The sequence below is a fragment of the Hippocampus zosterae genome, chromosome 16 (assembly GCF_025434085.1).
Source record: "Hippocampus zosterae strain Florida chromosome 16, ASM2543408v3, whole genome shotgun sequence".
NCBI classification, from domain to species: Eukaryota; Metazoa; Chordata; class Actinopteri; order Syngnathiformes; family Syngnathidae; genus Hippocampus; species Hippocampus zosterae.
Window position 1 is genome coordinate 4,998,730 of NC_067466.1, and position 212,139 is coordinate 5,210,868.

General features: G+C 42.3%; 5 protein-coding genes and 1 long non-coding RNA gene across 15 annotated transcripts; 5 read left to right on the top strand and 1 right to left on the bottom strand.

Annotated features, from left to right (window-relative positions):
- The first annotated feature begins 5,302 nt into the window (after positions 1-5,302).
- On the top strand, positions 5,303-47,722 carry LOC127587819 (junctional adhesion molecule 3B-like). Of its 2 annotated transcripts, XM_052046289.1 has the most exons (10): positions 5,303-5,321; positions 5,564-5,672; positions 37,856-37,924; positions 38,002-38,115; positions 38,200-38,352; positions 40,063-40,265; positions 41,608-41,707; positions 42,373-42,502; positions 42,590-42,644; positions 43,499-47,722. In XM_052046289.1, the coding sequence occupies exons 2-10, from the start codon at positions 5,624-5,626 to the stop codon at positions 43,532-43,534; spliced, it is 909 nt and encodes a 302-aa protein (XP_051902249.1). In that variant the 5' UTR covers positions 5,303-5,321; positions 5,564-5,623; the 3' UTR covers positions 43,535-47,722. The 2 variants fall into 2 exon arrangements, with proteins under 2 accessions (XP_051902249.1, XP_051902248.1); XM_052046288.1 differs by lacking the exon at positions 5,303-5,321 and having other exon boundaries at positions 5,512-5,672.
- Positions 47,723-55,533: 7,811 nt separating this feature from the next.
- On the top strand, positions 55,534-67,083 carry vps26bl (vacuolar protein sorting 26 homolog B, like). Its single transcript, XM_052046278.1, has 6 exons — positions 55,534-55,914; positions 59,319-59,475; positions 60,787-60,951; positions 61,026-61,201; positions 61,282-61,424; positions 65,242-67,083. Exons 1-6 carry the CDS (start codon positions 55,545-55,547, stop codon positions 65,368-65,370), a joined length of 1,140 nt encoding a protein of 379 aa, XP_051902238.1. The 5' UTR covers positions 55,534-55,544; the 3' UTR covers positions 65,371-67,083.
- A 9,295-nt stretch (positions 67,084-76,378) lies between these two features.
- Positions 76,379-191,653, top strand: arhgap32b (Rho GTPase activating protein 32b). 7 transcript variants are annotated; one of them, XM_052046206.1, is made up of 26 exons: positions 76,379-76,576; positions 76,673-76,820; positions 113,029-113,193; positions 119,772-119,877; positions 126,054-126,148; positions 126,365-126,449; positions 148,424-148,510; positions 152,905-153,042; positions 156,136-156,228; positions 160,266-160,388; positions 160,940-161,017; positions 164,928-165,009; positions 166,154-166,204; positions 166,476-166,550; positions 176,696-176,845; positions 179,164-179,266; positions 181,719-181,863; positions 182,414-182,496; positions 182,943-183,050; positions 183,941-184,086; positions 184,171-184,372; positions 184,661-184,806; positions 184,907-184,981; positions 185,196-185,993; positions 186,749-187,434; positions 188,146-191,653. In XM_052046206.1, exons 3-26 carry the CDS (start codon positions 113,105-113,107, stop codon positions 190,300-190,302), a joined length of 5,901 nt encoding a protein of 1,966 aa, XP_051902166.1. In that variant the 5' UTR covers positions 76,379-76,576; positions 76,673-76,820; positions 113,029-113,104; the 3' UTR covers positions 190,303-191,653. The 7 variants fall into 7 exon arrangements, with proteins under 7 accessions (XP_051902166.1, XP_051902165.1, XP_051902167.1 ...); XM_052046205.1 differs by having other exon boundaries at positions 76,379-76,820; XM_052046207.1 differs by having other exon boundaries at positions 76,379-76,820; positions 113,079-113,193.
- Positions 153,051-156,117, top strand: LOC127587845 (uncharacterized). Its single transcript, XR_007958881.1, has 3 exons — positions 153,051-153,392; positions 153,768-154,134; positions 155,413-156,117. It is a non-coding gene; the product is annotated as an uncharacterized LOC127587845 (long non-coding RNA).
- Positions 191,654-194,013: 2,360 nt separating the features above from the next.
- Positions 194,014-198,535, top strand: h3f3c (H3 histone, family 3C). Of its 3 annotated transcripts, none has more exons than XM_052046314.1 (4): positions 194,014-194,181; positions 195,318-195,462; positions 195,697-195,850; positions 197,361-198,535. In XM_052046314.1, exons 2-4 carry the CDS (start codon positions 195,335-195,337, stop codon positions 197,487-197,489), a joined length of 411 nt encoding a protein of 136 aa, XP_051902274.1. In that variant the 5' UTR covers positions 194,014-194,181; positions 195,318-195,334; the 3' UTR covers positions 197,490-198,535. The 3 variants fall into 3 exon arrangements, with proteins under 3 accessions (XP_051902274.1, XP_051902275.1, XP_051902276.1); XM_052046315.1 differs by having other exon boundaries at positions 194,023-194,167; XM_052046316.1 differs by lacking the exon at positions 194,014-194,181 and adding an exon at positions 195,090-195,113.
- A 3,226-nt stretch (positions 198,536-201,761) lies between these two features.
- On the bottom strand, positions 201,762-206,575 carry crx (cone-rod homeobox). Its single transcript, XM_052046291.1, has 3 exons — positions 206,161-206,575; positions 204,688-204,839; positions 201,762-204,081 (listed from the first exon to the last, which is right to left on the bottom strand). The coding sequence occupies exons 1-3, from the start codon at positions 206,255-206,257 to the stop codon at positions 203,443-203,445; spliced, it is 888 nt and encodes a 295-aa protein (XP_051902251.1). The 5' UTR covers positions 206,258-206,575; the 3' UTR covers positions 201,762-203,442.
- Between the last annotated feature and the right edge of the window lie 5,564 nt (positions 206,576-212,139).

The following is a 212,139-nucleotide window of genomic DNA, read 5'->3' on the forward strand; positions in this document are numbered from 1 at the left end:
GACGCTCGGGTCCGGGTGGTCGCCAGGACTCGTGCTCAGCCGGCCGACGACCCGTACGTCGGGGTGGAACACGGGTAGTTCCTCGCTCTTCCATACGTTCCCTCTCACGCTCTCGCATGCGGTTGTCCACAATGAGGGCCAAATCGATGAGCTCCTCCAAGTTGTTGCTATCGTCGCGGGTTGCCAGTTCGTCCTTTAACGCAGCACTTAACCCGCGGCGAAACAAACCACACAGGGCGCGGTCCCTGTAACCGCTACGGGCGGCCAAAATGCGAAATGAGATGGAATATTCGGCAACGGATTGTCGTCCTTGCCGAATAGCTAATAGCCGACCTTCGGCCTCCCTTCCCATAACCGGATGTTGAAATACGCGACGGAACGCGGCGACAAACTCTGGGTAGGAAGACCGAAGCCCGGGTTGAGCATTGCTGATCTCTACTGCCCAAGACGCCGCCTGACCAGTCAACAGGCTCATAATAAACGCCACCTTCGTGCTATCTCTTTCGTACGTAGCTGGTTGTTGGTTGAATATTAGAGAGCACTGGTGTAAAAATTGCTTGCAGAGAGCCTGCTCTCCCCCGTAGCGAGGGGGATGGGGGAGATTGGGCTCTCGCCCCATGATCAGGGAAGAGGGTGTCCCGGATGAAGCCGTCGGGACCCTTGGGGGTGGCGTTTCTCGGGGGGTCGCGTGTTCCCCTTGGGAACACAATATTTCCAGCCGCTGGGCTAGGACGGCGACTGCCTCCCGGAGCTCCGTGAGCTCCTGTTGTTGCTGGCCCACTAATTGCCCCTGGCTGGTCAAGGCGGTCATGATCTTGTTAATGTCTACAGGATCCATTTTGGTGGGAGTATTCTGTTACGAACTCGAGTAAACCGAGTTAGGGAGGGGGATCCAAAAAACGTAGACAAAAACAGACAATGTAAAGACAATTTAATGTCCAAATCGAATCGGAAATAAGCGAGAACATAAAGCGCTGGTCCACAATGAGGACCAGGAGGTAAATCAAAAACGACTAACAAAAGGAGCTTGCACAAAAGAGCAAGAAAAGGAAAGTAAAGCCACAAACTACGAACGAAAAACTATGTAACACTTTGTACACGCGAGAAAAGCCAGATCATCAAAACAAAATGGTACTTACACACAAACTTGGTACCGAGACTACACGTGAAAACACGACGAGGTCAAAAGCCACTAGTCAATGAGCAACGAGGTAAGCAATGCCATAAACAATACTCCCACAACAGGTGTCGAACGTAGGAGTCCTTAAATAGTGTCTCTATTGATTAATGATTGCCAGCAGGTGTGCTAGAGAGACCGCTCCAGCCACCTGCTGGCCAGACCGAAAAACCGAAATGTGACATAATATAATATAATATAATATAATATAATATAATATAATATAATATAATATAATATAATATAATATAATATAATATAATATAATATAATATAATATAATATAATATAATATAATATAAAACTGCATGAACACCAAAAGGTCAAGGGTTTCCGATCATTTTTGCTGCCATGGATCTTGTGAAAATAGCACGCTATTTGTATGAATTGTTGGTAACCAGCAGGTTACAGTTTTGGTGTCATTAATCATTCGGAGCCATGGACAGAGTTTGGGGACAAACTGAATGGTAATCGGATCCCAGGAACATAGAGACAAACAAAATCCGTACAAAAAAATATTTATTTAATAACAAAAGTGCCCTGAGAAAGTATAAATAGAAATTGCTGCAAGGTAATAGTACATCTCAGAACACAAACGAAATGACTCGAGTCCAATTTCACAAAACAAAAACAAGAGCATGATCAAAACACAATCTAAATGCTTACAAGCAAGAGGCTAGGGAGCAAAAACGGACAATGACGAGATTGAGAGGTCTAGAAAACGACACTGGAGCAATTCAATAATTCGACGGAGACCTGGCATTTAGGAAATGCTTAAATACTCGGCTAATTTGATGAACAAATTTGGAGTAGATGTGCACACTGGAAGGAAAGCCCTCCTCTGCTACCTGCTCGAGACAAACAAGAATTGGATCATGACAGCCAGGGTGTCCTGGCACAATAGTGTGCAGCAGGAAATTTTGCAGTTTTACATAATTTGTCCAAATAGAGTATATCCTTGATAATCTGCCTATGCCAGCAATGTATAGTATCAGGCAGAACAATTAAATGCTTCTCCATTTGACGGCAGAAAGTACACCAAAACTGTTGCCATTCATACAACATCTTATCAAGACATGGCCTGCTACGAGTATATCAGCTTTGTGATTTATAAATCAGGCCCAGATTTGACATTGAGTGAGTTAATTCGTATGAAAATATTGACAGGATCAGCATTTTTTCGACAGCATTTGCATTTTTTGTTAGTTGGTCTGCTGTGAGCTGTTTCTAACGTAGAAGAGGTGCCTTGGCTCACTTAGGGTTTGGAAACACTTTAAGTTTTGATCGTTCTACTGGAAAATGTGTAAATTCAGTAAACTGTCTAAACAAAGATATCGCCTCAGATTACAATGGCTGATTAAATACGTATCATATTTTCAGAAAATGCCCAGACCATTCTTGTAATATTAAGTACATATACTGTACATGTAATCACTGTATACAAAAGGAAGTACTGTATGTCCCAAAGGGCTGATAAAATGAAAAGAGACTTTTTGAAGATGATTCCAGTTTAAATTTAAAATTGCAAAATCAAGTGATACGTATGATTTCAGTTTGATCATGATTTTCCTGAAATTGTGGAACACTGCTTATTATTATATTAAGTTCTTGCTCAGAAACTGTGCATTCATGGCAAGCATTGCTTTCATGTCAAAAAATATACTGCCGGTCCAGCCGCAAGCAATGCCTGCAGCATGTGCATTCAAGTCTCTGACCTTTAGCTGACTTCCATTTTCGCATGACAATTACCTGAGGCTTTGCCTGCTCTATGCCATTATATGATGCATGTTTTCACATCCAACAAATGAATGGCACGTGATTAAGATAAGAAAAAAAATTCCATATTTGATCATGCACTTTATAAACAGAATTTGTACTAGTTGTAGTTTGGTCCTAGTGAAGGATTATCTCGGGCATGACATCAATAACAGACAAAGCTGGAATTTCAGATCCATTGGGATGCCATCACCGATTGCCATCTGGCAGGTTGATCCATGGATGGATAACTCGTGTGTAAAGACTTTCCATATATCAAATATTCAAGCTGTAATAACAAATGCCTACTTTGCTCACTGTACACAAATCAGATAATTAAAAACTAAATGTATTTGTTGTTTTAGTCTTTCATTGTCAGTACAAATGGAGTGTTGACATTTTTAATTCCAAAAAATGTTTTAAGCCATGACAAAAAGCTCAACTGAGAAAATTGCATACATTCATCATGACACGTTTCAACTTACATACATTTACGTGCTCACTCAAAAAGCCATGGTGCAATTTTTTAACTGTACGTGAGCAACAGCAAACAGATGAAATAGATTAAAGCTTACCAAAGAGTAAGCACATTCTTAGTGCCTCTGCCTTGAAATCCTTGATAATAATTTTACACACACACACACACACACACACGGACAAGCATTTTCAATTGTACAACTATACCCCAAGGCCCATGGGCACAGAGTACATGAAAGCCCTTTGGTGTAATTCTATTTCCTTTCGACATGAAGGAAAAACTCTTTGTGCGCTAACACGTAAGAGTAACAAAGGCAGATTCTGTCTCAAAAGACAAAACACTGTAGCTTCATAAACTTAACAGGTTTTACATAGTGTCCAAGCAGAGTGCTCCGCTAGGATATTAAACAATTGAGGCACATTAAAATTAGGCCTGTACTACGCTGAAGCAGAGATAAAGGCCAGAAATTATGCTTTTTGATAACTGTGAACGAATTTAAAAAACAGCACAGACTGTGCTGGGGGTTGACATCAGAGCAATTCGATGGGAGATAGAGTGCTATGATCTGCCATGATGCCATAAGACAATTACCGTACTGTATTGCATCATTGATTGTGTTTATTTTTTTTAAATACATATATGAAAATCCATATATTATCTTGGTTCCTATTTACAGCTGTACTTCTCCAAAGTAAGACCTACCGATAAATCATGTCCAAGATTAAATACTAGGAAAGTGAATGTTACTATAATGCTCTCTCTGAAATGACCTACCACTGAACATTCAGCAAGCCTCCTCGCTGCCCATCTTTAAAGCCCTCCTCAAAACCCACTTGTATTCTTTGGCGTTCGACTCAGCATGATTTTACTGCTTGGTGCTTTCTACCGCCTTTATTACCATTTCGTCTTACTGTTTATTGTGTATGTTAAATCGCTCCATGTACAGCACTTTGTATGCAGCGATGGCTGTTTGAAAGTGCTCTATAAATACTGTTGACTTGACTTGACTTGACAATGATTCAGAGGGTTTGATTACTGCTGTTCACATCCATCCATCCATTTTCCAAAGTGCTTATCCTCATAAGGGTTGCCGGCTTGCTGCAGCCCATCCCAGCTGTCTTCGTGAGGTAGACACGGCACACACCGAATTGTTTGCAGAGTTGGCAAATCAAGGTAAACAAACAAACAAAACAAAAAATCGTCTGAAAAAATATCAATAAATATGAAAATACAAATTAATTCAGTTCTATTTATAAATATACTAGCTGGTTCGCCGCCCTCCGGGCGGCTCATCAGCTAGTTCCTGCGGAAGGCTGGTAAGGTGGGCCTTCGGCCCACAAAAGTGTTGTTGCTTGGTTCAACTTTTTGTTCATCTTCATTGCTTATCGCGAAAATAAAGAGATGTTTAGCTCTACTAAATAACTAACAATTTCATTGCAATGCTTGTGGGTAGACAACATTTTTTCGCTAAGATGCCCGCGCGATCGTAGTGAGCCACTGCCTGAGCGGCGCAGTGGCGGCGCGCAGCGGCGCGGTGAAGTAGGTACGTTTTGAAAAGGGACAGACGGAAGGACAGACCGCGTGCGGGACGACGCGCAATATATATATAAAAGATGTCATTATGTAATGGTATTGTATTTGTGTGACTTGGCTTTAGTGTTTTACTTGCATTTACATTCCCCTTTATTTTCGTCTCTTTGGATAGATAGCAGACACTCTTCTGCGTCAGGGGTTGCGCGTGTAGGAAATCCCAGTCAGGATAAATTCCAGTTGCCCCCCGCCCCCCGGGTTCTGCTCACTCCCCGGTCCAACTGTACGACAGTATAAGGCCACAGTAGTTAAAAATAATAAAATAAAGCCTCCCACGTCGTATCAACGATAAATTATTGGCAACTTGACGGATGCTTTCCGGTAACTATGGAAACCTACAATAATACATATCACCCCCTCCCCATGCTCAGGCCCATCTCTCTCTCTCTCTCTCTCTCTCTCTCTCTCTCTCTCTCTCTCTCTCTCTCTCTCTCTCTCTCTCTCTCTCTCTCTCTCTCTCTCTCTCTCTCTCTCTCTCTCTCTCTCTCTCTCTCTCTCTCTCTCTCTCTCTCTCTCTCTCTCTCTCTCTCTCTCTCTCTCTCTCTGTCAATCCGATGCCAAAGCTGTTTAGGCTACTTTGCGCATGTACTGCCGGGCAAAACGAGCATAGCATCGACTCCAAGATGGCGAAAGCACGTCTGGTTTACCTCCTGACTCTCCTCTCAACTCACTGTAAGTACAAAAATCAATCCAGGAGGCTCTTATCTGTTCCCTTTTCTCACCAAGAAGCACGTCACTTAAGTACAGTTTACTCCTGCCCCTGTTGTCTCGAAATCTGTTTAGCGGTGGTTATAAAAGCGATCTCATGCCTTCGAAGGTTCGTTAAACACTAAACTCATACTAGACCGACGAGAACGAGTATCTCCGAAAAGAGACTTGTGTTTTTACAAATATATGACACATATAGTCGCCATTTTTGGTCTAATTTACAAGTAGAATACCAAGTAAACAGGTCGAGTGGTTTTATATGACCAGTTCAACCAAGCCATCGATTTACTCCCAGTTTGCCGTTTCGTTGTATTCACCGTGTGTGTGTCACCGCGTTCGCATCGTACGAACATAAACGCTGTCATCACTTCTAGCGTGTGCACCCATCACGTTTTGTTTACTTTTGGGGAAAAGTTTTCGTCTTTTTAGTTCAAAGGACGCTTCGGCTCTTGTGAATTAAGTATGATTTGCGGACGCGCCGTTAACTATTTAGCGTGGCTGTGGGGCCGTTGCGATGTTCGAAGTAGTGATGCGAGATAACGGTTTTTTCCTGCCGGCTGAATAAAGCAGGCTGTCCGCGGGAGGAGTCAGGCCAGTGTCCTCTGCCCCCTCCTTTCTCCGCTCTCCTATGTGAACTCTTGCAAAGCGCGACACGACCTAATGGCCGAGCAGAACTGGTTCTGTTATCGATGTTTTATCAGCATGCAACTGGAAGTGATGAACACAAACTTGTGGAATAGAGGGCGGCGGTTAAAACAGCTGTCCATACATTAGGTATCATCGACCGCTTTAGAAGACAAAATATTAGAGGGCACATAATTTCTCGGTAGCCTCGTGTTTTTTAACGACTCATCGTGAAATGAGCCACTTGTTGCTGTCGTGCGTGTGCAGCCATTCTGGGAATCAGAGTTGTTTGTGTGACCTTTTTTGCTTGGAGTCTGATTTAGTTGTGGCCAAGGAATAAAATCAGCAACAAGTGAGCGTGTTTTTGTCATAATATAATTATCAAATGAAGTCGTTTGTACACAGCGTTTATGCACACTTAGTAAAACAATGCCAAAAATTGGTTTATGCCTATTTTAAACACCACTCTTCACCTTTCTAGTGAATACATAGCAGTACAAACTTTACCATGGTTTGGCATGAATTGTATTTCTCTGCCTCAGCCTTGGACACAGGTTTAGAGAGGCATGAGACGGACCAAAATAGCAATCAGAGTACAGCCATGAGAACCTCTCGAGATCGTTCACGTGTACAAATGATTTAATTCTAATTACGGTGCAGCTTTTTTAAATCTGTTTTACTACTCTAAACACTATTTTGTTGTGAAACACAAGTGATATACCTTTACCAGGAACCTGTATCTTTCAGTGAGGAGAGTGAGTTTACATGATTCTGCGGTTCAAAGAGATGATAGACAGAAAAGCGTTGAAAGAGGGTAGCTTGCTTCTTGCTGTGTCAACATTCAGCTATGTAACATACAGTACTTGCCAAAAAAGTGACCCACCATTTACGGTGTATAACTTAGGTATATGGGGGTTTTAGTTCATACTTTTGATAGTATTTCTCCCAGATAAATCTTTTGACAGGTCATGGCTGGAGCACAATTGACATTTTCAGAGGGAGCAGTGAGCCGGTGAAGGCTTAAAGAATGTCTTTTGTCTTCCTTGGAAGGGGGCTTAACCATGTGGTCAACTGGCTCTGAGCCAGCATTGCCTGTGTCTTGAGAAGCAGGATTAATCTACTTTTATGTCTGGAGTTGCACTGCTTCAAATTTTGCTTTCATGTGGATGTCTTTTCCTTCAAGTTACACAATGTTACGTTACATTGCATAGTTGTCAGATGTGTCTTTTAGCTGTAGAATGCTATTGTATTCAATGGGCTCCGATCTCCTGAATGGCCACGTACCTCAGCTATTCCAAGTGAAGGCTAAAGTCAACGTGGCTGAACATAGCTGCAAATATCATGCTAGTCATCTGTCGGCAGAGCAGAAGACACAAGCCATTGTTATTTTAAGTGTACATGCTTACAGCAGACTTTCCAATCTGACCTCATGGAATGCCTTGCCGTTTTATATTGTTGGCCACATCTGAGCAGTTTCACTTCTAGGATTCCATAGAAAAGCATCTGCTCTAACCGTCTTTGCCAAGAGTGGAGAAAAGGGTATTTGAGACCCTGGAAGAAGTTCAAAGTGGATTAGAATTGATGAAATACAAACTTTGAGTATGCACCTGATATGCATCAAATACGTTTTCACCGTGATGCACCATATTTGGCTCGAGAAGCTGTGAAGAGCAAGGCAGAGCATAATTAGACTAACATTTTACTCAAGAATTTGATTAGATTCCAGGACAATTGCCTCATCCGTGGCTCTACTTTATCTTTGTTTTCACTCGTGGGTGACAACAAAATCCAATTGGAGCCATTTCTTTAGCTGACTGATAAGATAAGCAAAGGAGCTGTCCATTAGATGTTTGTTTGTATGTACTCCACCGATAAGCCAATTCATCACTCATCAGAGTTTCCCTCTCAGAGAACCCTCTCAAAGCGACACATAACTGGGGTTCTCCACAGATGCCACCAGCCAACCACACTCTTAAAACATTTGTCCAAACTAAAGCCAAGGGTTGACGCTTCTCTCATTGTTTGGCATGTGCGGTGCAGCCGTTTGGCGAGACAAGAGTCAATAGCCTGTAAGATAACTGATGATAGTCGCTCCCTTAGGAGCCGTATGTTGTCTGATGTTTCCTGACCCACCCATAGCTCGTTGAGCAAATGTTTGGAGGACACTCTGAATGGCACGTAATGTCCGCTATGGGCAAGTCACAGACAGTCTGACATTTCACTGTAAGAGAGTAAAGGGGCAAGCAAATATCAGGCAGCAGACAGACAGAAAGAAGTCCCCGGATACTCTGCATTTTGTTTGTTACAAGTCAGGAGTTATTCATATCAGAAATCCCTGAGTGAGAGTCAGCTCTGGCATATTGATATTTTGCTCTCGGCTCAGGAATCACGGCGAGAAAGGAACTATTTTTGGGGACTGACCATTTCAGAGTACCGTTCACTCCATTTTTTTTTTTCAAAGTTGCCGATTGATGATTTGTGACCTAATGAATCCCTTACAGGCCATTATAAATATTGTTCTATTGTGGCCGGCGACACAGCATAAAGTCAATGTGGCACATGGCTGCTTACTCTGGAATCGCCTGAAACAGCTGAGCAGAAGTGGGTGGAGGTGTTTGAAGCAGTGGCGCGGGCAGGCCTCACCAGAAATATCTACAGTGTCCCTCCCAAACCTGAGTGTCTATGCAAGCAAATGTAGCATTCCAAATCGAAAACACATGGAGCCTGAAAACCCTCCTCCACGATGTGTAACAATCTTAGCCACCTGTTTGCCTGAAAGATCAAAGATGTTCCTGTTGATGAGCTTGCTTATCGAGCAGAAATGAGCAGTAGCCGTGAAGAAAGCTCAGCCATGTTGCCAGATGAAGACATTTATAAAACGTGCTCGGTGTGATCATGCACATCCCGAGGCAGAAATTGTTGTTAACGTGACACAGACAAGCGTGCTGCTTTTATTACAACATTTAATTCATGGTGACATAGAGCAGATGTTAATATTGAAAAGCAACATTTGTAATAGAAGGTGTTTGAAAAAGTGGGTCATTTCGGTTTTTATTGAGTTTAGATCTTCTCTCATGATCTATTGGCAGACATTGGCCTGCCCCCCCCCCCCCCTTAATGTCTACTCGTTGTCCCCATAATGTTTCTGCTTTTTTGAATGTTACTTGTTTGTTTGTTTGTTTGTTTGGGGGTGTTTTTGGCTTGTCAAAGTTGACAGAGCCGGCCGGTCACAGCGTTTGTAAATGTAGGTGCAACTTGCAATGAAATCACTCATCATTGTGTTGACAAGCTGTGAGATTTTATTTCTACAAATCGGTCAATTGTGTCTGTTACTTCTCCACTTGCAGTCTGCTTTTACCCATGTCAGTTGTTTTTGTGGTTTGGGGATGTTGCTGCGGATTGTTAATGTAATCTGACATATTTAGATTAGTCATTCATACTCACATTCACCTTGGCCTCAATGCGGCCATGTTCCCAAAATGGCACAAGCCGGTACCTGTTTCAAATTTCAAGATGACCAACATGTCAAAAACATAAACAATAATAAATGACATACCGGTCGTTTAACGCCATTAAAAAACAGCAGGATAGCATTGAATAGGACTTTTTCCTCATGATGCACTGAATTGATAAATATCAAAAGAATCTCCTGGCCAATAACCAGGCTGACGCTAGCTATTTTGTCTCTACACAACATAATTGTTCGGTATTTAGACTGCTAAAGATCATCACGACAATATGCAAGACCAGCACACAAACGACTTCCTGTTTGATAATATTTATCGGGGATCACATGCTCCCTTGAGTGGGGGCGGGGAAAGCGCAGTCAATCCTGCTTGTGTGTTTACTGGATACCAACAGTACATCAATAGGTCAAATGAGGCCACCATTGATCAAACATTGTGAAGCTGTCGGTTAATTAACTAATTAGCTATTTAAGCAATGACAAGGCTGACGCAATGAACGACACGGAGCTTAGCCAGTGTTAGTCAAGTCAAGTCAACTGTATTTATAGAGCACTTTCAAACAGCCATCGCTACATACAAAGTGCTGTACATGGAGCAATTTAACATGCACAATAAACAGTAAGAAAAATCGGTAATAAAAACGGTAGAAAGCACCAAATAGTAAAACCAAGAACAAATCTAAGTCATGCTGAGTCGAATGCCAAAGAATACAAGGGAGTTTTGAGGAGGGTTTTGAAGATGGGCAGCGAGGAGGCTTGCCGAATGTTCAATGGGAGGTAATTCCAGAGAGAGGGACCAGCAACAGAAAAGGTTCGATCCCCTCTGAGCCTCAATTTAGTTCTTAATACCTAGAAAAGCCTTTCTCACTCACATTCATAACCAGATAAAGGCTCTGGAGTCATCTTTTGTTTACCAGGCTGTAAAGAAAGGGGCAATGACTGTCTAAAAATAACTGCAAAATAAACCTCTGACAAGCTCAGGTGTTCATCACAAGTTGATTCCGAACCATTGGGTCCACCTGGAAATGAGTCCTTTGATATCATTTCTGGAAAATGACTTGCCTCAAACAACGGCCATCCATTCATTTTCAATGGCACTTATTCCTATTGGGGTCATTGCTGTGCTGGAGCCTATCCCAGCCCACTTCAGGCGAAAGCCAGAGCACATCGACAAACACAGACAATCAACCATTCACACTCACATTTTCCTGGAAACATAATTAACCCTTTCATGCACCCTGTCACCTGATAACACGATAATCTATCCACTGGAGATACCGCTGTCCCTGAAAGGGTTAAAAAATGAAAATGACAAAAACAGCATTCAGAAGAAAAGCAACACATTCTTGGCCCTGTAAACACATTCAAAATGGTACTGACAAAACTCGAGTTTAGAAACCCAAAATGTACACGAACCGCCAGATTTCATTTGTCTTTGCCTTTGGATCAGAACAGTCACAAATCCAGTGCATACTGTGAGAACTGTAAATGTAATTTCCGGCGAATCATTTCAAATACATCGCTTCTATGCAACATCATCAGGCTATGTATTTCCGAATAGTATTTGCAAGAAAGATCCCGAGGGACAGAAATTATATGTTCAAAGCATCATCGCTGACTTCATTGCACAAATGAATGACTCAGTACATCCACACTTGGCAATGATGGTGTAGTTCAGTGCTTGGGGTTAGATATGATGCAGAAATCTTGGTGCCCATTTAAATGAGTAATTAGTGGTGTGTGTGTGTGTGTGCGTGTGTGTGTGTGTGTGTGTGTGTGTGTGTCGTAGTAGTATAACAAGGCGAACACTTTGTACTGCTTGCAGCACTAACTCAAGTTCATTTTGCGAGCAGAAAAGGTCAAGTGTTGAAACGACATTCCACAGATGAGCAAAGTAACAATCTACACACCAATTTTCGAATTTGGTTCATGTTGGAGGACGAAATGTTTGACAGTGTTTCCAATGTGATAGAAACCAGATGCTGACGTCTGTTTTTGGTAAAAGATGTACCGTTGAGCAGATGATCCCATATCAGGTGTCACCAACATTTTTGAGGGTGAGAGCAACTTCATGTGTACCGATTGTGTGAAGGGCTACCAAATTGATACACGTCTGAAATAACATATTTGTCCAAAATACCTTCAATAATATGAGGATGTGTTATTTTTAATACTTGATGATTTAAATTGTCAGACTTTGATCGTGTTTCGAAATGTCTCACAGTACTGCAAATGTTTGCATTTTTAAATCATAATTTCTACTAGCAAATCACAATGTCCAGGCACTGGCGGGCTACTCAAGTGGTCTTCACGGGCTACCTGGTGCCCGCGGGCACCATGTTGGTGACCACTGTCCCATATGATGGAAGCCATGAGCAACAAACAATAGGTTGCTTATATAGCCGTGATTTTCTGACTGTGAGGCACTGGACAATGACTAGGGAGGTGTGTGACCTGTTTTTTTTTTTTTAATGTACTGTAGCAGGACGAACACGTTTTGATGTTGGACAGCCCTGACCCATTTTGGTGTGTGAGTCACAAAAACAAATCACTCACACCAGGCAATCTGTGCCATGCTTGGGCACACTTGAAACCTAAAGTCCGGTTCATTATGGGAGTTGTGTCCAGCCTTCAGGGGAATGTGCCCACGGCCATGATTTTTGTCAGTTATAAACGGTACTGGGTTGTTGGGTTTGTTTTAGTCCATGCACGACAGAGAAATACATCAAATTGCAAAGAGCTTGCAAATATGTTTAATTTTAAAACTATAGCATTAAGGTTGTTGACGTCTGTTCACATTTACAAGTTCTATTGATTGTTCATTCGAAGCGCATAATGAGTTATTGAAACTGTTCCACCAACAAACTCTTTGATCTTGTCAATACACATAAAAGTGTTTTTCGGGGCGGAATGCTCAGCATGGAAATTTTCGAGTTGGTGCATTCAAGTATGATTCAAGTATAATTTAAACTATGTGAAACTAAAATATGTCTAACCTATGGCTGAATGTCAACATTATGACCAATTGCATAATATGATGTCCAATACAAGAGCTGGAGTCGGATATTAATTTCAGTTGCTCTGTTTTGGTGTAGAACTTCAGCATACAGTAATCCCTCGTTTATCACGGGGGTTACATTACAAAAAGAACCAGTGATAAGTGAAATCCGTGAAGTAGTAACCTTTTTGTTTTTAGAGTTACTTACTGTATACTGTATATAATGAAATCAAAGACCAAAACTTGTTTTCAGGCCGAATTACAAAAAAACCCCCAAACGTTTTCAACAAATAACTAATAATAAATAACTATAAATATTCATTCATTCATTCATCTTCCGAGGCGCTTGATCCTCACTAGGGTCGCGGGGGGTGCTGGAGCCCATCCCAGCTGTCTCCGGGCAGTAGGCGGGGGACACCCTGAATCGGTTGCCAGCCAATCGCAGGGCACACAGAAACGAACAACCATTCGCACTCACACTCACACCTAGGGACAATTTAGAGTGTTCAATCAGCCTGCCACGCATGTGTTTGGAATGTGGGAGGAAACCGGAGCACCCGGAGAAAACCCACGCCGGCCCGGGGAGAACATGCAAACTCCACACAGGGAGGCCGGAGCTGGAATCGAACCCGGTACCTCTGCACTGTGAAGCCCACGTGCTAACCACTGGACTACCGGGCCGCCCTAACTATAAATAATTATAGTATAATATAACTAATAAATAAGACCTTTTGTAATAGAAGTGCAGCAGAGCCAAAAAAATGCCACATCTTGATTTTGGAATCTGTGAAAGCCTTGTTTAGCTTGTTTGAGAATTTGGCAGACGGCTTTGTACCTTTCTTCGACATGCTCCCAGCCCATCTGACAATTTGCTGACTGAATAATAAACATGTACTGGAAAAAACGTGATACATTTCAATGAAAACATTTTGATTAATTGCTGGAATGACCAAAGGATTAATTGATTTGAACCTGATAACCTTGTAAGATGTCCACTGTAGTAACCGCTGTGCCTGAAAGGGTTAAAAATGTTCGATAGTGAGATGAATGAGGTTAGTCTTATTTGTTGCACAATTAATAGTTTTTGTCTTCTTGTGGGAAATGATGGGTGAAGAAAAGTACAAAAAGTGAGCAACTAATTAATCAGCTTTGAAAACACAAATAATGTAATTTGTTTATTTCCGTCATCCGTCAGCGGCCTGGGTCCCTGTCCATCATCGTCAGGACATCATTTTTTCAAACCTAACTGTTAATTGTCAGTCGATCGGTCATGTTATTTTAACTCTGCTATTGTCATCGCTTCCAGAGGTAAATTTCAGAGGTCTGACAGTCCATCAGTTAGTCCATCAGACAGTCTGTCAATACGTAAACTCGAGTGACCAACTGACAGGTCCGTCAGTACTTGACCCTGGTTGTAATGATAACACTGACGGACAAAAAAACTCACTTCCTTAGTTCGTCGTGGTTTTTTTATTTTTATTTTTTGTAGGTTCCCATCAGACATCAATCGTCAGAAAAACTGGTGTCCATCTGTGTGTGTGTATGTGTGTGTGTGTGTGTGTGTGTGTGTGTGTGTGTGTGTGTGTGTATATATATATATATATATATATATGTGTATGTATATGTATATATATATATATATATATATATATATATATATATATATATATATATATATATATATATATATATATGTATATATATGTTGGATGGATGGACAGTCTGCATTTGGATGGATGCATGGATTGAGTAGCCGACGATGAGAAGAAAGGAGCGTCAGCGCAGAGCGCCGATGCATATATATATATTCAGACCATAACTGAAGTGGCTGATCTCAAGAAGTCCAATCAGTGGCTAGAGAGGGCTGGCCTGAAGGACAGCACAGAGGCACTCATCCTGGCTGCTCAGGAGCAGGCCTTGAGCACCAGAGCCATTGAGGCCCAGATATACCACACCAGACAAGACCCAAGGTGTAGGTTGTGCAAAGAGGCACCTGAGACGATCCAACACATAACTGCAGGGTGTAAGATGCTGGCAGGGAAAGCTTACATGGAACGCCATAACCAGGTGGCTGGCATAGTCCGAAACATCTGTGCGGTGTATGCACTGGAAACCCCAAGGTTAAAATGGGAAACACCTCTGAAGGTGGTGGAGAATGACAGAGGGAAGATTCTGTGGGACTTCCAGATCCAGACTGACAAGATGGTAATGGCGAACCAACCAGATATCGTGATCATAGATAAAAGGCAATGGAAAGCCGTTGTCGTGGATGTAGCGGTCCCAAGTGATGGAAACATCAGAAAGAAGGAATATGAGAAACTCGAGAAATACTAAGGGCCCAGAGAGGAGCTGGAGAGAGCCTGGAAGGTAAAGTTGACAGTCGTGCCTGTGGTTGGAGCACTCGGGGCAGTGACCCCCAAACTAGATGACTGGTTGCAACAGATCCCGGGAACAACATTGGACATCTCAGCCGAGAAATGTGCAGTCCTGGGAACAGCAAGGATACTGCGCAGAACCCTCAAGCTTCCTGGCCTCTGGTAGAGGACCCGAGCTGAATGAGGGACGGACACCACCCGAGGGGTGAGATGAGGATTTTGTATTTTATTTTATTTTTTTATATATATGATGTAGGTATATATAGGATGTTTTGTTTTTTTTTTTTTTTTTACATGGAGTGACAGTGCCAGATCTTGCACACAACCAGGAGTTTGACACCAGCGCGCAAAATAGATATGCCTGTGAGAATATGTAACGTAAAATTTGAACAGGGGTTGGACTGGATTTTGAAGCGGATTTCCATGATATGAATTCCTTAATAGTGAAGCAAACCGCTCCGACTGATGCAGAATTGTATCTTTCTCTTGTACCATTGGCTTTTTTGGTCAAATGATTCAAAGAAAATTAGACCGTTTAGCCCTTCAGGCTGTTGTTATCATCACCTATCTTTTCAACCAGTCCAAAACAAAACTCTTCATTCAGAGACTTGTTGAATAGAAGGGGAATAAATACTTGAAGACAGATGAAATTGTTGATAGCTAGCAGCATTAATGGACTTTGTTGATTCTGTCAGAAAACATCACCTGTATCCCTGAACGGTCTGTGCCTTTTAGGCTATGCTGGGGCTCTTGCATGAGTCGAAGCTCAGATGCAGCTCACACGCACAAACACCATGTGTGTGTGTGTGTGTGAGCGGCATACTTTGGGGTAAGTAAGTGCCTCAAATAGTTTTCAGGATGCCAGACATAGGCGATGCGTTTGTAGCATGGTGGCTGGCCTCTGTCTGAGCTCCAATAGAATGGGGGGCTTTGCATGTGGGTCTGCTTGCTTTCTGTGTCATAGAAACCAAAAGTGAAAAGGGAAGCTATTTGGGTGGGTTTCACCAGCCGTATGTTTATCAGTTTATCACGTGTCATCACAGTAATTAATAATTCTGTGTTGGCTAGTTTTCGGCCCTATATAGAACTTCACTGGAAAAACACGAGGAAGGAACTGACTATTAAACAGTGAACATTCTACAGACATCTGTGTGAAGGGATTTCCTTATTTTATTCCAATTGTTTTTAATGTTAGCCGCTAAGGTTACAATTGTTGCTATTACTAAACAATTCTAAACTTAAGCTTCATGACCCATAATCTTGAGTAATTGTCCTAACGACTGCGTTATCACGTTTGCCATTTCCGCTCTCAGATTTTGAGACATTAACTCGACATCAATTCCACGGTCATTAGCAAAGCGTAAACATATGACCTGGAAAAAAAACTGGTCTACAGCAGGGAGATGCTTCCTCCGAGAGCCATAATTATCACAGCACATTATTATCATGGACCTCCCATGATTTAAAATATTCATTACTTGGGACACAACTTCAAACATAATTAGCTAGTGACCCTACTTCCGACACAAGCGATTTAAAAGTGTTTTTGTTCCTATCCGAAGTTTCAACCACTCTTTATCTAAAGTGTTGTTTTGAACAAATTCTCGATAAAACCTTTAATGTTGGGCTCCTCCCACAGCGGCACAACTGCTGGCCATCATGTCATTAGTAGGTTTTCTGTTAAAAGGACGCCCGTCCTGCTCACTCAGTGTCGGTTCGTTGTTTCTGTCACTGTTTTTTGTTGTTGCTGTCACTGCTTCTCCTTGTTAGTGTTTGTGCCTTACTGCCAAGGATTTTTGTTTGTATTGCTTTCACCTTGTTTTTGCATCTGCCGTGGGCTTTTGTTTGTACTTAGGATTTTTGTTGTTTTCAGGTCTTTAGTTTTCTCAGTGTTTTGTTCATACAGTTTGCCAAGTTAGCAACCCGCCCTTCTCTCCCCAAGGCGTAGTCACACAGAACTGAGCACCTTTACGTTTTATTTCTGATTCTCAACACAGAGTTCATTAGCGTCCACCACACTTGTGGGCAACTTCCTTTGGGTGGGCGTGATTGCCGTAATGTTGGGCTGTAAGCGAGGAGCAGTTGTGATCATCTAGGATCTAAATTGAAGTTCCGACTCACAAATGAGTCAGTGTTGCTTCGAAGAAGATTGAGATCATCTTTTCGCATTGTAGCATTAGTCATGGCTTATTTGGGCTGGCCGTGTCGTGAGCACACGTTCAAAGAATTCAACACAGTCAGAATATTCCTTGCGGTCCCATCCCGCTGATGGAATATTCCACTGCTTGTTACTCTGTACTGATATTTGTTACAGTGTAATTTAAGTTGCAAAATGTATATTGTGACGCCATATCATTATAAAAAAAAAGAAATTAGGGGACACAGTCAATGTTTAGTAACATTCGTACAAATTAGGTACCCCTCTCAAATCTGTGCCCCCTTCAAATAAGCACACGGTGCTTTAACGCATTCGAAAGAATAAACTGCCCACTCCGTTTGTGAGGAAACATGCAACATGCCGTAGTTATTTTCCTTTGTGTAAACAATGTGGCATCTGTCACTTTCATATGCGTCGGCTTCAAGTTTGTCCTCATTCATTAACTTCAAATTCAACATGGCAGCACATACGTGTCACAATCTGAAATTATGTTTGGCACCAGTAAAGATCGCAGTCGACTAAGGTTGCCAGCTGTCCTCCATTCTAACAGCACATGTCCTGCATTGTTTACCGCATCATTTTGTTTGTACGTTCTACCCTTGTTTCCAGTAGAAGTGTACACTTGGGAGTATGGTTCACAATACGGCCTGAAAAGCGATTGGGTGGCGTGTTGTGGCCTTTCGGCTGTCCGATGTTTTAGTTTGGGATTTCGGAGGGAAAAACCATCAACCATCATTCTACCCCGAGCAGGTGATGGAAGCACGGCTCGAGGAGGGTTTGGTTCTGGGGGTTGGTGCGCAGCAGCAGAAGCCTCAGATGGTTTCCCTCCCCAGCTGTTGTTGAAGTTGCATTCCCCCTTTCACAACTCAGCAAGCCTTCACAAACTATTTACTATTTAAATCTTTGTATGCACATTTGTTGTCTAATGGAGCTGTGTTTTGAAAAGACTAACAGCCCCTATTTAGTCACAGACTTTGGGCTTTCAACATTGGCATCAGTTGGCATCCTTTTTTTCTGACGAAAGCACCTTGTGTCATTTAAATTCATCATTTGACCAAGGTGGCGCTTTAAATGATCCTCCAAGCATTTCTGTCTGTCAAAGCTCACTTCACCTGTGGCCAAGCATCCCACGGGCTGAATAATTTTTGCCGACCCCACAATCGTCTCTCCTCTCTGTGTTCTCAGACTGCTTAGGAAGGAACAATGAAACATTCCAACATTTTCCACATTATAATGCAAATGAAGTGGCTGGCGGTTTACCGATAAACTGTGATAGGTTTTCCAACATTAAGCATCAAGATTGTAAAATAATGGTCATTCTAAATGTTTGTAATTATTACCCTCTAAATTATATAATAATAAGGCCAGTTGCCATAGCTTTTGAATGATGCCTTTAAAGAATTCTCTACTGACCCTTTCAACTCTTTGACCAACCATGCTGATCAACAACAATAAAAATCCCCAAAAGTCACCAAATGTAAACTGAACCTCACATACTGTATACTCACATACTGTTCAGTATTTTGATCGGTACAACTAGCCATTAAGTACCGTATTTTCTGCACTATAAGGCACAGCTAAAAGCATTCGATTTTCTCAAAAGCCGACAGTGCGCCTTATAATCCGACGCGCCGTGTATATGGTGTTGCAGTCACATATTTATATATGTATTCTTATGGACTTCGTTTCGTGCTTCATGCTACATCCTGATGACGCTACATATGGATCAATATTCAGATTTCTTGCACGTAGTATTTTAAATGATCTGTAAAGTGCTTTGTTACAGCTGCAGCAGTTGTGAAGGCTCGATAAAAATTAAGCTGGCTTGCATTATATTCCTTTAGCGTCCCTCCATCTACTGGATGCATAACACAACCACTATTAAACACACAGTTGAAAGTTAGTTAGTTAAAAAAATAGTCCTTTCATTGATACTCCGGAGCACCTTCTAGTGTGGAAGATATGGTAATCAAATAAGATTCCCATCTTTGTCTGCATTAAACATTTGATTTTGAATGAATCATTTATCTACCAGGCCATCATCTGCATGAAAAGCTCATATGGCAATCTGATTTAGGTGTATGTTTGTGTGTGTGTATGTGTGTGGGGGGGAGAATATCAATATTGTGATGTATTGTTATTTGGATACACCAGCATTGCGTGTCCTACTGGTGGAGCTCTAAAGCCACCTCATGATTTGATTCAATTTCAATTCAGAAAGATAGGATTCAATTATTCATTAGTGCATCATTATCATCATTAATGCATCAAAAATGCCGCCAGTTAGACTGCGGCCTATGTTTTTGAGCTCTAAAAAATATAAACGTGATGGTTGGACCGAAGAAGTGAAAAAATAATTTCAATTAAAAAGCTTGGATGTATTTGCGTGTTAACCATTACAGAAACATTATTTTAGTTATTGCCAATGCTGTTGATTTCGGACTGCTATAACATAATCTTATATTGGATGGTGGTCTCGTATCTCTTTTAGGCACTTTGTATTCATTGTGACTTTACTTTCACTTGTTCAAAGCGTAGAGAACAAAAACAGAAGTGTGTGTGTGTGTATGTGTGTGTGTGTGCATTTAGAATGGAATTTTCAAAAACAGTAGCAATCAATGTTATATTTTGGAAACGGACATATATGAGTACACATAGAATGGCTTGTGCCATATCTGTTTGCACACAGTACGTTTAAATGAGATGACATGCGAAAAGTGCCGATGCAGGCAAATGAAATTGAAGAACGACTGAATCTTATGGACCCAGAATGCACAACTCATAAAAAGATAATTAAAATTCAACAGAGTTGTGTGAACAGTTTTTGTGTAGCCAATGGCTGCTTGACAAAAAAAAGCACCCTTGCAGTTCAGCCCTCATCGGGCATCCTTAACCCACGCAGGAAGTGAGGCGGACGAAGCATTTCGGACCTGCTAAGTCAACATGTCTCTGTTGTGTGCCTTTGCATGGGTATTGTTCACTTGTCAGTTGAGCATTAGCTCATTGTGGCTGTCTGCACTCACAGTCCATGCTGATGTCGGCAAAGTGCTTCTGCTCCCTCCAACGTCTATGTGAGTTTGTCGTGCAAATGGGCCATTTTTAGGTCAAAAACTACTTTGCTCAACAACACACATTGCAATCCCGATTAGCCTGATATCTGCGTTGTTTTGGCAGATCTCTGATACCGGACTGAAATTCCTTGGTGAATTCACAGTGACATGCTGATTGTAAGCTTTCAGAAAGGCTTAACGTTTTGAAGAAAGTGTGTGTTAGTAAGTACATGAGATTTTTGAAGGAAGAAGCACATGAATGTTTATCCAGGGATTTAACTCCATTCTATGACCTACGGTTCATGCCATACAAATATCAGTGAAATGTTGGAGTGATGCAACGTTACTCATAATCCAATGCTGCGGTCATACAAATTTATTTTCATCACGCTGGAAAGAGGCCTGCGTGGAAATTGCATTCCTAATTAGGATTAAGAAAGGGGTCGGGCGGGCCGGACTAGAATGTGAAGCATTTGTAATGAGCGCGAGTGATGCCATCTGTGCAGTGCGGTGAGAAGCTAATTCTGGCACCGAGTGTGGTGTGATTGAGCAGAAATTTTTCGTGATAGCAGCCCCTGAATCAAGCGTGGCATTTGTATTGACAGAGTTAGACAAGCGCAAAAAAAAAAAAACGGTTGCTGTGACTTGAATGAGCCACACCCCTCCCCCCCCACCCATGGCTATAAGATCTTTAAACTGATGCCACGGAGCTCTCCAATTCATGCGGACATCCAACATGTGTGGCATGTCAGATTGTTCGCATAACTGAATTGCTGCGCCAAGGGAGGCCCGCTCACATGGTTGGTTGGGCATGTGCCCGAAACTGTTTTGACGAGGCTTTCATTGTCTTCTGTCAAGTGTCAGACCTGGACTCAAAATGAGCAGACAATTATTTCATCATTAGATTATTCACAAACCCTGTGAAAGGCTTAAAAAAATGTGCTTCCTATGGATCCCAATTAGCAGGCTGCGAGGGCTCACTCTGGTGCTGATAGTCTATATATAGAGCTGACCTGCTCTCATAAGAGTTCTTTAGTTTTCCTTATCAGTAATAAATCAGGGTTCCCACGGGTCCTTAAAGTTCATAAAAATCAATTTTAAAAAAGTTGTAAAATTATGTTCTTAATTGTCCTTACTTTTCAGGGAAAGCTTCTAAAATCAATAAAAATCCTGAAAAATGTTTTATTCAAAAATAAATTGAAGTTTTATGTTTTCTAAATTTAAATTTTAGTGTACTTATTTGAGAATGAATTCAAGTTTTTTTCATTTTCCTACCGGTAATACGGGTAAGGAAATGAAAATTTGACATGTATGTCAAATAAAGGGTTAGCTGATTGCCCCTAAAAATAAAGATATGCCCTTCCTGTGGCAGCAATGATTTGAACACGAGCTCAGTGATATGTGGCTTTCTGTTCAGCCCACATATTGCTGAGCGGGCATTAAATCCACCGTGAATACCCTGCTGAATGGAGAAAAAAATCCTTTAAAAATGGCAAAATTAGCCCTCAAAAGTCCTTCCAAGGTCCATAAATAAAAAGCAAGTGGAAGAGCGGGCACCCTGAAACTGGCCTTGCATAGACTGGACTGACAGAGAAGAAATTATGAAATCAATTATGGCTTTATTTCAACTTTCGCGTAAAAAAAAAAACTGACAGTGTACTCATACATGAGTAGAATAAGTTAAATATAACACACGTCTTTTTCTCACATGCCTTTTAAACCGTCATAGTTCAAACAGTCCCGATATCCAGCAACCATTGGTCTGCTTCATTATTAATTCACTCTTGTAGTCCAAAACTGTGTCACAAAACAAAGGTCCACATTGGCACTCTCGGCTGCTGGCACCATGTGAAGCGCCAGTGTGACAACTCCACTATTCTTACACAGTGTCCAGGATTTGATAAGCTATTTAGGACGATGCTTCACATGACTTGACGGATGAGTCATATTTTGACATTCAAGATCATTCTGTGAAAAGTGATTATTCCAAAATACTTGACTTCATAAAACTCATTTTGCAAAAGTATTTCGCTTCAGACAGTGGAGGCTTTGTCTCTAAAGAGTGCAAAAACTAGATCTGATGTTTTTGATGTGTAAAGCATATTTTTAAACCTTTCATGCATCGTGTGACCTGATAACATGATAAACTGTCCACTGTAGTGACTGCTGTCCCTGAAAGGCTGAAAGGAAACGTCAAACAAAGATGTCAAAATTGATGTTAAAGAATCCCTGTTATATTTTAAATGTGTGTATCTTCTTGACATGACACTGTTTGTCAATCTAGTGTTCACCCTATTTCTACACTTTTTAAAACACCAAATCTACTTGTCATTACGTGTTTGAAATCGCAAGAATGTAACATTGATCAACTCTTCCGGATTACTTTTTTATTTTTATTTATGTATTTTATTTATCTATTTATTTTACCAAGACATTCGATACATGGGTCAGATAAACTTATCGAGCCAGTTAATAGCGGACGTGCTGATCGCATCGCCCTTTCCACATCAATCATCGGCATTCGCAACGTGTGGTCGTAGCATCGCTGTGTTAAGGATTATTGACTGCATGCAATCATAGTGACAATTTCAGGAACATAGACAACAACGATAGTTGATATGATATCAACGCGCACAGTTTGTCAAAGACTAGTACTGTGATAGGAAAACTTCTCTGATGGACCAAATTAAGTACAGAAAAGCCATTAAATGTCTGTCTGGGAGCCTTGCTGACGGCGAGTCAACCTTCTGGACTGCAAGTCAGTTTAAATAAATCTATTCACGGAGTACAAATACCACGGCCTATGTCAGTCTTTGTGTACAACTTGTTCTTTGTGCATGCTTAGTTACTCCACATTGGTTGTTGAATGGAGAAAATAATAATAATAAATAGCAGAGATTCAGCCATGCGTTTGTTATGCACAGCGATGGCGTGACCTTTGCAGACGTCTCCGTGAAACGCGGGGATCGAAAAGCCTCGCCTAATTTCCCCAAAATATTTCTACCTCCTCCTGCATTGTTCCTCTATTGACATGAGATGATAAAAAGATGAGCGCCAACACGCTGAATCATATTTACTTCCAAAAACACTGCTGCGTGATGTCTTTTCTGAGACTGTCTCACGCAGAGTTACAATGATGACAAGGAGATAGAATGAGAAAACTACTACGACTATCACTACTCACTGGTGCTAACTCAGTGACTTTGTTTATGTGTTTTTGATTTTCACACCCCCGCCCCAAAGCGAGCATTTTTCAAAACGACTGGCAACAAATTGAGCTGTGGTATTATTGAAGACTGAGACTCAATTACACGTTGTCAGTCAGTGCAATGGATCCCCATAACCATCCCCACACAACGCACATTCGAGTATGTGCCGGTTAGCTAATCTCTGCTAACTCTAACTCTCTTTACCTTTGTGGTTTTGACGTACCGTATTTTCCATACTAAAAGGCGCACTGAATTATGAGGCGCACCTTCAATGAATGGCCTATTTTGTAATTTTTTTAATATATTGGACGCATTATAAGACACAATCTACATTGCATCCACTAGATAGAGCTGCACTCAAGGAAATGCCAACAGAACACTACACTACAGCCTGATTTATATAGCGACAATTAGATGTCAGTAAAACTTATTTAATGAAGCAGCGACACAGTTCACTTAACCAACAGCAAGTTATAACATTGACTCGTTAACGTTGAACTCTCTTGCCGCTGCTCTGTTTCCGTGTTCAACTGTGAAACCGATTGCCTTAAGTTTGAACTCTGCATTGTAAGCATGTCTCGAGCAAGGAGCCATTTTGGATTTGACATATTACCGTAATCACCATACACAAGGATTTTAAGGCCGCCCTGTGAGCTTTTAAGAAAATGGAAGGCTTTTAGGTGCGCCTTTTAGTGCTGAAAATATGGTACTTGTACTTCTGTATAGTGTCTGATAATGTCAGATATCCAGTCTGATAATGGCAGATATCCAATCAGCCTAGCTTCCAAGTTATGGTTGAATAAATTCAATTTGTGGGTGGTTATGATGGAAATGCCCATACAATTTGCACAATCCCAAAATGCTCGCTCGCAGACACATTGTCAGAATCAGTCTTTTAAATCGACATTTACTCGGTATTTAACCCTTTTGGGGACAGCAGTTACTACAGTGGACAGCTTATGTTATCAGGTTACAGGGGGCATCAAAGGGTTAATTTCAAATTGGATGGGTGGCATGCATTCCAGAGAGCCAACTATTGGCATACAAATGATTAAGGGGGCACACCGTTCATTTTCTGAAGAGAAAGGCACCTTGTGAAAGGTGGAGTAGTAGTAGAAGTTGTCTCCCCTTAATCCATGCCTGTGAATTTGTAATTGTTGGAAGTCAAAGCGGGAGCAGGTCACACGCAGACATGAACACTGACGCAAAGTGCCAGGTTCCTAGGCATTCAGTGACAACAGTGCCTCTCCCCAACTCCCCTCATTTGCTTTGGCGGAGTATTTGACCCTGCCGCGATCAGAGGGCTCACCAGCAGTCAGGCCTAGCCTAAATCGGCTCCCAAATTAGGGCCTCCAGTAACATATGTAAATGTAGCATAAATGAATACACAAAGAGGCCTGGTGGCAGACAACTGCACCTTGTGAGTCGACACCTGGATGACATGAAAAAATTTGAATACCTGCTGGATCCCTCTGTTATACAACTGAACTTGCCTAGTTCAGTTGTGAGTCACTTGTGAGTCAGTTAACATGAGTATTTATTTAGACCAGTGGTTCTTAACCTTGTTAGAGGTACCGAACCCAACCAGTTCATATGCACATTCACCGAACCCTTCATTATTGAAAAATAAAAATGTTTTTTTTTAACAAATTCAATACATAACCACATTTATTAAAAACAGAGGAAAATATAAATATAATGTATTTCTTCTTTCATCAGGAAAAAAAGTAGATTTCTAACGTTCACCTTTCGTTAAACATTTGAACATTGATAAATATCTTGAAAATACTAATGTCCTTGAAAAACTCGAACAAAAAGAGCTTTTTGTGAAGGGATGCATTTCAAGCAGAACTTTCACTTTGATGCATTTTTTGGGGGGATTTGTGATACCTCAAATATCTAAACTATGCTTTCCTACTAAACAACAACATAAACAACACAAAAACGTCACTTTGATGGCAAAATAACAGTTAAACACTGCACTGATGCATGACCTTCTAGGTACGTTTTCATGAACATTGAACTTTGTGTGTGTTTGTGTGACCGCATGTGTGTGTGTGCGTGTTCAACTATAACAATGGGACTTTGTCATCTTTTTTTGATTGGAAAAAGCTCTGTTGTAGAGATCGCTGCCGGTATTAATCCATGTTCTCAACACACACTGCTTCCGCCAATCACCTCGCGATGTAGGATCGCCGTACCACACTCCACAACCACTCACACTGTGTGTGACCAAGATCTGATCAAAGCCACTCCTGCTATCTTTGCAAACATATTTTTACGTTTTGGCAATAAATGAGTTCATAAGTAACAGAATCTAAATAAATTGGATATTATTAGCGGGGTAACAATGAGCTAAAGTATTGAATTAGTAATGGATTTAAATGTTAATCTGTTGATTACTAGAATAGTGATGAGTGTAAATGGGATATACCATATTTTCACGACCGTTCGGCGCACCGTGTTGTTGGGCGCAGTCTCAGTAAGGGGTGTTATTTCTGTATTCGACACATACACAAAATGCACTGTATTATTGGGCCCAGCCAGGCATGGTAAAACATACGCCATCTTAAACATACGGCATGCCTGCATGCATGCTAAAAACACGTTTTTAAAAAGGCAATGGAAGCAAAACTGAGTTCGGTTGTACTTTATTTCACCATTTTACAATGTACTCATGCGACTGGTACCTGCTAGGGGCGTGCCTTTAGCGTCCTCTTACACGCCCACCCTTCACTCATTGGCGACTGGTACCTGCGAGGGGCATGCCTTTAGCGTCCTCTTACACGCCCACCCTTCACTCATTGGCGGACTTCCGCATGCCTGTCGTCACCCACTCCGCCTTTTCTCTACATAAACAGCGTGTCGGCCAGAGCATACACTAGACCAGCGGTCCCCAAACTTTTTCCTGTGATGGCCATATAACTTTTACCTTCTCTGATGGGAGACCTGTGTCAGTTTGTAACATCAACGATCGTAGGGGAGCTTAAAAAAATTATTGTTTCCCAGAAAGCCACACATAAATAATAACACTATTAATGAAATAAATAATAACTAAATAACCCTCTCTGAGTTCTTCACAGAAAAAACAGGAAATAAATAATAACTAAACAACTCTCTTTATAGCCCCTTGAAATCCACAAAAAAGAGTTCTGCCATCTACGAGAACACCACCTATCTTGTCTTGTTTATGTCTGCTACCGTCTTGTTCACATGTTCTACTAATTGATCTGAGACACAACTAAAACACTGAAACATTCTATGGTGTGTAAATAACTTTGTGACCTTGATTTCGACCCTATTTGCGTCATGGGTCATTTTGCCCCGAAGACCACCTTTGTACTTTTTTGTATACCTTCCATGGAAATGTGAATAAAAACAACATTTCAAAAGTCATACAATTTCAAGTTAAAAAATTATTATTTAGGGTTTTTTGGGGGGTGTTTTTAACACAGTGACTGGTCATTTTGACCCAAGGACAACAGGAATGTTAGAGGGTCGGGTCAAATGGCCGTAGTTTGGGGACCCCTGCACTAGACGTTGCGCATTATAAGGCGTCCTGTCCATTTTGGAGAAAATTTAAGACTTTTAATGGCGCCTTATAGTCGTGAAAATACGGTAAATTAGTGTGAAAATTTAAAAAAAATAACATTGATTTTGTAGGAATAATTGTAAATGCATTGGAGTGTAGACAACATGATTTGGATTGTGTGCTCTGTTAGCAAATTAAGTTGACATTGAATTGTTATTATTATTATTTATTTATAGTGTGGTGCGTGAATGACTAAAATGTATTGTAAATGATCATAATGAATTGGAAGAGACCAGTGGAAGACGAGCTCCTGAGCTGAGTCGGGAGCTAATGCGGTTCTGAAGAAACTAAATAAAAACTGTGCCGGTCTATGAAAATACCAAAAGAAGGTACACCACCCATATGCAATTTAACACGTCACCTTCGGCTGGACTTGGCTGGCATCAAAAATAGAACCCTTTCTTTTTAGTCTTTTTGCAGTGTGGTCCTAGTACTTCAAAGTACAGTTTATACAGTATGCCATAAGACATTCTATTCGAGCCGATCATTCTCAGGGTTGGTTCTATCGTCTGTGCTCACACGTTCTATCATCTAAGAAGGTGTGAGCTTGTTGAAGACATACTTACGATGGGAAGGGGAGCACAGCTGCGACAAACCAACCTCGGGGCAATCTTTACTGGGGTCATCCACTTTGCAAATTCAGCCCTGAAACCTTCTCCTCGCCGTTGTCGTTTCACAAGGTTACTACTTATTTAAATGGCAGAAGAGAGTTGTCTCACTCACTTTCTCCCACAGATGCTCAAACAGGTAGGATCCTGTCATATCACAAGAGGGTCGAAATCAATGGCCGTTCGTCCGTGTGTGGGTTTTACATTCTGGCAAAAATCTAAAAAACAAAAAAATAAAACAGCCATGTTGCAATATTTTCAACATTGATACACAGTATATTCCTTCTTGACAAATTATTGACAATGAAAATAATGAATAGTTATACATAGTTGCAAGATTTTTATTTTTTTTTTCACTGTACCCAAAAGTTGAGCATAAACTAATTTGATTTGGATGTGTTTTTTCTGTGTTTATTAGGGTCAAGTTCACCTTATTGCACAGACACTTTATGCAGCATATATGCAGTTGCATATATGCGTGTATGTTATATTTTATATTGCATTCTGTACTGTGTACAGTTCATTTTAAAATTTTTAATTTTGTATATTCAAATACTTTTTCTACTTTCTTCCCTTCAAAATTTTGCTGCTGTCATTTTCCAATTTTTCCATTGTGAGACAAATAGAGGTTTTCTTATCTTAAGAATAAAACATTACCACTTGCACTTAACTGTTGAGGTGCTGACAGCAATGTCTTTTTTTCTTTGTTATGCTGCCTCCAAACAGTTTTGTTCCACCCTCATTCCTGCTTTGGTCATACATTTGCTCGAGGCCTGCATTCACCTTTTGTGCTCTATAAACTGAGCGGTCATGAATGTAGTGCCAAAAAGTAGCTTGGTTTTTAGAAGAAATGCGTTGCATGTACTTTCATCAGAATTCCTTAAATGGATGAATTGATTGAATTAGTGCTGAAAAAAGTCCTTGAGTAATCCGGGTACCTTGGTACAAACATTTGCAAACATTTGGCGTTTTTTTCTGCCTCTGGTACTCTCTTATTTACGTGTCCACTGTCACAAAGAATTCGTCAAGCTAACCGCAGCAACAATTGCTCAAGCTAAGATTTTGAATTCCTCGAGTGCCTGGAATTCAAAATCTCCTTGATTGTGTGGACAGGGTCCCGATCCACAATTCTAGAAGGAAGTGGAGGGGTAGGCGGCGGCGCAAGTGGATTGGACTCAAATGGCTTGACCAAGGAAATGTGAAAAACAGGATGAATCTTCAGGGTAGGCGGCAGGTGGATCTTGATATACACAGGGTTGACGATGGCCTCCATCTCGAATGGCCCAATGAATCTGGGTCCCAGTTTACGTGAGTTCCCAGCCAAATTTAAGTCCCTAGTAGAGAGCCATACCTTCTGTCCAAGTCTGTAAGTGTGAGCAGGACAGCGACGGCGATCAGCAGTCTGCTTATTCCAAGTGGCGGAATGCGACAGGGCTACTCTTGGTTTCCTCCAGGCATGATGATCCTGAATTGACGGAATGTCAAATTGGCCTTCCTGTGATGGAAACAGAGGTGTTTGATAGCCATTAGCTGCCATGAATGGTGAGCGACCAGTAGCCAAGACCAGTGTACTGTGGGCATATTCCACCCAAGATGATCGGCCCATGATTCAGGTCGGTGGAGGCAGACACAGTGAAGGGCAGTTCCCAGGTCGTTTTTAGCTTTTATTTGTTTGTTTTGTTTATTGTTCATTGATAAATTGACAGAAACTCAGGATAAGTAAAATTGTAAAAAAACGAAAAGAAATCAGTCATACAGCACAATTACCGGTATATGTTCAAAGGAATAGGAAGTAGTAAAAAACGTATCTAGTCCTACCCCTTGTTATGTATTAATATATAAATAGATCATTTTTATATAAATCAGAAAAGGAAAAAGTTTGCATATAAACAAATGATTTTACTATTGTATGTGCAATATTAATTTAATTACACAACTTTTGGTCTGTATAGGGAATATATGCATACACACTCTAGCACATTTATATGTCGATTTTCTCTTGTATTCATAATGGACATTGCTTGACATTACTACATTTAATACATTTGTCAACTTAATTCTGATTTATTACTATATTCAATAAATGTATCACATTTATCAACTAAATTCTGATTCATGCAGTTTTTTTGTGCTGTTCTCTTGAATTTGTTTTGGAACTCAGTAAGCAAGTCAATCATTTTCAGGTCAATTTGTAAATTATTCCACAGATTTACACCTGTGACAGATACATCCTTTGCTTGATGTTTGTTCTTGGTTTGTTTTTTTTTTTGTTGAGGTTGGTGCCCCTTAAATCATAGCAACTTCTTCGAATTTCGAAAAGCTTCTGTATGTTTTGGCAGAGCAGGTTATTGTATGCTTTGTACATTAATAGGGCTATTTACAAATTCATAGTGTTCATAGTGTTTCTCTTTCTTCTTTCTTCTTTCTACATACATTCTTGCTGCTGGAGGCTGTAAATTTCCCCAGTGTGGGACGAATAAAGGATATCTTATCTTATCTTTAATTTGATAAATAGTGGATTTGTGGGTTCCGTATATTTTGATGGCATAATAATTCTGCTTTTTTGTAGTTTTAAAAAGGGAGTGTGCCCTGTGATTGGCTGGCAACCAATTCAGGGTGTCCCTCGCCTACTGCCCGAAGACAGCTGGGATAGGCTCCAGTGAGGACCAAGCGGCTCGGAAGATGAATGAATGAATGAATAAAAAGGGAGTGTGTTTGTTTCAAACCCTGACCCCTAAAAATCCCCAATATTATCTCCACTTAGCTTAGACCCCAAGGGCCACAGTACCTAATGCACAAATATTAGGAAAGACGTCAAAACCTGACAGTCTTGTCCCAGGACTTGATTTTAAGCCGTTATATTTAAACATTTGGGTGGCTGTTTTGTTTGTTTTCTCACAGTAGAATTAGGATCTTTTAAGCTGTCTTGAAGGTCAGCTGTCAGGGAATAATTTCAGCTACTGAGTTCATGTGTTGGAGAAAGAGTACTGCGATAAAGGTGTGTCAAGATGAGGAGTAGTTTCCTATACTCGTGCTTCTTGGTGGCCAAATCAAAACATGCAGACCGTGCTTCCCTTCTCAGGTGCAGGTCCTCTGTCTGTAGCAGCATGGACTTCTGCTTCTCGGCCTGTAGGGCGAGAGCTAGGGCCTTCAATGAGACCTTGAAGAAGGAGGAGGTGTTGCGCATTTTATTTTTTATCCTGGATGCTGACGCAAATGCCTTCTTGGAAGCCTTGGTAGGCATCATTGTTAGTAGAGAAAAATAATGTCGTTTTACTCTGAGAAATGCAGTCACAACTTCGCCATACTTCTGCTTAGCGTCTTGACTCGTGAATACCTGTCAAGAAATATTGTGAAATGGATTCATAAATGTGCTATTGGCCTGTGGTTTGCATCCCTGTTTGCCTGTTTAAAACTGTGTTTAAATTGGGAGCGCAGCACTGCATAAATCAGGTATGCAGGACACGTGGTTGTGCGCACAGTACATGCATCTGTCTCGAGACGTGTTGCTGAACGCACATGTTCCCTTTACCTCCGCTACGGATCTCGTCAGGGCTTCCACCTCGATGGCTCCAGGTCGTCTTCCCGCCAGCCACGCAGAGACAACGGCAGAGGCGGCGGTCAATCCGCGGACTACGGCGTGTTGGCCGGCCTGGCTGGGTCGGCTGGTGCACCTTGCGGCGGCGCTGTTGCCGGCGTCAACTATTTGTAGCCGCTATATTCAGTTTAAATTCATCTCTCCTTTTAGTATTTATAATTTTATCTGTGGTTTTATTGTTCTTGTTTTGATTGTAAAGTGTCCTTGAGTGTTTTGAAAGGAGCTTATAAATGAAATGTATTATTATTATTATTACCTCTCATGTAAAAAAGGTGGTAAAACCTCTGCTGGCCTCTGATAAGTTCAAACAAGGGCAGACATTTTTAGACGCGCGCAGTATGTCATGTTGTCGTTTTTATAAACTGTTGCAAAATATATCACTTGGAGGACACAGCCATGGACATACAAGTGCTTATTCTGACGGGGTGATCCGGGAACAGCAGCAGTGTTCAGTAGGAATGAAAACTGATTTTTGACTAGTGGAGAAAATTAATCTTCTGTGTCCATTTATTGAACTGACTGGACTCAGATGGATGAATAATATCGTGGATTAAAACAAAATCCCAAACTGCTCCATATTTGGTCATAACAAGAGCTCATTTCATCGTAGCGTTTGGGGCGCGTGTCGAAAACAACAACTGGTTGACATCAGTGGAAGCGCGTGCGTATACTTTGATGTCAGTGCTTTGAAAGGGCGTGGGAATAGACTTTGCATGCATGAGGCGGAGATGCTTCACAGGGAATATCACTGGGTTGCTTAATTGAACCTTTCTATTTATGATACCCACCTCACCTCTCTGGATTCAACACCTAATTCCACAGCGAACAAGTGCATCTTTCCCAAGGGGAACAACAGGACAAGGAGGGATTTATTACACAGCGCAAGAATGAAGAAAACCCCTGCTCATTGTATTACTCAGGGATATAAACCTGAAGGAGGGGGAGTTTAGAACAGAATTAGAAGATTACAGAGAAAACCCTGTGCCCATGATGGCATCAGCAAGAAGGATTAAAAAATAACTTTGAATATACATTTGTTGGCTGCCAGAGCTCTCGCCGCAGAGAAAAGAAAGTGATCCCAAATATAGGTCCCTGAAGACCCCATTGTTACCAAGACGATAATGTATGTCGATTACCTGCAAAACAAATACCTATTCACACAATGTTTAACTCTAGTCAGGGCAAAAAGTAATATTAAAAACCCCAGGAGATGAAAATATGGTGTTTGTATTCCATTTGCAGTGTATCATTCTAATGCAGTTTTGGGGAGATGTGTCTGTGGAATTTTTGTCCATTGACCCAGAAGAGTATTTTTGAGTTGAAACATTGATGTTGGATTAGAGCCAGCGTCAGTTCTATCCCACCATCTCATTTTTTTTTATCATTTCATATCAACAGGGGAGCGATGTGGGAGGAGGTAGAAATATTTTGAGAAATTTCTTCAAGACATATTCTACAGATGACGTCACATCATCCATCTATCAATTTTCTAATCAGGTTATCCTCACGAGGGTCGCGAGTGTGCTTCCTTCAGCGGGCAGGGTTGCCAGCCAATCTCAGAGCACACATAGTCGAACAACCATTCCCGCTCACAATCACACCTAGGGACAATTTATAGTGTCCCATTAGCCTGCCATGCATGTTTTTGGAATGTGGGAGGAAACTGGAGTACCCAGAGAAAACCCACGCAGGCACAAGGAGAACATGCAAACTCCACACAGGATGGCGAGACCGCCGTAATCAAACCCTGCACTGTAAGACGGAAGGGCTAACCAGTCGACCACCATGCCACCACTTCACATAATTGCTGCACATAATAGATGAATGAACCGTCTGCAAGACTGAATTGCTACGTCTATTGCGGTCGGAACTGTCTTATGTGTTTTAAACACAGTAGCCAGCTTTTCTATTCTATTTCGTTCTACCCCACCATTTAATTGGATATTGATCAAATACTTTTAACGTCTTTATGAATTTGTGTATGCTGAGATTGCCGACAAGAAAAGGAGACTAAAAAGAGTGCAAGTGGTCCTAAGAGCAGAACCAGCAAATGCTTATTTTCACACTTGTCATTTTAATGGCATCATTGTCGCTGGATAGCCTCTGTCTGCTTGTCACTGCCACCAACTGGATTGGGCGTGTCATGTGTAGTGTAGTTACTTCTGTTGCTTTTCCTCAGAGTCATGGGTTGATTTGAAGTTTGGCAGGAATTTGTTATCTTTAGTCACCCGAAACAAGATAACTTTGTTGCGAATGCATGTCCAGATCTAAAAGGCCTTTCCCAAACTTCAATGCTTCTTCAATGTTTCGATTGATCTAATGACTTTGGTAAGGCAGCAGTTCAGTAGAATGGAGGCAGAGGACTGTGTGGGGGCCCTAATGACCTATCTTTGGCACTGTTAGTATGGAAAAAGAGGGTGTTCCATTTCCTTCCAAGGAGACAAGACAAGATGAGTCTGATGTGATCAGCAAAGCACGTGTCATCCGCTCATGGTAAGATGGAAAACAAAACGGTCATAACTTTTTGAGGCTTCATCAAGTTTCTTGGGAGTCATCGAAACAAAGCCGAGTCAGCAATTCACCTCGGTTTCAGAAGACTATCAATATTGGCTTGAACAGGCTTAGTTTAGAAATTGGAACAGACTCCTCAACTGTGCACTGATGATTGAATTGAATATCACTTTAAATTGGAACGGCATCTTAAATGTAATCTCTGTCATGGAAAGGAGATGCACTTAGAGTGACATGTTCTTTAAATTAGCTCAGCCAACTCTAGTTCGAGTTTCGTGGCTGAAAGTTCAGTCCAGATTGGATACAGTAGTCTGAAACTTCTGCTTCAAAGTCTTAGAAACGATACAGACATCTGAATCTGCAGCATGAACATCTCAGACCTTAAGGTTAAGAGTTTATCGACTAGAGTAAATCAGGACTAAATGTAATGAGGACTGCAAATAATTAAAGCAGTAGCCCAGGGTCTGCTAATTTTACCTGAAAATAACCTCTTTGAAATCATTGGGAATGGTCCATGGCTTGTAATGAAGAGAGTAGTGTCTCCCTTTTCTAAAGTGAATTTTTTTTAATTTCCCATGGCACACTTGATGTTCTCTCACAGCATGTTCTCATTACAACATGCATGATTTTCTACCATGGCGGAAGACTGTAACCTAGTGGCTGCCATTTTAGTTGTTTCTGTATTCTAACAAGGGAGCCCGCAAAAGGCACATTGGAATCTTGGTCAAGTTTTGTATTTGTGTAGCAGTTTGTAGCTGTACTTGAAATCTCAGTATGGGTAAAAAAATTACCTTATTAAAAGGCATAGTGTCAGTTGCGGTTCTGTATTTAACATGTACGCAAGACGCATTGTGTTATTGGACGGAGGCATGGTAAATAAAAATATGGTAGCATGCATGCTAGCGTATGCTTTTAAAAAGGGAGCGGGAGCCAACCCTGAGTTCAGTTGTACTTTCTTGAAGTATTTAATAATGTACTCAGGTTATTTTTTCTTATCAATCCTCATCCTCAAATTCATCAAAGTTGTAATCTTCTGTATCCGAAATGAACAGCTTGGCAAGTTCACAATCAAACACGCCAGGTTCCGTCGCGTCATTGTCAGAGTCGGCCTCGTTGCTGTGCAGCTCCTCAAAAATGATGATAGCTTTTGCCAATCCGTTCACAAATTGTGTATTGTATAGAAAATGTTAGAGTTTTAAGTGTGCCTTTTAGTCATGAAAATATGGTATGTTTAGTTATTTTGATGGATGTCCCGATCACAATGCACCCAAGTCCAAATCCAAGTCACTTGATTTTGAATATATACCATTCTATATATGTACATATGTATATGACTGTTAATCAGCAGTAGTTCAAATCAAGTGAGGTCCTAATATATAAATTCTAGACTCAAGAAATCAGGAACTATGTAATAGCATATTTTAGTCTGTTGACTATACATCATAGTCTTGACCCTTGAAGCATCATGTTGATCAGCCTGACATAGTTGCTTAAAGTCAAGTCAAGTCAACAGTATTTATAGAGCACTTTCAAACAGCCATCGCTGCATACAAAGTGCTGTACATGGAGCAATTTAACAAGTCACAACCCAATACATATATTTGTGATTGTTTTCTCAATTTAAAAGTGCAGTGACCTTATCCTTTTATGCTGGACTTTCATGTGTTTTCCTGGACAGCTGTTTACATGGCAGAGCTCTCAAGCTTTTTATCTCCGCGTCAAGCTCACTCAGGCACCTAATCTGTATTAATACCCGCCGAATTAGTGATGAGGACAGGAGATAGACTGCCCACACTCTTTCGGTCCAAAGAGGAAACTGAAATTCTACATTTAATAGAAATTTATTGTTTTGAAATCATCACATGGAATAACTTCATCTTTGGTTTCTATTTCAGCAGCATATTCTGATATTTTGGACTCTTACGCATGCCTGGCCTAGTTAGATGTGGTATAAAGTTACACAGTACATGTACATTTGATACTCAATCTCAGAATAATGTGCAGTCAGTCATGCGTCACATGCACACACAGGCTTTTGTCAGATGGCTAAAAAGGCATATTTTTGCAAAAATAGAAATTAAGGCCTATTTTCAAACTAAAACATCAGATCCCGGTAGATTTCACATGAAGAACGACAAACTGGTCTTGAATTTTTAACTGTAGCGCTTGGCAAGGGAAGGTAGCGTTCATCCACAAAACAACTCAATGTGCTTCACACAAGGAAATGACGCAGACAATTTTTTTGTCAACAGTTAATGACATTCAGAAGCAATGCAGATAAAAGTAGCTTACAAAATGCACTTAAAAATAACATATTGACAAAGTTTAAACACATTTGTAGAAAACTTTCAAACGATGTTAAAGTAAACCAAAGAAACACAAGTTGGTTTCTAAAATAATGAATAGAAAAAAAATAATGTAAAGATGCCCTTGATAGCATAAGAAAATGGATGTGGGTGTGGGTGTGCATTTTTATTCTTTTTTGGGGAGGCGGCATTTGCCTTCATTTGTTTCAGGGAACTGTTCTGGGCCATCAGGAGTGTTCATGTTTACATTATCTTTCCAAAGCATTCGTTTTATGTAGAAAACAGTAAATAAACTACCCTAAAACTATAATACAGTCAAGCCCTGCCGTTTGAAAACCAGATGACACTTGATTCAGACTTTTCTTATTAGCTTTTTGAAGGTTAGGTTACTCTAAAATATTTTCAAATAGAAGTGGGACCTACTTTTAGTACAACCTTCTGTACTAAACAAGCTGTCGTCTTGTCAAGATTTCCAAAGAGACAGTGGGCTCATCAGCTTAGATTGTCTGCTTTCACAGGCAACCCCCAGACACTTGGCCATATCTATGTCCAAAGGTCGAGGTCAAGTTGTCCTAACCCAGGGGTGTCAAACTCATTTTTGACATGGGACACATTTTAGTTACCATCTTCTTTGCAGGGCTGTTATGTTTGAAGCCATATAAAGAAGTCAGGAATAAATGTTCATTCACCTATTGTTACTGTAATGAGGGGTTTGGTAACAAGAAAATGCTTACAGTATCACTCTTATTTATTACAAAGGAGAATTTGACATTTTGGTAGCGATTTTAGCAAGCATCATGAAATTTGCCATCCTTGATTTGCTTTCGCCGGCCACATAAAATGATTTGGAGGGCCAGATCTGGCTGCCGGGCCTTGACTTTGACACCAGTGTCCTAAGCTAATCTTTTTCAATTGAGACCACATACATGGCAGCGTCATTGCTGCTTGTGCTACGTACGTTACGTACCTTAACACAGTTGTTGTGAAGTTGATGTTGGAATCGGAGAGTTCAGACTGTCATCCTTGAAAGCGTGATCACGAGCTTTGAGTGTCCTTGATTGCAATTATTGTGGAAGCCAATTGGCATGAATTTGCATGCAGACGAATGCCTGTCAGAAAGATTCAGTTGGCGCTCCCTACCAAGGACGGATTTTTTTCTTTTCTTTTTTTTTTTAACCATCAGGCCCGTACAGGCAATAGCATCAGGCCCACAGAGACAGAGGGAGAAAGAGAAAAGGGCTCGGCAGCCAGTTGAACTACTGGCATGGTGAGCTTGCCCTGAAAGAGCACATGCCTCCGTGCACAATTATCCACTGTATGGAAACAACTCCCCCCTCCCTCAACACACACAGACAATAGTTTGACAAACACATCTATAAATGGAAGATGGAAAAAAACAAAAGTAGGCCAAAGAGCAGCAGAATGTAAGATCATGTCACTGATGTGGGATTGACATTTATCTCCTCCAACTGAGTTGATGGCATTTGTGACGAGCATATGCTCAAGTATCCCCAAGGATAGTCTTAAAATGAACGCAGCACATCGGCGCATGTCAGCTGGTATTGTGCAAATTAGCGTGAGATCACGACTATCACGAAGATTAATGCAGCGGAAGATCTTGTTTAGCATTGCCTCGTCTCTTTGGTTTGCAGGCTACTTCAGCGTGTTGGCAGTTGTACTGAGGACAGACAACAACTCACCGTGGACAGATGAGTTTGACAGTAAGCGCCGTGACAAAAACTGGATTGTTGTATTCACTGCTCGTCGGGACAATTACGTCTTTTCGTCTCCTCCGTAGGAATTGAATTATCATGTTTGATCGACTCGATTTCCACAAACAATCCGAGAATTGAGTGGAAAAAGATTAAAGCGGAGGGGCCAAGCTATGTGTACTTCAACCAGAAAGTTTCAGGTAAATGAATCAAAACGAGAATACCGTGTCTAACTATTTCATCGCTGACAAATAACATTGGTCTTTATGTTGTACTTTGTGCAGGTGACTTGGAGAACCGAGCGGCGATCAGAGAACCGGCCACATTAGTGATCACCAACGCAACTCGTTTGGATACGGCAAAATATCGCTGTGAGGTCACGGCTGCTGATGACCTGAAGTCCTTTGATGAGATTGTGATTGACCTTGTTGTTCGAGGTACGGTAACTCTAAATCAGTAGATCACAACCTTTTTTGACTTGCGTACCACCAAACTTTTTTTTGTCATATCGTGACTGCCTCACCCATACGATGATGAGTCTTCGAAAGCAGAGTGTAGCACCACTGAATGATGACATTGGTCAACAAATTTGACTTCACTTTTCATCAGATATGCAAGTCGGCTTTCACAGATTATTTTTTTTTGCGCTAATTATACTACATTTAGTTCTATTTAGTAATTAACGGTTTGCTCCAGCAACAGTTGAAATGTCATAGCTTTAAATTAGCACACAAGGTAAAATCATATTGTGCAAACTTTTACATATGATATATTTTCAAACTGTCTTTCGTCTTGTACTTTAGTACTGCAACTGTTTGTATTGTCTCTTTTATGATGTCTTACCTATTTGTTTTTTATTTCTGTCCTTGTGGTCGTAAAGTTTTAAGTGTCTCACTGTGCTATTTTCGAAACCTGCCTTGGGACTGAAAACTAGCATTTATGCTAAGTCCGGTGCATTTACATACACTGTTTATTCTTTTGTTGATTAATGTGGACTGTCCCAATGAAATTATTAAATGAATAAAGACGTTTTTTTTTAATGAATCGATAAAATATCTCAAATGCGATGTGAAAAAAAATATATATAAAGGCAATTTTACATCGGTGTCAAAAATACATTTCATAACACGTGACAACGATTCTCATTCAAATTTGCCATCGATGACTGTACAAAAATTGTTATTTTGCAATCTTAACTTGAACATTGTTTGTTTTTTTACTTCAAATCAGACATAAAACAAATCAATATGATGCCTTGAAAAGAAATAATATAAAAAAAAAGGGGATCCAAATAGAGAAAAAAACCTGCCTTTCTTATAGCTAACGGTTTAAAAAAAAAAGGCCACAAAAATGTGCGGCTCCTTTGAATAAATCCCCGTTAAATGGGCCTTTCAACTGTCAATATCAGTTACAAAACCTCATCGCAAGAATAACCAGACCCACAGTTGTGCTTTTGTTTCACCAGTCATCTCAGCTTTAATGAGACACAATAAATTTTAGGAGACACTTGAGCTAGCGCGTAGCTTTTCGGATTTTGCCCCATGCATGTACTCATCTACTCCTGCTTGTGAAACACTGCTCCAAAATGACATGTGCTTTTGCTTTTTTTCTGTTGTAAGTCTTGAAGAATGTAACCTCCGAGTCATATAAACATGACAGTACGTCAAGATTATTCCGAATTTAGGCTAATAATAACGTGATCATTTTGCCCTTAAAAGAGAGACCTTGCCCGGTGAGTTCACACTTTGGATGCGGTAAGATGACACCGTGTTGTAGGTCGCACCAAGCCATTGGCATACATGTGAGGATGTGTTGTGACCAGACTAGACCTACCCCAGCTGCAAAGGCATGTTCTGGGCTATAAGGGGAAACCTCTGAAACTGCATCTGCGCTGAATCGCAGTGCTAAAGAAAGAAAGCGCCACATGTTTTGTTAGCATTTTTTGGCATTGCTCAAAAATCATGCTCCCATCCGAACCATGAACGATCAGCATGCACCCGGAGGTGGGATCACTTTAAAGCATCATAGTTGTGGATAAGGCCCAGCAGCATCACACTGCATGTACTTTTCGAAAGCGCAAACCGCTCTTCTTATTGGATCCTGCAGTATTGTCACACTCTTCTTGTTTTGTTTTATTTGCACTATAGTAAAGCCCGTTGTTCCAAAATGCAACATCCCCAAATCGGTGCCCTTTGGGAAGTCAGCCGAACTGAGTTGTTTGGAGGAAGAGGGTTTCCCCAAGTCTCAGTACCAGTGGTTCAAGAACAAAGAAGAAATTCCTGATGACCCAAAGAGCAGCATGAAGTTCTTCAACTCGTCATACACTCTCAACTCAGAAACAGGAATTCTGGTTAGTATGTGTGTGCATGTGTTTGGACAAGGACACGCATGGGCGAGGAAGGTGGGGCAGGGACGGTGGCCGGTCGCCCAGGGGTGGGCCGGATATTTTGGGTAGACAGTTGATGGTGAAGGAGTGCTTGAGCCACAAGGGGAATCTGCTGTCCTCGCTTGCACATTCCTCAATGGACTCGCTTTGGAGGACGCTGCTCAGTCCTCAGTTCCACCACTCAAGTCCACGCTGGCCTCTCGGATGTGAAATCTCGCACCATTACGGCCGACTCCTCCTTTGTGTGAAACTCCAAAAGCCAATGTTGTTCACTTCGAACAGCACTTGAAAGTGCAAGCTGTAAATCAATGAGGTTTGGATGATAGTTCTTCTGCACCTGTGCTCGCACCATTGAACTGTTATTTATTTATTTATATTAATAGCTCTACCCGTGGGAAAACAATGCACACCAACAAATGGATAACGTGGAAGTAGCTAACCGTATGATGGATTGAATGACATCATTGGGAATAAATTACTTCCTGTTTTTAGATCATTTCATCACAAAACATTTATACGTCATATATTTATAAAATATTAAGTCATAATGCATCCAATATTTTGAAAGATTTCATTAAATCCACACTTTTATCACTTATGACTTAGTAAACATCGATCCCCACATTTTTTTTTTTTTTTTAAAGGTCAGTGTAACATTGCACCCCAAGGTTGGTATGTTGGCTTAAAGGTTGACTGCTCTGTAAATGGAGTGCACTTACATGGGCTGCGCAGACGGTAGTGAATGTAAAACTTTGCCAACCGAGATATCAGAATCGGGGATTTACAGTGCAACGTTTAGATTCCGGCTTCGACCTTCCTGTGTGGAGTTTGCATGATCTCCCCGTGCCTGCATGGGTTTTCTCTGGGTGCTCCGGTTTCCTCCCGCATTCCAAAAACATGCGTGGGACGTTAATGGAACACTCTAAATTGTCCTTGGGTGTGATTGTGAGGGCAAATGGTTGTTCGTCCTTTCGTGCCCTGCGATTGGCTGGCAACCTATCAGGGTGTGGCCCGCCTACTGCCCCAGGACAGCTGAGATAGGCTCCAACAGCCCCCGCGACCCTTGTGATGATAAAGCGGATTGGAAAATGGATGAATGGTTATATATCATAATCTTGTACACTGTTGGGACTCAAACACAAATGCACAGTTAAGTTCAATTTGTTATCCGTAAAGCTGTTATCTTTGGCTTAAATTCTGGTTATTGACATCTGAATGGTAAAGATTGTCATCATCCAGTTTGTTCGGTGAAATGGCGATACTTGAGACAACACTGACTGTCTCTTTTGTACTTTTCCCAATGTAGAAGTTCACCTCCGTCAGAAAAGAAGATGCTGGCGAGTACTACTGCCGAGCTAAAAACGATGCAGGATATGCTGAGTGTGCGCCGCAGAAGATGGAAGTCTGTAAGTGCTGCATCAGCACATAGTTTAAATCAGGATTCCGAGTTCATCGGGGTCCATAGACTATATGGAATTACTTTATCTTTACATGACACGCATGAAGAAATGTGTTGGTATGCCTTTTTCTTTTAATAAAAGAAAAAACCACAGTGGTCACTGAAACAACTTAATTCTGACAAAAGTAAAAATAGAGACAAACATAACAAAAATTAGTCTAGGAAAATCAGACAATGCTTTTAAACTGTGGTACATCATAATTCTTTTAACCCTTTCATGAACAAATAACAATAACCTATATCAGGATTTTTTTCTCAAGTGCTTTTATTCATCTTTAGGCATGAAAAAAAAAAAACGAAAAACAATAGCGGATGGCAACACACAATGGTCCATTATAGTGGTTGACGCACATCTGTGACATTAAGATAAGAGAAAACCACATTTGAAAAGCTGTCCACTCTAGTAACCGCTGTCCCTAAAGGGTTAAAAAACAAATTCATGAAACTGGGGCTGGGCGAGTACCGATACCAGTTATGGTATGGGGATAGATTCAAGTTACTTTTGTGACTACTGTAGTTTTTTTCTTTCATTTAACAGCCGAGAGTGCATCTGAAAAACATTGCACTGTCCTTCTTGAACCAATCGCCATTGTTGCATTATTGTTTCCGCAGATGATATTGATGTTGTGGGGATTGTAATGGGAGTGGTGGTGGTGGTTGTGGTACTTATATGTATATCAGCCGGGATCTGCTGCGCATATAAGCGAGGTTACTTCGCAAGTCAAAAGCAGGCAGGGAACAAGTAAGACATCGGCCCATCCTCCCACACAGATTGTCAAAGACTACTTGTTTGACACGTATTTACCTCCATGTGATCTCTGTGTTGTAGCTACAAAGTTCCAGCAAAAGGAGATGGGGTGGACTATGTCAGGACGGAGGATGAGGTATGTATACTCCACTCAAAATGATCGGCATTTTAGGGCGAAACCTATCCTCAATTCCCGGCATTTTTTTGTTTTACCTATTCTGTTTAAATGCTCATGCAAAAACCATATCCGATAAATTTGAGAAAGTATTGTTTGGGGATCATCTGGTGGACCCTTGGTGCCAAATACTGTATGTTAAACTGATGGGAAGAGCTAATTGTAGCCAGGTCATACATTTGTGGAAATTGAGTATGCTTTGTCTCCGCGAGGCCCAATTGTCAACTCATGTCCTTTGAAGGTTTTGGCAAAAAGAAAAGAAAGAAAAAATACAAGCAAATTAGTGCTGCTATAAAGGGCCCCCAGAACCTTTATTGACCACCTTGGAGTACTGACTGACACCTTAGATAAGAACCCTCTAACGTAGGCTTTATGCGTGTGCAAGGTCTCACGAGGATTTGCCTAGATTTAGACCCTCAAACACAGCATCATTTGTGTTGATAAACAATGCATCGCCTTGGCAACAGTGTGTGATGAAATCACACGCTTTCAATACATTTTGTCTGAAACTGCTTCAGATGAAACACCCAAAGGTTGAAGACGATAAGAATTCATTGAAACAGGACATCTCCCCAAACAATGGGACAAATTCCAAACTAAAATCAAAATGGTGAACTTCCTGTTAACTTCAGTGTATCAGTCCAAATACTTTTTTGTAGGTCTTGGGCAGTTACGTTCATTCATCAATTATCCGAAGCGCTAAGGTGGTTCAAATGTTATTTAACCCTTTCAGGGGCAGCGGTCACTACGGTGGTGACCGCTGGTGGTTACAGGGTGCATGAAAGGGTTAAAATGCTGTCTTTTATGCTTTGTAGGGAGACTTTCGACATAAGTCGTCATTTGTGATCTGAGCGTGAAGCAAGAATGACAGTGGGGAAAGTGCCAAGTGAAACGAGTAACACGTGCGGCTGCCGTCCTCGCAGTCTCAATCACGGAGCCGCCAACGGTTCATGCTCTGAGCTCTCCAACTTTTTCACGTTTGCCAAAGGTGACAAGATTTCAAAAGGACAACAGAAAAAAAAACTTACCATCTTGAGTTCACAGGGAACTGTTTTCTTCAATTGCTGTACTAAACCGTGGACTTGAACGTTATTTTCCAAACTCAAATCCACTTGGATGAAATATTTGACGACACGTAGTCCCACCAAAATCAGTCAAACATGACACATTTCTACATGATGCTTCACGCTGTGTCATTTGTAATAACATTTGTTTTCTACTGTTGAAATTTGTCAGACTATTTTTGATGGGATATATTTTAAATGCCTATAGATAAAGGTTTACTTTTTTAAATATTTGTAAAATACTAACTGTGCTGTTTTTTTTATTGTAATTATTTGGTTGTGGGTTTAAAATATCTGCCATTGGCCGGTAACCAGTTCAGGGTGTACCACGCCTGCTGCCCGAAAACAGCTGGGATAGGCTCCAGCACGCCCCGCAACCATCATTGGGGATAAAGCGGATTAGAAAATGAATGGCTGGGTTTAAATGTGTTACTTTCACCACTTTTGCATTCAACCTGTCAGCATTTATACCTTTGCCACCGGAAAGAAAGAACGACGATCAAAGCAGCTTTCCGTCAGCATATCAACATGTGGTTCATGATCAGCGGTCTTGCGTCTCGAACTCTCACCGCTGGGATCACCCGGGTGCTGTTTGTCAAAAAGCAACCAAAAAAAACTCTGTTTTGTTTGTAGTCTTAGAAAGAGGTTTTGAAGAGTGCCAGTCAAATGCTGTGAAACACTGTTACACAATCAGCGCTGCGTTTTCTTTTCTTTTTTTTTAAGTGTCCTTCTCAGCTTGCTGTTCCATTTTTGTATATATTGAATTTACTGTCCTGTTAGCTGTAATACATAACGTACGTTCGGTATTACATTATCAGAAGAAAAAGGTGGACAGGGTGTGTGAGTTAGCCTTTTAGAGCCCTCTCCCCTTAAAAAAAAAAGTGCTGTAATACTTTGTTTTGACAATAGAAATGCAATCAACAATCTGCGAGAGTCTGCGACCTTTACCTGCTTCTTTAATTGACGGTTAAAGCCTGTCATCAACAAAGCCTTACATAACACAAGGTACTGCAACCGCATCATCCGAGAATTGTATCAAGTACAATGAAACCTTCCAAAGTACAGTAAATATCATTAATAATAATAAATACAATATAATGTTGAGTGAATTTGTACAAAGACCCACCATAATTAAACCTTACTCATGCTACGCTCAATGTTCAAAATCACATTTTAAACGAATAGCTGTTATGTAGGTATAAAGAGAAATGAATTACTGCAAAACAAATCCACACACCCTTTGGATCATCATAGAGAGAACAGGAAGGTATTTGCCGAGGGATACTGTGACCTTGTGGCGTTTTATTGGCACTGCTGGAATTAATAAAGTACCGTAATGTTTGTGACTGCCTGCAGGCAGCGTAGCAGCGTAGCTTAAGCTTTTGTCTCATCGGTATGTACACTTTCAAATTGAGGATAGGCTAAGACGAGATATCACCAGGCTCGCTTTGACATACAGGTCAAACTCTTGTGCCAGTCCACTTGAGACCTCCTCCCTGGCCAGAATCAGCAGTGTTCAATTATCAGACTTCTGTGCTCATCAGAAACTGCCGATAACATACACCATGTTCAAACAAAAGTATCCAGGTGTGCATTAATGTGTAGGTACTTAGCGGCAGGGTGGGACAGAGGCTGCATTTTGATGGCATGAGCTGTCAACTTTTTGACTGGAGCTGTGGCCTTAAGGTAGCCGTTGCCTGTTGTGTCCACAATCTCTGAACCCATTGGCGGACACTGGAGGAGACAATGAGTCTTTTCAAGCCTTTTTGGCCTGTGGAACTTGGAGGCAACTGCTTTGGTGGTCTCTCAGGCAAGAACTCAAGCGTAGGAGAACCCTTATATGGTCTCTGTAAACCCTTATGACAGGTGTCAGAGTTTGGTCTGCATTGTCAGCTGCCCTTTTGTCACCAATCCTGTTTATAACCTTTTCTAGGCACAGCCGAGACATGGAGGAGTCCCAGTTTCGTGAGCTGAGAAATATGTCTCTGTTTTTTTGCAGAGGATGTGATTCTTTTGGCTTCCTCAAACCACCTTCTTTATCTCTCACTGGAGTATTTCGCAGCCGTCTGTGAATCGGTTGGGATGAGAATCATCACCTCCAAATAAAAGACCGGGTCTTGCAAGAAAATGGTTAGAGTGCCCCTCCAGGTCGGGGATGAAAAAAAAATGAAACAAGTGGACAAAATGAGTTTCCTCCTCACGGTGTCCGGGTTCCCCCTTAGAGAAGCAATTGTCGTCCGGAATGGGCTCAGAGTAAAGCTGCCACCCTTCCTTATCAAGAGCTGCCAGATGAAGTGGTCTGGGCAAGTGGGTAGGATGCACACCTTTTTGGTGAGGTGGTCTGAAGATGTCTCACTGGGAGAATCCCGGGGACGACCCAGGACATGCTGGCCTGAGAAGTCCTCGGGATACCCTGGAAGAGTTGGATGAAGTGGCTAGGGAGAAGAAAACTAGGATTCTTCGTGGGCATTTATTTAACTTTTAAGCTTCGATTGTTTACTTTAGTTCCATCACTATCAAATATGTGTGTTATTCGCATGAAACCTGATCCATTCATTTTTATTACTTTATTTTCCCCATGCTTTTTCAATTTACAAATTAAATCTCATTTAACACGTCATCGATTGATTTGCAAATGATGTGGGGAGCACCGAGGAATATCATTTTAGATGTTCTATTCATTACTCGTAGGGCTCTGGAAGGTTAACAATTCTACTTATTGTATGTCCCAGTAGGCACTTTGTGTTGTTTGATATCTGTTAAGGTAATGGAAAAAGAAGATCCGATTAAAAAGACGACATGAAACTCTTTCCGTTGACAGTATATGACTGATAAAGTTCAACATAAACCCATCACATTCACAGCATGTTGACAGTAAAATGTTCCACCGCGTCTCCACACCGAGCTTTGTCACTCCTTTTTATTTTTTTAACCGCTGAGCAATTCACTTTCATGAAGTCATTTTTCTTGTTTTACTTTAAAACACAACAATCCCATAATCCTTCATGATCATGGTTGCCTGTGAATGTGTAGGAAATGTTCTTCAAATATCGATTATGGTACGGAAGATCTGCCAAAGCATTTGCACATTGGAATTTGTTCATACCGCTTTGTTAAAATATTAAGCTTTGCCAACCACAATGAGTTTACCGCAAACTCTTTTGAGAACCGCTAATGGATTCACACTGAAGTAAAGGAGTCGCAAGGCTTCTCCCTTCATTTCTACAAATTTCATTCCTCCCAAGTGCCTTCTACCATTAAAATAGATCTGTTTCTCTCACCTGCTTGTTATTCTGCCCGAGGTTTCATATTGTTCACGCAGTTATCCACAAGCCTGGCGTTTGAGAGGAATGATGTCACCACAGATTTCTGCTTGTCCAGTGTTCCATATCTGCAAATTTGTATATATTTTTTTCCGTAGATTACAATAGACAGAAATATATTACTGTAGTGCCTAAATCTAGTGAAAAATATTTTTGGTAAGGACACACAGTATTAGGAAAAAGGATAGGATTTCAGCTGTGGTTTGTGAAAACAACTCTTTTATTGCCATAATTTTGCAAATAGAGCTCTTTAACCCTTTGAGGGACGGCGGTTACTACAGTGGATGGCTTTTCATGTTATCAGGTTACAGGTTATCATTATTGGTGCATGAAATGGTTTATTCTGCATTTAACAAACCATAAGACATGTCAGCGTGAAACGGCAAATCACGTACGACAGTTACATGTTGTTTTACACACAAGCCAACCATGGTAAAGGTTCTGTCATCACGGTGTTACTGTTGTTTTTCTATATTCAAGGGCAATCTAAACTGAGCTGTCATGCAGCACTTTGTTTTTTCACTCAATACCATGACATAAATGCTGTCATCTAAACTCTCACAACTTTGAGGGCTTGATAGGGCTGCAGGGGGAATTTGTCCATTCTAGTACCACTCTATTTGTGATGAATAAAACTCACTTATAATGCTAATAGCGATTCCTGTGTTTTTTTTTTTCTGTGCATGCTGCATATTAAACTTTATTTTGTGCGTACACATGGACAAGTATTGGGAGTAACGTGTGACAAAAGTAGCGCTTGTGTTAGGTTTGGATGTGACCCCAATAGCACGACAACAGGCAGGTATAGTTGAAGCCAACACCTGGCATAGTTTATTGAAGAGTCTTAGCAAAGTCACTCAGGAAGAAGCGCGAAGAAGCCACACGGAAAATGTCCACAGGAAACGAACCCTAACTCAGGGAGAAAACTGGGACTTACTTCAATGCTCAGTGCCCAGAGATTGTCCACACAAGGAACAAGAAATAGCAGGTGCTGCCAACAGAGTCCACTGGTGTGGTGAAGGCACAAACTTGCACTGAGGAATGGTCTGAGAGTCAATTTATACCAGTCCAAACGAGCAGATAGGCAGGTGGATGATGAGTTGACAAGTCTCAGGTATGAGGTGCAGAGCACCCTGGCTGAGGAGGCTGCCAGGCTGGCCCCACCCTAACGGCTTGACAGTGAGATTAGGGCTGCCTTGGAAAAACATGACGATCATGCGCTGTGGATGATGAAGATATTAATGCAATATTTAACATGCACTTAAAGAAAAATGAAAAACATTTTTAGAAGCTATTGAATGAATGAAATTCATCATTTTTCCTGTGTCAAAATAATCAAGCTCAATGTATTCTTAGCTAATCACTTGTAATGCCCCAAGATACTGTTCAACTCTTGGATGTGGTGTGTGTGTGTTATATATATATATATATTTGAGCTGTCAAACGATTAAAATATTTAATTAAAAATGCAACTGTCATAAGTAACTCAAATCAACTAAAAAATTAATCGTGATTACTCACACATTTTTTATCGTTTCCGAATTTCCTTTTACATTTTTTGTCCTATTTACCCCCCATTTTAATGCTCTCATCAAGATGCAATCATGAATCAGTTTTCTATGTGCCAAATGCAAATATTTACTGAAATAACAATTTCGATTTTCAATTTTACATAAACATTTTTCACTTGGTGCAGTTATTCACACATAATCTCTCACACAATATTACTGTCCATCAATAACGGTGAAAAAAATATTTTGTCACACAACAGCTGCATTAACAGCTTTTTTTTATGAAATCAAAACAGAGCAATATAACATTGTAAAGTGCACATCTAAGGTACACTAGTACTCAGCCTATAGTGGATTTAAACCATGGTTGCATACTTCATTTTTCTCAAGTTTGCTTTGAACACAGCAGTCTGTTTCTGTATGTTTGTTGAAGAATAACGAGACACTGGACACCAGTGTTCATTATGTGCCGCTGTATTGGAAACTGCCGGCCGTACAAACAAGCACACGCACTTCCCCCGTGCTGCAGGGGCAAACCATTCTGAAAGGGGGGCGGGGGGGTTCACTCCCCCTAACACAGTCAGGCTATGTTGATTGTATTGGTCCTTCTTGCGCGGAAGTCTCTCTGCGGTTTTGTGTAGACCTCATTTCGAATGACTACACTTGGTTCGATGACAACACTGGAGACATTTCACTTTCGCTAGGTCGCTACCACTGTAGCGCACTGTCACTGTCAGACGAACACAGAGAAGCTCCACCCGCACTATTTATATGGACACGGAACACTGTAACCTTCCACACAAAATAGTTCCAAACAAGTAACAATCGCGTCAGTGGCATACATCGTATACCTGTATGATACAGAGAGAGAGAGAGAAGAACAGATAACTTTGGTCTTGTCAGTGGAGCAATATGGCAACTTTTGAAAAGTAAACTTTCCATTCATAGACTCTTTAAGTATCCATTTTCGGTGTCTCGCGCTGCCGTGGCTGGCAAAACAGACATGGGCGTGGACTTCTGCAGCGCGCTTGTTGTTTTGTTTCTGGTGTATTTACAGAGCAACGTATCATCCGCTTGTGACGTGTGCCGCGTTAATCTCGCGAGAAAAATTTTAATCCCGTTAAAATTCATTTAAATTAATGCCAATAAAAACGCACTAAACTGACAGCTCTAATATATATATATATATATATATAAACGCGCGCGCGCACACACACACACATGGCGGCCCGGTAGTCCAGTGGTTAGCACGTCGACTTCACAGTGCAGAGGTACCGATTCCAGATTCGATTACAGCTCCTACCTCCCTGTGTGGAGTTTGCATGTTCTCCCCGGGCCTGCTTGGGTTTTCTCCGGGTGCTCCGGTTTCCTCCCACATTCCAAAAACATGCATGACAGACAGATTGAACTCTCTAAATCAGGGGTGTCCAAACTTTTTGCCAAGGGGGCCAGATTTTATGTGGTAAAATGTCGGGGGGCCGACCTTGGCTGACATTCTTTACATTGAACAACAATATTGTTCAACAAATTTTAGTAAGCCAGTCTGTTTCACATTTCCATTTTTATTTTAATTTCAACAATCTTAAGAATTTCTTTTGGTTCATTTGAAACAGGTATATCACATGCAACTGCTTATTCACTTGACTTTTTCTTAAACAGAAGTCTCCTGAGTGCAAATTGATTGATTTGAAACATAAAATGTATCACCATGACTTTTCAATAGTCACAAAACCTTTGACTCGAACAACAGGGAAATGAACAAGCAATACACATATCCACAACTGCAAGGATCATTTGAAATATGACATATCAGTCAATATAAACACGGAGTGATGTCTTGATAACTCGTGAGTGATGCCCTCTAGTGTCTAAATGCTATTACTCATTTAGTGAATGCTATTACTCATTTAGCCACTAGAGGGAAGCAGTACTCTATGAAACATCACTCACCAGTCTAAGAGACCTCAGTCAATGCAACACGTGTTCCATTGCGCCCAAACTGAGGGCCAGACGGCACTGATTTTATGACAGGGGCCGAGGGCCGGATGAAATTCGACCGCGGGCCGGATTTGGCCCCCGGGCCGGACTTTGGACATGACTGCTCTAAATTGTCCATATGTGTGAATGTGAGAGCGGATGGTTGTTCATCTCTGTGTGCCCTGCGATTGGCTGGCAACGATTCAGGGTGTTCCCCGCCTACTGCCCGGAGACAGCTGGGATAGGCTCCAGCATCCCCCGCGACCCTAGTGAGGATCAAGCGGTTCGAAAGATGAATGAATGAATGAATGAATGAATGAATATATACATACACACACACACACATATATATATATATATATATATATATATATATTTACAGTATATATAGATATATATTGCGCGTCGTCCCGCACGCGGTCTGTCCTTCCGTCTGTCCCTTTTCAAAACGTACCTACTTCACCGCGCCGCCACTGCGCCGCTCAGGCAGTGGCTCACTACGATCGCGTGGGCATCTTAGCGAAAAAATGTTGTCTACCCACAAGTATTGCAATGAAATTGTTAGTTATTTAGTAGAGCTAAACATCTCTTTATTTTCGCGATAAGCAATGAAGATGAACAAAAAGTTGAATTAAGCAACTACACTTTTGTGGGCCGAAGGCCCACCTTACCAGCCTTCCGCAGGAACTAGCTGATGAGCCGCCCCGAAGACAGCTGGGATAGGCTCCAGCACCCCCCCACCCCCTTGTGAGCATAAAGCAGTTCAGAAAATGGATGGATGCATGCACGTCATCTCTCTAACACTTTCAATTGTTAGACCAATTGTCAATTATACTTCAATACATAAAAAAACAGCTTCTGATTGATAACAGAAACACATATTGGCAACATAAATGTGTCTTTCCCATGTGTGTAAATTAATTTAAGATGGTTGATATTTTTATGGTGTACGAGACTGTACACTGTACAGTCTGTGATTATTTATTGATTTATTGGGCCAAAAATCTGTTGCAATGTTTGTACCTGTATTTGTAAACGGGAAGTCAACCCAAAATTCTCTTGGCAAAATAATGTTTTATACAGCCCCACTAGTCTAAAAACTGCATTCGGATTAGTATTGCGTTTGTGGAATAGGAGCTAAACCGCAAAATCCACCCATTTTTATCCATCCGGGAGTTGCGTGGGGGATTTTGCCACTTGCTGTCAACTGAAAATGACATCACAGTTGCTCAGGGCTCAGGTAACAACCAATCATGGCTCAGCTGCGGAAAACAGGTGAGCGGTGTTGAGACTTGCGAGGCACTTCGAACATATTGTAAAGAAAATTTGTAGGTTTATTTTCCCTTTCAAAAATACATCTCTTTTTACATGTTGAGCCTCATTACTGACAAAAGGTTGAAGAAGGAAGTTGTCATGTAAAATGAAAGTCATAATAAACAATGAGGTGGTATCATTTGTCTTGGTCATGTTTTGATTTTACTTGTGTACAGGGCTGATATGCAGTGTGATTTAAGATCTGAATAGACATCCCACTTTGATGCAGTGATTGGGACGGACGGAAGCGTGAATGGGAAGGGGGAAAACCGATGAGAGAAAAATTACACTTGACACAAGGATGAAACCTATTTCTAAAATATTCCAGCATGACATGATGAACTGACACATTGACAAGATGTGTCTACTGCTTGCATCTCTTCATTATTAACATCCTTGGCCATATCCGAACAGCTTGAAGGCTCTTTCTTCCTACTTGGGAAGGACTTGTGGAGCTTTACTTATTTGACAATGGGACATACTGCTTGGCAGTTATCTAATAAAAAATATTTTACATTTGATGAAACAACACACACTAACTGCAAAGTGTGACATAATACTTTTTTTTTTGCGGGGGTGGGAGGGGCGGGTGGCGTTGATGTTGATCCATCCATCCATTATCCGGAAGTTAAACATCTTGTCTATATGTATGCGTGCGCAGTACCTGGCGACTTTCTTCTGCCTCGACATTTTTTTCTTGCATCTCCATTCCCATTATAGACAATGATTGAACTGAAGGAGTCCTCCATGTTATGATGCATTGACTGTTCAAGTTGGACCTCTACAGGCGTTACTCGGCAATTACACATCAGTCTTCAAACAAATGAATCCATTGAACATCTCTCGAGAGACAGCTGTCAACATCCATCCATCCATAATCTGATCCGCTTATCCTCAGGAGGGTCACAGCGGTGCTGAAGCTTATCCCAGCTGTCTTCGGGCAGTAGGCTACACCCAGACTGGTTGCCAGCCAATCGCAGGGCACACGTAGACCAAGAAACATGCTCACAATCACACCTTGGGACAAATTAGAGCATTCAATCAATCTACCATACATGTTTTTGGAATATGGGAGGAAACCAGAGTACCTGGAGAAAACCCTCGCAAGCACAGGGAGAATGTGCAAACTCCACACAGGAAGGCCGAGGCTGGAATTCGAACCCACTCTCCCTGCACTGTGAGACAGACATTGCTAACCAGCTAATCAATGTGTCACCCAGCGGTCACCACCTTCAATAAAATCATGCAAAAGTGCATTACTGTGGCCTTCTTTTGTACACATCAACAATTACTGCTGTTACATGTATTCAACAGAAACAAACATTTCCTGGACGTTACATATTTTCATGTGTAACAGGTGCACATTGAAAGTTGCAGATGTAGTGGGATCCAGTCAGAGAAAATAAAATCAATTTTAATTTACATGTACACCGGGAGTTGGGTACTTCTAATATACTCCTACTCATCATCATCATTATCATAAATAATAATAGTAGTAGCAATAGTCGTAGTAGTACCTACCACTGTGATGTTATCCAATTTGGCACCCATGTCAATATTTTATATGGCACTGCCCCACCTCCATCGACAATTTACATGCACTTCCATTGGAAGTCAAATCAAATCATTTTTACAATGCCTTTAATTTATAAATAACATGTAACACAATTTAAAACATAAAATTGAACATTTTCTCCTTTTATGTATTGTATCAAACAAATCACGTTGAGTGACTTACTGTGGCGACCTCTAACTGGATACACCTGTCATGATTCGGTTTAGGGACCAACAGGTGGCACTGTAGGGCTCCCCCGGCAGCTGCACACCTGTTGGTCATTTGGTAATTAGTTGTACAGTATAATAGGACTCCTGCTAGTGATGGGAATTCCGGCTCCTTTTAGATGGCCGGCTCTTTTGGCTCGGCTCCCTAAAAAGAGCCGACCTTTCGGCTCCCAAATGGCTCCTCAGTTTTTTTGTTGCTTAAATTAATTTAATACCAAAAATAACGTAATATTATGTGTAAAATGAAGTACTAATGCAAAAAATAGACATTATATCAAATATTTATTATTTATATGGCTTTATTCATATTCTTCTGAACATACTCAACATGGAGTGCTACAAAAATAAAAACAAAGTACAAAGACCCATCTCAAAACAAGGTCGTCAAAAAGTTCCAATCTCTGAATGTGTATATTTATAAGCTTTTAACTAATTACAGCAAATTATAAATTAAAATTTGTAAAACAAAAAGTTTTTTCACTAACTAGCTCTCTCGTCTCCTCGTCTGTCTTGTTCGTGTGCTGCTCAGTGTGCTGCTGTGTGTGTCTCTTCTCTAACCCCTCCCCCTTCTCTAAACTGCAGCGCGCGCGTGTGTGTGTGTCTGCGTGCGTGCGTGCGTGCGTGTGTGTGTGTGCTTGTGTGCGTGTGCATGTGCGTGTACGTGTGTGTGTAAAACCCTCCCCTTCCGGCTCCCAATGAGGGGCTGGCTCCCAATGAAGTGGGAGCCGAATTCCTTCGTTCACTTCAAAGAGCCGGATCTAGGAGCCGGCTCGTTCGCGAACGACACATCACTAACTCCTGCCCGAACACTCAGTGTCGGGTCATTGTTGCTATTGCTACTGTCATGCTTTGTTGGTTGCTGTTGCTTCTTTCATGTTTGTTTCAGTCATGTTTAGTTCATCATTATGTTTTAGCGTCAGTCCTGCTTTGGTCATGTTTTTGTTATGTAGAGTTTTTAGTTTCTGCCATGGTTTTTGTTTGTTACTTTGTTTAGGATTTAGTTTTCTTGTTTTAAACACAACTCTTCAAATACACCCTGCTCCTCTCTCCTGACTGCTTTTTGGGGCCCACCACCACCTCGCTACGTGACAACACCGAAACGAGCATCAACTTGATCTCTCTTTCTCCCATTTCCCCTCCTATGTTTTCCCTTTCCTGTGCTCTGGATAGTTTTGTTAGTTTTGACATGTTTACAAAGTTTGCTAGTGCCACGTCAATAAATGTACTCTCATCCCACAGAGAGCCAACAGTACACCAATCAGGGAGTCTTCGGTTTTATCATACAGGTATTTAGTAGCCAAATCTTAATTGGGCAGAACTGGTGACCGGATAATCGCAGAACAACAATATGCATTCACAGTCACACCTAGGGACATTTTAGAGTGTGCCATTAACCTGCCATACATGTTTTGTGGCATGTGACAGGAAACCTTAGTACCCGCAGAAAACCCACGCATGCACGGGAGAGATGAAACTCCGCCTCGGTTGCCAGAATCGAACCCTGCACCTCTGCACTGCCAGGCTGGCATCTTAAGCAGTCATTCTCCGTGCCACCATTAATAATAATAATAATAATAATAATAATAATAATAATAATAATAATAACAACAAATCTTATCAGTACAATGAATGAGTGTAAAGGCTAATCTGTCACTCGAATACTTGTTATACAAGCACTATCGGCTACCTGCAAGACAAAATTGCGGGCAAAAATAAAGTACGTTCTGTTGCGCAAAACAGTGCAAACACCTTTTAAAAAACGTATCATTATACGACCTTTTTCTGCAATAGATTATTATAGAAATGCGTACTGTTATATTATCGTGTACTGTTTAACAAGGAAAACAGAAAATATAAGGAGGAAAAACTCGTACAATAATAAGACTCCGCATGAGTACTGGCGCATGCGCGATTGCTCAGTTCAAACTGGGAAGCGACTTGCACCCGCAAACCGACGACTATCTTTCTCTCGTTAAGTCAAGTGGTTGCATTTTGTTTCGGGTTGCATTCACGGGGGGAAAAAACTGCCCAACAACGATGAACTTTTTTGGTTTTGGTCAAAGTGCGGACATCGATATTGTTCTCAATGATGCCGAAACAAGGAAGAAAGCTGAGCATAAAAGCGAGGACGGCAGAAAGGACAAATATTTCCTCTTCTACGACGGGGAAACGGTGTCGGGGAAGGTCAACGTCACACTCAAGTATCCTGGCAAGAGGCTGGAACACAACGGAATCAAGATCGAATTTATTGGGCAAATAGGTAAGCGACTGGCGGGGGGCCTGCACCGTGTGCACGCCACTCTTAGCTCCGCCGAGAAGTAGCGAAGTCTGACAGTTGACAGAGGACAGTCTCTGGCAAAAGTATTGCATCAATTTACAGTACAATTTATTAAACGCTGGATTACAATACCGGCACGTCCCCTTGCACCAATATCTTCTGGAGGCATTTGTAATTGCTTTCAAAAGCGTGTATAAGAAGTGTCAGGTCTCGTGACAGATCGTACTAGCTCACAGGTCAGCTGACACAACAGTCATTGGCTATCCGTCACCGCGAAATAAGACTAGTTAACGTTGCAAACTTAAACTTACTGTGACTGTTCTTATTCATAGCATCACTGTTTTTTTTACTTTTGATGGTATGATTCCACTGAACAACATATTTAAATAGATATAGATGGATATAGATATATGTGTGTACACCCGAAATTGGGAGTAACGATCTACATTTATTCCGTTACATTCACTCAAGTTCGTGTTTAGTACTTTTAATGCAATGCACCATACTTGTAACTTTGGCTTGAGTATTTTTGTTAATATGCAATACATTGACTTTTGAGACACTCGCCTAATTTTTTTGATCTGACTGGTATTTATTGTTGCTTGCATGATCAATTTTAGTGACTCGATTTCACTAATCCCGCCTACAGAATTATCGGTCGCCCTGAAGAAACAACTTGAATCTTCCCAAAGTATATATAAATAAGCATTTTTTGAAAATTAACCATCAGACATTGCTTTTGAACGTGGTTCAATTGAATGATTGAAGATGATACAAATACATGTAGACTCCTGAAACTGACAGACCTGGGCAAAATTGAGAGGAAGCCAAGGAAATAATATAAATTGAACATAGGGACAACTCACTTGGGTCCTCCCAGTAATGCCACAGGTGTCTTCAAACTTGTAATCAGTTAGTGGACATATTGAAAGGGTTACAAGTAGTCACTGCTGTTTCGTGACATGGTGTGTACCACCATAAACATGGACCAAATGAAGCAAAGAAGAGAGTTGTCTCAGGAGAGTAGAAGGACAATTATGGACGAGCATATGAGAGGTACAGGCAAAAACAGCATCTCAGCTTGACATTCCTCTGACTATTACTGAATAATATATCACAATATAAATACAAAGGCAATTCCAATGAAGTCTGGATGTTGTGGTAAGTATAAAAACAGAATATAGTGATTTGCCATTGATATTCCGACAGAAACACGGTTTAGCTTAATTGTGTTTTTTATTTATTTATTTGGGGGGGGGTACACTTCTACCCCTTAGGTCAGTGGTCACCAAACTACGGCACGCGGGCCGTATCCGGCCCGCCTCCACATTTGGTCCGGCCCCCCTGAACAATACCACAGTCTTTTGATTTATTTTTCATCTATGTATATTTGTATTTTATCATAAAATTTGGTTTTTGCAATAAAATATTCCTTAGTTATGAACTATTTTCATGATTAACTATTAGCTAGTAACAATTTCATAAACACATATAACGTGATATTTGTTCCATCCTTCTGCGGTCTGTGCCGTTATCTGGCAACCCGAGAAAAAAAAATCCTAAAATCGTCCCTCTCAAAGAGAACGTAATCATGGCGAAAAGGTGAGGTAAGAGAAAAAAAATATTCAGAATATAGGGAATTTAACCCAAAATGGATAAACTATTTTTTTTTCAATGCAAAGCTTTGGTTTTGTACAGGATCCCTATGATTATGACATTTTACCTTTGACGTTATCAATATGTGACTTCCAGCATCATTTTGCGCCAATACCTACTCTAAGGAATTAATTTTCATACACTCTTTATATTTCAATTGAAGTTACCATAATTTTAACTTGGTACTTGTTCTAGTGCCAAAAACAATGAACTTCGTTTTGGTTAACTTTATTCATTCATTCATCTTCCACTCTATCCCCACCAGGGTCACTGGGGAGCTGGAGCCTATTCCAGCTGTCTTCGGGCAGGTAGGCGGGGGACACCCCGAATTGGTTGCCAGCCAATCCAAGGCACACAGAGACGAACAACCATCCACGCCCTCACTCACACCGAGGGACAATATAGAGTGCTCAATCAGCCTGCAATGCATGTTTTTGGAACGTGGGAGGAAACCGGAGTACCCGGAGAAAACCCATGCAGGCCCGGGGAGAACATGCAAACTCCACGCAGGGAGGCCGGAGCTGGAATTTCTGCACTGTGAAGTCGACTTGCTGAACACTGGACTACCGGGCCGGGCCACCTGTTTAACTTTAATGATCATTTATTCATAACAATTTTTTTAATGTGTTCATTTTTCACTGTAGTCAGAAACTATTTCGGATTTTCTCCAGAGCCGTTGAGAGATGTTCATCTGCAAATAAGACATTTTTAAGTAGTTTTGAGACACAACAGATATAATTTAAATGCAAAAAGAAATATTTTTGTGTCTAGTGCATTTTTACCAAGCCAATGCTCAAGAAATATGAATGTTAATATTTTTATTTGATAGCTAATACATAGGCAGCACGTTGGGCAAACGGTTAGCACGTCCTCACAGTGTAGGGTTCGATCCAGGCATTCCTGTGTGGAGTTTGCATGTTCTCCCCATGCCTGCATGGGTTTTATCCAGGTACTCCGCTTCCCACATTCCAAAAACATGCATGGCAGGTGAATGGAACTCTCTAAATTGTCTCTCAGTGTGATTGTGAGCACAAACGGTTGTTCGTTCGTCTTTGTGTGTCCTGCAATTGGCTGGCAACCAGTTCATGGTGTATGCCGCCTACTGCCCGAAGTCGGCTGTGATAAGATTGCACGCCCGCAAGCCTCATAAATAAAGTGGTTCAGATAATGGATGCATGGATAAATATATAATACATATTTTCGGGGTTTATGCCTAGAACAGATTACCGGTAATTAATTGTGTTGTCCTAACAAAAGCCCAATCAAGTGTTTTTGTTGTTGTTGTTGTTTTTTGGAGAGTCCACGGTCTGCATATACCTCTTTAAAGTTACAATTACATATATAGTCATGGGTAAGAAACAACTGCTGCCAATATTTGATCCGCAGAACTAAACTTTAATTCAGAACATGTTGATATTTAGTAAGTTACTGTTTCACAAAATGATATCTCCTTCATTTTCAAGGAATTTACGATTACTATTCGATGCTTTTGTCAAACTGTTGAAGCTGTTAATGAAAAATATTTTCTCGGTACTGCAGTCATATTTCAGGCCAAAAAACAAAGGCCTAAAATATGTAAACCACGAGTGTCGAACTTGTCTTCTCACATCAGATCAGATCTTGGCAGACTGCAGCTGTCAGAAGTGAATGACAAGTTTGCCCAAATTCTTTTAGAATGTATGAAGATACTCTACTGCAGCCGTCTCATTGTATTAATTCATCTCTTTCAGAGCTCTACTATGACCGGGGAAACCACCATGAATTTGTTTCTCTGGTGAAAGACTTGGCGCGGCCAGGGGAGCTCACGCAGTCACAGACGTTTGACTTTGAGTTCACTCACGTGGAAAAGCCCTATGAGGCTTACACTGGCCAGAATGTCAAATTACGGTGAGCTCCACTTGATTGCGTGGCAATTTTTTTGAATCCTGAGCCATCAACAAACGCAGTCCCACCGACAGATGTCTTTGTCTCCTTTTTTTTGTAGTTAAAGGGGAAGTCAAGTCAAAACAGTTCTTGATGATTATATATATGTTCTATTAGTATTGCATTTGTAAAATATTAATTCGGCAGCAAAATCCATCCGTTTTACCCATCTAAGGGGACGGCCATTTTGCCAGTTGCTGTCAACTTAAAATGACATCACAGTCGCTCAGGTAATGACCAAAAATGGCTCACCCGTTTTCTGGGTTTGGGCACATGACGTTTGTAAATTGAGCCATTAGGCTAGGGGTCCCCAGGACCGGACTTGTACTCGGCGATCCTAACGCGCCGGTGCATCAGGTGCGGTGGTCACATGATATGGAGTGAGCTGGATGGACGAATCGCTTAACAGAGTAAGGGGACAAAAAAAATGTATAGGTCGAGACTATATTCTGGATGAGGGGTTAGGACAGGGGTGTCAAACTCATTTTTGTCATGGGCCACATTGTAGTTGCCATTTCCCTCTGAGGGACATTTTGACTGTGAAACCATATAAAGAAGTCCAGAATAATCATTTCTTCAACTATTTAAGTGACTGTAATGAGGGGTTTGGTCACAAGAAAATGCTGACAACAGCTCTCATCTATTACATATGATATATTTTAAAATTATGGTACAGCTTTTAGGAAGCATCAGTAGGAAAAGCCAATCAAGTTGACATGCTTGATTGGCTTTTGCGGGCCACATAAAATTATGTGGAGGCCCAGATTTGGCCCCCGGACCGTAGGTTTGATACAATAGTTTAGGAAGAGTGAACATTCGGACACGCCCTGTGATGTCACTTTCAGTCGACAACGAGTAACAAAATGGCAACCCCCCCCCCCCCCCCCCCCCCGGAGATGGATAAAAATGGGTCAATTTTGCTGTTATGGTTCATAGTCTTGACAAGATGCTTCCCTATCCTCATCTTAATTCGTTTTTTATTCAAATATTGCAAGTTTATTGTTACAAAAACATGTCATAGTATTGTGATATGACTTTGTTGCATGCAATCACAACTTCTTTAAAAAAAAAAATTGTATTATTTAGTGTGGACTGCCCTCGTGCAAAGGACAGAGTTTGATACAGACGGCCGACCGTGAGCGTGCCCTAAATTATTATTCTTATACAATTTATTACTTGTTTATTGAATGGCAGAAAATACTAAGTAAAATGTTTTTTCCACACAGCTACCTTGATTTCAAGACATTTTTTTCTTTTCTTTTTTTGTGCTTGCAGCTATTTTCTGAGAGCCACCGTCAGCCGCAGACTGAGTGACATCGTCAAAGAAGTGGACATTGTGGTTCACACCCTAAGCACATACCCTGATATCAACTCCTCCATCAAGATGGAAGTAGGCATCGAGGACTGTCTCCACATAGAGTTCGAGTACAATAAATCCAAGTATGCTTACGTTTCATTGAGAATGCACGTGGGCTGAAAGTATTCGTCGTCATCGGTGATCATGTCCTTTGCAGGTATCACCTGAAAGATGTTATTGTCGGCAAGATTTACTTTTTGCTTGTGCGAATTAAAATTAAGCATATGGAGATTGACATCATCAAGCGGGAAACGACTGGCACCGGCCCAAACGTCTACCACGAGAACGATACCATAGCCAAGTATGAAATCATGGATGGTGCACCAGTCCGGGGTAATTTGAAAGGATTGTACCGCAGTGGTAAATGATTCTGCTCTGTTATTCTAACAAAGTCTGCCTCTGAAACTCTGCAGGAGAGTCCATCCCCATAAGGCTGTTTCTAGCGGGCTATGAGATAACGCCCACCATGAGGGACATAAACAAGAAGTTTTCAGTTCGCTACTACCTCAACCTGGTCCTCATCGATGAGGAGGAGAGACGGTATTTCAAACAACAGGTACGTACGACATTGGCGTTTGTCTAATAGTGAAATCCCAACATAATTCATTGGTGGCATTTTGTTTGTGTTATTGTTCTATGGGGCTTTTTTGTCCATTTGACATGATATCAATTGAACAGGACCGGTCATTTTTAGTAATGCCAATAAGTTGCTCTTTGCCCCTCTGTTTAATGCAAAGGAATAGAAATACATAATCATATTTATATTTAGAGTTATTTTCAAGATCCTATTATTTGTTTTCAAATCTCTAAATGACCTCGCGCCACCTTACCTCTCTGAGCTCATCCGCCCCTACACACTTGCCCGGCACCTCAGGTCTGCTGACCAGACATTATTGGAGGTACCGAGAACTAGGCTGAAGCTCAGAGGGGATCAAGCCTTTTCTGTTGCTGGTCCCTCTCTCTGGAATGACCTCCCACTGAACATTCGGCAAGCTTCCTCCCTGCCAATCTTTAAAACACGCCTCAAAACTCACTTGCATTCTTTGGCATTTGACTCGGCATGACTCAGATTTGTTCTTGGTTTTTCTGTTCGATGCTTTCTACCGTCTCTGTTACCGATTTGTTGCTTTACTGTTGTATATGTTAGTTGCTCAATGTACAGCACTTTGTATGCAGCGATGGCTGTTTGAAAGTACTCTATAAATACAGTTGAGTTGAGGATTTAACCCATTCAGGGACAGTGGTTACTTGACACTTGATACAGTAGACAGGTTATCATTTCATCAGGTGGCACGTGCATGAAAGGGTTAATGAAATATCCTTTTCTGAAAAAAAAAATCCATCCATCCATCCATCATCTACCGCTTATCCAGGGCCGGGTCGCGGGGGCAACAGCTTTAGCAGGGAAGCCCAGACTTCCCTCTCCCTAGCTACTTCTTCCAGCTCTCCCCGGGGGATCCCGAGTCGTTCCCAGGCCAGGTGGGTGACATAGTCTCTCCAGCGTGTCCTGGGTCTTCCTCTGGGTCTCCTCCCGGTGGGACATGACCGGAACACCTCACTGGGGCGCTCAGGAGGCATCCGAATCAGATGCCCAAGCCACCTCATCTGGCTCCTCTCGATGTGGAGGAGAAGCGGCTCGACTCTGAGCCCCTCCCGGATGACTGAGCTTCTCACCTTATCTCTAAGGGAGAGCCCGGACACCCTGCGGAGAAAACTCATTTCAGTCGCTTGTATCCGGGATCTCGTTCTTTCGGTCACGACCCATAGCTCGTGACCATAGGTGAGGGTTGGGACGTAGATCGACCGGTAAATTGAGAGCTTCGCCTTTTGGCTCAGCTCCTTCTTCACCACGACAGACCGATACAACGTCCGCATCACAGCAGACGCTGCACCGATCCGCCTGTCGATCTCCCGCTCCCTCCTACCCCCACTCGTGAACAAGACCCCAAGATACTTGAACTCCTCCACTTGGGGTAAGATCTCCTCCCCGACCCGGAGGGGGCACTCCACCCTTTTCCGACTGAGGACCATGGTTTCAGATTTGGAGGTGCTGATTTTCATCCCCACCGCTTCACACTCGGCTGCGAAACGCTCCAGTGAGAGTTGGAGAGCCCCGTTTGAAGGAGCCAACAGCACCACATCATCTGCAAAAAGCAGGGATGAAATACTGAGGCCCCCAAAACGGACCCCCTCAACGCTTCGGCTGCGCCTAGAAATTCTGTCCATAAAGGTTATGAACAGAATCGGCGACAAAGGGCAGCCTTGGCGGAGTCCTACCTCCACTGGAAACGATTCCGACTTACTGCCGGCAATGCGAACCAAATTCTGACATCGGTGGTATAGTGACCGAACAGCCCGTATCAGGGGGTTCGGTACTCCATACCCACGAAGCACCCCCCACAGAACTCCCCGAGGGACACGGTCAAACGCCTTCTCCAAGTCCACAAAACACATGTAGACTGGTTGGGCGAATTCCCACATACCCTCAAGGACCCTGCTAAGGGTGTAGAGCTGGTCCACTGTTCCACGGCCGGGACGAAAACCACACTGCTCCTCCTCAATCTGAGGCTCGACTTCCTGACGGACCCTCCTCTCCAGCACCCCTGAATAGACCTTACCAGGGAGGCTGAGGAGTGTGATCCCTCTGTAGTTGGAACACACCCTCCGGTCCCCCTTTTTAAAAAGAGGGACTACCACCCCGGTCTGCCAATCCAGAGGCACTCTCCCTGTTGTCCACGCGATGTTGCAGAGGCGTGTCAACCAGGACAGACCCACAACATCCAGAGCCTTGAGGAACTCCGGGCGGATCTCATCCACCCCTGGGGCCTTGCCACCGAGGAGCTTTTTAACCACATCGGTGACTTCAACCACAGAGATAGGAGAGCCCACCTCAGAGTCCCCGGGCTCTGCTTCCTCCAAGGAAGGCGTGTTGGTGGAGTTGAGGAGGTCTTCGAAGTACTCTGCCCACCGGTTCACAACGTCCCGAGTCGAAGTCAGCAGCGCCTTTTATTGTTAAACAACTTATGAAGATATGGGAACTTTTCAAACCATTGTCTTCATGTCAAGCAATTCTCGGAAGCTTATTTGACTCACTAATTCAAGTTTAGGAGTTGAAGCTCCCTGTTCCTTACCTTGGGCTCACCACCTAGGCTTACAGTATTAGCTTACTTTTAATATAATGATATTATTGTACACCTTTGTAATGGACACATTTTTCAGGTTGTTGTTATATCACAGTTACAAATTAGTTTTCTCTTTATCGTGTGACAAAGTATTAGTATGACATCAGGTCCAACAGACCATCAGAATCTGAATCATGTTTATTGGCCAAGTAGATATCACACACAAGGAATTTGTCTCCAGTAGTACAGGCTATCCGAGTATCAACGATAACAAGCAACTACGACAGACAAGAATATGACAACTAAATATGGAAAGACATTCCGTAATGTAAGGGTACTGTTGTGCGATAGTACCACCCAATGACAGCTGTTGTAGAATACAAAACAATAACAGTTGTGAAGTTGGTGCAGATAATTATTGCACCATTTTAAAGTGACCATGAGCAGTATTTGTAGAGCAAGTTTAAGTGTGCAACTGTACAGAAGTCCATGAGTGATTTAAAGTGTCTGGTGCTGTGGAATAGAGATCAGTGACATTGGTTCAAGTAAGTACAGGGCTCGAGCTACAATGACCATGATGAGTCACTTGCGTCAGGGTCATATCGTATTTTCCGGATTATAAATCAGAGTTTTTATATTCTGGAGCGATTTATGTGTGAAATTACTAACACATGAGTACAGTACATCATTTTACATGTTATTTTCACATTCAACCCAAGAGGTCGCTGTAGGCATGTGTTGATAAACCGACGATTATTCTGACGTAAACAACGTAGAAGAGGAAGCGCTAAATTTTCTACCTCCGGAGTTGGCAGAGTTGTTTGAAAGTTGGATTTAGTGTTTTGGAGTGACACTGGTGGTTTGGTGAACTTGTTGGCATGTTCCTTCTGCTATAGATATCTGAATACCTCTTAATATGTTACGTGAACATACCAAGCACGTTTTCAGTTGATTGTTTAAGCGTTAAGTAACGTGAGCATATCGTACACTTAGTTATTCAGCCTGTTCTTCTCTATTTTTATTTTTATTTTTAATTGCCAAGATGACATGTCTATTCTTTGTGATTGATTTTATCAAGTACATTTCCCCAGAAAATGTGACTTGTACTCCAGTGTGAGTTATATTTTTTCTTCTTTATTATGCATTTTATGGCTGGTGCGATTTCGACTCCGGAGTGATTTATAAACCGGAAAATACAGTATCTGTTTGGTTGTTCCACTCAGTTGTTCTAAAACCTTTCTGATGTTGCAGGAAATCACCCTGTGGAGGAAAAGTGACGTTGCGAGGAAGAGCATGTCTCATCAAGCCATCCTTGCCTCCCAACGCTTCGAAGGCTCCTCCCACCCAGAGAAAAGTCAGGCTGGTGAAAAGGACAGCTAAGAAGTCCATACCACTCCTGCAGCGAGTTGTGAATATGAAAATTGTTTTCGTGCGTCAGGAGAGAATGCGCTGAACTTAGTAGCTTTGCAAGTGTATGTCAAGGGAACAGGGCACGGTCAGCTTGTACTTGCAAATTTCTAGATTAGTTTCTTTGGAACAGCTGGAGGTCCCAGATTGGTACAGTTAACCCAATGGATCTTATTTCGCTGTGATGCTTAATTTTACAGACAAAACAAATACAGTGTTCCCTCGCTATTTTGGCTGGTGCGGCTTCACTCCATCGTGGGTTTTCATTTTTGACGATAACTTTGTGTATTCTTCTTTTTAAGGGAGGGGAAATTTGTTTTACTAAAACCAAGAACATGAACATTAGAGCTGGTCAGCCCCAAAAACCGAGTTCCTGTGTGGGTGGGTGGGGTGTTTAAAAATGGCCGAATAGAAAATCAGTCAACATCTACTTTTGGGGGCTATTTTGGGGCTCGTGTAATATATCACCCTTAAAAAGTGAGTGAACACTGTATACGCTAAATTAAGTCTTGAATTGGCATTAGTTTTACAAATATCAGCCTCTTCTGCATGTCTCGAACATGGCCTTGAATTCTAGCCACTTTGTGCTGCAGCTGTGGTCAACTCTAAATCTCACATTTTTCAATGTTTAATTGCTGGTTTGGGAAACTTATATTCGCTTTTAGTTCAAGAGGAAGTGAATTGAAGATGCTTAAATATTTTCATACATTCCACCAGAAATGACGTATTTATTTTTTTAATAGCATCAGATATGAATGAATGCCTTACCTAGTGTAGACGCCACTTTTTGGTCTCTTTTGAAGGGGAGGGTGGGAAACATTTACAGTGAAGGAATCAATATTTTATTTTTTGACAGATCAAGCTTATTATATATTCACACACACAAACATATATACCTGTACACACTACTCATAAAAGCAAGGGATATTTGGGTTTCATGTGAAATTTATGGACAATGTAAAATGTTCACGCTGCAGTGTTGGCATACATAAGTTAACAACAAGGATGGGTACACCACAACAAAAAATTTAAACCTGCCAACTCAAACATGTGACCTTTAGCATCAATCACAGCTTGACAACGACTTCTCATGCTGTTCACAAGTCGACTTATTGTTTGATGAGGCATGTCATCCCACTCTTGAAGGGCAGCCCTCAGGTCATTGAGGTTCTTGGGAGCAGAGTTTTGAGCCTCTACATGGCGACTCAGCTGATCCCATACGTTTTCAATAGTATTCAGCTGCAGTGTAGGCTATTCCATTTGCGGTACACTAATTTCCAGCAGTTGCTCCCTGATGATGTGACCTTGATGAGCTGGAGGATTGTTGACCATCAAGATGAAATTAGGCCCATGTTGTTCATGTCGGGGCACAATCACTGGAGGAAAAATGCTATTCACATAGTATGGAATTGTCACAAAGCTTTGTGACCTGCCCACATCGTAACACCGCCACCACCAAAAGCTCGTCTCTCGGTATCTCCGTTGCAACCTGCCTATGACACTCGAAGGTCAGTGGCCACTTCCGTCTGAGAACGTCCCATTTGAACGACCATTTAAACACCAGCTCTAATTGAACCAGTACATGCATGTTTGCACTGTGCTTGAGGGGAAAGAAATTTCATCTGTGCTGTATGTTGCACTTCGAGCATATTTGACAATAAAGCTGACTTGACATGTATTGGTGGACTCCAGGGTCAAACGGCTGTTTTGAATTTTATCGTGTTGGAGAGCAGCAACTCGTGCAAAATGTACTGAAACACTTAACCGTTGGACCTGTGCATTCAAAAGCTGAGCGAAGGTCACATCAAGTTCAGCTGTAAAGGTTTTAATGCATTTTAGGCTCCTGTAATTTCACCTGACAGCTAAATATCCCTCCCCTTTTGTGATGAATCCTGAAAAGAAATGATCTACTCTCCAAAAATTAAGAAAGCAACTTTATTTCTGGGGATAGGGACAGTGTGGGACAACGAATGTACCGTCAAGAAAAACAATTGAGGGCTCTCTTAACATCAGAACTAAAAAGCATTTTGATCTCCCGCTACAACACCTCCCAGGAGAAGCGTGTTCCTTTGAAAATCTATTTGCTGAATTCTTATTTGTAGCTCCTCGTGGTTTCTTGTCTTTGATCTGATTACTTTTCAAGTTCCTATCTCTTATTTGCACTGTGATCGCTTCAATTTTTTATTTATTTTTTTATTTTTTTGTTGTTCTCTGGACTGTAGTAGGAACAAACCTCTTTGAATCGTAACCATCACCTCCAGATGATTATAGGCAGTGTTCAATTAGGGTTCTCTACTCAAGTGACCCAGATGCTTTTTGTTGGCGGCTGCTTTTTGATATTTAGCCTGCTTTGTGCCTCAAGATTGATCCCCCCCCCCCAAAAACAAAAAAAACAAAAAACAAACATCGTTTTGGATGCAGTACCATGACATAACCTGTTACTGTGACTTTCGAAGTCATCATTTGACAAGAAAGTTGTATTCAATTCAATTCAGTCATTTACTTCGGAACACATTATGTCAAGTCTAAACAAAAATGTTTTCTTCTTTCCCATTCTGGGAAAGGAAAAACCCAATGTTTTGAACTGTGAGATTCTTTCACGATGGATGGCATTGAAGTTCCATATATTTTTATATTTCATATTAATCATGAAAGGCACGTTGTGGTGTCACGCCAACGGATTGTGCCAACTGCTCTCGATTGGATAGTCTGCATCAGGGGTCACAAATCCTTTTTCAATCCTTTCATGCACCAATAATGATAACCTGTAACTTGACAACCTAATATGTCCACTGTAGTAACCGCCGTCCCTGAAATGATTAAAACAAGTGTGATTTAAAAAGAAGACAGTGGAGCTTTTTAAATTGGGGGGGGGGGGGGGGGGAGAAAGGCAACGCAAAATAACTGGTGAGCTTTTGGTTTTTGTGGAGGTTTTTTTTTTTTTTTTCTTTTTTAGCACCATATCCTCATGTGGCTGGCCAGCGGCCACTGTGTTGGTGTCTACTTTGTACATTGTATCCCCTTTAAATTGTGTGTGCTTAAATTTGCTGGTGGATTCTCAGTCTTCACTGAAAAAAAATATATATTGAAAACACATTCAAGAACATCTGGATCACAGTGGAAGTCTGTATATTTGTTGTTATTTACTGGAAAATTAATTTTTTTTCTCCCCCCGATACAGACAGAAGCCACTTCAATGCAATTTTTCAAAGAATATTCAATTGAATTTGTCAATGTAAACTCTAAAGGAACAATGTTAATGATGTCCTGTTATTAAATTGAGATAGAATAAATATAAACTACAAATAAACAATGTACATGATGACCTGTTGTTCACTTTTATGACCTTTCACTTTCCCTTTGTCAGTTTCCTTTGAATTAAAGGGAGCAATGCAAAACTTCTCTGTTGATTAAATGGCACCTTACATTGTCCAAGTTATGTCCCTAAGATGACCCACCTGTGATATTTTCCTCATAATATACTCAAATGATGAACAGAATTTTTAAAGTGTTTACTCCTGGGTTTCTGATCAAGCTGCATTTGCTCAAATTGTTTAATATTTCTGAGTTGCACATCTGGCTCAGAGTCCAAGGGTTTTGGGTACAAATCTTGCTTCTGGCCCTCCCATGTGTTTTGTTTTCTCCAAGTTCTCTGACACGCTGACTTCCTCCCACATGACAACATATGCACATTGGGGTGAATTGAAGTCTCCATATTGCCCATACTGAATGTGAGTGTGAATGGCCGAGACCAGTTCAGATGCCAATTCAGCTGTGATTGGCTCCAGGTCACCTGTACCCCACGAATCCGTAAAAGGATGAATGGGTTGATGCTTGTTTAATATTCAAAATGTGAAATTAAACTTGGAAAAATTAGGTACAGAACTCTTAAGTTCTGTGGTGCAGTTTCCTTTCTGCGCCATTAGAGAGCAGGTTTGTGTAAGCTAAACAAATTTATCCAGGAAATTATTTTGTTCAGCTGTTTGGAGCGATACCGCCAATTGATGACATAAAATAAATGTGATTTGGGGTTAAAATGTTCCACTTATAAAATTTGAAGTGGTAATTTCCCATTGGCATAAAATTGATGAAAAGAACAATACTAATTACACAATAATATCAGAATAATCTTTATTGGCCAAGTATGAAGAACACACAAGGAATTTGTCTCCGGTATAACACGCTGCATTAGTATCATAACAAGGACATGACAAATAAGTATGGGAAAATAAGTATGGAAGGACATTCCATAATGTAAGTGAACCGTAGTGCGGTGGTGCCACCCAGTGACAACTGTGAGGCAATGTGCAAAGTATCAAGCAGAGCTAAAGTGATCATTGGTAGAATAAAATACTATAACAGTTGTACAGTTGGTGCAGAAAATCATTGAACCATTTTAAAGGCACCAGTAGCAGTATTTGTAGTACAACAAGTGTGCAATCGTGCAGATGTCCTTGAGCGCTTTAAAAAGTGGCTGGTGCTGTGGAATACAGATCAGTGACAGTGGTTCAAATGAGTACAGAGCTGGAGCCACTTTCCAGATAGATTTCATTATAGTACTGTTTAGGGAGTTAATGGCTAGATGGAAGAAGCTGTTTAAGTGTCTGCTGGATTTGGTGCACATGGATGGTAGCACCTGCCTGAGGGGAGTAGCTGGAAAAGGTGGTAGGCAGGATGCGGGGGGTCCAGTAGGATTTTCCGTGCCCTTGTCTTAGTTCTTGCAGTGTGCAAGGCCTCAAGAGTGGGTAGGGCGGTGCCAATGATTTTTTCCGCTGTCCTAAATGTCCGTTGAAGTCGGATTTTGTCCTTTTTTGTGGTGGCCCCAAACTAAACCGTGATGGATTGATTCGATGACTGCCGTGTAGAACTGTCGGAGCACCTCTTGTGGCAGGCCATGCGTCCTCAGCAGCCTCAGGAAGTACATCCTCTGTTGGGCCCTTTTCAGGATGGAGTTGGTGTTGACCTCCCACTTCATGTCCTGGGAGACTCTGATTCCCAGGAACTTGAAGGTCTCGACGGTTGACACAGGGCAGTTGGATAGTGTGAGGGGCAGCTGTGGTGAAGGATGTTTCCTGAAGTCCACGATCATCTCTACCGTCTTGAGCGTGTTCAGCTCTAGGTTGTGTCGGCCGCACCAGAGCTCCAGCTGCTACATTTGTTGTCGGTGCGCAGACTCGTCACCGTCTTTGATGAGACAGATGACCGTGGTGTCGTCTGCGAACCTTGAGTTTGACAGCTGGGTTGGTTGAGGTGCAATCGTTCGTGTCCAGTGGGAGCAGTGGAGAGAGGACGCATCCCTGTGGGGCTCCATATGTTAACTAAAGTGAGAGAGAGATACAGGTATGTCATGTGAGGTCATACTGCATGTGGTTCAACCTTCGCACACATCCCAGTACTGTACAATAATCTCTTAAAACTGTCTCTTAACCTCTTATTTTATACTTTCATTTTTAATTGGCTGAATGTCCGAGTTTCATAACCATATTGAACATTTTGCACGTGTCCTTGAAATGTCGGTCTACTTTGTCTCTATGGGGCAAGTAACTGGCCCTTTGAGAAACCCTCTTTATGTGTTCCGTCACATTACGAAGCAGCATTTTGTCCTTGCTAATAGAATCATTGAAGGACAATGATGTGCTTGTTAAACGCTGACATTCGCCAGAAATATGTTGTCGTTGTAAACTATACCAGTGCTCATATTTGGCTTATTGAATGCTGCATGCAGTTAATGCTTTCAGGGACAGTGGTTGCTACAGTGGATAGTTTATCATGTTATCAGATTACAGGGTGCATAGAAGGGTTAATAAGATTTTTTTTTTAACGGATGTGAGCCAATACAATATACTGTATAACAATAATTCCAAGTTGCTCAAAGTAGATGGCTTTCTAGATGCTCCTAAGAATGTGACAAAATATAGTTTTTGATGCAGCACTAGTGATGCATAGTAGTCAATGTAAAATGTACACTGGGAAATTTGTCTATTTCTTCTTCCATCGTTATTTATTTATTTTAAAAAAAACACATTCATGTTCCTATTTCCTCTGATGTGGTTTGGCCTGGTACAACTATACATAGAAATTACTTTGTAATGGCAGAGAATTCTCCCGCATCAAACAGAACCATCGCAATTTTCTTTTTGTTTTAACTTTTGTAGCTCAGTGAGACAACCAAACTATCGGGCGTAGGTGACATTATGATTCACTCGAGCATTATTACGGTACCTTATAAAGGGAATATTTGTGATATATATTGTTATCCATGTGTCACATACACACAGTAAACAGCTGCATCGATGAGGTCATAATAATAAGGTCAATATAAGACTAATGGCAAAAACGGTCTCCCCAAGACAATTTCCACACCTTCAAATTTGTCTGCTGCCTTGGTCATTTCTCCTATCTCCAAACCATCTAGCACAGAGGTGTCCAAAGTACGGCCCGGCGTCAATTTGTGGCCCACAGTTCATTTTTCAGCTGAGAGCAACATGACAAAAATAAAATGTCGACTTTTTCTCTATTTTTGAAGATACAAATAAACTACTTGTGATAAAAAGAATGGCACAATTTATTTTGAGAACACGAAAGATCACTCAATTATAGAAGCAAAAATAGTTTCTTCCATTTTGTGCTCCATGGCAGATTTATGAAGAGGTCACATTAATGATCCTCAAGTAACAGTTTGAAAACAGTTCATTTATTTATTTTTTTGGGGGGTCTAAATATGGAAATTGAATTTGGCTGCTGTTAATTGCAAAACTGGATCGAATCTGTGAGATTGATGGCTGTTGAAGAAATCTAAGTCAATTTGCCTCAACACCTTGAACAAAAAGATTATGAAATTAACTGGACAAGCCAAACAATATGCAATTGCCTTCTTGACTGACTTTAGCATGTTTTAAAAAGTTGAAGAATTTTAAAGTGGCCCTTTCATACTTCCCATTTATTTATTTATTTATTTATTTATTTATTTATTTATTTATTTATTTATTTATTTATTTATTTATTTATTTATTTATTTATTTTGTGTTGCGGCCCTCACACAAAAACGTTTGGACACCCCTGATCTAGCAGATCCAAAGTACTTTGAACTTAAAGTGCTGCACCACTGCTTTTCGTAACCTCACACACACATGCACACACCCCCACACACTCAATTACTGAGTTGTTTTCCGGAGCCGTGCGGTAGGTAACTGGATTTTGAGCAGATTGGGTTAATTGTTCAAATAATTCGATTGCCGATGTTGGTTTGATTATTTTGATCCAGCAAATTGAGTTGAAGATTAGATTTTGGGTGAGCTGGAGATATGAAGCTGGTTGTATACTGAAGTCGAAGTCAAATTGCATGGCTCAGTAGGTAACTCTTTCACCCAATTTGGATTACTTTTGACCAAGCAGTTTTCAGAGTGTACCATTTCACTGCTTACTCAGCGTTGAACCGCTGACATTCATCTCTCATCTTACCAGTGCGTGCTTCTTCCTCTCCACGTTCTCTTCTGACTTCCTCCTACACTCACCATGGATCACAATGTCATCTGGAAACATAATGGCGCACGGAGACACGTGGGAGGTTTCGGTTGTCATCCGATCAGGCTTCATCAGTCATTTAGGTGGAATCAGCCTCATTAATATTCCATTCAGTCGTAACGATGGTATGTCGCTGATGGTATATTCTGTGTGTTATCTGTTCAAGGCTAAATTATTGAATCGGTTTGAAAGCAATGAAAACACAGCATTATACTGTATGTGTGAGATTGTCCACTAAATAAACCCTCTCGGGGACAGCAGTTACCATAGTGGACAGCTTATCATGTTATCAGGTTACAGGGTGCATGAAAAAGGGTTCATGTTCTCAGTGAAGGCTGGCAGATCTTCACTTCTGATTCTAAACTCGGTCTCATCCACACACCTGTACCAATGACTACTTGGAGGTGTTCCCTTGAAGGAATTCAAAGACCTACTTTTTATGTCCCCCATGTAAAGGCTGGCCACGATGCAGAATAAATTTGAAGCCATACCGCAGACATTTGTGTGTGTGTGTGTTCCCATGAATTGAAATATGCAAAAAGGGCTAATCTGTTGTGGGTTGAGTGTGGATCTGTTGTGCATTTTTTTTTTGTGGGGTTGTCCTCTCCATCTATTTTCAACATTTATCCTTTTTAGGGTTGAACATGTGCCAGAGTCTATCCTAGCTGACTTTGGGGTGAGAGGCAGGGTACACTCCCGACTGGTGACCAGTCAGTCCGAGGTTAAGATACAGTCAAACAATCATTCAAAATATTGGGCAATTTGGACTTTTCCATTAGCATGTTTTTGAAGGAAGTTACGCAAGCATGTGAAGAACAAGAAAACTGCATCAAGGAAAGACCCCAAACCACTGTACCTCTTGAATATCAGCCAGCCAAGCGAATAATTATGACATGATGTTACCCCCAGAAAAGCCGAAGAAATGCTTATTTGAATATTGTCATCATGAAGTAAAGCGCAAAGCGCCTGCAGTGTCACAGAACCTAGTTTGGCTGCAGACTCATCTTCTCTCTGCATGATTATTGTCTTTGTGTAAGCTGCTAAACCTTTTTTTTAAATAGAGATTACGCTGCGGGAACAAGCTACAATATTATCTGGCGACTGCAGTCGTTGCAGCTGAATTAAATACACTCACACTGCATACAACAATAAGAAATCATTTTATTCCGTGATGGTTGGGTCAGTCTTTTGTGAGACAAAAGGAGAAAAAAGAAGCGAAGGAGATAGTGAAATAAGCACTTTAGTCATGTAGGTTCAGGATTATTTAAATATTCATACATTTCATAACAAAACCAATTTATTGCATTTGAAATTGTCATGGTACTAAAAATGCATAGATATTTTTTTAGACCGTCAAATAAAAACAGAGTTGCACTGTGCTGCCGAGGACAAAATTTATGGAAGGCTCTTCATTTTTATCTTTATTCTGAGGCAGTCTGTCACCAAGGCCTGTAAAGATGCCGAGAGAAGTAAAACAGGCCTATCCTCATGTGCCTTTAACAAGAATCAGCAGATGGAATTCGATAGGATTGGGGAAACTAATCTTTTCTTTCCTTGATTCCTCCTATAACAATAAAATATAGAAAAATGTGTCTCCTTTCCTGTGCAATGCTAAAACAACCACTCATTCTCACGTTCACACCACTGGATGATCCCTAAGAGGATTGTTTTTTTTTTTTTAAGTAGAAAACCGCCTATGCAAGGAAAATGTGTAAACGTCCAGAGTCCTGTCTCGTTTCATGCTTTGTAGCTCACCGTCAATTTTTCCTCGACTCCGATTCAGGGGTGTGTAAATTGTATAACAATTCCTGAGCCTTGGAATAGTTTTATGAGATGGCACGTCAAAGACATTTTATGAAATCACCCAGAAACTATTATAAATTGTGAAAAAAAGTGCAATATGTCTCCTTTAATGTATTTGGAATTGTTGCTTTTTTTTGTTTTGTTGTTTTCTGTGTTTTCACTATTCAGAAATATTGATTTCTTGCTTTAGGTTACCGTTAACCCTTTCCTGCACCCTGTAACCTTAAAACATAAGCTTTCCAATGGAGTAACAGTCATCCCTGAAAGGGTTAAAAAGGTTAATGAAAAAATATTAGACATGTTAAAAAATTGGGGCTGGGGGGGGGTAATTATGGTTTTCTCTTTTAATGAAATTTTGCCAACACAGTTTTTATGCCTTTATACTTGATTAAGAAAATGTTTGAATCCAATTGCCTTATTTCAGCAGACATATCCCATTATATTTATAATATATTTAAATGGGCGGCCCGGTGCTCGACTGCTTCGCGCATCAGCTTCACAGTACAGAGGTACCGGTACTTTGATTCCAGCTCTGGCATTCCTGTGTGGTGTTTGCATGGTCTCCCCCTGGCAACCCTCATGAGGTTAAGTGGCTCGGATAGTGAATGGATGGATGGATGAATTGATACTTTTACCCATTGGTGTTGTATAGTATATCCCAAGTGTCCACAGACTGCCGGTGGATGGGTTGTAATGTGTTTTTGTCTTTTATTATTCGTTTTGTGAAGCATTTTGTATTGGTTTTAAAGTATGAAATTTAGATAATGCCATTTTTTAGCCATTACTTTGATTTTGTGGACTCTCTCATTGTCTTCTTCTACCTCATGCTCTGATTTGCATTTGCTAGCAAAGAGCCAATTAGATTGATCTTTTCTCACCAACAGCCAACACTATTTTGCTTATTATGATCGATGGCACACATCCAAATCATGTCGAAAGCACAAATGTTCTAAGTGTTGCTTTTTACTAAGTTCCTACCATGAATATGTTGGGTAAAATACTGTATGTAAAAAGAGGTATATGTGTGATTTTTATTTCACAAAACCCTGACTGTTGATGGCATAATAAACAATGACTTTTCAGCCATGTGGTGTCTTGCCGTGGTGGGAAATGGTGATTTTGAGAGATAATTACTGTAGGAATCAAACGTTGTTGACTAAAGACACTTTCTTTTTGCATTCAAATCCATTAAATATCTTCGTTAAGTATACATTTAATATAAATGAATCATGTCAGATTATCAAGCGAGCTAAAAATGCTGCATCGATGTGAAACTGACAGGAAACTCAAAGGTGTCAAAATGTTCCCCTTGTTGTGGGATGGCCAGAGATATAAATCATGAGAGTTTACTTTATTTTGTACATCTCAACAAAACTGAATTAGATTTATATTTCCTTTATTTAAAGGGGAATCGATTTATGAATCTATTGGGGGGTCATTCATTTCCGTTAAAAAACACGAATTCAATAGAATTATCGACGTCGCAGTCGTATGAGAGACAATTCGCAAAGAAAAACAAAAAAGAATACAGGATTGATTTGTGGTCCATTCAGCAAGAGAGTGCAATTTGTCCTTCTCTTTGTGGCGATAATGTTGAAAGTAATATTTCCAATTTTCACGAAGGCAACATTGCCAGAGCGCCGCTGTTCTGCACCAGCTTGTAATCACTTTCCTACTTCTGCTCGTGCTGGCTTGCACATGGGGGGAGCAACCGGACACTTTAAAAAAAAAACTCTAAACAACCAACTGTGAATCAAAAGAAAAGCTGTGAAACCAAATGCTGCACATCAACATATGTGATTTCAAAGAAATTATTATCCTCCATGCACGGAAATTTGACTGGAAACTGCCGGTGAGCCCCGGGGGAGTCTTTTTGTTATGTGTTATGTTGGCGCTGTTTCCTTCACTTCGGTTGGTCCTTCACCCCCCCCCCCCCCCCCCCCCCAAGGACGTTATAACATCTCTTAAACGGACTAAAGCTGGGATGTGGACAGAATCGGTTCGAAGGGAAGGACCAGACGCAGACGGGGATAGCTAAACTCGTCTCGCCATCCGTCGGGTGATCGTCAAACGCCACAGGATCGACCTGAACTGAGGTAATTCTGGTTTTTTGTGTTGCACTCACGTTCAAGCCTGTCATGTGGTCTCTGTCTGTCCCCCCTACTTCCTATATTGCTCCATATTAGTTTCAGCCAGTGTTCTGGGACGATACACGGAGTCTAGTCCGCTCATGTGAAATGGCATGCATGTGAGAAAGAGCCTCGATCTCACCCCACTCGTGGTGTGTGCACTGATTTGGCTAATCCACGAGGACCCGCTTCTCCGCTGCTTAATGCTCATTTAGTCCGCATGGTACCGTCATTAATGCTATCTGACGTTGTCTGGTGCGTCAGGCTCGTATGGGGAGTGCTCTGTACGTTATCTCTAATTATTTTCAATTTATGTTGACCGTAAAGATGGATTATTTTACTCTACTGTAGCTGCGATTTTTTCCAATTTCGATTTAACATCCATTATTGTTGTCAAACAAATACAAGCTTTACATTTATCCATACCAGTAATCCCTCGTTTATCGCGGGGGTTACGTTTCGAAAAGAACCCGTGATTAGTGAAATCAGTGAAGTAGTCAAACAGTCATCTTTGTTTTTACACTTATTACAATACAATACAATACAATACTGTATTGAATGAAACTAAAGATTTATACTTTTGTCAGGCCCAAGAATTAATAAAATATATATAAATGTTTTCTTACAAACAACTGATAGTTTTTAGAAATGCTGCACAGAAAGTTTCATCGACATTGTCGGTTTTGTTATGGACAAAATTTTGCAAGCTGTACAGCGATGAGACACGGAGACTGTTGACATTAGTCTGTTGTCCCTTAGCCAATCAGGATGCAGAACACAACGCACTGGAAAAAGCTAAGTGAAACAGCGATGCCGTGAAAGTCAAACCGTGTTATAAAGAGGGATTACTGTAAAATAATAAAGAATATCAGTTTTATTATATGTACTGTCGAATTTTGTTACAATGTACCTCAAGGGACACGAATCTGTACATTATAACGGTAGTTCATTGTAACCATGTCCAGCAAAATGGCCGCCAACTACAATGTAATGCAGTATGAATATTGATAGATGTAAAAACATGCACATGTAATACAGTATAAATGTCAATTACGCGTATACAGTATGACGAAGAAATGATTTACTAAGACACGAAACAAACAACCGTAGCATTCCAATTTAATCTCTGAAAATCTTCAGTCAGCAAATAAAAAGTGCCAGTTCAGGATGTGCTGTGCCGTGCCCCAATTAGCATTCTCACTTTGTCGTATACGGTCGATAAAGTCACGGTAAGTGACACCAAAGACATGACTTCCAATAAAGATGAATCAAAAAGCAGTTTGTCAAGAAACTGTCTTGAAATGAACCAAGATCTTTGACAATCAGCAATCCCAAAAAAAGACCCCAAATATATTTTGTCCCCAACCTTAAATTTGGGAAAAAAATATACTGTGTATCATTAATGAGACTTTTAAATGGCTTGGGTTCCTGCGCGACTGTGGGAAAGCGCCTCTATCTCCACGCATGTTATTTGATCCAGAGTTCCTCCGCCTTCTGATGCTTCAGGCCACGTATTAGATTAAGGGCTTAATCAAATATACACGGAGGCCTCTAATTCCTATTTAACTCATCACACTAATCAGAATTGTTTCTGGGTACATGGTCACATAAAACTTTCTCTCTGGATGCAGTAACGGTGGGGATCACATGATAGTTTTCAAAGTAGTTCGGAATTCAATGCCTTGTGAGTAAAGTATTCTCGGGAAGACAAAATATTTTGCCAATTATTTTCTTTGGACAAGCTTTCACACCAGTAAGACAAAATAATTAATTATTTGATCCAACCTCCTAAACAAATTGCAAGCTACTTCTGCCATGATTACAGCAATAGTTGACGATGTACACCACATGGTGTTTTTTGTTGCTGGGGAGATGGGTCAGTACATATTCGGTGCAACAGGCAGTATTTGGGTTTTATTAATGTAAATAAATATGTGCACTAAAAGCCATGTTGCAAGCCTGAGGATTTCACGGTAACGATAATTTCCGGGAGTGTGTCGTTTCCTTGGGATAATTTTTACGGTACCGGAAAATCGTTTGCCATAAAAATTACCACACACTGGTTGATCGTATGCGATCGAATCTCTCGTGTGATCAACACGATTTCACCGTGCCTGTATGTGTGTTTGTGGTGTGGTTCGAATGTTTTTCTCCAATTATACTTTCGTTTTGTTACGTGGTTGTGGTGGTGGGGAGAGGGAGAGGGGAGACGTGCACATTCAGGTTGCTATGTTCGTCCGCACGCTAAGAAAGCGCGCGGATGATGGATTGAGTTGATGGTGACATTGAAAGGTGTATTACTTAAGACATTTAAGAAATGGGAATGCCAGTCGGATTGTTCATACGAATCAACCGAAGAAGGGAATATTACTAAGCTCTCGTGTGATGTACGCACAAAACAAAAGAGATTTCACATGAGGCACGAGACGGCAAGAAAAAAAGGCACATGGGTGTAACGTTTGGGTTTCGGGATCAAGTTGGGACAAGACAGCTCCTACCCCGGTGTCTGATGCGTCCACCTCTACCACAAACTGGAGAGAAGTTTTAGGGTGCTTAAAAATGGGGGAATTTGTGACCAGAAGCTTCAGTCTCATAAATGCTCCATCAGCTTCCGGGGTCCAACAGAAATGGAGCTTTGTGCAGCTGTGGCTGGTTAAGGGAACTGCAACCTTACTGTAGTCGTGGACAAAGCGGCGGTAGAAGTTCTCAAAGCAAAACGTTGGAGTTCCTTGCGATTAGTTGGGGTAGGCCAGTCAGCAACTGCCTGTATCTTAGTAGGGTCTGGTTCAAGTCGGCCCCTGGCAATAATGCAGCCCAATAAGTGCACAGATGACACATGGAACTCACACTTCTCTGATTTTACGAACAGTGTGTTCTCCAGGAGCCTTTGAAGGACCATCTGTACGTGTAGCTGATGCTCTTCAAGAGAACGGGAGAAGATCAAGATGTCATCCAAGTAAATGAAGATGAAATGGTTGAGCGTGTCTCGAAATAAGTCACAAGGTGTTGGAAAACTGCGGGGGCATTTCTGAGTCCAAAGGGCATGACAAGGTATTCGAAATGACCAAGGGGGTGTTGAAAGCGGTTTTCCATTCATCACCTTCCCTGATGCGGATGAGGTGATGGATATTGCGGAGGTCCAGCTTGGTGAAGATCTGGGCATGGCAGAGTGGTTCAAATGATGGGTCAATGAGAAGCAATGGGTACTTATTTTTAATAGTAATTTTATTGAGGCCCCCAAAATCAACGCAAGGACGAAGGATGTGATCCTTCTTCTCCACAAAGAAAAATCCTGCCCCAATGGGGGAGGAGGAGGGATGGATAAAACCAGCTGCCAGAGAGTCAGAAAAGTATTTTTTTCATAGCCTCCCACTCAGGGCGAGAGAGGTTGAAGAGTCTGCCGGTGGGGAGGGGAGCCCCCGGAAACGGGTCAATGACACAGTCATATGGGCGGTCGAGGGGCAGGGTGCGTGCTTGCTCCCTGCTGAACACGGTAGCAAAGTTGTGGTACTCTGAGGGCACTGTAGAAAGGTCTGGGGGGTTTGATGATGTTAAGGACCTTGGGTGACACCCACTCATGAGATCGCAGAACCTAGACACAACGAGTAACAGAACTCCAACCCAAGATCTTGTTCAGTGACCAGTCAATTTGCGGATTATGGCGCCTAAGCCAGGGGAGACCAAGAATGGCAGGAGATGAGGGTGAAGGGATGACGAATAGTTGAATTGTTTCATTGTGACTACCTGAGACAACCAATGAAAGGGGGGGGGGGGTACGGTGAGTAACTCTGAAAATAGATCTGCCATCCACAGCCTGAATGACTTTTGTTCCCTCTCTGAGCTCAAGGGGTACCTTAGCCAGAGTAGCAAAGTCCTGGTCAATAAAATTGTCATCTGCACCTGAATCAATGAGCACTTGAACGGGGACAGTGAGTGAATTGAAAGTCAATTTGGCAGGGAGAGAGAGACTGGTAGGAGAGCGAAAAGAACAGGAAGTTTGGCTCACCAGAGTACTCTCCATCACTGACGAGCCTGATCTTTTGGCTTGGCCGGACAAGTAGTTGCAAAATGCCCTGCCTGCCCACAGTACAGGCACAAGTTGGCATTCATCCGTCTCTGTCGTTCGCCGAGTGTGAGACGAGTCTTGCCAAGCTGCATAGGTTTCTCCAGGGGTACAGTGGGTGTCACAAACCGGGGAGGAAAATTAGGCCGTACCGTGGGGTCGTTGGGACACATTGGGAAAGTAGCTTGTTTATGTGCCCTTGGTGCTCTCTCCCTCCATCGGTCCCGAAGGCAGTTGTCAAGCTTGATGGCTAATGAAATTAAGTCCTCTAGAGAAGACTGCTCATCTCAAGTAGCCAACTCATCCTTAATTTCCTTGGATAACGTCTGGGCGAACAGGTCCATCAATGCAGGCTCCCACCACCCACATTCTGTGGCAAAGACCCTGACATCAATTGAGTAGGCTGCACCGGATTCTGAGCCCTACCTTAACGAAAATAATGGATTTCTGGCCTCTCGACCCTGAATAGGGTGGTCGAACACCATGCGAAATTGGCCCGAACAGGCACTAAATGAATTCAAAATGGGGGATCCCTGGTCCCAAAGACCCATAACCCAATGACCCGCCTTGTCTCGTAAAGAGTTAACACAAAACGCTATTTTTGCGACATCCGATGAATAACTTGTGGGCTGTAAATCAAAAGCCAAGTTAAAATGAAGCAAAAAGCGACCACAATTGCCTGGTTCTTCAGAGTAAAACTCAGGAGTCGGAAGGAAAGTTTCATGTTGAGGGTGATGGAGAACAGGGAAGGTTAGAACAGGAGGGTTCCGTGCGGTAGCGATTGAGTCAGAACTGGGCAGCACCAGTTAAGTGAGTTGGGTCTTAACCTGTTGGACTTCGAGGGTTAGGGTCTGGAGGCCATCCATTAGTCCTTGAAGAAGTTGGTCATGCTTGCCGACCAATACTCCTTGTGCTCCGAGGGCTTCCTGGTAAGAGGTGGAGTCCGCTGGATCCATTCTTGTTGGCCAGATGATTCTGTTGTGGTTCAGGAAAGGTAAAATTAGCAGTGGATCCAAGAGCGAATGGGGACCAGGATAATCATAGGATCACGTGGTCCGTGGGTGAAAATCTGACGCAGGCTGGGCAGGGAGGCACTGGGAAGAGACAAGCAAGAGTAAGTAGTTATACACAAAACATTCAAAAAGGGCACGCGTGTGCACAAGAAAAGGCCTAGATAACACTCGTAATTCACAAATCACCTGCAGGTGGTGATTACCGATCAGCTGCAGGTGCGGGAGCACCCAGCCCGATAATAGAGGAAGCAAACAAGTCCCTGGAATTGGACCATCAAAATAAATGAGGAAGTCATAATACAAAAACGTAAAGAGGATCTTGTGACCGCACATCACATTACACAGTGCATCGTCTTGGGGTTGCAAAGAGGACGTCAAGCCATGTCAATACTGTAAGTCTATATATAGTAATAAGGTCATTCTTTATAAAGATTCATCAGATGATTTTAATCATTCAATTCCTATTAGATGCTTTTGTATTAATAAAGGGGGTGGGTAGTCGTTGATATTATGCTTATTGACATAAATAGTACACACGCCCACTAAGGGTGTGGAAAATAATCGATATTAATCGATATTAATCGATACATCGATGCGCACGTGCGCGATCCGAGTGCATCGGCTCATTCACTGGGTACGACGCGATTGACGGGTGAAATCGCGATTCATCACGATGCATTGATGGGTATCGGTGAAATCGCGATTCATCACGATGCATTGATGGGTATCGGTGAAATCGCGATTCATCACGATGCATTGATGGGTATCGGTAAAATCCGATTCAATCGCCGTTTTATTCATGTTAAACGTCACATATCTGCCCTTTCCTAGGCGCAATGAATGCACCATCATTGCTTTGCGTTTTGTGTTGAATACGGACGGTAGCCGTGCGTCACATACAGTCCAGTACACAACGAGCGAAACATTATGGAAGTTAGCGCACGCAGCAGCAAGGAAACTACTATATTTAATGCAGCCGCAACATTCAAATCTTATGTAAATCATAAAACAGATTCATGTGAAGAAAATTTTGGGGTTGATTTCCCCTTAAAGGACACGATACATCTACTGAACAAAAAGTTATCTGGATCCACATGATTTTATTCCTTGCAACCACCTGACAAAGTTGAGTGAATTCACAAAAGCTTTTTTTTCCAAAGTGGTCTTGGTATATAAATTATGCAGTCCTATATATGTATGCTTACATCCAAATATGTGTGTATGACGCTTGTTTACATCGCTGCTCCAATGCTGATTGGCTGAAACGGAGACGGTACACTTTGCAGTGAAACTGTAGTTTGCATATTATTACATTTACCCTTATAAACCCATCATGCCATGTTTGATGTAACGCAGGTTGTAAGTTAGTTACCCGAGAGATGCAATAAGGGTAGGTTGCTCTTTAATGTTTTGGACTTAATGGGCATTCCTTGATTGTGTATCAAAATTATTTTTGTATTCTTTCTTTTACACACAAAAATGTCCAATCTCTCATTATTTTCTTGTTTGTCTCTGTCTTGGATGCAGTGCACCAATTCGGCACTGACCTGGGACCCCAAACTTTAGATACTGGTGCATTTGTGTGGGGCTCGGCATGCAATGTGGCTCCATTTCTCATACTCTTTAATTATGCATAGTACGAACCGGGCTGTCGCTGCAGCTTTTCCAAACCTAGTGTGGAAAAAAAAAATCGTCTCCCTCCGGGTCGGGCCCCCCGTCTGCCGAGTAGCTTCAGAGGGTGCCGTGACATTCCCAAAGAGTTACCAGTCTCCCGTAAACAATCCAGGCATTGATATGCGCTGATTAGGAAATTCTCAAGGTACATGTATTCCCACAAAGGCACGTGGTGAACCATGAGATCAGGATTCCACAAAATGGTTTTCATTCATTACTTTTTCTGGCAGTTGTGTCAAAGGAGAACACTTTTCAGGAAGCCATGTTGCTGGAAATATAGCAAGATATAATCAGTAAAAGTTTGTGTCAAACCCAGGAGCATTCCTGTTTTAATCTTTAAAAAAAAATTCCCTCTCAAACATTGTCATATTGCTATTCCACATGAACTGAACTGTTATCAAATTCATTTATTTAGCCATACGTTCTAGAGATGATCTGTGCCTATTAGGAATCAGTACCTTTCACATTTGAGCTAGTTCAGCTCAGATTATCTGAACTTGGAAATTGATAGCGGTACTCAACGGTACCAATTTTTGGTTGCTTTTGTTCTGTTGTTTGCTTGAATAATTGTAAAAAAACATCAAGACGCTAAATTTGACTGATAACAAAACATAATTTAAAACAAATGAGCAAGAGGATGGAGTAAAAACAGGGCTAGTAGAAATCGCACAGTTGGAACTGAAAAAAATTACAGGGCTTCCGCTCTATAATTCTTATTCAATGCTGAAAAATGTATTGAGAAGTGACCGGATTTTCTGTGTTCGAGACATACTCTTGACACATGTCAAATCTTGGGAATGTTATATGAATATTAAACCCACAAACTAGCAAAATTAGGGGTGGGGGGGCAGGGGACAGACGTACTTGGAAAGTTTCTTTGCAACGGGGAAAGGCCCAGTGGTGAGACAACACAAGAGCCGATGACCAAAGAAGAAAAATAAGATAGCACTTCCAGAAAAGAGCAGGAATCCTACTTAAAATATGGATTTGCCACACCAGGTGATTCCGACGCACGAAGCCCACTCTGTACAATATGCAGCGAGCGGCTCTTGATTTAGCTTTATGGGGAGTTATTCATGGTCTTTATATTTGTTCTGTGGTGCCTTGTTATGTTGGCACATTTCAGGAGGACTTTACTAATAAGAGTTACACTGAAACGTGGCTTCACATTTAGTATTATCTACAAAATACCCAATTTTTGGTTGTTTGTATCATTCATGCACTTCATATTTCTATACGTCTGTTATATGTTTAAGCATTAGCATGCATGCCCACTAGTGTATGTTTTTAAAAAGGCAGCGGGAGAAAAACTGAGTCCATCAATCCATCAAAGTCCACATCTTCTGTATCCGAAATGAACAGCTGGGCAAGTTCTCCATCAAACACGCCAGGTTCCATCGCGTCATTGTCAGAGTCAGTCTTGTTCCTTCTCAGACCTGATGCCAGGTTTTGCGAAAACTCAAACAACAATGCAAGCAGACAGTTTAGCCCAAGCAACCACAATCCATTCACAAATTGTGGCGTAACTCATCCAGCGCTGTTGTAATTCAAAATGCTAAGTCTGCTTGTCCATCATCACTTGCCGTAGCCCAAGCGGGTTATTTAGAAATGTGGGGATTGGTTGAGAGAGCAGTCAGTAATGAAAGCCAAGCGAGCCCGGCAGAGCGGCAGAATAAAGGATTAAAATCTCCAAGAAAGCGTCTTTATTCAATGTAATTCACAACATGACACTTTTTACTGCAGTTGAAGTGGAAGATGGCCAACTTTTCATTGTAATCCACCGGATGTTGCTGCACCGTGGTCGTCCTGACTCTGATGGATAGATAGCCTGGTTTCATAAAACAAAATCATCAAGCACCATGGATTAGTTTATCTTGAATTCTCTCGCCGATGCTCAATTCCCGTGGTCTTCCGCGTAACTGATAGCTTGCAGCTTCAACTGTGCTGCATATAAGCCTTTTTCTTCATAGTTGCCATTTTCAGGATGTTGTTTTGCACAATGGATGTACTATATACTATGTACACTTACTGGGGGCATGCCTTTAGCGACCTCCTTCACACCCAGACTTCCCATTTTAACGTCTGCATGCTATCCTCAGTTACGTCTGCCTTGCCTCCATATAAGCAATGTATCGGCACAACACCATCAGTCAAGCGGATCCCTCATCGCAGTCACACAACAGCAATCACAGCTTTTGGAACTCAGTGCATACGTAAGGTGACCCGCAGAGATAGGCGCCCAGTCCGTTTTGGAGAAAACTGAAGACTTTTCTGTGGTCCTGAAAATACAGTACTTTAAACTCTGCAATGTTATAATGTACTTTGTAGCAGAACAGGGGATGCATATACCGCTGTGGTGGAGTCTGTGACAGAGTATGGGCCAAATATAAAATGTTAAAATTAAAAAGTCAAAAAAAAAAAATCAAAAATTAAAATTAAAAAATTAAAGAGTCCTTTAATTTGATTCATGTATTGAATTTTAACATTGTGAATTACATTAGGTGATTCTGTGACCGCTGTTTTTGAGTGGAATGTCTATCCAAATTAGTGTGATTTCTCATGGGCACGGAAGCCACAAAACACAGATTGTTTATACCATGGCTTGATAGGAACGATTTAGAAAACAATTGCATCAGGGAACTTTACGAAACATGATAACATGCACAAACAACAGTTACATTCAGCGCTGCGGTGCTGCACTAGTCACTTTTTGTCAGTACTTTTGTCTGACTCTGATAGCTCACACCATCCTCCTTTGTATTCATGTAATGAAGGTGAATTGAATTAACAAGGTGACTTTTCTGACATCCAGTCTCAAGAGGCTGAATAATTTATTCGAAAGAGTGAACATCAGATAACACAAAGGAGATAAAAACTCAACCGAGCTCGTTTAATTTTAGTTAGATCCAGAGGGGGGCTGGAAATGTTGACTTCGCTTTGGCATGACAATGCAATATCAAAATGCGCGACTGACAAAATTGAGGTCAGTGGGGAAAATCAAGTGGCTTTGGAGATTATAGTTAAGAGAAACCTTTGAGGTTGACCAAAATCCGTTCTTTGATCTCCAATTTGGTAATGTTTCAATACAGATTGTCCCAAAACGGACATGGAGGATCCATTCAAACTGGTGCCATTATGAAACCTGTGCAATTGTTTTACATTATTAAGGTTCTTACAGGTTTAAAAGAAGTAGAGATGGGGGGGGGGGGGATGTGCCCAACTCGGTTGTGTTGACCTCCTTCCCCACCAAAAAAGCAGGCTGAAAATCAATATTTGAATCCGATATCCATTTGTAGAAAATGAACAATTATTTCTTGCAGCCAATCAGAAGTTGTCAACAAGCCGTTTTGTTTAATGTGTTCATTTCATGTTCCTTTTTGGGAAAACTGAGTTCAAGTTCACAGGCAACAGCCCAGCCCCACATTTGCTGAATCAAAAAAATCACATAAATAGAATCTGCCAGACAAAGCGAATGTATGCACTAAGAGCTCAAGAAACAAACGCATCATGTCACGATCCAAAGAAATTCAAGAAGAAATTTGAACAAATTGAAATCTATCAGTCTGGGAAATGTTATAAAGCCATTACCAAGACTCTGGGGCTTCAGCAAACATTCCCAGGAGCAGTCAACCAGCAAAAATTACTCCAAGAGTGTGACAACAACTCATCCAGGATGTCACAAAAGAACCTACAACAACATCAGAAGAACTCCAAACCAAATCTTGCTGGTCTCAGTTCAAGTCATTGTTCACTAATCTAGCATAAGAAAAACACTGACCAAAAATGGCATCCGTGGTAGAGTTTCCAGGCAAAAACCACTGTTGTCCAAAAACAACACTAAGGCTCGTCTCACATTTTCCAAGACATCTTGACGATCCTGAAGATTTTTGGAAAAACATTCTGTGAATAAATGAGTCAAAAAATTTAACTTTTTGGAAGATGTGTGGCCGGCAAGAACATCATGCCAACAGTGAAGCATGGTGGTGGCAGTGTGATGGTCTGTGGCTGCTTTGCTTCCTCAGGACCAGGACAACTTTCTGTGATTGATGGGACAATGAATTCTACTGCCTACCATTAAATCCTGAACACTAAACATTAAATCCCTCCGACGATTAGTTTGTACCCTCAAACTCAAGCGCTCTTGGATAGTGCAGCAGAGCAACGATCCGAAAGACATCAGCAAGTCCACGTCTGAATGGCTAAAAAAACAAACAAAATTAAGGTTTTGGAGTGGACAAGTCAAAGTCTGTATTTGAATCCAATTGAGATGCTGTGGTGTGACATTAAACGGGCAGTTCATGTGAGAAGACCCTCCAATATGGCAGATTTGAAGCAATTCTGTTTAGAAGGATCGGCCAAAATTCCAAATTCTATTGTTAAAAAAATTAACTTGAGCGGTATCAATTCCAAGGTATTGAGAATCTGAACCAAACGAGTACAAATATGAAAGGTACCCATCCTTAGACAGGCGTAACACAGAAAAGGCATCCTCATGCCAGGCAGCGCCGCTCCTCCTTAAACACAAATCACACACTGTGCATAGGCCCCCCATCCTCTGTGGGGAGGCCTCATTTTGCATTACGACCTGACCAATATAAGGGAACACTTTGACATGTACATGTACAAGACATCCATCTTTCCATTATCCGAAATGCTTGTACATCAGGGGGAACAGGTGTGCTGGAGATGTCGTATGGAAATCATTTCTGGAGATGGAAATAATTTCAAATAAATAAATGAATAATATAAAATAATTTGGGGACATGAATGACAGCCGTTCAACCTGTGCCTCCTTAGTTAGTGAAGGTTGAATGCTCCGTTATGCTGCTGACATGTCATCAAGCTTGCATGGGGCCCCAATTTTGTCAAGGGCTGTTCTGAGTGTGCTCCTGACTAAATGTTCAGAAGGCGAAGTATTTCTTGCCTGCTGTTCTGAGGAATCACACCGGGACAATGTAAAATGCAAATTGTAATGAAGAGCAATGTTGGCTCATGTCAGAAAACTATGATCAATCGTTATGAAAATTCACATGCATGACTCTAAGTCCATCCATCCATCTATTTTCCGATCCACTTTATCCTCACAAAGGTCGCGGGGGGTGTTAGAGCGAATCCCAGCTATCTTCGGGGGACACCCTGAACCCATTTTCCAGCAAATCTCCGGGCACACAGTGAAGAACAACCATCCACACTCACACCTAGGGATAATGTAGAGTGTTCAGTTAGACTGCCATTCATGTGTTTGGAATGTGGGAGGAAACCAGAGTACCCGGAGAAAAACCACACAGGCCTAGGGAGAACATGCAACCTACAGATACACGAACAGGACGTCAGACGGCTCTTCAAGCAGCAGAAGATCAAGAAATCTGCGGGGCCCGACAAAGTGTCCCCCTCCTGCATGAAAGTGCGCTGACAAGCTGACTCCGGTCTTCACACAAATCTTCAACAGATCCGTGGAGCTGTGCGAGGTCCCATCCTGCTTCAGTCCACTATCATCCCAGTTCCCAAGAAACCAGCAACATCTGAACTGAACGACGATAGGCCTGTCGCTCTGACGTCTGTGGTCATGAAGTCCTTTGAACGCCTTATGCTGAACAACCTAAAGAACGTCACCAGACCACTGCTGGACCCTCTCCAGTTTGCCTACCGGGCAAACAGGTCTATGGAGGACTCAGTCAACATAGGCCTGCACTATATCCTCGAGCACCTCAACAGCACAGGGGCCTACGCAAGGATCCTGTTTGTGGATTTTAGCTCTGCCTTCAACACCATCATCCCGGAACTCCTCACCCCCAAACTTCTCCAGCTTGGTGTGTACCCTACGATCTGCCAGTGGATCTTCAGCTTCTTGACGGGACAGACACAACAGGTGAGGCCGGGAAGAACAACATCAACACGCACCACTAGCACTGGAGCCCCACAGGGATGCGTCCTCTCTCCACTGCTCTTCTCCCTCTACACGAACGATTGCACCTCAACACACCCAGCCGTCAACTCATAAAGTTTGCAGACGACACCACAGTCATCGGTCTCATCAAAGACTGCGACGAGTCTGCATACCAACAAGAAGTGGAGCAGCTGGAGCTCTGGTGCAGCCGACACAACCTAGAGCTGAACACGTTCAAGATGGTAGAGATGATCATAGACTTCAGGAAACATCCTTCACCACAGCTGAACCCTCACACTATCCAACTGCCCTGTGTCAACCGTCAAGACCTTCAAGTTCCTGGGAATCACAGTCTCTCAGGACATGAAGTGGGAGGTTAACACCAACTCCATCCTGAAAAAGGCCCAGCAGAGGGTGTACTTCCTGAGGCTGTTGAGGACGCATGGCCTGCCACCGGATGTGCTAAGACACTCTACACAGCAGTCATTGAATCAATCCTGTTTTGTTCCATCACGGTTTGGGGCTGCCACAAAAAAGGACAAAATCCGACGGCAACTGACAGTTAGGATGGCGGAAAAAATCATTGGAACCAAACTACCCACTCTTGAGGACTTGCTCACTGCAAGAACCAAGACAAGGGCACGGAAGATCCTACTGGACCCCCCGCACCCTGCCCACCACATTTTCCAGCTACTCCCCTCAGACAGGCACTATCGATCCATGCGCACCAAATCCAGCAGACACTTAAACAGCTTCTTCCATCTAGCCATTTACTCCCTAAATAGTACTATAATCCAAATCTATCTGGAAAGTGGCTCTTTGCAATTCTGCACAACCCTGTGGAATAGCATTACTATTATAATCATTGTAGCTCCGGCTCTGTACTCATTTGAACCACTGTCACTGATCTATATTCCACAGCATCAGACACTCTAAAGTGCTCAAGGACATCTGCATAATTGCACACTGAAATTCAATGATTTTCTGCACCAACTGTACAACTGTTATAGCATTATATTCTACCACTGATCACTTTAGCTCTCTTTGATACTTTGCACATTGTCTCACAGTTGTCATTGGGTGGTACCACCACACAACGGTACACTTACATTACGGAATGTCCTTCCATACTTATTTGTCTTGTCCGTGTTCATGATAATACTCGTGCAGTGTGTACTACCGGAGACAAATTCCTCGTGTGTTTTACATACTTGGCCAATAAAGATGATTCTGATTCTAATTCTGAAATATCTAAATGATCATACGAGTATTTGGGATTTTCTGGACAAATGAATAAATATGACCTTGTCTTCCTCTCCATAGGCACTCACTACAGTTTTAATCTTGCTTAATGAGAAAATCACATGTATAATTTTCTGACAGTCCTCTTCGGACCTCCTCGGTCAGGACCCCAAGGTTGCGTTTTGAAAATTTTAATCTTACTCTTCCTACCTTGCCATTGATCTACCAAGGTGTTCTTGGCGCAAAGCCAGCATTTATCCTTTGCCATGTGTGCTTTATTGCAACCAGGGGGAAATCAAGGGCAAACTGCACACGGCTGTCCAACTTTGTTTGCCCTGGCATGTCATTAGGGGATTCATCAACGTATTTCATTTGCATCATTTACATCAGGGGTGCCCACACTTTTTCGGCCTGAGATCTACTTATGACATGACCGAGTCAAACTGATCTACCGCCTGTTAAAAATGAAAAACACATTATTTATATATTTTGAATAATTTTTATTTGTACATTATAGATATGCATGAATGCATCAACCTGTACAGCACAATACAACAAATAAATGTTTTTTATTTTTTTACTATGACGACTTGCACTGAATTAAATCAGACAGGGATGCATAGTCCGGCCAGGAGCTGCTGATAGCCAGCCTCAAGCAGATTTCCAGATGCTCATCAGTCATGGTGGAACGGTACCTGGATTTAATTATCTTCATGTGGGAAAAGGCTGACTCACATAAATAAGTGGAGTCAAATAATGTGGTCAAAAAGGTAGCACATTTCCTGATGTTGGGGTACTTGTCCTCTGGGAGTAAGTTCCAGAAATGTCCATGAGCTCTGGCCTTCAGCTGAATGTCAGTCTGAAGTGTCAGAATCTCATCCTCCACTTCAGAAGAATTCAGGTGAAACAGTGTTGTAACTTTTGAGGCCAGTGAAACAACATCAGCATCTTCATGGAAAGGATAGCACATGAATGTAGCTACTGGCTCGAGTAAAGCAAAGTCTTGAAAGCGTCTGTCAAACTCTGACAGACAATTGTCAATTTGCTTTATGTAGCGTGCACCGTCAAGCTGTGAACATGACTGCTCTTGTGTTTCCAGCTCTGCCGCAAGGTTCTGGAAGTTTGTCAAATCATGGTGGTGGAGCTTTGAGGAGAGAAGTTTCATTTTCCGTTTGAAAGCATTAACTGAGCTGATCATACTGATCACAGTTCTGTCCTTTCCTTGCAGCTCCAGATTAAGGTCATTCAACATGTTGGTCAGATCGGTTAAGAATGCCAAATCCAGCAGCCACTGATGGTCATTTAGTTGGCTATATCTTATCTTATCTTATAATCTGTACGGTTACCTTCATATAAAAAAATCTTAATTTCCGGCAAAAGCTCTCGAAATCTTTGCAGGAATTTCCCCCGACTTAGCCATTTCACGTCGGTGTGCAGCAACAACTCAGAGTGGTCGCACTCAGCCTTCTCCAGAAGTGTACGGAACAGCCGTCTTTGAAGAGACCTGGCCCGAATTGAGCAGGCGATCTTTGTTGCCACATCCATTATCTCTTTCATGTTGAGCATTTTTGCACATAGTGCTTGTTGGTGTATAATACAGTGGTAATTGAGAAAGTCTGGAAAATCATCATCTTCCCTGCACTTGGCAATAAATCCATTCGAGGTGCCAAGGATGGCGGGTGCGCCATCCGTGGTTATGGACACCCATTTGCAGATTGGGAGCTGGGTTCTCTCAATAAAGCTTTTGAAAGACTGAAATATGTCCTCTCCTCGTGTGTGTTCTTTCATGGGCAGTATTATTAACAGGTCCTCATTCGCAGTCATGTCAGCAAACACCATCCGAATAAAAATGCACAATTGTGCTGTGTCACTCACGTCTGTAGATTCGTCCAACTGCAGTGAGAAACAACCACAAGCTGCGATGTCCTTCCAAAGTTGCAGGTTCAAATCCTCAGCCATGGCTTCACTGCGCCGTGTTACTGTATTTCTTGATAGCTGGAGAGCTTTGATTGTAACTAGTATTTCTGATTTGTTTTTAAAGTCTCTGAACAACGAGTCGGCTGCTTCAAGAAATGCTTCTTTTACCATCTCCCCATCTTGGAAGGATTTATTGTTTTTAATGATTAAGTGATTCACCTGGAAGGATGCTTCAGTGGCTGCCCTTGCCTTTGAAGTTTGCTGTGTGAAAGATGACTGTTGTCCGGACAGCTGGGATTTTAGTTCCTTCACCATTCTCCTTCTCTCTTCGCTTTTTGCTGGGAACTCGGCGTCATAGTTTTTATGAACAGTCCGAAAATGGCGCTCCAAATTTCCCTTTTTCGGGAAAGTCATTGCAGAGTGACAGATGAGGCAAATGCACCTTGATAACGACATTGTAAAAAATAAGTCCTCCTCCCACTCCTTATGGTAGTGGTAGGTCTTCGGATTTTTACTTGGTCCAGCTTTTCCACTCATATTTATCACCTGTCTTATTCTCAAATTTACGAGAGTCGTGCAGTAATTAGCGGTGTTGAATGCTCATGCGCAGTGACGCGTGTGGCAGAGAAAGTTCGAATGTAATTGTCAGGACGGATAAAGAAAATATAATAATAATTGTCAGGACTGATTTTCTGTGATTTGTAATTGACTTCTTAAATAAAGATTATTTAAAAAAAAAAACTGTCAGGGCGGATGGTCGACCTGATCTACCCACAATGCCTTTCAGATCTACCGGTAGATCAGGATCGACGTAATGGGCACCCCTGATTTACATGTTTCAGTTGCATTCTAACCTGAAAAAAAATAGTAATACAAAACCTGATGAAGTGACAGTCATATGGCAAGGAGTCAACATATGTATCTGATGTTTGTTGTTGCTCGTAGGTGTGAATGATGTGACAGTTGATATCCTTGCGACGTCTGTGCCGTATGGCAGATGGTTGCACAGGAATCTGCTTCATAAAATGTTTAAACATTGTACATCTTACATTACTAGGCCCAAAAGAGGGGATTTATGCTACTGTTTGTGGAATATAGTTCTGGTCAATGCACTTAAGTGGACACAGAGCGGCACTGACAGGACATTATTCTGGGCTCATTAATCAGAGGAAGGGGAGGCAAGGTAATGTAGACATGACAAGCGTAGAAGGACCCAATAATTGAACCGTGAGTTTGTGCCATCCCGTCTTTCTATCACCCTCGAATCAAACGTCTGTCTAGTACACTTGAACGACCTTACAATTTTGATGTGTTAGTAGAAAGAATTTGCATAATAGTTTGTGTCAGGCGGAATTCTTGTATCTCCAAAATCATCACTTTCCAGGAGACTCCAAAAGCTGCATGTTTGTTCAACCATTAATATTGTATCGTGGAAAAGAGCTAAAACTTAGGATCGGTCTCAAATTGGCAGAAACAACACTCACTCACATAATTATTCACCAATAGTATCGTTGGTGGGGGAAAAAACGAAATCCAACAATTTGCGACATAGGAGGTTTTGGCCTGTGGCCAGCAATATTTTTGTTGATACCTGAATTATCTGGTCATTTTGTCAGGAATGTTAGTTTGTTTGTTTTTTGCAGTTTTCATTACTACTCAGTACTGAGTAGTATTTTGTTGTCCTATACGTGCTCGTTTTTACATAGAACTTTTCATTTATGGCCCGCAAGAAGCCACGTTTCATCACATATTCTAGTTTCATTTCTGACAAAGTTTTATCATCACAACAGAACCAAGCTTGTGGCTCGTTGTCGTGTCGTTGTCGACGATGTATGTATGGTGTGTGAAGTACGTTTTAAATGAGAAGAGGATTAGGGCAAAAGTGGAGCAGCCAAAAGAAAATCCTCATAGCTTTACTGTTGCACAGTCTGTCTGTATCATCAGCTTTTACGTTCCGTGTGGGCATATTAAAAATGATCACAACATTGTTGATTTGGCACAACATCGTGGTTGCATCACAACCCTTTATTTCTCTTTGTTTGAACTTTTTGGACAGAGGACATTTGTGCTATGTCGCCAGGGCTTTTGACGTGGGGCAATTTTGAAAGCGACCCTGGTGCTTCGTTGGTGTGATGAATACAAGAAATATTTACGTCGTCCCTCCGTGTTTCAACTCGTCTTTGGCAATATGGATTTGTGTTATAAATTATAACCATGATCATGATACCAGTATTACAGTAGTACAGTAAGTGTCACGGTACCAATATTGTGATTTTGATCATACATGCTTACAGTACTTCAATACACGTACTGAAAGGTTACCATGGCAACCCCCCCCCCCAAAAAAAACAAAATCATTGAAATAAGTGTAAAAATAGCTGACAACATACATTTAAATTCATTGGATTTGTAATTCAGAGGTTCTTCATTTAATTGATAATGGGTCAATGCCACTGTGCAGCCAGGCATGTGTACTTTTTTTTTTTACAATCAGTATTTATTCAATGCAGCGTCAAATGCAGCCAGTCAATTTGAATTTCTGATATAATTCAGGATGTGCGCAAGAGATGTCGATGTGTTCCTGCTCGATTAACTGCATAACATGCTTTGCAAAAAGGCTTCGCCGCGTCTGTTAGCTTGCCATGGCTTTTGGCCATGCATATGCTGGCGAAGCTGCTCTGACGCTCTGACACTCACCTCTCTCGAATGTGCCTCTGGGGACGCTCCTTCGACTCACTGGGGCTGCCAGTTTTGAAAAAGTGGTTTTCTATAATCGTCTAGAAGAAACCAGGTCAAATACAAATTTTTCTTCATTTTTTTGCTGAGAAATTATTTATCTTATGTCTGAATCAGTTTTGGATTATGTTGAATGCAAAATAAGCACGATAAATATTCACAAATGTAAGTAGCCAAAGTGTTATTTTTTTATATATTGGGAAATTCATCCAGGAAAAAAAACTAACATGTGCATTGAAAGAGAGCTGGCAAGATTTATGAAAAAAAGAGAACAGACTAAAAAAAGTTGGTAGCACCAGTGCTACCCGTGCAAAAGTTGGTGTCAAGCCCTGCCATCTTGCCAGTGTATCAACACCTTTGTCGTAACAGCGAGCCTCTTTACTGAAGCTGAGCCATGATTGGTCGTTACCTGAGCCCTGAGAAACTGTGATGTCATTGTCAGTCGACAAGAAGTGGCAAAATAGCCGTCCCCTGAAATTTGACTGCCTAACTCATATTCCTCAAACTCAATATTAATCGGAATGCTCTGCTTAGACCAGGGGTGCCCAAACTTTTTGGATCGAAGATCTACTTTTTCATCAACTAACCTCACGGGATCTACCCTTACCGGCGCGCGCACGCACACACACACACACACACACACACACAAATTTAAGATTTACCTGCTTTATTTTATATTTTAAATATTTTTTTTAGTGAAAATGAGACTGATTAGTGTGCAGTGTATATTAACACAAAAAATATCTTACTAACATGTACAAAGACACACAAATGGTTGTTTGTTTTTTTTCTTCTCGACACTCCTCGGATCTACTTGGGACCTGTCTTAGATCTACCGGTAGATCAGGATCTACCTAATGGGCACCCCTGGCTTAGACTAATGGAGGTGCATGGAACCGATTACTGTAAAAACAATTTAAGGCAGCACATGATTCAAAATTAATTTTCCTTCATTCCAGTAGGGAGTGTGTATGAACATTGAAAATATCAAATAAATATCAACAGCATCTGATTCTTTGAAAAGTTATTGAAGCCGATTAAGTAATGACATATCTTCTATTCTGCCATTTTTGATCGGTTCACGTCATCACTGTGACGTGTTGCGTGCTTCACCATGCCACGGTGCATTTTGGACTGGTCTGTTATGCGATACAAATGCCGCTATCTAAATTATGAGATGGCATTCCTAACCATCTCGGGTTTCATATTCATAATAATCCCTCTACTCTACTCCCGTGAGCTTCTTATCCTCTACCGCCCCAAACCAATGATTAAAGATATGGTTGACTCCCATGCCGTGGGAACTTCATGGGATTCCAGGGACCCGCCGGATTCCCCAAAAAATGTCACCCTTGACTGCACAATGTGCAACAATTCAGTCGGTTTCAGCCATATTCCCGGCGACCTTAAAGGAACATGTTATAAAAGACCTTGAGTTATATAAAGTTGTGTTCTGCAGCAGATGCGGCCCTACAAAATACTCACTGTGTTAATCTGCCTCCTTTTGTTCCACAACTGGCTCCTCTCCACCTCTGACAAGGAGAGAATGTGAGTCCTCAGTCTTTTTCCAAGCCCTCTGCCTGATTTGAAAGCAGACTGTTCTAATACATTGACATGCAAATTAGCCTGTGATGTCACCCAAGCACTTCTGAGTCAGCTCTTGGCATAATCGGTGACAACTGCATTCAGTTCATCTTGCAGTTCACCATACTCAGTATAATTGATAGGCAAGTTTGAGCATTTAATCAATATGGTCAATATTTATCGATGGAGCTCATTTGTCGGGGGGCGGGGGTTGTTTTGTTTTGTTTTAAATGGGACTTTCGGAGTTGAATCCCCCGTTACTGCGCACGTGAAGTTTCCCATGGCATCATGGTTACAAAAAGAGTCGAGCTTGTACACAAAAGCACAGTTAGCAGGGCCTGAGATTCACAGCAGCGCAAGGGCTGAGGGCCAGTATTGCACTTTGTCCACCCTGTACCTGACAGACGCTAGCCTGACTGGACCAAATTCCATTGAACTGTTGAAAAATAAATAACATGTCTTAGAAAAAAATGAAAAATATAAAAATGGAACAGATTCAGTCTCCGTTCACCCCCAAAAAATGCACTTCAACAAATAGTAACATATTTGTTTGTTTGTTTATTGAACATAAAACATATACAGTAATAATTTGACAGAAAATAAGTCTATAATAAGAAATAATAAATAATAAATAAAGTCTATAATAAATAATAAGAAATCGGTCTTCATTCAACACAGTTATTATGTTCAAGGGAGTAGGAAGAAGTAAAAAACGTATCTAGTCATTCATTCATTCATCCTCTGTACCGCTGGATCCTCACTAGGGTCGCGGGGGGTGCTGGAGCCAATCCCAGCTGTCTCCGGGCAGTAGGCGGGGGACACCCTGAATCGGTTGCCAGCCAATCGCAGGGCACACAGAGACGAACAACCAACCACGCTCACACTCACACCTAGGGACAATTTAGAGTGTTCAATCAGCCTGCCATGCATATTTTTGGAATGTGGGAGGAAACCGGAGCACCCGGAGAAAACCCACCCAAGCCCGGGGAGAACATGCAAACTCCACACAGGGAGGCCGGAGCTGGAATCGAACCCGCTACCTCTGCACTGTGAAGCCGACGTGCTAACCACTGGACTACCGGGCCGCCCTACGTATCTAGTCCTACCCCGTTATGTGTTTATACCTAATAAATCATTTTATATCGATCAGAAAAGAAAGAAAGTAAGAAGAAACAAGTCTCCATTAAGGCTCATACTTTACCCTTAACCGTGATATTTTTACAACTTTTGGTTTGTATCGGGATTATATACATCCACACCCTGGCACTCTTGTGTCAATTTTCTCTTGTATTCATAATGGATATTTCAATACCTTTCTCTATTTATCAGATCAGTTCTGATTTATCATTATATTTAATGTTTAGAATTTATTATTTAAACTCTGAATGATGTAGGTCGTTTGTACAATTTTTTTGAATTTGTTTCTGAACTCAGCAAGCAATTTACTAATTTTCAGGTCCCTTTCGAAATTGTTCCACAGATTAACACCTTTGATAGATACACTTCTTTGCTTGATGTTTGTTTTTGTTTTGAGTTTTTTGAATAAGTTGGTACCTCTTAAATCATAGCTGCTTTCTCGAATTTCGAAAAAAACTCAGAATATTTCGGCAGACCAGGTTATTGTGTGCTTTGTACATTAATTGGGCGATTTTAAAGTCAACCAGGTCATAAAATTTCATCGTATTTAATTTGATAAATCGTGGATTTGTGGGTTCCGTATATTTTGATCTATTAATAATTCGAATTGCTTTTTTTGTAGTTTTAGAATAGGGAGTGTGTTTGTTTTGCAGGCATTTCCCCATATTTCCACACAGTAGGTCATATATGGTAATAATAATGAAGAGTATAATGTGTACAAAGATCTCTTATTTAGCACTTCCTTGGTTTTGTAGAGGATCCCTATGGTTTTGGCTATTTTACTTTTTACGTTATTGATATGTGGCTTCCAACATAGTTTTGACTCTATTACTAATCCGAGAAACTTGGTTTCAAACGCTCTTTCTATCTCAATTGAGTTTACCATAATTTTAGATTGGTGTTTGATTGGTCTTGTGTCAAAAACAATTAACTTAGAATTTTTCAAGTTAAGTGACAATTTATTTCTGTCGAACCAGTTTTTGAATTTGTTTAATTCGTTTTCTACGGTTTTCAGGAGCTGTTTCAGATTTATTCCAGAACAGTAGAAAGTTGTATCATCAGCGATTAACTTGTTTAACTTGTTTTGAGACCTTGCAGATATCATTTATATATAATATGAATAGTTTTGGACAAAGCACTGACCCCTGAGGAACTCCATGAGTGATTTTCAGTTGATTTGTTTTTTTATTATTGAGCTGCACATACTGATATCTGTTTTCTAAATAACTGTTTACCCATTTATAAGATGCACCTGTAATTCCATATCTTTCTAGTTTTTTCAATAATATACTGTGATCTATTGTGTCAAAAGCTTTTTTTAGATATAAGAAAACCCCAACAGGAAAATTTTTGTTGTCTATATTAATGGCTATTGCTTCTACAAACTCCAAAACTGCCATTGAGGTGGTCCGTTTTTCCCTGAAGCCATATTGATTCTCACTTAACAGCGCATGCTTTTGTATAAAGCTATCAAGTCTGCGAGAAAATTGTTTTTCTAATATTTTTGAGAATTGTGGTAGGAGTGATATTGGTCTATAATTTGTAAACAGATGTCTTTCTCCACTTTTATAGATTGGAATAACTTGAGCAAGTTTCATTTTTGATGGAAAGATACCAGCTTTTGTTGACAGGTTGCATATGTGCGTGAAAGGTCGCACTACATATTCTATAATCTGCTTTATTATAATAATAGGCGGCCCGGTAGTCCAGTGGTTAGCACGTGGGCTTCACAGTGCAGAGGTACCGGGTTCGATTCCAGCTCCGGCCTCCCTGTGTGGAGTTTGCATGTTCTCCCCGGGCCTGCGTGGGTTTTCTGCGGGTACTCCGGTTTCCTCCCACATTCCAAAAATATGCATGGCAGGCTGATTGAACACTCTAAATTGTCCCTAGGTGTGAGTGTGAGTGCGAATGGTTGTTCGTCTCTGTGTGCCCTGCGATTGGCTGGCAACCGATTCAGGGTGTCCCCCGCCTACTGCCCGGAGACAGCTGGGATAGGCTCCAGCATCCCCCGCGACCCTAGTGAGGATCAAGCGGTTCGAAAGATGAATGAATGAATATTATAATAATAATAATAATACATTTTATTTGAAAGCGCTTTTCATCCCACTCAAAGACACTTTACAAGAGCATAAAAACACAGGATAAAAATGTGCATTTAAAACAAGCATACATAATTTACAAAAGCACATTTAGATGAACAAAAGAAAAATGGGTAAAAGAGATTAAAAGGTATTAAAAGCATAGCGGAACAGGGGAGTTTTTAGGGATGATTTGAAGGATTGGAGGTCAGTACAGTTGCGGATGTGTTGTGGTAGAGCGTTCCAGAGGGTGGGGGCGGCGACAGAGAATGCTCGGTCCCCCCAGGTTTTGAGCTTTGTCACGGGGATGGTGAGGATGTTTGTGTTTGAGGAGCGGAGATTGCGGGAAGGAGTGTACTGGTAAAGAAGGTCGGAAAGATAGCAGGGAGCCTGATTGTGAAGGGCTTTATATGTGAGCAGGAGCAGTTTAAATTGAATACGCTGGGGAACAGGGAGCCAGTGGAGGTTTTTAAGGATGGGGGTGATGTGATCACGAGTGCGGGTGTGGGTGAGTAGGCGGGCGATGGCAATCTGGATGTACTGTAGTTTATTGAGGAGTTTGGAGGTTGTACCATAGAGAATGCTATTGCAGTAGTCAAGGCGGGAGGTGATGAGGGCGTGGATAAGGGTTTGAGCATCATTGAAAGAAAGTGATGGGCGGAGACGAGCAATGTTTTTGAGGTGGAAGAAAGCAGTTTTGGTGGTTTGGTTGATGTGTTGATCGAAAGAGAGGTTATTATCAAAAAGGACACCGCGGTTGCGACAGTGAGAGGAGGGGGACAGGGTGACGTTATCTATAGTGAGGGTAAAGTTGGTGGTTGTTTGGGTGAGGGACCGAGGACCGATTATAAGCAGTTGAGATTTAGTACAGTTAAGAGTGAGAAAGTTTGTTTGCAACCAGGATTTGACATCTGAAAGACAGTTAGACAGGGAGGAGTGGGTTGTTGGGGTAAATGATCATTAGCGTAGCAGTGGAACTGGTGACCATGATGACGTATGATTTGGCCGAGGGGTAAAAGATAGAGAATGAAGAGAAGAGGACCAAGCACAGAACCCTGGCGGACACCTTGGGACAGTGGGGCAGTGTAGGAAGAGCAGTTGTTTATGTGTATGAATTGTTTCCTGTCTGTGAGATATGAGTGTAGCCAGGTAAGGACTTTGTCGGTGATGTTTAGGGATTGTAGGCGAGAGAGTAGGATGGAATGGTTGATGGTGTCAAAGGCAGCTGTAAGGTCAAGAAGGATGAGGATAGAAAGTAGGCCTGAGTCAGAGGCGAGGAGGAGGTCATTGGTGATTTTAAGGAGGGCTGTTTCAGTGCTGTGCTGTGTGCGGAATCCAGATTGAAATTGTTCAAAAAGTTGGTTGTTGTTTAGGTAGGTTTTAATTTGAGATGTGACGGCACGTTCTATGACTTTGGACAGAAAGGGGAGGTTGGAGATGGGTCGAAAGTTGCTCATGATGTCAGGGTTGAGTCCGGGTTTTTTGATGATGGGGGTTACGGCAGCCAGTTTGAGTGAGGAAGCGACATAGGCATAGTTGAGGGAGGAGTTGACAATGTTCATGACGAGGTGGTGGTGATGGATGCTGGTAGGAAGGGAGGGGGGACAGGTGAGGTGGTCAGTGAACTGTTGAGGATGTCGATTTTGGATAGAAAGTGAGATAGGAATGAGTTGCATTTGAGTTGCAACAGTGAAAGAGGTTGAAATATTGTAGCTGGGTTTGAGGAGTTTGTTGACGGTGGAGAAGAGAGCCTTTTGGTTGTTGGAGTCGGTGTGGATAAGGTTGGAGTAGTAGGTGGAACGGCTGGAGTTGAGTGCGGTCTTGTATAACTGAAGGTGATCGGTGTAGGCGAGGAGATGAACAGTTAAACCAGATTTTTTTTATCCATCCATCCATCCATCATCTACCGCTTATCCGGGGCCGGGTCGCGGGGGCAACAGCTTTAGCAGGGAAGCCCAGACTTCCCTCTCCCTAGCTACTTCTTCCAGCTCTCCCCGGGGGATCCCGAGTCGTTCCCAGGCCAGCTGGGTGACATAGTCTCTCCAGCGTGTCCTGGGTCTTCCTCTGGGTCTCCTCCCGGTGGGACATGACCGGAACACCTCACCGGGGAGGCGCTCAGGAGGCATCCGAATCAGATGCCCAAGCCACCTCATCTGGCTCCTCTCGATGTGGAGGAGAAGCGGCTCGACTCTGAGCCCCTCCCGGATGACTGAGCTTCTCACCTTATCTCTAAGGGAGAGCCCGGACACCCTGCGGAGAAAACTCATTTCAGCAGCTTGTATCCGGGATCTCGTTCTTTCGGTCACGACCCATAGCTCGTGACCATAGGTGAGGGTTGGGACGTAGATCGACCGGTAAATTGAGAGCTTCGCCTTTTGGCTCAGCTCCTTCTTCACCACGACAGACCGATACAACGTCCGCATCACAGCAGACGCTGCACCGATCCGCCTGTCGATCTCTCGCTCCCTCCTGCCCTCACTCGTGAACAAGACCCCAAGATACTTGAACTCCTCCACTTGGGGTAAGATCTCCTCCCCGACCCGGAGGGGGCACGCCACCCTTTTCCGACTGAGGACCATGGTTTCAGATTTGGAGGTGCTGATTTTCATCCCCACCGCTTCACACTCGGCTGCGAAACGCTCCAGTGAGAGTTGGAGAGCCCCGTTTGAAGGAGCCAACAGCACCACATCATCTGCAAAAAGCAGGGATGTAATACTGAGGCCCCCAAAACGGACCCCCTCAACGCTTCGGCTGCGCCTAGAAATTCTGTCCATAAAGGTTATGAACAGAATCGGCGACAAAGGGCAGCCTTGGCGGAGTCCTACCTCCACTGGAAACGATTCCGACTTACTGCCGGCAATGCGAACCAAACTCTGACATCGGTGGTATAGTGACCGAACAGCCCGTATCAGGGGGTTCGGTACTCCATACCCACGAAGCACCCCCCACAGAACTCCCCGAGGGACACGGTCAAACGCCTTCTCCAAGTCCACAAAACACATGTAGACTGGTTGGGCGAATTCCCACATACCCTCAAGGACCCTGCTAAGGGTGTAGAGCTGGTCCACTGTTCCACGGCCGGGACGAAAACCACACTGCTCCTCCTCAATCTGAGGCTCGACTTCCTGACGGACCCTCCTCTCCAGCACCCCTGAATAGACCTTACCAGGGAGGCTGAGGAGTGTGATCCCTCTGTAGTTGGAACACACCCTCCGGTCCCCCTTTTTAAAAAGAGGGACTACCACCCCGGTCTGCCAATCCAGAGGCACTCTCCCTGTTGTCCACGCGATGTTGCAGAGGCGTGTCAACCAGGACAGCCCCACAACATCCAGAGCCTTGAGGAACTCCGGGCGGATCTCATCCACCCCTGGGGCCTTGCCACCGAGGAGCTTTTTAACCACATCGGTGACTTCAACCACAGAGATAGGAGAGCCCACCTCAGAGTCCCCGGGCTCTGCTTCCTCCAAGGAAGGCGTGTTGGTGGAGTTGAGGAGGTCTTCGAAGTACTCTGCCCACCGGTTCACAACGTCCCGAGTCGAAGTCAGCAGCGCCCCATCCCCACTGTACACAGTGTTAGTGGTGCACTGCTTCCCCCTCCTGAGACGTCGGATGGTGGACCAGAATTTCCTCGAAGCCGTCCGGAAGTCGGCTTCCATGGCCTCACCGAACTCTTCCCACGCTCGGGTTTTTGCCTCGGCGACCACCGAAGCCGCGGCCCGCTTGGCCAATCGATACCCGTCAGCTGCCTCTGGGGTCCCACAGGCCATAAAGGCTCGATAGGACTCCTTCTTCAGCTTGACGGCATCCCTTACTGCTGGTGTCCACCAGCGAGTACGGGGATTGCCGCCACGACAGGCACCAACCACCTTACGGCCACAACTCAGATTGGCCGCCTCAACAATAGAGGCACGGAACACGGTCCACTCGGGCTCAATGTCCCCCGCCTCCCCCGGAACATGGGAAAAGCTCTGTCGGAGGTGGGAGTTGAAACTCCTTCTGACAGGGGATTCCGCCAGACGCTCCCAACAAACCCTCACTATACGTTTGGGTCTGCCAGGACGGACCGGCATCTTCCCCCACCATCGGAGCCTACTCACCACCAGGTGGTGATCAGTTGACAGCTCCGCCCCTCTCTTCACCCGAGTGTCCAGAACATGCGGCCGCAAATCCGATGATACCACAACAAAGTCGATCATCGAACTGCGACCTAGGGTGTCCTGGTGCCAAGTGCACATATGGACACCCTTATGTTTGAACAAGGTGTTCGTTATGGACAATCCGTGACGAGCACAGAAGTCCAATAACAAAACACCACTCGGGTTCAGATCGGGGGGGCCGTTCCTCCCAATCACGCCCCTCCAGGTCTCACTGTCATTGCCCACGTGAGCATTGAAGTCCCCCAGCAGAACAAGGGAGTCCCCAGCAGGAGTACTCTCCAGCACACCCTCCAAGGACTCCAAAAAGGGTGGGTATGCTGAGCTGCTGTTTGGTGCATATGCACAAACAACAGTCAGGACCCGTCCCCCCACCCGCAGGCGGAGGGAGGCAACCCTCTCGTCTACCGGTGTGAACCCCAATGTACAGGCACTGAGCCGGGGGGCAATGAGTATGCCCACACCTGCTCTGCGCCTCTCACCGTGAGCAACTCCAGAGTGGAAGAGAGTCCAACCCCTCTCGAGAGAACTGGTACCAGAACCCAGGCTGTGTGTGGAGGCAAGTCCGACTATATCCAGTCGGAAATTCTCTGCCTCCCACACCAGCTCGGGCTCCTTCCCTGCCAGAGAGGTGACATTCCATGTCCCAAGAGCTAGCTTCTGCAGCCGAGGATCGGACCGCCAGGGTCCCCGCCTTTGGCTGCCGCCCAGCTCACATTGCACCCGACCCCTTTGGCCCCTCTCATGGGTGGTGAGCCCATGGGAAGGGGGACCCACGTTGCCTCTTCGGGCTGTGCCCGGCCGGGCCCCATGGGTGTAGGCCCGGCCACCAGGCGCTTGCCAACGAGCCCCACCTCCAGGCCTGGCTCCAGAGGGGGGCCCCGGTGACCCGCGTCCGGGCAAGGGAAACCTAGATCCATTTATTTTTATCATCATTGGGGTCTTTTGAGCCGTGCTTTGTCTGGCCCCTCACCTAGAACCCGTTTGCCATGGGTGACCCTGCCAGGGGCATAAAGCCCCAGACAACTTAGCTTCTAGGATCATTGGGACACACAAACCCCTCCACCACGGTAAGGTGACGACTCACGGAGGGGAGATTTTTTTTTTTTATTTTTATTTTTTTTATTATTTATTTTTTTTAAATAATGATATATTATTGTCATATCAATATTAAAGCAATCAGTTGACTTTTTATGTTTAAAAGTTTTTACAATATTTGATACTTCTTGTTTTACAGCAGTAAGGAACATCGTGGAGGAGTTTTTTTTATATGCATCTATCTATTTCGAACAAGTTTGTTGGATCAGAATTTGTTTTGCTAGGTTACTGCCGATGTTGACAAAATACTCATTAAATTCAGTTGCTATTTCTGCAGTTTTTTCCAGAATAGTATTTTTGCCTTTGATAAAATACTATGGATAATCAATTTTTAGGACTATTTCTGATTACTTGATTAAGTATTTTCCATATTTCTTGTGTGTTGCTTTTATTCTGCTCTTTCTACAACTCGGTGGTTGCCTCGGCCATCCATTATGGCATTGTCTGCTGGTCAGGCAGCATCTCAGCCCGGGACAGAAGGAGACTGGAGCAACTGGTCAGGAAGGCCAGTTCTGTCCTGGGCTGCTCCCTTAACAGTCTGGAGGAGGTGGGCAACAGAAGGATGCTAACTAAGCTAAAAGCTATGATGGACAGTCCTTCCCCACCCCCTCCAGCCCGCCCTGACAGCACTTGGTAGCTCCTTCAGCCAGAGACTGTTACACCCGCGCTGCAAGAAGGAGAGATACCGACGCTCGTTCCTACCGACTGCTATCAGGCTGCTGAATAAAAATAACAATAATTAATAATATTCATTCATCTTCCGTACCGCTTGATCCTCACTAGGGTCGCGGGGGGTGCTGGAGCCTATCCCAGCTGCCTCCGGGTAGTAGGTGGGGGACACCCTGAATCGGTTGCCAGCCAATCGCAGGGCACACATAGACGAACAACCATCCACGCTCACACTCACACCTAGGGACAATTTAGAGCGAGTAATAATACTTAAATGATGTGAAGGACAATTGTAAATAGCACTGCGATTGATCCATTTTGTATTTAAATTGCACTTAATTGATCGGTGTTTGTTGTTTTTTTTCTTCTTTCTACCTACATTGTTGCTGCTGGAGGCTGTAAATTTCCCCAGTGAGGGACAAATAAAGGATATCTTAATAATAGTGCATGATAATGATCTCTTTTACTGGTTCTTATAATATTTATTAGTTTATTTTTATAGGTTTTATATATTTTTTCTGCTTCTTCAGTTCTCAATTTTAAAAACACTGAGAACCACATGCACTTAAAGAGTAAAATTAAATATTGTTCATCTCCTTCTGAAAGTCCACTTCCACCTGCTTGTACAAGGCTGGAATGGATAATGAAATATGTGAGGCGTTGTGACAGGCTGAAGGCATTTGGTAAATGTACTTTGAGGTTTGTTGTGTTGCGACTTTCTTCATACCAATGTGACATACCAGGTTGGTGTTGTTTGGTGATCTGGCTTGAATCCAAAATGTTTCCGTGTTGATATTAACCTTTGCAACTAGTTACATTTATGCCGCTCAAATACCTGTAATTATGTAATGACAGGTGTCATAAAACAGCTTCGATAACCCAAATTCTTTCTTTCTCGGTGACTCAGTGCTGTTCGCACCGTCTGTGGGTGTGTGTGTTTGTGTATGCGTGAGTCCCGCCTCCCACAGCGGCGAGCAGTTTGAGTGACACGAGAGGGAATGAAGCGGCGCAACTAAATGTTGATGACCTGTGCAAACAAACATGCATTTAAATGAGAATTGATTGGGTCTGGAGGAAACTGTCGTGTACTTTTTATTTCTTGAACGATGAGTCGATATTATTACCATAGTCTAACGAAATGAAGAGATGCCCAAAACGTGATTAGCAATTAGTTGATGTCGAGCTTCAAATGCAGTAGAAAATCCGATTTGTCGACTCATCGGTTTCACCTATAGGGTGAATCAATTTTGAAACCCTTGGCTAATTATGCATGACAAACCAATCAGCTTCTGTGCCATATTCATATTTTTTGTGTGAAACTGAGCGTAATTTCCGCCCTATAAGGCGCACCTAAAAACATTTAGTTTTCTCAAAAGCTGAACGGACGCCTTATAATTCGATGTGCCTTATATATGGATCAATATTCTGATTGCGTGGACGTAGCTTTTTTAAATGTTCAGTAAAGTGCTTTGCTACTGCTGCAGCGGTTGTGAAAGCTCTATATAAATAAAGCTGTATTGTATTCCCTTTATTGTATCTCCATCTAGTGGATGCATAATGTAACACAGACACTATTGGAAGTTTTATTTATGTATCTGAAAACAGCTTTAAAATAAGCTATCATTGTATTGCTTATACACTAAGCGCCTTATAGTGCGGAAAATACAGTAAAACTATTAATACATTACATCTGATAATATTTACATAAAATACAAAGTATCTGCTGATCAGGTGGGTGGAAAATGTTGTGAATGGCTGTCAGTGACCGATCCCGTCTGTGCATTCTAGAGATTTTTGATTTACGATCTTGGTGTCCGTTCAATGTCTGGTCAAACCCCACAATCCATAAAAGTTGTTGTGGTTGCCAGGTGTGTCTGTGTCAGGGAAGCTGATAGTTCTGTGAAAATAAATCCTTTCTTGTGTGCTACAGTGAAACTCCTCTACAATGAAATCATGTGTGCAGCAAGAAATTTTTCACAACGGGGTTTTTCACTGTAGCAAATTTTATTTCAGATGTAAGCACACACACACACACACACACACACACACGCACACACAAATGTGATGTGTACTCTATTTTTATTCCAATAGTGCATAAGTATGAGCACACACTTATTTGACACTACATATTGTCAGTGTACAAAGAAAAAAAGGGAAAGAAATTGCGAAATTTACGATCAGCATTCACTTTCACTTACATCAATTTCTTGGATAATGTCTTTTATTTTGCTTGCTCCGTCTTTCATTTTGATCACTTTTATCCTCTCTTCCAGCATCAGAGCTCCTCTTGTCTTAGCTGCTTGGCATCCGTTTTGTAGCCATTTTAGCAATGCAGTGTCCATCCTTGTCTGAATCTAACAATAACAAATACTTCTTGGCATGCAATGAACTTTTAAGCCAGCCACGGGACGCTTCGTAGTCCTCGATGGCCATAGTTAGCTCTCGAATGCTAAAAACTTTACGCTAACTGGAGCGCTAATGAGAGAGAAGCGCTCCGGTTAGCATAAGGGTTTTAGCCTTCGAGAGTTGTCTATGGCCATTGTGGACTACGAAGCGTCCCGTGGGTGTTTTTAGCCTGACAACAAGTAAAGCATTCGAGGAAATATTAGTTTATTTGAATGTCTGTTGAGCCATAAGCAATTTACTCTGAGCAGCTAATCGGATGTTACGGATCTAGCTTCAGTTTCTACGCACATAGACAGGGAGGTCCCTCTTGGCCAATCGGAAGCCAGGATGATGCTCGGTAAGCCAATGGCAGAGCAGCTATGAGTATGTTGAGTCCAGGAAGCTCGCAGCAGTGACCGGACTGAACATCGTTCACTATGTAAACCAGTGCGATGTCGATGATGACTGGATAACATGAGATTTTTTTTTGTTTGTTTTGCTTATTTTTGAAAACAACTGCAGAAACAGGCAAGACGGAAGAATTCTTGCACAAATGAGCAACTGTATGAAAAGTTATTGAAATGAAAGGAAAAAAATAGTGTTATCAGTGCACCCTCAATGTTGTGTAAAAGAAATGACACAATAAACATGTTCATGCCAAAAACATTGCAGTCAGTTTTTTGTTTTGAGCGTTCGTCTAAAATTCAATGTTCAATTTTTTTTGTCGCTTCGATGTAAACACCGACAACATTTCTTAATGTGCACCGAGAGGACCTCAACTGGCAGCTGCTGTGTGCACGCATGAAAAGGATTCTTGGCAAATGAGGTGCACCACATTTTCCGGACTCTAAGTTACAGTTTTTTTTTTGTTTGTTTTTCATAGATTGGCCTGGGTGTGATACTTATGTGTGAAATGATTCGTACATAATTTCACTTTATTTTCACATTAAACTGGAAGGGGGCACCCTAGGCCTGTGTTGATAAGTTGACAATGAGTTTGACATAAGTGACGTAGAATAGGAAGCGCCACATCTTCTACCTCAGGAGTTGGCAGACTTGTTTCAAACAGACACAAAGGATGAAGATTTCATTGGATTTCGTGTTTGGAGAGACACTGATGGTTTGGTAAACCTATTGCATGCTCTTTATGCAATAGTTATCTGAATGAGTCTTAATATGTTACGTTATACCAGGCATGTTCTCTGTTCGTTGTTTATGCGATAGCATATCGTACAATTATTCAGCCTGTTGATCTCTATTTTTATTTTAATATGGCTTGTCTGGTCTTGGGGTTGGATTTTATCACATAGATTTTCCCCCAAAATGTGACTTACACTCCAGTGCGACTTACATATGTTTTTTTTTCTTCTTTATTATGCATTTTATGGCTGGTGCGAATTATACTAAGGAGCGACTTATAGTCCGGAAAATACTGTGGCTGATACCTTGAAATACTGACGGCTCAGGGCAATACCACATACACTCGGCCATACTTAATATTACTAAATGTACATATTAAGTATATGTGAGGTTTACATATACATAGTACCGTATTTTCACGACTATAAGGCGCCATTAAAAGTCTTAAATTTTCTCCAAAATGGACAGGACGCCTTATGGTGCGGAGCATCCTTTGTATGCGCCGAGTTCCAAAATCTGACTGACAGCCGACACGCTGTTTATATAGAGAAAAGGCGGAAGTGACTGTGGCCAGGCATGCGGAAAGAAGTCGGCCAATCAGGGAAGGGTGGGCGTGTATATATACATATATGGAGAGGTAGGGGGGGAGGGAGGGAGGGAGGGAGGGAGGGAGGGGGGAGGGGAGGGGGAGAGAGAGGGAGAGGGAGGGAGAGGGAGGGAGGGAGGGAGAGAGAGAGAGAGAGAGAGATGAGAGAGGAGAGAGAGAGAGAGAGAGAGAGAGAGAGAGAGAGAGATGAGAGAGAGAGAGAGAGAGAGAGAGAGAGAGAGAGAGAGAGAGAGAGAGAGAGAGAGAGAGAGAGAGGAGAGAGAGAGAGAGAGAGAGAGAGAGAGAGAGAGAGAGAGAGAGAGAGAGAGAGAGAGAGAGAGAGAGAGAGAGAGAGAGAGAGAGAGAGAGAGAGAGAGAGAGAGAGAGATCGAGAGAGAGAGAGAGAGAGAGAGAGAAGGCAAGCAAGCTGGGGAGCAGTCCGCCAATGGTGAAGGGTGGGAGTGTAAGTGGACGCTAAAGGGACGCCGCAAGCAGGTACCAACACCTGTTTAGAGTGTGGCAATGTGCATTGTTGCAAAACAACTCCGGTTTTGGTTTCTAAGAACCCCTGAAAATAAATTCGACAAAGAGACACACCTACGAAGCTCAAACTTAAAGCCACCGGTTATGCTTTTGACATTCGTGCCCATCTCACAGCAACGATGAAAAACCAAGTCAAGCAAATGAACTCTGAGCTTGCCGTTATTCCCGGAGGCTTGACTAAAGAACTCCAACCGCTGGACATTGGCATCAACCGGGCGTTCAAAGTAAAGTTGCGAACGGCATGGGAACAATGGATGATCGATGGCAAACACAACTTTACAAAGAGTGAGAGGCAGCGCTGGGCGAGTTACGCCACAATATGCAACAACGAGAGGGAACGCGGCGTTTTTGATGGATTACGGTACATGCACAATTGTTCAATTCTTTCTACACACACACGCGCTGCCACCATGTTTTGCTCTGTTCTTTACTTTCAAATGTGGGAAAGCTTCACACGAGAGAAATGTTGACTTTGCTGTTGCTGCTCCTTCTTTCCGCTCGGCAATGCGTAGCAACTCACACTAGCATGTGATGCGTTCAATGACAACTGGGATGTGCAGTCCTCTGCTTCTGATACAGAGGATGAGGACTTTGATGGATTTCTGGGTGATGATTGATCGAAAAACGTGAGAACATTGTACGATGGCTAAATAAAATACACCCGAACTCAGTTCTGCTTTTGTTGCCTTTTTAAAAACGTGTTTTTATCTTATCTGTATGTCTTGGCATGCTACCGTATGCTTCAAGCTAACGTGATAGCGTGCGCGCATGCATGCCGTATGTTTAAGCTGGCGTATGTTTTACCACTGTAAAACTGCGCCCATTGGTACAGTGCGGTCTGTCTGTGTAAAATACAGAAATGTCACCCATTAATGAGACTGCGCCCAACCGTACGGTGCGTCGAATAGTCGTGAAAATACGGTATATCTATTTATCTAGCTATTGAACGTGATGCATTTGCGGTCTTGAGCCCGGGAAAGAGAAAAGCACAGTAACTCTAGGGGTGTTCACACAGCAACTTTTACTCCGGTGTAGCACCGGGGCTGCCCCCCATAGAGTGTTCACACATACAAAGTTATAGCGGTGTAGCCCCTGAAAACAGCTTAAACCGGAGCAAATTTAACCCTGTTCAGGAGGTGGTTTAAAATTTTACTCCGGAGTAAATGCTAGTTTGAGGAGCAGCACCGATATTAAATGGGACGTGTGAACGCTACAAGGGTAGACTCGCTACGCATAAGAAGAATTGATTACATGCGGGTGTGGCATAACTTTCATCCTGGGTATTTTGCACTTCTTTCCTTTCTCTCTCATCCTTATACAGTGTCTGATGGACCACAGCGTTGATTTGTCTGGAGAAGTATAAACCGTGGTTTTTCGATATGTCCCAAACAAGGCGGGGAAAAGGAAGCACACTTTACGCATGTGCATGTTTTATTTCACGGCCGCAGAAACTGCAGTGTGAACGCAAGTGGGGCTGCACCGGGGTTAACACACTTCTCTTTAGTCAGCAGCTTTATACATGTGAACGCTCCACATAATTTACAGTGGTGTAAGATATATCTCAACAAAATACATCGGTGCAGCACCAATGCAAATGTGTGCCGTGTCAACACCCCTTCTGTCTCAGAGAACCAGCTGCTTGATTGTGTTCCTGTGTGGATCCTCTCCTCCTACGCTTCTTGCTCCTTGCCCCTTGAACCCCTCCCCTCCCTGGCGTCACTTTCCTGTGTATGCAATGCATCGTCAGCGATGGCCAAATAAAAGCCGGCATAGATTTTTCTCTGTGTCACATTTATACTTGCACGGCAATTCATTATTGTCTTTTATAGGTTTAGAGATCATTCAGCCGGTAAGCAGCAGGCTGGTATAAATTGGATTTGAACATGGAAATTGTTGGTCGAAGATAGACACGTCAGGCACCAACATGATTCCAAGCAGTGCGGCCAATGGGTCCATTTAACTGTTGATTTACGCCGGGTTTTGTTGGCTAGAATCTGCATGTGATGAAACCAGTGGTAAGCCCTTCTCTAAAAAGCTCGGTTAGCAGGAATTATTTGATGCACAGGCTCTTATTTACCCACTTTTATCCCCATGCCAAATGACACTTTGCCTTTTTGCGTGTGTGTGCACCTCAGCATCCTTCCTCTTGCATCTACAGTATATGTATGATTTATTTAATGTCATCTTTCTATTCCCTCCTTCTCTCCCCAAATTCCCCTCCCTCTTTCTTTCTCTCTATTCCTCCCCTCCTCCCCATTTTTTCTGGCAGGCTGCACATCTCTCTCTCTCTCTCTCTCTCTCTCTCGACTTCTCTGGCAGGCTCCACATTGCGGTGAGTCAGTATCATGGAGGCAGGCACCGGGGCTGCCGCAGCGGTGGGGAGTGCAGCACTTGGTCTGCTGGGAGCCACGTCCAGCCTTGACATCTTGGACAGGTAACAAGCCAAATGTACATGCGCAAGAGGGAAACTCCAAACATTTTGCACTCAAGTGCCGCGATGGAGATGACGGTGCGAGTTAGGAGAGGGACCACACCTTAGGTTGCGCTTAGGTTCCTGATGCTAGTTTGGTTGGAGTCCGAAGTGTTTGTAGTGGTGACTACGCGCATGTGATTTATGGGCTGATTGAGAAGCAGATGCTCGGGACGTGTCAGTTTGCTGTTGGTGTGACTGTGAACACGCATGTGCGATCGTGTTGGATGACAAGAGAGGGTGTTATTTGGCTTTGTGTACGCTACAAGGAGAAATGAGACCAGTATATGCACGCAGGGGCGGGGGGGAATGAGAGGTGGAAGCATTGCTCAACGTGCCTGAGCACTGGAGCTGAGTTAGTAGAGTTAGTAGATTGAAATCACCCTCACACCTCCTATGGAGTCCCCACCCACATCCCTTCAACCTGTAGCAACTCGGTGACGTGCATCAATGACTGTCACCACAACAAAGAAGATTCCTCGAATTGAAAGAGGCCCCCCCCCCCCGAAACTACCAGCTCCACCACCAATGTCTCCATCGACAGGTAGTTACGTCATCGCTACGCTAACACCTAGATATCCGTGTGTTGTCATCACACACACACACACACACACACACACACACACACACAAAATAGTAGCTACTCAAAAACATTTTGGGCCAAATGCTGTTGGCAAAGGCCTGGTGCATCCAAATACACAAATTGCGTTTATTTGTTACTCTGCATGATTCTCCTTGCGTTGGAGGCTTTCTCAATCCCGACCGCTTGCACGTGGGCTATCACTCATTTAATTGTTACACTCCGCCAGTGAGTTCTAACTAACCTCCTCCACTTTTTGTGGGAATTTCCTTTTGAAATGGAGAGTGCGGAGGAAATGGAAGCGACTGCCTTCCATTTAACTCAACTTCTTTCGGTCTGTGTTTCAACCACTTAGCGTTAATATTGTCAGTCTTAGCATGTCTATAAACAATACCTACACGTCTTTCGTCCAAGGTCCGATAAATGCGAGGATGAATATCAGTCATCAGTAATTTTACTTTTTCCTTTGTGTAGTTCAGCCCCCACCTGCTCACAGCAAACTGTTGTAACAGTCCTGAACTAGTTCTGAATCCTGCCCCAGGGTTACCATGGCAGCAGTAGCTTAGCATACATTAGACAGTGGTTCAGCATTACAACAAAAAGCCAGTGATTGAGAAGCAGAGAAAATAAAGGCTGAAAGGGATGAAGTGGAGACTGGGTAATTGTGAGCTTCCTCTGTCTGCTCAGTCTAAGGTTGCTTTCTCATTTAAAAATTTGCAGTCCCCTCCTGTTTAAGTTGGTTGTTTTACCTCAATGAACGTACTTTCAGTGGCTTGAGCCCAGTTTTGATACAGACGAGACGTTTCCCTGTCCCCTCAAAAATTAATAATCTGTGTTAAGATTAGAAGGTTCAGGATGTAATGTTTCAATAACATATCAGCATTCAAACATAAAATTCAGTTAAATTGATTGGATGCTTAAAAAATATATACAATGTATTCTCCATCTCAACCCTGTACAGTCGTTTCTGACTTTCACTTTATAGATTGAATTGCATTTTATTGGTCAGTGCATTTCCATAAAATCTCACATTGAGTTGTTAAGTTATATACTGCTTGATTATTTTTTTTCCCCTCACTTTTTGCTGGCCTACTGTGGCCACTGCTGCAGCAGCAGATAGGCTCCATTGAAAATGAATGAGAGGGCCGCTCTGCGTGAGCCTGGCCAAAGGCAGTTTTGCTGCATTGACAAACAAAAAACAAAAAAGCTCTACATAATCCTCAAATCCTTTTTTTTCCAACTTAAAAGTAGTTGATATCACAGAGGAGCTTCTATTTGCATCCGATGCCAGGTAATGTAATTTAAATAACATATGCAGCAAACAGAAACCCCTCATTTACAAACAGGCCAAAATATTTTGACTGCATGAACTCAGGTGAGCAGACCTCATTCTGACATTTTCTTTTTTCTCGATATAACTAATTAGAATTTTTAGCCGAACAAAAGCATAAATTACCATTCGCATCACAGCACTGTATTGCCTGCTTTATCATTTGTAAAGTAGACACAAGAATATCTGTTAATAATATTTGCTCTGCTGTGCCGTTCATGACACAAACATTATATAAAAGTTTTACCATTTTGGGGAACCAATTCAAAAGGAATGCAAATGTACAATTCACAGAGAGAGAATAATATTTTTGTTTTGAATTACTTTCAATGGCAATTTATACATTTTTATGTTTTTGAGAGTTAGCAAGTTGCTCTCAATTTATGTCTTCTGATTAACTCTTATCATGAATCGAAGCATCTCTTGAGGGGGAATTAGTCAGTAGTCTCCCTCCACTCTCTCTTGCCTGTGCGGAGCGCAGTTTGATGGCTTTTGATGACGTGTAGGTCGAATATATACAATGTGAACGGATGTATGTTCATGTTCTGCAAATATATCACATTCTTATTCAATTTATTTCTACATATGTAAGAGGTCCGGGTCAGAATTGTGCTGTTCACAGAGCATGAAAAGATCAGATATAGGTAGAGTATGTGCACAAAAGGACAAAAAAAAAATTGTCATTCAGCTGCAGTGTGAATATAGCCAAAGAATCAGTGGAAATGTAGTCTACTAGCCTTATGCTGCGCTCAGATAAAACGCAAGCTGTGTTTTCGGTGCCGCACTTCCAATGTTACAATATGGGACAATATCATTACGCTCAGTGAGACTGAGAGTTAAACGGAAAGTTAAATTCCTTCCTATTTTCTCACAAATGTATGTTTGTCTTCTCATATGAATCCGCATCCAATCACTAGCAGACGCACGTGTTTTTGTCATATCGGAACTTGAGCTACTTCTCGTTTTCAAGAATCATGGTAATTGCACATTAAAATCAACACTCAATACTGTTGGCGTACTATAAGTTGTTTCTCTTTGAGTGTCACAGTCAATTCATGACATTGATATATTTGTAACTCAATTATAAAACAACACATTAGGATGTTCTGGACTTTTGCTATTTTCCGTGGAGTAGACCACTTTATTTTCTAATTAAAGACCCTAGGTCGACACTGTAGTGCTGTGAACCTCTGTTGTGGTGTCTTGATGTTTGGAGCAGGTGCTACTGGGCATCGTAGTTCACTGTTAGAGGCCTTCTCACTCGGGAATCTGTGGAATGTCTTTGGTGTCCCCACACATTAGAACAGAGAAGGGTGATAGTGGGCAGGTGTCTTTAGTGTCTTTAGTTAAATGCAGTAAATTAACCAGTTATTGTACAATGAAATCTCTGAAAAGACAACTATGTAGAAGGGTTTGAAGGGACAAAATATTAAATAAGGGGGGGAGAAATAACAGTCGCATAATACTAATACAGTGCACTCCGCTTAATAGAACACCATTGGGCCGAAGCGCTTCTGTTCTATTAAGCGGGGTTTCTATTAACCGGAGACACTTTATTAGGTACACCTTCAGACACGTCGACGACCAAGTTATGCACGGAGAAAAACCCCTGCTGACGAGTTAGAAGAGATATTTCGACTGTGGACGTCCATATCTTTAATCAAACAACAAAACAACAACTTTAATCAACTTCAGTCAAACATCTCAAATCACGAGAAAAATTTCGTTACTTTTGTCTGGAAACAGGAGTCCGTAATTTTGCGGTTGACTTCCCTCTCAATGCGCTGGATAAGAGGGAAGTCCTGGAAACCGCGGGCGTACCTTCTGAGAATCCGGCAATGCATCGTATCGTCTGAGTATGTCCTTCTTATCCGCAGGTGATAGCCCTCGTCTCTTGAATGAAGTTGAAGCCATTGTGACGTGCGTGTGTCTATGTGTGGAGTGACGCGTGCTACCTGTAACTGTATACGGCTAGAACTACCGCGTTTTCTTGCGATAGTGGTACAGTATCGCGATAGCTACACTTAGTCTCTCTCTCGTCTCTTGAATGAAGTTGAAGCCATTGTGACGTGCGTGTGTCTATGTGTGGAGTGACGCGTGCTACCTGTTACTGTATACGGCTAGAACTACCGCGTTTTCTCGCGATAGTGGAACAGTATCGCGATAGCTACACTTCGAAAACCACTAGTTTACAATATTCATTGCTTACGGCCTGTTCTATTAAGCGGAGATCTGTTCTACTAAGCGGAGTATCTTTATAGGAAATTGCATTAGGCAAATCCGTTCCAGAGCCTTTTGCTCTATTAAGCGGATTACTCTATTAACCGGTGTTCTATTAAGCGGAGTGCACTGTAATACTTTTGCACTGTAGACCATCTCCCCAGGACTTCACAGTTCTGGTGAGATGGTGGCCGAAGACAGAACTTTCCCCAGGTAAACAAACTTAGATTACCGTAATTTGACGATCAGAGTGATTGAGAAAAACAGGTGAAGTGGCTTGAGTTGAGCCTTCTTCTCAACTCAACTCAACTCAACTCAACTCAACTGTATTTATAGATCACTTTCAAACAGCCAGAGCTGCATACAAAGTGCTGTACATGGAGCAACTAACATATACAACAGTAAAACAACAAATCGGTAACAAGGACGGGCGAAAGCACCGAACAGCAAAACTAACAACAAATCTGAGTCTTGCTGAGTCAAATGCTAAAGAATGCAAGTGAGTTTTGAGGTGGGTTTTAAAGATGGGCAGCGAGGAGGCCGAATGTTCAGTGGGAGGTCATTCCAGAGAGAGGGACCAGCAACAGAAAAGGCTTGATCCCCTCTGAGCCTCAATTTAGTTCTTGGTACCTCTAATAACGTCTGGTCCGCAAACCTGAGGCGCCAGGCAGGTGTGTAGGGGCGGATGAGCTCAGAGAGGTAAGGTGGCGCGAGGTCATTTAGAGATTTGAAAACGAATAATAGGATCTCGAAAATAACTCTTAAGATGTATAAGGAGCCAGTGAAGGGATGCCAGAGTAGGAGTTATGTGCTCCCTCTTACGAGTACCAGTCAAGACGCGAGCAGCGGCATTCTGGACCAGCTGAAGGCGCTTAATGGAGGACTGGCTGACTTCAAAGTACAGGGTATTACAGTAATCGAGCCGGGATGTGACAAAGGCATGGATTACTGTCTCAAAGTGTTCATGAGAGATGAGAGGTTTTACTTTGGCCAGCTGTCTAAGGTGAAAGAAGCTGGATTTAACAACGTCACTAATTTGCCAGTCAAGTTGGAAATCACTGTCCAGTTTAAGACCCAAGTTTGAGACTGTTGAATTCAGGGGAGAGGGGGCCCAAGTCTCAACCACCAGAGTTTGATTGTGTCAGTTGAAAAGCCCTTACGTGATGCATAGTGCTTCTCGGGAGACGGCCAGCCTTAATTTACAAATCCAATTCCAATGAAGCTGGGAGATTGTCTTAAACAGAAATAAAAACAAAATACAATGATTTGCAAATCATCCATCCATCCATCCATTTTCTGATCCGCTTATCCTCACAAGGGTGAGCTGGAGCCTATCCCAGCTGTCTTCGGGCAGTCGGTGGGGTACACCCTGAATTGGTTGCAGGTCAATCGCAGGGCACGCATAGATAAACAATCGTGCCCACACTGGCACCTAGGGAAAATTTTGAGTGTTCCATTAGTCTGCCACACATGTTTTTGGTATGTGGGAGGAACCCGGAGTACCCGGAGAAAACTTACACAGGGACAGGGAAAACGTGCAAACAGGAAGTCCAGAGCTGGAATCGAACCCTGCACCTTTGCACAGTGAGGCGGAAGTGCTAACCAAGTCGATCACCGCGCCGCCCTTTGCAAATCATGTTAAACCTTAAATCTTAAATTGAATCCATTACAAAACCAAGATTTTAAATGTTAAAACTGCCCAACTTTATTCTCTTTCGCAAATAATCATTAACTTAGAATTTTATGGCTGCAACACATTCCAATGCAAGAGACAAAGTTGATCTTGAATTCTCTGGCAGTTGCTCAATTCCTGTGGTCCTCCGCATAACTGTTAGCTTGCAGTTTAAACTGTGCTTTGTAAGCGTGTCTCTTCGTAGGTGCCATTTTCGGGATGTTGATTTGCAGAATGGACATCCCGGAACTATTTACACCTACTGGGGGCATGCCTTTATCGTCCTCGTTCACGCCCACCCTTCCCACTTTTCGGTCCGCCTTCTGTCCTCAGTTATGTCCGCCTTTCCCCTATATAAGCAACACATTGGCATAACATCAGTCAGTCAAGAGGACAACGCATCTAAGCCACATAACAGCATTCACAGATTTTGGAACTCTGTGCATACACAAGGCGACCCAGATTATTCGGCGCCCCAACAATTTTGGAGAAAATTTCAGACTTTTTGTGAATCTTATGGTCTTGAAACTATATTTTTCAACCCCTTAACTGGGTGACTCGGACACAATGAAAAAGTTATTTAAAAAATAACTCTGTAACTCCTATTTAAGAAAACAAAAGAGTGCTGTGTATATTTTTGTTTTATTAGGTGAAACATAATATAATAACTGTGTTGAATAATAACTGTGTTGAATGAAAAGGAGTGAAAAGGTTTATTGTGTTGTGTTTTATGCATGCAGGAGCCTTCGCCTTGGACGGCCTCTGGAGGACGACGACATTGTGCCTGAACTGACTCACATTCATCCCAGAGAGAGACCTGACTGGGAAGAGACCATTAGTGCCATGGTTAGACACACAAAGAGATAGTTTACTTACACGCACACTCCATCACGACCGTGTTTAGAACTGTGGGTCCTATCCTGAGTCACATTTTCTTGGAAAAATAAGTATGAGTAGCTGTCCTTCTCTTCTATATTGACAATGTGTGCTCTGCTCGTGAAACACTGTCATCCATGGAAGGTTAATGAAGATGGCTGATAGCTAAGTTGGACGGTGTCAAAATTTGAATTTTGACACAATGGTGTCAAAATTCTAATTTTGACACCATTGTGTCAAAATTCAAATTTTGACACCATTTTGCTGTCCCCTCATTATATCAGGGAATATGGTAATACAATTTCTTTTTTCTTTACTATTTTAACAGGCAAGACCACGTGGGTCTGATAAACCATTTCAATTAAAAAAAGAATGTCCACATGCAAATAAGATCATTATTACATCAAGAGCCATGTATATTTATAAAGGTCTAGAAACAAAACGGTCTGCTAAAGAGCCCTTTAAGGAGAAAAAAAATCAAAACAAATAATTAAAAAACATCAACAGTGACATGTAAGTCCCATATTGTTAATGCAAGTTGATTATCTACTTTCACATCTCAAGTTTGTGGTGTCATTTATTCTTCTTTTATATTTAACCAATTTCCCCCGTCTCAATGTAAACAGCACTTCCTGGACCCTCAAGCATGTATTTCATCTCTCCATATCAAATATTTCTCCTCCTACTTCCAGCTATTGCTTCTCTGTTGCTGGTTCAGTTTTAAAGCATGCCCTCGCTATGGCTTTCTTACTGGCTGCCAGCAGCACTTTTATCAAGTACATATCTCTGCCTTGTAAATTTGCCTGATCGATATTCCCTCAGTACATCACGGAGTCGGTCTTTGGTACTTCCAAACTCCATCCCAGTAGCCTTTCAACTTTTGACATTTTCAAAATATGTGTGCGTGGCCTCCTGCGCTTTCCTGTCCACATAACCGATAGCACACATTCTGCTCTAGTTTATATATCTCGGTCATCTTTGGGGTTATGAAAAATCTTCTGCTATGTTTCAAACCAAAGTCTAAAAAACGTTGATTGTTGTACTCTACACTTATCACTCATATATGTGTCACTCAGTACCTGTATCACGTTTCTTCCGTTTGTTTTATCCATTTTTGTTTCTTCTGCATAATAATCCCTTACTTGAAAATATTTAAAGAGGTCTCTCATTTCTAAATCACAAACTTCAACATGCTATCTCGCGCTAAGCTAACCTGAGTATTTTCGTCTCCTCTCTGGCGTGCAAATGGCCAAACTTCCGTCGTATGTTGCCGTGAGAGGCCAGCAAAGAAATAACATTGACAAAGGTGTTGATAAACTGTCGAGCTGGACTTCATTGAGTGCTGAAGAGTTTAATCTAATGCTCAAAGCCAGCAATTCTAGGTTCGCTTACTCTTAAATAGCTGAGGCATGCATTCTTTTCTTTTTGTTCTTAACTTATTTTATTCTTTAGCAATTTTGACACAGATTGGTTTGTTCAAACATCAGACATGCCGCTATGACACAAGGCCACATGTCATATTAGGCGTCCTTTCAACATTGCAGTCACTCAAAGTGAAGGCTCTCTCATTAGGCTATGCGCTAATAGCTGCCTGCCTGAAATACATGTATTTTGCTTCCTTTTCCGAAATGATTGTCAGCCCCCGTAGTATTTCAAAATGTCTTGCGCAGTTTAGCAACTTATAATGCTGTTGATGTTCGTACTATAACAACCGAAAACAAAGATGCCAAATTGCAGCAGCTGCAATTCCTTTGGAGGGGGCGATGGGCAATATGCTCGTCGCAAGCCCTGTTGAGTTGAAAACACAGTTACACATTTATATGGGCCAAATATCATTTAATATCATATTACAAAGGTCCTTATGCACTGCAGTTTGTTTTTTTAGGGGGCACGATGTTGAAAGTGACACTGTCGCTATTTTTAGACGCCATGGGATACCATATTACTGTAATACCACCCAACCCTCTCCTAATGCATTGCTGCTCTTTGCTCAAGTATTTATTTACTTCCCATATGTAATATTTTTTTCGCCTTAGGTTTATTTTCATGACAATTCAGCAGAATTCGTCATTTCTTTCAAAGTAGCAAGCTTAATATTTTTCGGTTCTTAGAGGTAAGACCATTATTTGTGTACGACAGAAACCTTGTAAGATATTTTAAAAAAAGCCTCTCTCTTTTTGGTCATATACAAGGAACCTTGAACAGTATTCTTTTTTTTCCCCTCTAGTCTCGGGTTTGGGTTTGACTTCTTGCAACAGTATAGTGAAAATGAGGCCGTCTCCATGGTAACGTGCAGACGAAGTCCCACCGTTGTTGGAGTGGATATGTGGTTGCCTTCCTTGACTGGGCAAGAGGGAGAGAATCAACAAGCACACAGTGCTAATGAATATTGAATTGAAAGGCCTTTTCTGTCAACTTGTCTTAATTCAACATTTGATAGTGCACTTAGACTTGACGAGAGTAGCATACATTATTCATATCTCTGGTGGTTACAAGGAAGCGCTCAGCAACTGTTAACTGTCACACTTGTTCCCTGTTGCATATACACCGGGTTGTTAATTATTATGTACTGTATGTGCTCTTTTTTCAGTTTCTCAAATAGTCACTGCAATTTACAGAGAATATAGTTTTATTAATCAACTGTATATACTTTGTATTAGGTTCAATAATACAAAATATATGATAATGTTATTTTCAACAAAGTTATCGTGAACTGGTTCTTGAGCGCAACATTACTCGCTCATGCAAATTTTGTGTGTTCTTTCAAAGTCCCCATTTGATCAAATCCCCATTTTCCCCCAACCCAGTTGGTAGTCATAGAACTGGAAAAGGGAAGGTACCGACATATTTACACCTCCGTCAGTATTACAGCACGGTATGATGTGTTTTGCATACATTTATTTTACTTTAGAAGGCCCACTTTTTGTATTATTCCGCATGGAATTATGAAGTTGGACACTCGACATTTTGCAGAGGTCATTCCGACACTTTCAGAAACCGTAATGGGGCCGAGCGTCTTTTCGTCCATCATAACCCAGAGACTGTTGCCCTCATTCGACCCCTGCCAGTTCGCCTCCAGGGAAAACAGGTCAACCGATGATGATGTCGCCCAAGCGTTACACACAATGTTGACACATTTGGAACAGAAGAACAGTTACGCCAGGCTGGGCGTTTTATAGCCCAAATAAAATAGTATTTAAATTGAGCAACTGCTGTCTCCCATACGCCGCCTGTCCCTGCTTTGTTCCCACATGGCAAAAGGTGAGCAGCGCAGTTCTTGACACGTTTTTTTCAACGTAAACGAAGCAATAAATGCGAGCGTGAGCTCTCTCTTGCTCACACGTTCAGCGTTAAGCATCATAACCAGGTATGTCACGGCGGAAATTGTAAGGCAAATGAAACCCAGGGCATAGAGAGTTGTAGGCGGTGTGTGTGGGTACATTTCTATATGCGGTTCTCCGAGTGGGGAATTAATTCTCACATGTTGCTGTGGAGGTTCGAAATGTTAAGCAAGACAGCAGCCACCACGATTGCTTCCGAGGGCCAAACTGGCATCAAAAATTAACATGACTATTATTGACAGGACAGGGGACAGGGGACAGGGGACAGGGGACAGGGGACAGGGGACAGGGGACAGGGGCCCCGGGCATTGACGAGACCGCTGCCTTTGAGGACTGCACTAAATCAGCTATATGTGCCCAGTGCCACACTGCAAATTAGTATAATTAATATTTCAAATGGGCCGTATGAGAAACTAAAACTGGATGTTTCATCAACGTTCTAGCTCAATTGTGTTGAATAGGAATTTAATGTTTAAATTTGTTAATAGGATGTCACTCTCTCTATATTCTATATTGTCCATATATCTATTTTTTGTACATATATTTATTAAAGTATGCTGACATTATGAGCACAACCTAATATTAGGCATTCTAAGGACTCCAAAATATTCCCAGGGCAAATTCCTTCTCCACCATGTAGAACATAATATGGTTGCTAACATGGGGACCATAGACATCTGGCCTTTTTTTTTTTTTTTAATAGTTGCTAAAATAGTTGTAAAAGTCACGAAATACTGTAACAATATCTTTAAGTTGGCAACACCGAAGACAAGTTGCTGCTCTTGCTGGCTTACACTGACACACGTTCACATCTACATAAAAGCAACACGTACTCAATGTTTTAATTGTAATTCATAAATTCTGCGAGGGCTAGTCAGAGACTGAAGACGGGCCGGCTGTAGCCTGCAGGCCCTACGATGCCTATAGGTGCCTTAAGCCTTTAAATTCATCCATGAGATTGATATGTCGGGGAAAATATGCAAAAACAAACCAGCTCTTGGTGCTCATTTCAGAAATGCACCCAAATTGTGATGGGCAAACTCGATTAATGAAGGTGTGTCTAAAGTCTGGTTGCACAAATTAAAAAAAATTGGATCTCTGTTGGAAAGTCCTGAAGTACCGCATATTGCGCACTATAAGGCGCACCTAAAAGCATTCAATTTTCTCAACAAGCCAACAGTGTGCCTTATAATCCGACGTGCCTTATATATGGATCAATATTCCGATTACTTGGACGCAGTATTTTAAATGTTCTGTAAAGCGCTTTGTTACAGCTTCAGCGGTTGTGAAAGCTCCATTTAAATGAAGCTGTATAGCAGTGGTCCTCAACTAGAAATACTGTCGGTCCACTTTTTTTTTTTAATAAGACCAAGGTCCGGTCCCATGCACGGTGGTCATGGGGAGCAGGGCTATATGCCCATTTAGTATGGCCAAGCCAAGCTTATACAAATCAACACTCCTCACAACCAACCAATAAAGGGGTGCATGAAAATAAGAATTTTGAGAAAAAGAAGAAGTTTGCCAGTACACAGCAAATAATGAGAGGTATTGTGTTGAGGCACAGGAACTCTTTTATTTTGTTAAGTTGTGCCTGCTTAATAATAGAAATAGCCCTTTTAGGGAAATAAGTCATTTTTTACTTTAACTTTGTTAAACAGTAGTTGTCTTTTTTCCCTCAGTTTAACCAAAACAAAATACTCATTTTACCTAAATAAATACTAAACATGAAAACAAAAATATCATTTTCATTTGTACAATTCCCCTTTTCACATCCCCTCTGAAATCACTGAAAAATATATCAGAAGAGGAGTTAAGAACCATTTTAAATACTGACACAAGGGAGCACAGGAATGTGCAGTGCTGTTCTTCCACTGAAGGTGAATGCAATGTCTGAGGCATGCAAATATTATTTGAGGACGCCATTGTGATGTTCATTTACCATGTTGCGGTGTTCTGCTGTTAAACAGCTGCAAAGATCCCCGGGTAGACGGGAGCAAAACTGCACACAATTGAAACCTCCCGCGATTCGTCTTGTCTAATTGTCTGTGTGCGGCTCTCCTGGGCTGAAGCTGTGAGCACACTGTGGCGTCGCGCATGCGTCTGTTTCCTGACACAATCATGCATTTTGAATGCGTGACGCCTATTTATGGGCACACCTTCAGTTCAGAGGAGCCAATCAGCGCATCGTTATCGCCGACATGCCCTGCTCAGCCAGGGTCTCCAGTTAGTCAAACTTCATACACACACAGTCGAGCTGCTGCGGTCCTCTGCAATACATCTGTTAATGCATGCAAAGAATACAACGGATAATTTTAACAAGTGATCGCGGTAGTGTGCAGATTATAGTCCAAAAATATAAAATGTATAACGTAAAAATCACTATAATTTATTATTTTATACAATTTGCCGGGGGTCCGGACAGAGGAGGTCCGGACAGAGGAGGTCGGCGGTCCGGTCGTGGATCACGGTCAGCCAGTTGAGGAAGACTGCTGTATAGTATTGTATTGAGTGTAGCTCCATCTAGTGGATGCATAATGATATCGCAGCCACTATTGTGGGTTCTATTCTATGCACCTTATAAAGCGGTGCACACTACATATGAAAACAGTTTTAATATAGGCCATTCATTGAAGGTGCGCCTTGTAGTCCAAAGCGCCTTTTAGTGCGGAAAATACGGTATTGTTTTGCCGCAAGAATTTTGACATCCGGAAGACTTGTGCCATAATAATACGTTACCATCAACAATTAATGAAACTCATAGCATCTGAGCACAATTGAGTTTGTTGTGTATGTGCGATATTTCAGGCAAGAAGTGCTGAGATCCCCGAATTGCGGAGCGAGACCCTCATGCGCTCATGCAGCAGCAGCACAGCAAGCATGAAGGTCAAGAATGTTAAGAAGTTAGTAGACACTCCGACACAGACACAACACCCTACCGTCGGGCTCTCTTGTATGTGTATGCGTCTCTTCTCACATGCTGTTTAACGCCTCTTCCCCTCTATTTCTAGTTTATTTCTATCTGCAACCTCTTATTACTTTCGCTGTATGCACAAAACTGTATGTTTTCCTCTCAAAGTGTTACAAGTGACTGGCAACACTCTGCATGTGTTTTTCAGGCTTTGTTTTACCAAGGGCCACTTCCCCAAACTGGCAGAATGTGCTCATTTCCATTATGAAAACGTGGACTTTGGCACAATCCAGGTAATCCAGGTTTTCTATCATTTTGCTTATTACGTACCATTTTTATAATGTGACATAGTATCATGTACAGTGTTTTCCCTTTTTTATTGAAAATCTTCATGGGCAAACTGTACAGTGCATTTCCATAAAGTATTGCGCACACATAATATCTTTCCACACTTTTCACATGATCACAGTGTGACAGGCCCAAGCATCATACTGCAAAATCTTGAGCCATTCCATGATGACAAATTCAAGCGTATGGCTCAATATGTGACTCTCCACTTTTTGTCAACAATCCAGTGTTCAGAATGAATCAGCATGATACTCTGTATTTATTTTCTTTGCCAAATGATTTGGGATTGTGTGAGACATTGCACATGGAGAATTGTTGATCTGTATCAGTGTGTCAAGAGTATGTATTGCGATTTGGGAATATGCACACCACTCAGCAATTATGTACTCAGAATCCACATGTGTGTGTATCATCATATTTGTAAATGGGGCATATCAGAGGAGGTGGATATGTCCATAATGAGAAAAGATGCTCATCCTTTCCAGTCTCCTCACCTCTTCTGGTTTGAAACCAGTAGGGGTCAGCAGTCAGACAATTTGATCTTAAATTCTGGTTGATGTGAAGAAACTTGAGTTCGGTTCACCCGCAGCACAACTGTTGCTGTAAGTGGGTTACTTGTTTCATCACGTGCTCTTATAACATATTAATCGCGAGTAGTGATCAGCTTGGTTTGTCTGTAGGTGCCAGTAAATTTGTCTTTTCCATCGTGCTTCTCGTAATGTTTTCGAGTCATGCTGTTGTTTTGTCTGCCGCATTGTGGTTCCAGGATTCACCAGTCCTCCGGTTACTTGGGTTCAGTGAGCGGCACCTCAAGCGCAAACCATTAATATTGTTTAGTTTCATTTTTGTCTTATTTGATCTTCTTTTACCTTTACTATTTTATTTCATAGCGCTTTGGTCTGTGGCGTCTTCTGGTCATTTGATTTTATGGATTTTGAATGTTTTATTTTAAGAACCTTTTTTTTTTCTGTCATGATTTGACTCACACCAGTTAACAAATTGCCGTCAGTGTTCCAGGTACTTTTTGAGTATCTTATGCAATAGATATAATCTTCATACGACCTCACAGAGGAGGTGCCATGTAGTTGAATTTGAAATGGTTGAGAGCAGGTTGTGCATGGCAATTGTTTCACTTTTCCTACTTGTAGCATCGTTTACATTTCAACGATTGAGGTGTGTTAAATCTGCAGAGCTACTTAGGAGGGAGAATTGGTCTCATGCTGTGGAAACAATTTACATAGTGAATGAATGCATTCAACGTTAGTTGTTTTTTTGTGTGTGTGACATATTTATCCCTCAGAATTATGCAATAATGTCTTTACAGGCTGACACAGTTTGAGGCTGTCCAAAACAGTCGATTTTGACTTTCAAAAGAAACAAAGCCTGTTACGTCTGCAAACTGCATTCATGCGTTCGATTTTGTAAGCCGAGAATAATGTCTGTCGGCAGTGTTTGCTGCAAATTTCAAGATTATTGTTCTTGGTGATTTTGGAAAGTTGGAAGTTGCAATTGACCTCCCATTGTGAGTGACTCACTTTGTTACACTTTATATACTGTATTTGTAACTCGGCATGTTTTGAAGACTGAAATAGGTTATTGTAAAACAGCGGTGTCAAACTCATTTCACGTTGTGGGCCACATACGGCCTCGGTAGATGTTAAGTAGGCCGGACTATTAAAATTATACCATACTCTGCTTTAAATAAGCAAAATATCATGTATTTCCTTTGTTTTGGTATAAAGAAGCACAGGAGCATTAGTAAAACGTAATGAACATATCTTTTACAAAATATTTCATGAAATGCAATACATGTACTTTTATCATTCACATACATTGCTACTGATCCCACTGATTGTAGAAAGACACAAAACTTTCACTGGTATTGAAAAATATAGTAATGCACTTTAAGATTAAATGACATTTTTAAAGAAAGGAATTTTTAAACCATGTACACGCGCATATGAAGTCTAAATTTAATCCCTGCCTACACTTTACAAACAAAAGAGAAAAGAGTCTGCCCCCTACCGTATAATACATGAATTGCATCATATTAACCTCCTCCGGCCTTTTACAATGTAAAAAGTTATGCTCTGTAGGTGACTAATTTAATTACATTGTATTTAAAATATTACCCAGTGAAAGATTTTCAAATGTCTGGTTTGCATGGGTGATTTCAATGGTTACAAAAACAACGAAAGGCCTTTACTCTCTGCTGTACATTCTGTTCTTCAACTTAATGTTGACATATTTGTGTTGCACTGGCTAGCCAAGACAAAACCACCAGACCGTTTTCGCACATTGGGCGTTGATTTCCATTCTATAGTCGTCATGTTTCTCCTCTTTGCCATCAGTGATACGTTCCTTTGGAGCATCACAAAAGAACCGGAACACCACAGCCAAAACTTGTGGAGTTATTTCTTCTGATGTTCATGAAGCTAATGAAAATGAATTCGGAACTCTGTCTGTATCCCCCCAATCATTTTGTTGTTAAGATGAACTGTAAGTATGTACTCTGAAGATTGAGGCAAGTGAAATGAACGGTCTCTAAACTGGATGATACATGCCAAATGTGTACCGTATTTTCTGCACTATAAGGCGCACCTAAAAACATTCAATTTTCTCAAAAGCCGACAGCGCGCCCAATAATCTGATGCTCCTTAGATATGGATTTACAGTCCCTTCATATTCCCCATTGAGTTGTTTCCCTGTTAGTGTTCCTATGCCATCTAGTGGTGATTATTAGCAGGAACCAATTGTAACCTAACAGAGATCTGCCCGACACTAATTGACATGCGCATTCGCCAACACACACGCAAACAGATATCAACTCTGTGAGCTCTGTGCAGCCATTATGAAACCAAGATAAGACCAAAAGCATAGTAAACTACTGAAGGAGAAGGAGAAGGAGACAAGCAAGACTTCTAAGGATATGTAGCCCCATTTGGATGTGAGCCCATGAGATTTGTGTGCCTTTTTGTTGAATCAATTGTCTTCATAACTTTTGTCTTTCATTTATTGTTTTGCCATTTGCATTTATATGTTTCATGTCCGTGTTTGTGACCAGTTCGGCATGGCTTTACTGTATATAAATAAAGCTGTATTGTATTGTATTCCCTTTAGTGTAGCTCCATCTAGAGGATGCATAGTGCAACTGCAGCAATTATTCTAGCTTCTATTGTATGTGCCTGATAATGCAGTGCGTCCCTATGTATGTGAACAATTTTGAAATGGGCCATTAATTGAAGGTTATAATCCGAAGCGCCTTATCATGCAGAAAAAAAACGGTCCTTGTGGAATCGGGTTACTGCTTCAGAACACATGCATATTATGTTTACACATACTGAAAAAACAATTTGAATAACAGATGTGAAGGAGTGCCTTGCTCATCTCAAGAATGGTTTGCACCATTGTAAGAGCCATAGTATTTTTGTGTAGCTTTTTTTTGCGCACAGTCATGCAGCTAATTAAGACTGACATCTTGGTCAGCCTACCTTGTAGACCGCCTCACCATGTGGTGATGCATTAGTTGCAGCTCCCTTTAGGCTCAGACGTGACAGGCTTCCCCCTGATTGTCTGTGCACTTCATTTTGTCTGTGCTCCTTCCATTCATCCATCTTTCTATCGATCTTCCCCTCCATCATTTGCCTGTGTCCGCCCTCTATTGGCCGTGTACCATGACACAATATGCTCCAATTGTTCGCTCACCCCCTTCTCACAAAAGACTATGGGTGACGCAAAGAAATGAATTCCCTTACCCAGTGAGATCCAATCCACCAACGGCGCTGTGATGCACCGAGACGAGCACACACCCAAGCCTTGCAAATTACAAACACGAGTATAGTCCAAAGGTCAAACAGAATCTGATTGTTTTTAAATCTTTATTGTTGAGTCTGTTGGTCTAGACAAAGCAATGTAGGCCTATACGGCACAAGTAAGATGATGTTAAACTCCTGTCACATGTTCTCACATAAGAGATCCGTGGATATCTTGCCGAGGATGATGTAACTGTTTAGACCCAGCAGTGCCCCGGTTTGAGGAAACAAAAGAGCAGTTGGCGTGCTCTCATTCTCGACCTCCTTCATCCTCTGTTCATGTGCCTCACACATTCTGTCGATTTCACCCATCCCCTTCATCGTGTATGCTTTTGATTTTTCCCGCACAACTGGAAGATAATATTGTGGAAGGGGCAAGTGAAAATTGGCAATTTTAAGACATTGATGAGTCTTGACTTCTCATCATTTGTGCCTTGTCACTTGTCAGGATCGAAAACAAAGAGCTTTTTTCAGGCTTAGCATTTAGGTAAACAGCTAGGTATTATTAGTAGTAGTTTCAGCTATTAAAAAAATAATAGTTTACTTGAGACATGGTTACAATTAGTAGTACTCTTCTTGATCACTTTATCTTTAGTTGCACTGTATATACATTGTCCATCGGCGCAGCAAAATGAATAGAGAATTAACTTGTCATTTGAGCTAAAACTTCCCCTGCCAATCGCATCTCTGACGCGAACAACCATTCGCATATTCAGACAAATTCAAGTTATTAATTACCCAAAATGAAATTTGGACTGCACAGGCATACATGGATTTATTTGGGCAGTTTAACTATGTCAGTGGACAGCTTATTATGTTCTCAGGTCACTGGGTGCATGAAAAGGGTTGAGACGCCAAAATATTTTCCAACAAAAATCTTTTTTTTGTTGTTGTTTTTATTAAGTAAAAGTATAAATTCTGTGTGTGTTTACGATTCAAACATCTGTCTGCCTGACGGCTATATGCATCCGTTGCAGATGGCCTTCAGTGTGAAGGCATTTTCTGGAACACATGCACACAATCTGACCATGGAATTTGCATGTGTGATATAATGAACAGAAGTAATTTCAATTTTCCTTTATGCCTTCACACTTGATAAACTTCCCTGTCCTTTTCTGACATTTTAAGTGCTGAGGTGGCTGCTTGAGTAAATGCTTCCTGAAATCATGTTTAGAACACTACCACGCTCATAAAAGAAGTTGAGCATAGTGGGGTTTTTTTGGGGGTGGGGGGGGGGTGAAGTGAGATTGTTTATCTCATTGACCTGTTTCATAATTCTTCTCTACAATATCGTGGATTGGATTTCCCAAGTGTTTTCAGCCAAGGCAGCCATTTTACGTTAGACAAATTTCACACCACCGAACCAACAAAAAGTATGAATACCGTAAATATAAGGTTTGCCCCAAATATAATAACCCCCATCACACACACACACACACACACTCGCGCACACACACACGCACCCCCACCCCAAATAACCCGTTAAAAAAAAACATCTCTACACGTACAGTATGTATAATACATTCCCTGATTTGTACGTATCATTCATTATCAGAGTGAATACGAGTGAGGAGTGAAAACATACCAATTAAGTGTAAATGTTTTAAAATGTATACTGTACATAATTTTCCTCCTGTTCCCATACAACATATTACTTGTATAGCACTTTCACAACAGTTACAGCTGTAAAAAAGCGTTGTATAAAACATTTCACCAATGATGAAGGTCTTTCAAAGAATTTAAAATAATGTTTACCAAAATGTTGTTCGTAATTTTGTTGGTAACTGCTTTTAAATGTTGTGCTTTTAATTATGTGTAGCACATTGACTTATGTAGTGACTGTGTATATGCTGCCCAAAACCTGAAAGAAAAAAAACGGTCCAATTATGCTATCCAGTTGCTGTAAAAAAATAATTACAATTAGTAACATACATAAAAAGGGAAGGCACGATTGTTAGGTTAGGTGACTGTACAATATGCCTTTAGCTAACACCATGCCCTTATTTGTGAGCATCATAATTGCCGGGAATAGCTTCTGCCAATGCTATTGGGCTAATTTGGCTAACTGATCCACATTCATACAGACTATGATAAGCGCATATGAGCACAGATCATGTACTTACTTTTCATCATTAGTTCATTTCCAAGAAGAACATCGAAACGGTCTGTCCGCCCAGGGCGCGGGAGGGAATGTTGAGCTGTGTTTTCGGGCCATTAATAAAAACACTCAGTCCAAGTACCCATTCCAGCATTCTGAATGTTAATCGGGAGGTGTGCGCATGGCTTGCTGTCAGCAATTCCTCCAACCCTTGCTGATTCCATGCAAGCAGACGTGATGAGAGTCATTAAGGACATAAACTGTACACCAGTCCATCCATCCATCCATCCATCCATCCATCCATCCATCCATCCATCCATCCATCCATCACCTACCGCTTATCCGGGGCCGGGTCGCGGGGGCAACAGCTTTAGCAGGGAAGCCCAGACTTCCCTCTCCCTAGCTACTTCTTCCAGCTCTCCCCGGGGGATCTCGAGTCGTTCCCAGGCAAGCTGGGTGACATAGTCTCTCCAGCGTGTCCTGGGTCTTCCTCGGGGTCTCCTCCCGGTGGGACATGACCGGAACACGTCACCGGGGAGGCGCTCAGGAGGCATCCGAATCAGATGCCCAAGCCACCTCATCTGGCTCCTCTCGATGTGGAGGAGAAGCGGCTCAACTCTGAGCCCCTCCCGGATGACTGAGCTTCTCACCTTATCTCTAAGGGAGAGCCCGGACACCCTGCGGAGAAAACTCATTTCAGCCGCTTGTATCCGGGATCTCGTTCTTTCGGTCACGACCCATAGCTCGTGACCATAGGTGAGGGTTGGGACGTAGATCGACCGGTAAATTGAGAGCTTCGCCTTTTGGCTCAGCTCCTTCTTCACCAGGACAGACCGATACAACGTCCGCATCACAGCAGACGCTGCACCGATCCGCCTGTCGATCTCCCGCTCCCTCCTACCCCCACTCGTGAACAAGACCCCAAGATACTTGAACTCCTCCACTTGGGGTAAGATCTCCTCCCCGACCCGGAGGGGGCACTCCACCCTTTTCCGACTGAGGACCATGGTTTCAGATTTGGAGGTGCTGATTTTCATCCCAACCGCTTCACACTCGGCTGCGAAACGCTCCAGTGAGAGTTGGAGAGCCCCGTTTGAAGGAGCCAACAGCACCACATCATCTGCAAAAAGCAGGGATGAAATACTGAGGCCCCCAAAACGGACTCCCTCAACGCTTCGGCTGCGCCTAGAAATTCTGTCCATAAAGGTTATGAACAGAATCGGTGACAAAGGGCAGCCTTGGCGGAGTCCTACCCCCACTGGAAACGATTCCGACTTACTGCCGGCAATGCGAACCAAACTCTGACATCGGTGGTATAGTGACCGAACAGCCCGTATCAGGGGGTTCGGTACCCCATACCTGCGAAGCACCCCCCACAGAACTCCCCGAGGGACACGGTCAAACGCCTTCTCCAAGTCCACAAAACACATGTAGACTGGTTGGGCGAATTCCCACATACCCTCGAGGACCCTGCTAAGGGTGTAGAGCTGGTCCACTGTTCCACGGCCGGGACAAAAACCACACTGCTCCTCCTCAATCTGAGGCTCGACTTCCTGACGGACCCTCCTCTCCAGCACCCCTGAATAGACCTTACCAGGGAGGCTGAGGAGTGTGATCCCTCTGTAGTTGGAACACACCCTCCGGTCCCCCTTTTTAAAAAGAGGGACTACCACCCCGGTCTGCCAATCCAGAGGCACTCTCCCTGTTGTCCACGCGATGTTGCAGAGGCGTGTCAACCAGGACATCCCCACAACATCCAGAGCCTTGAGGAACTCCGGGCGGATCTCATCCACCCCTGGGGCCTTGCCACCGAGGAGCTTTTTAACCACATCGGTGACTTCAACCACAGAGATAGGAGAGCCCACCTCAGAGTCCCAAGGCTCTGCTTCCTCCAAGGAAGGCGTGTTGGTGGAGTTGAGGAGGTCTTCGAAGTACTCTGCCCACCGGTTCACAACGTCCCGAGTCGAATTCAGCAGCGCCCCATCCCCACTGTACACAGTGTTAGTGGTGCACTGCTTCCCCCTCCTGAGACGTCGGATGGTGGACCAGAATTTCCTCGAAGCCGTCCGGAAGTCGGCTTCCATGGCCTCACCGAACTCTTCCCACGCTCTGGTTTTTGCCTCGGCGACCACCGAAGCCGCGGCCCGCTTGGCCAATCGATACCCGTCAGCTGCCTCTGGGGTCCCACAGGCCATAAAGGCTCGATAGGACTCCTTCTTTAGCTTGACGGCATCCCTTACTGCTGGTGTCCACCAGCGAGTACGGGGGTTGCCGCCACGACAGGCACCAACCACCTTACGGCCACAACTCAGATTGGCCGCCTCAACAATAGAGGCACGGAACATGGTCCACTCGGGCTCAATGTCCCCCGCCTCCCCCGGAACATGGGAAAAGCTCTGTCGGAGGTGGGAGTTGAAACTCCTTCTGACAGGGGATTCCGCCAGACGCTCCCAACAAACCCTCACAATACGTTTGGGTCTGCCAGGACGGACCGGCATCTTCCCCCACCATCGTAGCCTAATCACCACCAGGTGGTGATCAGTTGACAGCTCCGCCCCTCTCTTCACCCGAGTGTCCAGAACATGCGGCCGCAAATCCCATGATACAACTACAAAGTCGATCATCGAACTGCGGCCTAGGGTGTCCTGGTGCCAAGTGCACATATGGACACCCTTATGCTTGAACAAGGTGTTCGTTATGGACAATCCGTGACGAGCACAGAAGTCCAATAACAAAACACCACTCGGGTTCTGATCGGGGGGGCCGTTCCTCCCAATCACGCCCCTCCAGGTCTCACTGTCATTGCCCACGTGAGCATTGAAGTCCCCCAGCAGAACAAGGGAGTCCCCAGCAGGAGTACTCTCCAGCACACCCTCCAGGGACTACAAAAAGGGTGGGTATGCTGAGCTGCTGTTTGGTGCATATGCACAAACAACAGTCAGGACCCGTCCACCCACCCGAAGGTGGAGGGAGGCAACCCTCTCGTCTACCGGTGTGAACCCCAATGTACAGGCACTGAGCCGGGGGGCAATGAGTATGCCCACACCTGCTCTGCGCCTCTCACCGTGAGCAACTCCAGAGTGGAAGAGAGTCCAACCCCTCTCGAGAGAACTGGTACCAGAACCCAGGCTGTGCGTGGAGGCAAGTCCGACTATATCCAGTCGGAAATTCTCTGCCTCACACACCAGCTCGGGCTCCTTCCCTGCCAGAGAGGTGACATTCCATGTCCCAAGAGCTAGCTTCTGCAGCCGAGGATCGGACCGCCAGGGTCCCCGCCTTTGGCTGCCGCCCAGCTCACATTGCACCCGACCCCTTTGGCCCCTCTCATGGGTGGTGAGCCCATGGGAAGGGGGACCCACGTTGCCTCTTCGGGCTGTGCCCGGCCGGGCCCCATGGGTGTAGGCCCGGCCACCAGGCGCTTGCCAACGAGCCCCACCTCCAGGCCTGGCTCCAGAGGGAGGCCCCGGTGACCCGCGTCCGGGCAAGGGAAACCGAGATCCATTTATCGTAATCATCATTGGGGTCTTTTGAGCCGTGCTTTGTCTGGCCCCTCACCGAGAACCTGTTTGCCATGGGTGACCCTGCCAGGGGCATAAAGCCCCAGACAACTTAGCTTCTAGGATCATCGGGACACACAAACCCCTCCACCACGGTAAGGTGACGACTCACGGAGGGGTGTACACCAGTCATATTGTGTAATTTGGGTACACAATGTTATGCTACGTACACCAATATACTGTATATTGTACTTAAAAATAATTCTAATTACCATATTTTCCGCACAAGAAGGCGCACTTAAAAGCATTCAATTTTCCCAAAATCCGATAGTACACCCTATATTGTAATCCGATGCACCTTATATATGGTGTATCAATCTCTTGATATTCCCTATTGAGTTGTTTCCCTGTTAGTGTTCCTATGCTATCTAGTGGTGATTATTAGCAGGAACCAATTGTAACCTAAAAGGGTTCTGCCTAACACTAATTGACATGTGCATTCGCCAACACACACTCAAACAGACAAGCAAGTACTTTACGAAGATAAAACCAAAAGCTTAGTTAACTACTGACTAAATGAATGAAGGAGACAAGCAAGACTTCTAAGGATATTTAGCCCTATTTAGCCCACAAAGTTTGTGTGCCTTTTTGTTGAATCAGTTGTCAGCATGACTTTTGTCTTTCATTTATTATTTTTTTAATTTGTTTTTATTTATATATTTCATGTCTGTGCTTGTGACCAGTTCTTATGTCTTTGTTACAGCTGCAGCGGTTGTGAAGGTTCTGTATATATAAAGCTGTATTGTATTGTATTCACTTTAGCATAGCTCCATCTAGTGGATGCATATCGACATCACAGCAACTATTTTAGCTTCTATTCTATGCGCCTTGTAATGTAGTGCGCCCGATATATGACAACAGCCTTAAAATAGGCTATTCAGTGAAGGTGCGCCTTAAAATCTAAAGTGCCTTATAGAACGAAAAATACAGTATATTTTCAAATAAACAAATACAGTAAATACCGTGGGTTGATCACTCGTTTATTATTGGTCATTTCATAAGTCACTTGCATTCTGAAAAGTGTGACCACCCCTGCTTTTTGCAAAGTCAACAGCAAAGTGGCGTTTTTTTTTTCGGGACCCTTATTACTCCTGGATTTTGGATCTTTTTTTTCTTTGGCACATAACTGCATATTATTCGCAGTAAATTATCACAGCAAATTATGATACACCAAGTTGATGTAACCATGACTTATTGAATGAATAGCAACAGGTGGATACACATGTGTATTGTACCTTCTGACACCAAATTTAATTGTTCTCCCTATTGCTACACATTGCTGGGAGAGGCCGATGAAAAAATATATTTTTATCATTTATAAATAATTTTCTGACAAATGAAGTCAAATTTGAATAGTTTTCCCACGACATCCCCAATCATCTCTCATGGGACACTCATGTGCAATGCCAGCCTATTTGGGAAGTAGTGATCGAAGATATTCCAGCTCCGGCCTCCCTGTGTGGAGTTTGCATGTTCTCCCCGGGCCTGCGTGGGTTTTCTCCGGGTGCTCCGGTTTCCTCCCACATTCCAAAAATATGCATGGCAGGCTGATTGAACACTCTAAATTGTCCCTAGGTGTGAGTGTGAGCGTGGATGGTTGTTCTTCTCTGTGTGCCCTGCGATTGGCTGGCAACCACTTCAGGGTGTCCCCCGCCTACTGCCCGGAGACGGCTGGGATGGGCTCCAGCACCCCCCGCGACCCTAGTGAGGATCAAGCGGTACGGAAGATGAATGAATGAATGAATGAATGATCTAAGATAAAAATGTGACAAATATGCTTCAATATGTTTCAAAGACGGAGAGCTGCAAGCTTTTCTTTTTCATGTTTTGTCAAGTCAAGTCAAGTCAAGTCAACAGTATTTATAGAGCACTTTCAAACAGCCATCGCTGCATACAAAGTGCTGTACATGGAGCGATTTAACATATACAATAAACAGTAAGACGAATCAGTAATAAGTAATAAGTAATAAGGCGGTAGAAAGCACCAAGCAGTAAAATCAAGAGCAAATCTAAGTCATGCTGAGTCAAACGCCAAAGAATACAAGTGAGTTTTGAGGAGGGCTTTAAAGATGGGCAGCGAGGAGGCTTGCCGAATGTTCAGTGGGAGGTCATTCCAGAGAGATGGACCAGCAACAGAAAAGGCTCGATCCCCTCTGAGCCTCAGTTTAGTTCTTGGTACGTCTAGCAAAGACTGGTCCACAGACCTGAGGCGCCGGGCAGGGGTGTAGGGGCGTATGAGCTCAGAGAGGTAAGGTGGCGCGAGATTATTCAGAGATTTGAAAACAAAGAGGAGGATCTTAAAAATAATTCTAAAATGAATGGGGAGCCAGTGAAGGGATGCCAAAGTAGGAGTTATATGCTCCCTCTTACGAGTACCAGTCAAGAGGCGAGCAGCGGCATTCTGTACCAGCTGAAGGCGCTTGATGGAGGACTGGCTGACTCCAAAGTACAGGGCGTTGCAGTAATCGAGCCGGGATGTGACAAAGGCATGAATTACTGTCTCAAAGTGTTCATGTGAGAGGAAAGGTTATATTTTGGCCAGCTGTCTAAGGTGAAAGAAGCTGGATTTAACAACGGCACCAATTTGCCGATCGAGTTTGAAATCACTGTCCAGTTTAAGTCCCAAGTTTGAGACCGTTGATTTCAGATAAGGAGATAGGGGGCCCAAGTCTACAGGATGGAATGTACAAGGTCCACTGGGGCCAAACAATATCACCTCTGTCTTCTTTTCGTTGAACTTCAAGAAATTTTGTGCCATCCAGGTTTTGATTTCTTCCAGACAGGATAGGAGTGGCCTTAATGAGAAGGTGTCTTTCTTGCTCAGTGGGACATAGATCTGGCAGTCATCTGCATAGCAGTGGAAAGGAATACCATGTTTCCTTAAGATGGAACCCAATGGGAGCAGATACAGCGAGAACAGCAGAGGCCCCAGAATTGAGCCCTGTGGAACACCACATGACAGGGGAGCAGTGCGTGATTCAGAGCAGCCAAGGCTGACACAAAAGGTCCTGTCAGCTAGATAGGACCTAAACCAATCAAGAGCACTCCCGCCAATGCCCACCAAGTGCTGCAAACGAGTCAGCAGAACACTGTGATCCACTGTATCAAATGCTGCAGTTAAGTCCAATAAAACCAGACACACGTGGTCTCCAGAGTCATTTGCCAGGAGGATGTCATTAGAAACGCGTAACAGGGCTGACTCCGTGCTATGCATCGTCTTGAAACCTGACTGGAAGACCTCCAAGATGTTATGTTCATCCAAGAAAAGTTTCAACTGCATGTGCACCACTTTTTCCAGAATTTTGGAAATGAAAGGCAGTTTGGAAATGGGTCTGTAACTTGACAGCTCATCTGGATCAAGACCAGGTTTCTTGATCAAGGGTTGGACCACAGCATGTTTAAACTGTTGAGGAACTACACCAGAAGAAAGGCTGCTGTTGATGATATCCAAGACCGATGCACCAACACTCGGGAGAACCTCCTGAAAGAAGCGTGGGGGAAGAGAGTTGCAAGGGGAGCCAGATGGCTTCGTCTGGCGAACTACATCCTCCAAAAGCGCCAAGGACACAGTATCAAAAGAATTTAGGACAGCTGAACATGGAACATGGACAGAGGGGTCAGATGCGGTATTTGGGACCGGAATCCTAGCTGTAGAGACCTTATCAATAAAGAACTGAAGGAATCTGTTGCACATCTCGGCTGAAGAATCCGAGCAAGTAGGCAGAAGGGGTTTGAGTACAGAATCTATCGTTTTAAATAGTGCACGAGGGTTGTGACGGTTGGCTAGAATAAGGTCCGACAGATATTCTCTTTTGGCCTCTTTTACTGTGAGCTGGTAGTTACGCCAGCTGTCTTTCCAAATTTGAGAAGAGACATGCAATTTGTCTCTTTTCCACTTGCGTTCAGCTTTGCGACACTCCTGCCTAGCTGCGCGGGTAATGTCGTTAAACCATGGCTCGGGTTTAGGCTTTGGCAGCACAATTTTTGAAGGAGCCACCAAATCCAGGATGGCCCGGCATGACGAGTCGAACCAAGAGGTGAGTTCCTCTGTGTTAGACGAGGGTACGCAAAGGTTATTAAAGGCATCAGAGAAACGACTAGCAGTGTGAGGGTTAAAAATTCGGCGTTTACAACTAGGAGCGCCAGATTTCACAGCAGCATGCGATAAGACTACGTCAAATAAAACTGCCATGTGATCAGAAATTCCATTTTCAAGGACTTCCAGATTTGACACCGTTATACCATGAGCAAGGACAAGGTCTAAAATATGTCCTTGTTCGTGTGTCGGGCTGGTCACATACTGCACAAAATTAAAAGAGTCGATAAGTCTTAAGAAGTCTTTTGCTAGCGTTTTTTCCGGACAACATACATGGATATTAAAATCCCCCATTAGGAGAATACGATCATATCTCAGCCTGATTTCCGCAAGAAAGCTTGAAAAGTCGCTTAAAAAGTCTTTGTTGTATTTAGGAGGACGGTAAATGACAGCACAAAGCACCGGGAAAACACGACCAACTTCAAAGAAGGTTGCTTCAAAGCTGTTGGCAGATGTGGTGAATGTGCACCGTTTACATTTGAAATTGTTCTTAAAAACTGCTTACCGTACCTCCACCACGTCCTGATGTCCTCGGGGTATCGAGGAAATCACAGTCAGGTGGTAACAATTCAATCAAAGCTTTGTACTCACCGGTACCTGCCCAAGTCTCCGTCAGACACAGAAAATCCAAGTCATTGGAAAGAAAATACTCCCTCAGAATATGGGTCTTGTTCGTCAGCGACCGGGCGTTTAACAACGCGATCCTTGTGGAAGTAGCAATGGGAGGGCTTCCCTCTGTCAATCGCCGAGCCCGGGGGAATTCCCTCAAAAGGTTTCGCTGAATTCCTCCCCGAGAAATGCGCGCAGGGTAGAAATGCCGTGGCACGATGGGAGAGCCAACGACTGTTAGCAAGCACGAGGCGACGGGGTCGAGGGCACAGCACGCCGGAGCGATCGAAGTGTGTCTCAGATCCCGTTTCAGTTTCACGAGCTGACCACTGCGTTTGCCGCGGCGGCGGCGGCGCTTTCGTGAAGGCAGCGAGCGAACGCGGAAGAGATCAGCCGGCAGGTTAGCCAAGAACGGAGGTAGCGTCTTTCCACCACCGTCTTGCCAAAACGCGGCCGAATCTCCGACGTGTTGTTGAATCAATAACAACGATCGGCGATCATAAACCAACCGAGACGCTGTTAGGGAGGTAACAAGCATTGCGAAAAGTAAAAAAACCCGAAATGGCAGGAGCGTCGCCGAACACACTGGCGCACAAGCGGCCATCTTGGATTTTTTTGACCTGTGCCCACCTGCAGTTTCCTTCATTCTCCATACTAGCCAAACTCCACCTCCTAAGAAAACATCACTGGCTAGACCTGGAACAGTTTACCGGATATTGCTTGATGCACTTGTGTTCAGTGGAATGTGGCACATATTGTTTTATTTTATTAACCAGCAGCTATACTATACTATATCTGCCCATCTTTGAGAAAAAACAGGGTGCAATTCTTCATGCATTATTTGAAAATGGGAGGTCAACGTTGCCTCTCCTGGGATATATTTGAGAGGCCACATGTTTTTATATATTTATTGTATCGCTCTGGAATGACCTCCCACTGAACATTCGGCAAGCCTCCTCGGTGCCCATCTTCAAAGCCCTCCTTAAAACTCACTTGTATTCTTTGACGTTCGACTCAGCATGACTTAGATTTGTTCTTGATTGTACTGTTTGGTGCTTTCTACCGCCTTTATTACCGATTTGTCTTACTGTTTATTGTGCATGTTAAATCGCTCCATGTACAGCACTTTGTATGCAGCGATGGCTGTTTGAAAGTGCTCTATAAATACTGTTGACTTTACTTGACTTGACGCATCAACCCATCTATGGTAGAGCAGAGCATTGCAGAGCTGAACTAAGTGGGTCACCGTTGGATTGTCATTTTGGTAATCATAAGCAGATTTGTGCTCAAGGAATAATTTGATTCGCATGCAGCCCCTCAAATCAAACAAGGAGGCCGGTGCAATTTTCTCAGCTATTTTTTTGAAGCTTACTTGAGAGTCTCCTTTTATTGTGTAAGGGGACAATCACACACAAGACGCACCATAGCGAGCGTGTGACCACTGCAGGTTCCGGGCAGCTGCCTAGTGACCTCTCCTGGCTCTTATGTTGTCCTCGTGGGTGCAGTCATTTGCATATACTGTATTTCCACCCATCTTCCCAGCAATAGGCTTTTGTAATTAAATTCATATGTTCCTGGAAAGTAATTAGTCACAGCTGATGAATTTGCAGTTTCCACTTGTTTACTTTTTTTTTCAACTTGAGTGCATGGTTGGGACACTTTTTAATTGGTTTGTGTGAATATCATCAATGGCTTTTTTTTTTAAATTATAAAGTTGAGTGCCTTTTTAATGGCGGAAATGGACCGCTTAAGATTCTGTGTTGTGTGGTCTGCAGAGTTTCAGAGCACTATGTGCGAGAAGGCAGTCAAGAGGGAGGACTGTGCATGTGGAACGACTTTTTCCGCAAGTGCACCCATCCTCCTCCTCACTTTTACTTTTTATTTTCACCCCCCATTGCCCTCCTGCCCCATTGCATGTCCTCTCTTTCTCTCTCTCTCTCTTTCTCTCTCTCTCTCTCTCTCTCTCTCTCTCTCTCTCTCTCTGTCTCTCCATCCTCACTCTTTGTCCCGGGAATGTACCAACCAGGAAGGGGAAGATGAGGACAGAAGGGGGAGGGGTGATGTAGCATGTCAGACATGGGGTGAGGAGGAAGAAGGGAGAGAATAGCATGTGGGATAGAGAACACACATGCAGAGAAAACAGCAGCAAAGTTTTGGATTGCTTTCCATTTCTGACGCCGTTTAAAATTTTTGGCCACATCGTGTTATTGTTCGCTCGATCGCCAAGAAAGAAAGAAAGAAAGCCCAAAAGCAAACGGAAAGAAGAAGAATCAGCACTGGGCATCACAATGGCAGGATGGCTACCAGGGCCAAACGGAGGAGATTAAAGCTGCCCGGTTATGGAATCAACCATTTTAACATCACCTCTACCCCTGTAAAGCTGCACGTATTATTCTCTCCTTTTCTCAAAGTGTCACCAAGAGAGCTCATATTGTTTGTGGAACAAATCCGGAGAGCTAGTCTTGAACATCCCCTGCCCATTTGAATTGTGCTCGGGACGGGTGAAACTGGACTCTGTGAGGCGGGATGAGAAAAAGAGACCGGGGACAGGTGTTGGGCATTAAAGGAGGGGGAACATGTTGGTGTGAATCTCCACTGCCTGAAGCGGAAGGAAAGTGTGGCAGCTAAGACGTCAAATGCATGAAATCCACACTTGACATTGCTGTGAGTACTCAAGTCGTGTGTGTTGACTTTTATTATGAACGTCATGCGCATGAGAAATAGTAACTTGTTTGTTGATGGAAAAGTAGTGCTGATGAATTTTAAATACTTTCCATTATGTTTGGATATTGCTCACAAATTGCTGTCGTAGAGGTGCCCTGAAATGTAATTATTGGCTAAAACAGTGCCTTGCTCTTTAATCTTTTTCTTTGGATTCATTGTTCCCTTTCCCCATTGTCAAAATAGCACATTTGAACACATTTGTATTTATTATAAATCCTTATCGACCACTAAGTGTGCTTCTGTTTGGATGGATCCACTTACAGTTAAGATGGGAGGTGGGGAGGGGGTGATTTTGAATCTTTAGAATTGAACTTGAACTTGTAAGCCAACCTTTGCAATGAAGGTTGACATCCTTTTCAGAATATGTTTCTGTCCGATTACTATTTAATCTCATTGTGCTTGTAACGTGGGCCAACGACTCACTAAAAGCAGAGGCACTTGCTCGCATATAATGTTATTTCCATTGGAGATCAAATTGCTGTTCTGAGCCGTCTTGTGTTTATGGTTTCCTGCACCACTGGAAATTTCGATGTATCTTTAGAATAACTTTTAATAGCGTGTGCCGTGAGAGTGCAGCTGTGAGTCAACCTGCTGGCTTTTTCCTTGTTGCCTGTTTTGTTCCAAGTCAAATATGAATTCTTTCAATCTTGTCAAGTCTGCTTTTTCTTTTATTAACTGTACTGCACCACGTTGGTGAACCCTGCTGTCGACTTATTTATTGTTAGACTTCCTCTTTTAAATAATGACTCTGCCCCATTATACCTAGAAAAACAGAGTTGCGGGTGGATGCATTTGGTGTAGAGCACTTGTGTCAAATTCAAGGCGCGGGGGCCAGATCTGGCCCGCCACATGATTTTATGTGGCCCGCCAAAGCATATCAAACATGTCAACTTCTATGATGCTTGCTAAAATCTGACATTTCAAATTCACATGTGGAATAAATATTAGAGATATTATAATCATTTTCTATTCGTCAAAGCCTCATTACAGTAAGTTAAACAATAGTTGAATAAACCGTTATTCTTGAAGTCTTTCTATGGTCATAATAGCCCTGCAAGGAAAACAGTAACTACAATGTAGCTACAAAAATGTGTTTGACACCTCTGGTGTAGAGCCACTTGACACTGACCTCATCAAAAAGATTTTGGAATGAACTACATTGAGATTGGCCACCTCATCCGACACAAAATTTGAGGCTGTTGTAGATGTAAAGATGCAGCAGTCAATGTCCCTGTTGACATATTTTCATTCCGGAAGGGAATTTTAATTCGCATTTAAGCGTATTTTCCAAATTCTCCAAACCTTCCCATTCCCATCAGCAGAATAGCTTTCTAAACAGAAAAAAAAAATCCCTCGCAGATACTCCGGGATCTGCTCATTCAAATAATTTGTCAACTCAGCATTTTTAACCCACTCAAAGGTCTTAGAGTTGCCTGTGTGGCCTTACAAAAATGCATGATGCAAAAAATAGAAAATAACGCTGAAAAGCGTTATCTGTAATTACAGAACTATTTCAGACAAGATTTTTGCGTTTTAGTGTCTGTACACCAGAAGTTTCTTTGGGGTTATTGTAGTCATCTGCACTTTGTATGATTTCAGCTGTTTGCTGAATCCAATTTAACAGGAGTTTGTATGTGTTAATCCCGAACATGACCACCTTCCAGTTTTAAGGCGAGCACCTTTGTGCAAAATATTATTTTAGTCATTCATTTTTTTCTTTGAGGTGGCTCGGTGGTCGACTGGTTAGTGTGTCGCCCTCACAATGCAGAGGCGCACTCCAGCCTTCCTGAGTGGAGTTTGCATGTTCTCCCCGTGCCTGTGTGGGTTTTCTCCGGGTACTCCGGTTTCCTCCCACATTCCAAAAACATGCGTGGCAGGTAAATGGAACACTCTAAAAATGTCCCAGGTGTGATTGTGGGTGTGAATGGTTGTTCATCTGTGCGGGCCCTGTGATTGGCTGGCAACCAGTTTAGGGTGTCCCCCGCCTACTGCGCGAAGACAGCTGGGATAGGTTCCAGCCCCCTGATGAGGATAAGCAGATCAGAAAATGGATGGAGGGACGGATTTTTACTTTGCCTCTTGAAAAGATTCAGGCCAACCAAATCAATTGACTTGTAAATGTTATGTTACCTAAGCGGTGGATATCGTTTTGAAATATTTGTCATGCTGTCTTATTTTTGAAAACCATGTTGTTTGAACACATGTAGACTTCTTATATCCACTGTACGTTTGAGTTTCATATTTTGTTTGTTAAGTCGCTGATGGTGTAATGGTACACACACCAGACTTGTGTGCGGGCAGCGTGGGATCGCTTCCCACACTGTAACGGTGTGAATGTGTGTCTTCAGGGTATAGTCTGCCTTCCGCCCGAAATCAGCTGGGATAGGTCAAGTCAAGTCAAGTCAACAGTATTTATAGAGCACTTTCAAACAGCCATCGCTGCACACAAAGTGCTGTACATAGAGCGATTTAACATACACAATAAACAGTAAGACGAAATGGTAATAAAGGCGGTAGAAAGCACCAAGCAGTAAAATCATGCTGAGTCGAACGCCAAAGAATACAAGTGGGTTTTGAGGAGGGCTTTAAAGATGGGCAGCGAGGAGGCTTGCCGAATGTTCAGTGGGAGGACATTCCAGAGAGAGGGACCAGCAACAGAAAAGCCTCGATCCCCTCTGAGCCTCAGTTTAGTTCTTGGTACCGGGCAGGTGTGTAGGGGCGGATGAGCTCAGAGAGGTAAGGTGGCGCGAGATTATTTAGAGATTTGAAAACAAAGAGGAGGATTTTGAAAATAACTCTAAAATGAATGGGGAGCCAGTGAAGGGATGCCAGAGTAGGAGTTATATGCTCCCTCTTACGAGTACCAGTCAAGAGGCGAGCAGCGGCATTCTGGACCAGCTGAAGGCGCTTAATGGAGGACTGGCTGACTCCAAAGTACAGGGTATTACAGTAATCGAGCCGGGATGTGACAAAGGCATCTTTCTTGCTCAGTGGGACATAGATCTGACAGTCATCTGCATTGCAGTGGAAGGGGAATACCATGTTTCCTTAAGATGGAACCCAATGGGGATAGGCTACAAAAACTCCCCGCGACCCAGTTACAGCTAAGCGGTGTTTAAAATGGATGGATGGATAGATTTTGTTTGTGGAATTGGATGAGTGTCATGCTATTCTGCTTTTATTATCCCACACTGTTTACGGAGCTCATGCAGCTTTCTGTTACGCTGTTCCTTGATCAGCTACGTGCCGACCAAATCAGGGTGTAGTGAGCCAGACTAGCCCCACAATTTAAATGAGCCCAAATGTGCCTTTGTTAAAGGCAATTGCAAATACCGTATTTTCACGACTATTCGACGCATCGTACTAATGGCCGCAGTCTCAGTAATGCGTGACATTTCTGTATTTTACACATACACAGGACGCATCGTACGAATGGGCGCAGTTTTACAGTGGTAAAACATACGCCAGCTTAAACATACGGCATGCATGCGCGCACTCTAACACGTTAGCTTGAAGCATACGGTAGCACGCCAAGACATACAGATAAGATAAAAACACGTTTTTAAAAAGGCAACGAAAGCAGAACTGAGTTTGGGTGTATTTTATTTAGCCATCGTACAATGTTCTCATGTTTTTCGATCAATCATCACCCAGAAATCCATCAAAGTCCTCATCCTCTGTATCAGAAGCAGAGGACTGCACATCTCAGTTGTCATTGAATGCATGCTAGTGTGAGTTGCTACGCATTGCCGAGCGGAAAGAAGGAGTACCAACAGCAAAGTCAACATTTCTCTCGTGTGAAGCTTTCCCACATTTGAAAGTAAAGAACAGAGCGAAACATGGTGGCAGCGCGTGTGTGTGTAGAAAGAATTGAACAATTGTGCAAGTACCGTAATCCATCAAAAACGCCGCGTTCCCTCTCGTGTTGCGTATTGTGGCTTAACTCGCCAAGCGCTGCCTCTCACTCTTTGTAAAGTTGTGTTTGCCACCGATCATCCATTGTTCCCATGCCGTTTGCAACTTTACTTTGAACGCCCGGTTGATCCCAATGTCCAGCGGTTGGAGTTCTTTAGTCAAGCCTCCGGGAATAACGGCAAGCTCAGAGTTCATTTGCTTGACTTGTTTTTTTCACCGCTGCTGTGAGATGGGGACGCATGCCAAAAGCATAACCGGTGGCTTTAAGTTTGAACTGAGCTTCGTAGGCGTGTCTTTTTGTCAAATTTATTTTCAGGGGTTCTTAGAAACCAAAACCGGAGTTGTTTTGCAACAATGCACATTGCCACACTCTATACAAGTGTTGGTACTGGCTTGAGGCGTCCACTTACACGCCCACCCTTCACCATTGGCGGACTAGCTTGTCTGTCCTCTCTCTCCCTCTCTCGCTCTCTCTCCCTCTCCATATATGTATATATACACGCCCACCCTTCCCTGATTGGCCGACTTCTTTCATGCCTGGCCACCGTCACTTCCGCCTTTTCTCTATATAAACAGCGTGTCGGCTGTCAGTCAGATTTTGGAACTCGGCGCATATAAAGGACGCTCCGCACCATAAGGCGTCCTGTCCATTTTGGAGAAAATTTAAGACTTTTAATGGCGCCTTATAGTCGTGAAAATACGGTACCTGGCAAAAACGGATGTGATGCTTGTCTTCAATGGATTGAATTTAATGGGGGACGATAGGGGAACTTAGCTGTTTCCTTCTGATTAATGTGTAACATCCTCACACATTAAGTCGCTTCAAAGTGAGGGACGCTCTTAGGATCATAAATATGACATGACATCTAATTAAATTCAGCACGAACACAAATTCACTAAAAGCGAGTCCGAAATCAAAGGAAAATGTCTTGGTTTATTGGTTCTGTCTTCTAGGTTTTGGAATGCGGTCCAGATCTTGAGTCATGAAAACCTACTTCCAAAAAACATGTTTAAACACCTAAACACTTTTGTCCACAAATGAAAATGTGACATGAAAATTGTGACAACAATGGAAATGTGAAGCCATAATTACTGTCTTGTCTTTCAGTTGTCTCTCGGCGATGAACAGAGTGAAGTGACGCGAAACAGCCATGAGTCCAAAGAGCTCGTCTACTTGGTTCATATTTACTGTCAGGTGAGGCTTCATTTCATGAGTCGTCATAAAGAAGTACGGACCCAGCCCGCTTTCCTCAGAGCGACGCCTGAAATAAGATCTGGGTTGATTAACTCATTAATGTATAAGATCTAATCAGTGTTAAAATCTAACTGGAAAGAGCGATAAACAGGAGCGCAAGCGAGCTTTTCATTCATTTATGACTTGGGGGGTGGGGGTGCTGAAATAGGTCACAACTGTTTATAAAAATATGAAAAGCCGCTGGCCCTGGACGTGGCACTCTATGTGGCCGCACTTTGCGCTCGCGCGGGCGAAACAAAACACCCTAAAGAACTCCTCGGTAAATAATTAGTCCAATTGCATTTACCGCTCTCCTCATGAAAAGCTTAAAAAAAAAAACAACAACCTGGTGGAGGAAATCATCACATGACAGCCAGACAAACTAACTGTTTGCCTATCAAGCGGGTGATTGTATAGAAGCCACTCAGCTCTTAATTTCACACTGTTCAAGATTCTTGAACAACCTAAATCCCATGCATGAGTTTTATATGATGGTTTCAGTTCTGATTTTAATAAGATGCAGCTACATTTTTTAATTGAAAGGTTCACCTCTCATTTTATGTCAGTCTAATTTTATTGATGATCTTGATTTTATTGCTGATCTTTGATGACTGTTTTTTTCTCCATGGGCCACCAATCAAATTATGGCTGTGCCTTCCCCAAATGTGTCAAATGTAAAGATAATTTACATGACTAGTATTTATAGTAAAGAGGTCGGCATAGTTTTTGTGAATTATAATGAATCATTTTAGGTATTTTGGATCTGGTTTAGGTTGCATTTTGAGAGCATTGTTAGGCAAACAGATTTTAAAAAATCTATTTGGTGTCAATAGAAATATTGAATGGACCGTATTTTCCACACTATAAGACGCACCTAAAATCAATCACTTTCTCGAAACTGACTGTGCCTTGTAATCCGATGCGGTTTATATATGGATGAATATTTAGATTTCTTGGATGACGTATTTTAAATGTTCTGTAAAGCACTTTGTTACAGCTGCAGCGGTTTTGAAAGCTCTACATCAGTGGTTCTTAACCTTGTTAGATGTACCGAACCCAACCAGTTCATATGCGCATCCACCGAACCCTTGGTGAAAAATAAAAATATGATTCGAGAAGTGTTCCTTTAGTTTTGCGCGAGATGATGGTTGCTCAACTTGGCATGACAAATCATGCAAATAGGATGCTGAGTCCCATCATGTTCCGTGATGTATGTGAATCCATGTTGTACATATTCGTCTGACCACTTTCTTTTTTGTTCGACATTGCATGTGTTTGAATTTTTTTTTTTTTAATCACGACAGTCACACACTGACTACTGAGGGAACTATATTTCCCGCAGCACTGATTGAACAAGCACTGCAATGTGATCATCCGCAGCCAGTGATGCCCAAGTGACATGTTGAGTTGGGTGTGTCTTAACCTTCATGGTAGAGGCTCCGTCGAACCCCTGAGACTGATTCACTGAACCGCTGGGGTTCGATCGAACCCAGGTTAAGAACCACTGCTTTCCTTAAATAAAGCTCTATTGTATTGTATTGTATTCCCTTTAGCATAGCTCCATATAGTGGATGCATAACACAACCCAGCCACTATTGTAGCTTCTATTCTATGCAGTTTATAATGCTGTTCGCCCTATACATATGAAAACAGTTTTAAAATAGGCCATTGATTGAAGGTGAGCCTTATGCTCCAACAATCTGTACTTTATGGAAAGTATCTTTACTTGTTTTATACGCTGTCTGTACAAGACAAGATGTGTCTGCATTACATCACGAGAATGTGATTTAAAATAAATGGAGCCCATCTTAAGGTCCTCTGCCATCTTTGGACAGTGTGGGTGGTATAAAAAGCAAACCAAATGTTACCCAAGCTTGATCATGTACTTCACACTTGTGAATTTGCAGTCATGCCATCAGTTTGATGATAGTGTATTAAATTCCCGATGCGGAAAAGAACCTGTTCAGCACAGAACTTTTGTGCTTCTGCCATAATGCATGTAATGTGGAATAAACCGAGAATCGTTCCGCTTGCCCCGCTTCTGTATGGTCACTGGCTGTGGTTGTTTCTGTAATGATGAATTGTTTATCATTTATTTACTTCACTTTCCATTTCAGCCCTAAACAGATTTTTTTTTTTGTTCTTTTGACTAAATTTCCCCTTTTGGACTCATAAAGTATTCTGAATCTGAATCAAAACATGGGCTGTGGAAAAAGGCTACATAGTTGAGACCTCCAAGTTTTAAACCGAGCACATTTTGTGGTGTATTCTCTTGACTTCATTATTCATACTGATTCATCATCATATCGTCTTCATCATTAATTCTTATAGATGGAAGCTTTGTAAACTCAGAGTCGGCTGTTTTCTACCCAGTTGAACATTGACTGTTTGGTTACATTTCTGTATATAATTTGGCATGTGTAGTTCTGTATAAAATGTCATAAACTCAAACAAACAGACCTACTCCAGCTGCAGAGCAGTTTTGCCCTAATCTACTCCTGTGACATTTGCCATTTTTTTTCCTTTCTTCATGTGTTTCCATCCGCAGAGGGGTATTCCTTTTCCTCGTCCTTGGCAATGACACACAAGTATGTGACTGTTTAATTGGATATTCCATCTACTTGGAGCCACTGGAAAATTGTTAGATCTTTCCCAGAACTTTCGAGAGAGAAAAAAACCCTGCGACTCACAAAGAGTTGAGTTTAGAGTTTGATTAGAAATAGTGGCAAAGCACAGTGAGTTGATTTCCACAAAGCCAGGCCAGACGTGCATGGTTACTGGAGTCCCTGTATGAAAGTGGGGCAGGAAAGCTTCATACGTTCACTGAGCCCGTGGAGATGTTCAGCCTGCCGCAGCCAGTGCTTTAAACACCACAAGAATCAGTGGGTTGAGTGGTGTGCTGCAGTCCCAGCGCACAGACCTTGGCCCTAGAACAGAGGGATCTTTTTAGGCCAAATCAAAGCAAAAATCCTTTTCCACCACAAGTTGCTCTCATTTGGAGAAGCATTCTCAATCTCATTTTGGTAGAAACAAGGAGGGGAAAACAGGGAATGGCTCTATTGTTTTACATTAAACTATCTGCCTATTGTGACAAATATGGTTGCCGTGTTTGTCAATAGCCTAGCTTTGAAGTGGCTAACGTCGCTTTTGCTACTCAGCACTCATGAAGGTTTAGTTTGGAAAATGTATTTGGCTGTTGATTGTCACACTCAGCGGCACTCTGGAGACAACAGTATTTGTATACAAGCAATCATAAAGTCAATTTTTCATCATGTGTCCCCTTACACAAGGAATTGCGTGTAGGCCAATTAGACTGTCACAACTTAACAATTGCAGCAGAACAAACGAATCTGTCAGTTACATAAATAAGCTCATTATATAAAAGGGGAAAGCCCGGTTTAACATTTGGACTTCAAATCGAAGCATCTTCAGTTTATTATGTTGGAAGTATGATTTATTTATTTATTTTAATCTTAGAAACCTGCTATGTCAGGTCAAGTTTTAGTTATTAGATTGAGGGCGGGGGTATGGAGGGTGAACATGTATAAACTTTCTGTTATTACTTTCAGTATTAACAGTGAGGCCAATATACACTAGGCTGGACCTTTTTTTTAATATTATTGTTTATTCTATGTTACTAACAACCAGATGAAACTGATTCTACCGAGCGTAGCACCTTGTATAATAGCATAGTCTGTAAGAGAAATTGAGCCACAACTACCTACATTATGTTTATCAGAGATGGAGATATCAATTTGCCTCTAAGAAAGAATCAAAACTAACTCTGAAAACGAATTGTTGTCAATTTAGTTTCACCCCAGTCCTGAAGGTGGCGATAATTTACAGTGCCAAATTAGTTTGCCAAAGCCAAACAAATGAAACGGAGAAAAACAAGACTGTCACTTCCATTTTCTAGACCTCTTATCCCAAAGCCTATTCAAAAAGACTTTGGCCTGGACAAACAGACACACTCATGTCAACTTAGTGTCTTCACTGAACCTAACATGTTCATAACACGCATGTTTTTGTAATGAGTCAAGTATTGAGGGAGGAAGCTGGAACAAATCCATGCAAGCATGGGGATTAAACGCCACAGGAAGTGCAAAGTTGAGATTCAAACTCAACCTTCTAACTATGTGGTAGGTGCTCTAAACAGAAGGCCCATTTTGTTGCTTTTCACGATTAAAAAAAAAATCTGGATCTGAAGTGCTTCATCCGTGGTCTGTGCCATGCCAGTGTGCAAAGTTTTTATCGAAATGAGTTAAGGAGCTTTTAGTTAAGTTACTGGTACCTTATCAGATACAAATTAAGAATAATTGCTCAGTTGCTTTAACTCAGTGTTTTCTTCTTTGAAGGGTCGAAGCTGGATTGTGAAACGGAGCTATGAGGATTTCCGTGTCTTGGACAAGCACCTGCACCTTTGCATATATGACCGCCGTTTCTCTCAGCTGCCTGAGCTGCCAAGACTTGACAGTTTGACTGATCAGCCAGAGGTGACCTTATAAAATTCTATGCATGCGTGCATGTGGACTGTAAATAACGGTCGTATCATACTGTTAAACCTTCTCCAGAGACTCAATTTTACAGGATTAGTGTTCCAACAAACTGACTCATAGTCGTAAACAACAACAACAACAAAAGTCAGTGAAGAGAAAAAAAATCTCTCGACAATACACACAGTGAAACTCCTTTACAACGAAACCTACATGTGCGAAAATACACCCTAGTGTGAAACAATCTTCATGCATGAAAGCCATTCCCTCTGTTCTGCTTCCCCCTACAACGAATAGTTTGTCTGTTGCGTAATACGAAATCCTTTTCTCCACCCTTGCCTCGCAAAGAGGTTCATTCATTCATTCATTCATCTTCCGAGCCGCTTGATCCTCACTAGGGTCGCGGGGGGTGCTGGAGCCTATCCCAGCTGTCTCCGGTCAGTAGGCGGGGGGCACCCTGAATCGGTTGCCAGCCAATCGCAGGGCACACAGAAACGCACAACCACTCACACTCACACCTAGGGACAATTTGGAGTGTTCAATCAGCCTGCCACGCATGTTTTTGGAATGTGGGAGGAAACCGGAGCACCCGGAGAAAACCCACGCAGGCCCGGGGAGAACATGCAAACTCCACACAGGGAGGCCGGAGCTGGAATCGAACCCGGTACCTCTGCACTGTGAAGCCGACGTGCTAACCACCGGACTACCGGGCCGCCCGCAAAGAGGTTCACTACAACGAAAACAAGTCTACCGCAAAAGTCTAATCTGACCTCAGCCTGCCACAGCCACTGCTATTGCTTCGCTCGGAAATGGCAACAGCACCCACCACAACTCGTTTACACGTGCGCAGTAGTACAGGAAGTATTTGTTATTGTCAGCACGTGGTTAGAAATTTCACGAGTAGTTTCAGACACAGCACGAATGTTGCATTGCTTGGTATAAAATAGTTACAAAACGGACCTTTGCAGACCAAGGCTCTTCACAAGAAGTAAACAAAAGAAAAGCTTTAACACTTGAAGACAGGATAAAAGTAATGAAGATGAAAGATGGAGGAAGCAAAGTAAAAGACATTATGGAAGAAATTGATATACCGTATTTTCACGACTATTCGACGCATCGTACTAATGGCCGCAGTCTCATTAATGCGTGACATTTCTGTATTTTACACATACACAGGACGCATCGTACGAATAGCCGCAGTTTTACAGTGGTAAAACATACGCCAGCTTAAACATACGGCATGCATGCGCGCACTCTAACACGTTAGCTTGAAGCATACGGTAGCATGCCAAGACATACAGATAAGATAAAAACACGTTTTTAAAAAGGCAACGAAAGCAGAACTGAGTTCGGGTGTATTTTATTTAGCCATCGTACAATGTTCTCACGTTTTCGATCAATCATCACCCAGAAATCCATCAAAGTCCTCATCCTCTGTATCAGAAGCAGAGGACTGCACATCTCAGTTGTCATTGAATGCATCACATGCTAGTGTGAGTTGCTACGCATTGCCGAGCGGAAAGAAGGAGTAGCAACAGCAAAGTCAACATTTCTCTCGTGTAAAGCTTTCCCACATTTGAAAGTAAAGAACAGAGCGAAACATGGTGGCAGCGCGTGTGTGTGTAGAAAGAATTGAACAATTGTGCAAGTACCGTAATCCATCAAAAACGCCGCGTTCCCTCTCGTTGTTGCGTATTGTGGCGTAACTCGCCCAGCGCTGCCTCTCACTCTTTGTAAAGTTGTGTTTGCCATCGATCATTGTTCCCATGCTGTTCGCAACTTTACTTTGAACGCCCGGTTGATGCCAATGTCCAGCGGTTGGAGTTCTTTAGTCAAGCCTCCGGGAATAACGGCAAGCTCAGAGTTCATTTGCTTGACTTGATTTTTCACCGCTGCTGTGAGATGGTCACGCATGCCAAAAGCATAACCGGTGGCTTTAAGTTTTAACTGAGCTTCGTAGGCATGTCTCTTTGTCGAATTTATTTTCAGGGGTTCTTAGAAACCAAAACCGGAGTTGTTTTGCAACAATGCACATTGCCACACGCTATACAAGTGTTGGTACTGGCTTGAGGCGTCCACGTACACGCCCACCCTTCACCATTGGCGGACTAGCTTGTCTGTCCTCTCTCTCCCTCTCTCTCTCTCTCTCCCTCTCCATATATGTATATATACACGCCCACCCTTCCCTGATTGGCCGACTTCTTTCACAGTCACTTCCGCCTTTTCTCTATATAAACAGCGTGTCGGCTGTCAGTCAGATTTTGGAACTCAGCGCATATAAAGGACGCTCCGCACCATAAGGCGTCCTGTCCATTTTGGAGAAAATTTAAGACTTTTAATGGCGCCTTATAGTCGTGAAAATACGGTAAGTGAAAGTGAATGCTGATCGAAAATTCCGCAATTTCTTTCCTTTTTTTTTTTCTTTCTATGCTGGCTATGAAGTGTCAAATAAGTGTATGCTCATACTTATACACTATTGGAATAAAAATAAAGAGTACACTTACACGTTTTTGTGTGCGTTTGTGTTTACGTCTAAGAACAAATTTATTATAGTGAAAAGTTCCCTGTTGTGAAAAATGTCTGGGTGCAAACATGATTTCGTTGTTGAGGAGTTCTACTGTAGTAAGCTTTTAGTGTGAGCAAAATAACGTTTATATGTTCATACAGCTTCGTTTGCTAGCATTATACCCAGTTGGTGGTAAACGAGGAAAGGGCTTTTTTTTCCTTTTCTAACAGAGGTTAAAACTGAATATTCCACCATCGTTTCAACAAAGCTGTATATGTGCCACTATGATTGTGCACTTAAGTGCATGAGAATGATTAAGAGATCGTGAGTCACACCTTCTGTCTCAGATTGTTTTTTTATTACAAAATGAGGCCAGTGAAGGCGTTATTTTCCAGAACCTTTAAATCATGCACCGCTGTTGAGTCATCCGACATTTTTAACATGACATAATAAAAAACGTTTTTAACCCTGTCAGGGACAGCGGTTACTATAGGGGACAGCTTATTATGTCATCAGGTTATAGAATGCATGAAAGGGTTAATTCCAAAGTCTTTTTTGATGTTTTGTTTTTTTTTCTCTCATGTTAGTCTGTTTCCCAAATGTTGTTGGGTTACCTCTCCCGGCTATCGGCTATTGCTGACAACAAGATAAACTGTGGGCCTGCCCTCACGTGGATGGAGGTATGTAAACACTTTAATCATCTGTTGAAGAATCAGTGTGTGGCAGTGTAAATAAATCCAAAATTGGGTTACTATCAGTGAAAACAGACATCCAAGATGCTTGATTTATTTTCATCCAAACTGTCCAAAGTCTGGCCCGGGGACAATTGCAGTCTGTGTTGAAATTTCTACTGGTCCACAGCTTCTGGCATAAAGATAATAAAATGTGGTCTGTCAGCAAAATTGAATGCAGTGGAAAATACACATGAACAAAAAAAGCCATTTTATATTTCAATGTAAAATGGAGTAACTGGTTAGCAAGTCCACCTCACAATGCAGAGGTGCAGGGTTCAATTCCGGCTCTGGCCTTCCTGTGTGGAGTTTGCATGTTCTCCTTGTGCCTGCGTGGGTGTTCTCCGGGTACTCCGGTTTACTCCCACATTCTAAAAACATGCATGGCAGGTTAATGGAACACTCGATATTGCCCCTAGGTGTGAGTGTGAGTGGGAATGGTTGCATTTCTATGTGTGCCCTGTGATTGGTAGACAACCAGTTCAGGGTGTCCACCGCCTACTGCCCGAAGACAGCTGGGATAGGCTCCAGCCCACCCGAGACTCTTGTGAAGATAAGCGGATCGGAAAATGGATGGATGGATGTAAGATGGCAGCAGACCCGTGGCCACGCGCCTACGAGCATTTTGAAAAACGCTCAAAATGTACTTTGATTAGTGTTTGGCATCACTGTGAATTTCCAAGCTGCATGACCCTTGTGTGACCTTTTCTAGCCCATTTTTAAAATGAAGACTCGCGAAGAAAATCAAAGTTGACAGAGAGGGCCATCACTTCCAAGACAAGTGGAAAATGGCTTTTTTTTTTCACTGAAATACAAAATACCTCGGTCTGTCAGACTTGACAAGAGACCGTAGCAAGTTTCAAGGAATTCTAGCAAGAGGTACGTTTTTGTATTGTGACGATAAAGGAGTCGGTGTTCTCAGAGCAAGAAGTGAATCACATTATTTGATCTAAGTTTACATATACATTATACATACATACATTATACATACCTGTACATTAGCTATGAGCTTTCCCCATCTAACTAGACCACAGTGCTCCCAGTTGAGTCTCACGTGGAAATGTACTTTTTGTTCTAAGAATGGTGCCAGACACTGTATGCACATGATGACATTGATGTGATTTAATTATGCGTTCATCTTGGTGGTACAATATCAGCGACCATCCCGTAATGGCAGGGAGAGGCAGAGAGACACTTTGAAGAAGATAACTCTTGTTACATTGTTGCTTTTTGCCTCTCGGATGCACATTTTTTTCTGAGAATTGCGTGTCTTTTGTAGAAAGAAAAAAAAAAGATAAACCCCCTGTTGTGGGTGGATCATCTTTCATCTACTCTTCTGTGCATGTGTAATTGAACACAGGCACTTGGATTTGTTATGCAAGTCCTGCTGATATGTAGTGAAAGCAGGTTATGAGTTATGTTTCCCCGAAAAACATTATATATTTTTTGGAAGAATTACTAGGGCTACAACTGAAGTCTATTTCAATAATCGATTAATATGTTGATGAACATGTATTGGATTATTTTGTCAATTAATTGATGAGTTGGGTTAAAATCATGTTTTAATTTCCATCCCTTTATTCAAAAATTGATAAGGTTCCGGAACAGAATCAGACTCTACAAACGTAAACTCAGATAAAGGTATAGAAAATATTTATTTACAGCAAAAATGGCGCAAATCCAACAATTAATGACACTGGTTGGCACACCACGGGAAAATGAGGGAAACCAAAAGCTCTTGCCAGAAGGCAAGGGAAAAATATTAATGAAAATAGCTCGTCAACAAAGGACAAGATGACTCAATCGTAGAAATACGAAAAACGAGAGTAATATTAAACACAGGCAAAATGCTTACGGAAAACGGAGAACCAAGTACAGAGAATAAGAATATGGAGCAATATCAAGAACGTCAAGAAAACTGCACTTGAAAGAATAACATGAGCAAGGCGAATTATCCGACAATCAGTTGTCGTGCGGGATGTCCTCAAATAGTCTGCGTTCAAATGAGGAACCGGTGCGCAGCAGAAAAGACCGGAATTCCGCTGTCACCTGTTGGGGACTAAACAGAACGGAATCATGACCAAAACAAAACATGATTTCAAGATGACAGTGTAGTAAGGTTATTAACTTTTCAGAAAATAGACAAAATTGTTAATCAGTTTCCAAAGTAAAAGCAAATGCATTTTGATTAAATACAAAAATAATTAATCTGCTTTCATAAAAGATGACAAAAATCAGTGAACATTTTCTGTTCAGGAACTGATATTTTGAGCGTTTGGACAGTTCTCATTTAAAAAAAGATTCTAACCAATGTATCAATTGTCAAAAATAATTCTTGATGAATATGATGATCGATTAATTGTCCATTACCATTCTGCACTATAAGGTGCTTCAGATTATAAGGTGCACCTTCAATGAATGGCCTATTTTAAAACTGTTTTCATATATAGGGTGCACTGCATTATAAGACGCATTGAATAGAAGCTACAATAGTGGCTGTGGTTGCAATACGCATCCACTAGAGGGTGCTACGTCAACGATGATAATAATAATAATACATTTTATTTATAAGCGCCTTCAGCTTTATTTATAGAGAGCCTTCACAACTAACAAAGCCATGAGAACTGGTTACAAACACGGATATGAAACATATAACTACAAATAACAAATGTATTATAGGGCACAATGTTGACTTTTGAGAAAACTGAATGCTTTTAGGTGTGCCTTATAGTGCAGAAAATACGGTACAGTAGTTGGTAATTGTAGCTCTAGCAGTTTGTCAAAATTGTTACGTTCGTTTTTCATGTACAGTTATTGTAGTTATTGTACATTTGAACACAACACTATAACCTTATTGAATGCTGAACTTGACTCCCCAGGCCAAAGTGAACCCCTGGCACGAAGAATAAAAATAAAAATAGCGGTAAGAGAGAAAAGATAAGAAAATAAGATCACATAAAATTGAGAAACGTAGCGACAATCTGGAGAAAATTGGGTCGAAGATCGACCAGGTTAACCGGCAGCTGAGGAGAAGTTATGATGTAATTTACATTTCAAAAACCAGAAGCCATTCATTTACGAATGTGATTGCACTTTAGTTTACATATATACTGTAAATGTTCAGATATAAAGATTTGAATGAGGCAAAACAACATGTTTTTTCTCTCAAATATATTGTTATAATTATTTGGTTCAGATGTAGTGTAATTATTCATTCATCTTTCATTAATTCATCTTCCGTACCGCTTGATCCTCACTAGGGTCGCGGGGGGTGCTGGAGCCCATCCCAGCCGTCTCCGGGCAATAGGCGGGGGACACCCTGAATCGGTTGCCAGCCAATCGCAGGGCACACATAGACGAACAACCATCCACGCTCACACTCAACCCTAGGGACAAATTAGGATGTCCAATCCGCCTGCCATGCATATTTTTGGAATTTGGGAGGAAACCGGAGCACCCGGAGAAAACCCACGCAGGCCCGGGGAGAACATGCAAACTCCACACAGGGAGGCCGGAGCTGGAATCGAACCCGGTTCCTCTGCACTGTGAAGCCGACGTGCTAACCACTGGACTACCGGGCCGCCCGTAGTGTAATTATTTTCTGTATAAAAATCTCTTTGGTGTTCAAAAAGACATTTTTCAAACTTGAGTCTTGAAAAAGAGGTGGTCCTCTTTAATCAGGGCCATCTTATATTCGGGCTAATACGGTACTTAATATTGTCAAATGTGCAGTATGTGCAACATACAGCACAGATGAAATTTCTTCCCTGTCAAACAGACAACATACTCAGTGCTGATGAACATGTTAAATGCCTTTCGATTCCTTCATCTGCTTTGCATTTCTATTTTAAAGTCATAAAATGACTGTAAATCTGTTGGATGTTTTGCTGTTTTGCATTTCTTCACTTGAAACGTTTTGAGTCAGTCGTCTAAGCATCACAATGATTCAATTGAGCCCCGTAGCATTAATGTTTTTTTTTTCCCAGGTTGACAATAAAGGAAATCATCTTTTGGTTCACGAAGAGTCATCCATCAACGTGCCCGCAATTGCAGCTGCCCATGTCATCAAACGCTACATTGCACAGGCTTCAGACGAGCTTTCCTTTGAGGTGACACCAATACTCTCCCAATCTCTCTTGCAGACTTTCTGACAGTACACAGAGAGAATGCATTCCATTCAACTATATACAGTGATCAAGTGGAAATAAAATACTGGAAACTAGTTGGCTCTTCGGGTAAAACAACTGAAACTAAAGCTGGATCCCAATCCCTAGTCGTTTTAAAGCAATTATTGTGGAAATATCGTACTGGATTTTTTCATTCATTCATTCATTCATCTTCCTAACCGATTGATCCTCACTAGGGTCGCGGGGGGCGCTGGAGCCTATCCCAGCTGTCTCCGGGCAATAGGCGGGGGACACCCTGAATCGGTTGCCAGCCAATCGCAGGGCACACAGAAACGAACAACCATTCGCACTCACACTCACACCTAGGGACAATTTAGAGTGTTCAATCAGCCTGCCATGCATATTTTTGGAATGTGGGAGGAAACCGGAGCACCCGGAGAAAACCCACGCAGGCCCGGGGAGAACATGCAAACTCCACACAGGGAGGCCGGAGCTGGAATCGAACCCGGTAACCTATTTCCTCTTCTCTTAAGGTTGGTGACATTGTGTCAGTGATTGACATGCCTCCGAAAGAAGACACCACATGGTGGAGGGGGAAGCATGGCTTTCAGGTGTGCCAACACAACCACATCAAAACATCATCATACCCTACCTTTACATACATGCAGTGAATATTCAGGTTGCCGGGTACCATTTCATGCTGGGTACCATCTCAAGACATCATTTGTCATGTGAATGCTCCAGAAATTCAAAGTCGTAGTCATTGGCGTTCTGAATTTGTGGCAGTTGATATATCAAAAATTGAAAGGCTTCTTCCAAACTCCATACGCGCTTACCTGTCACTCAGCAAACCCGTATAATTTAATTTGTTGTTGGTATTCTGCTGCCTATATGTGTAGAAAAATACAATCCATGCCTCATTAAATTTGATTGAATCACATTACTGTATACGAAGTACAATGTGTACACATTTTATGGGGAGTTTTTTTTTGGGTGGGGGTGTTACCGTATTTTCCACACTATAAGACTAAGAGCATTCAATTTTCTCAAAAGCCGACACTGCACTTTATAATCCGATCTGCTTGATATATGGATCAGTAATCAGATTTCTTGGATATAGTATTTTAACTCATTCAAACCCGTTGACGTCCAAAAGCGTCAATTAACACATAGTCCCCGCGTCCCCATGATGTCTAAAGGCGTCAATCACGTTTTTACATGGGGAGGATGCAAGAGAGTCTGATGCAACTTCTCACTGAAGGGGCAGGCTTGACTGTAATGTAGCAATAGTGAAAAAATGGCCAGCAGGTGGCAGTGGTGCAAAAGTCCAGCGTTGTTCAATTTGCACTTTGGTTCATAGCTCAATCGTTTTATGTGCAAATAAATGAGTTTGCTATAAAAACATTTTTTGTAATGTTGTATTGAAGGAGGAACACATTATTGAGGTATTTGAGCTGTCACAAAAGCAAAAAATAGCGTCAAACTTGAAACGATGCTTGAAATGCATGCTTTTACAAAAAAAGATAATTCTCTGGATATCTGAAGAAAATCGGCCTTTTCCATAAAACTTAGCAATTTTCGATGCTGATTGCGAACGAACGGAGAAAGATAGAACCAAACTTTTTTTTCCTGCTGAAAGAATAGAAAATTCTGTGGGCCTTGCAAATCAGTCAAAATTCAGTAAAATGTGAGGGATTTAGTGATTGCTCCAGTGAAAAGGGGTGGTATTCAATGAGTTAAATGTTCTGATGTTCAGCACTTTGTTAAAGCTGCAACGGTTAGGAAAAGCTCTATGTAAATAAAGCTGGTTAAACCCTTTAGTGTAGCCTCATCTCTTGGATGCATAAAGCAAATAGAGCCACTATTGTAGCTGCTATTCTATGCACCCTATAATGCGGTGCGCCTTATGCATTATGCTCCTTGACAATAAAGTTGGACTTGACTTGACTTTAATTTGAAAATTGTTTTAAAATAGGCCATTAATTGAAGGTGTGCCTTATATTCCGAAGCATCTTATACTGCAGAAAATACATCAATTTTGTAAGCATACTTCCTGTGTTTGTGTACCGTATTAAAGTACATACGTCCCATCACTACTTAACCGGAGCGAAGCGTATTCCACTAAATTGTTGTGACTGGATAAACTTGTCTCGGTGCATGTGACTAACGTACGTAGCTTAGCACAGCTTGTTCTGTCAACCCATCACTAAGCAGTGATTGAATATATTACTTACGCGATTATTGAGGGATCAGAATACTAGGCGAGCAGGACAGTCGGAGTTGGATTTTTTATTATTCATATTATTATTATTATTATTAAGTCCTCACGTCCACTGTGGGCCATAGGAGTAGCCTAAATGGGTGAGAGAGGCACTTGACCCGGTAAGAGAGCAAAACATCAGGCCCTGGCTTCTACAAAATCTCCCTACTGTTTACTTTTAAGTGAGTTTAGTGTTAGTATACATAAACTTTGGCCAATTTATTTGTGGATGCATGCTTTCTACCTCTTTTGAAATGGACATTTAAACCCATGGTATACTGTACATTGAAACTGGTCACCAACCCATTCCTAACTGGAAGATAGTGGTCACACCTGCCTAACCCCCCCCCCCCCCCCAAAAAAAATAGTCAAACCATAAATGTTTATGTAAAAGACAGTCAAGCCTACATATAAATAATGACTGAACCCAGTGTACTCTTTTATGTTGAAGATCTTGTGCAGTCATGAACCCTTTTTAAAACCATGTCTGAACTTTCTCTCACCCTCTGCCCCACTTTCTCTGCACTGCCCTTTTTGAACACACTTGGCTCTTTGCCTTCAAGAAGTCTGACATTCTAACGCACTCCCAGGGTTACAGGCAACAGGAAGTTTCTCATTAGTTCGATGCTATTTCTGAAGTGTGGTTGGTTGGCAAGAATCTACAGAGAGTTTTGTCTTGTCAGTTTAATTCAAGTGTGAAATAAACTTAGCCAACCATTTTTTGAGTAATACTTTGAGCTAAAACTATTTCAAGCATACTACCCACCCAGGTTCATAGCTAGATCATCATAGTTGGATTCATATTCATTCATATCAATGCACTGAACAACAAAAATGCTTTTGTTCGGCAATCTTTGGTGAGTGATGTGGTTTATAGAATTATTTATTATAGAGTCGGCAGCCAGCCATTGAACTGCATTGGCGATTGTCCAGTTAACTGCTCTTTGCCATTGGTTTTGAGTTATTCAGCGAAACCCATCGACGCTGTGTGGCGATGCACTGTTCCTATTCCAGCAAACAGTGGTTTGAGTGGCCAAAAGAAAAGAATAGGGCACGTAAATGGACCAGAAAATTGAAATGATACAGTTTCATCCTGGCAAAGCGAATGAATTTCACGCCGGTGTTGACGAGCGTTCTTTGTTACCAGTACTCCAAAAACCTCTGTTTTCTCAACCGGATTTGCAAAAATGGCAGGTGTGATAATCAATGAATAACTCTGGCTGTTGTTTATGAAAAATTTTGATTCAAAATATTATATGAGTGCATCGATGGAATCCTTTGTAATGGTTTGCAACGAACAATGCTGACGATATACTGTGTGGAGTGGCCAACAACGTAACTGAACGACGTTAGCAATGACAATGCCAGGACACCAACCCACGAAAATATGTGCTCTCAATACTAGCGAGAATGCTTGGACCAAGTAGCTAAACCCATCGTGCACAATTTACAGCACGGCGCAGCATCGAATTGCAAACAATAGTGCTAGGCTAATAACTCGACTATATAGCCTCGCATATTTCCAGTCCCAACGGGTCTCGTCTCCATTCCATGTCCAGCCGTTGGGGCACATTTTCCGCATCCTGAGCATCTGGCTCGTACATGTTTCGTCCAACATATATCTCTTCAAACACCCCTCAGATAAGTGACATAAAAATATTTGATTTGAGTTGAGATTTTCTAAAATGACTTCACACTTGACCTTTAAAGCTCATGCGCGGGGTATGTTTGGAAATATACTACTGGTGAACATAGACAATGTTGGCGTTAAACTGTACCTTCATTCAACTTGCTCGAAGCTAAACAATTTTGGAATGATCTGAACATGGCTCATAGGTGTTGATATTGTTGGAAGTACATTTGGCAGTTGAGAAACTAAAATTCAATAATAGTGATTTATCTCCATTTGAATTAAGTGATTAGTGGTTAGTTCCTCCACTGATTACTTGTAACCAAAAACCTAGTTTGGATGAGCAAAACAAAATGTATTATGTTTGAACTGAGTTCCAAACCTTTTTTTTATGTTTAACTTTTTAAATGAGTACGCAACTCAACTGGCAACATTTTGAAATGAATTGTTGTGGGTCTTTATGGGTTAATTCATATTTTTGTTGCAGCTATGATGCATATAAGATCTCCAATCTATAAAAAGTGCTTCCTATAGGGCATGGGTTTTGGGCCTCAATGGAGATCTGCAGTCTTTGTGCTCCAAGACTAATTTTAATTCTGGTTTGTTTGATATTTTCTCCCACTCCCTCCAGGTTGGCTACTTTCCCAGTGAGTGTGTGGAGCTCATAAATGATAAAGTGCCACAGTCCATGACCAACTCTGTGCCGAAGCCAGGTACTGCTCTCCTTAACGTTCAAACCATTTAGTGAAATGTTGTCAGAAGGGAATAATCGTTGATGACAGCTGAGAGATAAGGGCTGCGTTTTCAGGAAGTAGTTCAGGATGCGTTTGTACATGTGCGCGCGCGCGTATGTGTGTGTGTGTGTGTGTGTGTGTGTGTGTGTGTGTGTGTGTGTGTGTGTGTGTGTGTGTGTGTGTGTGTGTGTGTGTGTGTGTGTTATGCCTCAGGCAGACCCTTGGTTTATTTCAACAGTTTTTTGACTCAGAATTCTATGAATGTATGGTTTACCTAATGTGAATATACACAAGCCAATAAGTATGCTAAACTTTTACTGGGATATTCAAATCCATACGTTACAAATCCTAACAACATAATGTTGTGACTGTACATTTGGGAATTCGCATGTAAATTTCAACGCCAAAGACGGATTCATTGATGATGACTTTCATTCACAAGAATCTGGCCGGCCTTGGAATGAGACTTGGAGCCAGATGCTAACCATCAGGAAGACTGATGTCATGACAAAATGATAATGCTGTAAAAATAAATAAATAAGACCGCCAATGCTACAAATTGCTAGTTTCCAGATTTTCCGGTGCCTGAAGCACCTGACCGATCAGATGGATAATAAATACTTCTCATGATATTGTAATCCGTTGTAGTACACGGACGACCACATGTTCATATTTTAATTGATATGCCTGTACATACTCCCGCTTTGGTGCACACTGCTTGTCTGGGTTACTTGCACATTTATGTCCACAATTTGCCACTTCATCCACAATTGAGAATATTTTAATATTAATCAAAATAGTTGTTGTTTTTTCCTCTGATTGCGCAGTTATTTGATTTTTGTTTTTTATACAGATAGCCACTCTTCAAGGTTTAGTTTTCGAAACTCCGCGGCTGTCAAAAGCATTTTTATGATTAATGGGCTGACCAAGGCTTGATTGTCATTGTCATTCATTGTCAGACGCACAACAAATATTGCACTGGGTTACAGCCCACATTGCTTGTTCTCACTGCTTTGATGCATCGTGAATATAGATGTCTCATCGCACACAATTAAGCCGTATGTATGTGGTAACTTGCATGTGTCTTGATATGCTGCATTTGACTCTGACTCCTCTGCCTCAGCGTCCCCGTGCTCTGGCCTGCCGCCCGCTTCATGGAGTCTCTTCCCTCCCTGTGCGTGTTGGTATAAAATTGCTTCCAACTGCTTCATGCATTCCTCCCTCACTAGTGCACTTAGACATATAAACTGTGATTGCGTTGCAGTTTGTTTGTCAGATTTAACTTGATATCGGATCCAATGACATTGTTGTAATCTGAGACTTGAGTAAACGATGGCTATTTTTTTTCTAACGTCAAATGCTTCTCTCCCTCTGCTGCTTCTCTCATGTCTCCATCCATCCATCCATCTTTCTGTTGGTCGATCCATTCATCGGGATGCATGCAGATTTGGAGATGGAGAGTGTAATACAGGACAATGCATGGGTGGCCGACCCGCTTAACCACTACAGCCTAAGTTCAGGTAGAAAAGCCTCTTGGTGTGCTGCCCGAAACTAACTCCAAACTGACAGCAATGTTTATTTTGTGCAACTCTCATAACACATAGTTTGTATGGAGTTAGAAATACAGTGGACCCTATAAATTTGACTGCGGTCCATTCCGCAACACTGGTCAACAACCCCCTCTGTCCCAGTCTCAAATCATCTCTCCCCAGGGAAATAAATGGATGTGCAATTAATCCGTTCCAGACCCCACAAAGTCCACCCCAAATGTATTTATTGCATGTTTTTTCATGAGTGATAACATTTCCTCTCCACATAACTTTCAAACATGGATAACACAAACACAAAACATGACTATACCTAATGAATTGGCTTTCCTTCTTCTTCTTGTGTGGGGTCTATTGGCAGTTAGCAAACCATCTTTACGGCACCATCAACTGTATACAGCCTCCAGCTGATATTGTCCTTCCGCTTTAAAGAAACCAATGTGAATTGATGGTGACTGGGTGTGGCCGCCTTGTAGCAGTGTGTTTCGGAAGTGCACTTGTATCTCAAATTTGCTCATGTCACATCACAAAAACAAAAAAAATTGGTCAAGTGATGTCTCGTGTCTTGAAATTTTTTCAGGTCAAGGCACTCATATCTCAAGGCACTGCTCTACATCTCATTAATCTGGTATAGAGTCAAACTTTCTCGATCATAAACCCTTTATTGATTTTTTTTTTGTTAGTTGAGTTGCTATTTCAACATAAGTGTTACATAAGTGTAAAAGTAGTACAATCATTTTAAAAAGAAGACGTGTACGGTACATTTACCCTTTTAAGTGCTGACTGTACACGCTCCTTCGTGTAAGTAAGTGCAACTCATTCCTCTTTTTTTCATTATTGTGCTCAAATTATACTGAGAAGCCCTGACAGAGATGTGTGTACCAAACAGCTGACCGCATGCCTAATTTGCCAAGTCTGATTTAATGCACCTCTCTTACTTAGTGTTATACACAATGATGGTTCAATCTAAATTATAGTGAGTGAGCACATAGAAATGCTAGTTCAATTTAAATTGTACAATCTTTAGGTTCAAAATTGGAAGTTCCACCGCAACAGAATTCAACCTAATGATACCAATAAATGTTTGTGACCCTCCAAAAAATTTTGGAAAATTAAACACTTAAACTCTTCATCCCATATGGTTGTCACATAATAATGGTATATGTAAGACCATGAGAAAATAGACATCTTTTATGCATACTATATATTTTAGGTTTGTCAGAATAATTCTTCCAGGGAATTATCAAATGCAATTTGCATATAAGAGAGGAAAACCCGAATGTTGCTGAATATAGTAAATGCGTCTCTACTTTGAAATCGGTATTCACGGGAGAGAACCATCTTCTGTTCCCAACTTTCAGTTCTCTGTCTTGGTCCCCTAAAGATGTATGCAAATTACTTCAGGGGTGAGCCAGGTTACTGGAGCATTCCTAAAAGCTCCTCAACGTATCCTGTGTCTGGATGAGGTCCAGCTGTTTGTCTGTTTGGTCGAAACTGAAAGATGGTGGTAGGAGTGTCGTGGTCCTGGGTCCTGACTAGCCATGATTTATTTAATCCTTTCACAGCAAGGGAGGGGGGCAGGGAGGGAAGCGGCTGTAAACCCATCCATTGAGTGGTAAGCTTTGTTCTGCAATCGTATGAATCGCTGTTTCCCTCTCCATGGCGACGAAAAGAGCACATTCCTGTAGGGATCTACAAGTTTTGAAAAAAAAAATTACTCTCTCTTCCGAGGTTCAGTTTGCGCTTTACTAACAATTGCCCAAGTGTGATGATGGAAACTTTACCATCCTCACAAGGCAAACAGGTTTTAGTTGCCACTCATTTGATGATGCAAATGAGCCTTCTTTTGACATGCCAGTTGCTGACCCAGATGTGGAGCAACCCCTTCATTTCTACGCCTATTGTCATGTCTGGGGACCTGTGATTTGGGCAGCTGCTTGAGCATAAACTGAGTGAGCTCAAACAGCTGCTCATGCGAACGAGGGAGGAAGTCATTGAATAGAGAACGTGTGAGAGACTGATTTGTTCCTGCAGTTCCCAAGGATCCCGGCTCATTTCCTGGTGCTCCAACTCTGAGCTGTGAAATTCTCGAGGTCCCTTGTGTAACTTGTCTCTCCACATGATTCATTTTAACGACTGAAGTTTGGTGGAAGCTGGTGCTGGTGGTTCTTAACTTGCTGCATATGTCAAAGCTGGGAGGGTTTTTTTCCCCATTATTATATGGTGGGATTTTTCACATCACATTGCACTCAACTCATTCTGTAATGTGGTGTTGGGCAACATAGCAGAGGGCTTCTCGCCCCATTTGTCCTGTAGGTGATGCGGTGAGCACTTGTATCAAAGGTCAACTCCACCCCTCTCCCGTACTGTGCTTACAATGTGCCTTGCATGCTGACTCTCGCTGACAAGTTTACCACATGCTGAAAAGCTTGATGTTCTTCCATTCTGAAAAGGAATGAGGAATTCCAATTGAATTCATCCTTTTTTTTAATATCAGAATTTGATCTAGCTCACGCCGTTTATTGGTGTACAGTACGCATCATACGCATAAGCTGTGAATGAGGAGTATTGTCATTTTTGTGCTGATTGTACAAAGTTGTGGTCCATACTTGGCCATTATTGTTTGGCAGATTTGTTGGAATTCTGAACCACGAAACAAAAGCCATAAATTTGGTCACAGATGACCAACATTGCCTTCCATTAAAAGAAAATGACAAACAAGGACATGAAATCATTTCAAAGGACGTGAATGTCAATTTGAAGTCACATGAAGTGGAAGCGTCCGACTGCAGTCTCATGGTCCTCGACCATCGACAAATCAAATTAGCTTTACTCAACATAAATCCTGCACAACTAATTTCAGGAATGACAGGAATTCTTGAGAAGCAGTGGGGCTTCAATGTCAGAGAAAGTTGAAAGACAGTAAAAATGTGTACAATTAAAGTACCATATTTTCCACACTAAAAGGCACACTGGACTATAAGGCGCAATCTACAATGCATCCACTAGATGAAGCTACAGGTATGTCTTTGTCCGTCTCCGTGCCTTCTCTTCTTCCGTTAGACTCGAGAGGCATTCATGACCACCTCCAAAAAAAGGTAAATTAACGATCACTTCAATGAATCAACGAACATTGAAAATACAGTAATGCATCAAAACTGAAAATCACAAAATAAATTCTGTAGCCCCCCGACAGAATTTATTTTGGCATTTCCTTGAGCGTAGCTGCAACAGAACGTTCAGATGTCAATAAATTGGAGGAGACTGGACTGTCTCAGAAGTGTTTATTTATTCCTTTGTTGTGTACTGAATTCACAAGCGAGGAAATCACAAAATAAATTCTATATCCCACCCTACAGAATTTATTTTGTCACAAAAATCACAAAATAAATTCTATATCACACCCTACAGAATTTATTTTGTGATTTCCTCGCTTGATTTTCTTTGTGGTTTCATTTGAAGTAATAATTAATTTATGTTTTTCGGAGGCGGCCATGAACGCCTCTCGAGTGGAACGGAAGAAGGCACGGAGAAGGACAAAGACGTACAGTACCTGTATTTGTTGAGACTGTGAAAACCATTAATAAAGTCTGCATTTAAAAAAAATAAATAAATAAACCCACAACCACAGCTCTCCTTTTTTCAACAAATACAGATACGTCTTTGTCTGTCTCCGTGCCTCTTTTCTTCCGGTCAACTCGAGAGGTGTTCATGACCCCCTCCAAAAAAACCATTGACATTTCCCTTATCGTAGCGCCAACAGTACGATCGGATAAGATAAGAAAACCTTTAATAGTCTCACAAAGGAGAAATTCCCACTTCACAGCAGCAAAGTTATGAGAGCAAGAAGTAAAAGAACAAAATAAATAGGAGCTACTGGAAAGGCAGCCACTCGCGCCGCCATCTTGAAGTCAAAATGACACAAGTGTCAGTCGTAGTTATTTATTCCTTTGTTGTGTATTCACAAATGATGAAATCACAATATAAATTATGTAGGGGCGGGGCTATAGAATTTATTTTGTGATATCCTCGCTTGCTTTTCAGTTTTTATGTATTATTTTCCATTTTTGTTTAGTTTCGTGGAAGTAAGAGGCAGTCTTGAACGCCTCTCGAGTCGAATGGAAAAAGGCACGGAGACAGACAAAGACGTACTTGTATTTGTTGAGACTGTTTTTAAAAATTAACACCACAGCTCTCCTTTATTCGGAGCTGTCGTGGAAGTAAGAGGCAGTCTTGAACGCCTCTCGAGTCGAATGGAAAAAGGCACGGAGACAGACAAAGACGTACTTGTATTTGTTGAGACTGTTTTTAAAAATTAACACCACAGCTCTCCTTTATTCGGAGCTGCAACAAAAACTTATTTAAAAAAGCAGCGACACAGCAAGTTATAACCATCTTGGAATCAACATATTACCATAATGACCATACAAAAGATGCACCGGATTTTAAGGCGCGCCGTGAGCTTTTAAGAAAATGGAAGAGTTTTCGTGCGCCTTATATGGTACTGTATTTGTAGTTAGAAGTCTTCAAGCATTATTATGGGGTAAACTGGTCAGGAATTTAAGGGTACTATACGACAGTAATCCCTCATTTATCGCGGGGGTTACGTTCCAAAAAGAACCAGTGATAGGTAAAATTCGTGAAGTAGTGAGCTTCGTTTTTTACAGTTATTATACAATACTGAACTATGTATACAATGAAACCAAAGACCAAAACCTGTTTTCAGGCCAAAGCAAGCACAAAAAAAAACGTTTTCAACAAATAACTATAATAGTTTTTTGGAAATACTGTACTGTTAAATATTGCTTGAGCGCGTCCTCGGGTGCCTTTGCCGGTGCAGAACGTTTCGTCGACATTGTGGGGTACGTACATATGTACAAAGACGAGGTGCAGAGACTGTTCACGTTGGTCAGATCACTGTATATCTTCTTCACATAAACCAAACCTGTTGGACTTCTTATAAGATAAGATAAAATAACCTTTATTTGTCCCATGCTGGGGAAATTTGCAGTCTACAGCAGCAGAATTGGGGGTTAGAAAAGAAAAAAGCAAAGTGTTTCATGTACAAGTAAATGTTTCAGAAAAAGAACTGTACACAGTATAGAATGCAATATAAATATAAGATATAGATATAGATAAGCATATATACAACTTCATATATGCAGGAGAAGGTGGCTGTGCTATTTACAATGGTTACAGGTTTTCACATTTTTTCAGCAAAATATGTTTCTCATAATTTTTCAAGGTGTTATTTATTTTTACCAATATCACCGATTAAGGCCACAGTATCATCTTGAATTTACATTGTGCCGTCATTTATAAACATGTCAGGACTCCTCGCATGAGCTGTACACTTTGAATTTACAATCATCTAACTTGTCTTTATTATTACTTTGTACATACCTGAAAGAATTTAAGATGTTAACCAATGAATGTTATTTTAACTACTTGCTGCTGCACTACGCAGTGATTTCCAAATGATTTGATTCATCGACTAATCGCGACAACTCTATCTGGCAGCCCCAGTGTCGAACATGGTTTCCAGTTTTATTGGTCACGCTTAATAAATAAAATAGATTTCCAGTACATAGCTAGAAGAAAAGAAGAAGAAGAAAACCTTTATTAGTCTCACAATGGAGAAATTCCAGATTCACAGCAGCAAAGTTATGAAAGGAAGAAGTAGAACAACAAAAAAATAGGAGCTGCTGGAAAGGCAGCCACTCTCGCGGCGCCATTTTGAAGTAAAAAAATAACAAAAATAACAACACAACACATAGGACAGAGACAGTCGTGCAATCTTCACCACTTTTCTGCATACACTTTGTTGTCTGAAGCAGTTATAGATGAAAGAGGAGAGGATCAAAGTGTCCTTTCTCCAGTGGATCAGAGATGTCATGCTGAAAATGTGCACACGTCTGCTACAAGCTAAGTTTTGAAAGCAAACACAAAGCTGTAGCATCCATTGACGAAAAGAGATTAGTTCACTTCTCCTGTCCCACGTAATCCGCTTCAAACTCCAAGCCGCGACTACCAGCTCCAAATCTGCATCAGCACTCCGCGCCAACGCTCCTTTCTTCTCATCGTCGGCTCCTCAAGACCTCCATCCATCCAGCCGCAGACCGTTCAACAGCACCGATCTCTCCGCTGAACAAAGCGGGGCTGTGAAAAATGCTGCCCATTACAGGCGCAAGACACAAGCGCCCCGGGACTGTCCAGCAACGACAGTCAAATGGCGCCGACATTCCTCCAGTCAAAAACAGTGCTGGTATACCCATGCTGCCGAGAAGGCGCAACCACCAAGCACAGAGTCTCCTCCTTGATGAATGTTGTGGCCAAAAAATGCTGAAAAAAGGTCCACATCAAGTCCACACGACGTAACAACAAACAAAAAGTGACAAAAGAAACACAAGAACAACAAAAAAAAAAGCAAGGCTCAAGAGAGCACTTGCTGACGGCTGCCTACTCGGGCGCCATCTTGATTTCAAAGCTAGACAGAGTTGCATGCATTATTTCTTTAGTGTATTCTTGTGCCTGACTCTGCACGATTTGAAAGGCGCATGGTTCAGCTGCCAGGCATTTTAATATTTTGCAAAGCCTACAGCGAATAAATTGCAGTGTTCATATGATCCTGAAATTTAACCATATATCACAGGACGGCCATTGTTCACCATCTAGAGGTAATTTTCTACATTGGTAAATTGTACCTGTTTTTCAACAAATTATCTTTGCATGAATATGGTGAAACCGTCCAAGTGTATGTGTATATACATATACTGTATAGAGAGTGAGAGAGAGAGAGATAGGGTTTTTTGTGCTCTCGGTATCGAGCGCTTCAATAGGAAACATTGGAGTACCACTACATTCAACAATCGCCTGCAAACAAAGCGCTAAGTGAACGTAATCTATTTATAGCTCACTGCAGGGAGGTTCGATTGCACGCATTTATCATTTTTACCTACTTTTGAACAAGTTCCTTTTGGAGCTCTCATATCAAACTCCTCGGCCATATTTTCAATCGGTTAAGTATAGTACTGTGTTATAACCCACGCAGTCAACCATTACCACGACTATGTGGCCGATAAAAACAAGATGGGCACTTTGTCATATGCGATTGTGTTATAGTTAAAAACTGCGAAACGTTTTTTTCCATGTCGTATCCCCGAAGAATACTGATCTCAAATGTTCCATTTTTGTTGAAGCACTTGAAGGCAGCACGAGTTGGCAAGTAAACTAATTCCTCAGCGCAGGCGCGCGCACGTCTTGGAGTAGCACGCGTGAGTGAAAAGATATTAGCTGACAGAGCAAATAGGACACCGTGCTCTCCGTTTGTCTTTTGTTGTACCAGTTGTATTTCTTTTTCAACATCTACAACTAGTTTCCTAATTTAGGATTGGTCCACTCTTGTACAGTTTTACGCCCGTGGAAGAAAAAGACGAGCATGGGGTTGGACTTTATTCGGTTATAGATAGAGTCCCAAGGCGAGTTTAGTCCTGTCGTGTCCATCTAAGGTAAGAAGTTATAGTTGAATTATACCAGTATATGACAGTAAGTATCACAGTCGTCCCTAAATGTGATTTTCAGAGTACTACGTCCTTGTAATTAACTGTTTGTTTGGCGAAAGAAGTGGCCGATTTGAACCTTGGAGTGTTCGAATGAATCGTCTTGCTGTCGATGGGAAATTTGGTCAATACCTTCTTTCTATTTACTGTTGATCCCAAAATGTAATTACTGTCCGTTTCTTTCACCTACAAAGAAATGTATAATCACGATTGAAGTTTCGAGTTGCACAGTGCAATCTAAATCGTTTACAGTATTTTATCTTTACATTACGGTTCATCATTTTCTACCACAAAGTTCCCAGTCAATCTAGTAACTAGGTCACAGGGATTTAGTGGTGTGTGAACGCCGTTTTAGCTCTCGGAATGTTAAATATTAAATTACTCCTGATGCCATCATGTGTTTTTGTGCGCTGAAATCTGTTGATGGAAGGGAATACTTCGTTTTTGTTGCAGTACACCGCAACACAATGAGGCTCGCCGCTTTGTTAAATGCATAATTAAAACAGGAAATAATGACCAAAATTAGTGTTGAGTCCCCATTGATTGTCAGTGATCCTTTAAAAATCGGGAAGGGTGTTATTGGACACTTGGCCGCTTTTGTTCAAATAAGGTCAGTGGCTGCTATTCGGTGCTTAGGTATGTGACAATTCACTCATGTCAAGGAGAGCAAAACAGTATTTCAGTTTTGTAAATATCTTAAGAATTAAGGAAATTATGACATATCAAAGGGTGCAAAAAGCGGACCCAAATGCTCCCCAGCGGACCCCCCCCCCCAAACCTATTTAGACTACAAAATTATACTGTACTGTGTAATTTGCTTCCGCAGTACACACATTTTATGAAATTTCTTCATTTCCCCATATACCTCAAAGTTATATGCAGTATAGGTTGATATAAATGTGCCGGCGAGCTTTCAACACTTTTTAGGCAGTCAAAGATGAGTTATCCCGCCGTGTGTGCACTAAACATTGAAATTCTGCATGAAAATCATCAAATTTGAAAACAAGGCAACAGAAAAGATTCCACTGTGCATTGTATCTAAACATATAAGCAGAAAACACATCTTTAACAAGCCAGAGGAGAGCAAAACAGAACCACACGGCATTATCACACGAAAATGGCATCACAAAAAATGGAAACGAGTCAGTTGTTATATTCCAACTGTGCTGTTGTTTACACACTGTTTTTGCAATGTGCAGACAGGAAATGTTAATGTTGTGTTTGTGTGTGTGTGTATAAACACCAGGGTTGGGAGGGTTACTGTAAAAATGTATTCCAATGTAGTTGCTAGTTATTTTGTTTTTTTTGTCGTTTTTTTTGTACCACGAATACATAAACCCAGTACATGTATTCCATTACTCCTTAATTCTGGTAAACAGTATTGTTTTTTGGGTTTCTGTGTGTGTGTACTTGTTCCATGGCCTTTATCACAAGATTGTAATGAATCAAAACAAAATAGACATTTGCACTTAAAGAAAACCCCAGTATGGTCTGTCTTCATTCATTTTTGCGGAAGCATTCATTATTAAGATATTTTCCTTTTTGGTGAATTGACAGTCAGATATTTGCTACACAAACCTTTCCAAGGAGAGCTGTTCGTTTCCCACTCGGGCACCGACAGTAACTGGGTGTGTACAACTGTTGAATCCAGAGGGGGTTTCGGCCAGTGAATAGACCTAGCCCATTTAAGACGATTATGTTGATTTTTGTATTCAGGGCAAGGTGGCACCTAGTAGTTGTATCAGATAACTCAGGCTCCAGCCTTTTCTTTGTCTCTGTGGAGTCGCTCTGAAACATCACTGATGCGTTTCTATGGAGCTGGAATTTTCCTGCCCAACTGCTTCCTCTGAAAAGTCTCTCTCTGATTACATTGACAGGGCTCTGGCTTTTGGGTTGAAGCAGGGAAAAGAATGAACATTTGCCATTACGTGGATAATTGTTTTCTGCTGTGATGCTTGGCCTCGTGTCCTCGTCCCCCCGCAACCTCCCCTACTCATCATAGCCAAGCCTCAGTGGGGAAAAAATTTGTCACACGCAAGCTGCAACTTAAACCTGCCAGTGGTCCTTAGGCTACAACTCCTGTTGAGCTCTATCCTGTCTGGATTTTATCTGCTTTATATTCAAATGCCAGGGCGGCAGGCTCTAATTTCCTTAGCTATCATCATCTGGATCCCCACCCTGCACCAGACTGCCACATGTCAAAGATTTATGACTGCGTTTGAAATATACCATTTGATTAGAAACGACTGTGCTGTGGTTAAAAGTGAATATCATTTTACTTTGGGGGTGTGGTGAGAGGCGGTTGGTCCTTTTATGTTTTTGTATTGTTTTCTGTGGTTTCGTTCGGAAGTTATAATAGTCCAACGCCCTACTAAAGTTGTGACTTTATGGTGACATCATTTGCCTAAAAGAAGGGGTTGCATTAGAATCAAGCCAAAATTAAGCAAAAGAGAGAACTAAGCTGCTTGCGTAGGATTTCACAATGTAGGAGTAAAAATTGAGCTTCTGCACTTGATGTTAGCGGTTCTCATATCTGTCCTTCCTACTTTCCATCTTCAGTGTCGAAGAAGCATGGCAAGCTGATCACCTTCTTGCGCTCCTTCATGAAGTCCAGGCCCACCAAGCAGAAGCTGAAGCAGCGGGGCATCCTCCGGGAGAGGGTCTTTGGCTGCGACCTGGGGGAGCACCTCCTGAACTCTGGACATGATGGTGAGAGTGCCATTCGAAAACATATCGTTGATTTTGTTTTGTTCGCCGTCAGTTCTGCAAAAGTGTGATCAAACCTATCATTCATTGTCGAGTGGTACCTCTACTTACGAGCGTCTTCATCTGAAATTTTCAAGTTACGAAACGCCTCAACAGGAAAATATTGCCCCTAGTTATGAAAGAAATTTCAAGATACGAAAGGTAAAAATACAGTATGGGCTGCTACTCGCAGCTCCGAATTTCCTGAACGCAACATACTTAGAGCTGCTCTGCCATTGGCTATGACCAAGCATCATCCTGGCATCCCATTGGCTAAGAGGGACTTTACCGTCTGTGTCTATGTATGTAGATAGATAAATAGATATGTGTCGATGCAGCCTCCTCGTCATTCGCCCCTCGGGCCATGAGGAGTTCCGATAGTTTTACATAAATGTGAATCACCCAGAAAAAGTGCTCACCAGTCCGGCGATCGCTCACTATGCTGATGTTGGCCTTGGACATTTTCGAAGGATTGTTAAAAGCAAACAAACGCAAACGTCCTTGGTTCAGTTCTTTACAAAACGGCAGGCAAAAACCACTTTTGAGAGCGAACATCAACTAAAGAGGGCAAAAAACGATGACGATGCGGTTAAAAGTTAAGTGACCATTTTTATTCTTGACTCGCTTCTTTGTTTATTGAATTTTTCACAATTCTCATTTATTGCACAATAATCTAATTGTAACATGTATTTGTTACATATTTTGATGCAGTTTTATGCTTTATGTCTGAATTTTCTTTTGGGGGGCGGGGGACTTGGAACGAATGAGGGCATTTACATAGAAAGCGCATCTCTACTTACAAAATGTTCTCGTTAAGAACTTTCTTCCAGAACCAATTAATTTTGTAAGTAGAGGTACCACTGTACTGTATAGTTGAATGGTCAGTGCTGTTGTGCATGACCAAACCATCGCCTTCGCGGAGGCAAGCTAGTTAGCTCAGCAACAATGATTTACCCCCCAAATAATTTGAGCAAATGTTTTTATTTCAGGACTAGGGCTGTGGATGAATGGCCGTTTGTGTTATCAGTTCCCAAGATGTAGCTCTCAGTTTCCAAAAGGTTGTTGACCTATGTTTTATTGAATGGTAACAAAAAAAAAAAAAATCATTTCATTTTATATTAAGCAAGGCTATAGAAGGGAGTGATCGAATATTCAGAAGACCAATTCTCATTGGAGTGGGCTGGTCAGTACCGTTTTTCTCTGCTGAATTCTGAGTAATAATCATCATCATCGTCAATAATCTTCATAGGATTGCATCATACAGAACCTGACTTGTACTTTGATTACCTGTCAGTATAGCAGGGAACTGATACTGTTAGGGTATCTTAGTTATTGGTCAACTTACAGGTACTTTGATTAGGAAGGAAAATTATGTCACAGGTGAGAAAACACTGTATATAAATATATACACACACACACTGTGGCAGCCGTTGTTGTGTTGAATCCAATTTGCAATTGCACTGCTGTAATGATTTGGCTGGTACTCGGTTGCCACTTGGTCACCGGATAAAATACATTTCAGGCCATGACGACAATCCATTGACTCGGCTTCCTGGTACGTACCACACAGTCATGTGGTCATAAATCACAGTTTGCCGTTGCTGTTGATCCTTCACCCCTGTAACACAACAGATACCATATTCGCCTTCTCTGTTGTGACAAATGCTAACATCCGGACATGCTAAAGACAAAAGAAAGTACGTGACATTCCTTGAATGTAAATCTGAGTCTGACTTTCCTCAAAAATGTATGTAACACAGATTGTGTTGAGCTTGATGTTAGATTTTTTTTCAAAGATGAAAAAAAAGATCATTCCCCATGAAATGAGTGGGCTTGTTCATCCCCATCGTTCTCCCTGTTGTGCTGTCAAATGTCAGTTAGTTCGCCTAAAAATATTTACTCCCCCACCTCGACTCATCTGTCTTGCTGTGTGTGGAATTTTTCAGAGGGGCAAGTGCCATCCTTGACTCTTTAAGCTGCGGTAGGCTGGGAACCTTTATATACCTTATCTGCAATATTGACACAGAAAAACAAAATAGCAAATTCAAATGGGTTTACCCTGGGCCGTGAAAGCACTATTCCTACCTAAAGATAAGATATCCTTTATTCGTCAAAACATACAGCCTACAGCCTCTCGATCAAAACAGTTTCCCAAATTAATTTTGAACACAACACAACACGCACCATCTTTGAACTTGCAGCGCTCAGCGAACACTAGACAAATATTGACAGAATGTGTAAGTGTGTGATGACATGCTTTTTTTTTTTTCCACTGTCTGCAGTTCCTCAGGTCCTCAAGAGCTGCACCGAATTCATCGAGAAGCACGGTGTGGTGGATGGCATCTACCGCCTCTCTGGCATAGCTTCGAATATCCAGAAATTGCGGTAGGAGCATCATGGACCCCGTTTATATATATGATGAAGTCACACACATTTGGGAGCTTGTTCTTCATGTGTTGCTGTGGTGTCGCTCTTCTGCTTACATGTAAATATATATATATTACATGACTGGAATGTGCTTGTGTATGTTGTGGGATGGATCACTTAGCGGGGTCCAATTTCCAGTGGGGGTGGGCTGCTTTTTTGGCCACGAGCACTGTCACGTTGCACGTCATTCAAAGAGCATTAGTGTGGTTTCCTGTTTACTGTATTCTACCAGCAGAAAGCTGGAGGATACTATGGATTCTGACGCATCTTTCCCCCTGAAGAGATCGCGTTAAAACATACATAATTTGTTAATAATATTTTGTGAGATTTTTTTTTATATTGAAAATAAGGACCCAGGGAAAATAGGCTGAATTTAGGTCATTTTATTTTAACATGTAGTACTTTATCTTCAATAAGAAGTCAATCCAAGTGGGGAAAAAGTCAAATGAACTGGGAAATATAAAGATTACTGGTAAATTAACGCTTAGTGGCCTGGGTGAGGGATTGTGTGTAAAAATATGTAGTTTTTTTTCCCTCCGATGTTCATTTTTTCAAAAACCTATTATTAATTTCAACAATATGTAAAACAGCATGTTCTATCACATTAATTTAAATTGTTTTAACGTCATTGTAGGTAAAGTAATCTGCAATTATATTACATAGGGCATGCCTCCCCCTACTGTAGACTGCCGTGTTTCGCCGCCATCTTTATGCTACGGATCTACGTAGGAGACAAACTTCACAAATGTAGTTCCTCAACATGATTACAGCATATGTAACAAATATCATGCACTTACTCTGTCACAGTTGAGGCACGCGCTTCGAGCTAAGGACATTGCGTTCTATTTGTTCACCATTAGATCGAACTAAATTCTATACACTGTACCTTTAAGAAAAACAAAAACTGTTTTTGTGCACATTGTAATATCAGTAGTTAGTCCTCCAGCAATCCATCAAAGTCCTCATCCTCTGTATCAGAATTGAACAATTGTGCAAGTACCGGTAATCCATCAAAAACGCTGCGTTCCCTCTCGTTGTCAGAGTCACTCTCATTGCCATGTGGCTCCACAGAAATGATGCCGGCTTTGCCAAAAACTCGAACAACAGTGCAAGCAGACACGTTCGTCCAAGCAGCCACAATCCATTCGCAAATTGAGGCGTAACTCGCCCAGCGCTGCCTCTCACTCTTTGTAAAGTTGTGTTTGCCATCGATCATCCATTGCTCCAATGCCATTCGCAACTTTACTTTGAACGCCCGGTCGCAACTTTACTTTGAACGCCCGGTTGATGCCGATGTCCATCGAGCGGTTGGAGTTCTTTAGTCAAGCCTCCGGGAATAACGGCAAGCTCAGAGTTCATTTGCTTGACTTGGTTTTTCACCGCTGCTGTGAGATGGGCACGCATGCCAAAAGCATAACCGATGGCTTGCAGTTTGAACTGAGCTTCGTAGGTCTCTTTGTAGAATTTATTTTCGGGGGTTCTTGGAAACCAAAACCGAAGTTGTTTTGCAACAATGCACATAGCCACACTCTATACAGGTGTTGGTACCTGCTTGGGGCGTCCCTTTAGCGTCCACTTAAACGCCCACCCTGCACTCATAGCCGGACTTCTCCTCCGCATGCCTGTCCTCTCTCACGTCTGCCTTCTCTCTCTCTCCATATATGTATATATACACGCCCACCCTTCACTGATTGGCCGAGTTCTTTGCCGCATGCCTGTCCACAGTCACTTCCGTCTTTTCTCTATATAAACAGCATGTCTGCTGTCAGTCAGGTTTTGGAACTCGGCGCATACACAAGACGCTCCGCATCAAAAGGCATCCTGTCCATTTTGGAGAAAATTTAAGACTTTTAATGGCGCCTTATAGTCGTGAAAATACGGTACTTAGAACTGGAAGTCCTTGGCATACACGTAAGAGACCCCTTTTAAGCTGCTCGCAGATGCGGCAGAGTGCTAAAATAATAAATATATAATAAATATAATGTAAAATTACGTTTTTGCTGACAAGTAAAATTAAGAAAATTTTGAGGGACAAAATGTTCTATTTGTGCACAAATGTTTGTTTTTGTGCATGCTTCTGGCCAGGTGTGCGCATTATCGTACTTTATTTTTACTTTTTTGCGTTTCATGAGACAGTGTATCCAAAATGCATCCAAACCAGGAACAGTTCATTGATCCTGTTCCTTTTTGTTTGGCCAAGTTCTATTTTTGCCAGAAAACATGTTACATGCACATTCCTTTAAAAGAGTGTGTGGGGGGGGGGGGGGGAGAACTATGGTTTTAAGGGACAATAAACTTTGAACAGAGGACATTTACCCCCAAATTACACATGTCCTGACATTGGTTCAAATCAAGTATTGTTGTTTTGTTTTTTTTACCCTCTGTCTTTATGATCTTTGTCTCTCATTAGGCATGAGTTTGACTCGGAGCAAATCCCCGACCTGACCAAAGATGTTTACGTACAGGACATCCATTGCGTTGGCTCGCTGTGCAAGCTCTATTTCAGAGAGCTGCCCAACCCCCTGCTCACCTATCAGCTCTATGAAAAATTCTCTGTAAGTTGTTTGGATTCCCCACATTGCTTCCAGTTCACTTAGAACAGGAATGTCCAGCTCCGGGCCTGGAGGGCCACTGTGCTGCCTGTTTTCCAGCTCTCCTGGCCGCAACACACCTGAATCAGCCAGCTCTGAAGCAGCATTAGAACGATCATGAGTATTTGAATCAGGTATGTTGCTCCTGGAGAGCTGGAAAACAGGCAGGACGGCGACCCTTGAGGACCGACTTGGGACACCCCTGACTTAGAATCTCCTCTGGGCTTCACGAAAGGTCGATTATATGTTAGACTCTTTTTTTTTTTTTTTTATAAGGAATTCATGCTACACAGACAACATAAAATACACACTGACATTACAATTACACCCCACTTCTCTCTGTGTTTCTTGGAGGATAAGCTTTTTCCATTTGATGAGTCAAACTTTATCTGGTCTGCCACTGGAGGATGACGCGTAACATTGGCTCATTCGTCCGCGCGCGCGCGCGCGCGTGTGTGTGTGCGTGTGTGTGTGCGTGCGTGTGTGTGTGCGTGTGTGTGTGTTTACTCTGCAGGAGGCTGTATCAGCCGCAACAGATGAAGAGCGACTTATTAAAATCCATGACGTCATCCAGCAACTTCCTCCTCCACATTACAGGTCAGAATAGAGGCACGCTGCCCCCCTGTGGCAAACATAAGGAGTGCGTTTGAACAGCAGCATCCTGTCAAACTAATAGGCAAATCCAAATCACTATACCAGATGACAGTTATAGTATCTCACAAATGTGAGTCCACCTCTCACATTTCACACACCATTGAGCACAACTTCTGAATGGATAATACCATCGATATGAAACGTTCATATCACTTCAGGTTGGCAATTGTAAAGCTTGTATAGCAATGTAAAATACCATCTAAGTTTCATTTCTATCATACTCCTGCCTAATGTGATGTATTAAATGGTTGCTGAAACATGAGGGGACATTCACCAGGAATTTGATTCATACAGAGAGAGTATAAAATGTTGACGCGGCTCAGTCCATTCAATGAGTTGGCATATCACAGTGTGAAAAGTTAAATGAATGAATGTATTTGCCCACCTAGAACTCTGGAGTTTCTCATGAGACACCTTTCCCGCCTGGCAGCATTCAGCTACATCACCAACATGCACAGTAAGAACCTGGCCATTGTCTGGGCCCCCAACCTGCTGAGGTGAGATATTGAATTACTAGAGGATAGATTTTCTTTCATGATTTGTAAAGCAGTCAAATGTGACCACTTACCATGTAACTATTATAAGTAATGAAATCATGTTTGTTTCACAAAGTTTAATCAGACGCAACTGATGCTTATGTTCAAATTAAGTCCCGTATTGGCCCGAATATAAGACGGTGTTTTTTTGCATTGAAATAAGACGTCTTATATTCGGGGTCTAGACATTAAGATAAGATATCCTTTATTTGTCCCACATTGGGGAAATTTACATTATACCCATTCACTACGCTAGATGGCGCCAGATATAATTGAAGCAAATGCTGAACTTGACTCTCCAGGCCAAAGTGAACCCCTGTCACGAAGAAGAAAAATAAAAAATAGCGGTAAGAATGAAAAGAGGAAAAAATAATAGAAGAGATAACAGAAAATGGAGAAATGTAGTGACAATCTGGAGAAAAGTGGGTCGAAGATCGACCAGGTTAACCGGCAGCTGAGGAGAAGTTGTGATTTAATTTACATTTCAAAAACCAGAAGCCATTCATTTACGAATGTGATTGCACTTGAGTTTACATATTTCAATGTTCAGATATTAAGATTTGAATGAGGCAAAATAACATGATTTTTCTCTCAAATATATTGTTATAATCATTTGTTTCAGATGTACTGCAATTATTTTCTGTATAAAAATTAATTTGCTGTTCAAAAAGACATTTTTCAAACTTGAGTCTTGAAAAAGGGGGTTGTCTTATAATCAGGGCCGTCTTATATTCGGGCCAATACGGTAAATGTAAAGGATTTTTTTCCCCTGCCGTAGCTTTATCCCACAACCTATTCTATTGAATTTTGGCACTTTGACTGCAGCCAACTGTGTTTGTTTGCTTTGCCAGATCAAAACAGATTGAATCGGCATGCTTCAGTGGCACGGCAGCCTTCATGGAAGTTCGAATCCAGTCTGTTGTGGTTGAGTTCATTCTCAACCACGTGGATGTTCTCTTCAGCGCCAAACTTAGCTCACTAATTCGCGAGGGAGCAGGTATAACCAGCAAAATTCCTTCACGTGTATTCACTCTTGCCTCTACTGAGACAGTAATAATGACTGGACACATCCCATCCACAGGTCATAACACACTGTCGCGGCCCAAATCCCTGTTGGTTTCCTCATCCTCTACGAAACTTCTAAGTTTGGAGGAGGCTCAGGCCAGAACTCAGGCTCAGATCAACTCTCCTGTCACTGAAGATAGCAAGTACATTGAGGTTGGCGAAGGTCCTGCTGCCCTGCAGGGCAAGTTCCACACCGTCATCGAGTTTCCCACAGAGAGGTTTGTCTTGTCTGGTGCTTTTTTTTTTTAACTTGCTAGTATATTTGCTTTACCGGTGTTTTTAAAGACCAACGTAGACGAAAGTGAAAGCCCCAGAAAAGTGCCGACTCAAAATACTTGTGCTCTTGCACCAGATTGTCAATCTCTTGCATGCTGGATTTGGATTCCTATACAGGCAGAGTTTAGAGATTAAACTCTTTACCTTGCTTGCATTTTGCCAGATTACCCACATATTCTGTCATATGTAAATTAACAGTTTGATTTATTTTTATTTTTTTTAAATCACAGGAAGAGGCCTCCTGTTAAATCGAAAAAGTCTCCTGTGGGTAACTGGCGTTCTTTCTTCAACCTGGGCAAGTCTTCCTCTATGTCCAAGCGCAAGCTGCAACGGAACCCGAGTGAGCCCAATGAACTCAAGGCAATGGCGCTTGCGGGTGTGTCTTTCCTTCATTCTCTTTGATATTGTGCAAAATGGAATATTTCTAGAAAACTGGGCTCAATACTCATACCTTTTTATGCACAAACCTTTTTTAGGAGGTCGAGGAGATACGGCAACATTAAGATCTGCTAAAAGCGAAGAGTCACTGAGTTCGCTGCATAATGTTGAAGGTAATGACAACATACTTTTTTCATTATAGTGTCATCATCACCTCTGCCGAGGAGATTAACTAGATTTTTATGGATTTCTGTGTGGGCCTCTATAAGTGCATGCATGGCCTTTGGATGCTAAAGAATATATTTCGCCTTTTAAATAGGTCAGATTGTAACTGTTCAAATACCCTGGCCTACACTCACATGAATCTTGTCTTTGTTATTTCACCAGGAGAGTCCAAGGTGTATCGTCCACGGCGGCCGCGATCGAGCAGCGACGCCCTTTCGGCCTCCTTTAACGGAGAGTTGTTGGACGGTCGACAGCACTGCAATTCGTACGACAACCTTGGCGCCACAGAGGACAGCGACGGGGATGACGGGCCCATCTGTGTACCTGCTCTAATCTCTCCCCCCCGCTCAGCCGGGGAAGACGTGGACCTCAGCCCGCCAGACATCGGCATGGCCTCCTTGGACTTTGACCCGATGTCTTTCCAGTGCAGTCTCCCTGATGCGGCCTACGCATTTCCTCTGGTTGATTCGCATGCTGGAGCAGAAGGCTCCACTTTAAAAAAGAGCAGCCTCTGGGGAAAGAGCAATGGATCTGACCTCATATCTTCCTCCATCCTTGACAACTTGACCTCATCCTTGTTGTCCTCTGACTTTAACCGGGCTGCAGGAGAGAAAGTGGAAAGCCAGAAACTCACCACTTCTTATTCTTACGCTGACAAGCCCACGCAAGCTGTGTCACCTATTAGAAGTGTCGAGACTGCTCCGTCTACCATTTCAGCGCAATTTTCCTTCGAGATGCCTGACAAGACTACCGGTGAAGAAGCGGGACCTCCGGAAGCTATATCTCTTCCCACTGCACCAAAAGACTCTCCTCTTTCTATGAAAGCTGAGCCGTCTCCAAGTGAAGCTTTGCAAATGGAGCTCCACTCCAAGTTGGCAACGCTCGACACTGCTGCTTGTGAAGAGCTAAAGCGAGAGGACAGCTTTCAACAAGTGTCACACGGGAGCCCCGAGCAACAAGGTAAGGAAAAGATTCCTCCAATGTATTACCGTATTGGCCCAAATATAAGACGGCCCTGTTTATAAGATGACCCCCTCTTTTTCAAGACTCAAGTGTGAAAAAAAGACTTTTTGAACACTAAATTAATTTTTTATACAGAAAATAATTACAGTAGATCTGAAACAAATGATTATAACAATATATTTGAGAGAACGAGCATGTTATTTTGCCTCATTCAAATCTAAAGTGCAATCACATTCGTAAATGAATGGCTTCTGGTTTTTCAAATGTAAATAACATCATAACTTCAGCTGCCGGTTAACCTGGTCGATCTTCGACCCACTTTTCTCCAGATTGTCACTACGTTTCTCCATTTTCTGTTATCCCTTCTATTATTTTCAACTCTTTTCCTTGTTACCGCTAATTTTTATTTTTATTTTTCGTGGCAGGGGTTCACTTTAGCCTGGGAAGTCGAGTTCAGCATTCGCTTCAATGATATCTGGCGCCATCTAGCGTCGTGAATGAGTATAATGTCTAGACCCCGAATATAAGACGACACCCACTTTTTCAGTCTTATTTCAATGCAAAAAAACACTGTCTTATTTTCGGGCAAATACGGTATTCACGCTTATGTGTCAACGTTTATATGTACGGTATGTCATCTCTTTATATTTGTCATGAAGTGTTCCAAATCTCCTTTCACATTTACTTGCCTGTGCGCAATCTGTATTACAACGAATTAATTTTTTTTCAAACATCACTCGTTTCCTTGCTAGGTGGAAGCGTTCCAGATTCAAAAGACTTCGCCGCACATTCCCTCAGCACTCCACCTACCACTGGCGCTCTTCTTCCCCCTCCTCCTCCTCCGAAAGATGCCGCTCGCATGTTGGCCCTGGTTCTTGCTGGGTCAGCACAGCAAGTCTCCATACAGTCCCAGCCTTGGTCTGGCGAGCCCCTGACACCTGTGCCCCCTCTGCAGCCACACTTTTCTTACGGCAAGGCATCATCAGGCCCACATTTACAGACTTCCTTTGAAGAGGGAGCCGAACGAGGAAGTTCAGTGTCACAAAAGAGCAGCGTGTCTGCCACCTCCATCCAATGTATTCCCTCTTCTTCTAACCTGTCGAAAGAACAGCAGGCGCTTGAGTTAACCAGCATGACAACCAGGCCGCCGGACAGTGCCCAAGCCACAACTACTCTGTCTGGGAAACCACCTGAAATAGACTCGATTCCTTCCGATAAGCTTCACAAAAAGGTCATCCCTCTCCCTAAAAGTACAGCCAACCTGAATTCTCCAGCCACGAGTCCAGAAAGTCAGTCCGTTGTTGTACATGACTCAGTCTGTACCAGTGTCACCAGTACCAAAGCAGTGCCCACCAGTGCACAGGCTATTGAGGGCAGTGCACCCCTTCCCAGTGGCAGCAACAAAGACCCCAGGGGCTCCCGACAACGTCTTGCTGAAGTGAGTGTCTTGTCATTCGTTTATCCGTCATCGCTATACTGTATATACAGTATATCCATCGACCGTATATGTCTTGTCTGTCAACCCAACTCACACCTGTCAAACTACCTGCCTCTGGGCTAATTATGGCCTATTATGCAAATATATCTGCCGCGTGCAAGTGCGATGGATGAAAGACTTGCAAAGCTGCTATCAAAAAAGAGATCCTACGTTCAGATGTCATTTGATCTGGTATGACGATGCTGAAGATTTCAGCAAATATAGCTTTGTATTATTTCTTATGATCTTTAAGATATCTTTGAAACACGGCTGTGCAGAATAATTTGGAATCCTGTATTTTAATCAAACTTTATTTTTGGGGAGGGGCCGGTTTATTGGAAGGTTTGTTGCTGACTTGAAAAAGTGCCATTTGAATAGACTATTTTTTAAAAGTCTGAGAAAAGACAAAACATAATTTACAGAACAATTTGGAGCACCGTGTAAATATTTAATTTCAGTTCAGCCCACATCCTAATGTGTAATTGGTCTCCTCTGCAATTGAATTTGACACCCCGAGCTAAATATCCATCCAATACTAATTTACGTCAACATCTGATTCCATTTTATAATTATTATTGTTTGTTTTCTGATAATATTTACACATGTGCAAATTTGTGATTATTTCCATTTTGTGTTAGTTGACACAGCTTAACATTCATGTCACTTTCTCAGATGAAGCCAAAGGAAGACACAAAGCCCAAAAGTGTTCCAACATCACCCCCATCATCATCAGAGCAGCCGCCTACAGCAGCTCCAAAGGCCAAAAATCCGGTGTCGTCACCTGCCCAACATCAAACACAAACTGAGCGGCAGTGCCAAGTTCAGGTGCCTCATCAGGTACAAACTCAGCCGCTATCAAAGACCAATTCAGTAGTGGCACAGATCTCTTCTGAGCATGTCGACAGACCATGGGAGCTCATAAATCTAAAGCAGTCCTGCCCAGAGTTTGCTAAAAATGACCCCGGTGGATTCACACCCCCAGCCCCTCCAATTCGCACAGTGGAGAGCAAACTGGCAACCGCCGCACTCAGTCTGAGTGAAGCTTCTTACCATACCTTGGGCGAGACTTCTGCTGCTAGCCATCGGGGGGATGCTCTTCCTCAACATCCAGTTTCACCTCGCAAATCTTCCACACATCTCTACCATGCTAAAGGTGAAGCAGTTATCATTGAGCCTTCGGGAGTTGCATACTACCACCAGAGGCCCGTTTCAATGGGTTCCCAGCCCATGCCGCATCACTACAGACCTAACAGCGTTCCCTCACACCTCTCGTATGTGTCCAAATCCGAACCTCAAATACCTTACAGTGCCAGAGTCGACGGTAGGTACAGCACTTTAGGCCCAAGGTCCTACCACCAATCTATCAAGGCCAGAGGAAACACCCGGAGTGTTTATGGGACTCCGGGACATCAGGGTTATGGCCATGACAGAAACCACGGCTACCCCACCATTCGCAGAGTGCACTCGCTCCATGTTCCCGCCACTATCCGCACAGTACCCATCCAAAGGACTGAAGTTCCACCGGATGACATGTTCTATTACCATCGACCTGTGTATCAGTGCAAACCCTACCAGCAGCCCCCGCAGCAGTCCTCGCAAGCCGACTATCACGTCACTCAACTGCAGCCTTATTTTGAGAATGGGCGAGTGCAGTACCGCTACAGTCCTTACTCCGATTCTATCCCACTGGAGGGCCCTTATTATGATATTGACCCATATGGCACCATCCGGGTACGCCATGTCCACTCAGCCTGTCGAGATTCAGGGGCAGTTGTTTGCAGACCCAGTGGAAAGGTGACGGGGTACCACTACCTCGCTCGCAATGTCCTCCCGCCTGGTAAGGAGCACAGCTTTGTGAGCAGGGACATGCCACCAAGTCACAGTGCCAAGGAAGTTCCTTCTTACTTCTCTTGGGAGCCCGAGGAGTCCGAATGTTTGCGCATGCAGTCTATCCGCAGAGAGAGTAGAGCCAGACAAAAGATTAAAGGTCCTGTGCTCTCACAATATGACAATGTAGGCTCATTCACGTCAGTTGACATAGCTGGCTATGACACCCTGCACTCGCGCAGTAAGTCTGATCCAGGTAAAGCTTTGCCGAGTACAACTGAGAACAAAGATAGTCGCCATCTCCCCAGACATATGATCTCGGACGCCAACGTCCTCATATGTTTGGAGAGTGACAAGCACCCCCAAGGTGCTCCAACAGGAGACAAGTCGGACGGGCCGACGAAGCAAAGCGGCTCTAAGAAATGCCAATCGTCTCATTCCGTTTCTGCAACACTGAGCGATCTCTCCCATCAGCAGGAGAGCAGCCCGCACGAATCCAAGCAAGCTAGCTCAGGAGAAAAGCTTGGCGAAAGCAGCAGCAGCCTGTCCACACACCGGCAGCCAGAGCACACAAACAAGAGGAGCTTCCAGACGTGGTATGAGTGCCACGATGCTGATCCCCACCACAGTCAAAGTAAAATGACAAACACCTGTCACGGTCCAGAAGATCAGCCATCCGCTCCCAATGAAGAGCTCGCCCACCGCAAACCTGAACGATCGCACAGCATGCGTGAGCAGCCTCTCTACGGCCACGGCAAAGCCGAACTGGACGGAGACTACCCGTATCTCAAACACGGCGGCAAACCGGTGCAATCCCACTACGACAACTTGGACGATTACCACCCAGTACCTCAGCCACAGGGCCCCATTCAAAAACGCAGCGGCTGTAACTCCTACCTGGCGCACAACAACAGAGCATATTCTACCGCGTTAGGCCAGGGAGCCTTCCTCCAGACCGACTTGGGTATCCAGAGGCCAGAAACAGAGATATGTACGGAATGAAACCTCTGCTGTTGAGGAATTGTGAAATCTTCTTTCGAAGAAAGACTGAGCTATGGTCGATCAGCCTCTGCAGGACAGTTGGACTGTTGTACCACCCTTTTTTTTTTTTTTGCTGTTCTGGATTTTTTAACAAATTGTGAAGGAAACAGTAAGACTTTTAACAGAAAGTCCTGAATGTACAGGAGGTTTTGTCCAAGAGTCCATGTTTGCTGTATTTGAGTGAAAACAGTCATAAATGTATGATATGAAAGATGCAAGGTACTGAAAACAGGAACCACAAATGTCTAATATTATACTACATACATACTGTGTGTGTATATACACACACACACACATGTATAAATAAACCCATAGTAAAGGGGTATGACTTATTTTTTTAGACGTGGCCGCTGGGTTTGAGCATAAATGGGAATAAGGTTTGCATTTTAGAAATGCATGCACTCTCTTACAGAACAGTTCTGTGTACTTCACTGTTCATTTCATTCGTTTTAAATATGACAGCACAAGGTACGGGGAGGAGGATGGATGTTCAGCACCATCACACCTTCCCTCCACCAGTATGCACACAGGTAGGCAGTACACTGTGTCCATGTTTGTCTTTTGACGGCGATCCGTTGTGGGTTAACGTCAGTTCAAATAGTGGGTGTCATTGTCTTTTTATGTTCTTTGTGACGGTGCCATTTTATGTACATTTACTCAAAACACATTTTGGTTACTTCTAATGGAATGTTTTGGTACTTTTGTTAGAAGGTGGACCAAGCATTGCGGTGCAGTTCTCGCAGACACCAAAATAAAAAGGAAAGGAGATGATAAATTTAAGGTTCAGCTCTAAAGAGGTTTTTCGAATTACATTTCATTTCCCCATTACATCTATCTAGCTGTGACACCTGGTCTATCATTAATAAAGCTGAGAATGTTTTCCTCTAAAATGACAAACATGTTGATCCTACTTTGTTGGAAAATGACAATTTTTCTTTGAGTGAAAAATGTATTTTACTGCTACCGTAATGTAATTTACTGTGCCCAGATTACGCAAATGATTTATGTACGGTAGTTCTTGAAATGTATATTTCAGCAGAAATACTGATGTATGGTACACTCATTTGGTACTGCCCAGTGGAGTTTCAATTACAGTATATTAAAAACCAACGGGTTGTATTCTGTAACTGTTTTACCCAGTATATCGCTTGCAAATGTTGCTCCTCCTGCCTTACATGAAGCCTCTTTCTTTTCACGTGAGACAAAAGTAAGGCACTGTGTACTTTAATGTGAAACTATTGTCTGAAACTAATGGGACCTTAAAGTTTTAGATATAAAACAAATAAAACTGTTCAGGAATAGCACTTAAGAATGTGTCCATGATGCTGCATAATTCCTGCTTCTTGGTTTTACATGTCCTAATTGCCATAGGTTACAGTCGTGACGAGATGGATAGATAGATGCAATTACAAATATTTACTAAAAGAGAGAGGAAAAATAGCGAGGGGTAGAATATATCACATTCTGCCGCATGTAATAGTAGACCTGGGAGAGTTTTCATGGTGGCAGGTTCACTGGATATCTTTTTAATCCATCGATGGTCATTACAAAAGTTTTCCATCAATCATAAAAACAAAGTTTTCATGTCAAACCTGGTGGGGCTGAAAATGGGGAGTAGGGTGGGGAATTGCCATATATGCATACTGTATTTCTGATCAGATAATCAACATTAGGAGGCAGGGAGTGGTGACAGATGTTCCTGATTGGGGCATATGTATACGACAAAAGTACATGTGTATTATTATTCATTTATGTATTTTGTTGTCAAGTGGTCAGTGGACCGGTGGTTGGAGGCTACTGATTTACAGTACATAAAATACTCAAATGATTGAGAGCACCTGAAGAAATCTCTGCACACAAGCGTCAAGGCCAAAAGCCATCAGTGAATGTGTGATCTTCAATCCCTCAGGTGACACTGCATTAAAATAAAAAACATTGTGCCCTCAGAAACACAATCAAAATCTACAGGTCACAGATAAAACTCAACCGTGCTCTTGAATTTCGTCTTAGTGGGTTAAAATGTGTCCAAACGTCCATTTCTTCAATTACACGTGTCCTCATTAGGATCAAAGATGAGATGGAGCCCTTCCCACCTTCGTTGGATGAGAGGCGGGGTACACTCTGGGCTGGTTGCCAGCCAATCACAGAGCACATATGCACAAATGAGCATTCACACCTATGGGCTAGAGTCGTCAATGAGTCGAGCATGCAAGTTTTACGAAAGTGGGAGGAAGCCAGAGCAAGCATTAGAATTTGTTAACCCCACACAAGCTGTGTGTTCAATGTCCATCTTTGGGATCAAAGCTTGTGTCCTCACTTGGCCCACCATACTGCTGTAGCAAATTTAAAGTGACTAAATATTTTTGCAGCCAGAACTGAACATTTTCTGGTTCACTCCAGTATTGGAAGACAACTCGCCACTAAAAATCTTGATGAATTCACTATTTTATACTTTTTAAAAAACATTTTTAATAGCTACTAAACCATCCTTTGATTGATCCAGAGCCACCATCAATAGAATTTTTATTTAAGATTTTATTTGTTTTGCTATGTTTGGCACAGTACTGTTCCAGACATTCAGGCACCTGAAAAACAAACTCATATTCTAGAGTGTTGCAGAGTAAATGCTTAAACTTGAGTTTCATTTGAATACTTACTTAATTCTAGTAATACTCCAATTGCAGTCTTGGGTTTGCAAATCAATTCTCATGTTTTGTTCGAGTACGCAGCATATCAGTTGTGTTCGCTGCTACGCTAACTGGCCAAGAATGTCTTTAGCATGACGTGAGTAACCGCCATTTTGATGGGATGTTCAAAAGCTGTTTGCTATTTAAAATATTTCAGAATCACTTTTACTCCGGTCACATTTTGTCTCAGGGCAATTATAATTTACATAACAAATGCATGATTATGTATTTTGTGCATTAATTATTTACAGTTTTATGACGGGAGGGGCAGAAAATGTCTTCCGATTTTTTGGATTACCCATCGATTTATGTTGTATTCACTTCAATTTAGAATTAAAATTATGTCAAATAAAAGCTGTATAGTAAAAGTAGCCCATATAAAGGCATAGCTAATGCCAATCGTGAAGCCATTACGCAGGTAAATGTGCAAGATTTGTCAGATATTAGATTTTAAAGGAAATTGGCGTTTTGCCAATGCGCTGTATTTGATTTATATCAACACGTCCACCTATATTTAAACTGAACTAGATTTAAAACACCATAATACTTACATTTAATATACTGTACACTAATGAATACTTCAAACAAATAAAAAGAGCAAAAAATGTAACCATCAGAAATAATGTTTAGCCTCCCGCCATTCCACATTTCTTCCAAAACAAATATATGCTGACAAGTTCTGTCATGTTTGACAGTTAACACTGAGGTTGATTGTACAAGCAGATGAAATGAATCACCCAGCCTGTTATTTGGGGTTTTATCGGGTTACACTTAAAAACGTGATTCTTAGTGTGACAAGCATTGCCTTCAACTTAGTTACTATTCCTCCAAACTACGTGCCCATTTTTTCTCGGTTTTGTTCCGCGAATCAAGCAGTCTATAAACTGCCTCGCTACAATAATATATAATGTTATAACGGTTTGGAATTATCGTGGTGTTGTCAGTGTTTGGTGCTATGAGGTAAATCGAGTGCAACTCCAATGTTTGTTTACACTCGTTGGCAGTTGCATTGTGGGAGACATGATTGACACGGCCGCCATTTTGCTCGTTGCGCTTCCATTGTGTGCGAGATAGTAAATATCTGACACTGCAACAACACGCTCGAGTCACTGCTGGAAACGGCGCTTAAATTGCCCTTGGTGGGTGAACTCTGGTGAGGTTTTCATACTGTGGCGCTCGTTGCACTTTGTGTGTAAAATTTATCGGGATCGGATTTTAGTGTGTTTTAAAAACGTCGTCTAATGCCGAGGTTTACGATGAAGCGGAAAAGCAGCCCCCCATCACAAGTGAGGAAAACGGCTCAGTGCTACTAAACGTCGACGTATGTGTTCTTTTCATCGGCTATTTTTATCCAACTGCTTTGTTTCAGCGGCCGTTCCGCGTGATCTAATGGCACTCATAAATGTTTTCTACATTTTAGTGATAGTCTGTGTAACTGTGGACTTCTGGCGATGTCGTGTGTCCGGCTCAATGTTAATAGCCTTTAACGTTTCATATGCGGCCATAAATCCCGAGGGTAGGAGGCGAGCGATAAATCGATGTCCCCGCCCCCAACAACAGCAACATTCCAGGTCATTGGTTCTCAGCAAGTGTAAGCCAACGTTGATTGGTGGCCTTCAAAGCGTCACAGTATACTGGCCAGTTCGAGGAATAAACAAGATTTATGGATGTTATGGGTGGGTTTTACCCTTTAAGAACGACGAGTGGTCAACTATTACCAGACTCTGCAAGCCGCCAGTTTATAAAAAATGACGGTTCAAAACTTCGAGCCTTAATTCTGACGACGAAGAAACATTCTTGAATTCACGCAAAGAACACGCGTCACAGCTATGAAATAATTCTGACTGTAACCAAACGATACTTCCAGGCGCATTTACGTTGTCACAGTAGCAACTGTCACATATGGTGTGCTCCGGAATCTCCCAACTGTTGGATGACGGTAAAATGAGGTTGCTGTGTGACGTCATATCAACTCGTGCGAATATACGTATTACGCTATCACCGCCTTGTTATTTGACCTCGCAAGCGTAACTGAAAGTTGAACTTTTGAGTTTCACTTACTAATTTCAAGGTTAATCCATTGCGGTGAGTTTATTTCCCTAAACCCAAGTTATTGGACCGTAAGAAATCTAATCGCCGTAAATGTGGAGCAGTGCTCGAACAATTATTTCAACAAAATAATGCTGTGATTTAAATGCAATATGAAGTAATATGTTGGAGCTGTCAATGCGTTATGTGTAAGTATCTAATTTCTTATATATGAGTCTTAACCTCTAATACTTCTTCTAGGTTAATACTTTGTGGTCATGGCTCGTACCAAGCAAACCGCCCGTAAGTCCACAGGAGGAAAGGCTCCTCGCAAGCAGCTGGCCACCAAGGCTGCACGCAAAAGTGCCCCCTCAACTGGGGGCGTCAAAAAGCCCCATCGTTACAGGTAACCTGTGCAGCTAATAGGAATCATGATGTGTCAAATTGTCGATCATATTAAGAGGTTGGAGAAATCAGGCAACATGACAGAATGCGAAGAAAATACCTGTTGTTGTTTGACTCAAAACATGTGCTGATTTCTCACTTATCGACACGTACGTTTTTGGATGTTGAAGGTTTTTGTCGATCGGGTGGTGTTATTTTGAGTTTTAAAGTAAGGCTGCTTGGTATTTTCTTTCAGGCCCGGTACTGTGGCTCTGAGAGAGATTCGTCGGTACCAGAAATCAACGGAGCTGCTGATCCGTAAACTGCCCTTCCAGCGCCTGGTCAGAGAGATTGCGCAGGACTTCAAGACTGACTTGCGTTTTCAGAGCGCCGCAATTGGTGCTCTGCAGGTTTGTGTTTGGTTATGATAGTTTGAATTTCTTATGATAGCTTTTATTTTTGGGGGCTTTTAGAAAAACTACAAATAGTTGTTTTTTATGGCCATATTTCCTATTTACTTCTTTAAAGTAAACTGTGGCAAAGTCTTCTCGATCTCCTTTTCTTCTGCACCAAACAATTTTTTAAATAACAGCTAACCTTGCACGCAGCGTGAGAGCTGTTGTTTCTCATTTGTTTGTATGAAATAATTTACATTAAAAGACACTCAAAACATAACTTTTATCAACAAAACCTTTATTATAGTCACTCAAGCAGTGAGTAATGATCATTTTAGGCGATTATATCGTCGGAGTGCAACAAGAGCCCAAGCCGTCAAAAGGACGATAGGTCTTACAGTTTTGAAATCCTGGTAGTACGAGTGTTAATATTCGAATACATATACTGTATTTTAATTAAACCCCAAAATGTATGAAATCAATTGACAAAGGCAAAAGCGAAAGACATTTTCACTATTGTTACTTTGAGTTAGATGTCTAAATGTAATATGGAGTTTTAGTTTGTTAATTTGAAAAGCACTCTTGTCTTTATTTTATTTTCTGAACAAAAATGTTTTGTTTTTTCAATTTTAGTTGTGGTTACATTGCTAGTTTTCTTTTACTTATTCAATGCCACGGATGTTTTTTCATGTCTCAAGAATCCAAACATTCTGGATGGCACATGTGTATGCTTTTTTTTTTTTTTTTTAATCACGTGATCGTGTAAAGGAGGGTCTGAAAATAGCTGGTGCTGAACCCCCACTCATCTAAACACAAATATTTTTAATATACTATATAGATAGATAGATATTAATATTGCGTATGTGGAATATGTACGGTATGAAATAGTAGCACAATCCATCAATTTTTATCCATCACAAAAGGGCGGCCGTTTTGCCACTTTCCGTCAACTGAAAATGACATCACAGTGCCGAAGGGCTCAGGTAACGACCGGGGTGGAGTGGCCATCGGGAATTTCAGAAAAATGTTATCCCCCCAAATGGCTGGTGTATTTATAGGCCGGTCCCGGGCATAATGGCTGGCACCTTCCTCCCGTCTGCGATTATTTTTGGATACGGTACTGCCGTAACCCGTAGCCGACTACATTTCGGCCTGTCGCGAGAACTTTTTAACACATCGGCCAGCAAAACCCTGACCCTCCTCCCCTCCAACCTACCCGATCGTGTATTTTTCGGCAAGAGACAGCCACCGTCACCGCATATTGCTGGGCCAAATTTTGTTCCCGGCATGTCCATGGGTAACAACCAATCCCAGCTCACCTGTTTTCTGGTTTTGGTCATGTGACATTCGCAAGCTGAGTCCATTGGCTGTGATGTAATTTTCAGTCAACAGCAGTGGCAAAATGGCCGCGCCTTGAAATGGATAAAAACGAACGGGTTCCCCTTCAATTATAATAACATAGGTGTGCACATATTCAAATTTCAAAATATGGAAATGTGTCTTTTGTCTGCGTGTGCGTCTGCAGGAAGCCAGTGAGGCATACCTGGTGGGACTATTTGAGGACACCAACCTGTGTGCCATCCACGCCAAGCGGGTCACCATCATGCCCAAGGACATCCAGCTGGCCCGCCGAATCCGTGGCGAGCGTGCTTAGAAGGCACCTTTTGACCTTTGTCTTTTTCTTTACATCCTCACTCCCTCCCCCTGATTCCCCTTCCCAGCTTCTCGGTAGACTTTTAAGCGGTAGAATTTTGTCGATGTGTGGTCTCTGAGGTTTCTTTGTCTTCACCAAATGTTTAGGGTACCTATTTAGTGCACAGACAAGATGTAGATCAGACGAACATTAGCACGAGTGTGCGACCATCCTGGGTTAGAGGGGGCATATCCAGACACCAGTCACACCTTTGGGTCCACATGGATTTCCTGAGCTGCAGACGGGGGTGAGCAGAGGGGCTAGTCTGCTTAAGGGGAGCTGCAACTTCCACAGCAGGGTGCTATTAAAACTAGTCCTGACACTTCTGCCCTGTCTTACTTTACACCCACCTCGTCGGGTCATCAGCCCCCCCATCTCCTTACGCACCAGCAGCGTGACGCCTTGCGCTACCCTTTGAAAGCACATCTCTGCCTCTGGAATTTGTGCGAGCAGTCAGTTTGTGTGCATGTGTGAACTCTGATCTTTTCAACCAGATGTAATCAATAAGCAAAAAATAATAATCTTACGCATACGGTGTCGATTTTTGTTTTACTCACCATAACAAATAATCCCATCCTCTTCCATTTACAGAGAGTCAAAGCATAGTGAAAAGTTTTTTGGTTATCCCCTCCCCGCCCCCTTTTTTGCAAGAATGATTTGAAAATCAGGAAGGACTTCTATCCAACAGAGTTGTATTTGCAAAACGCAGCCACTATGGAGAGAAGTTTTACCAGCGGTCGTTAGCTGTTGGTCAAACCTTTTTTTTCTTTGGATTTGGGACCCCAACACATACACACGCGCACACACATACACTAATTTGACATATAGAATTGAGGTTCTCACTTCTCCGCAGTTCTGTCCCTTTCTCAATAATTTGTAATACACAGTATAACCTCGCTTTCTTTTATATTTTGGGTAAATGCTCAAGGTTTTCAAATGTATGAATAAACTGATCTTTGTATTTTCCAAATTTCTCATGGTAGCATTAAATAGATGTTAAAAAGAAACGTTGAAAGTTGGTCTGGTTCTTTTGCTCAAGTGACACTGTCATGTGATGATTTGCTAACAGTACATAAGTTACAAGAACTGCAGTGTGTTCAGATCGCTGGTGGAGTCATTTTTATATCCTGTAAATCAAAAGTTAATTGCTTACTAAATACCCTGCCTTTCGATAATTCTGGCTAAAAAGTAAAAATGTTTTTTTTTAAATACGATTGCCAACTGGAAGGAATTGCTTCATTTTGTTTTCCGGAATGCTGAAGCCAAATTCCACGACGTTAGTTTTGGTGACGTGGTTGACAAAGTTAGCTAAACTCTTGCGGTACATGGGGGAAGTGCCACCAGGTGGCAGTGTAACCTCAGGGGAAATCTGAAAAAAACGAAAGAGCGACCCGCGGACATTATTACTGTACTACAACTACACCGCTCTTAATGAAAGAAAACCCGGTGGTCGCAGATATAACGTGAGCCTGACGAGAAAAAGAGTAAAATAGGAAAATGAACCAGCCAATAAAAATACGTTTTTGATTCGTGGTTTCACTGAAAACTGCAGTGTGAATTAACTGAAACTCATGAAACGGGTAGGACTAGATAGTTTTTTACTTAATCCTACTCCCTTGAACATAATAACTGTGTTGAATGAAGACCGATTTCTTTTTACTTTTTTATCTAACTTATTTTCTGTCAAACTATTACTGTATGTTTTATGTTCAATAAACAAACAAACGGGCCTGGACGAAAACAATGGTACTATTAGTATTTTGTTGTACATAATTTAAAGGCAATTAGTGCAACAAGAGAGTTTTGTTACTTTTAATTAGACTTCTGCAACTTTCAGCAGGTATTTTGGCCCACTCTACACGATCAAATTGCGCCGGTTTGTCTCGAGTGTGAATGGGACTTCCTCCAGACGGCATGTTTCAGCTCGTTCCACTGATCTTCAATCGGATTTAGATTGCGACTCCTGTAAGGTTCCTTCAGAATAGTCCAATGTTTTGCTTGTGGCCATTCTTGGGTGTTTTTAGGTGGGTTTTGGGTCAATATTCTGTTGCAAAGCCCATGACCTGCAACTAAAACCAAGCTTGGACTGCATGAGAATAGACTGATAGTCTTGATATTCCATTGTACCCTGCACATATTCAAGACACCATGTGCCAGATGCAGCAACCCCAGAGCTTCACATTATCGGGACTGTGTTTTTTTTTCTTGGTCTGCTTTATTTTTGCATCTTTGAACATAGAGCTGATGAGATTTGATATTTAAAAAGTTCCCCTTTATTTCTTGTTAACACATAATTTAGCAAATTCAATTTTTATTATTTACTTTAAAGATTCATTCATTCATTCATTCGAATGAATGAATGAACTTTAAAGAGTGGTGTGCTCCTTGTAGTCCACTTTGGCTCAGACTATGATGGATAGTTGAATCTGACACTCATGTACCTTCACCTTATGCATTGTCTGTCTCTTCAATTTGTCATCAATTTTCTTCCACTGGCCATTTTCACAGTGCAGAAGTTGTGGGTTCAATTCCAGCTCCGGGCCTCGCTGTGTGGAGTTTGAATGTTCTCCCCGGGCCTGCGTGGTTTTTCTCCGGGTACTCCGGTTTCCTCCCACATTCCAAAAACATGCATGGCAGGCTGATTGAACAATCTAAATTGTCCCTAGGTGTGAGTGTGAGCGCGAATGGTTGTTCGCCTCCGTGTGCCCTGCGATTGGCAACCGCTTCAGTGTGTTCCCCGCCTACTGACCGAAGACAGCTGGGATAGGCTCCAGCACCCCTTGTGAGGATAAGCGGATCGGAAAATGGATGGATGGATGGATGGATGTAAAATGTCAGCAGACCCATGGCCTTTGTCCTGGGAGCATTTTGCAATATGCTCAAAGTGTACTTTGCCTCTCCGAGTACACTACACTGAATTTCCAAGCTGCATGGACCCTTGTGTGACCTTTTCTAGCCCATTTTTAAAATGGAGACTGAAGCGAAGACAAGCAAAGATGACAGAGAGAGCCGTTGCTTCCAGGACAAGTGGAAAATTACTTCTTTTTTTTTGCACTGAAATACAAAACAACTCAGTCTGTCAGATTTGACAAGAGACTGTAGCAGTTTTCAAGGAATTCATTAGCAGGAGGTACGAAAATGGATGGATGGCCATTTTCAGGGCAGTTTGCTGCAGTCCTATTGATCTTAAATTTCTAAATAATATGGTCACTGGAACGTTCAAGCACCTCAGAGATGGTCTAATAGCCTTTCCCTTTAATGTTAATCTGTATAATTATCTTTCTAATCTACTAAAAAAACACTTTCCTTGGCTTCCTCTGGACCATATTTTATGTAATACACACTTGTGGATTAGAAATTTAAAGACACCTCTGGTGCTAACTACAAGACACAACTTGGTTGAACAAGTCCCTATGGTCAAATAATTTTCATCCTTTTCTCGGGGTACCATCATTTATAAAAAAAAAATTATCCAGGCCTGTTACTTGAGTTTGTGTTTAAAAATAATTCTGTTGAACCACGATTCATAAACAATGTGTGATTTTAACTAGCTATGAATGTATATACTTATGCAACTAAAATATCCTAACATTTGGTGGAGGTTGATTGGACAGGCGAAGCCCTAATTAATAGATTACAAAATACAACCAAATTTGTTTTCTCCATATTTGTGATCAGAAAAGTCATTTCGTAACGATTAATACATTATTTTTTTAAACGCAGTTTTTAGGGGCCACAATCTGATAATAATTATTGTATCTTTTTTTTGTATCATTCCTGCCAGGTTGATTTGTAATATTTTTTTTCCACACACACAAACACACGCACATACACTGAAATATATCGTCTCGCTCTGCCCTGTGCGTCCCTCCCCCATCACATCTGCTCCTCCCCGGGATTACAGTACAAATGTCTGTCCCTCTGTGTGTGTGTGTGTGTGTGTGTGCGCGCGCGTGCGTGTGTGTGTGTGCGTGTGTAAAGGGGTAAAACAAATGTAATGTGCCCTCGCTGAGAGGTTAACCAATCAGGGTGCCCAGATGCAGGGATTAACCAATCACACCACAGAGTGAGGAAGGGAGGAGGGCGGGGGGAGGAAGAGATTACATTGTGCACAGACGGGGATTAAGTCAATGCAGAGTGCAAAAAAAAAACTGCTTTGAAGTGCTGGTCGCCTGCTTCTCTTTTTGCAAATCATCCTGGAAAAAAATTCAAACCACATTAAAAAAAAGCAACAAATATAATCCGGTTTTATTATTTATGTGAAGATTACATCTGACGTCATTTTAATGTACTTTTTTTTTCTTTGTTCTTTTTTGAAATCACATCCAAAATGAATTTATAAAACCTCTACGCATCAATACAATAAAACGAAATGGAAATCAATCAAGATTTAGAAACATAGCAAATTAAATGCATTAAAAGTCATTGAATATCTAGAGTTGGAAGGATTGGACGGGATGGCATTTGCAACATAAACATGTTGTTGGATGCATTGGACATTCGTGTGGCGGTAATCAGGTCATGGCGGGATTACCAAATTGTCAGAGGAGGAGTGTGGCAAGGGTGGAAAGAAGGGGATGATTCATATAGTGATATCGGGGGGGGGGGGGTGTTTGAGCCACTGTGAAAAGGAATTCAGTTCGATGACTCAAGAAACTGTCATAAATGGCATGCAAATAGAAGACACACAAATAGCAACTGGAAAGAAAAAAAAGCAACACAAGAAGTAGTAGTGGAAAAAGCAAGAGACCTGGGAAAAGGAAGGAGAGGAGTTGACAGAGACAAAAAGAGAGGAGGATAGGGCAATAATCCCAAGTAATTCACTTAGAGCATTGCTGAAGGGTGGCTAAGAGGATTGGGACACTTCCAGAATCAGCTCAACAAAAATAACCAAGACGGACCGAGGAAATGACGAACATGACGCTTTGGACCTGACCGGAACATGAAGTGTTCATACTGACCTCTATCTAACAGGAACAAACCGTCTTAATATGACACACAACTAAAAAAAAACCCCCAGAAAGGTCATAATTGTCAAACCGAATTTGGACGATGACACTAAACGCAAAACACTGTAGAACTGAATACAAATGCTCAAGAATACATCGATGCGAACAAATGACATATAATGAAAGAAAGAAATCCAAAGAAATTGAAAGTCGAGACGTTTGCAGCTCTCCTTAACTCGCCGAGTCCATCGTGTTAACGAAGGAGTTCTCTCAGTTTGTTTTCTTGTGCAGGCCTCCTACAAACTGGAAAAAAAGGCTTTTTGATCCTGTGGTTATAAAATTGGTTTGTAGCCTGTCAGCATTTGCTGTCTAAATGTATAAGGCTGGAAAAGAGCTTCTCTACCAGGCACGTGCACGCACAGACCCTGATTGGTGTTTGTGCACCAGCCCTTAAATTCTGGATGGAAAAAAAGTGCCCTTTCTATCAATATTTTTAAAAACAAAAACAATATTTGCCTTTCTGTCATCAATCACCGCCAATGTTTTGATATTTTCAGGACATTTTTTTTCAAGTCCTTTGTGAGAATTGTGTACCTGCAGATTTCCGGCGCCCACCTTGACCCACCCTAAAATGTATGGTGTAAAAAGTTATGAAATGATTTACCTGGATGTCATTTTTGTATATCACCAAATCTGGCATTTGAATAGGAATGTAGAGAATAGACTTTCTTCGACCTGTGTTAGTTGTGTGAGCATAAATCAAAACATAACAGAAAAGAAATCAATACATAAGTATATGCACTTTTTTTTGTATAAAGAATTTTGTGAATGGGTGCCATTTTTTTTAACTTGGGCATGTCCCCCTAAAAGCAACACTAGCCTGATAGTGAAATTAAACTTATACAAAAGAAAAATAAGCAGCATGCCTCACACTAACCAATCTGGATGCTGCCCTGTGGTGCTTTCTAGAGGACCTGGAACTTCCAGGAGTTTTGGTCCTTATGGTCCAGGCAGTCCATTGTAGTGAACCCCAGTTTCCAGGCCTGCTGGTCCTTGTAGTCCAGGCAGTCCACCGAGGTGAAGCCAAGGGAGGAGGCGGTGCTGTAGCCCTGCGAAGACAGCGAGGCGGGCGATTGGCTTAGGGAGCCCCCCATAGAGGGCACGGTGATGGGGCTGAGAGCGCCCCCGGTGCCCGAGAGCTGCGAGTGCATGGGGGACAGGTAGGCGCTGCAGTCCAGGCCTGTGAAGTAGGAGGTGGTGCTGGTGTAGCCTTGGGCGTAGGCCGACGGCTGGCCGTAGCTCATCGGGTAAGGTGAGGGCCTCTGCATGCAGGGGGCTGTGGAGGAGGCCAGCGGGTCAGGGAGGGGTGATATGGCCGGACTCCAGATTGACACGGAGGTGTTTCCCGCGCCGGAGCTCTGGACCAGGCCGGAGCCCGACTGGGCCGACGAGGGGCTGAAGGAGTCGGAAGGATTCGGAACGGGATCGGGGGCACTGGCCTCCTGGACTGGAGAGGCCTTCTTCTTGGGGGGGCGGGGTTTGGACTGGCCGCTGCTCTGCTGCTGCTGCTGACGGCACTTGGCACGTCGGTTCTTGAACCACACCTGGACACAGACAACAGGAGAGTTTGGCACGGAAGCACTTTCCTGCCTCCTTAGTCCACTATGGAGTATTTCTGGACCCTTTAAGGACGCCACTCTTCAAAACCGTAATGGGAAGTGAGCCAAAGAAAGTGACATCAGCTTTGTTGCTGAAATGTCAGTCCTAGGAAACCCCATACCCCGATAACAGACTGGGACTTTTAATCAATGAGGAGGGAGGCCATAGTCTAGGGCAAATGGGAAAACCAAAAAGTGACATAAATATCAATTCCTTCTTTTCCTATAGTGCTTAATATCCTGTTCAGGGTTGCGGGGAACTGGAAATATGACTTTACCCAAGATTGGTTGCCCCCCCCGCCCCCCCCCCCAAAAAATCACAGGACAAACCTGAACAACCACTCAAATTGACTCCATTGAAATTAACAAACAAATTATGTCAGTGACTACTTCAATGACTCCTCGTTGAAAATACATTGTTTTAAGACCTGTAATTACAATGTTATTACTAATATTCTCTGCCAATTTAGATTATTCAATTCGTTTCAGGAGGCATGTTGATTAAGTGTCTTGGCTCTATAACCTATACCCCCCACCGTCCCCCACCCCCACCTGCACACGTGACTCAGGCAGGTTGATCTTGAGGGCCACTTCCTCCCTCATGAAGATGTCCGGGTATCGGGTTTTGGAGAACAGGGCCTCCAGGATGTCCAATTGTGTTCTGGTGAAGGTGGTCCTTTCCCGTCGCTGCTTCCTTGGCGTGGCTTCAGATAAAAAAGGATAAAAAAGGGAGGTGTCAGCACACAGATGAGCTTCTTGAAGGTCACGTGACGTGCTCGCTGACCCCCGCCCTCTAACCAACTCCCCTTTGTTTTCCTGAAGCAGATCGGCGTGACAACAAACACACAGACAGTTGGGAATCTCCTTGAGTGATCTTGACTTTGCTGCGGGGAGCGTTTCACGCGTATTTGCTCATTATACTGAAATATTCAAGTCCGCGGTGTCAGTTTCCCCCTGAGAGGGAGAAAAACTTTACTCGCTAGAGTTTAGTTTGCGCAGTCAAAGTCACAATTATTTGTCCTCCGGGGTGCCACGGCCAAACGCCTCAGAGTATTTGTTTCAGAACGAGTCAAGTGAGGAAGACGTGAGAAGAAGGATTTGGCCTCGCCGAGTGTCTCAGTCGCATGCCAAGCGACATTTAACTGAATCTTCGGGGAAACTGACTGCAGGGGTGAATGAAGAAATAGAAACCCGTTAGACCCTTTTCTGATTTACAATTTGATAATCGAATCTGCTTTTCATCTTTTAAAAACAGCCCGAATGTTTGTCTAAAGCGGATCTACACATCAGGACATTATTTTTCTAATTACGTCACATTGACTCACGTAAAAGTTTAAAACGAAAGATAAAAATATAATTTAAATATCTACAATTGAATTGTCTATTATTTTACTGTCATCTAATTGTTTTAACTTAATCGTATTTATGGTTAAATACGCATACATTGTTTTAGCGATGTAGAAATAAACAAAAGAAACAAAGAATGTATAGCACCTAACAACAACAATTAAAAAAACTTGTCCGCTCAAATCGGGCTACACACACAAAAAATAAGCAATTGCCCGTTCTGTTCAAATAGTTGGCTATTTTCTTAGTTCAAGACATACATCAAACCAATACAACATTTAATCAAAAATATATTCATCCAAGTCAACGCTTCTCACCATTGAGCAGATTTAAACATTAACTTTCGTTTTAAAAATTAAATATGTCTATTTCGTTTGGCTTTATGGTTATTTATTTTTATTTTTCATTTGACACAATATTACATCCTACAAATCAAAAACATTTCATTGGTCAATATAATAATAAGAACAACAATAAACATGTACAAACAATCAAATATTTCAATTGCCATCATAAAGATTATGCCTTAACCTAACATTTAAATAACCGCTTCTGGTTATTTACGCGCGGTTTTACGCAAAAGCTACGTCATCAATCGAGAATGAAAAGCAAAGAAGCACAATTAAAGAGATATAAAATCTTTTTTTTGGGGGGGGGGGGAATATTGTTTTTACTTACACGGATAAGCGACGGTTGTGTGCAGCACGTCCATTCCCGGGCCGGGCAAATTTAACCCGTTCATGGTGTAATGAGGTTGTTTTATGTAGGACATCATCTTGACTGCAGTCTCTTAAATCCCGACGCTCTTGTTTATGCGTGTGGGATGGACGCAACGCAACAGCCGAGGACCTCAGCTGAGGCGACAATGAACTCACTGAATCCCCGTGATTCCAAACCTGCGCTTTTTTAGGGGAAGAAAAAAAACTTCACTTTGTAACGGTCAATTTGGAGGAAAATGGCGAACTGCGAGCATCAATCCGAACTGTTCTTGTTTTTCTTCCTCTGAGGATGTCGGCACAGGTGTGGCGGCCTCGGGTTTGACTTGATGGCGACAGGAGAGGATACTCAACTGAATACGTTCGTCCCCGCATCGGCTGCTAATTAGAGGGCGTAAAATGGCTCCGGCTATCCCCGCCCACCACACGCACGCGCAGACGCAACAGGTTGCAGGCAACCTTGTTGTTCGTTTATTTAAACTCAGTGGAAATATTGAGTCCTCAATGAATAAACTCCCTATGATAGGGTAAAGTACATAATAAAGTATGCCAGCCATGCTACCGCATTGGAAGCACCACCAGTCCAGAAGATCAAAATGTTGAGATACATGAAGGGGAAAAAAACAGAATAAAATAAGTAGGCTGTATCAGGGCTTGGTGAAGGTAAACCGAAGTTTGAAAGAAAGTACACAGGACGACTACAAAAAGAAGCATTATTGGGCTTGTTGATTATGAGATGTCACAAGGAGAGCTGAATGCATGCAGAAAGAGAAGAAATTGAAAGATGAAAGTAAAGGCGACTCCCGAAACAGAGAATAAGTACCAGATGGAAGGAGAATTCAATAAAATCTAGAAGAGAAACAAGGAATGCCCTTAAATGGTAATTTATGGAGAGGACATGATACCCATCGATGCACTGCAAAACTATACACTCGAAGTTGTGCAGATACTTGTGTACAAACAAATAAATACATAATGGAAGTATTCGTGGCAGGGTGGGTGAATGGTTAGCACGCCCCAATTTTCCTGTATGTAGTCTGCATGTTCTTCCCGTGCCTCTGTGGGTTCTCTCTGGGTCCTCCAGTTTCCTCCCACATTCCAAAAACATGCGTGGCAGGTTAATGGAACACGCGAAATTCTCCTTCGGGATGCATATGAGCGGGAATGGTTGTCTTTTTTCTGTGTGTGCCCTGCGATTGGCTGGCAACCAGTTCAGGGTGTCCCCCGCCTACTGCCCCAAGACAGCTAGGGTCCGGCACGCCCTGCGACCCTTGTGAGGATAAGCAGTTCAGATAATGGAGAGATGGATGGGCGGTCAGGCGGTCTAATCTTGTACATAATGCACATCTCATTATGTCTCGATTTAAAAAAAAAAAAAGTGTCACAAGCTGTGAATATTCCATTCATTTTCAACACAGCTTGTCCTGAACAGGATCATGGGTGGTGCTTGAGTCGATCCCAGCTGACTTCAAGTGAAAGGCAGACCACACTCCAAACTGGTCGCCAGTCAATGGAGAGACAAAAAACCATTTACACCCACATTCACACCGTCACTTGAATGGCAACCGATCCCACGCTTCCAGCACACAAGTTCGGCGAATGTACCACTACATCATCTGCGACTGCTGTAAATATATTGTGTTTAATTTTGAAAAATCCTGTTTATGATAGAATAATGCAATATTATCATTGCCTTTCTTGCTGATTGGCTGCGGAAAATTACATGATTCTACAAACTTATTGTGTAGTGTCGATTTATAATTTTGTTACCAAATATGGTCATTTGCACGAAATGTCGACATCCTTTTGTGACTAACACTCTCATTACCGATTTAAAAAAAAAAACATCAAATAGATGTACATGTTGATTACAGCATATTACATTTTGGTTTTAAGGTCTTAGCTGCCACAATAACTTCATTAGGTGAAGTGACTAAATGCATTTTATGCATGACGTTTTATATCCAAATTGCATCCTCAGCAAAACCGAGGAAAACATTTTGATAGATTTTGATTGATACTGAAAATGCGGCTCTCACATCAGATTCTGTTTTTCCCCCAACAGCTGTGTTCTTGTGCTCTCTCTCTCTCATCACCGACATCCGCAAACACCCGGTTGCATAAAACCGACAAAGCTCATTCGATTTATCATAATATGCTTTATCTGAAAAGTCTCTTATCACCAGATAAAGGGAGCAAAGACTGAGCAATCCATTCAGTGCTGAAACCGGGACGGAGCCTGAAAAGAACTATCGCCAAGCCAAGTGCACCAAGGAGTGAGTTTTGACTGAAAGACAGGAAAACGCCCTGAACAGCAAAGATGGAAGAAGAAGGAAAAGAGAACACCGGGGAGATGGACGGTTCTATTTCTACGGAGGAAGAAAAAGCATTGGATTGTCGCAGTTTTGTAAGCAGGCTCGGGAATTTGTTTGACACGTGTTGAATGTACTGTCGTGTATCTTTTTTCAACTTTTTTAACAATAACGCTTGAACAATGGCAAAAAGTGAATGGGTGTTGGGGAAGGATATTTTATTGGTCAAATAACAATTCGGAAAACACGGTGACTTTCATCCTTTCAGGCACAGCGGTTACTACAGTGGACAGCTTCTCATGTTATCAGGTTACGGGGTGCGTGAAAGGATGAAATTGTCATCAATATTCTGCATCAATGTCTACTCTGTTGTGTATGACCACCAAGTACAAGTGGAACAGCCCGGACAAGTGTGGAAGAAGACACTGCTCTATAATCCTTTGCTGGACTATACCCTCCCCCGGAGATGAACTAGAAGCACCACGCAGGCAGTGATGCAAGCAAGGGCTTTAATTCATGATTTATTTATATCTCAGGAAGGTATGAAAACCAGCCTGTGGTACGAGTGTGGAAAAAGAAGGGAGAGAGGTGGGGGACAGGTACAGATAAAGGGAGGGCTGAGGATGGAAGGACAGAAAAGAAACAGGTGAAGGGGCAGGAAAGAAGATGGAGGGAGAGGGGGGCCAGGGGAGGGGAGGGGGGTGGGGGGTGGGGCTACCGCTTCTCGTCCCCACTGACACACTGCTGCAGTTAATCCAGATTAGAGTGTCTAAAGCAGGTCGGCTAAATCTGTGGGCCAGCCAGCAATACAGAGGCCGCTGTCAGTCCCAATCACTCACGCGGCGCACACACGCACACTCCGTTAATCTCCTCTGTGCCACCAGCAGCTCAACATGGACTGATACTGGTTAACCACCCAACCCCCCCCCCCTTTCCTCGTCCAGTTCAACATGATCAAATATGCAGTATAATCTTTATTTATTTTTTTAAACAACAACCAATCGAAGGTTCGCAAAATTTTCCTCAGGAGAAAGGAAAAGAGCCAGAGATTGGCTCAAAGTGGGATTGACTTGTCATGGTTGAGAAAAAAAAACAATGTAATTGCAATTCTTTCCCCCCTCAATATTCCAACTATGATTTAACCCTTTCAGGGACAGTGGTTCCTACAGTGGACAGCCCATCATGTTAACTGGTTACAGGTTTTCATTATTGGTGCATAAAAGGGTTAATATGTGATTATTTTTTAATGGTTCTCTTCCCGTGTGTTCTTTAATAAACACAAGCAATAAATTAATCTCTATACGACGAAACTAAATTTGATTCAATATCATGTACTGTACATGTTTTTTTGTTTGTTTGATAGCTCATTTTAAGCTAAAATAAAGGCATATGAATCATGAATTGAAATGAAGGACAGTTTTTAAATCAACTTTAATGATCTGAACTTCATTTACAAACAGTCTATTAAACTACGACGACTTAAGAAGATTCTATCAAACAGGTGCGGCGTAAACATCCATCAGTAAATTCTACGTTTGTCTGTGGCTTTATCACTTAATATTTTCATGGCTCATTAAAAAATATGTAAACCAGAGGTGGACATCGTCAGTACATCACTAAGCTTCCTCCATACCACTACAGGCCCGCCCAGTCGGTCCAAGTCATCAGCGACAGCCAAACTGCTTCAAGAGCGGATTTACCGGTACTGCATCACACATAGGCCGCACAACTGACACACCACCAAATACAGGAAAAAAATATCAGATAAAACAGTGTTGTACACCTTTTGATCCCACAGGCATCTCGCTGTGTGCGTACGTGTGCATGTGCGTGTGTGTGTGTGTGTGTGTGTGTGTGTGTGTGTGTGTGTTCTCAATGCCGTGGCACTGCCATTGACGAGGTAATGGGTTGGAAACGCGTGGGTCAGCCTGTAAAACAGATGGAAACTCATTGGGGGTTAGACGATGCTCCCTTCTAATGTAAATATTTTTACCGCAGTTCTTAAAGGGGTAGTCAACCCAAACATTTTCTTTCCAATAAGATGTTCTTTGCGCCTCCACTACTCTAAACATGGCATTCTGATTAATGTTGCGTTTATGGAATGTAAATTAAGCAGCAAAATCCACCTGGATTGGACCATGTCAGGGGGCGGCTATTTTGCCACTTTCTGTTTAACTGAAAATGACATCGGGTACACCTTGAACCGGTTGTCAGCCAATTATTAAGAGGCCGTGGGTGGGCCGGATGGTCCTCAGGTTGTACTTGGCCAAATGTTGGGCTACAGGAAATGGCTTCCTCTTTAAGCAAATCTTCAACAGGTACCACGTGCATGGCACTCTTAAGTGGCTTGCCAAAAGGTCAAAGAGTAAAATATATGCATGCAGTATACTTAAAAAAAATATTCTAATTATTTTATCATGAATATAAATAAATGGGCGGCCTGGTAGTCCAGTGGTTAGCACGTCGGCTTCACAGTGCAGTGGTACCGGGTTTGATTCCAGCTCCGGCCTCCCTGTGTGGAGTTTGCATGTTCTCCCCGGGCTCGCGTGGGTTATCTCCGGGTGCTCCGGTTTCCTCCCACATTCCAAAAACATGCATGACAGGCTGCATGGACGCTCTAAATTGTCCCTAGGTGTGAGTGTGGGTGTGGATGGTTGTTCGTCTCTGTGTGCCCTGCGATTGGCTGGCAACTGATTCAGGGTGTCCCCCGCCTACTGCCCGAAGACGGCTGGGATAGGCTCCAGCACCCCTTGTGAGGATAAGCGGATCGGAAAATGGATGGATGGATATAAATAAATATTCGCTATGTCAACAATCTTTATTCCGATTGGGTCTCTGTTCTCCTTAATATAATATGTAAACAGCTTTACTTTGATTGGTTAGTTCATGAGCCAAAATGGCGGGCGTCTCGTGGCTGCCATGTCTATTCATTGCGTTGGCTCCACTGAAAATTTGTAAAACGTTGGCACAATTTACCAAGAAAAAGTACCCTCTCGGGCGGCCATGGTCATCTGACAGCCCTGTCTCCCTACAGGAAATTTTTCCCATCTCTGAGCCGCGTAGTTTCACGGCTGCACATCAGGCTAACTGATGGCTACTGAGCAGTCCGCACAAATGAGTGAGTCTCGATATATCTGTATATTAACCCTTTCATGCACCCTGTAACCTGATAAGATGAACAGCTGTCCACTGTAGTAGCCGCTATCCTTGAAAGAGTTGAATATAGAGCGGTGGTTCTTAACCTGGGTTCGATCGAACCCTAGGGGTTCGTTCGGTGAATCGGTCTCAGGGGTTCGACGAAGCCTCTGCCATGGAGGTTAAGACACACCCGACTCAACATGTCAATTAGTTATGACATGCCCGCTTGACCATCACTGGCTGCAGATGATCACATTACATTGCTTGTCTAATCAGTGCTGTGGGAAATTTAGTTGGTTCATTCATTCATTCATCTTCCTAACCGCTTGATCCTCACTAGGGTCGCGGGGGGTGCTGGAGCCTATCCCAGCTGTCTCCGGGCAGTAGGCGGGGGACACCCTGAATCGGTTGCCAGCCAATCGCAGGGCACACAGAGGCGAACAACCATTCGCACTCACACTCACACCTAGGGACAATTTAGAGTGTTCAAT

Coding starts and splice junctions, on each gene's coding strand:
- vps26bl (XM_052046278.1), top strand. CDS start 55,545: ATGAGTACTGGCGCATGCGCGATTGCTCAGTTCAAACTGGGAAGCGAC. Junction 59,476..60,786: donor GGCCAGAATGTCAAATTACG/GTGAGCTCCACT, acceptor TTGTGCTTGCAG/CTATTTTCTGAGAGCCACCG. Junction 61,202..61,281: donor GGATGGTGCACCAGTCCGGG/GTAATTTGAAAG, acceptor GAAACTCTGCAG/GAGAGTCCATCCCCATAAGG.
- LOC127587819 (XM_052046288.1), top strand. CDS start 5,555: ATGCCAAAGCTGTTTAGGCTACTTTGCGCATGTACTGCCGGGCAAAAC. Junction 38,353..40,062: donor GATTGACCTTGTTGTTCGAG/GTACGGTAACTC, acceptor TTTGCACTATAG/TAAAGCCCGTTGTTCCAAAA. Junction 40,266..41,607: donor ACTCAGAAACAGGAATTCTG/GTTAGTATGTGT, acceptor TTCCCAATGTAG/AAGTTCACCTCCGTCAGAAA.
- crx (XM_052046291.1), bottom strand. CDS start 206,257: ATGATGTCCTACATAAAACAACCTCATTACACCATGAACGGGTTAAAT. Junction 204,840..206,160: donor CACAACCGTCGCTTATCCGT/GTAAGTAAAAAC, acceptor TTTTATCTGAAG/CCACGCCAAGGAAGCAGCGA. Junction 204,082..204,687: donor TGCCTGAGTCACGTGTGCAG/GTGGGGGTGGGG, acceptor GTCTGTGTCCAG/GTGTGGTTCAAGAACCGACG.
- h3f3c (XM_052046314.1), top strand. CDS start 195,335: ATGGCTCGTACCAAGCAAACCGCCCGTAAGTCCACAGGAGGAAAGGCT. Junction 195,463..195,696: donor AAAAAGCCCCATCGTTACAG/GTAACCTGTGCA, acceptor ATTTTCTTTCAG/GCCCGGTACTGTGGCTCTGA. Junction 195,851..197,360: donor CCGCAATTGGTGCTCTGCAG/GTTTGTGTTTGG, acceptor GTGCGTCTGCAG/GAAGCCAGTGAGGCATACCT.
- arhgap32b (XM_052046205.1), top strand. CDS start 113,105: ATGGAGGCAGGCACCGGGGCTGCCGCAGCGGTGGGGAGTGCAGCACTT. Junction 165,010..166,153: donor CAACTCTGTGCCGAAGCCAG/GTACTGCTCTCC, acceptor CCTCTGCCTCAG/CGTCCCCGTGCTCTGGCCTG. Junction 184,373..184,660: donor ATCGAGTTTCCCACAGAGAG/GTTTGTCTTGTC, acceptor TTTAAATCACAG/GAAGAGGCCTCCTGTTAAAT.